Raw genomic sequence first — 288,358 nt, forward strand, 5'->3', positions numbered from 1 at the left:
AGAGGTCAAGGAGGATTAGGATAGAGTAGGAGCCATTGGATTTGGCAAGAAGGAGGTCGTGGGTGACCTTGGAAAGAGCAGTTTTGGTAGAGTGGAGGGGACGGAAGCCAGATTGGAGGGGGTCCAGGAGAGAGTTAAGGAATTCTAGGCAGCGAGTGTAGACGACTCGTTCTAGGAGCTTGGAAAGGAAGGGTAGTAGGGAGATAGGGCGATAACTGGAAGGGAAAGTAGGGTCGAGAGAGGGTTTTTTTAGGATGGGGGAGACATGGGCATGTTTGAAGGCAGAGGGGAAGAAGTCATTGGAGAGTGAGTGGTTAAAGATATAAGTTAAGGAGGGGAGGAGGGCAGGGGCGATGGGAAATGAGAAAGTGGGGCTTAGTCTAGGAAGGCCTCTTGGAGATGTGCCTTCAGCAGGGCTTTAAAGGTGGGGAGAGTAATTGTCTGATGGATTTGAGGGGGGAAGGTGTTCCAGGCCCGAGGTAAGACATGGGCCAGGGGCTGGTGGTGAGACAGGCAAGATCGAGGCACAGTGAGAAGGTTAGGACCAAAGGAGCAAAGTGTGTGGGCGGGTTGTAGAAGGAGATAAGCAAGGTGAGGTAGGAGGGGAAGAGTTGATGGAGTGCTTTAAAGCCAATGGTGAGGAGTTTAGTTTGATACAGATGTGGTTAGGCAACCACTGGAGATTTTTGAGGAAGGTGCGGTTACATGTCCTGAACTTTTCTGTAGAAAGATGATCAGAGCAGCAGAGTGAAGTACGGACTGGAGTGGGGAGAGGCAGGAGGTTTGGTACCTATGTATATTTTCATTTGTCTATTCAGCTATTTCATTCTTAAACATCTGTACTACTTCTCATTTTATCTGTTTTTCTTCCAGTTCCATCCTACTATTTGGAAATAATTTGGGTTTGCCTGTCCACCCAATTAGCCTGTAAGTCTGTGGAAGGCAGTGGTCATGTGCCTTGCTGCTGCTGTAATCTCCCAAGTGGTTAGCACAGTGTTTAGCATTCAGTAGGAGTTCAATAAATACCATTGATGATGAAGGTGTTGATTTGAATGAACCCTTCCCACTGGAAGCTTAACTCACAATGTACATATTCAGTCTGTCACAAAATCCCATCAGTTAGACCTTCAGAACTCACAATATCGCTAAAAATCTGCCCTTTCCTCTCCATCCAAATGGCTAGCATGTTAATCCAAGCACTTACCCTATTACTCCTTGACTACTGCATCAGTCTCCTTGTTGATCTCCCTGCCTCCTGTCTCTTACCACTCCAGCCCATACTTCACTCTACTGCTCAGATCATTTTTCTACAAAACCATTCCATCCATCTTTCCCCACTTCTCAAGAACCTCCAGGGTTGCCCATCCACGTCTTCATCAAACTCCTTACTACTGACTTTAAAGTACTTAGTATAGTGCTCTGCAGAAAGTAAGTGCTCACTAAATACAACTGAATGAATTTGAACACCTTGCCCCATCCTACCTAGCCTCACGATTCCCTACTACAAACCAATCTGCCTATTGGCTCCTCTAAACCCAACTTACTCACCGTACCTGGAACTCTTCTATCCTGTTGTGAACGCTTTGCTCACATCATCCTACTGACCTGGAACTACCTTCCCGTCCAAATACGACAGACCACCATACTCCCTACCTTCAAAGTGCTGTAAAAATTACATTGCCCCCAACAAGTCTTTCATTCATTCAATAGTATTTATTGAGCGCTTACTATGTGCAGAGCACTGTACTAAGCGCTTGGAATGTACAAATCGGTAACAGAGACAGGCCCTGCCCTTTGACGGGCTTGCAGTCTAATCGGGGGGGACGGACAGACAAGAACAATAGCAATAAATAGAATCAAGAATAAATGAACTGCAGGTATGTACATAAGTGTTGTGAGGATGTCAGGAGGGTGGTTAATAAAGGGAGCAAATCTGGTGATGCAGAAGGGAGTGGGAGAAGAAGAAAAGAGGGGCTTAGTCGGGAAGGCTTCTTGGAGAAGATGTGTTCTCAGTTAAGCCTTCATTTCCCCTACTCCCTCTCCCTGTGCCACTTACAGTAATAATAATAATAATGTTGGTATTTGTTAAGTGCTTACTATGTGCAGAGCACTGTTCCAAGCACTGGGGTAGATACAGGGTAATCGGGTTGTCCCACATGAGGCTCACAGTCTTAATTCCCGTTTTACAGATGAGGGTACTGAAGCCCAAAGAAGTGAAGTGATTTGCCCACAGTCACACAGCTGACAAGTGGCAGAGCTAGAATTCGAACCTATGACCTCTGGCTCCCAAGCCCGTGGTCTTTCCGCTGAGCCACGCTGCTTCTCTTATGCACAGGGATCTGAACCACCTTAAGCACTAGACATTCATCCTACCCTCAGCACCTATGTAAATATCTGAATTTTTTATTTATATTAGTATCTGCCCCCTCATCTAGATTGTAAGCTCCTTGGGTGCAGAGAACAATAATAATGTTGGTATTTGTTAAGCTCTTACTATGTGCAGAGCACTGTTCTAAGCGCTGGGGGAGATACAGGGTCATCAGGTTGTCCCACGGGAGGCTTACAGTCTTAATCCCCATTTTACAGATGAGGTCACTGAGGCCCAGAGAAGTTAAGTGACTTGCCCACGGTCACACAGCTGACAAGTGGCAGAGCTGGGAGAACATACCTACCATCTCTGTTTTATTGTCCTCTTCCAACCTGTTAATACAGTGCTCTGCCCACAGTGAATGCTCAATAAATATCATTGACTGACATCAGTTGGCACAGCATAGGATCATAGACCTGGATGAGAACACAAGAAATCACCTGGTCCAAACTCTGTTCCCAGGCAGACGTATGACTAAATCACCAAAAGCAGTTGGGAATCTAGTCTTTAAAGATCTATGGAACTAGACACTCCAGCTTTCCTGGTAGCATATTCCAAATTCTGCATTCCCAAGAGTCAAGAATGCCTTTCTTATGCCTAACCACAATCTCCTCCTCACTCTAGTCAGTCGTATTTATTGAGCTTTTACTATGTGCAGAGCACAGTACTAAATGCTTGGGAGAGTATAATAGAATTGGTAGACCCGTTCCCGGCCCACAAGGTGTTTATAGTCTAGAGCAAGAAACAGACATTAAAATAATATGTACATAAGGATTGTGGGGCTATAGAGTGAATATCAAGTGTTTAAAGAAGTACAGATCCAGGTGATTAGGGGACACAGAAGGGAGAGGGAGTAGGGGAAATGAGAGCTCTGTAGGGGAAGACTTCTTGCAGCGGATGTAATTTTAGTAAGAATAATAATGATGGTATTTGTTAAGCACTTATTATGTGCCAGGCACTGTACTAAGCACTGGGGTGGATACAAGCGAATCAGATTGGACCCAGTCCCTATCCCACATGGGGTCACAGACTCAATTCCCATTTTACAGATGAGATAACTGAGGCCCAGAGAAGTGAAATGACTTGCCCACAGTCACACAGCAGACAAGTGGCACAACAGACACCATGCTGCTTCTCAAGACTTTGAAGGTGAGGAGCGTGGTATATGAAGGGAGAAGGAGTTCCAGGCTAGCGGGACTACACGGGCTAGAGGTCGGCTGAGATAGATGCGATCAGGGTTCAGTGAAAAAGTTGGTGTTAGACGAGTGAAGTGAGCATGCTGGGTTGTAGTAGGAAATCTTCAAGGTAATGTAGGAGAGGGTGAACTGATTAAATGCTTTAAAGCTGAAGGAAAGGAGTTTCTGTTTGATGCAGATGTAGGTGGACAACCACTGGAGTTTCTTGTCGAGTGGGGAAAACAGGGACCAAACAGTTGTTTATGAAAAATGATCCAAGCAACAGAGTGAAGTAAGAGCTGGATTAGGGAGAGACAGAAGACAGGGAGGTCAGCATGGAGGCTGATACAGTAGTCAAGGCCAGATAGGATAAGTGCTTGGCTCAGCATAGTATCAGTTTGGATGAAGAGAGAGGTTGGAGTTGAGCAACGTTGTGAAGGTTAGATCCAACAGGATTGAATGACAGATTGAATATGTGGGTTGAAAGAGAGATGAGTCAAGGAAAATGCCAAGGTTACAGGACTGTGAAACCGGAGGATAGCGGTATTGACTACTATGATGGGAAAGCAATGGGTAAGACAGGGTTTGGGTGAGAAGATGAGGAATTCTGTTTTGGACATGTAAAGTCTGAGGTGCTGGCAGGACATTCAAGTAGAGATGTCCTGAAGGCAAGAGGAAATGTGAGACTGCAGAGAAGGAGAAAAGTCAGGGCTGGAGATGTAGATTTAGGAATCATCTGCAAAAACATGATAATTGAAGCTGTGTGGATGAATGGGTACTCCAAACAGCAAATGCTTAACAAATACCATAGATAGAGAATAAAAGGGGACCCAGAACTGAGCCTTAAGGGTTGGGAGGCAGAGGAGGAGTCTGTGAAAGAAACTGAGCAGTCAGAGAGAGAAGGAGAACCAGAAGCCAAGTTTAGATAACGTTTCAAGGAGAAGGAAGTGGTCCCTATGTTGAAGGCAGCTGAGACATTGAGGAGGATTAGGATGGAGTAGAGGCTTGGGAAGAAGCCTTTGAGAGGGCAATTTCTATGGAGTGAAGGGGACAGAAGCCGGATTGGCCTGGGGTGAAGGAGAGAATTGGAGGAGAGGAAATGAAGGCAGCAGGTGTAGACAACTCAAAGAAATCAGAGAGGAGGTAGGAGGTAAAATGGGGTGAGATAACTGGAGGGAGCCATGGGGTCAAGGAAGGGTTTTGGGTTGGTTTTGGGGTGTGTTTGTTTTATTTTAAAGGATAGGGGATATATGGGTATGCTTGAAACAGCGAAAAAGGAGCCATTGGAAAGTTGACATTTGAAGACAGGGGTAAGGGAGGGAAAAAGTAAGGGGGTAAGTGTTTTGATGAGGTGCAAAGGGATGAGTTGGAGGTGCAGGTTAAACTTTGACAGAAGGTGCAAGATCTCCTCTTGAGGCACTGCTGGAAAAGATGGACAGTGTGGAAGAGAGGGTGGGAGGAGGTTGATTATGCTTCTAATGTCATTTTTTTGCTAGCCAGTCTTTTCCCCAACATGCATTCATGTTTGGTTTTTGCCCCCATATTTCTGCCTTTTCAATTCCATCATCTATTTTTCTCTTTTCATCTCCTCCTTGAACCAGCTTTCCCTTCTCTTCAAACTCCTCCTCTGATGAAGAACTGACATCACACACTAATTGACTATCCTGGTCAACTTTGACTTTTTCTAATCATGCCCTACCATACTTGCACTATTTCTTCACACTTTAAAATGTCTGGCCTATTTCTACTTTTTGGAGATTTCCCAATTGCCTCTCCGGTCCCTTGTGAGTTCTTGGTTTAGCCAACTCGACATCTTGTTACCAACCTAATCCTTTCTTTGTATTGGTTCACTTTATTCCTGAGCCTGCAGAATAGTCTTTTAAAAAGGATAGCATAATGCCCATACATCAGAAAAACCACACAAGTACTGATCACTCATTAAAATTTTGGATTGTTTCTGGGGTTTTTGAGAAAGGGATTTCAGTTGGATGAACTTGAAGTGAATATTCTGGGGACGTGCAATTAATAGAAATCCAAAAAAAAAACCAGAAAAAAAACCTCAGCCGCATTTTCAAAGGAAAACAGTTGGTTCAACTTGGAAAAAAGGGAGGAGGAAGAGCTACCGGCCCACCACGATCCTCCCTAGGATCCTGCACCGGCTCTCTAATAATGTTGGTATTTAAGCGCTTACTATGTGCAGAGCACTGTTCTAAGCGCTGGGGTAAACACAGGGGAATCAGGTTGCCCCACATGGGGCTCACAGTCTTAATCCTCATTTTACAGATGAGGGAACTGAGGCACAGAGAGGTTAAGTGACTTGCCCACAGTCACACAGCTGACAAGTGGCAGAGCTGGGATTCGAACTCATGAGCCCTGACTCCAAAACCCGTGCTCTTTCCACTGCGCCACGCTGCTTCTTCCATGGCTCTCTCAGAGGGATAGAGAGAAGCAGTCACAGTCTGGAGCAATCTCCACCATACCTCGGGAAGACTGTGGTGGCTGCGGTTGTGATTGTGGATTCCAATCCACAAGGAACCTGAAATTCTGCTCCTTTAGCCACAGCGCCCTACTAAGCTTTGTTTTTTGTCTGTGTTTTGTTTCCTCTCTCCTAATGTGTGTCACCAGTTCCCTTTCTCTGCTTTTTATTTTTAGATTGAGCCCCCTGAGGGTCAGGGACTATGTTAGTACTGAAAGTTTTAATGAATACAGTTCTCATTTCTTTCACTTGCCACTTAGCCGAAATGTCCACTCTACTGCTCCATATCTGTGTTTCTGCTGGGCTATGACATGAGTCAATATGACTACTTATTGACTTCTTGTTTAGGAATGGAGACTGAGTCTGTTGTTGGGGAGGGATTATCTCTGTTGCTGAAATGTACTTTCCAGTGTGCTCAGTCCCTCTCCGGTCTCTTGTCCTCCTACCCCACACTGTATCTGATCCTAATTTTAGTGATACAGAAACCAAGGCTCAGAGAGCTCATGTGCATTTCCCAAACTCACACAGCAGGCCAGTGACAGACCTGGGTCAAGAACCTGATCTCTCAGTGCCAACCTCTTTCCACTGAGAGACACTGCCTCCCTGAACATGAGATGATGCAAAGTGCTTCATGCCCTTGCCTGTGACCTCAAGTTTGGGGACCAAGCAGGGCAGAAGCCTCATCTTACTTTGCAGTTGATAATGGCATTTGGTTAGCCCTTACTATGTGCAAAGCACTGTTTTAAGCGCTGAGGGGGGGATACACGGTGATCAGGTTGTCCCATGTGGAGCTCACAGTTTTAATCCTCATTTTACAGATGAGGTAACTGAGGCACAGAGAAGTTAAGGGACTTGCCCAAAGTCACAAAGCTGACAAGCGGCAGAGCTGGGATTAGAACTCATGACCTCTGACTCCCAAGCCCATGCTCTTTCCACTGAGCCACAGTGCGTCCTGCCCTCCTTCAACCATCCCTACCTAGTGAGAACCTGGTGGGCACAGCTCACGGGCTGCCAGATGAACTCAATCACTTCTATTGCCCCAAGATAATTGTCCCTCTAGAATTGTTATTGTTTTTGTCTGTCTGTCTCCCCCGATTAGACTGTAAGCCCATCAAAGGGCAGGGACTGTCTCTATCTGTTACCAATTTGTACATTCCAAGCACTTAGTACAGTGTTCTGCACATAGTAAGCGCTCAATAAATACTATTGAATGAATGAACTCGTTGAGGGCAGGGAATATGTCTTTTGTATTGTATTCTCCCAAGCACCTAGTACAGTGCTCTACAGTGCTTAGTAAGCACTCAATAAATACGACTGACTGGTTGAGTACAAAAAGTACTCAACCAGTTTTTGAGTATAAAAACTGCCCAACCTAGGAAAGAAAAATCTGAGCCTCTTCTCCCAGTCAAAGATCCCAGGCGTTTCGTGGCTCAGTGGAAAGAGCCCAGACTTGGGAGTCAGAGGTCATGGGTTCGAATGTCACCTCTGCTACTTGTCAGCCGTGTAACTGTGGGCAAGTCACTTCACTTCTCGGTGCCTCAGTTACCTCATCTGTAAAATGGGGATGAAGACTGTGAGCCTCAAATGGGACAACCTGATTACCCCGTATCTACCCCAGTGCTTAGAACAGTGCTCTGCACATAGTAAGTGCCTAACAAATACCAACATTATTAATGAGAAGCAGCGTGGCTCAGTGGAAAAAGCCTGGGCTTGGGAGTCAGAGGTCATGGGTTCAAATCCGGCTCAGCCACTTGTCAGCTGTGTGACTTTGGGCAAGTCCCTTCACTTCTCTATGCCTCAGTTACCCCATCTGTAAAACAGGGATAAAGACTGTGAGCCCCACGTGGGACAACCTGATCACCTTGTATCCTCCCCAGCGCTTAGAACAGTGCTTTGCACATAGTAAGTGCTTAACAAATGCCATCATCATTATTATTAATATTGTGTGTGAAAGCCAGGCTCCTTGAAGGGGCAAATGACCAGATTCAAACTTGGAGAGGCCTCTAAAAATAGATTCTTCTTAAGGAACTTTCTAGGCAGAGTATCAGGGGAAGGACCAGGAGCTCCAAATGAGGATTAGTCCCCACTGCTTAAGAAGGATGATAATAACGAAAACAGTAATAATAAAAATCATACTAATGATATGTTAAGTGCTTATACTAAACTTGGGGTAGATACAAGATAATTAAATCAGATGCTGTCCCTGACCCACATGGGACTCACAGTCTAAATACTGTGACAACAAGTAATGAATCACATTTTACAACTAAGGAAATTGAGACCCAGGGAAGTTGTGACTTGCCCAAGATCACAGACCAGGCAAGTGTCGGGGCAAGGATTAGAACCCAGGTCCTCTGACTCCTAAGTCCATGTTCTTTCCACTAGGCCATGCTGCCTTTCACTAATCAGAGGTATTTACTGAGCACAGTGTGCAAAGCACTAAGTGCTCGGGAGAGTACGATGAAGTTAATAGACCCAACCTCTGCCCACGAAAAGCTTACAGTCTATAGGGGCAGGCAGACATTAAAATAAACTTTGGGTATATAAACACATTAGTGCTGTGGAGCTGGTGTGAGCAAAGTGCTTCAGGGGTCCTCAACCAAGTGCATAGTCAACACAGAGGGGAGGGAGGTTGGGGAAAAATACCTACCAGTTCTCACTCCTACTTAGACTGTGAGCCCCATGTGGAAAAGGGATTATGTCCAATCTGATTAACTTGAACCTACCCCAGCACTTAGTACAGTGCTTTGCACAGATTAAGCGCACTTCTAGATTGTAAGATCCTGTTGGGTAGGAAACAGATCCACCAAGTCTGTTGTATGGTACTCTCCCAATTGTTAAGTACAGTGCCTAGATTATGAGCCCGTTTCAGGGGAGGGATTATCTCTGTTGTCAAATTGTACTTTCAAGCGCTGAGTATAGTGCTGTGCACACAGTAAGTGCTCAGTAAATATGACTGAATGAATAGCCCATGGCAAATGTTCCAATAAATATCAGATTGACAAATATAATAATAATACTAACAACAACAATATGCCATGCTGTTTCTAAATGAGCACTTTAGAAGTTTAGCACTTTCACTATCCAGGTAAACAGATCATAAATGAGTGACCTTAAGGAGAACAGGTTGTGATCTCACCAAGAAGTTCCGGAGATGAGACTACAAGAATTGTTAGGATCAAAAAGGCTGCAATATTAGCAATGCCTTCAAGGACTCACTCTCCAATTTCTTTCACTACCAGTTCTAACAGCAGTCGCATTTATTGAGCGCTCACTTGGTTTGGCTCACCACACTAGGTACTTGAGAAGGACAGAACCAACAAAGAAGGCTTAGGTTGGTCTGACTTTGTATCAATTTTTTTCCCCCCTTAGAAAACCTGCCCAATCTTCACCCTGCCTCCCAGGGCCTGCTAAATGGATCAGGAGATCAATCAACATGATCCACCTTCAAGGCCCCAGCACAGACCAGAATCAACTGTGCCTGGAGGCCTCCATGAGCTTACTGTTCTTTTCTATTCTTGGAAGACTGTGAACCGAGGAAATGACAGTACATCAGGAGCCTGCCCAGGGGAGTAGTAAAGGGAGAAAAGTCTTACCTTCAGAGCTAGAGGTAGACCAGTGTCCCAAGTAAGATTAGCAGGAGAGGATCCTTCCCTTAGGGAGATCTCCTTCAGATCAAACATTTCTACATTAGTAAAGACTATTTAAAAAACGAAAAAAAAAAAAATCTGATGACCAAAGTTGCCATTTGGCTTTCTGCACACACTGTGCAAGGAGGGAGCTGTAGATTTCAATCAGTGGTATTCATTGAGCACTTACTTTGTGCAGAGCACTGCACTAAGCGCTTGGGAGAGCCCAACAGATGTATTACCTGCCCACTGTGAGATTTCCTTTGGATACTTTATTCAGTCCGGCTTTTAACATGAAAAGCAGTGTGGCTTAGAGGAAAGAGGATGGACTTGGGAGTCAGAGGTCGTGGGTTCTAATCCCAGCTCTGCCACTTATCAGTTGTGTGACTTTGGGCAAGTCACTTAACTTCTCTGTGCCTCAGTTACCTCATCTATAAAATGGGGGTTAAGACTGTGAGCCCCTCGTGGGACAACATGATTGCCTTGTATCTACCCCAGCGCTTGGCACATAGTAAGTGCTTAACAAATGCCATCATAATAACAACACTGCTGAGCCATCATCCCCCCAAAACTGTGGATCTAGATCACAAAAGAGACCTTGGGTTGAAAATATTTTCAACCTTTCTATCTTTGCCTAGAAAGGAGAATACGGTGGCCTCTTTCTAACAGATTAAAAATCAGCAGCCTCTTCCTTCCTACTGTCAACATACATCATCTGGAGTCCAGGGAGGGAGTGATTTCACAAACTAGAAACAATCAAGGGTATTTATTGAGTGCTTACTGTGTATAGACCACTACATTAAGCGGTTGGGAGAGTACAATAGAGTTGGTATATACAATCATTGCCCCCGAGGACCTCCAAAACAATCACAGAAATAGCATAGGCTGCTCTGCCAGAGTTTCCAAAATGGTGCATTTCTCTTTGGCCAATGCTTCTAGCTATCCCAGCTATAGATTGCCTAGACCTTAAACAGCCCCAGAAAGTGGATAGGGAAATAAAGGTAAAAGTCACACACTTTTGCTTCTAGCAAGCAGAGGTAAAGGGATTTATTAGGCAAGGAAAAAGACTAGAAATGCAGGCTAGAATCAAGTGTGGATATTATCTATAGGTTTCAATTATTTGAGTTATTTCCCCTCTTACCTCAGGTAATTGAGAGTTGGCTGTATGACTTTTCTTCCTCTGCATAAAATGCCAGTGCACAGGTATTAGAATGGGGGTGAGAGAAATCCCATTTGCTACTGGAAATAAAATGTTTATGACTACAATATCTAGGGCATCCTGATAACAGAGTTGCCAAATACCCTGGGAGTCACTTCCCTGAAAAATTTTAGCCATCTCACCTTTGGTAACAATTCTGTCTAGGATGAGGAACATCGCTGTCAATGAGGTCCCCGAGGGCATTTTGCGAAGATGGAATGACCGCTCCCTTCCCCATGTTTACCCTCACTGAATCTGACACCCACTGGAAAAGCTGCCCATCAGACAGCCAGTCAGCCAACATGTCACCAAAGTAAACTCAGGGAAAGTGAAAGAGTACAACCAGGAACCAAGGGAAGAAGCATCTTTCTATGCAGTTTCTAGATACTCTTTCTGAAGTGTTGAGTACAGTGCTCTGCACCCAGTAAGCGCTTAGGAAAAATCACTGATGAATGGATGCTTACCCCAGATTTTACGGAGGAGGGTTAGAGGAGATTGGAATAGCAAGGTTAGACAAAGCCAAGGGCAAGAAGTCAACTAATCAGTGACCTTGCCTGTTAATGCCTTCACCTCCCCATGCTTCCTACCACCAAAGGAAATCATCCTGGCAAGTCTTGTGACACAGAGTGCTTTTTTCCCACCACAGCAAAGCCTCCAAGGAGGAACAGAGGCTTTCAATGTGAACCCTCTCTGGGTGCTGGCAGGAGGATAATTTTATTTTCTGAGCACCCCAAATGTGATTCCCCCCCGCTTTTACATTTCCTCATTGCTGGATACAGCACTCCACTATGGTGTAGATATGTAGTTGTCAATCAATCAATTGTATTTATTGAACGCTTATTGTGTGAAAAGGACTGTACTTGGTGATTGGGAGAGTAAAATAATAATAATAATAATAGCATTTGTTAAGCACTTATGTGCCAGGCACTGTACTAAGCACTGGGGTGGATATAGACAAATCAGATTGGACAATCTCTATCCCACTTGGAGTCCAGTCTTAATCCCCACTCTACAGATGACGTACCTGAGGCCCAGAGAAGTGAAATGACTTGCCCAAGTTCAAACAATAGACAAGTGGCAGGGCCAGAATTAGAACCCAGGTCCTTCTGACTCCCAGGCCCATGATCTATCCACGAGGCTGTGCTAGACATGTTCCCTGCCTAGTAAAAGCTTATAGTCTAGAAGTGTCCATTTTAGACTGGGGAGATTGGAGGTACTAATTAGGAGTTGGTGGAAAGAACAGGTGTCTGGGAGGCAGGAGACTTTGGGTTTTAATCTTAAATCTGCTACTTACTGGCTTTGTATAACTTTGGGCAAATCACAACCTCTCTAGGCCTCAGTTTCCTCATCTTTTAAATGGGTAAGAAAAATAATAATAATGGTATTTGTTACACACTTACTCTGTTTAAAGTTGTGGGGAGGGGATGAGTCTGCCAAATTGCTGAGTCACACAGAAAATTTCCTACCTATTTCATCCATAAGGTGCCCTCTCTATTTCCCCAGCAGGGAAAGACTGAGTGAAGGAAAGGACAAAAAATAAATAACAAAAGCCCTTGGAAAATGCCAAAGTGGAAGAAGCGGTTATGAGAAATTGCTTCTCTAATTAACCTTCAAAGGTAATTAGGGATTTCACCACTCGGCCAGATTCGGCTCTGCACAAGCTCATGTTTAATATGCACTGGAGACGGGGCCCTGGGCACGGTTCCTTCAGGATTTGTGCAGCCTCTTGGGAGGCACGCTTTCTCTGCGGTCCATCAGCAAAACCTTAGCCTTCCACTCTCTCTGAAGCAGAGCTGAGAGCCGGAGGCTTGGGCTATCCCGATTCCTTATGAGGCTCTCCCATGATTGGGCCAGAAGACTCTGCAGAAAGGTCACAGAAGGAGGCCACACACAGGAGAACAGAGTCAGTCGGCTGTTGCCTTGTAAAATCTCGAATAAAGAAATATGGAAGTTAATGAGCTGTTCCTTCAGCTGCCAGCACAAATATATTCATTATGCTGCAAATGATCAACTGCTAGGAACTAAGCAAAAAGACAAATCAGGCAGCAGGCCTCACTGAAGTTGGGAAGTTCCTGTCTCTTCCGTAATTTATTTAGATGTCGGCCTCCCCCAGCTAGACCATAAGCTCCTGAAGGGCAGGGATCCTGTCTATTAATTTGGTTGTATCTGAGCGCTTAGTGTGTGCAGGGCACTATACTAAGCTCTTGGTACAATAAACAGATGCATTCCCTGCCCACAATGAGCTTACAGTCTAGAGACTATAGTCTAGAGCTTACAGTTTCTGTAAGCTCTAGCAACTCTTTTGTAGTGTGATCTCCCAAGCTCTCAGAACAGTGCTCTGCACAAGATAAGTGCTCAATAAATACCATTGGTTGATTGATTCTAGAATCTTTCTACTAGGGTATATCTACCAACTCTATTATAGTGTACTCTCCCAAGCTTATGGTTCAGGGCTTTGCACACAATAAATGCTCAATAAATACCACTGATTGATTGACTTTAGAAGCTTTTTCCTCCACCATGGGTGCCCAAGTCTCATGAACTGAAGAACCCAAAATAAAATACGGCTCAGATCAAGAAGCATTCTTTTAACCTTTAAGAGAAGCAACTTGGCCTAGTGGATAGAGCATGGCCCTGGGAATCGGAAGAATGTAGGTTCTAATTCCAGCTCTGCCATTTTTCTGCTTTGTGATCTTGGGCAAGTCACTTAACTTCTCTGTACCTCAGTTACCTCATTTATAAAATGAGGATCAAGACTGTGAGCTCCATGCAGGACATGGACTGTATCCAACCTGTTCAGCTTGTATCTACCCCAGTCTTAGACCAGTGCATTTCAATACCACAAAAAACTAACAAAAAAAAAATCATAAGCAAGTGGTCCAGTGAGAGGAGGTCCTTCCATGGGATAGGGAGATGGGGATGAGTATCCATTCAATCATATTTATTGAGCATTTACTGGGCAAAGTACTGTACCAAGCGCAACAGGCTCACAGTCTAAAAGGGGGAGACAGACAACAAGTAGTCAAGCATCATTACCATCAAGATAAATAGAATCATAGATATATATATCATTTATAAAATATAGTAAAGTAATAAAAGTAATAGTAATGAGCAGTGATAATGAGCAGTGATCAAGTAATAGCCAAATAACTAGGACAGGAACAGGGAGTAGGGAATATGAAGGGAAGAGAAGAAAGAGATTGTGGGGAGGACCTGTTCCATCCTTCCCAGAAAGGGCTGAGAAGACAGGACCCTGCAGGCCAGGTTGTCAATGAAATAATGAATAACAAAGTACACACATATCCTAGGTCTTCTCTACAATAATGATAACAATTATTATGGCATTTGTTAAGCGCTTACTACTTGCCAGGCACTGTACTAAGTGCTGGGGTGAACCCAAGCAAATCAGGTTAGACACAGTCCCTGCCCACATGGGCCTCACGATCTCAATCCCCATTGTACAGATTAGGAAACTGAGGCAAAAAGAAGTGAAGTGACTTACCCAAGGTCACACAGCAGACAAGCGGAAGAACTGGGATTAAAATTTATGACCTCTGACTCCCAGGCCCACGCTCTATCTGCTACACCACGCTGTAGATGACCTGCAGTAGCTCATGGGCTTCAGCTTGGCTCCCCCTGGACTAGATAAACGCCAGTGGAGGAAGGGTTTTGATTACCAGAATTGCTCTCCACCCAACTAGTATCGATTTCCCCTAGGCCGAGATCAACATCAGTTTAACAAGGGTCGAATCACACATTTTTCACATCGGACTTCCCCTCTCTATATGAGTCCTTCTGGAGTGGACAGGAGTTGTGATGACTTATTGCAGCACCATGACTCTCTCAGATAGGAAAGCATTGCATGAGGAAGTGGGTGGGGATTAGGCACATGATTTGAGGGCTTTGTGGATTTGAACTTAAAGCCAGCTGCTCAGTTACAACAAACAAAGGGGGGGTGGAGAGTTAAATTCATTCCTGGCTGAATTGCTACCTATCAATCCTTGTTGATGATCCACTCATTTGTCCCTTCTATTGGGATGTTTGAAATTTAACAAGTTCATGATCGATCAGGAGAACTCAAGCTGGTCTTTGCCTGATTCAACTCTGCCCTCAACATTATTTCTCCATCCTTATTAACTCCCATGCCATTGCCCTCAACAGTTGTTTCAGATATTCAACTCCCTCTTCAAACCCCCATTCTCCCACCTCATGCCCCTGACAGGCCGCATACTTTATTAAGAAAATTGAAACCATCAGGCATGATCCACCTAAAATCTCCCCTGCTCTTCTCCAGTCCTTTCCTTCTGCTGCCCCTTCACTGACTCTTCCATCTTTCTAAACCAGCATCTCAAGAGATCTCCCACCTCCTCTAAAAATCCAGACCCTCCAACCTGCACCTCCAATCCCATCCCTTTGGCACCCAATCAAAACTCTTGTCCTCTCCCTTCTTCCCGCCCCGACCACCATCTTCAACTGTTCACTCTCCAGTGGCTTCTTCCCCACTGCTTTCAAACACGCTAATGTATTCCCCCATCCTTAAAAAACCATCTCTACCCCACTTCTCCCTCCAGGTGTACCCCCATTTCCCTCCTACCACTCATCTCCAAACATTAATTGACCCAGCCATCTATACCTGCTGCCTCCACACCCTTTCAATTCTCCCCTTGACTCCATCCAATCTGGTTTCTGCCCCCCTGTACTCCATGGAAACTGACCTGACCTCAGTGGCTTCTACTCCATCCTAATTCTCAAGGACTCTCAGCTGCCTCAGACACTACAGAGGAGCCCCTTCTCCTGAAAACATGATCTAACCTTGGCTTTACTAATCCTGCCTCTTCTGGTTCTCTTATCTGCCTGCTCATTCTCAATTTCCTCCTTTGCCTCCCACCCTCTAACTGTGGGAGTCCCTCAAGGCTCAGTTCTGGTTTTCCTATTTCCATGTAAACCCACTTTCTTGGAGAACTTATTCACTCCCTTGGCTTTAACTACCATCTCTTTGCAGATGATTACCACATCTACATCTCCAGCCCTGATCTATTTTAAAGAAATGATATTTATTGAGCACTTACTCTGTGCTGGGCACTGTAATAAGCACTTGGAGAGTAGCAACAACAATAGAACACATTCCCCCCTACAGTGAGCTTGTCTTTACAGTCATATATTTCTTCCTCCCTTCTCATCATCTCTACTTGGATGCCCCACCAAACACCTCAAGGGTACAAAGCACACCTCAGGTGGATTTAGAGACTAAGAAGGAAGAGAAAAGGTCTTCAATTCCACCCCCTAATCGCTCAGGCTTTAGACTGTAAAATCCTCATGGGCAGGGATCATATCTTCCAACTCAACTACACTGTACTCTTCCAAGTGCTTAATATGGTGTTCTGCACACATTAAGGCCTCAATCAATAATAATAATTATTATGGTATTTGTTAAGTGCTTATTATGTGCCAGGCACTGTGCTAGGTGTTGGGGTAGATAAAAGCGAATCAGGTTGGACACAGTCCCTGTCCCACATGGAGCTCATAGTCTCAATACCCATTTTAGAGATGAGGTAACTGATGCATAGAGAAGTTAAGGGACTTGCCCAAGATCACACAGCAGACAAGTGGCAGAGTCGGAATTAGAACCCTTAATGTTCTGACTCCCAAGCCCATGCTATATCCACTATGCCACACTGCACTCTTATTACCTCAAAATAAGTTTTCCATTGGAGGAATGAATGGCAGGGAAGATTTTATTTGAATTGTTTTCATTTGTTCTGCCCCAGGCCTTATGCCACAGTTTTTCCTCCTCCTCCCGCTACAGAAGTGAGACAGACTGTTCGGATGTTTTTGCCACAGGAATGCGGTTATAAATTGCAATTTATAAAAAAAGTAAAACCCAAACACGCTCCTTAATTATCTTTTATTTTTAATCAGGGTAGATAATCTGGCTTAACGCCAGGCCCTTCTAGATCCCCAGAGCATACAGATGGATTCCTTTACAGCCTGCTTTCAATGCCTAGAGTACCACGAAGCCAATCTGACTTTATGGCTGTCTTGTGCCCCTGCCTAGTTCTAGTTACCTTCGATCAAACTACTGCATTGACATCTGCTCCTGGTAAACAATTACCTTGCAATATTTCTGGAAACGGCGTGAAATTTCACCAGAAATGTCCCTGAGAACCGGTGGTTTTCGCCAGGCTTGATGAGGTCCTGCTCTCTACTAGTCACTAAGGTCTCGTCAATCTCTAACTGCTGCATCTTTTTTCTTAAGCAGGGCCACGGCAGTGGAACGGCGCTGAAATCCCCGCACCAAAGGACGAAGAAAGAACTCATCCTTGTTCCTTTCCCACTATAACCACACTTGATCTGACACCAATGTACTCGCTGTGCCTCGCTCCTGTTTCTCTGGCCACTGACCATTTGGTCATGCCCTCCCTCCTGTCTGGAGCTTCCCCTCACACCCTCCTTCACATCCAACAGACCACCACTCTCCCCATTTTTGAAACCCCACTGAAATCTCATTCCTATTTCCCTTTCTATTCATTCATTTGTATTATTGAGAACTTACTGTGTGCAAAGCACCATAGGAAGGGCTTGGGACAGTACAACAATAAACAGACACAGTCCCTGCCCACAGTGAGCTTTCAGGCTAGAGGGGGAAAGACATTAATATAAATAAATCAATTACAGACATGTACATAAGTGCTTTCTTACTGCCTCACAGTGCTCGGCACATAGTAAGCATTTAAATACCACCATCATCATTATTATTACAATGCTCTGCATACAGTAAGCGCTCAATAAATATGATTGAATGAATGCACTTGAGTCTTTACAGTCTAAGGACTTCGTGATGTTCACCATATTCCCCAACCCCCAGAGCACTTCATACATATGTTTATGCTTGGTTGCTTCCCTCATCTGTAATTTTAGTGTCTGTCTCCCTGCTAGATTGCAAGTTCCTTGAGAGTAGGGATAATGTCTATTTATTGTTCTCTCTCAAGTACCTAGTACAGTGCTCTGCACACAGTAAGCACTCAAATACCACTGATTGTTGTTGCTGAATGGCAACTTTTAAATCAAGAGGCAAAAATGGCCATTTGCCAGAACTCCCTGCTTTTTCAGAGGCTGTTCTACAGTAGCTGCCCCCTGAAGAGGCTACTGGTATCTGATTAATGGCTTCAAGTCCAGGAATAGATTGTCCAGGACTTCCCTCTTTCTTGAGAATCTCTTATCGCCATCAGCCCTTACACACCTGTTGGAGATCCTGAAAAATGATTCTTTCCCTGCCTGAACAATCGATTCTCATTGTTTTGCATATCAGGTATGAGCAGAGAGTTGAGATGTATGCTGAGATGTACAGAAGCAGGTCCAGTTGGGGGCAAATGGGAAAGCAAGAGATAAGAGTCAAGCATTAGCTGAAATCTGGGGGTCCATCCCAGCCATAGCCTGCCTTTGCCCTCCAATGGCAAGGCTGTACTCAGACGCACTTAGAGCTAAACTTGGCCCAAGCACCAGCCAGATCTGTCTAGGGCTCGGTTTTGTTTTGTGCTGGGGTGTGACTGCTGGGATTTATAGTCCCCAGTGACCCCAGAAAGACTTCCATATTAGTACGCGTCTTCCACGAATGCTTGGCTGAGCTGCTGCCGTGCTAGTTCGGAGCCATCGTCTCTTTGGACTAGACTAGATTCTAAAGCAGAAATGAAGAGGATGGGAGTGAGGAGGGGAAGGCTATTCTACTCCTGATAGAACCCAGAAGGATTCTTTTTTTGGTCCAAACTGACAATTACCAGGCTAGCCGAAATCCACCCAGCACTGCATTAGAGAAACAGGATTGCGTAGTGGATAGAGCATGTGTCAGGGAGTCAGAAACTCATGGGTTCCAATCCCAGCTCCACCACTTGCCTGCTGTGTGGCCTTGGGCAAGTTACTTAACCTCTCTGTGCCTTAGTTCCCTTATCTACAAAATGGGGACTGAGACTGTGAGCCCCACATAGGACAGGTACTATGCCCAACCCCATTTGTTTGCATCCATCCCAGTGCTTGGTACAGTGCCTGACACATAGTAAATGCTTAAAAAATTCCACAGTTATTATTAATGTTGGTATTTGTTAAACATTTACTATGTGCAGAGCACTGTTCTAAGTGCTGAAGCAGCGTGGCTCAGTGGAAAGAGCCCGGGCTTGGGAGTCAGAGGTCATGGGTTCAAATCCCAGCTCTGCCACTTGTCAGCTGTGTGACTGTGGGCCAGTCACTTCACTTCTCAGTTCCCTCATCTGTAAAATGGGGATGAAGACTGTGAGCCTCATGTGGGACAACCTGATGACCCTGTATCTTCCCCAGCGCTTAGAACAGTCCTCTGCACATAGTAAGCGCTTAACAAATACCATTATTATTATTATCATCAAGAAGCTTTTGATATGGAGTACTGTGTGCACAGAATTTCACTAAGCACTTGGGAAATATACATTAGAAATAAAAACCATGATCATGCCCTTGAGGAATTTAGAGCCCCAAGGTGGGAACACAGACATACATTAACAAAATTAACAGCAAGAGAATAGATATAAATATATCTGTATGTCCTGCTTTGGACAGGAATGTCCACTCAGTCCTCATTTCAAATAAAGCAATGGTTGCTGACTTCATCATATTAAAGTTATTGCTACCTAATACAAAACTATGTCCTTAGGAATGTCAGCTTTGGCTCTGAATTCTGAAATTCGAGACTTATTGGGGAGAAAAGCCCGTGGTGATTCAGGAAATAAAGTCAAAGACTGAGGTTACAATTCAGGGGGGAGGAAAGAAGCTGGAAGAGCTGGCACACCTGAATCATTTTAGTCATTTATGGCACACAATGCTGCTAGTCCTCATAATCATCTCCGTCTTTCATGTGCCCACCTAAAAGTTCATTTTAATTTTGTCTCTTCATCCACAGAAAAAATGGGGCTTTCCTTTTTTTACATTCTTTGGAATCAATCATTTCTCAGTCAATTTCAAACAATTAAGCAACACCCAAGCTCTCCTCTTCCTATCCTACCCTCCCCAGTCACCTGCCCCTCAACTCTTGTACTAGAGATTGACCATCCTGTCTCCCTTCTGTCTTCTTCCCATATTGTACTGGACGATTGACCATCCTGTCTCCGTTCTACCTCTCCAATATTGTACTAGACACCCCGTCTCTGTTTAATCTCCTTCCTGTGGGAGATCCATCATTTAAGTTTGGGCAGCAATATGTCAATTACTTTTTTGGACCACCCCTAAGAACTGGTTCTGATTGGAGGCTGGAGTACGGGCAACGCAAGGGGATGGGGTAGGATTTTGGGCACGCGCCGGAAGAGTTGTGGTCGAGTAGAACGCAGAAATGCTTGCAAGTAAAGGTACCATGTTGGGACGGCTCGGGGCCGTTCGTCACTCGTACCGCCCTGGGGTGAACAGGCAGGCAGCCACTTTCCGCCCTTTCCTGCTGTCTCGGCTCGCTCTCTTGAGCCTGTTCATTTCTACACCAAGGTCACGAAACCCCCTCTTGTGATTGCAAGATCAGAGTCGTTCTTCTGATAAAATTCCGTAACAACTCTGCAATGTGGGCTGTCGCTAGATCCATTTCTTTCCCAATCGTGAAGCAAATGTGGGGCCCAGGAAAGCCTGGGCCTCTACATTATTATCGGCAGCAAGGGAGATAGTTGGTTTCAGAAACTCTTGTGCCTGTACCAGGACTATCAGCTCAATCAATTCAATTCAAATGAGAAGCAGCGTGGCTCAATGGAAAGAGCCCGGGCTTGGGAGTCAGAGGTCATGGGTTTGAATCCCAGCTCTGCCACTTGTCAGCTGTGTGACTTTAGGCAAGTCACTTTGCTTCTCTGTGCCTCAGTTACCTCATCTGTAAAATGTGGATTAACTGTGATCCTCACGTGGGATAACCTGATTACCCTGTATCTACCCCAGTGCTTAGAACAGTGCTTGATACATAGTAAGCGCTTAATAAATACCAACATTATGATTATTATCAATTCAGCACCTGAAGGGCAAGGGAAGGAGCCAAATGGAGGAGATCAGCCAGAGAGCTCTACAGAGAGTTAGTGGACCTTGTTAGTAACTTTGCCACAGCTCCCCTCTTCCCAGGCATTGGATAGGACCTTTTTAGCCTAAGATAATTTGTTTCAAGTAACTTTATTCTAGAAATCACCAATACCAGGCAGTACATCCTCGATTCAACAGCATTTATTGAGCACTTGCTTTGTGCAGAGCACTGTATTAAGCACTAGGAAGAGTAACACTACAGCACAGTTAGCAGATACACCATACACTTTTTACAACCCACCTCGTGGCAGCAGCAAAAAGGGTAGAGAAGGAAAGATACTCACTGGGCCTGAGTCGGGAGTGAAGGCAATGTCTCCGAGTGGCAAGCCCGAGCCTTCCTCATCCGAGGCGTCCACTGGAAAGGCTCAGTCTTTGGTCTCCTTGGGTGGATTGGCAGGGCAGCTCGGGATGGGGGCACTGGGGGGGCTGCAGCCTGCAGGCCTGACCTTTTCCCAGGGTGGCTGTGACTGCTCCCGCTTAGGCTGTAAGCCCATCAATGGGCAGGGACTGTATCTTTTTGCTGATTTGTCCATTCCAAGCGCTTAGTACAGTGCTCTGCACATAGTAAGCACTCAATAAACACGATTGAATGAATGGCTGGAAGGAGACCCCCGGCACGGCGTCCTTTTGCTCCTAGCTGCTTCTTCCTCATCACGACTCTAAATTGGGCTCACCTGGGGGGTCTTTAGTTAAAAGCCCAAAGCCCCCAAGCCAGAGCAGGCCAGCAAAGTGCACGTGTGAAGGAAGGGGAGGGTTGACGCAAAGGCAGCAGCGCCACCTACCTGTGGCTCCCCGGTACCACCGCGCTCCAGAATAATAATAATATTAATGTTTGTATTTGTTAAGCGCTTACTATGTGCAGAGCACTGTTCTAAGCGCTGGGGAAGATACACTATCATCAGGTTGTCCCACGTGGGGCTCACAGTCTTCATCCCATTTTACAGATGAGGGAACTGAGGCCCAGAGAATTTCATTCATTCATTCGTATTTATTGAGCGCCTACTACTAGTAATACTAATAATAATGTGGGTATTTGTTATGCGCTTACTATGTGCAGAGCACTGTTCTCAGCGCTGGGGGAGATACAGGGTAATCAGGTTGTCCCACTTGAGACTCACAGTTAATCCCCATTTTACAGATGAGGTAACTGAGGCACAGAGGTTAAGTGACTTGCCCACGGTCACACAGCTGACGAGTGGCAGAGCCGGGATTCGAATCCATGTCCTCTGGCTCCCAAGCCGGGCTCTTTCCACTGAGCCACGCTGCCCCCAAAGCCCGCTGAGCTCCCTATCTCCCCCCCACCCCCCAGAAAGGTCAATTTAGGGGTCGGGCCCATGGCTTGGACACCACGACCCCCTCCAGCAATATGTGTCCTACACCCACAAAGCATATGGGTCTCTAAACCTTCCGTCAGTCCATTTGGAGAAATCTTTATGCTGTTTCGAACTGCTTAAACTTTATCCTATTCTTTAATAATATTAATACTCATATTCATTCATTCGATTGTATTTTTTGAGCCCTTACTGCGTGCAGAGCATAGTGCTAAGCGCTTGGAAAGTAAAATTCAACAACAGAGGGACAATCCCTGCCCACAATGGGCTCAATGGTATTTGTTAAGCTCTTACTATGTGCCATGCACTGTACTAAGCACTGGGCTGGATACAAGCAAATGGAGTTGGGCACAGTCCCTGTCCCATGTGGGGCTCACAGTCTCGATCCCCATTTTCCAGATGAGATAACTGAGGCCCAGAGAAGTGAAGTGACTCGCCTAAGTTCCCATGGCAGATAAGAGGCAGAGCAGCATTAGAACGCATGACCTTCTGACCGCCAGGCCCTATCCACTGCACCATGCCGCTTCTCAAACTTTAGAACTGTTATTTTGTGATGTAATCGATCAACAGTGATAGGGTCTCGGATGAGCAGGTAGGATTCACTTACTGAGCTGAAGGAGATATTATTACTAATATTTTACAATGCTCTTCCCACTAAACAGCAGTGACCCTATCATAAACGGTTATTCCCTTGGTTAAGAGTGGTTATTTCAAATGCTCTCTGACCCAATGTTTTGGCTTGCAGAACAACTTATTTACCACATAAAACTTCTTCCAGTGACAAAGTTTGTTTCTACCTCCCTTTTAAAGAAGACAAAGGGCTTAGGAGAAATAGTAAACTTAGAGACTTTCATCTCCACTTTTTCTCCACTGCTGCACCTGCAAACCAGTTGATTTCAGTTAAAACACACACGCACACACACAAAACATTAGAGAGAAAAGAAACAACCACACCTGGATTTCCTTATAGTCCTTCTTCAGTTTATTTTTCAGTTTTTTTTTACATGGCAGACAAACAACAGAGCTGTTAGCTCTCTGAAGCAACGTTCAGAAGACCATCGTCATCGATCAGGAAACACCACTTTTTCAACCTTTTTTTTCTTTTTTTCTTTTGTGGAATACTCATGTCAATATTCACATTAGGGAGAGAGTGTTGCAAGACAACCGGCAAATTTTCACATGCAAAAATGAATCGTTTTCCATCCTCCCACCAGCTTTTGTGAGAACTCCCCATTTTGGTCGAAGAGGTGGGAGGGAGGGGGTTAGGTACAAGGATTTTGGCCTTGTGGATGATCTCCCACACCTGCAGTGTGGGAGGAGGGAACTGCTAATTTTTACATTTACTGGGGCAAAGTTTCATTTGAGGGTCAGGGACAATATCCTACTTCCATGCTCATGAAGACTCGTTTCTGTGACCACTTTTCTAATTTGTCACCTAAGAAAATTTTTTATCTGGGTGGGTGATCGGGGGTGAAGTTGGGTTCTATTTTCAGCCCCAAGGCCCTTTTTCCAGACCCTTTTCCTGGCTAGACCAAGATAATGAATGTCAGACACCATTCTTGCAGCCTATCGGTTAAATAACCCAAGTTATAAAACTTTAAAAATGGAGCATTTACAGTCCGGACATAAATACGTGCTTTTAAAATGGTCTAAATACATATGTACACGGTTGAGAGATAAACCGGGTCAGCCCTGAAAAAAGCATTCATTTATCAAGTCAAGATTCAAGTCTTTTGGATTCTCCTTCAACCATTTTTTAAATATCTCCTTTAAAAATAGAGATTATTAAACGGCACAAAATTGGTCTCAAAGAATAATTCCCCCGTGATCTGCCTTAAAGGCACAAAACCTATAACTTTCAATAGGCAAGGCTCTTTGCTCCTCCCACTGAGCCCGGATAGGGTTCCGTTGAGCGTGCTCTGGAAGCAACTGAAGGTTCTTAAAGCCGGTTCGGGCCAAGAGCTCCAGGAGAGAACAGCGAGGGGAAGCCGATTCAGGGAATGCCGCCCAGATGGCATCGAGGTGGACTTTCCCCTCGCTCTGAGCCTGGCCGGGTGTCTCTGACCCGTTCTCTACTTTGGGCTCAATGCATCCCCGGACCTCAACAAAGGCGGGGCTGGTTTTAACCCACGGACCTTGATGTCTCGGCACAACGTTTCTCTGGCAAATGGAACCGGATGCCCAGAATCATTCCCTCTGGCATGAGGATTTCCAATCTCTTCAGGCTGGCGGCTCCCTGTAAAAGATCTCTGAGCATCTTGCAGGCTTGACTGGGAGAAAGGAGGGGAGGATGTCATCCCTAACAGTCTCCCTAAAAGGATCGCTCGGCTCGGATTGCGCTCGACCCCGGGGTAGGATCCTGAACGTGTAATGCCTCTTTGTCTGAGAAACAGAAAAAACACTACGTACTCCTGAAAAATTGCATAGTAGGTGGGGTCCAATCCAGCAGATCCTCCGGCTGGCCCAACTCAGTTAAGGACTCTGTTCACCTGCTCCTCCTCCCCAGGGCCTCTGGGCCCTGAGCACGAAACGCGGCAGGAGGCAGCACGGACTTATCCTTCTTGCCTTGCCTGTGGTTCAAATCTCCTCCTTGAAGGTACATCTGTCTCTCCCTCTCTTTCACTCTGAAAGGATCCAGGCAAGATCACACCAGCCGTCCAGGCAGGGAAACCTCTGGCCTCGCTGCCTTTGACAGAACCCGCGTCACATCAGCTGGGAAGAAACAGAAGAAAGAATGATGACATTGGGATCACCTTTCATGAGACTCTTGCAGGACACCCAGCCTTGCCCCCGGAGAGTCATTCTTCAGGTGGTCCAGGCTCTGAACTGGGAAGAGGCAAGTTCTGGGCTACTACATCCAAGAGTTTGGCCACGATTGGCCCCTGGTTTATCTCCATCTAGTTAAGATAAAAAGCATCACGGATAAGAAGCACCCTCAGTTTCCTACCTTTTCCTTCTCTTCCTACTCCTCTTCCCTCACATCTTCTGAGTCTCTGTGCTCTTTTCAAAAGACCCCCATTAGAGAGTAGACTTTTTATCGGGCAGGGAACGTGACTAATGCTCCTACTGTACTTTTCTGACTTGGAACAGTGCACTGCCCCTAGTAGGCATCCAATAAATACCATTACTAAAGGAACAACCACAACTGTTAATAGTACTACTAGTATGATTACTAAAACAGTGCTCTGCACACAGTAAGCGCTCAGTAAATATGATTGAATGAATGAACCCTCCCTTGACCCCACAGTCTCCTCCAGTTATCACCCCAACTCCCTCTTACCCTTCCTTTCCAAACTGTTGGAGTGAGTCATCTACACTCACTGCCTCCAATTGCTCTCCTCCAACTCTCTCCTGGACCACCTCCAATCTGGCTTCCGTTCCCTCCACTCCACTGAAACCACCCTCTCAAATGTCACCAATGACCTCCTTCTTGCCAAACCCAATGGCTCCTACTCTGTCCTAATCCTCCTCGGCCTCTCAGCTGCTTTTGATACTGTTGACCATCCCCTTCACCTCAACACGTTATCCAACCTTGCTTCACGGACTCCATCCTCTCCTGGTTCTCCTCTTATCTCTCTGGCCATTCATTCTCAGGCTCCTTCACAGGCTCCTCCTCCCCCACCCATCCCCTAGCTGTAAGAGTTCCTAAAGGGTCAGTTCTTTGTCCCCTTCTGTTATACATCTGTACTCACTCCTTTGGCGAACTCATTCACTCCCATGACTTCAACTATCACCTCGACGTAGATGATACCCAAATCTACATCTCCTCCCCTGTTCTCTCTCCCTCCCTCCAGGCTCGCATCTCTACCTGCCTTCAGGACATCTCCACCTAAATGTCCTCCCATTACCTCAAACTCAACATGTCCAAGACTGAGCTCCTTATCTTCTGTCCCAAACCCTGTCCTCTCCCTGACTTTCCCATCACTGTGGACAGCACTACCATCCTTCCCTCTCACAAGCCTGCAATCTTCATCCTTGATTCTGCTCTCTCATTCACCCCACATATACAATCCATTACCAAAACCTGCTGGTCCCACCTTCACAACATCACCAAGATCCGCCCTTTCCTCTATCTAAACCTCAACCACATCAGTACAATCACTCATCCTATCCCAACTGGATTACTACATCAACATCCCTTCTGATGTCCCAAGCCTCCTGTCTCTCACCACTTCAGTCTATACTTCACTCTTGCTGCCGGGACTGTTCTTTCTACAGAAACACTCTGGGCATGTCACACCCCTCCTCATAAACCTCCAAGGGTTGTCCTATCAACCTCTGTATCAGCAAAAAATCCCCACTATTGGCTTTAAAGCTCTCCCATCACCTTGCCCCCTCCTACCTCACCTCCCTTCTCCGCCTTCTACAGAACAGCCCGAACACTCCGCCTCCTCTGGTGCTGCTAACCTTCTCACTGCACCCTCAATTCTCACCAGTCCATGGTGTCGACCCCTTGCCCACATGCCTACTCTGGCCTGGAATTGCCATCCCTCTTCAATCTGCCAAACTAGTATATTTCCCTGTGTTCAAAGCCCTACTGAAAACTCAATCTCCTCCAGGAGGCCTTCCCAGACTGAGATCCGCTCTTTTTCCTCTGCTCCCCCTCCCCCCCATCACCCTGACTCACAATACTGTACTAAGCGCTTGGGAAGCACAATTCAGCAACAAATAGAGACAATCTCTGCCCACAATGGGCTCACAGTCTAGAAGGGGGGAGACAGACATCAAGACAAGTAAACAGACATCAATAGCATACTTATATAAAAAGAATTATAGTTATACACACATCATTAATAAAAATAAATATAATTATAATTATAAATATGTGCATATTATCACAAGTGCTGAGAGGTGGGGAGGGGCCCAGACTGAGCTCCCCTTTTTCCTCTGCTCCTCTACCTCCCCTTCACCTCTCCGCAGCTAAACCCTCTTCTCCCCACTTTCCCTCTGCTCCTCCCCTCCCGTCCCTCCCCTCAGCACTGTACTCGTCCGCTCAACTGTATTTATCTTCATTACTCTATTTATTTTGTTAATGAGATATACATCACCTCGATTCTATTATTTGCTATTGTTTTAATGAGATGTTCTTCCCCTCGATTCTATTCATTGCCATTGTTCTTGTCTGTCTCTCTCCCAATTAGACTGTAAGCCCTGCAAAGGGCAGGAACTCTCTCTATCTGTTACCGATTTGTACATTCCAAGCACTTAGTACAGTGTTCTGCACATAGTAAGCGCTCAATAATACTATTGACTGACAATGAATGAATGAATGAATGAATGAGGGGGTAGAGCAAAGGGAGTGAGTCAGGGAGATGGGAGGGGAATTCCTTGGGACTCTAGACTGTAAGCTTATTGTGGGCAAAATGTGTCTGTTTTAGTGTTATATCGTACGTCCCAAGTGCTTAGTGTGATGCTTTGCACACAGTAAGCGCTCAATAAATACGACTGAATGAATGAATGAGAAAGTACAGTAGAACAGAGATGATAGGCACTGACTCTACCCCGAGTTTACAGTCTAGAACAATCCTAGATCTTCTATTTTTCTAAATCATTTTGAGTATTTGCACTCCCTACTAGTTTGTAAGCTCCTTGTGGACAGGGCACATGTAGACTGCTTCTGTTATACTTACCTGTATGCTAAGCACAGCATGTTGAACTCAATAGATACTCAGTGAATACTATCATTATTGCTACCCTAGAGCCTTCCAGTTATTTTAAGGTTGGGCTCTTCTTAGTTGGGCAAACACAAGAGTTCTCTGTCATTTGGTTTAAGTTCATCTGTCTCTGATGCTAAAACCTTGAGTGAGAAAAGAAGCCTCATAAGACACTCTTTCCACACGATAAGCCCTAATGCCTCATAAACAGCGAGCCCTTTAAAGAGCCATCCACCCTCTGTCCCCAAGAAAGTTTGGTCCAGGCTAAGAGACAATGGATTAGAAACTCAAATCTAAACCCAGCCCTAGCAGTGACTAACCGAAACCCCAGGATAACCTCCCTGATAAATAGTTCTGAGACACAGCAAATGAAACGATCAAAGAGAGCTTTGCAAATAAAGAATGTTTAACCATGATGATAATAATAATAGGGTTTTGTGGATGGGATTGCGACAGCCAACCCTGCTCTTCACATCCTGAATGGCCAAGTTTCATTTACACACATTTTGAGAAACTCAAAATAATTGAAAGCCAATGACCAAACTGGACAGAGAATGCCTGGGGATATGTTTTTTTTTTTTAACTCAATCTCACAAACAATCAAGTACAGCATGAAACAATTTTTGCCACAAAGCAGTGAATGAAGTCCATATTATTTTTATTTCCTAAAAGGTATTTTTCGGGGAAGTGTGGGAAGGCTGGCTGGTGAACTATTTGGTGGACTGGTAACTTCTTTTGTGGGGTGGTTTGCAAGGCTATTTTATTTTTCTCAAGGGCTAGAAATCAATTCTCCATTCCTCAAAGCCAGTTCTAAACTCCCAGACCATCAGATCTCATCTCAAAGGGGCAAATCTATCCATTTGCTTTACAGTCTTTTTGAAGGCACATCTTCCTCCAAGAGGCCCTCCCTGACTAAGTCCTCATTTCCCTTCTCCCTCTCCATTCTGTGTCATCCTTCACTTGGATTTTCACCATTTATTCACCCCCTCCTCAGGCCCACAGCACTTATGTATGTATCCATAATTCATTTATTTATATTAATGTCCACCTCCCCCTCTAGATGATTAGCTCGCTATGGACAGGGAACACGTCTCCAACTCTGTTTGACTGTACTCTCCCAAGCACTTAGTATAGTGCTCTGCACAGTGTAAGTGCTCGATAAATACCATTGATTGATTGATTGATTTCCAGCCACTTTTTGGGGTAACGCTGGAGGGGAACCCGACAGCCATTGTCTGTGTCTTGCAGGTTGGGTGCACTCCTGCTGGACAGCCTGAGTCAAACTTACACCTACCTCGGGGGGGAAAGAAAGCTGGAGTCTGAAGTCTAGATTCTACTAGTCTGAAGGTCTGGGCAGCGGGTCAGAATGTGATCATTTCGGTCCACCAATAATAACAATAACTGTGGTATTTGTTAAGCGCTTACTATGTGCCAGGCACTGTACGGAGCGCTGGGGTGGATACGAGCCAATTGAGTTGGACACAGTCCTTGTCCCACGTGGCACCTACCGTCTCAATCCCCAATTTACAGATGAGGCAACTGAGGCCCAGAGAAGTGAAGCGACCTGCCCAAGGTCACACAGCAGGTAAGTGTCAGAGTCGATATTAGAACCATGACCTTCTGACTCCCAGGCCCGTGTTCTATCCACTATGCCATGCTGCTTCTCACCAGCCAGGGAATGATGGAAATCCAAGAAAACTTTACAGATAGTCCCTTGGGTTGAAGATCGGAACTCAAGCGGAGACAGAATAAGCAAAGGTGTTCTTGGGAAAGAACTGCAGCCCAGTTCCCTGACACGTTACCAAAGGCCTTCATTGTTTCGATGCTTGAATCGTTTTCAATTGATCCATCGGTAGTATTTACTGAGTGGCTTCCTGTGTGCAGAGCACTGTACCAAGCACTTGGGAGAGTACAACACAACAGAATTGGTCGGCAGTCTAGCACGCCCCTCTCTGAGGGAGGCCTGGCCCATTTTCTTCCCTCACTGAAAACTGGCCCATATTGGGATTTCTCTAGTCATAATGTAAAAACATCTCTTCCACAGCTCCTCCCCCTCGAGCCTTCTCCCCAACCGCCCCAAAGGTGAGTACCAGTCTAAGATTCTGTCTCTCCTGTGAGCCCTGTCGGTACCTGTTTAAATGAGAAAAGGCTCTATTCTTTTAAGCAGGGTCCTGGGAAGTGGACTGCAGTGTATCTGGATGTCTTGCATTGCCGGGAACCAGGCGCGGAGGAAGAGGGACATCTAGAGACCATCCGGAGGCTGTAACTGTGGAGAGAGGGAAGGAAAGTGACGACTGATAAGCTGGACAGAAAGCTGAGCCACCCACCCTCCCCATCAAAGAGGGCTTCTATCTGAGCAGGGGCAGAGTGCATTGACCCAACGGGACTCTTGACCATCCCTCCAGCTCTGAGCCCCGGTCAGTTCGGTCTGTTTCACGTCTCCTGCGCTGTTGAGCTCTTTGGGAAGGTTAGCCCGGTGACCCTGTAGTTGTCTGGCACTGAAAGCCATCCTGCCTTTAGACACATTAATAAGCTTCCTAACAGGGCTTTAGAGCTTGGGACCAGATGCAAAGACCATGTATTTCAGGCAGATATGGCTTTATTCTTTCCTGGGGACAGCTGAAAATGAGGGAAAAGGCAGGAGAAAACCTGCAGTTTTATTCTCCTGTTTTCCCACTTGTCCACTTTGAGACAGATGGGAGGGGATTGCAGAGAGTCAAACCCTCTCTCCCAAGCCAGATCAGAAAATGGAAGAAAATAACAATGATATAAAAGTATTTTTCAAGCACTGTACTAAGGGTTGGGATTGATACAAGATAAAACCGGTCAGATTCAGTCCCTATCCCAAACGGAGCTAACAGTCTAAGAAGGAGGAGAACAAGTTTTGAATCTACCTTTTACAAATGAGGAAACTGAAGCCCAAATAAGTGAAGTGACTTGCCCAAGGTTACACAGCACGTTTGTGACAAAATCAGGATTCAAACTCAGGTCCTTTGAGACCCAGGCCCATGTTCCTTTCATTAGGTCACGCTGCTTCTCACACATCAGTGCAAATTATTGAACACTTACTGTGTGCAGATCACTGTATTAAGGTGCTTGGGAGAATACAATATAAGGACCATTTCTACCAACTCTACTGTAAGGCATAGTGGACAGAGCATGGGCCTGATAGTCAGAAGGTCATAATAATAATAATAATAATAATGATAATGATAATAATAATGGTATTTGTTAAGCACTTACTATGTGCCAAGCACTGTTCCAAGCACTAGGCACTGTCTAATTCTGGCTTCGCCACTTGTCTGCTGTGTGATCTTGGGCAAGTCACTTCACTTCTCCGTTCCTCAGTTACTTCATCTGTAAAATGGGGATTGAAACTGTTGTGAGCCCCATGTGGGACAGGGACTGTGTCCAACTCGATTTCCTTGTAACCATCCCATTGCTTAATACAGTGCCTGGCACATAGTAACAAATATCATTATTACATTCCCAAGTGCTTAGTACAGTACTCTGTGCACAAGTTTTCAAATTTTATATTATAAACCCAAGTGGCCTAGTACAGGGTACCTCACAGAGGAGAGGCTTTTTGGCCGCCGACCGCCGACTCATCCACGCCGAGACCACCACCCCTCTCCCGGGAAGCTGAGCCTTGTCATCGCCCGGACCCTTGGAGCCATTACCACGTGGGCCCGGGATCTCTGCTCCCCTGAGGCGCAGCCTCGGCCCACCCGGCCCCGATTCCCGACAAGCCCCCCTTCGCCTACCGCTCGCTGACTCATCTGCGCTTCCTCCGCCTCCACCGGGGTGCTGAGCCTCGGACCGTCCGGACCCACGCCCGCCTCAGCCTTTCACAACCTGGATCTCCGCACCCCCGCTCGGGAACTCCGACACTACGGATCTTCACCCCCACAGACCCCCAGCCACCAGCTTCCAGTCCACCCCCCCCCCCCCGTTCGGGCCCGGGGACATTGCGCTCCCCTTCTCGATCCTGGGGACATTGTGCTCCCCTTCTCGGCCCCAAGGACATTGTGTCCTCGGGGACATTGTGTCCCCCTGCTCGGGCCCGGGGACATTGTGCTCCCCAACCGCTCCCCCACTCCGCCCGAGGCGGCCATTTTAGGAAGCCCCCACTCTGCCTGAGGCGGCCATTTTGGGAAGGCCTCACTCCCTCTTCCCTCTTGAGGTGATTCATCCCTCCCGCCCCCGCCCCGGGCGACGACGTCCTTGTTCTCACCATGTTACCTTACCTTAGCCGCCGCCTACGGCCGCCACCCACCCCGGACAACCTCAGGGCCCCCCCGCCGCCACAGGGTTATTTGGTCATGAGCTCTGGGACTCTCTCGGCCGCTGGCCGCTTGACTTTGAGTCTGATCGGGTAGGGTCGGCTCGTCCCCCGACCCTGGTCATCGCCTGCTTATTAACACTATTGTAGTGTGCCTTACTGTAGCATGTTGCTATATTTGCGATCTCGCTTTTTATTGTTTATTGTCGTCAGATTTTGAATTTGATCAGGTCGCCCCTTAATCGAGTCTACCCCCGACCCTGGTCATCACCCCTTTTATTAACACGACTATATTGTATCATACTGTATCATGTTGCTATATTAGCACCACTGTATTGTATCATATTGTATCATGTTGCTATATTACCGATTTCGTTTATTACTGTTTACTGTTGTCAGTGCTGCCACCCACCTCTCTGGCCTCGCCATGTCCCTCGTCCCCCCTCCCCCCTCCCGCCCCTTCCTATCCTCCCCTTCCCTTCCCCTTCCCTCTCTCGCTCAGCTCTTTCCCGCTCTCTCCTCTGTCTCCTCCCCCGCGCCTCTCTCCCGCCCTAGAACCCCACTTTACCAGCGCTACCCCTCTTCCCCCTCCCCCTACTCTTCCCCCCACCTAACCCCCTCTTCACCCCTCCCCCCTTCTCTCTTCCCCACCCATGCCCCATCCCAGTCCTCTTGTCCCACCGCCACCCCTCATCCCCTCTCCTCTCCCAGGGCCCCGCCACCTCCTTCCCATCCAAACCCTCCCCTCCCCCCGCCCTTCCCCCCCTCCTCCCCTTGCACCCACAGCTACTTTCAAGTGTGGCCTCTGGAACCCCCGCTCTGTTACAGGCAAGCTACCTTTCATCCATGACCTTTTCCTCTCCCGCTCTCTCCTCCTCCTCGCCCTTTCGGAAACGTGGCTCTCTCCCGAAGACACGGTCTCCGCCGCCGCTCTCTCCAGCGGAGGCCTCTCCTTCTCCACTCCCCCAGACTCACCGGTAAGGGAGGAGGCGTCGGCTTCCTCCTCTCGCCCCGATGCCGCTTCCGCACTATCCCTCCTCCCCTCCCTCTCCTTCCCCTCCTTCGAAGCCCATATCATTCGCCTCTACCACCCACTCCAGTTACTTGTCGCCGTCATCTACCGCCCTCCCGGTCCCACCTCCGACTTCTTCAACCACCTTGACCCCTTTCTCACCTTCCTTCTCTCCTTCTCTCTCCCACTCTGATCCTTGGAGACTTCAACATCCATACGGATGTACCCGATGACTCCTCTGCCGCCCGCCTGCTATCCCTCCTCGACTCTGCCGACCTCCTCCTCCACCATACCGCGCCCACTCACCGACTCGGTCACACCCTCGATCTTGTCATCTCCTACCGCTGCACTATCTCCTCACTCACCAACTCTGAAATCCCTCTCTCGGACCATAACCTTCTCACCTGCCTCATCTCTCACACTCCCTCCCCCTGCAAATCTTCGCTACTGCCCCACAGAGACCTCCGCTCTCTCGATCCCATCCGTCTTTCCAATAGCATCTCGCCTCACCTTGCCGCCCTGTCCTCTCTTCCCACTCTCGACGATCAGGTCTCCGCTCTCAACTCCACCCTCTCTACTCATCTCGACTCTCTCGCCCCCCTTTCCCTCCGCCGCTCTCGCGCCACTAACCCACAGCCCTGGATCACCTCCTCCGTCCGCCTCCTACGCTCCTATGCTCGAGCTGCTGAGCGCTGCTGGCGAAAGTCCAAGCACCAAGCCGACCTCACACACTTCAAATTTATCCTTTCCTGCCTTAACTCTGCCCTCTCCTCCGCCAGGCAAAGCTTCTTCTCCTCCCTCATCGACACCATGCCCGTCACCCCCGCCGATTGTTCCGGACCTTTAACTCTCTCCTTAGGCCCCCTGTTCCTCCCCCTCCCCATCTCTCACCCCTAATGATCTGGCCACCTATTTCCTCACGAAAATCAACACGATCAGGTCTGAGCTCCCCAAAGTCACCCCTCCGCCTCTCCCTCCCCCCCAACAACCCCCTCCCCTACTTTCCCATCCTTCCCTGCAGTATCCTCAGAGGAGATCTCCTCCCTCCTCGCAAGTGCCACCCCCTCCACCTGCGCCTCGGACCCCATTCCCTCTCACCTTCTTAAAACCATCGCCCCTGCCCTCCTCCCTTCCTTAACTTCTATTTTTAACCACTCAATCTCCAAGGGCTCCTTCCCCTCTGCCTTCAAACACGCCCACGTCTCCCCCATCCTAAAAAAACCCGCTCTTGACCCCACTTCCCCCTCCAGTTATCGTCCTATCTCCCTACTACCCTTCCTTTCCAAAATCTTAGAACGAGTCGTCTACAATCTCTGCTTAGAATTCCTTAACTCCCATTCTCTCCTAGACCCCCTCCAATCTGGCTTCCGTCCCCTCCACTCTACCGAGACTGCTCTCTCTAAGGTCACCCATGACCTCCTTCTTGCCAAATCCAATGGCTCCTACTCCATTCTGATCCTCCTTGACCTCTCTGCTGCCTTTGACACTGTCGACCATCCCCTCCTCCTCCATACCTTATCTCACCTCGGCTTCACGGACTCTGTCCTCTCCTGGTTCTCCTCTTACCTCTCTGGCCGATCATTCTCGGTCTCCTACGCTGGAGCCTCCTCCCCCTCCCATCCTTTAACTGTTGGAGTTCCTCAAGGGTCAGTTCTTGGCCCTCTTCTGTTCTCCATTTACACTCACTCCCTCGGTGAACTCATCCGCTCTCACGGCTTTGACTACCATCTCTACGCAGATGACACGCAGATCTACATCTCCGCCCCTGTCCTCTCCCCCTCCCTTCAGGCTCGCATCTCCTCCTGCCTCCGGGACGTCTCCACCTGGATGTCGGCCCGCCACCTAAAACTCAACATGAGCAAGACTGAGCTCCTCATCTTCCCTCCCAAGCCCGGTCCGCTCCAGACTTCTCCATCACCGTGGATGGCACGACCATCCTTCCCGTCCCGCAGGCCCGCAATCTCGGTGTCATCCTTGACTCGTCCCTCTCGTTCACCCCACACATCCTATCCGTTACCAAGACCTGCCGGTTTCACCTCTACAATATCGCCAAGATCCGCCCTTTCCTCTCCACCCAAACGGCTACCTCACTTTTACGGGCTCTCGTTATATCCCGGCTAGACTACTGTGTCAGCCTTCTCTCTGACCTCCCTTCCTCCTCTCTCGCCCCGCTCCGGTCTATTCTTCACTCCGCTGCCCGGCTCATCTTCCTGCAGAAACGATCTGGGCATGTCACTCCCTTCTTAAACAACTCCAGTGGTTGCCTATCGACCTCCGCTCCAAACAAAAACTCCTCACTCTAGGCTTCAAGGCTCTCCATCACCTTGCCCCTTCCTACCTCTCCTCCCTTCTCTCTTTCTACCGCCCACCCCGCATGCTCCGCTCCTCTGCCGCCCACCTCCTCGCTGTCCCTCGGTCTCGCCTATCCCGCCGTCGACCCCTGGGTCACGTCCTCCCGCGGTCCTGGAACGCCCTCCCTCCTCACCTCCGCCAAACTGATTCTCTTTCCCTCTTCAAAACCTTACTTAAAAATCACCTCCTCCAAGAGGCCTTCCCAGACTGAGCTCCTCTTCCCCCTCTACTCCCTCTGCCATCCCCCCTTTACCTCTCCGCAGCTAAAGCCTCATTTTCCCCTTTTCCCTCTGCTCCTCCACCTCTCCCTTCCCATCCCCACAGCACTGTACCCGTCCGCTCAACTGTATATATTTTCGTTACCCTATTTATTTTGTTAATGAATTGTACATCGCCTTGATTCTATTTAGTTGCCATTGTTTTTACGAGATGTTCTTCCCCTTGATGCTGTTTAGTGCCATTATTCTTGTCTGTCCGTCTCCCCCGATTAGACTGTAAGCCCGTCAAACGGCGGGACTGTCTCTATCTGTTGCCGACTTGTTCATCCCAAGCGCTTAGTACAGTGCTCTGCACATAGTAAGCGCTCAATAAATACTATTGAATGAAAGGAGAGAGGAGGTGCTCAATATAAAGGGGTGGTGATGATGATGATGAAGATGCTTTCATTTATGTGATGGATTTGGGCCACTCCAGAGGCTGAACGGCAGGGTCTTGGTTTGCACTCTTTCTTGGGTCCTTTTGTTATCTCTTTCTGGAGCAACTTCAAGGTTAATATTGTTGGTTCCAACCCATCAAACCACATGGAAGACATTCAACCCATTCACCGTTCTCTCCTCCTTGTCTCCCCATCTCCTAGTTCCATTGTTCTTTTTCTTTTCCATTATATTTATTTCTTAAAAAAAGGGTAAAGAGTTACCAAAACTCTCTGAGCTTGAAATAAACAGACACTCTTCCTCTATTCCATTTGGATTTCCTTGTTGGTTTGTATTTGAAGCGTGGGAGTTTTTACTTTTTATTTTGTCTTTGCCTTTCCATCTTGTTTTAATTTCTTTGAGCTACACAAGAAAGGGTAAATATCCTTGCACTCCGTGCTAAAGCCATTCTGATTGTGATTCTGAACAATGGCTAGTGAAAATGGGGTGAATGGCCAGCAATGCCTGCGGCTGCTGCAGCCTTACGGAGACCCTCTATTCCACGACACAGACTTGCCCGCTAGATTTGAAAGCCATTTTGCCAGTGTGTTTTTGTTGTTTTTTCTGTTTGAGGGCTTTTTTATGATATTTGTTAAAGAGCTTACTATGTGTCAAGCACTCTTCTAAGTGCTGGGATAGACAGCCTGAACCTCATTTTCTTGTTTGGTGTTTTTTTTTAATAGTATTTGTTAAGCACTTACTATGTACCCAGGAACTGTACTAAGCACTGGGGTAGATAAAAGCTAAACAGGTTGGACCACAGTTCCCTGTCCCATATGGGCCTCATAGTCTCAATCCCATTCTGCAGATGAGGTCACTGAGACACAGAGAGCAAAGTGAATTACCCAAGGCCACTCAGCAGACCAAGTGGCAGAGTCAGGATTATAACCCAGGTCCTTCTGACTCCCAGGCCCTGGTTCTACCCACTTAGCCATGATACAGGTTAATTCAGGTGGCATAAATTCCCTGTCTCACAAGGGGTTCACAGTCTAAGTGGGGCTCACAGGAGGTAATGGGGAGAGTAGGTGAGAGAGTGTACCATGGCCTCAGCACAAACCATGCTACTACTGAGAAAACAAATCCAGCAGCGTTTTCCTGGTGGTAGCAAATAATCTTTCTCCTTCGACCAACCTTAAAGTCATAGGAAACATAGGCAGTCCTATCCTGGTATTTTGGTCTTGAGGACAGGAATTGTTTCTACAATCCTCTCCCAAGTATGCAGTACAGTGTTCTGCACACAGAAAGCTTTTAAAAAATACCAGTGATTCGCTCTATGATGAATTGATTTTCCTAGAGGAGAGACAGCAATGCCAGCCGACAGCATCCTTAGTGTCCAAACAACTCTACTCAGACTGGTTGGGTGGACAAAACCCAGACTTGGGTGTCAGAGGACCCTGATTCTAATCCCAGTTCCACCATTTTCCTGCTGTGTGACCTTGGGAAAGTTGCTTAACTTCTCTGAGCCTTAGTTTGCTCATCTATAAATTGGGGTTTCAATACCTTCATTGTTTTATTCATTCAATTGTATTTACTGAGCACTTACCGTATGCAGAGTACTGTACTCAGCAGTTGGGAGAGTACCATACAACAATAAACAGAAACAGTCCCTGCCCTCAACGAGCTTACAATCTAGAGACAGGGAGAGAGACATTGATATAAATAAATTACAGGTATGACTGTCAGAGACCTGAGAGTGAAAGTGGGGCTGCACAAACCACTAGCAGTGAGATTAATTTCTCTGTGTTCATTCTGGATCCTGAAATCTTTGGTACGGACAGAGCCCCACCCTTGGTTTTAGGGATGGTCTAATGGAAGGAGCACAAGTCTTAAGTGACTGCTGGGTGACCTTGGGTAAGATATTTAACTTCTCTGGGCATCAATTTCCTCACTGGTAAAACAGGGATTAAATTCCTGTTCTCCCTACCTCTTAGACTGTGAGCCCAGTGAGGAACAGGGACGGAGACTGAATCCACCTGCTTATCTTGTATCTACCACAGTCATTGGCACATAGTGTTTACAAATATTATCATTATTACTGTTATTGTTATTATTGCTGTTACTGATCATTGTGGGCAGGGTTTGTCACTCTTTATTGGGAAGCAATAAAGCTGCTTTAAGGGAAGCAGCGCGGCTCAGTGGAAAGAGCCTGGGCTTTCGGAGTCAGAGGTCATCGGGTTAGACTCCCGGCTCTGCCACTTGTCCAGCTGTGTGACTGTGGGCAAGTCACTTAACTTCTCTGGGCCTCAGTTACCGTCATCTGTAAAATGGGGATCAACTGTGAGCCTCACATGGGAAGACCTGATTACCCTTTATCTCCCCTAGCGCGCTAGAACAGTGCTCTGCCCATAGTAAGCACTTAACAAATACCAACATTATTATTATTTATTGTTTTACTGTACTTTCCCAAGCGCTTAGTACAATGCCTCTGCACACAGGAAAGCGCTAAATAAACACGATTGAATGAACAAATGAAGACGGGAGGCCTTCATTCCGGTGCCTGGCACATAGTAAGCGCTTAACAAATTACCGCGTTATTATTATTATTATTGTTCATAATTCAGGTCCATATGATGATGTTGGTATATTGTTAAGCGCTTACTATGTGACCGAGCACTGTTCTAAGCACTGGGGGAGATACGTGAGGCTCGCAGTTATCCCCATTTTACAGATGAGGTGACTGCGAGCAACAGAAAAGTTAAGTGACTTGCCCACAGTCACACAGACAAGTGGCAGAGCCGGGAGTCAAACCGATGACCTCTGACTCCGAAGCCCAGGCTCTTTCCACTAAGCCACGCTGCTATGTGCTACAAGTTCCTTATCTTGCTGCCAGCGGGCCCTCGACTCGAAAGTGCACCACAATTTACAAATATGAACACAGTGCTCCGTGCACAGGAAGTTCACAATAAACGTCGCTGATGATGTTGAAAACTAAGCCCCTGCTGAAATCTTGATAATACAAACATTCTCCTGCCAGGCCAAAGCAAATCTTTTCAGAAAAGAAGTGAGGAAAGTCACCAGGTGGCGCCCTTGATTTCCAGCACCCACATGAAGCTAGAGGCAGTGACTCTAAGAGAAACACCAAAGAGAAACACATTAATCAACCAATCGATCGATCAGAGGTGTTTATTGAGGGCTTACTATGTGCAGAGCACTTCACTAAAGGCCTTGGGAGAATACAACAGAATTAGCCAATAACTTCCCTGCCCATAAGGAGCGTACGCCAACCTCAGAGACGGCTGTGCCCTCACCAAGGCCTCAGAGGCCCATCGGCAACTAACAGAAGTACTCATGCCTCTAGGCCCTATGGAGAGATTTGCTTGAGAATAATAATAATGTTGGGATTTGTTAAGCCCTTACTATGTGCCGAGCACTGTTCTAAGCGCTGGAGGAGATACAAGGTCATCAGGTTGTCCCACATGGGGCTCACAGTCTCAATCCCCATTTTAATAACAATAATAACGTTGGAATTTGTTAAGCGCTTACTATGTGCAGAGCACTGTTCTAAGCGCTGGGGTAGATACAGGGTCATCAGGTTGTCCCACGTGAAGCTCACAGTTAATCCCCCTTTTACAGATGAGGTAACTGAGGCACAGAGAAGTTAAGTGACTTGCCCACAGTTACGCAGCTGACAAGTGGCAGAGCCAGGATTTGAATTCATGACCTCTGACTCCCAAGCCCGGGCTCTTTCCACTGAGCCACGCTGCTTTGGGGGTAACTGAGGTACAGAGAAGTTAAGTGCCTTGCCCAAGGTCACACAGCTGATAAGTGGCAGAGCTGGGATTAGAATCCATGACCTCTGACTCCCAAGCCCAAGCTATTTCCTCTGAGCCACACTGCTTCTTCTGCATGTGAATGTGAATGTGTGTGTGTGCCCAGATTAGATAATCTCTCCAGGATCTAGAGCAGTGTTTAGCACATAGTAAGCACCGATCAAATACTAGGAGGAGGAGGAGGAGAGTAGTGGTAGTATGGCACAATAGCTAGAAAGCGGAACTAGGAGTCAGAAGGTCGTGGATTCTAATCCCAGCTCCCCCACATGTCTGCTGTGTGACCTTGGGTAACTCATTTCACTTCTCTGGGACTCAGTTACCTCATCTGTAAAACGGGGATTGAGACTGTGAGCCCCAAGTGGGATAGGGACCCGTGTCCAATCTAATTTGCCTTGTATCCACCCACGCGCTTAGTAGTGACACATAGGAAGTGCTTACCAAATACCACAATTATTATTATTAGTTGTCGTAGTAATAATAACAATCATTGTCCCCAGTACCAAATTGTCATTTACTGGGGATGGGGCAGGATGCTGATGGGATTCAGTCAACAATGGTTCTTCCCTGATAGCCTATGTTCCTACCCCCCATTCCGGGGGGTATGGACTCAGTGACTTCCCTGTGGCAATTAAAATGTTGTGTCTGGGAATGTTTGGAGGTAAAAATTAAAGCAAAAGTAACTCAAATCAGAGGGTAGGGACAGGAGTAAAATTAAATGTACCTAGAGAAGAGGGAAACGCTATTTCAGGAGGCACAGTGATGGTTTTGTTAAGCACTTGCAATGTGCCAAACACTGTACTCAGCACCGAGGTAGACTACAAGATAATCAGGTCAAAAATGGGACTCACAGTCTAAGACGGGAACTGGTATTTCATCCCCCATTTTACAAATGAAGAAGCTAAGGCACTGAGAAGTGAAGTGATTTGCCAAGTCGCATTGCAGCAAAAGCAGAGCTGGGATTTGAACTACAAGGCCCATGCTCTCTCCGCTAGGCAATGCGGCTTCTCAGCTGCGGTACCTTCAGTGTTAAGATTGAATCCTCCATGGGACCTTAAGTGCCTTCTTTCTACACAAACCAGGAGCTTAGATTCTGTGGATGCACGGGCATCCACCTCTGGGAGGCCACATTGTTGAGACATTATAAACAGTGCACGTGTACGATGAGATTCTGGATCAGGCCTGAGGAAGGACCCCCTGAAGAGGAGACATTTGGCCCGGGACCTGGGGGATGGTGGGTTAGACAGTGCGGGCAGGCAGAGAGCAACGGCGACTTATGCTCCTGTATGGCTAATTGACTTGGGCTACATTTCCCGTAAGCACAGCCAGAATGTGAACTCCAGAAGCTCAGGAAACCTCAGCCCCCTCAGATCTGTCAGGGGTCTCCTCTGAGGCCCTGGCGAGTCAGGGTGGCCCAGCTCACAATGGCTCCGTTCCTAGTTTTGAGAGAACTCGAATCCTGAGCCCTGAAACTGATCCAGATTCCCCTTTCCCTCTCTGCTCTTTTTTCCTGTTGCTTTCTCAGACTTGTTCTTGTGTGTGTATGTGTTTGCATCCCTGACTATACATTACTTGCTGTATTAGAGAAGCAGTGTGGCTCAGTGGAAAGAGCAGAGGCTTGGGAGTCAGAGGTCATGGGTTCAAATTCCGGCTCTGCCACTTGTCAGCTGTGTGACTTTGGGCAAGTCACTTCACTTCTCTGTGCCTCAGTTCCCTCATCTGTAAAATGGGGATTAAGACTGTGAGCAACACGTGGGACAACCTGGTCACTTTGTATCCCCCCAGCACTTAGAACAGTGCTTTGCACATAGTAAGTGCTTAACAAATAACTTTATTATTATTACAGTTTCAAGTGTCTATCTCTAAGAACTCTTCTGTATGTTCTTACATATGTGCCTGGTTTATGGTATTTCCACACCAACATCTATGTAAATATATATATACATAGACATGTGTACATTTGCATAGATATGTTTATGGGATTGATGACTGCGATGGGTAAGGATATATTTTGGTTTTCTTAATTGTAATTGTTAAGCGCTTAGAATGTTCCAGGCATGGTACTAACCTCAAAGGTAGATATAAAATAATCTGGCTGGACATGGTTCCTGTCCTACATGGGGCTCATAGTATAAGAAGAAGAAGAATAGTGGCATTGGTTTAACCTGCTTTCTATGTGCCCAGTCACTGTATTAAGCACTAGGGTAGGCCACAAAATAATTGGGGTTGGAGACAGCCTTAATCCACCATTTACAGATGAAGTAACTGAGGCACAGAAAGTTGTGAACTTGCCCAAGGTCACCAAGCAAAGTGGTGGGTTCACTCCACTTCAGTCTATACTTCACTGGGCTTGCCCGCGATTATCTTCTAGGAAACGCTCTGGGCATGTCACTCCCCTCCTCAAAAACCTCCAGTGGTGCCTATCAACCTTCGCATGAAGCAAAAACTCCTCACTCTTGGCTTCAAAGCTCTCCATCCCCGCGCTTAGAACAGTGCTTGGCACATAGTAAGCACTTAACAAATACCATCATTATTATCGCCTTGCCCCCTCCCACCTCACCTCCCTTCTCTCTTTCTACAGCCCAACCCGTACACTCCACCCCTCTGCCGCTCACCTCCTCACTGGGCCTCGTTCTCACCTCTCCCGCCATCGACCCCGACCTACGTCCTGCCACCGACCTGGAATGCCCTCCCTCCTCACATCCGCCAAACTAACTCTCTTCCCCTCTTCAAAGTACTACTGAGAGCTCACCTCCTTCAGGAGGCCTTCCAAGGCTGAGCCCCCCTTCCTTCTGCCCCTCTTCCCCTCTCCATTCCCCCTACTCCCTCCCTCCGCTCTACCCCATCCCCTCCCCAGAGCACTTATGTATATTTATATATAGTATTTATTACTCTATTTTATTAATGATGTGTGTATATCTACGATTCTATTTATCTATTTTGATGGTATTGATGCCTGTCTACTTGTTTTGTTTGCTGTCTTCCCCTTTTAGACCGTGAGACTGGTTTTGGGCAGGGATTGTCTCTATCTGTTGCCGAATTGTACATCCAACTGCTTAGTACAGTACTCTGCCCACAGTAAGCGCTCAATAAATACGATTGAATGAATGAATGAATGGTGGCCCAGGTCCTCTGACTCCCAGGCCCGTGCTCTTCCAACCAGGCTTCGCTGTTTCTCGGAGCCTAAGGAGGGAATAGGATTTAATCCCCATTCTACTGACAACAGGCAAGTTGCGAAGCAGGAATTAGAACACTGGTCCTCTGACTCCCAGACCCACGCTCTTTCCAATAGGCCACATTGCCATGTAGAATTTGTGAGAATATCTATGCATTGTGAGTGTGTGGGAAATAGGGTGGCCAGTGTTGGCATGTGTGGATACCAGATGTGCTTTTGCTGGGAGAATAGACATGTGTTGTGTGTTGCAGTTATAGTAGTTGTAGTAATACCTCATCCTATTTTAGCTTTCTGATTCTACAATCCAATCTGGCACACTCCACTCTTCTAACACCAACCTTCTCTCTGTACCTTGATCTGCTGTGTGACTTGGGCAACCTCACCGACTTCTCTGTGCCTCACTTACCTCATCTGTAAAATAGGGATTAAGACTGTGAGCCCCCACGTGGGACAACCTGATGACCTTGTATCTCCCCCAGCGCTTAGAACAATGCTCGGCACATAGTAAGCGCTTAACAAATGCCATCATTACTATTATTATTATTGTTGCCCATTCCTTTCCCACATCAACCTGCTGACCTGGAACTCCCTCCCCTTTCCTATCTGGACAGACCACCGCTCTCCCCATCTCCAAAGCCTCATAAAACCAACATCTCATCCAAGAAGCTTTCCATTCAAAATGTATTCATTCATTCGTTTATATTTATTGAGTGCTTACTCGTGTGCAGAGGCATTGCAGCTGGAGCGCTTGGGAGTACAAGTAATAATAAATGATGGTATTTGTTAAGCGCTTTTACTATGTGCCAAGCACTGTTCTAAGCACTGGCGGTAGATACAAGTAATCACTTTATCCCAAGCGGGACTCACAGTTTTAATCCCATTTTACAGATGAGGTAACTTGAGGCACAGAGAAGTAAGTGACTTGCCCAAAGTCACACAGCTGACAAGTGGCGGAATCAGATTAGAACCACGACCTCTGACTTCCAAGGCCCACACTCTTTCCATTAAACCAACTTGCAACAATAGACATGTACCTGTCCACAGAGAGCTTACAATCTAAAGAAGATTACACCCTAAAGCCCTCATTTTCCATCCCTTCCTTGTCAATTACGTACTTGGACCATTTATCCCATAAGCACTTTTACACTCCATTTGCACAGCAAGATATATATATATTTTTAAACTCTACTATATTACTATTTCCCCTGTCTGTATTCATTTTAATGTCTGTTTCCCCTGATATACTTTTAAACTCCTTGTGGGCAGGTGACTGTGTCTACCAGACACTTTTATATTGTCCTTTTTCCAAGTGCTTAATAAAGTGATATGCACACAGTAAAGTGCTGAATAACATACCATTATATAGAATAGTAGTAGTGATATCATGAGAAGCAGCATGTATGTAGTGGATAGGCATGGGGCCTGGGAGTCAGAAGTCATGGATTCTAATCCCGGCTCTGCCATTTGTCTGCTGTGTGACCTTGGGCAAGTCCCTTAACTTCTCTGTGCCGTCAGTTACATCATCTGTAAAATGGGTTGAGACTGTGAGCCGCCATGTGGGCACAAGGATTGTGTCCAACTCAATTGCTTGTATCCACCCCAGTGCTCAATACAGTGCCTGGCACATAATAAGTGCTTAACAAATACCATAATTATTATTATTAATTTGATTGTTGAAGGCTCACGTTGGTGTGTGATTTGTACTAAGCCCCAGGGAAGTTAGAATAAGTTCCCTATCCTACAAGAAACTCACGCTCAATGAGAAGCAAACAAAAGTTACTTACAACACTGTCAAAATAAATTACACTGAATATATCGAATGGACATGAGTGCTATGATGGTAAATAAGTTCATAGTTGCTAAAGTCGTTTGTAGCGGTGATATGGTTCAGGATGCAGAGAGATTAAGTGGGAAAGCTTGTTGGAGGAGATGGGATTGAGGAGATTTTGAATGTGGGCGAGCTGTGGTCTGCCTGATGTGGAATGGGAGTTCCCAGCCAGGAAAGAAGATGAGTGAGGGAATGGGCATGGGAGAGTCATGAGAAACATACAAGTTGGTTTGGGAGGAATGAAGAGGGCAAGTAAGGAAAGAGTGGGAGATATAACGGGCTAGGAAGCAGTGTGCTCAGTGGAAAGAGCCCGGGCCTCTTGGGAGTCAGAGGTCATGGGTTCGAACTTCCGGCTCTGCCACTTGTCAGCTATGTAACTGTGGCAAGTCACTTAACTTCTCTGTGCTCATTTGCCTCATCTGTAAATGGGATTAAACTGTGAGCTCATGTGGACAACCTGATACCCTGTAATCTACCCCAGCGCTTAGAACAGTGCTCTGCCACAAAGTAAGCGCTTAACAAATACCAACAGTATTATCATAAGGAAGGTGGGATGAGAGGGGTGCGAGGCCTTGAAGCTGACTGTGAGGATTATGAGGAGCTGGTGAGTGAAGCAGGTTACATAACAGTAACGACATCATCCGGCTGAATCCAAAGTGTTTCTTCAGGGGGACCCCGGCCCCTACCTCACTTCAGAGCTATAATGTACTCCTCTTAGGTCCCTGTAAACTGGGGTGCTGCTTCTGAATCCTGAGATTCAGCAGGAGCCAAGGCAGAGGGAGGCTCAGGTGTATAATGGAAAAATCCTGGGCAAGGAAGGTGTCCGGTGCGGGGACCGGGCAGGGCACAGATCAAGTAGGAAACAGACTCTGGGAAGGGCAATTTCAGACAGTGAGCCGACCGAGGTGGAGAAAATCTGGTGCCCACCCTTGTCCCAGTATGACACAATAATGTCACACCAGTGTTCACACAGCATTTCTGCATGAAATCACTGTGTTAGGTTGGTGCACACCCACGGTGTCTCACAGAAGCAGTGTGCCTAGTGGGACAGAGCATGGGTCTGGGAGTCAGAAGGACCTGGGTTCTAATCTAGTTTGGTCTCTTGCCTGTGTGACTTTGGGCAAGTCACTTAATTTCTCTGTGTCTCAATTTCCTCATCTGTAAAATGGAGATTTCAATACCTGTTTCCCTCCAACTTTGCCTGTGCACCCCACATGGGTCAGGGATTGTGCCCAATCTGATTATCTTGTATTCGACCCAGCTATAAGTACAGTGCTTCTCACATAGTAAGCACTTAACAAATTCATGAATGCCATCAGTTGCCAGGCCAAGGGAGCTTAGGTGAAGCGTGCGTGGGGATTTTGTGTCTACCCCAGCGCTTAGAACAGTGCTCGCACATAGTAAGTGCTTAAGAAATACCAACATTATTTTGGGGTGAGCAGTCTCCTGGGGACAGCAAGAGATGCACCGTATAATCATTATCATCATCATATTTGTTTAGTGCTTATTATGTTCTAAGCATTGGAGTAGATACAAGGTAATCAGGTGGACACAGTCCCTGTCCCACATGAGGCTCACAGTCTTAATCCCCATTTACAGAGGGGTAACTGAGGCAAAACGAAGTGAGTTGCCCAAGGTCACCCAGCAGCACAAGTGGCAGAGTGGGGATTAGAACGCATGACTTTCCGACTTCCAGGCCCGTACTCTATCCACTAGGCCACACTGCTTTGGCAGTGATGGTGGCCAAACCCTGATGGGGCCTTGGGGCAAGGAGTTTCAAGGAAGGAAAAAACAATCCTTCCCTCCTCAAGGGCTCTGCACCTGTGTTTCCAGCTCCTTGGAAAATGACCCTTCCATCTGCCTGGTTAGCCCCACGCGGTGCCCTTCCCTGGGGACCGAGAACCTGGCTCACCGCTGCCTTCCGCTGCAGATCGGTGAGTGCCCATGTTGGTGCCACCAAGCCACCCTCTCATTTATAGAGAGGCATCCCAAAGTGTGGTAGCTGTCCTGAAGGTGATTTGCCATGGTGAAGTAGACGCTGCAACCAATTTCAAATGGTGGAGACTGTTTAAGAGTTAGATTCAGTAACCAAGGCACTTCAAGTCCTGAGGACCACAAACAGCCTACTGTACCTTCTGCAAGATTTAACTGATGTCTGCTTTGTTCACCTGTGACTTCCCTCTGAACTTAATTAACCTCCAGAGGGCTCAGAAAGTCAGCATACCAGGTGGGGCTTTTCTTGGCTACTAATGCTCTACTTTGGGCCCGGGAGACAGCGAGGAGCTGCAGGGGTTGTCTTGTTTACAGAATTTTCCTTTATAATAATAATGTTGGTATTTGTTAAGCGCTTACTCTGTGCAGAGCACTGTTCTAAGCGCTGGGGTAGATACAGGGTCATCAGGTTGTCCCATGGGGCTCACAGTCTTCATCCCATTTACAGATGAGGTCAGTGAGCAACAGAGAAGTGAAGTGACTTGCCCACAGTCCACAACAGCTGACAAGTGGCACAGTCAGGATTCGAACCCATGACATCCGACTCCCAAGCCCGTGCTCTTTCCCCTGAGCCACGCTGCTTCTCAATAATAATGTTGGTATTTGTTAAGCACTTACTATGTGCAGAGCACTGTCTGAATCATGGCTACATCGGGCGTGCTCTGGGAGGGTCTGGGTGCCTTGATGTCCACTGTATGCTCATTGTGGGCAGGGAACACATCTGCTTATTATTGCCCTATATTCACCCAAAAACTTAGTACCAGTTGCTCAGCACAGTAAGCGTTCAATAAATACGACTGACTGACTAAGCCTTCCAGGAAATAACACGGAGGTGAAGATGAGGAGCCATTAGGAAGGAGCTATGAGAGGTAAAAGAAAGCAAGAAGTGGTGATTCTACCAAAACCCCAAAGCTACTTCATGTGGGGCTGAGGGAGGTGGTAACCCTATAGTTGCAATTGGCTAGCAACCATCTGCCTGCTGTGGGACCTTGAGCAAGTCACATAACTTGTCTATGTTTCAAGTTTCCTCAGCTGTAAAATGGGGATTCAGTAGCTGTTCTCGTAGTGGATAGGGCATTGGCCTGACAGTCGGTAGGTCATGGATTCTAATCCCGGCTCTGCCACTTGTCTGCTGTGTGACCTTCGGCATGTCACTTAACTTCTCTGTGCCTCGGTTACCTCAATCTGTAAAGGGGGATCAAGGACTGTGAGCCCCAGGTGGGACAGGGAACGTGTCCAATCTAATTTTCTTCTATCTACCCCAGTGCTTAGTTACAGTGCCTGGCACATAGTAAGTGCTTAACAAATACCATTATTATTGTTATTTTACTTTAACTGTGAGTCCCTTGTGGGACAAGGACTGTATCTGACCTGATTAACATGTATCCACATCAGTGCTTAGAAGAGCTCTTGACACAGAATGTTTAACGAATAATATACAGTAATAATAACAATAATGATAATACTAATAGTAGTAACCATGTTGCCATAGGTGAGGACAAGGGTTTAATGGTGCCTTTTAGCTCATCGAGGCTGCCATTTTGTTCTGGCATCTTTAGATTAATTCTTGCATGATGTGGGTAGGGAAAGGTCATAGACCAAGGCCATTCTTTCCCCTATCAGATTCTGAGCTTCAGACCATTGGTCCCCCAGAGCTGACAAATGGGTTCAGGCTGTGGGTGATTTCCTGAGCCCACAAGATGGAGTCGAGAGGCTAAGTGGTTCACCCGGACAGGGTCCTTGAACCTCCTGTTTCTATTCCCAAATTAAGATCTGGCTCCTGTCCATAGATCGGCAGTTCCCATTTGGTGAATTCAAACACACCGGTGACTTGGAGACCCCCATGGAGGTTCCCTACACATTCAGGGCATCTCAAACCGGAGCTTCTCTGATTTCATGCCCCCTGTGAGGATACGTTTCCCAAACCTGGAAGCGCCATACCCAGGATAATTAAGATTTGCAGCATCCCAAGTGGCCACATGGGACAGGAGATGGAGAAGAGCAGCAGTGGGTGTTGGACTGGTGATGGCCCACCTGTGTTGGGTGACCCCACCCTCGTCATAAACCACAGGACTGTGGGCAGGCAATGTGTCTGTTTATTGTTATATTGTACTCTCCCAAGCACTTAAAACAGTGCTTTGCACAGAGGAAGTTCTCAATAAATATGATGGAATGAATTCGTCAGTCCGAATGGGACCAACCCCAGCGTTTCTGCTCAGGTCGGCTTCCCGGTTCATTCGCAGCTTTCTCAGGTGCTGACAGAGTCGGAGATGGCAGCCCCCTGAGTGTTTTGCAAAGTGAGATCGATGATCCGTCCCCACTACATCTCTGCCTTCGAAAGTGGCAGAGAGATTAACGGTGAAAGGACCCACAATTGCAACCCCCTGTCATGGCAGGGAGGGCACCACCTGCCAAAGGAAAAGACAGTTCCACGTTTGCTTTCTCTGCCAAGTTTTGCTCTGGCGGAGCTTCCCATTAATCATCGCAATAGCTTCTTGTGGAGAATGCACTTCCCGCAGCAGTGTGGCAGCAGACAGGCTCTTGGGGAAATGAAATGAAGAGGGAATCTAATTTAAACAGACCAAAAAAAGGGTGCCAGCCAGATCCTGCAGAACTCACTGGCCCTGCTTAGTGGGTTGGCGAATGTAGGTTCACAAAGATTTGGAAACTCTTGGGGAGCCAGAGAGGCTCCATGGTCCTATGCCTGAACATCAGCTGGCTGCAGTGGTAGACTGAGGCAGGGACTCTTACTTCCAAGAAGTAATTTATAGCCCTGGGATCTGGGAGCTCTAGATTATTCTCACCTGCTGGCAGCAAGACTAAGTTAAGAGCGGAGCTCTAGAGTCTATAATCCAGGAGACTCAGAGAATCCTAGAACAAAAAGGAATGTGATCCTGACTGCAATCTTTAACTGCTCATTTTCCAGTGACTCCATCCCCACTTCTTACAAACAAGTACACGCATGCCCCATTTAAAAAAAACACCCTCCCTTGACCCCACAGTTCCCTCCAGTTATCATTCCATCTCCCTTCAACCATTCTTCTCCAAACTCCTTGAGCGAATGGACTATACCTGTGTGCCTTGTTGAACGCGGGCACCCGCCATCTCAAGGTCAAAACGCTATCCATGACTTCCTGAACTAGCAAGGCGGAACTCAGAGGCTCAGGCAGGACACCGCCCCGGCTACCGAAACCGGGAGACTGACAGCCTGGGCCGGGGAAACCACAAGCTATCTCTTGCCCCCATGCTAATCAAATAAGGTACGGAGGAAGGGGGAGGGCGGGAATTGGAACGAGCGGAGGCCAGAAGCTGGAACGGCCTGGGACCATAGGTAATAAATACCTGTGGCCTCTGACCTTCTGGGTAGCAGATGGAGACTTGCAGCAGCCAGCTGCGTGTCACCTCTGCCCAGAGCCTGGGATGCCCATTCTGCCTGCACCAAGTGAGGAGCCTTGGGATGCGTGAGTGTCCCGCTGAACACTCGTGGTGCTGGAAGCTAGGACCCTTCGCCGTGGGCCTGTAGCGCAGAAATGGATTCTTTCCGAGTGGGAAGCGTTTGTGGATGGGAGCTAGGTGTTTCACCATGTGCGAACAAGGTATAAGTGGATTCCTCCCATGTGGGAAACGTTTGTGGGCGGAACCCAGGTGCTTTGCCATGCTCAAGTAATTCATTCACTCAATCGTATTTATTAAGTACTTATTATGTGCACAACACTGTACTAAGTGCTCGGGAAGTACAATTCAGCAACAGATAGAGACAATCCCTATCCAACAATGGGCTCACAGTCTAGAAGGGGGAGACAGACAACAAAACAAAAGAAGTAGACAGGCATCACTACCATCAAAATAGATAAATAGAACCATAGCGTAATGCATAAGTATATTCTTCCCGATAGCGAAGCTCCAACTTAATTAAATAATCATATTACTCCCAAAAGGGAAGTTGAATTCACCATGACAAAGTAATTGAATAATCATATTCCTCCTGAAAAGGGAAGTTCAATTCGCGATGTCCAAAATTATTAAAATGATTATACCCTTCCCTAAGAGAAGTTCAATTTGCCATGTGGAATAAATTTTGTATAAATTCAGCCTTTGACCCCGATCGCTCTCTCTTGCTGTGTCAATTCCTGAACCTGTCCCTTTGTGATGGGTAACAATCTCCAATTCTCTCCTCGATTCCCACTCCGAGCTGACTTCTGCCCCTTTTGCTCCACAGAAACTGCTCTCTCTAAAGTCACCAAAGACCTTCTTTTTGTCAAATCCAACGGCATCTAGTCCATCCTAATCCTCCTTGATTAGTCAGCTGCCTTTGACACTGAGAATCACCATCGTCTTCTGGAAATATTATCTAACTTGACTGACACTGTCCTCTACTGCTTTTCCTATTTCTCTGGCTGCTCCTTCTTAGTCTCTTTCGCTGGATCCTCCTCTGCCTCCCACCCTCTAACTCTGGGGATCCCTCAAGGCTCAGTTCTGGACCCCCTTCTAGTTTTCCATCTACACCTACTTTCTTGGACAACTCATTCGTTCCCATGGCTTTAACTACCATCTCTAAGAAGACCACTCCCAAATCTACCTCTCCAGCCCTGACCTCTCTTTTTCTCTGCAGACTTGCATTTCCTCCTGCCTAGGACATCTCTACTCAACATCCCAAATTTAACATATCCAAATCAGAACTCCTCATGTTACCACTCAAATCTTGTCCTCCTCTTGATTTTTCTCATCACTGAAGGCAACATTACTATCCTCCCTGTCTCACTAGCCCACCAGAACCTTGACATTATCAGATTCATCTTTTTCATTTGAAATATTCATTCAATATCCCCAGACCTTCTCAGTTCAATCTTCCCCAAATCTCTAACATCTGCCCTTTTCTCTCCATCCAAACTGCTACTCCACTGATCCAAGCACTTATCAAATCTCACCTTAACTACTGTTCCTGCCTCCTACCTGATCTTCCTGCTCTGTCTCTCTCCACTTTAGCCCTCACTTCGCTTTGCTGCCCAGATCCTTTTCTAAAAAAGTTCAGTCCATACCTCCCCACAACTCAAAAACTTCCGATGGTTGCTCATCCATCTCTGCATCAAGCAGAAATTCCTTGTCATTAACTTTAAGCCATTCAATCAGCTCTCCTTATTCTACCTTAGCTCACAGATCTCCTACTACAGCCCGACATGCACACTTCACTCCTCTAATGTTGTAGCTCAATTTCACCTATCTATCCAAACTGCTACTAGGCTGATCCAAGCACTTATCCTATCCTGCCATGACTGCTGCACCTCCTCACTGACCTTCATGCCTATTGTCACTCCCCACTGCACTCCATATTTCACTTTGCTGCCTGGGCCATTTTTCTAAAAAAATGTGAAGTCCACGTCTCTCTACTCCTTCAGAACTTTCAGTGGTTTCCTATCTAATAATAATAATGATGATGCCAATAATGATGGTATTTGTTAAGCGTTTACTATGTGCTAGGCACTGTACTGAGCACTGGGGTGGATACAAGCAAATTGAGTTGGACACAGTCCCTGTCCCATGCGGGGCTCACAGTCTCAATCCCCATTTTACAGATGAGGTAACTGAGGCACAGAGAAGTGAAGGGACTTGCCCAAGGTCACATAGCAAACAAGGAGCCAGGATTAGAATTCATGACCTTCTGATTCCCATGCCCATGCTCTACCCACTATGCCATGCTGCCCTGTATCAAAGAAAAACTCTTTATCATAGACTTTAAAGCACTCAATCTCCTGGCCCTATCTTACTTCACTAATTTCCTACTACAACTCAGCCTACTCACTGTGCTCCTATAATGCCACCCCTACTTACTCACTGTACCTCAATCTCTTCTATCTCACCAACCCCTTCCCCATGTCCTCCTTCTGGCTTGAAACTCCTTCCCCCTTTATATCCGACAGACCACTACTCTCCTCACCTTCAAAGCCCTATTAAAACCACATCTCTTCCAAGGGTCTTTCCCTGACTAAGTCCTTGTTCCCTTTCTGCATTGCCTATGCCCTTGGATCTCTACCCTTTAAGCACTTGATATTTACCCCACCCCCAGGTCCATGGCATTTATGTACATATCCTCTCTCTGTGATGTATTTTAACATCGGTCTCCCCAGCTGAACTTTTAAGCTCCTTGCAGAGAGGAGCTACCGACTCTGTTATAGTGTATGTACTCTCCCAAGTGCTTAATACAGTACTCTGCCCAGAGTAAGTGTTCAATAAATACCACTGAATGATTGATTGATTGACAGTGCATGAGGTCTACTGGGTTGCTATGACTGGGGAGGCTCCCCGGGGCCTCTGGGGTAGACGAAGCCTGAGGTGACAAGACTGGAGCTGGAAAACTCTGAAAATAACTTCCAATCAGACTCCGGAGGCAGACAGCTTAATCCACAGGACCAGTTGGCTGTCAGGCAGAATGTGGCTTCAAGGCTTTCTGAGATCTATCCCCTGCAAATTCTGATCAGGAACAGGTATTTTAAACTAAAAGCTATTTTCTAAAAATGGCCTTGCCCCTCACCCCCGGCCAGTGAATCGGGAATTCAGGTATCAACCAGTAATAATTATGGTATCTGTTAAGCACTTACTATGTGCCAGGCACTGTACTAAGCACTGGGCACTAATTAATCAATGGCATTTATTGAGCACCATTATATGCTAGTCACTGCTCTAAGCGCTTGGGAAAGCACAGCAATTGCAAAACACACTTTTTCTGTCCCAAGGAGATGACCGTCTAACGTTAGAGACAGACGAGAATTATTTACGGTCTAAGACGGAGAAAGGAAAAATATAAAACGGGAAGCAGTCCAGGCACCTCAGAATGAAACGGCTGAACAATTCTCAATATGGAAATACCACATAAAGAAATACAAATACACCTAAGTACACGAGTCCTAAGGATAAGATTTAAAGGCCACAAGTACAAAAGGTAGGTGTTGGTCTGACAACTCTGCAGTGTCGAAAATTCCCTGGCAAAGGTTTTGGGAGTTACAAACACGCTTACCTGCCACTAGAGGATGGACCGGTAGATTCCCGCTTTGGGGCTTTTCCAGCCTGAAAGAGTTAATGTCCTTCAGAATAGTGACTGATGGGCTCAGGCCCATTAAAATTACAACCTATGCACCACCGGCAGGCTATGGGAGAGAAGGGTTGAGGGGCAGGGAGGGATTTCAGAAATCAAACACATTCAGTAGTATTTGTTGGGTCTTTGGCCTGTCAGTCTTCCCTCGACTCAACCATTTTCAGCGTGCAAGGATGACGATGTGTCTCAATTATTCAATTCCTAGCCACGGAGGGGATGCGATGTCCCCGCCAAGATGAGAGGTCCCCGCGCTTTACACTGCCCAACAAGTTATGGCGAGCTGCTGTTTGATGATTATTTAAGCAGAGGGAGCCCTACAGTTGAGCTTTTCTTATTCCAATCAAGCCTATTTTGAGGCAGAGCAGGAGGTATGCAGCTCAGGCTTGTGGGATTGTTTCCCCAGTAATTTCCCTGCCACATTACAGATGGCATTGTTTCCCCAAACCTGTTTGGCTTGAACTCTAAACCTGCAGGCATGACAAGCGCACAAAATCTCGACCTCGCTAGGAGCAGGGAGACTACACTAAGCCCGGTTGGGGATACAATTACCGCAGAACCATAAATTCCCACTCGGCGCGCAGGGAACTACCAATACCAATGTGGAAATTCAAACCGCAGCTGCCTTCCCACGTGGTTTTGGGGAGTGGATTAGGCAGCAGTTCTAGTTTCATTCTGTTTCTCGTTTAAGATTGTTTTTAAATGTGCAGACCAGCCTGATCAAGGGGATGGTAAGAGGAGTAGCATGATCTAGTTGAAAGAGCACAGGCCTTGGAGTCAGAGGACCTGGTTTCTAATCCTGGCTCTGCCACTTGCCTGTGTGTGACCTTGGGCAAGTCACTTCACTTCTCTGGGCCTCGGTTTCCTCATCTGTAAAATGGGGGTTTTAATCCCTTTTCCCCCTCCTACTTAGATGGTGAGCACCATGTGGAGCACAGATTGATACAATTTCCTTGTCTCTTCCCCAGCGCTTAGAACAGTGGTTGATACATAAAAGGCACTTAACAAGTATCACAATTATTATTACTATTATTATTGTTTTAGGATTGGAACTCTTTCCCTTGAATCCTCTTGTCAAATTGTCTTTCAGCTCCTAGATGTACTGAAGCCATAAAATCTGCCCTTCTGCCTCCCTCAAGCTCAACTCCAAAATAAATCAACTCCACCTCAGTGGATTAGCACGGCCTAGTGGAAAGAGCAGGGACCTGGGAATCAGGAAAACAGGTTCTAGTCCCAGCTCCACCACTTGCCTGCTGTGTGACTTTGGGCAGGTCACTTTTCTGCACCTCAGTTTCCTCTTCCTCTTAGACTAGAAGCTCCAGATAGGAAAGGGACTGCTTCTGATCTGATTGTCCTACACCAGCCTGGTATTTAGCACAGAGATTGACACATAGCAGGTGCTTAATAATTACCACATTATTTTGATGATGCTTGTGACAGCAGTATATAATAAGCACCCATTGGGTGCAACACACTGTACTAAACGCTTGAGACAATTCAAACCCAAAGAAGCGACACATCCCCTCTCAACAAGGAGTTTATACCCTAACAGGATTCAGAATTTTTGTTTCATCCTTTCCCTCCACGATAATGGTTTCCAAACCAAAGGTTTACTTCCCAAACCTCAAGTCCATCAACTCTCATTGTGAGGAGGGAAACTGAAAGCAGTCAGGACTGCATCCAAGGAGCCAGGGACAAAAGGCAGTTTATTCCTGGCAACATCTCCACACGACTTTCTTCGTGATCAGGCACATGAGATTTCTCGGGCAGCATTCCTTGGCTTCTAAATCGATCTATCACACATAAGCCACTGGTATTTTCTGATTACAGGGTAACTTTAAGGTATGTAGGTTAGACCTTCCCATTGCTCAACTGACTGGACAGGCATGTGTGTTATTTAGAGCTGCGCAGAGCTCTCTGATTGGCCCATGGGAGCCCCAAGACAGTTTTGAAGAGGAAAGTTTAGGGTGTGTGTATCTAAGCATGGGTCCTGACCTCTGGGGCAGAATATTGTAATCGGGGCCCTTTAATCAATCAATCAATGGTACTTACTGAGTGCTTACTGCGTGCAGAGCACTTGGATGAGTAATAATGATGTTGGTATTTGTTAAGCACTTACTATGTGCAGAACACTGTTCTAAGTGCTGGGGTAGATACAGGGTAATCAGGTTGTCCCACGTGGGGCTCAAAGTCTTAATCCCCATTTTACAGAGGAGGTAACTGAGGCACAGAGAAGTTAAGTGTCTTGCCCACAGTCACACAGCTGACAAGTGGCAGCGCTGGGATTCGAACCCAGAGTCGGTAGACACGTTCCCTGCCCACAAGGAGCTTATAGTCTACATGGGAAGATGGTCATCAAAATAAATTATGGGTTCATACCTAAGTGCCATGGGGCTGAAGGTGGAATGAATATCAAGTACTTAAAGGGTACTAAAACTATCATAGCTTAGTGGCGAGAGAGCGGATTTGGGAGTCAGAGGACATGGGTTCGAATCCTGACTCTGCCTTTTGTCTGCTGTGTGACCTTGGGCAAGCCACTTAACTTCTCTATGCCTCAGTTATCTCATCTGTAAAATGGGGATAAATAATCACAATGTTGGTATATGTTAAGCACTTGCTATGTGCAAAGCACTGTTCTAAGCGCTGGGGGATACAAGGGGATCAAGTTGTTCCACGTGGGGCTCACAGTTTTAATCCCCATTTGACAGATGAGGCAACTGAGGCCCAGAGAAGTTAAGTGACTTGCCCTAGGTCACACAGCTGACATGTGGCAGAACCGGGATTAGAACCCATGACCTCTGACTCCCAAGCCCAAGCTCTTTCCAAAGACTTTGAGCCCCATGTGGGACAACCGGATTACCTTGTATCTATCCCAGGGCTTAGAACAGTGCTTGGCATATAGTAAGTGTTTAACAAATACCATTATTATTATATATCCGCAATAGTGAATCTCTATTTTATTGATAGAATGCTTCAATAATCAATTCTCCAGAGGAGTCTTGGCTACTGGGCAGGGTGAGTACCCAGAATGTAAGTCTCAGTCATCTGAAGCTCCACACTCAGTTCTACATTCTTATTGTTTCTTACTAGTGTTTATTCAGCATTTACTATGTGCCAAGCACTATACTAATCACTACGGTAGAGACAAGATAAGCAGACTGAAGCAGGGGGAGGAAGTTCCAGGCCAGTTCCAGGCAACCCATACAGAGTTCACAATCTAAGCAGGAGGGAATAGGATTCAATCCCCATTTTTACAGATGAGAAAAGTAAAAGCACAGAGAAGTTCAGTTGCTCAAGGTCACACGGCAGCCAAGTGGTGGAGGTGGGATTAGAACCCAGATCCTCTTACTCTCAGACCTGTGCTCTGTCCACTAGGCCATGCTGCTTTTCACTCCATCCTTCTTATTTATTCTTGCTACATCCTTGTCAGGCAAGAAGCCAATGGGGAAACTGAGGCACAGAGCGGGCAAAGAACAGGACCCAGGTCACTGAGCGAGTTGAGAGTATTATTACATTCTGAGGACCTTGGTTTAATGCACTTTATGCCAGTGAATGGGGCTTAATAAGTTTCTCCACTTCCTCTGTTCCAGCTTCCTTCCTGACCTTTCACAATCCAGTTTTCATCCACTTCACTCCACTGAGACCACTTTCTCTCCCTAAGGTCTCCAGTGACCTCCTCCTTAGCAAAGCTTACTGGTTCTCCTTTATCTTACTCCTTCTCAAACTCTTGGCTTGCTTTCAACATGGCGGACCACTCTTTTCTCTTGGAAACACTTGGATTTTCAGACACTGGCCTCTCTTAGTTCTCCTCTTCCCATTCGTCCCTATCTCTTTCATCGGATGACTCTCTGCCTTCCACTCCCTAATTGGGGGTGTCTTCAAGGCTCATTTAGACTCCCCCACTTTTCTCAATTTATACTCACTCCTTCAGGGAGCTCAACTGCTTCCACAATTTCCTCTACGATTTCCATATCTACCTCATTAGCCCTGAACTCTCTCCTTATTTTCAATCTCGCATTTCCTCCTGTCTCCATGACATCTCTATATGAATTGTTCCACTGACAGGTCACGCTTAATATGTCCAAAACTGACTGAGCTCAACTTTTCTGTTATATTGTAATAATAAGAATGAATGAATGATAATAATAATGGTATTTGTTAAGTGCTTACTATATGCCAAGCACTGTTCTAAGTACTGGAATAGATACAAGGTAATCAGGTTGTCCCACGTGGAGCTCACAGTCTTAATCCCCATTTTCCAGATAAGTTAACTGAGGCATAGAGAAGTTAAGTGACTTGCCGGAGGTCACATAGCAGACAAGTGGCAGAGACAGGATTAGAACCCACGACCTCTGACTCTCAAGCCTGTGCTTTTTCCACTAAGCCATGCTGCTTCTGCTCTGCACACAGTAAGTGCTCAATAAATATGACTGACAAATTGATTTTCTCCCCAAATCCTCTCCACTTCATTTTCCCAACTTCAGCAAAAATGCCACTACCCTCCCAAGCCTTCCACCTTGGCAATATCGGCATCCTACTACTCCATCCCAATTCCCCTCGACCTCTCGGCCTCCTTCGACACTGTGGACCATCCCATTCTAAAACATCATCTGACTCGGGTTTCACAGACAGTCCTCTCCTGGTTCTCCTCTTATCTCCTCGGTCGCTCATTCTCATTCTCTTTTGCGGGCTCGTGGCTCAGTGGAAAGAGCACGGGCTTGGGAGTCAGAGGTCATGAGTTTGAATCCCAGCTCTGCCACTTGTCAGCTGTGTGACTGTGGGCAAGTCACTTAACTTCTCTGTGCCTCAGTTACCTCATCTGTAAAATGGGGATTAACTGTGAGCCTCACGTGGGACAACCTGATTACCCTGTATCTACCCCAGCAATTAGAACAGTGCTCGGCACATAGTAAGCGCTTAACAAATACCAACATTATTATCCCTGACTCCTCTTTTTAATCCCCAACTTTAGTCAGTTGCCAAATCCCATCAATCCATCAGTGGTATTTACTGAGTGCAGACTGTGTGCATAACATTGTACTAAACGTTTGAGAGAGTACCACAGAGCTGGTAGACACGTTCCCTTCCCCAAAGGAGTTTACAATGTAGGAGAAGAGACAGATATTAAGATACATTACGGATAGGTAGACAAGTGCTGTGGGTTTGGGTTGGGGTAATGAACATCAAGTGCTTGAAGGGGTACAGGTCCAAGTGAATTGGTGACTCAGAAGGGAGAGGGAGTTGGGGAGAGGAGGGACTTAGTCAGGGAAGGCCTCTTGGAGATGTGATTTTAATGAGACTCTGAAAGTGGGGAAAGTAGGGGTCTGTCCAATATGAAGGGTAAGGAAGAAGATGTTCTCTCCAGGCTGAAGAGAAGATGTGGGTAAGGGACTGGTGCCGCCCACCTCCTCACCGTCCCCCGTTCTCACCTATCCCGCCGTCGACCCCTGGGCCACATCCTCCCGAGGTCCTGGAATGCGCTCCCTCCTCACCTCCGCCAAACTAATTCTCTTCCCCTCTTCAAAACCCTAAAGGTCACCTCCTCCAAGAGGCCTTCCCAGTCTGAGTTCCCCTTTTCCCTCTGCTCCCTCTGCTCCCCCTCTACCCCCCCTTCACCTCTCCTCAGCTAAGCCCTCTTTTCCCCCCTTTCCCTCTGCTCCTCCCCCTCTCCCTTCCCCTCCCCTCAGCACTGTACTTGTCCGCTCAACTGTATATATTTTCATTACCCTATTCATTTTGTTAATGAGATGTACATCACGTAGATTCTATTTACTTGCTATTGTTTTAATGAGATGTTCATCCCCTTGATTCTATTTATTGTTATTGTTCTTGTCTGTCTGTCTCCCCCGATTAGACTGTAAGCCCGTCAAGGGGCAGGGACTGTCTCTGGTACCGATTTGTACATTCCAAGCGCTTAGTACAGCGCTCTGCACATAATAAACACTCAATAAATACTACTGAATGAATGAATGAATTGGTGGCCAGATAGACGAGATCAAGATACAGTGAGTAGGTTGGCATTAGAAAAGTCTCCCAAATTAAGAGCTTTGCTACTCTGTCCGATGTTGGCATGTCTCTTTTCCCCAGAGAATTTGGGGTCTCAGGATGGATTTTTTTCAACTGTATTTATTTGTTTTAAAGCCCAGGAAGTCTTTAACTTCAAAGTCAGCAACGGTTGTCAATTCTCCAAGAAGGTATTGGTGGTCATTATATCCAATATAAGGAAAAGGAAGACAGGCTGTACTGTCTTCAGGGTGGGCAATTCAGAGGGAACTACTGAGAAAAATACAAATGGGAAAAACAATTTTCTCATTGATAAAACTGATTTCTTTGGTTTCCTTTAAATGGGCAGATCTGTTTCGAACTCTGTGATGCAGATGGACAGATGACTTCATTTAAATAGTGTTAAGAAACACAACACCTCTCCAAAAAGCAGTAAATTGTCCTAGAATTGTGGTCTAGTTTGCAAGAACTGAAAAGAGGGACCTCATTCCTGCATAACAAAATGAGTATTCACTAGGGAAAAAAACTATTTATAATGAAAAAGGAGGCAGCAGCAGCAGAATTAAACACACTCTGGTGTCGCCCTGGTAGGGAGGTATTTGTGTAGGCCTACGGACGATATAAACCACTAGTGCTTGGTTGATAGGACCAGTAGGAGGTTTCCAAATGCTTCTCTAAGCCACTCAGGTAATAATTACGGTATTTGTTAAGTGCTTACTCTGTTCCCAGAACTGTTCTAAGCGCTGAGTAGATACAAGATAATCAGGTTGGACATAGTCCCCGTCCTGCACAGGGCTCACAGTCTAGGTAGATGGGGGTAGGATTTAATCCCCATTTTACAGATGAGGAAACTGAGGTGCAGAGAAGTTAAATGAATTGCCCAAGATCACACAGCAGGCAAATGGCAGAACCGGAATTGAGCCCAGGTCCTCTGACTCCTCTGACTCAGTGGTGTGTCTAGACCATGCTGCTTTAGATGCTCTGTTCCCTCAGCAACCTGGGAATTACAGTGCAAACGAGCTCAGCTATGCTACCCACCGGCCAGCTGGCATTCCTCTCCACCATTGTTCTTTTCAGTTTAGTCACTTCTAGTAGCTATCTATAACCCAGTCCTATCACGTGCTTTGCCAGAGAGCAGAGGACGCCAATTCATTCTCCTACACATGATTTCCCTGAAAAATGATGGTACTTCAATTTATCCTTGGTCCATGTTGAATAAATAGATCTCATGCAGAGACTTCCAAAATCTACAAAAATCCGTCTTTTCTCCTTCCACCAAATTCTCCCATTGGTTACTCTGCAAAAGACCTTGAACCATTTCACCAGTCCAGTGAAGCATTATTACTGTGAAACAACGTGGCTTAGTGGGAAGAGCACATGCTTGGGAGTCAGAGGTTGTGGGTTCTAATCCCAGCTCTGCCACTTAGCAGCTATGTGACTTTGGGTAAGTCACTTCACTTCTCTGTGCCTATTACCTCATCTGTAAAAAAAAAAGGGGGATTAAGACTGTGAACCCCATGTGGGACAAGCAGATTACCTTGAATCTACCCCAGTACTTAGAACAGTGCTTGGCACATAGTAAATGCTTAACAAATACCATCATTATTCTTATTACTAGTCAGTTTGGGGGTTCTGCACACTGGCTAAATGTCCAAGATGAGCGACGTTCTACTTTGAATGGCGATGTTGAAACAGTTTTGTGTTCCGATAAAAATGGCTTGCTCAATCTTGCTTCTGGCTGTTGTGAAATCAACAAGTGTTTAAAATTAAGGGTGAGGAAAGATGAGGAATCATTTCAAGTGCAAACACTGGGCAAAATGGCCCCCAAAAAAGGGGGGCAAAAGAAAAATACATTTGTTTTGGACGACTGTGACAGCATTAACTCTACAGTTGCCTCATCAGCTACTGTGCCTTAATAATTTGGTTTCATTAGGAATGCTTAACCGTGAGCATAAAGTAGCCAGGAACTTTATTCAGTTTCTTAAACACCAGAATACCATATAACCTCTTTTCCTGCTGCTCCTCCTTTGTTTTACCATTTTCTTATCCAGGAAACCCATTTGATGTGCAGGGTCTAAATTCCAGGCAGGGTCTAAATCCCAGAAAGCCCCTGTCTAATCCAAGTTTCCTCATGAGGTAACTAAAGGGGGTCTGTAGACTGGTAATTTAGGTAGGGCCTGTAGTAGCTGATATTCTTAAGAATTTTTAGTATTTTTGTTTTCAAGACAAGCACATTCATTCCCCTCAAAAAGCGGGCTCCAACTGACTTGAAACAAGAGGCATTGGGAGAGACAGGGCCAGACTCCGGGGATAACTAATGTGCATGCATTTCATTCATTCAGTCGTATTCACTGAGCACTTACAGTGTGCAGACCGCTGTATTAAGCGCTTGGGAGAGTAAAATATAATGATAAACAGAAACATTCCCTGTCTACAACAACCTCAAGGATACACAGAGAATTAAGTAAGCATAAAACTCTAATGTTTTGAATACCAAAAAATATAAAATCTACAAACAAAATAAGAGTTTGACAATTTTTCATATCTGTCTATATGTCTATAAGAAATATTCCCATACAACATAATTGAGAGTGCAATCTGGGAGTGCCTGTAATTTTTCCAATAAATTATTTTCCTAAAAGAAATTTTGGAGTGCCATATAAGTGACAGTTATTTCGAGGAGAGGTCACAAATTGAAATGTATCAATTTCCACATTCAATTGGATTCACCCGCATTTACATTTTAATGAGGCAATGTGGGGATTATGTGATAAGCGATCAAGGAAATGTTTGGCTCCTACTCTGCACAAGTGAAATAGATAATTGACCTTTTTCATGAAACAGGTTGGGCAGAGGCAATTCAAATACTCGATGCAAAGCTGGAAAGTCAAACTAATCTACCAGTTAGGTGAGCTAAGAACAGAAAAGTTTTCTCAGTCACATTGAACACCTACTTGATATTAATTGAATTTGACTTTGCCGAGTGAGTATGCCCATGGCCTAGAACTAAAATATCCTGCATCTTTCATAGCACTGATTTTAGTGCCCATCAATTACTAGACTTTTAAGTTCCTTGAGGGCAGGAATTGTGACTATCAACTTTGTCTTGTACTCACCCAAGCACTGAGTACAGTGCTCAGCACAGTTAATCACATTTGTTGTGTGCTTACTCTGTGCAAGCACTGTAGTACACACTTGGGAGAGTACAATAGAGTTGGTAGATATGCTCCCAGCCCTGCCCTACATTTCTCTGAATTGTACTTTCCAAGCGCTTAGTACAGTGCTCTGCACACAGTAATCGCTCAATAAATAGGACTGAATGAATGCCCACAACAAGCTTGCAGTCTAGAGATTTAGACTTACAGTTAGCCGATAAGACTAGGAGCCCAATGTGGGACAGGATGTGTCCAACATGATTATTCTGTATCTACCCCAATGCTATTGTTCTTGTCTGTCCGTCTCCCCCGATTAGACTGTAAGCCCGTCAAAGGGCAGCGACTGTCTCTATCTGTTACCGATTTGTACATTCCAAGTGCTTAGTGCAGTGCTCTGCACATAGTAAGCACTCAATAAATACTATTGAATGAATGAATGGAACATAGAAAATGCTTAACAAATATCAAAATTACCAATGACAATTAGTAAGTGCTCAATTAAATACCATTAATTGGTTGGCTACCAGCGACAGTGAGTTTGTAGCTACAACAACTGCAGAAAAGCAAGAAGACAATGGTGTTGCGAGAGTCGGGCAAAATATTAAACTCATTTGGTAAACATGCAATTTATCTTGTTATTTGGATACCTCAAGGCTAGTTGCATTCAGAAGGTCAGCAACAACATACTCCTATTTGCCTCATGTTTGAGTCCTAGCTGTGATAGCCTCAATATGTAGTGTGGGGAAGCAGCCTGGCTTAGTGGATAGAGCACCAGCCTGGGAGTCAGAAGGTCATGGGTTCTAATCCCAGCTCTGCCACATGTCCACTGGGTGACCGTAGGCAAATCACTTCACTTCTCTGGGATTCGGTTCCCTAATCTATAAAATGGGGATTAAGATTGTGAGCCTTATATGGAAAGGTACTGTGACTACCTTGTATCTACCCCAGTACTTAGAACAGTGCTTGGCATATAGCGAGTGCTTAGTAAGTAGCATAATTATTATTTACTGGGAAATAAATTTTACAATGAATTAGCTCATTTCCTGCTAGGATTTAAATCACCTGATTTACAACACCACCAGCCCTGTACTTCTTCTCTCTTGGGGAATACATATCAGCCTTATATCATCCCCATTATCATTCAATTTTAAAATAACTGAATATCACCTTATTTATATAATCAATATGTACTTTCAATGCTTTAAGCTCTTTCAATTAAAACTGGTGAGGGGGAAAAGAGTCTCTTTTCTTCTATTTCAACGTTATTACTCCTCTCATTGTTCCATCCATAATGGATGGATTCATTCACTCTCTTCAAATTCAGTTGTTTCCGAGACCTTACTGGTTTCACCAAAGGTACGGGCAGGCCACTGAAAGAAGAAACCTCTCCAGCTCTTACAGCCCAGACCTGATGCTCCTCTGCATCCCTCCCTTCACTGGAGCTGGTGAGTCTGTTGGATTGAGTTATTGGTTAAGGAGCCGTGGGCTGGGGATGGCAGAGTGGGCTGTAGGTGTAGAACATGTCCCAGAGGTGGCTGAGGGAGAAGGTGGGAGAGTTGGTTTGCGCTGGACCCAGCTGAAAGCCTGTTGGTGCAGCGGGGGTAGCAGAAAGGAGTGGGGAGAGGAAGACATGAGTGTAAGCTTGTTGTGGGCAGGGAATGTGTCCGTTTATTGTTATATTGTACAGTGCTCTGCCACGCAGTAAGTGCTCACTAAATATAGTCGAATGAATGAAGGAAATTAAGGAGGAATCAAGTAGCAGAAACAAGGAAGGAGAGGGAGACTAGTCAAGGAAAATAAGGAAGAATCGAGAGCAGAGCTCACACAGAGGAGGAACATGTAAGGAAGTGGGAGAAACCTGTGAAGTTTAAAGGGTACTCAGGTAACCTGAGCAGAGTTTCTGACACGTTATGGTCCCCATCTGACCCAGATATCTGCTGAGAACTAACTGTTCCTAACCTTTGCTCTGGAGCCTCCTCCTACAGTTTAGTTTGACCATTAATATAAAATGCCTCAATGCTGACTCTCCTTTATTCAAGAATTTCAACCCATCAAGCTTTGGCCAATGTTATCCTCTCAACACTACTGCACCCTTCTTTTTCAATCATATTTGAGTGCTTACCGTATGCAGAGCACTGTACTGAACACTCGGAAGAGTATTACACAGAAATATAACAGATAATTTCCCTGCCCACAATGAGCTTATAGTTATAAGGGCTTTAACATGCCCTATTTCATTCATTCATTCAATAGTATTTATTGAGTGCTTACTATGTGCAGAGCACTGTACTAGGCGCTTGGAATGTACAAATCGGCAACAGATAGAGACAGTGCCTGCCCATTGATGGGCTTACAGTCTAATCGGGGGAGACAGACAGACAAAAACAATAGCAATAAATAGAATCAAGGGGATGTACATCTCATTAAAACAATAGCAATAAATAGAATCAAGGTGATGTACATCTCATTAACAAAATAAATAGGGTAATAAAAAATATATACAATTGAACGGAAAAGCACAGTGCTGAGGGGAGGGGAAGGGAGAGGGGGAGGAGCAGAGGGAAGGTGGGGGGAAAGGGGGCTTAGCTGAGGGGAGGTGAAGGAAGGGTAGGGGGGAGCAGAGGGAGCAGAGGGGAAAGGGGAAGCTCAGTCTGGGAAGGCCTCTTGGAGGAGGTGAGCTCTCAGTAGAGCTTTGAAGAGGGGAAGAGAATTAGTTTGGCAGACGTGAGGGCATTGCAAGACAGCAGGAGGACGTGGCCCAGGGGTTGACAGCGGGATAGGCGAGAACGGGGGACGTTGAGGAGGTGGGCGGCAGAGGAGCGGAGCGTGCAGGGTGGGCAGTAGAAAGAGAGAAGGGAGGAGAGGTAGGAGGGGGCTAGGGGATGGAGAGCCTTGAAGCCTAGAGTGAGAAGTTTTTGTTTTGTGCGGAGGTTGATAGGCAACCACTGGAGGTTTTTAAGGGGAGTGACATGCCCAGAGCGTTTCTGCAGGAAAATGAGCCGTGCAGCGGAATGAAGAATAAACTGGAGCGGGGAGAGACAGAAGGAAGGGAGATCAGAGAGAAGGCTGACACAATAATCCAGCCGGGATATTATGAGAGCCTGTAACAGTACGTTAGCCGTTTGGATGGAGAGGAAAGGGCAGATCTTGGCGACATTATAAAGGTGAGACCCCGGTGACGGATTGGATGTATGGGGTGAACGAGAGAGCCGAGTCAAAGATGACACCGAGGATGCGGGCTTGAGAGACGGGAAGGATGGTCGTACCATCCACAGGGATAGAGAAGTCAGAAAGAGGACAGGGCTTGGGAGGGAAGATGAGGAGCTCAGTTTTGGACATGTTGAGTTTTAGGTGGCGGGCAGACATCCAGGTAGAGACGTCTTGGAGGCAGGAGGAGATACGAGCCTGCAGGGAGGGGGAGAGGACAGGGACAGAGATGTAGATCTGCGTGTCATCTGCATAGAGATGATAATTGAAGTGGTGAGAGCGAATGAGTTCACCAAGGGAGTGAGTGTAGATGGAGAACAGAAGAGAGCCAAGAAGTGACCCTTGAGGAACCCCTACAGTTAGAGGATGGGAGGGGGAAGAGGAGCCTGTGAAGGAGACCGAGAATGAACGGCCAGAGAAGTAAGAGGAGAACCAGGAGCGGACGGATCTATTTCTTACATGGATCTGGAATGTCCTTTCCAGAGATTTCTGGCATGCCTAATATCCTTGCAGCAATCTTTGACTTTCGGAACAGTTCTGTTTTTTATACTGTTTCCCACTTCAAAGCCTTATTGAGACCTCCTCAGACTAAGCCCTTCCTTTCCTCTTCTCCCACTCTCTTCTGGGTCGCCCTGTCTTCCTCCCTTTGTTCTTCCCAGCTCCCAGCCCCACAGCACTTACATACACATCTGCCATTTATTTATTCAATTAATGTCTGTCTTCCCCCATCTAGACCGTAAGCTTGTTGTGGGCAGGGAATGTGCCTGCTTATTGTTGTATTCTAAGTGCTTAGTGCAGTCCTCTGCACACAGTAAGAGCTCAATAAATATGACTGAATGAATGAATTCATCTCTAGTCCATTACAATCTATTTCTATGCCATCTGCAGGAAATTCTCTACTCTCCCCTCACTTCTCCAAAATGAAAGTTCCTCTGGCCTAATTTTGCACATACTTGTATTTAGTTTCCTACCCATATTATATATTTCAAACAGTGTGTGATAAACTCTCTTTGGCTGTCATGTCCCTCTTGTGATCCACTCCAAAACCATGTGGCATCAATGTATAACCTTATTTCTTCTACATCTGAGCTGCTTTTAGAGAAAATTTCAAAACACAAGCATACAGTGTAATTAAGCAATATCTTCCAAGTAGCTTAATGTACATTCATATCAACCCACTGGATTTTTCCAATTGTTTTTATGTTAAGACTTCCAAAATGCACTAACATCAGTATTTAGGCTCTGATGGGCCCAAAAATTTCATTTCATTTGAAAATGGAAACTTGTTCTCCTTTAATCTACGAATGCAGTTCGGATCCAAACATAATATAAATAATTCATCCTTTTCCTCCACTATCATTAAGGTGGACCTATTCTGATGGTCTGTTTTAAATTTATTCTTGGCCCCATGTGGTGCTATTTCCTGGAAAATGAATCCATTTTCTGCTTTGTTCCTCTACAGACATACAAGGTTACAACCACTCCAAATAAAACTACCCCAAGGATACACCTTATAGTATTTGATGCTTTACTGGGAGATGCAAGCACCCCATAATATAACCACCTGGTGATTTGAACAGTATTGTCTGAGGTTTTCCCTACCATGCATATGGCTGACTGGTCAACCCCTCCCACCCTTTGCCCTGACCAACTTCTCCCAGCAGAGCAGGACACTGCCACTGAAGCCTACCTTTTCAACTTTGCAGCTTTTAGATCCTGGCAAGACTGCAATGGCTTGCAACTATGGAGTTTGAGAACTCGCCCCCCCCGCCCCAACCGTCCACTTATGTTATGACATTTTAATCTTGGTTTAATAATGACTGTGGAATTTGGTAAGCACTTCCTATGTATCCTGAACTGCAGCAGACTGGATACCAGTCCGTGTCTCACAGAGAAGCAAGCGTGGCTTAGTGGAAAGAGCATGGATTTGGGAGTCAGAGGACGTGGGTTCTAATCCCACCTCCACCTCACCACACAAGGTCTGTCTGTTATGTGACCTTGGGCAAGCCACTTAACCTCTCTATTCCTCAGTTACCTCATCTGTAAAATGGGGATTATGACTGTGAGCCCCGCTTGGGACAACCTGATTACCTCGTAACTAGCTCGGCACTTAGAACAGTGCTTGGCACATAGTAAGTGCTTAACAAACACCATTATTATTATTATTACTACATGGGGCTTTAGGTCTAAGGGGCAAGGAGAACAGGTATTTAATGTCCATTTTAGAGAGGAAGAAACTGAGGCACCGAGAAATAAAGTGACTTCTCCATCATCGCACAGCTGGAAAGTGGCAGAGCCAGGATGAGAACCCAGCCAGGGCTCTTTCCATTTGGCCATGCTGTTGTCTCTATTGCTTGTTTTTCTTTGCAATCCCTTTGATATTGTTATTTTTATCTTTCTATCCCCAGATGGAATGTGAGCCTAGGTGCGAAAAGGGCTAAACCTACCCCAGCTTAGTACAGAGAAACCACTTAATTGTGGTATTCGTTAAGTGCTTACTGTATGTCAAGTACTGTATTAAGCGCTGAGGAGAATACCAGGAAATTGGATTGGGCACAGTCCCTGTCCCACATGGGACTCACAGTCTTAATCCTCATTTTACAAATGGGCACTGAGGCATTGGGAAGTGAAATAACTTGCACAAGATCACACAGCACACAAGGGGCAGAGCCAGGATTAGAACTCAGGACTTTCTGACTCCCAGTCCTGTACTCTATCCACTAGGCCATGCTGCTTAACTAATATAATAAATAAGTGAATGCTATAGGAAAGTGAATCCCTCTCCGTCCCTTCCTTTAGATTTAAGCAATCTACAATGAGTAGACCTTGAAGGAATAGCTACCCAATATCTGTGTCAGAGTTTTAAGGTGTTGAAAAGACCCTTGAGCAGAGGGCTAAAGAAGTTGTGAACTGGGGGTCAAATTAATTGAGAAATAAATTATTTTTAAATGGTACTTGTTAAGCACTTACTATGTGCCAGGCACTTTTCTAAGTGCTAAGGTAGATAAAAGGTAATCAGGTTGGACACAGTCCATGTCACACAAGGGGCTCACGTCTTAATCCCCATTTTATACGTGGTAACTGAGGCACAGAGAAGTGAAGTGACCTGCCCAAGGTCACAAAGAAGATAAGCGGCACAGCCAGGATTAGAACCTGGAGGAATCGGGGTTAGAATCCAGGTTCTTCTGGCCCTCAGGCCCAAGCTCTAACCAAGAGGCCACACGGCTTCTCAACTTTTCTCTTTTCTCCTTCCCATCCTAGCATCCCTTCTAGAGACCCATTATGGACCACTGAATTTACCCAAACCCTTTCTGAGACTTCTTTAACATTTTGGCCTTCCTAATGCTGATTCATTCATTCGATCGCATTTATTTAGCGCTTACTGTGTGCAAGGCATTGTACTAAGCACTTGGAGTACAATGTAACAATAAACTGATACATTCCTTGCCCCAGTGGGCTGTCTGCACTCCTTATTTATTAATATATGGATTCTGCTTCCCTGTTAGGAGGTGCTAATTTGGTCCAAAGCCAAGCTTGGAACCAAAGATTTTTCACATTAGTGCCTCACTTTAAAAGTTTGTTGATAGCTTTGTTCAGCAGAACTATCAGTCACCCTATGTTACTATTTATTGGGGATTTTTAGAGCTTCCCAGGGTGGCAGTAGGTTAAAGTAGCTTGAAGGGAGAAGGGGATTGAAGAGGATGCCCTAGTGCCAAGAGCATAGGCCTGGAAATCAGATGACCTGTGTTCTAATTCCAGCTCCACTTGTCCGCTGTGTGATCTTGGGCAACTCATTTAACTTGTGTCTTCGTAACCTCATCTGTAAAATGGGGATTAAGTCTGTGGGATCCACGTGGGACAGGGACTGTGTCCAACCTGATTATCTTATATCTACCCTAGTGTACAGTATAGTGTCTGGCATTAAGCACTTAACAGATACCATTTAAAAAACTGATTACTACAGACCAGAACCTGCATATTGCATTTTTAAATAATTGTGCAAAACAAATGTAGTGTTTTAAATTGGGCAACATAATCATATAGCCTGCAAACTTCAACCGGATCTACATCAGAAAATTAAATGGGAAGCAACAAATTAGTGCTGGAAAAAGGATTTACAAAGAGGTAGATATTTATAATCATCTTTATTACATGACAGATTAACATTTTGGGGCTAATGAATTTAGCCTTAAAATGGGAGAATTGGAACTTTTGGTCCATCTCAGTAACACATCTGAAACAGTCATTCAAACTTCAAATTATTTGAGCAGGCAAGTGACTTTCTCCCTGTCCCACCTCCCTCCATTTCACTTGGGCTCACTAAAATCCACTCCAAAATCCAGGAGTCATTGGCTGTATTCTCCAACTGGATGCTCTTGAATAAAAGGGAGTTCCCTTCCCTTCCCTTGGGGAAGGTGGAGGGATTGGGGGGGGAGAAGAATGGGATTACCAGGCTGTTTACTTTTCTCTCCATTACTTTAAGGAGGTGGAAGAACTTGTGTCCTCATGGACCTTACCTTCTAGTTCTAAAGCACGTGTTGGAAAATATAAAGCCAAAAGGCAATAAAACACAGTTTCAAACAAAAACAAAATTAGGTTGAGACAATTTATTTTTCACATCCTCTCTAGTCTTGATACTGAGAACTGGATCCTGTTTATGAATAATTCCAAAATGGAGGAAGTACAGCTGGTGGGCAGATGTATGGGAATGTGTCTTTATTATTGCACTCTCCCAAATGATTAGTACATTGCTTTGCACACAGTAAGTGCTCAATAAATACGATTAAATGAATTTGCACACCGTAAATAATACATATGATTGGATGAATGAAGGACAGAAAAGAGGGCAAACTCTAGATAGAAATAGATCAGTCTAGGATATAACAAATTTCTTTTATGTCACTCCTGCAGAGCCAATAAAGACTTGGGGGCAATTGAATGAGAATTTTCTTTCTGGAGAGAGTGCTTACCACAGCAGAGTGCCTTGATACTTCATGCAAGTGTCTCTGGGACAATCCACTCTAACACAGCTGACAGTTTTTTCCACCTGAGGGAGAACTTCCACCACACACAAGCTAAACCACTCAAGAGTACAAATTTGGATGGAAGACAAGATGAAAATGGTGTTCCTGCTCCCTTTGGAAAAGTTCTCTCCCAAGGTAGGTTTTATGGTCTAAATTACTTCTTTGGACTTATTCCCCTAATTTTGTTCCAAGAACACTTCAAGACTTTTGTGGTGGATGATCAATCCCATATTCTTGGGCGGAGAAACAAAACCCTGGGTATTCTTGCAGAACCCCCAAGTTGCTACCATAATGCAAGTAACCAGAAAAAGAAAACGGTTGGCCTGGTGGCTGTTTCAGTTTGTGTCACTGAAAATGACATCAAGTACTTGGAAACTGAATATTTTAATGCCTGCACCAGACTGCTTTTTGTCTGCCAAATTTCATTCTCGATAACCCAATCTTCCACAATTTTAGTAAGGTGAGAAATAAATTGCTGACCTAGACCTTCATTTTTGTTCTCGAATGCTATTAATTTTTTTCCCAATGAGTGCTTAGATGCTAGGCACTGTACTAAATGCTGGGGTAGACATCCTTTAATCAGGTTGGACACAGCCTATGGCTCACATGTGACTTAGTCTTAATCCCCATTTTACAAATGAGGTAACTGAGGCACAGAGAAGTGAAGTGACCTGCCTTAGGTCACACAGCAGGCATGTGGCAGAGCTGGCATTAGAACCAATGTCCTTCTGACCTCCAGGACCATGCTCTATCCAGTAGGCATGCTGCCTTTTTTAATGGTATTTATTAAGTGCTTACTATGTGCCTGGCACTCTTCTAAGCACCGGGATAGATACAACATAATCGGGATGGACTGGGTTGGACCCTGTGCCACATAAGGCTCACAGTCTTAACCCGCATTTTACAGATGAAATAACTGAGGCACATAGAAGTAAAGGAACTTGCCCAAGGTCACACAGCAGACAAATTGGCAGAGCCGTGATTAAAATCAGGTTTTTGTGACTCCCAGGTCCACGCTCTATCCCCTAGGCCATGCTGTTTCTCATTTATTTGGGCATTAACATATACACTTACGATGCCTAGATTCACAACAGGAGATTAGACTACACTTTTCTGCCACCATCTATTAACAAACTTTCATCTTCTGTGTTGCAGGTTCCTCGGCAATACATATTTGACTATCAAGTTGGGTTCTACATTTCATTATGAGGGCCCGGGCAATTACTGAGGAGGAGCAGCTGAAAACCCTGTTTTCTGTATGGCCAAGTTTACCATCAGCTCTCAGTGCTCAGGCTCAGAGGTGCAATAAAGAGTCAACGTGGTCTCTGAGGGGAATTTTAAAGAGGGAGGGGACGGAGGGGACAGGGAAGACAACGAGCTATTTGATACTCCAAAATCTCAATACCATAAGCAGCATGTGAATGTCTTTCCTGTAATTTAATTCAAATTCTCCCTGCGTTGCTTAAAATTAGGGAGTTGGGATATCCACATTCTAGTCCAGGCTCTGCTGTCTACCTTCATTGTGACCTTGGACAAGTCATGTCTCTTCTCCGGGCCTCATCTGTAAAATGAGGATTCAAACCCTGTTCTCCCTACTTATACTGGGAGCCACTGTGGTACACAAATTGTGTCCAACTTATCTTAGTGCTTAGTAGTGATTGACACAGTCAGGGCTTAAATAGCCCCATTATTATAGTATTAGTCTATAATTAGGTCCTTCTTACCATAAAAAAGGATCCTTTAGAAAATATTCAAATGATAGGGCAGAGGCCGGTAGGAAATCAATCAATAATCAATCATATTTATTGAGCATTGACTGTGTCCAGAGCACTAAGTCCTTGGGAGGGTTCAATGTAAGAGTTCCTAGTTACGTTCCCTGCCCTCTTGAGCTTACTACAGTCCATAGAGGGAGAAAGACATTAATGTAAATAAATTAGGAATATAAGTAAGTGCTGTGGGGCTGAGAGGTGAATAAAAGGTGCAAATTCAACTGCAAGGGTGACACAGTAGGGCGTGGGAAAAGAGGAAATGAGGGATTTAGTAAGGGATGTGCTTTTAATAAGGTTTTGAAGGTGAGGCGGGAGATCATCTGTCAGATACCAAGAGGGAGTGTTCCTGGCCAAGGCAGGATGAGGGTGAGAGGTAGGTGGTGAGATAGACGAGGCTGAGGTACAGTGAGTAGGTCAGCATTAGAGGTGTGAAATGTGCGGCTTAGGCTGTAGTGGAAAAGCAGGAAGGTAAGGTAGGAGCGGGCAAAGGTGACGAGTGCTTTACAGTGGAAGGGGAGAGGAAAGGGATGTTGGAAGACCCATATCAGGACATGTGACCGAAGAGCACGGGCTTGGGAGTCAGAGGTCGTGGGTTCTAATCCTGGCTCTGCCACTTGTCTGCTGTGTGACCTTGGGTAAATCACAACTTCTCTGTGCCTGTTACCTCATCTGTAAAATGGGGATTAAAACTGTGAGCCCCACATGGGACAACCTGTTTACCTTGTATCTACCCAGCGCTTAGAACAGTGCTTGGCACAAGCGCTGAATACCAAAATTATTATTATTATTAAGAGACTTGACCCACAGGACTTGGGGAAAGAGGAGGAGAGCCCAAGTGAAGTCCAGCCGTTTCAGCCCTCCCAATTCCAGTAAGCCCGGAAGAGACCTGGCTGTGGGAAGCGGGGGAAAAGGGGAAGAAGGTCATCTTTATCACTCCCCAGCCACTCCCCCTCTGTCCAGGCTCATTCATCCACCACCACCCTTCTGGAAGAGCAGCAGCAAACATGTTGATTGTCAGAAACTCTTAGTGCATATTGTGGACCTTCTGGAAAGATCCCTCAGAGCTCAAGGAATGTTCTACTGGAAGCAGACTGAAATGGATCCAATTGCTCTGGTATATGAATCACTGCCCACAAATAGAATTCTCACCGCTAAACTCTCAGAACATGTTAATCCTCGGCCATCATATTTCAGCCATTCTTTCTCTTACCTGACCATTCTTCTTAATACAACTGCAACAGCCTCTGATGTTTCTCTCTCTCCCTCTCTCACACACACACACAAAAACATTTTTTTTTATGGTATTTGTTAAGCGCTTACTGTATGCCAGGCATCGTTCTAAGCACTGGGGGAGAGAGTCACTCATTCGATCTTATTTACAAAGTAATCATGTTGGACACAGACCGGGTCCCACATAGGGCTCACAATCTTCATCCCCATTTTATAGATGGAGGGAACTGAGGACCAGAGAAGTGAAATGACTTGCCCAAGGTCACACAGCAGACAAGTGGAAGAGTTGGGATCAGAACCCAAGTCCTTCAGACTCCCAGGCCCAAGCTCTATCCACTAGGCCACAGGTTTCCATGGAAAGGGGTAATTAAAATGAACATGAAAACAATCCAGAATTTGTTAAAAGCCTTATCTTTAAGTGCAAAAGTTATTGTGCATGTGCAGTATCTAGTGAGGTTTAATATTTTACATTTTAAAAATGAAGTTGAGGTTATAAATACTTATGGTTGAATGTAAAATTTGTACAAGTTATTTTCATTGTAACACATTTTCCTTCAAAGTACATTTTAATGGCCAATTTAGAATAGCAAATAGAATAGAGAAGTGTTCATAATGAGAAACAGACACTTTGAAATAGCAAGAACATCCTGCTTTAATAGAAATGAAGTTTTGGTTTTCAGAATTAAATAATGAAGTGGAAAACAGAAAAAAACACTGGGAGACAATCCTGACCAATGGGAGTTAAGTAATCTGCTCAACTTTGGAGGTTTTTCAGTGATCTCTACTGGGAATATTGGAGATTCTTCTAGGACCCTAAAGCTCACATGGAGTCCTGATCATTGTGTCCTGTAAGGATTACCTATGTGGCTAACAACTTTCCAGAATAGAAAAAAGCAAATCCAAATGAAGTTCACTGAAGGAAGAAGTATTTCCTCTTCACATACAAAAATGTGAACAGAAACTATCAAACATGGAGAAGCCTGGGATAGGAAGATCAAGAGAAGCGCATGATTTTGTGGAAAGAGAACAAGCCCGGGAGTCAAAGGATTTATATTCTAATCCTGTCTCCGCTACTTACTTCTCTGGGCATTTTTTTAAAAATGGTAATTGTTAAGGACTTACTTTGTGGCAAATACTGTTCTAAGTGCTGGGGTAGGTACAAGTTTATCAGGTTGGACACAGGCCCTGTCCCACATTTGGATCACAGTCTAAGTAGGAGGCAAGTAGTGACTTGCCCAAGGTCACACAACAAGTAATTGGCAGAGAAGTAGCATGGCCTAATGGATAGTCTGTGAGTCAAAAGAACAAATACAAAGAACAAAATAGAGTGTGGCTTAGTGGAGAGACCGGGCTTGGGAGTCAGAGGTTGTGGGTTCTAATCCCCACCCCGCCAGTTGTCTGCTGCGTGACTTTGGGCAAGTCACTTAACTTCTCTGTGCCTCAGTTACCTCATCTGGAAAATGGGGACTAAGCCTGTGAGCCCTATGTGGGACAACCTGCTTACCTTGTATCTAACTCCAGCACTTAGAACACTGCTTGGCACATAGAGCTTAACAAATACCATAATTATTATTATAATTATTATACCATAAAAAAGATAGGATTAGAACCCAGGTCCTCTGACTTTCAAGCCCGTGTTCTTTCCACTAGGCAATGCTGCATCTTACTTAAATTCACTTAACTTTTCTGTGCCTCAGTTTCCTCATCTGTTAAACTGGGATTCAACACATGTTTTCTTCCTCCCTTAAGACTGTGAAACCTATGTGGACAGGCACTATGTCTGACCCGATTATTTGCCCAGCTCTTAGTAGAGTGCTCAGTAAGCGCGTAACAAAGGCCACAATTATTATTAGGTATATTTGAGAAGGAGCAGACCACGCCTCAGCCTACATTAGTTTGAATTTCAAGATGATTGTACAATAGATATGGCAACTCCGGGTAGTTTCTTCACAGCCCTAGGGTCATTCATTCAATTGTATTTATTGAGCGCTTACTGTGTGCAGAGCACTGTACTAAGCACTTGGAGAAGACAATTCACCAACAAATAGAGGCAATTCCTACCCAACAATGGACTCACAGTCTCCATTCCTAAACAAGCAGTCGATATGTAGTCATATTAACTCATACACTAGCAGAAATACAATCGGATACGGGGCAGGAGAATGGACATTTCGGCAAATGACAAGTGAAAGGAATGAGATAAACGTATTCATTAAAACTTTCAGTACTAATATCATGGGGGCATGGAAGCCGTTATTCATCAATTCCACCAAAAGCCAATCTTTTCTTTCCCTGGTACCAGGTAATTATAAAATTAGATGGCGGGGGTGGGACCAGCGAGGGACGTGGGATATACCATGAGGTATGAATGTGTTAAACTGTTACAACTGTTCCTTTAGGGATGCAGTTTCAAACAAAAAAAGCTTAAACTGCTTGAAAAACTTGAAAGAGGTAGAGTTTGTTAACAAGTACCAGAGACTGATGTGTGTAGAAAATTTTTCATTTCGTGCTAACAAGAGCCAACGTAGAAAATAAAGTAACATCATTGATACCGCAGGCCTTTCTGCAAGTAATTAACAAATGTTTAATTTAATACCTCCTAGAGGCAGCGAAGTGACGATTTGCTATACTACACTGCATGTAAACAGTGCAAGCTTTATACATTTTTTTTAGACATACTTGAATTTTTGCTGACAGTTCTCATCTCTGCACAAAATGCAAGCCTTTCACAAGTGTTTAGAAAGTTTACTTTATTGGTTACAATTATATAAAATGTTTCATTGTAGCCCCCTCTAACCAGTCAATTAAGTGCTTGCAACAGCATAAAGAGATCTTTTTATACAACTGACAAGTTCACAAGATTTACATCATGCTGAAGAAAAAAAAAAGCGCAAACAACACTCTTCAGTTGTCTATCAGTACTTAAAATATCTCCGTCAACAAGGCTACATTGGTTAAAAGCAATGACAACCCCATTTGTATGTCAAATTGTAAATTTTAATGTTTCATTAGAATAGTCTTTATATCACTCTCCAACAATAAACAATAATATAACTAACAGCAAACTTCAATACAGGAACAATCTCCAGATTAACAACTCAAAACAAAAACAAAACGAAATTAATGTAAAATGTAAATCACATATAATACAATTGAAGTGTCCAAAACAATTTAAATAATTTTAAATATTTTATTTTTAAACTGCTACAAATGCTTTATACAATATTTCAACAAAAAGTCCCCGTAACAGAAATGTAACAAAATGGGAATGATAGTGAAAGAGTTAAAGTGGCACAAATTCACCAAACAAGTATCAAACTACAAATTTAAAGAGGTAGATTACTTTTGAAGTCGAGAACAAATAGGATATGTGAATGAAACTAGCCATTTCCCACCAACTCAATCATAACCCCGTGGGGTGGTGATGGGGGGGTGCAGGGAAGAGAGGAGGGAAATGCTTGGAGAAATGATATTTCCACAAAGTAATTCCATGGTCCTGAGGTGGAAGCCAATCTGTTGTTTTTAATCTCATTAGAGACATGTACAGAGCAGAATAATAAATTCATTTACATCTCTGTGTAGACATCTACTCCCAAACACCTGTGATTTGTTTTGCCCTATGTCTTTAAACAACATGGTACACAGAATCCACCACCACCATAGAATTTGGTGCCAGATAACACACTGAGGGGAGTAACTTTCATTTGGATAAAAATTAAGTGGGGGAAAAGCATGAAGAGTCCAGATCCAATTGGGTTACCTCAAAATGCAGCTGGCCATCTAGACGTGCTGTTTTGAAAAAAGGGGGAGAAGGGGGCAAGAAGAACTCTGACCAGCTACGTTCCTCTTATCGACTGGTTTAAAAGAAAGGCATCGAGACTCCATAGACACGACCAAAATACTTTCAAGTGAGTGCAGCAGAATTTGCCATCCCTGCAACTATAACCAACTACCGATAAAACAGGGAACTTGCTTTGAGACGTGAACTTGAAATGGTCTTTCACTGTGCCGTTCACCAAGACCGGGGGCAAACACTACCATCTGAGTTATCAGTCCACGGTGAGATTGTGTCCAGCTTAGCCCACTTACAGTACCCTTCTCTTTGTATCTGATTCGTCCTGAAACCCAGCATGCACGTCAGGCCCCGCTGAAGAGAGGGGCCTGACACTGACAACGTTAGCAAGAAGCCTGCAGGCAATCAGATGTATTTTATTGATTTTGAGTCAGCTTCGACTGGTTTCGCAAGCTTGGTGGATTTCATATCCATTGCCGTAGTGCTTATCCTAAGTTGAGCATGCAATAGCTTTACTCTGTCAATTAAGATTTGTTTGGTTTGTTTTTACAGGAGGTTCCTAGAAAATAAGAAAACTGAAGATAAATGACAAAATAATAGAATCTGTTTATGAGCGGATCGCGGTTAAACGGAGACGTGAATAGACCGGAAGACACACTTGCTTTTAAAACATCGAAGCACATGAGCTTGGGATATACTTTCAAATTCAGATATCCTGACAAAAGAAAAAGAAACATCTGTAGGCCTGAGAACTACAATTAAGTTGTTTATGGGGTGGCAGAGGAGGGGGTTCTAGCATGGAATAAGCACCTCTAAAATTATTACCATTTCATTGAGGAATTCATTTACTGGGGACTCAGAGAATTAAAAGTTAAAGGGAAAAACTCTTTTCTGTGATTCAGCCGCCCTAGTACGGACCAGGAGGGGCCCAATTTTGGCTCATGAGTCCCGTGCGTCTCTTCTTCGCTTGCTGTTGGACTCATGCGCATATGCTGTGTCATTTATTAAACTGTCCTGTGCTTTATTTATTTTGTTCTGGTGGCCGCCTGCAGTGCCCCCAGGCAAGGCAGGATTGCAGCCCCAGACCCCACTCCCAACCAGTTCGCCCGCCCCACATCCACAGGGATGCCGGCTCTCTGCCCCTCAGCTTCCTGAACTCTCCCACTGGGGAAAAGGTATTGTTTCGATCTACATCTCTCTGACATATTTTGGTTTTGCTTTGTGGCTCTTTGGTTAATGAGGATTGGCCATCTCTGGCATGTACACTTAGTTCTGCCAGAACATTTATGTACATATCTGAAATTTATGTAATGTAATTCTATTTATATTAATGTCTGTCTCCTCCTCTACACTGTAAGCTCGCTGTGGGAAGGCAATGTCTGTTTATTGTTATACTGTACTCTCCCAAGCGCTTAAAACAGTGCTCTGCACACAGTAGGCGCTCAATAAATATGACTGAATGATTTTCACTAGATAGCAGTAGTTGTAGTATTTATTGAGGGCCCACTGGGTGAAATGCAATGTACTAAGGACTTGATAAATTCAAAATGGCTAAGAGATACAGTCCCTGTCCATGAGGAGCTTGCAATCTAATGGGGGTGACAGACATAAAAGTATTTTCCAATAAGGTCATCAAAATTAAAAATCGAAGCTATATGTTTTGGAAAGAAAGCAGCTGCAAAATTAGGGAGCTTTTGCCCGGCAATGCACATCTGTCTGGATTCAGAGTGACACCAAGGCAGAATAGAGTTGGGTGCAAATCAAACATGGAATGAGAAATACAATTTGAGATTCCCTTGAAGTATTTCCCAGTTTGGGTAAATTATTCATAGCCTCTCTAGACTGTAATCTCCTTGTGGTCAGGAAGCATATCTACCAACTCTAATTCTGTACTCTCCCAAGCGCTTAGTACAGTGCTCTGTACACAGTAAGTTCTCAATATCACTGACTCACTGATTAACTGATGTAATAACCTAAAAAGTCACTGTGTATTGAACAATCCATTGCATAACTAACCATGAGTTGTGTTTTTCAGAAGAAAAGAGCAAGAGAAGGATGTAGTTCCCTTCCTGAAAATGTTTCCCTTCTGAAACACTGACTGTACAGACATGGAAACTGGCCTTGGGACCTGAAAAACCATAATTCTGGCCAGGCAAAACAGCCAGCATCAAGAGCCATCACAGAACAAATGCTGCTGCAAGGAAAGGATCAATTAGATGTACAGCTGATTTTTAGGGGCGGGTTTACTTCTGGATCCTAGTGTCTGAAAAGCCTGATGTGGGACAGAGAGCTGATGACATCAAGATGGCCCCATTTTGTGTCCCCAAGTAAGCAGCGTGGAATCCAGAGAAGCTATTCTCCTTCTCCTTTTGACTGGGAACCCCATAAGAGAAAAGGACTAGGTCCAACTTGATTACCTTGTATTACCCCAGTGCTTGGCACGTTGTAAGAGTTAAATACCATTATAAAAAATGTATGGTTTCTTTGGTGCTTTTTTCTACAGCAGATCTTTCAGGCTTTGGTTTTCATCTTCAATTTAACAGCAATACGGCACTTTGGGCTCTAATAATTATAGTAATAAATGTACTTGTTAAGGGCTTAAAATGTACCATCCACTGCACAGTGCTGGGATAGATAATCAGACTGGACACAGTCTCTGTCCCACATGGAGCTCACAGCTTAAGTAGGAGGGAGTAGGATTACATCACCATTTTGCAGATGAAGTAACTGAGGCACAGAGAAGTTAAGTGACCGACTTATGGCCATACAACAGACAAGTGGCAGAGCCAGGATTAGAACCCAGGTCCTCTGACTCCAAGGTCCAGGGCTCTTTCCACTAGACTTGTGTAGTAAGTAGAGCCTGGGGAACTTCCAATGCGTCACCCTAAATGGCTGCTGTGCCATGTTTGAAAAAAGTGAAGTTCTTTTAAATTGTCGTTGAAACAAAGAGGCTGAATGGCAAGGAATGACATTTAATCTAGCAGTTTGACAAACTGAAAGGAATCTCCTGCCCGTGACCTACTGATGACTATTTCTGGTATCATAATAGAGGTTCATCAACACCATCCTCATGCACAATTCCGTACTAGAAAGAAGTCCACAAATTGAACGCTGTATTTGGAAGGAAAGAGGAGAGTTCATTTAAAGAGCTTCTTCCCCCTGCCGCTTTCAGGTATAATTGAAAGGACATGACATAATTCAGTGTTTGGCTTAAGGAATCTGACAGGGATGCAGCAATTAGCTGTTATCTGGAACAACTCTAGTCATCAGGATGGATGGGTGTCAGACAGCAGCCATTACGTGATTCCCCTAGGCATCCTCTGTTGAGGTCAGCATATTGGGTCGGATGTTCCATTGACCTGATCCAGTATTACAACTAACTGGTCATACAGTCTTATGTTTATTTTTCAATTAATCAATATCCAAAGAGTGCAGCCAGGTGTCCTGATAGAGACAGAACACTTGTCTGAACAATAATTGGCTCTCAAGTACACATGCACAAACACATGTAAAAAAAAAAAAACCCCAGTCAAGGCTAGCTTCCTTTCTGAGCCCTCATTTTGTTCCAAGAACACTTCAAGACTTTTGTGGTTGATGTTCAACCCCAAATTCGGGGATAAAGAAACCAGACCCTGGGGACTCTTCCAGAACCCCCAAAGTGCTATTAACTAACCAGAGAAAGCACAGTGAAAAAGGTCTGTGTGCCTGCTGTTTAAGCTTGGGGAGCTGAAAACTTCATCTAGTATTTAGTAACTAAATCTTTCAAGTGTCTCAACCAGACCCCTTTTTGTCTGCCAAATTTCATACATGACTCCAATTCAACCCTCCAGTTAACTAGTAATTAGAGAAAGGTAAATGGCTGAACCTACCATCATTCAACACTCAAAGGGGCGGGGGGGGGGGTGGGGGGTGAAGGAATTGGGTTGAAAATTTAGTAGGTCTCCTGGGTTCTTGAAGTAGTCTCAGAAATGGTTCATAAAATGCAATTTTTGCTATACCTGCTTTCTACATGGCAGCACCAAATTGTTACTGGCTTTAGGGAATAAAGATACTGTGAATGACCCGGTTTTACTAATTTGCATTTCACACCAACCATTCTTGCCTGAAAACATATAACTACAGAGCTGCAGTTCTACTTTAATTTCCCATCAACATGGAGGTAACCTTTTCTTGGCTGCTAGTGGAGCATTTGATTTTGGCATCCTAAAACCAGTATATCCAAGGAAGATAACTTTCTGGACTTAGATAGTCCCAATTCGGGAACCCGTGTTCTGGCTCTACAATGACTGAATGTTGGTGGAATCTGGGGAATATAATCTCACTTCTGCCACAAGGTTCTATTATGGTGAAGATAAATTCCAAAAGAGGTAAATTAACCTCGTATAGACAAGTGGTCTTTTTACAAAATCAAGCATATTTTATCGGCCCTGTGGCCCCAAAGGACTATACGCATTTCCTTTCCACTTCAGGTGAATAGTGATTTCCAAAGTAACAAGATTGCTTGAGTGCATGTACATCGCCCACTCATCCTAGGAATGGGTAATTTGCTTAGTATTAATAATAATAATAATTGTATTTGTCAAGTGCTTACTCTGTGCAAGGCACTGTACCAAGAGTTGGGGTGGATACAAGCAAATCGGAATGGACACAGCCCTGCCCTACATGGGACTCACAGTCTTAAGACCCATTTTACGGATGAGGGAACTGAGGCACAGGAAAGTTAAGTGACTTGCCCAAGGTCACACAGCCTTAGTGTGTGGACAAGTGGCGGAGTCAGGATTAGAACTCAGATCCTTCTGAATCCCAGGCCCACGCTCTATCCACTAAGCCATGCAGCTTCTGAACAGAACTGGTACATTCAAGTCTGAATGTCCTAGGGCAGATAACCACCCCCCAAGTTAAACATCAAATTTCCAGAGTCTGCTAGAGGAGGAAAACACAAAAACACGCTTAACTGACTGAAATCCTAGGACCACACATCAGGTGTTAAACTCTCAATGGTCCATACTTTCAAAACTTTTTTGCTAGCTGAACTCTGGCAATGAAGTAAATGAACCCACACAGGTTGAGGTATTTTACAAAGCTGAATGAATGGTAAAGCGTGAGACAATGCCATAACCAAAGTCCAGTACCTTCTCTACTTTGCCTGTAGAGCTACACAGCTGTACCTCAAAATATTTTTAAGCCTTTACTTAGTCACAGCTGATGAATCAAAGGGATGGAGAGATTAGATAGGGCCACAAAATGGGGACATCAAATCTCAACTATCCTATCTCCTTGTCATGTTTCAAGATACCAAACCATAGTTCCTCACACCATACTGGCATGATACATGCTATAGACAGTTACATAAGGGAAAGATGTGAAGCACTTTAATAGCAAACCATTGAATTTTTCATTATGTGGACATGCTGAATGCTACGAACGGTGCGATACCCAGAACAATGAAGATATTTGGCCACTATCTTGATTGTGGTATATATAAATTGATTCCCAAAATGATGCAGCCCACAAAAACAAAGATGACAGAATAATTTAGTCTTTTTGGGGAGAAGAAATTAGGCAGCCCAGGAAAATACTGGAAAAATGGTAACAGCTCAATTCAAAAAGTCATCCATTCAAAGAATATAACAATTGATGGTATTTGTTAAGCGCTTACTATGTGTCAAGCACTGTTCTAAGTGCTGGGGTAGATACCAGCTAATTAGGTTGGACAAAGTCCCTGACCCACATGGGGTTTACTCATTCAATAGTATTTATTGAGCGCTTACTATGTGCAGAGCACTGTACTAAGCGCTTGGAATGAACAAGTGGGCAACAGATAGAGACAGTCCCTGCCGTTTGACGGGTTTACAGTCTAATCGGTCTTAATCCCCAATTTACAGATGAGGCAACCGAGGCACAGATAAGTTAAGTGACTTGCCCAAGGTCACACAGCAGACAGGTAGCAGAGCCAGCACCAGAACCCAGGTCCTCTGACTCCCAGGCTTGTGCTCTACACACCACTAGGCCTGGCTGCTTCTCTTGAAACATCAAAGAAAAAAAAAATCTGATTCATTTTCATGCATTTATTAAGGTCCTGACCAGGGATTGATATTTAATTCCAATGGGCCATTTTTTTCTAGCAATGATGCTACTTGGCAATTCTCGACAGAAAAGTGAAATTTGTTCAGGGTTTTCCTGACACCCCATCCAAAGTGCTGACCCTACTCTTGGGCAGGCTCCGAAATGGCCAACCTCCTTTCAACGCACACCGGAGTCAAGCTATACATTACAGGGAAAAGAAAATGGCCCGACGATGCCGCTTTCTCGTTAGAAGCAAATGACTTACCTGAAATCTTTTAGCTCCTGCTTGGCAGCGCTCTCCTCCCTCTTGCTTTCCGTTACGTCCGCAGCAGCCGCTAGCTGTAAGCTTCGGGTGATGGGGCCCCCGCTCCTCTCTCTAGTTTTTACCCTGAATCTGTCTAACCTTTTCTTGTTTGCCAGGGCCGATTTACTCTGTAAAACCGCCTTGTTTTTCTGTACCCGGACATGCAGCGTCCGGGGCGCTTTGCCGGCGATCTGGGCCGAATGGCTCTTGGCCACAGCTTTGTGTTTTTTCCCCTCGACGTGAGTTATTTTGGCCACCCGCAGGGGGCTGGAGTTCCTTAGGGAAGAGGTGGCGCTGGGCTTTTTGGACCTCACCGAAGCTACGAATTTGACATTCGGTTTGGCTTTGAAGGCTGCGGAGGGCACCGGGGCTAAGGGAGGCCCCGAGCTCCGGGCTCTGGTCTTGCCCAGGTGGGCTGGTGGGCTCTGCATCTTTATCTCGGCGTCAGCCGTGCGCCGACGCTGGCTGTTCTTCTCGCTGCCGGTCGGGGAGGCATGGCCCCCTTTCTTGGACGAGTGAGAATTCTTTTTTGAGGGAGGAGAATGAGGTTTTTTGGGACAGCTGTAAGATGCGTGTTTATTCAAGCTGCCAATGTACGTGAACTCTCGGCTACAGTAAGGGCAGATATGAGAGGCTGACTCAGAGGCCTTGTTTTTTAAATCTGCTTTCTGCTTCGCAGATTTGTTTTTTTGGAGAATCGCTTTCTGGACAAGCTGATTTTTCTTCTTCAAAGCATTTAGCTTGAGCTTGTTAGAGGACATTTTGCTAATCTCGACGCTAAAATTGAGTCTTTTGGGTTGACCCATTCGTCTGAAGGCGTTCTTCCCGGCCCCTTCTATGACCATTACACCGTTTTTAGGTTGCACGGTCTGTTTCAGTGGGACCGGGTTTTTTTTGGGGGTGTACCTCTTCTTGTCACTTGCCGAAGCGCACGCCAAGATATGTTTGTGTAACTCGGGCATGTTATCAACCCCCTTTCCACACTTTGTGCAGCGAATGGCAGTGGTAAAAGTCTGTGGGATATTGTGAGTGGTGAAGTTTGTGGCGGTAACTCCGATGCCCATGGGGTTTCGATGATGGTACTGAAACGGAGGTGGTTTAAAGCTCGGGTAATGTTGATTGAGGCCCATTCGAACATCGGGATCTTTTGATTTGACTCCAGAAGCCATTATTTTTATGGTGGTATAAAGCTCTTCTGAGGAATCGTTTAAATCTTCCTCTTCCTTGGCTGTTTCTAAAGGATCCTCTGGTAAACTCTGCATATGCTCTGCATTTGCTTTACTGGGATCAGTGAAGTTCTGGGGTCGAAGGGTCCCGCTTTCAAACTCGTGGTGGGTGCATTCTTTATCGGGATGGAGATCTCGTTGGTGCTGTTGCAAATTGCACAAAAAAGCAAATTCCTTTTTACAGACTGAGCATACAAAGATATTTCCAACTCCGTGAAGCAAAAAGCGATGTTCTGACAAGTCAGTTCTATCCCTAAATAGTTGCACGCAGAATTCACATTTGAAGGGCCATTCTTCAGCATGGATAGATAAATGTTTGGTTAGGTCTTTAATAGAAAGAAAGGGGGATTCACAGACATTGCACACAAAATTTTTATTAAAGGTTTCCTGAATGCCCCGCTCGTTTGAAGTCTGTGGGTCTTCCCTTGGTTTTGGCTCCTCGTCCTCCAACTCCTCCTGTTTGAATGACACGATGGGGAGAGGAGCTTCGAGATTATCGCCAGAGGACACCACGGACGAAACCACCGAGAGAGGGGGCGGAGAAGGAGAGGAGGAGGAAGACGAAGAAGAGAAAGAGGAGGATGAGGATGTGGAGGAAGAAGAAGAGGAAGAGGAGGAAGAGGAGGAAGAGGAGGAAGAGAGGATAGGCGGCCCAGGGGAAGGAGCGGAGATGTGAGGGTCACTTGAAGGAATGGGAGATGGGGAAGGAGACACTGTGGGAGAGAGAATCGGAAGTGGCGACTGGGCGGTGGTGCGTGAGAGTGGCGAAGGGCAGGAGGGAGAGGCGCTGGAGGAGGTGTGGGGAAGTGGAATAGTAGGAAGGAGTGGCGGGGGAGGGGTGGCAACCGTTAATATAGGAGGACAAGGCGGTGGTGGGGAGGAAGGATTGGTTGGGATTAAGAGAGGAGGCAGCTGAGCCAAGGAACTGGAAGATGTCTGTGGGAGGGGTGAGGGCGGAGAAGTAGCGGGAGGGGACTCGACTGTTGGGGCTGACAAGCTAGACTCTGGGTCCAGGTCAGGTTCTGGCGGTGGATCTGCGGTTTTACACGGACTCGGGCTTCTGTTCCCATCTGGAGGAGTTTCGGTGGCTAAATCCAGACCGTTATATTCATTCAGGAGGACCTTCTGCAACATGCAGGTTGGGGGTTTCTTTTTCTTGGAACCACTACAGGCAGGCTGCACTGCACTATTTTCTTTGCACTCCTTGACATCAGCATCACCTCCGGCTTTTTTATGCACACTCAGATCTAATACGGACTCCCAGGGGACCAGAGTCTTGCCAGCAGCCTCAGACTTCTGTTTCACCCCACTGGATAAATCCAATGGCTGCTGGTTGCACACACTGCTAAAAGGGGGCACAGCTGTCCAGTCTTTGGATGGTTTATATTCCTCAAAGCAAGAAGGACTCGCGGTTTCTTTTTCATCTCGCCCGGACAAACTCCAGGCAGGGGAGCTGCTGTGACTTTCTAACTTGGGGATTTTGGAACCCAGAACGGCATCGTTCCACACGGGTTTCGCATCCCCTTGTTTCCCCAAATCTCGCAGGGCTGGACTGTGCTGGGGTGAACTGGGAGGAGAGCTGGTTCTTCGCTTAAACCGACTCGATGGCACAGGCAAAACTGAAGCGGGGGAAGGAGAAGCCACAGTAGCCGGACTGAGCTTAGGGACCTCGGGCGAAGTTATTACTGAGGTTAGTTTATTACTGTCTTGGGTCTGGAGAAGCTGCTTGAGCTTTGATGACAAATAGACAGTTTTCTCTTTCTGAAAAGGTATCATCTCTGCAGTCGACACGCTGAGAGGCAGAGCTATGGAGCACGATGGTGCTATGGGCTCGGGATCTGCCTCGGTCTTGATTTTGGGTAAAAGGGGCGGACTGGTGGTTCTCCGTTTCTTGGACTCATTTGTGCAGCCGGAAGAATCCGTAGAAGGGTCGTCGGCCACCGGTCCTTGCGGGGCCTTTAAGTTCGAAGTAATTTCCACCGTCACCGGAGCCAGCAGACAATTTAGACTGTACAAGTCGGCAGGATGGGATTCCATTTCAATCACATCGCAGTTACTGGTGCTGCTGTTGGACTGGATCTTGCCATCGATGTAGAAATTTAAATTTTCCGAAATATTGCTCGAAATATCCATTATATACACATCATCCACTTCTCCTTCCTCTTCTAGTTCCGTGCTTGCTACGTATACATTTTGTGTTGGTTGGACCTGCTCTACTGGGGGCTGGGGTTCTTCAAGTAAAATTCCTTTTCTCCGCACTCCTTTGGGAATCAGATGGCGCTCATGAACCCTACGCTGATGTCTCCGCATGTTAGTGTGAGTTCCAAATACCTTTTTACAATATTTGCACGGATGCAGCTCCTTCGGCTCCCCGTTCTCTTCGACAACAGCAGGGCCTGGAGTTTCTCGGGCAACTTTTTCGGGATCTAAGGCCGCGTAGTCATGTAAAATAGTGGAAGCATTCACCCCGACTCTAAGACTCCCATCATCTGCACGTATCTGACCATCGGCTGGGGCTCCAGGCCGCTGGAGTGTTAAAATGGATTTTCGTTTTGGCCCTGCCTCATGACGGCGCTCATGCCTCCGCCGGTTAATCTGCGTACCAAAGGCTTTGCCACAGTATCTGCATTTGAAAGCGTGATTGACGGTAGATACGTGGATATGCATGTGACGTTCGAGTCCCTGCTTTGTTGTGAACTTCCGTTCACAATGTTGACAAGGAAACATGAATGTTTCAAAGGCATCCCCATTGGATTCTCCTTTTGTTTTAGGAATCTGAACCGCAGCCATATTCTGAGAGGAATCTTCTGGATTGCCTTCGGATGCGTTTTTTGGTTCTGATATTTCCTGCTTTTCTTCACTCTCCAATCCTGGCTCTCTTCCAGAACTTTCTTTTGGCATATTAGCATCTTCCTCCATTTCTTCTTCCTCCTCCTCCTCCTCCTCATCTTCCTCTTCCTCCTCTTCTTCCACTTCCTCGTCCTCCTCCCCTTCTTCCTCCTCATCTTCTTCGTCCAAATCATCGGACCCACAGATTACTACTTCTAGTTTCTCTTCAGGTATTTTTGGTGGCTCACAGACAGGATGAGAGGTCACCAGTTTTGGAAGTGCGTCTTGATCTACCATCTCCTGAATCACAGCTGTCTGTTCCAGTGACAGCATTGCAGAGGCGGAAGGCTTCTCTTCTTCCTCTCTAGGACCTAAAAAAGAAGAAACGAAAGTGGGCTTGATACATGTACTAAACCCAAATCAGTCACTGAGCAGTGATTCCATTTCTTTTCCTACTTTTATACCCTATAAAGTGATGATGATTAGATTGCCATTCCTTTCCAGCATCTTAGTCCTTCAACCACACTTGTCTTTTGGTAAGCGAGGTATTAAAATTGGATCCAAGTCCACTTGAGTGGCATATCAGTCATAGTATACGGTAGCATTTTTGGCCCTCGAAGAACCTTACATCGGCCCCAAATCCAAAACCATTCCTTTGGGAAGCAGATTTGCTTCTGAAAAATTTAACTGCACCCAGATCTATTCACCATTCATTCAAGTAATATAATTGACCCAAGTACCCTTGTACTTCAAACATCCAGATCCTTTTCCACATAAAAATTCCATTTGCATCCTATCTATGGCACGAATGCACTCAAGTCTTCAACTGCTACATATTTAATCATTTTTGGGTTGTAAGCAGACAAAGATGAATGGATCTTTCAGAACTGTCAAAACCTACAGATCCAGGTATCTTTACCATGTCTTTCTTGAATACAAAATTTACTACTTGAACTTGGTACACTGGGAAATTAAATGGTTACTGACCTCACATAAAAGCATCTAAGAATCATTACAAAGGACTATCATTAGAGATGACTATCGTTAGAGATAAACAAAACAGAGAGCTGAATGCTTTTTCATAATCCCCCAAAGGAGACTGTAAGTCAAGACAAGAGAATGCATAAAAATCACTTTAATGACTATAATTTACCAGCAAATATATCCCTCTTAACCCCTCAACAATTTCAGGTTTTCATTATTTTAATTCCTTAGCAGTTCTCCTGGTCTGAAAGCAATTCTTAAGGCTACAAACATTATTTTAAATCCAGCTTTTTATGCACCCGAAGAGGAATTCTCAAACAGATTAGGTTTTAAAGTCCTCAAGGGCCAGAACCATGTCTCCTTTAAATTCTAAAAGGCCTCATTCCATACTCCTCAGTACACCACCACGAACCCAGTAAAGTGTTCAATGAATATTAATTGAATGAACAGTAAAGTTGGCATTTTTAATCATACAAGTTGAAAGATGAATTCAAAATGTTAGTAAATCCACTGGGAAATTTAGTAAATTAGCCAGGTTTGGCCAAGGAATTCTGGTATTCATTCATTCATTCAATTGTATTTATTGAGCGCTTACTGTGTGCAGAGCACTCTCCTAAGTACTTGGAAAGTACAATATAGCAGTAAAGAGAGATGATCCCTGCTCACAACGGGCTCGCAGTCTGGGGCTGGAGTGATTAGCCGTGTAAAATCCTGGGCCCGAGCCGGTAGCTGCCCGACAGTTGGATCAGGCCCTCAAGCCAGGGATGGCGGGTGGAAGGGGAGATTAAACTCGACCAATACTTTGTCCAAAATGAGAATGCCATCCTCCATTCTATGTCATATCCTTGGCTCCTCCTTCCTCAAGTCTCATGGTCTCTCAACTTTCCTTGGTGTTCTTTCCCACCCTCTCCTCCTCTTCCAAGAGCTGTGTTGCGGGGGAAATGTTAGGGCCAGTGATAAAGGACTGAGGGTAGCAGTCGGGGATAGTTCACTTAGTCATTCATTCGATCGTATTTATTTGGTACTTACTGTGTGCAGAGCATTGTACTAGGTGCCTGGGAGAATATAAAAAAGAGCAAAAAACAGACATTCCCCACCCACAAGGATCTTACAGTAGAGAGGGGGACACAGACATTAAGATAAAAAATGACAGATATGAACCAAAGTGCTGTGGGGCTGGAAGGGGGAGATGAACGAAGGGAACAAATCAGAGTGATGCAGAAGAGAATGGGAGAAGAGGAAAGGGGGCTTATTCTGGGAAGGCCTCTTGGAGGAGATGGGCCTTCAATAAGGTTTTGAAGGGGGGAGAGTAATTGTCTGTCAAATCTGACGAGGGAAGGAGGGCGTTCCAGGGCATAAGGCAGGACGTGGGCAAGAGGATGGCGGTGATATCGAGGTAAAGTGAAAAGGTTAGCATTAGAGGAGTGGAATATGCTGGCTGGGTTGTAGTAGGAGTAATGAGGTGAAGTAAGAGAGGACAAGATGATTGAGTACGTTGACACCACTGGTGAGGAGTTTTTGTTCCATGTGGAGGTAGATGGGCAACCACTGGAGTTTCTTGAGGAGTGGGGAAAACATGTCCTGATCATTTTTGTAGATAAATGATCTGGGCAGCAGACTGACATAATGACTGGAGTGGGGAAGAGACAGGAGGCTGGGAGGTCACCAAGGGGGCTGATAAAGTAATTGAGGCCAGATAGGTTAAGTGATTGTATTAATATGGTAGCAGTTTGGATGGAGATGAAAGAAAGGATTTTAGTGATGTTGTGAAGGTGGAAACAGCAAGATTTAGTGAGGGACTGAATATGTGAATTGAATGAAAGAGGAGTCAAGTATAATGCCAAGGTTGTGGGGTTGTGAGACAGGAAGGATGGTGGTGCTGCCTACAGTGATGGGAAAGTCAAGGAGAGGGCAGGGTTTGGGTGGGAAGATAAGGAGTTCAATTTTGGACACATTAAGCCTGAGGTGATGGGAGGAAATTCAAGTAGAGATACTCTGAAGGCAAGAGGAGAGGCGAAACTGCAGGCGGGGAGAGAGATCAGGGCTGGAGATGTAACTTTGGGTATCAGGTTCAGGTCATGACCACTTCTGATTTGTCTGTGGCTCACGGGAAATTGCATAAAACTAACTGATAAGAGGTGGGGGAAACTCCTCTGGTATCATCAATTTATAATGTCTACTAGCAGGGTGCCATTCTTTTCCAACAAGCTGCACTCTTGTACCCGTGACAAGTTTTGTATACCCCACAGATTTTCCCACAACGATAGAAAACTGGTAGCCCAATAAACAAGGACCGAGTCTGCTATTTCTTCAAGGCTAAACTTTCCACAAACATCCAGAAGAGAACTGCTTTCCCCACCCCCCAAAAATGAAATACAACTAACCTCATAGCTAAACCTCAGAATGTCTCTTCAGCCTCAGAGTTCTAACCCCAAATTTGGTTTTCACATGCAGAATAAAATAAGGAAGAGTCAGCTCTGCCATGATGCAGGGGTTGAGAACCCAACAGACTTAGCATTTGCCAAAAGGTGCATTGTAGCTCTCATGCCACGTCCAAAACTCCTTGTGGACTGGGGTCAAGTCTACCAATCCTGTTGCATTTGTACTCTTCCAAGTGTGCTTAGTACAGTGCTCAGTACACAGAAGGACCTCAATAAATTCCTTTTATTGTTGTGCCTTTCAGCACAACAAAAACATCCCTTTATCTTCAAGGTTGTTCAAACCAAAATGCACAATGAGTTTCTTTCCTTGAGTTTCGAGGGCTTTATCAACCAAAAAAAAAAAAACCCCACTCTTCATTCAGGGACATATGGATTTATTTTCTCTAGCCATAAAATTGCCCAGATCTGTCCAACTGTTTCGACTCCTAGGGCACACACTACAGCACGCCTTCCCACCGGACAAGGCTTCTTTTGTTTTTATCTCCAGAAAGAAGGCAATACTTACAATTCGTTGTACAAATGTACAACAGGTAAAAGAATGTCACAAACAAAAAATTTGGCAGGAGGATTTGATCATTACATAGAACAATACAGAACATCCAGTGTAGGGTTAGTTGTAGTTTAGCTATAACCTGTTGCCCTGCAGAAGGTGCAGGGAATGTTAACCATATCTTTTTGTGGAAGGAAACTGACATTCCACCAGAGAACAAGGGTAGAGTGTGGTATAGTGGAAAGAGCTCAGGTCAGGGTGTCATGGGACCTGGGTTCTAATCTCAGCTCCGCTACTTGACTTCTGTGTGTCCTGGGGCAAGTTGCTTAACTTCTTTACGCCTCAGCTTCCTCATGTGTAAAATGGGAAAGATATACCCGTCTTCCCTCCCTCTTAGATTGTAAGCACCATGTTGGGTATGACTGTGATCTGATTATCTTGCATCTACCCTAGCACTTAGTTCAGTGTTTTGTACCTAGTAAGCATTTAAATATCACAATCATTTTTTTTTTATTTTACTTGCAGATTGAGTAAAAACTTACAATTTAGTGGACTGATTCCTCTCTATTGTAAAAGGCTTCATGGCAAAGTTATGAATTTTAATATTTTGTACTTTTCTTCAAGCCCCTCTGGTAAGTCAGCTTGTCGCGGGATTTTTTTTTAAAGTGCTACATAATTTGTAACTTTATAAATATCTTCCCTCAACAGTAGTAATGAAATAAATGAAATGGCACTCAGAGTCCACATTACATTACTTTTCCAAAGGAATCAATCCCTAATGATCCTTAAAGAAAATAAAAATCTCTATTTGGGTAAGTTCATGTGGCTCAATGCAAACTCTGGTATTTTAAAAGAAACTCTAGAATTTCCCACTTAAATTTATATTCCATTTACATCTGTAGAGTAAAAGATTTGGGGTTGAGGAAAGAATGCATGGAATATAAGCTTAATCATCCCGTTATTTGGGCCTTTGTCTATGCAAAGTCAGCAATTAGATGAGAAATAGGAGATCAAGAAAAACAAAACAAAACAAAAATCCAAATGCACAATGATTGGGATTCTACCTTGCAACTCCTGAACATATGCCCCACTGCAAAATCTAACAGTAAGGGCTTATAAGACCCGTTAGTTTTAACTTACATCACTAACTTTTTTGGGGGTGCAGTCGCTTCAGGTTTGTAGGTGAGGTGACTAAGGATGGAGGGTGGAGGGTAGGGAGGAAATGCAGAAGCCATGGATACATGGGAAAACACTTTTGAAAGCACCGATGCGGAAGGAGCAATACGGGGTAACAGTTCACCAGGGAGGGTCGACATACCTATTTTATTTCCAATAAAGCAAAATTCACCTTCCCTAATGTAGCTTTATTATTAATCTAAAATAGGGAAGCCCACTGTGGTTCAGGAACCAAGCCCCAACTTAGACCATTTTTCCTATGAGAAACATCAGTTCTGAGGCATTTTGAATTAGAGACACAATGTTCACAAAGTAACTGTGATAAGTCCGAGGACGATCCGTATTCGTAAAATACGGACCTGCCCTGGACGGAGATGAAAATTTACGGCCACCTTACATTTTCTGGAGGATGGAGGGGGAGGTTTGGTTCACTTTGCTAATGTCAAGGAACTGAATCACAATGGATCAGGTTTCAAAGTGGCTTCATGGTCATCTTATATTAGGGATGCTCGATAATATTTTACCAAGCTTTAATTTAGTTTTGACAAAGTAAACTGCAGATTCATCTGGCATCTCTTCAATTCATTAATCTGGATGCAGTTTCAAAAAAATGACATTTGACACTTTCTTTAAAAGGAAAAACACTACCCCTACTTTTAGAAAGTTACTAATTAGCGCTGCCTAGGTCTGAACAAACATACCCAGCTCTATAAAAGTTTGACATAAACTTTACCGTCTTCAGAATCCCTCATATCTGCAGAAGTTGTTTCAGGTTCGTTCTTCTTCATCCTTGTGCCTCCAGCTTTTTTTCCCTTGTTTCTGCTCTCCTGTGACTTTTTCTTCCCTAAAAGCAAAAAATAAATATCCCCTTTCAGTCGCTTCTCTTCTGCATTGGAGGGTGTGAGGGAGAACTAAGGATGGAAGTGAGATATAGCATTAACAATTCCACCTTGAGGAACCGCACCATTCTGTAATGTCATTACTAGGGTTTCCTAAGAATGCCAAAAACAGATGATTATTCACAAAGGTAGGACATAAGTGGCCCGAGAGCACATTTCAAATGTCATGTAAAGGAATGGGAAAAGGGAACTTCTCTAGCCCTTAAAAGGGGTGCTCAATAAGGGCCTTGCAACCAAGTCACAGGCACTTATCTCAGAAGTCTGTCAGTTGTATTTTTTGCACATAGTAAGCACTTGAATACCATCATTATTTGAGCACCTACTGTACTAAGCACTTGGGCAAGTATAATGTAACAATATAACAGACATATTTCCTGCTCACAACAAGGTTACAGTCTAAAGTGGGAGAAGTCTCAACTGGTTATGATTTTACGGCTGGAGCCCTTCAATACACCAGATCAGAGTGCTCCAATATGACCCCGCTCGGACTTCATTTCCTTCTATCTTTCCCTTGATCCCTCACCTCTTTCTGGGGCCTGAGACTTGTGTCCCCCAGCCCAGTGGCAGCACCTAACTCTGGCATAGAGGGAAATGCAAAGGTAGGGATTTCCCTCTTCCCCTGTGCCACCGGCAGCCTTTGGGGCCCGCCCTCCCTCATTGCTGCCCTCCCCACAGCGGGACAACGAATGCTTTGCCCTTTGGGTCAGTAGCGCACCAACAATAGGAAGCAGGCATCCCTCCTGCTTACTGGCACAGACGGTCACCACTGTAGTAGACAAAGAACATGCCTACCAACTCTGATGTATTAGACTCTCTCAAGCGTTTAGTGTCACTAGTGATAGGAAAAGTCCAGGGAAGACGTGGAAGAGGCAGACCAGCAGTTAGGTGGATAGAAACTATAACAATGATAACGGAAGAATCGTGTTAGCTAGGTTACAGATTATGACAGAAGATAGGATGCTCTGGAGAAAATATATCCACAGAGTTGCCGGGAATCGGAAACAACTCAATGGCATTTGATTATAATAATCACTCAATACAGTACTCTGCACACAGCAAGTGCTCAATAAATAGCACTGAATAAGATACCTAATAAGACATGGCATCCCTCCCTACTCCCCCAAAACACACACATCCAACCACACACACACACACACACACACACACACAACTTTAAGTTCCTTGAGAGCAAGGATCATGCCTACTAATTTTATGGAACTCTCCAAAACTCCAGTTCAAACTTCAGAAGCTCAGATTTAAGGAAACTACAACACACTAACACACAACATACACCCAACTCATACACACACCCACAAAAAAATGGGCTCAAATATCTAACACAGACTACTAATAATTAATTCACTGTTAAACCGCAAGTTTCTTGAAGGGTACGCTGGCCCTTCATTCTGAGTTTAGTACAATTCACTATTTCATTAACCGACTGCACGACAGGGTTTAGGAAATGACAATCACATTTATGAGAGATACCTTGCTGGGAAGGAGAGCACACACTGGAGAAAAAGCGTGGCTCAGTGGAAAGAGCATGGGCTTTGGAGTCAGAGGTCATGAGTTCGAATCCCAGCTCTGCCACTTGTCAGCTGTGTGACTGTGGGCAAGTCACTTAACTTCTCTGGGCCTCAGTTACCTCATCTGTAAAATGGGGATTAAGACTGTGAGCCCCTATGTGGGACAACCTGATTCCCCTATGTCTACCCCAGCGCTTAGAACAGTGCTCTGCACATAGTAAGCGCTTAACAAATACCAACATTATTATTATTATTAAAGTTGCCCTACAGTATGTTCTTGATAAATCAGAAAAATAAGCTGAAATCGCTATGAAATTCAATAAGGACAAAAAACAATGGTTTTTAAAGGAAGGAATATACCATATAGTAAGGGTTTTCAATTTATTTTTTCAAGGGTTATCAAGTGTACTAAGCACTTGGAATGTACAATTCGGCAACAGACAGAGACAATCCCTGCCTAACAACGGGCTCACAGCCCAAACATGCCAGGCACTGTTCTTAGTGCTTGGGACAGATACAAGATATTGAGGTTGGACACAGACCCTGTCCCACATGGGGCTCACAATCATAATTCCCATTTTACAGATGAGGTAAATCAGACAGAGAGAAGTGAAATGATTTGCCCAAGGTCACAGGAGACAAGTGGCAGAGCTGGGACTAAAACTCTGGCCCTTCTAACTCCTTGGCTCATGCTCTATCCACTGTGCCCTGTGCAATTTATTCAGCCAAGGACCACCTCTGTCTATGACAGAGTTTTGTAAGCCCTCTTTAATTCTAAATGGATAGAGCATAGGCTTGGGAGTCAAGTCCTGGGTTCTAGTCCCAGCTCTGCCACTTTTCTGCTGTGTGACTTTGGGCAAGTCACTTCACTTCTCTGTGCCTCAGTTACCTTATCCATAAAATGAGAATCAAGACTGTGACCCCCCCATGTGGGACATGAACTGTGTCCAAACTGATTAGCTTATACCTACTCCAGCACTTAGTATAGTGGCTGGCACTTAGTAAAGCATTTACATACCATTTAAAAAAAAGTACCGGGATCTTCTTCTTTTCATTCCAACCCATTCACTTTATTAACTAGCAATACCTGGTCTTTTTTCCCCCCCAAAAAATCCCTTTCAATCATGATCAAGTGTATTTCTTAAGCCCTTACTGAGTGAGAAGCACTGTATTAAAAGTCTGAACAGAAGACACACGTTCACTGCCCTTTGGGAGCTTCCCGTCGTCTCCACTTCCCTCATCTCAATAGCTTTTATGGGGCATGACTATCAAAATGCTGGAAGTCTCAGGGAAAGAGTTTTAAGGGATACGTGCCAGCTCTCAAATAATTCAACTGAGCAAAATACAGATCACAGAGGAGGAAATTACATAGGAGCTACCAGTGTTCTCAAACAAAAGCCCATAAGAGCTTATCATATTAGCCCGGATTTGGTCTGGCTACAGCAGAAATACTTGCTTAGTTTTGGTCTCAGCCTGTTTGGCCAATCTCTTCCAAATGACAATGCTCTTCCATAAAGTTTTCCCCTTTAACTCTATTCACTAGCACTTAACTCTTCAGTTATGACTTGATTTTAGCAGCTCTGTATCCATGTTGTGGATTCTAGCACCTCGTCTCTCCTATGAAGCGACACCTTATCGTGGCAGGAGAGTTTGTGTGCACTGATGAAGCTTAGAGCTATGCCATATTGGGTTATCCATAATGGAGAGGTCTACGCCAGTGTCAAAGTTGATTTCCCTGGGCTGGGCAGCAGCGACACGGGAAAGAGTCAAAAGTGAATGATTCAAGTGATCAAAATATTGATCAAAGACAACGGTAGAGGCTCAAGTTTTTTATTGCACACAAAGCGGCAATTGTAAACCACTTCCTTATCTTTACCAAGAAAACTCTATGGATGCACATACCGTAACAACTTTAGGGCAGAGGATGGGACGTTCTGGATAGGGTGTGCCCATGGAGTCACTATGGATCAGAAATGACTCGATGGCATTTGAAGAAGGAGCACCTCATCGCCAACGGTTTTTACTGAGCAAATATGTGCAAAGCACTGTGTTAAACTTTGGTCTCAGCTTTCCAAACTCAACCTTTCACCAACTCCCTATTCAAGGGATCTCTAGAATCCACCCCTTCCTCTCCTAAACTGCTACCATGCTGATTTAAGCACTGACCGTATTTCACCTCAACTGCTGCGTCACACTTTGAGAAGCAGCGTGGTTTAGTGGAAAAAGGCAGACTTGGGAGTCAGTGGTCGTGGTTTCTAATCCTGGCTCCGACACTTATCAGCTCTGTGACTTTGGGTAGGTCAATTAATTTCTCTATGCCTCAGTTCCCTCACCTGCAAAAGGGGGATTAAGACTGTGAGTCCCAGGTGGGACAACCTGATTACCTTGTTACACTTAGAACAGTGCTTGGTATGTAGTAAGCACTTAAATATCTTGGATATTTAATGACACTTGGATGTCAGAGTGGCTCAGTGGAAAGAGCCTGGGCTTGGGAGCCAGAAGTCATGGGTTTGAATCCCGGCTCTGCCACTTGTCAGCTGTGTGACTGTGGGTAAGTCACTTCTCTGTGCCTCAGTTACCTCATCTGGAAAATGGGGATGAAGACTGTGAGCCTCACGAGAGACAACCTGATTACCCTGTATCTACCTCAGCATTTGGAACACTGCTCTGCCCATAGTAAACGCTTAACAAATACCAACATTACTAAATACCATCATCATCATCATCACTAGGTGATTAAGAAATTTACAGAAGTATAAGTTATTGTCCCTGTCCTCAAGGAACTTACTGTCTTTGGAGAAAGAAGCATAAATTAAAAAAAAAAATACAATTAGTTATGGGTAAGCTCACAGATAAATACAATACAAATATATACGCATATCTGTGAGTGCTGAAGTGGCATGTCTAGGGATGTGAATCAATTTTATTTACAGAGCACATACTGTGTGCAGAACACTGTACTAAGCATTTGGGAGAATACAATATAACAACAAAGCACAGCATAACAGTAAACAGGGAACACAACAGAGAAGACAGGTTAGGAAGTGACTTTATGGAAAGGTGCTAAAGGGGATATAAAAGTATACGAACCTCTGTGGCATTATTAGCTCGGACCAACCACGCATCTATTTCAGAACACTGTCTCTCTGACAGTGGTAACAATAGGCTTGTAGGAACTAGGAAGGCTACCCTCTTGCTAATCCATCCTAATGTTTATAGTGGGAGAGGAGAGCAATTAGAAACAAGAAAACCAGATGGTGAAAGCCAAAGGTGAAGCAATTTTTTTAAAAAATGTGTTAAGCGCTTACTATATGCCAGGCGCCATACTAAATGTTAGCGTAGATATAAACTAATCAGGTTGGACACTGTCCACATCCCACATGGGGCTCAAAGTCTTAATCCCCATTTCACAGATGAGGGAACTGAGGCACAGAGAAATTCATTCATTCATTCAATAGTATTTATTGAGCGCTTACTATGTGCACAGCACTGTACTAAGCGCTTGGGAAGAACAAGTCGGCAACAGATAGAGACGGTCCCTGCCGTTTGACGGGTTTACGGTCTAATCGGGGGAGACGGACAGATGAGAACAATGGCAATAGAGTCAAGGGGAAGAACATCTCGTAAAAACAATGGCAACTAAATAGAATCAAGGCGATGTACAATTCATTAACAAAATAAATAGGGTAATGGAAATATATATAGTTGATCGGACGAGTACAGTGCTGTGGGGTTGGGAAGGGAGAGGTGGAGGAGCAGAGGGAAAAGGGGAAAAAGAGGGTTTAGCTGCGGAGAGGTAAAGGGGGGGTGGCAGAGGGAGTAGAGGGAGAAGAGGAGCTCAGTCTGGGAACGCCTCTTGGAGGAGGTGAGTTTTAAGTAGGGTTTTGAAGAGGGAAAGAGAATCAGTTTGGCGGAGGTGAGGAGGGAGGGCGTTCCGGGACCACGGGAGGACGTGGCCCGGGGGTCGACGGCGGGATAGGCGAGACCGAGGGACGGTGAGGAGGTGGGCGGCGGAGGAGCGGAGCGTGCGGGGTGGGTGGTAGAAAGAGAGAAGGGAGGAGAGGTAGGAAGGGGCAAGGTGATGGAGAGCCTTGAAGCCTAGAGTGAGGAGTTTTTGTTTGGAGCGGAGGTTGATAGGCAACCACTGGAGTTGTTTAAGAAGGGGAGTAACATGCCCAGATCGTTTCTGCAGGAAGATGAGCCGGGCAGCGGAGTGAAGAATAGACTGGAGCGGGGCGAGAGAGGAGGAAGGGAGGTCAGAGAGAAGGTTGACACAGTAGTCTAGCCGGGATCTAACGAGAGCCCGTAGCAGTAAGGTAGCCGTTTGGGTGGAGAGGAAAGGGCGGATCTTGGCAATATTGTAGAGGTGAAACCGGTAGGTCTCGGTAACGGATAGGATGTGTGGGGTGAACGAGAGAGACGAGTCAAGGATGACACCGAGATTGCGGGCCCAAGAGACGGGAAGGATGGTCGTGCCATCCACAGTGATAGAGAAGTCCGGGAGAGGACCGGGTTTGGGAGGGAAGATGAGGAGCTCAGTCTTGCTCATGTTGAGTTTTAGGTGGCGGGCCGACATCCAGGTGGAGACGTCCTAGAGGCAGGAGGAGATGCGAGCCTGAAGGGAGGGGGAGAGGACAGGGGCGGAGATGTAGATCTGCGTGTCATCTGCGTAGAGATGGTAGTCAAAGCCGTGAGAGCGAATGAGTTCACCGAGGGAGTAAGTGTAAATGGCGAACAGAAGAGGGCCAAGAACTGAAATGAAGTGACTTGCCTAAGCAGACAACCTGCGTAGCCAGAATTAGAACTCAGGTTCTGTGGACTCCAAGACCTGTGTTCTATCCACTAAGCCATGCTGCTTCACCCCAGTTTGGAGTTAAGTGAAAACTAGTAGAGTCTTGGATGATTTTTTAAGAAGAATGAGGAGAATGAGTTCTGTAGCTGGGCAGAGGGTACACTGAAAAGAAGAGAGACTGAAGACAGGAAGTCCCTTAAGGAGACTCTTACTGTATTCCAGTACAGCGCTGACTACAACTTTAACCAGGATAACTGCTGTAAAGTTGGAGTGGAAGGGGGGGAATCCATAAAACAATGATACTGAAGAAGGACAAGACTTAGAAGGCAGATGGGTCCTGAAGTGAAAGTGGAAAGGGGAGAAAAAGAAGTCAAAGGTGACCATGAAGTTGCATGGGAGAGGGTTCAGGGTGTATGACGAAAATCTCAGTCTTAATCACAGGACATTTAAAAGTGACAATGAGTCATCTACATGGAAATGTCCCAAAAGTCAGGAAGAAATGAGACTTTGGAGTGGGGAAGAAGTCCCAATTGGAGCTGTAGATTTGGAATTACAAAGGTAGAGTTGACCAGTACCTGAAGAGATGGTCAAGTGAGAAGAGCAAAGGGCCCATGACTGACTCTTGAAGGACACCCGAGTTCTAATCCCAGGTCTGTCACTGGTCAGTTGTGAGACTTTGGGCAAGTCACTTAACTTCTCTGTGCCTCAGTTACCTCATCTGGAAAATGAGGATTAAGACTGAGCCCCACGTGGGACAACCTGATAACCCTTTCTCTACTCCAGGGCTGATAACAGTGCTTGGCACATAGTAAGCGCTTAACAAATACCATCATTATTCATTCAGTAGTATTTACTGAGTGCTTACTATGTGCAGAGCACTGTATTAAGCGCTTGGAATGTACAATTCGGCAACAGATAGGCACCATCCCTGCCCCATGACGGGCTCACAGTCTAAACGGGGGAAACAGAAAGCAAAGCAAAACAGAACAAAACAAAACAACAGCATTAAGACAAACAGAATTATCAAGCGCTTAGTACAGTGCTCTGCACACTGTAAGCGCTCAGTAAATACGGTTGAACGAATGAATAAATGAATGAATATCTGGAGGGTCTGGAAAAGGGACCACTGGATGTGGCCAAAAGGAGACTACTGGAATTCTTAGTGGGAGCACTTTTAACTTTTCAATCAACAGCATTTCCTCGCACACACTCGTAGCACATATCCTTATGTTCTACTGCTTCCTACCTGTAATTTCTTTTAATGTCTTCCTCCCCTGCTGGAATGTAAACACTGGAACTAAAATTCAAAAACCATTACCTGTCAGGGGAACAACTTTCTACTCTTGCAACCTCCTATAAAGATTCAAAGTCACATATATGATGGCTCCTTGTTTAATGTTGGGATGTTTTGCTCTGAATTACTTTCATGAAGGATTAGACAATAGATTAGTGATATTTAATATAACATTCTAGAGCTCAGAAAGGAATAACACATTTTTGTAGGTTTTCCATAGGTTTCCAATTTACAGCCTGTAAAACTTTGGGAGAAACATACCTTTTACCCAGTCTCTTCCAAATGACAATGCACTTCCACTACATTCTCCCCCTTTACTCGATTCACCAGCACTTAACTATTTGGTTGCAACTTGATTTTAGTGGCTTTATATCCATTTTGCAGATTCTAGCACCTCATCACCACCAATGATTTCTTTCAAGGCTACCACAAGAATCAAAAAATGTAGTCTCTATTCTCAAAGGGCTTAAAAATCTAACGAGGGAGACACAGAGGTTTAAATCATTTACAAAAAATAGAATGGGAGGAAGTCAGAAAGTAATTAATCAATGGTATTTACTGAGTGCCTAGAACACTGAAACTAAATGTTGGGAGAGAATAATATGACTGAGTCGGTAGCCATTTTCCCTACCCACCAGGAGCTTACAGTCTAGAGGGGAAAGTGAGGTATTTGTTAAGTGTTTATTACATGCCAAGCACTGTACTAAACACTGTGGTATGTTCAAGATAATCAAGCCAGACATGGTCTTTCCCCCATGGGCTCAAAGTCTAAGTAGAAGGGAGACCAAGTGTTTAATCCTCATTTTACAGATGAAGAAATTGATGCATAGAGAAGTTAAATTTCTTGCCCAAGGTCAGGCAGCAAGCAAGTGATGGAGCCAGGATTAGAACCCAGGTCCCCGGGCTCCCAGGCACGTGCTCTTTCCACCAGGTCACATCAGGCTGGGAGAATGGAAATAATTGAATACACACAGAGACATAAGTTCTGAGGATGAGTACTAATATATCAGCGCAGATGGTAACGTGTTGTCAAGACCACCTCATCCTATAAAGTAGAAGACTTGTTTCCATCTCTGGCACTCTTCCTTTTGTGAGTCCTCCTAATGCACTGCTGACAAGAGGAGCACTACAGCCTTAAGGGGCTACTGCTTAACCTATGGCCATTCCTTGCTCTTTAAATCATTTAGCTCTTACTTTGCTATTTTAACTACTCTAGCACTCCACTGCTGGCTTGTTTGGTTCTTTAGAGTCATCTTCCTTTAATAAAATCACCGGAGGAAAAAAAAACAACAACATGCAAAACAGAACTTTCCAGCAAAGTCAAGGATGTGGATAGAGAGGAGTTTTCCACAGGCCTCACACTTTCAGACCTGCAATTACATCATTCCCAAGCTCTTGAGAGGTTAGGGGGATATACAGAAAAGATGGGGCGGGGCCCAGATATTTACTCCCCTCAGTTCCCCCAGATCTGGTCAGCCACTGTGAGCAGAGAAGAAGAATTGCTGGTCATTGTTTCTCCTCTTCAACCCAGGAGATGCTCACTTCAGCTGCAGCAGCAGCAGCAAGACAAAATGCTAAAAAGTGAGACAATGCATGGGAAGGCCAGTTGCACCACAGGCACCTATCTGACCAAGCACTAGCCCTAAAATACACATGAAATGTATCGGAATTCCTACGGGAGAAAAAGTCTATAGATTACCCATGATTCCTTAGCAAATGAAACGGTCTGCATGTAAAATACTCTGCTTTAGGTAGATGGACGTATTCAGCAGATGAATTAAAATGACTATCAACACAAAGACCCATATCCCCCGTGTTCTCATTTAAAGACATTCTCAGTTGCTATGCTAAGAGAGATGCTTTGTGGGCCAATGGCTAGGTTAAGGGTCAAACCCAAACACTAACTAACACTGCCCAGATCTGGGTCAACCCAGAGGGAAATACTTAGTAGAGTTTGATAGGAAGGTACTCCGGGCTATCTCCTACTCAATCTCTTTGTTGATGATCTGGAAGAATTAAGAATATGCTTATCAAATTTCCAGGTGATTCTAAATGGAGTGGCATTGCTAACACTTTGACTGAGAGTAATAAAATTCTGAAGAGATTATCAACAACTGGAAAACTGCCTCCGCCAAAACAGGGAGTCAAAGCCATGGGGAAACAAGGGAAAAGTTCCAAATTTGGGGACAAAACACAAACGCCACATAAACACCACAGGAAATTCCTGGGGGCAGCCACAGCAGATCACCAGCTTAAAATGAGTTAACGATGAAGTGCTATTATTTAACGAGGTCAGCATGGTCCTTGATTATATTAACGGCATTCCATATAAGACATGTATTTCAGATTTGGCAAACCCTTTGTAAATGCCCCATGTCCAGTTTTGGTCACTACAATTTATAAAAAGGAAGAAGTGAAAAATTAGAGAAGAGTCCCGAAAATAAGAGGTCCCTTGAGGAAGAGAGCGAGAGAGGAAAAAAAGACCACCTTTGATCCTCGGTGGTTTAATCATTTACACAGGCATGGAGGCTGGCTGGGGGGACACCATGATCACTTAAAGTATCCTCCATTCCATGAATCAAAAGGAATTCAGGTTATTGATGAACAGTTAGGTACTTGAGGTGCCACTGATATATCTGCCCAACTTACCCTGCTTCAAGGAGACCACTTCAGTTCTGACAGAGTCAACAGCTTAGGTAAATTTCCATCATTTACTCAAGGTTCATAAACCCACTGCCCGTCAAACACTAACATTTAGGTAAATTAACTGGTGGGGATCAGGAAGCTTTGGGTATCCTATCATTTATAGAAAATGAAAAACAAATTGGCTCTTATTTTCCATTTAAACCTGTGAGGTTTCTGAATGTATTGGGTGCCCAGGAGCTAGAATAATGGAACTGTCATAGTTCTAAACAACCTAATGAAAAAATGAGCAAAATTAAGGCAAAGCTCTTCATGTGCGCTGGGCACCTTGGAGGCTTTCATGGGTGGTATGCCACCTGCACTGCTTCTATTAAAGCAGTCATTGGTTTACAAGCAGAAATCTCAACTGATGCCATCCATAAACAAATTCAGGGGAGAGAAGACCTGTTATGAGGCAGCGCTGTGTAAAAATTGAGTTGCTGAGGAGATAATGCCACCCAAAACTGTTACCCTGTGGAAAATCCTTGAGGGATGATTTTACATTTACAAATACACCACTCAGAATGTAGGCACCATGACAAATTCACCACTGCATGGATGAATCCCACATGATATGTACTCAGGAATCCATCATGGCACTGCAGGGGCACAGAAGTCAAAAAAATGACGTTCCTATTTTAGAGCAAAGTGGCTCGTTTTTTCAAACGATTACTACAAAGCAAATTTCCTAGGACAGCACTTCTGGCATACAATCAAGACAAACATAAATATGGTTATTCCAAATTGTAAATATGCTTCGGATCTCAAACTCTATTCCTTTTGATTCTTGAAAGGAAAGAAACTCTTTGGTGATCACCTACCCGTTAGCCATCTGCTTCAAAAATTGAGTTGATTTGCTAACAGATTTGAATGTGTGACGTTGGAAGGTTGATCAAATTAAAGAGAAGTGTTCAGATCTACTTCTGAAGTGCCAAGAGAACTGGGGAGCAATCTGGCATAAAATGTGACCAGGAACACTTCAGGGTTCTAGAAATCACACGATAATCATGCTGCCTCTACAGGCATTCTCCAGGTTATAGTCACTATATAATATACACAGAACCTGGGAATCCAGTAAGTATTGACCCTCCAGTAAGCTTTCACCAACTTACTTACCCACCCTCTTTAGCTCTCATGTGTATATGCAAACTCTATTTTAACCAATACAGTTGTAAAACTTTGTCCGTCTCCCACAGCTCTGATCCTTCTCCCTTTAGCCTCTCTTAAAAATATGAGCTTCTTTATGGGCAGAGAACGAGTCACTTTGTTATCCTGGACATTCCTAGTGCCTAGAATGATGCACCACATTAGGAGGGTTCTCAATAAATACTCTACTATTGCTGCTGTTTGATACCTTACCCCCAGTTAAGCACACTATGATTTGGCCTTCACTGCCTTTATTCCTTGCAAAAGTCCAACTGCCTTGATGCTTCTGCCATAGGGGGTAAGGGGTAAGTAAACCCCTCACTGCCTCCTTCCCACTTGACCTGAAATTAAGCAATCGACAAGGAACAGATCCTGGAGGAAGCTGGCCATACAGGTTGTGTCAAAATGTCAAGGCTTAGAAAAGACCCCCGAGCAGGAAACCAAAGGAGAGGAGGTGATTTAATTTAGAAATGCAAGATGCAGATGTCGATGAGTTGACTGCCTCAAACTCCCTCTAGAATGAAAGCTCCTTGTGGGCAGGAAACGTGTCTACCAACTATCTTGTACTTTCCAAAGCTCTTAGTAAAGTGCTCTGCACAAAAACACTCAATAAATTCCATTGATTGATTTACCATCCAGTGCATTAAAGCAAGATGTCTAAACAGATGAACAAGGTATATATATGGTCTCTTATATAAACCAGCTAAAATTTTGGAACTAAGTTTCAAGAAAGAGGATGAACTTGAAAAATGATGGAATATCATAACAGAAAGGAGCACAAAGGTGTTTAGAAGGGGTTAGCTTGCTACAAGATGCTTTAAGAAGGTGACTGCTCAACCAAGGGTGCACAAATTCTCTACTAACATTGAAAAACCACCAGCTACTACCACAGAGTAAACATCTACTTTTGCAGCCTCCCGCAAAGACTCATAACCTTATTAAAATCCTTGTTTAGTTGCTGCTAGGCACTGAATTACTTTAACAGAGATTCAACAATACTGATGTTTTACATTACTATGTAACATATAAAAGAAGCTACATGTCGTTTCTCTAGAAGTTCTGGAACCGAATCTAATTTATAACACAAAGTCTATGTGAAAACATCACAACTGAGTCATTCCTAATCCAAGTACATTTTCAAGGAACATAACCTCACTGAATCACAACAAAACAGGAGAAACCACCAGCAACCAGCAGAGTTTGGGATTTTAGTTAAATCCCAAATTTCAGATCAACATTGAAATTAAGTCCCTTATATTCTCGGTCTTGAGCATCACTACAGATTTAAAAGATCTGATTTTTTTTCCTAACAAATACTTTATCAGTGTCTTTTGCAACATGGGCCGTTCCCTTCCTGTTTTACTAATAATAATAATCAAGTTTCCTGAAACCAGAACCTGAAAAACAAAAGAGATCTTCGCCATCCAGTGTAGCATTACTCCTAATATTTACTTGTACTTTTGGGTGAAACATTTCAATCTGCATTGACTGTTCATATCTTGGAGTTTCCAAACCAAGTCAGTAAGAATTCTCTAGAGATCGAGAGCAGAAGCGAACCTAATGGGAGCCTGAGTATAAGTACACATGTGCACTTACCATCAGGTTCCTGAGAGGTCCTATATGGTGGCTACTGCCAGCTGGATCTCCACTTGGTCTAAACAAGAAAGATACAGGAATGAAACACAGGGAAAGTGAAATGGAAACCAAGGGTAACATGAAGGAGAGAGTAAAATGTGAGTATAAGAAGGTGCACCAACAGAAAGAGGCAAAAGAAAACTGAAAGAAAAAGGAGGAAAATAAGCAGTTTTCCCTTTGGTAAAGATTTACGTGGGAAAAAAACCATCTTCTAAAGTGGCAGTTTGGGTTTCTCCTGGGCAAAACTAATCCAGCCTAACGCTTCTTAGTCCCCACCTCCCAGGGAAATGCCATCCCACACACAATAGCTGTAGCACTGTTAATGCCCTAGCACACTGTGTGCTGTCACTCCCAAGACACGATTTAGATTTCAAATGAGGCCAAAGGAATTCCATTAAATTGATCAAAAAGGAATCATTATCAGAGAGCAGACTACCAAAAATCTCAACTTCACAGCTCATGCCAAAATAGCTCAGGCTACTGGGATATATAACCAAACCGCTCTGGAGCCAGTCCATACCTTGGGTACAAGGAAGAAAACTAAATGGATATTTTTCTCTCTTTAAGATCAGAACTCTGATTGCATAATCCTAATAAACAGACCAGTAGAGCTAGGAAGTCCTGCCTTGAAGAGCGTTCCAATGTCAGTAGTAATGACTCACTTTTCAAAGACCTGTGCGGCAACACAGCTCCCGATGACAGCGACGGGAGTCACGTGGCTCAAAATGCCTATGGCGGCACTTGAATAATTTAATCCGGGTTGAGACTATGCTTCAGGTCTCTAATAACCTGAACAATATCAGGAAATCAGAAGAAAGTAAAATGTGCTTTCAGTGAAATGGTAGAGCTGAAATGTTTAGAAGAAGAAAAAAAGCCCGGAAGACATTGTTCAAAATAATGAAAACGGCTAACTGCGGTGAACGGAAGTCATAAATTGCTTTAAGCCACCTGAAGGCTTAAAGTATATTTATAATTTCCTACTCTCATTGGGAAAATATGCAACCAGGAAGCACAAAGCATAGGTTTCATGAGGATTTAAATACCACTGTGCTCTAGCACGTGAAAAATAAGGTCCTGTTTGGAAAGCTCATAATATTACTCAGGTACAAGTATGGTCTACGGAACAGTATATGGGTCAAGCAAGAGGAATCAACACCGTAACTAGCCATAAGGCTCTGCCCGGGTAACGATGGGCGAAGAGAACTGTGGCTGTGACAACTCCATAGAGGACCGGGCACAGGAAGGGAGCAGCCATGAAGAGGTTAATAATAATGTTGGTATTTGTTAAGCGCTTACTATGTGCCGAGCACTGTTCTAAGCGCTGGGGTAGACATAGGGGAATCAGGTTGTCCCACATGGGGCTCACAGTCTTAATCCCCATTTTACAGATGAGGGAACTGAGGCACAGAGAAGTTAAGTGACTTGCCCACAGTCACACAGCCGACAAGTGGCAGAGCTGGGATTCGAACTCATGAGCCCTGACTCCAAAGCCCATGCTCTTTCCACTGAGCCACGCTGCTTCTCATAGGTTCTTCAGTAGAGGATGGCAGTGGCCCCAAGGAAGCATCTGTCCACAGCTCCTCTGCAAGACTTACTCTCTCCCGGTCCAGAAGGACATTGAGCATTCCTTGAGCATTCACATCCCCAGTCACATTAACCCAATGCCACCCCCTGAGCAGGGCACAGTGGATAGATCATGGGCCCGGGAGTCAGAAGGTCAAGCATTCTAATCCCAGCTCCACCACTTGTCTGCTGTGGGAATTTGGGCAAATCATTTTGCTTCTCTGTGCCTCATAGTTGCCTCATCTGTAAAATGGGGATTGACACTGTGAGCCCAATGTGGGGCAGGGACCGCTTCAAACCCGATTTGCTTGTATCCACCCCACTGCTTTGTACAGTGCCTGGCACAGAGTAAGCACTTAAAAAGCATAATTTATTTTATTCTACTCCTAACCTTGGCACTTATAAACATTTGTATATTTTTATTTCTATTTTCATTTGTACATTCAGTTACTTCACTTGGGTATACCTGGAGTATCTCCTCTACTGTTGGAAGTTAGCTGGAATGGGTCCGGAGTGGCAGGGGAGAGGGGAAACAGTGTCACCCCACCCATGAGGGGCTGGCCCAGTTGGCCTCTCCCTTCAGCCCCAGCTAACTGCTGTCTCTTGGGTCGCCATACCCCGTCTTTTCCATTTTGCTACACTCCCAGGTCCTAGGCTGCATTCTCCCTCTAGACTGTGAGCTTCTTGTGGGCAGGGAATGTGTCTTATATTGCACTCTCTGAAGCACTTAATACAGTGCTTTCTACAAAAAGCGCTCAATAAATACGATTAAATGAAGTGTATTTTTCAGGGGCTGGCAGTGACCCTGGTCCCCTCTCCCCACTCTCTTCTGTAGTGTTCCTTGTTCTTGCTAGTTCTTCCTCCTCCTCCCTCCTTCCCACACCATTAGTTATAAATTTCTTTTTGTCTGTTTCCTCCATTCTATTGGAAACTCCTCAAGCAGAGAGAATGCAGTTCTTGCTTTTGTTGTACTCTCTCAATCGCTTTGCATTCAGAAGATACTAAGTAAATACCATTTATTGGTTCATATGTTGTCTAGAAACCCCTGACTCCTATAGGAATTTCTTATAATCAACATCCTCTCTGCATTGACATTGTAAGGTAAAAGCTATGAAAAATTGGGTTTAAAGGAGGGATTTAAGTAAAACGGTATGCAAGCAATTACTCCAACCGTGGTCTACTGAAACTCTCTACAGGGAACAGTTATTATAGCATTTGTTAAGCACTTACTAGGTGTCAAGTACTGTTTTAAGTGATGGGGAGGTACAAGTTAATCAGACTGGATACAGGCACTGTCCCAATTGGGGCTCACACTCTAAGAAGAAGGGAATATTATTTAGTCCCCATTTTACAGTTAAGGACGCTGAGGCACAGAGGAAGTTAAGTCACTCACCCAAGATCACACAGCAAGGAATTGGCAGAGCTGGAATTAGAACCTAGATCCTCTGATTCCCAGGCCCATGCTTCTTTCACTAGGTCCTGCTGCTTCGAGGAGACGATAATAATTTTGAAGCAACTTTTTAAAACCCGCTCGCTTTAATGGAGACGACATTTGTATTTTATCAGCTAAAATGTTGTGAAACTGTTCATCATATTCACTTCTAAAGAAGGAGCATTCTTGACAGTGGAAGCAAATGAAAAAAAAAATTTAAAACATTCAGCTGACAGGAAACAATAAAACCTTTGCAGCAGCCTTAATCATTTCAAGAAGATGATTTCAGGCCAACACAACTCGGCTTGTTAGGATTCTTCCGGGTATGATTTTCAATCATTTAATTGAAAATAAAACATTCTTTATATGTTTATCTCAGTATGCTCGGTCAGATATTTGAGAAGAAGATGTTTAAATTATTTGGGTTAAGGGTCATCACCAGTCATCAGAATCAGCTACAAAACTGTCTGTGGACAAGACTCAGAAAGTACTTGGTGTTTGTATGCATATGACAGAGGCACTCAAGGAGCCTGCGGTCCAAGGAGGAGGAAAGGAAAGAGGGAGATTCATTCATTCAATAGTATTTATTGAGCGCTTACTATGTGCAGAGCACTGTACTAAGCGCTTGGGATGAACAAGGCAACAGATAGAGACAGTCCCTGCCGTTTGACGGGCTTACAGTCTAATCGGGGGAGACGGACAGACAAGAACAATGGCACTAAACAGCGTCAAGGGGAAGAACATCTCGTAAAAACCGATGGCAACTAAATAGAATCGAGGCGATGTACAATTCATTAACAAAATAAATAGGGTAACGAAAATATATACAGTTGAGCAGACAAGTACAGTGCTGTGGGGATGGGAAGGGAGAGGTGGAGGAGCGGAGGGAAAAGGGGAAAATGAGGCTTTAGCTGCGGAGAGGTAAAGGGGGGATGGCAGAGGGAGTAGAGGGGGAAGAGGAGCTCAGTCTGGGAACGCCTCTTGGAGGAGGTGATTTTTAAGTAGGGTTTTGAAGAGGGAAAGAGAATCAGTTTGGCGGAGGTGAGGAGGGAGGGCGTTCCAGGACCGCGGGAGGACGTGACCCAGGGGTCGACGGCGGGATAGGCGAGACCGAGGGACGGTGAGGAGGTGGGCGGCGGAGGAGCGGAGCGTGCGGGGTGGGCGGTAGAAAGAGAGAAGGGAGGAGAGGTAGGAAGGGGCAAGGTGATGGAGAGCCTTGAAGCCTAGAGTGAGGAGTTTTTGTTTGGAGCGGAGGTCGATAGGCAACCACTGGAGTTGTTTAAGAAGGGGAGTGACATGCCCAGATCGTTTCTGCAGGAAGATGAGCCGGGCAGCGGAGTGAAGAATAGACCGGAGCGGGGCGAGAGAGGAGGAAGGGAGGTCAGAGAGAAGGCTGACACAGTAGTCTAGCCGGGATATAATGAGAGCCCGTAATAGTAAGGTAGCCGTTTGGGTGGAGAGGAAAGGGCGGAGATCAGGTCTGACAAACACAACCTCATAAAACAGCTAACACAGACATATGCAAAGAGGTCTACAGAGGAACATGTTTGCATTCCAACACTTGTACACCCTGATAGACAAATTTACTTGGGATGAATGTTGGGGCCAGGAATGGTTTGGTTAGGAGCTGACACGAGTTCAGACTGAATATGGAGAAAGGGAGGGAGGAAACCTATTTCCGAATTCTAATTTGAAAGAGAGTGGGTGAAAGATGAAAGGGAGGGAGAATAGGAAAGGCACAGTATGCCCTGGAGTGGATCTACCTGGAACAGAAGGGTTGGGTATAGGGGTAGATAGCCACTAAAATCTCTGCTTAGTTCCTAACTATGGTTTTGGACATGGCTCCTGAAAGGTCAAAAGAAAGACAGAGGGAGGATAAACAGAAGTGTTCTAATGCATCCATAAAGATTAAAAACAAAAATAAAAAGAGTTGACTACGAGGCCAATCATTGAGTTCTGGAAGATCCAGATGGGCAACGACAAAGAGACAAGAAAATGGGAGTCAAGTTGAGGCAAGGAACAGTTAAAGAGGTAGGAGAAAAATCATGAATGTATCTTGAGAGTAATCAACAGTGTTGTTGATGTGTGTGGAAATACAGGGACAGGAGATGAGATTTTTTTGATGTAGTTGAGCGGAGATTGCCAGAGCCAGGGCTGTCGATGGTTTCAGTGCAGAGTTCGAGCCTGAATCCAGATCAGATGGGATTAAAAATGGAGTGAGAAGTGGAAAAAATAAAAACAGAGAGTAAAAGAATAAAGCTCAGTCACCAGAGATGAGGAATAGAGAAGAAGCCATAGAGGAAGGAACATAGCATTTCAAGTAGTCAAGAAGCCTTGAGTAGTAAATAATGTTTATAAAACACAGTATATTTCACATTTCATTCAATCATTTTTCTTTTCACTTTGAATAATTACAGTATTCTTTGCTGCTCACATTCTGTAAGCTAAGTACCTTTTTTAAAAAACAAATCTATTCATATCGATAGAGTAAATGCAGCTCTCTAGGCCACTGCCTTCTCCTGCAAATTTCTGGGGTGGCACAACATGATGGCGATCAGCTATTTTACAAGATGCAGACCTTAGGGTTTGGCCAACACCCTCCAATGCTGACGAACAGGAGCGTGACTTCAGGCGAGCAGCACCACTTGCCTCCGAGCTGCTGCAGTTTCCCTAACGGCTGGTTTGTTTGGGTGCATGGCGACCAGAGCTTCCCCAACTGTCACATTTGTCGCCAGCTCCAACTGCTGCTTAGCAGGCCCCCTTCCAGACCAACTGCTTCTTGAAGCTCAGATGGAACCAAGACCATGAGATTAAGAGGCCATCTGAGCTCCACTGCAGCTACTTTCCTTCCACCTGCTCCTTTCTTTCACTTATGCACAGCAGCAGCATGGCGAACTGGATAGAGCATGGGCCTGGGAGTCAGAAGGACCTGGGTTCTAATCCTGGTTCCACCACTAGTCTGCTGGGTGAATCGGAAACGGCTCGATGGCATTTGATCGATATATATTCCCCAGCAATTAGTATAGTGCCTGGTGCATAGTTAGCACTTAAATGCCACAATTATTATTATTGTGAGTAGATCTGCCAGTTTTTTTTACCGGAGCCAAAACGAGCGGATGCTGCAATCCAGAGTAAACCCATTTTAAAAAAGAAAACTTTAAGTCACCGGAAAGTCTGAAGACTAGTGTTTAAGTTTGCCTTTCAGCAGAAACACCAGAAAATTTAAACACATTCTTGTTTTTCCCATCAGCATTCCTGGATGCCCTCAATTGCCAAAAAGGTCGATCATGATTCCTGGCAAAATTCCCACCAATTCGGTTACAGTGAGGGTCACAGCTAAAGAGAATCTATGCTTTTAATCATTATAAAAAGCTTTTAATGGGCTTTAAACCACCTTAAACAGCAGAAACAGCAGACTTCAGTGCATTCAAATTGGTAACACATAAGCTTGTTCATCCTCTCTTTGATCAAAATAAGAGAAATTCTTCCATCAGCAGGAAATGAGGAGGCATATAAAGATCCGGAAATCTGAGTTGCACTGTACTGTCCTGTTCTATTGTACGTGAAGTTTGAGCACCTGGGAAGCATTTATTAAAATCCTGAACAGACAAGGTCTTCAAAAGGCACTAGGAAGAGCAGAAATGCTCAGATGTGGGACAAGCAAATATTCCAATAAATGGCAAAGACAAAACTTCCAGGAGCTACCCCCTCAAGAGACTGATTTAGGCTCAGATGTCAGTCCCTTGTAACTTGGTAAGCAAATGGAGGGACTTTTGCAGAAGCAGCATGTTGCATCTTCTTGACCACTCCCTGCAAAGACACAAGCAGCTGCCGTCCTCTCTTTTCTACCTAAGAGACAACTAACCCCATCCCTCTTTCCCTTGGAAAGCTCACTATTATTCACGAATCGCTGAGCCTCAAAATGCATCAGGTCGGGGATATTGACTGTATGGATATACCTGCATGATGATGCATTTGATATCTTCACATGCGCATTTCTGCCAGTCAAATATCTCCTCAAAACTCACAACTATTTACTGGGGTCTGAAATTCAGGGCAGGAAGGGTCAAGCTTACATTAGAACATGGCAGCTCTTTTTGCAAACTGTATAGCTGAATCTACCTCAATCAGCAGAAATGGAGGGTTGTAGTTATCCATGGATTCAATCAATTTGGACAATCCTGATTATGGTATTGGTATAATTTCACAAAATCAGCACTCAAATATTCTTTTTCTCCTCCTCTGAATAACTCTGATAAGTGGCTCAACTCCAATTTAGTTTGACTTCAGAGAACTTGTCAATCACAAAGAGCTGCACCTTCATTCCCATGACATTTCTAATCCTGTCTCTGCCTCCTGCTGCTGCACAATCTTTGGCAAATTCTCCCTCCTCAGACTGTGAGCCCCATGTAGGAAAGGGATTGTGTCTGATCTGGTAGGGGGAGCAGCGTATCCTAGTGGATAAAACACAGGTCTGGGAGTCAGAAGGACCTGGGTTCTAATCCTGGCTCCGTCACATGTCTACTGTGTGACCTTGGACAAATCATTTCTCTGGGCCTCAGTTACCGCATCTGTAAAATGGGGATTAAGACTTGAATCCCCATGGGACAGAGACTATGTCTATCCTGGTGAACTCATTTCCACCCCACCGCTTAGTACAGTGCTCAGCAAATAGTAAGCGATTAGCAAATACCATAATTATCATCTTGTATCTACCCCAGTGTAAACAGCGTACACAGTAAGCACTTAAATACTATTATTGTTATTAAGTGCTTATAATGCGGAAGACCCCATGCCAAACAGTGTAGTTAAAAAAAAAACTGATTCCTTGCCCACAGGTGGCTCACATTACGAATGGGGAGGACAGGCATACAAAATAATATATTTCAAACAAAGAAAAATTAAGACTCAAGTATAAAAATATCACAGTAAAATATACCAGCACAGCCTAGTGAAAAGAACACAGACCTGCTGAGTGACTTTGGGCAAGTCATTTAACTTCTCTGTGCCTCGGTTTCCTCATCTGTAAAATGAGATTAAAAATGACTGTTCTCTCTCCCTCCCTCAGGCTGTGAGCCCCAAGGGGGACCAGGTCTGTTTCAGACCTGTAAACACTGTATTTACCCCCAATGCTTAGAAAAGTGCTTGGCACATAATAAGTACTTAAACAACACAATTACTATTATTATTATAAAATATGCAGGTTAAAGAGTATACCGAGAGGGTGGTTCTTAGGTTTCTCAGGATTGCTGGTAAATAGCTGTTTACAGGTGGCCACCACATTCCTACTGCTCTAAGAGTTAGAAAAGGAGGATTTCACTCTTGTGGAGCTGGGTGGGAAGGTTGTGAGAGTTATCATCTATATCAAGTACCTCTTCCCCCACCTTCTCTTCCACCCCCCCCCACACAACTCGAATCCCTGTATCCCCTAGAACCAAGAGGTTTCCGTGTTCAGCCCACCCTTTGCTATTGCGTGGGTGGGGCTTTGAACTGTGCTATAACACACTCCCTGACATTCACCATACTTACAAAAATACAGGTATTACTGCTAGAATCATCAAAGGTATCTATTCATATCTGCTGTATGCTGACTATCCGCAGAATTGAAACATTCTGTCCTACCCACCATAAACTACAAGCAAAGTATTATCATTCATATCTATTCCTGGAACAGTAGCGAGGCTCTTCAAAAGAGAATCTTCTCCTCAAAGAGTTAATGGTCTAAGGAAAATACATTTAAGGAAAGGGAAATTACACATTATGTACTCTCCAATTAGTCTGTCGAAACAGAGGAAAGGCAGTTAGGTACATTAACAAAGACAAACCACATCACTATAGACATGTCAGCAAGAAAAGAACAATGTGCATAGCACTTTAGTTTTTAAGCAGCCCACACCTCCTCAAGAGGTACATAGGTAGTAGTTGGTAGGTTAATATAAAAACCATGAAGTACTTGGCAACCACGTATCACGCTCCCCCCCAGCAGGAGAATACAAATTTATATAGAAATACTATAATTGGTGAGTGATTGCAAATGTGTGAACAACCACAACTGACGTGACAGCAGCCCCTAAGATCTTATGCAGCATGAAACGTTTAGATATCAAAAATATACTCTAAACAATGCCAAAGAAAACAGTGTGTCAATTAAACAGAGGCATTATAAATTCTGATTACAATGACTAGTATAAAAGCATTCATAACATATATAAATGACTATACCTGGACAAGGATCACCAATTTAAGTGCTGGAGAATATTAATAAAATAGGAATCATACAAATATAATGAAGTTCAATTTCCTGTTATTTGGTATATTGTTTAATGAATATATAGAATAAATTCTATTTGGCCAAAATGAGGGGAGAAGAGTCAACTTTAGTTCAATATAATGCAGTTCAATTTCCTGCTATTTGGTATATTGTTAAATGAATATTCTGAATAAATTCTACTTGGCCAAAATGAGGGGAGAAGAGTCAACCTTAGTTACTCAAGACGAGAGATTCAACTCTATATTCCAACTAGAGATAGTAAACACGACCCCAGCAAACAAGAACTTAACAATCTATAGGGGGAGACAGACATTAAAATAAGTTACTGAGAGAAGCCGCAGAGTATAAGGATATGGACATAAATTCTGTGAGACTGGGGGTGGGTGAGAATCAAAGTGCTTAAGGAGTACACACCCATGTTCACAAGTGATGCAGAAGTGGGGGTGAATAGGGTGGGGAAGTGAGGGGTTAGTCAGGGAAGGCCTCTTGGAGGAGATATAATTTTAGTAGGGGTTTGCTGGTCAGTAGGGTGATTGTCAGATATGGCAGGGGAGGAAATTTCAAGCCTGAGGGAGGATATCGGCAGGGTCGGAAGCGAGAGAGACAAGATTGACATACAGTGATCAGGTTGGTGTTTTTCGCTCTTCTTAGACTGTGAACCCCACACGGGACAGGGACTGGATCCAACCTGATTATCCTACACCTAACCCAGGGCTTAGCACCATGCTTGGCACATAGTAAGCACTTTAAAAATACAAAAAAAGTTACTGAGAAGGAGCAACTAGGGCAATAAGAGGAGAATCAGGGGAGGGTGCATCAAAAGCACCCGAGAGATCAAGGAGAATTAGGATGCAGTAGAGGCCATTTGGTAAGAAGGAGGTCACTGGTGATTTTAGAGAGGAGAGTTACCAAGGAGGGTGGAAACCAGATTGCAGTAGTCAAGGAGAGAACTCGAGGTAGTAGGGGCAAACAACTCACTTGAGGAGGCTGGAAAGTAATGGTAGGAGGAAGATGAAGTGATAGTCTCCCAAGAGTTTAGCACAGTGCTCTGCACGCAGTAAATACATTTATATGATTAACTGATTGATAAGGGAGCCATGGGATTAAGGGAGGGATTTCTATTTTTTTTAGAATAGGAGAAAAATGGGCATGTTTGAAAGTGGTGGAGAAGGAGCTGGCAAGTGTTTTAATAAGGTGCAAAGGGATAAGGTTGGAAATATAGGTGGAGGGTGTAGATTTTAAGAGGAAGCAGGCAATCTCCTCTTGAGAAATTGGTGGGACGGGTGGGAGAATCAGAGAGGGCAGGAGGAGGGTGGGACCGGAGAGGTGCAGGGGAAATTTTAGGGAGACGGCATTTCAATCCTGTTGGCAAAACAGGTAGCAAGGTCACTAGGGAAAGAGGGGAGTGGAGGGACGGGAGATTTGAGGAGGGAGTTAAAAGTTTGAAACAGCTGGTGAGGGCATTGGGCATGGGAGTCAGTAAGGATGGAGAAGTATTGTAGCTGGGTGCAGGAGAAGGCAGAGTTACAGCAGATGAGGATAAAGTGGAAGAGAACAGCCTATCTGGATTATCAAATGCAGCACTTTTCAGCTTGAGCATAAAAGTGGAGGAAGTGTACCATGGTGGTGATCCAGTACTGTGGTGGTGATTCTGGGCTGCAGGTTGGCGGTACAAGATAGACCCGGGAGAGGAGAGCGAGGGAGTTGAGAGAGGAGGGTGAAGTGAAGGGTGGGAATTTGCATCAAGAAAAGAAAGGTTGGATAAGGAAACTGATAGGGCACGATGACTGTAAGATTCTTGTGGGCCAGGAGGAACTGTGTTTATCAACTCTGTTGTATTGTACTCACCCAAGCGCTTAGTAAAGTGTTCTGCACACAATAAGCACTCAAATATCACTGATTGATGATGATACTTAGATTGTGAGCCCCAGGTGGGACAGGGATTGTGCCTAACCTGATTACCTTGTACCTGCCCCACCGTTTAGAACAATGCTTAATAAATATGATTATTTCTATTATTGACACACAGTAAGGGCTTAAATACCACTATGATTATTATTATTATTATTAAGGTTACCTAGGTAACAGCTATCACTAAAGACACATTTGTGTCCTCAAGGAAAAGAGCCTTAATCCACAAAAGCCTGAAAGTTATTCAAATGGTTCAATGAAAGCTGGGTGATGGTTCCACAGGTAACATGAAGCTAATCCCACTTGAGGCACAGAAATCCTCAAGCCTGGCACATTTCCCAAGATGGACTGTTTCAGAGATGACTTTATCAGGTAATCATCTCCCCCACCACCAACCCCAACTATCATAAGGCTCAATATTGGCATTCCTAGTAAACTGGGAGTGGGATTGGGAGGTAGGGTGGGGCTGGGGCCTGAGCAAGTGAGATTTATCTCGGCCCCTTCTTCTCAATTGCCCATGCCTAACTCCAATCCTTGGGCAGGGGCAAGGAAATATTTTCTGCTTTCCCTCCCACATGCTTGTAATTTGGGGGGAACTTTGTTCATATCCACTTCTACAGAAAGTACTGAAACTCCACCAGGTTTGAAAGGGGTGGGAAACATCTCTCTCACCTTCCACCTCTCTGTGCTACCAGTAGCATTTCCTAAAACGGATCCTCTCCTCCTGATCCCGTTCACTGTTCTCTCTCCTCTTGTGGTTTCTGCTCCGTCTCCCCCGATTAGACTGTAAGCCCGTCAAACGGCAGGGACTGTCTCTATCTGTTGCCGACTTGTTCATCCCAAGCGCTTAGTACAGTGCTCTGCACATAGTAAGCGCTCAATAAATACTATTGAATGAATGAATGCTATCTTTTTTCCTGAGAGCTTAGGATTTTGGAATTTCTATGGAAAAAACACGGGACTGGTAATCAGAAGACCCGGGAAATAGTCTGCTGTCAAGACAAGCAGGATGAAGTGGGAGCTGAATACGAAAGAAGGCAAGCTGAGAATAATGGGAATTAGTTGTAAAACTAATAATAAAAATATTTTGTAAAACTAATGAGGGAGGAAGCTTGGCTGGAGTTTGGGGAGGGGGCAGTGTGAGTGTAGACATGAGAGAAGGAGCTGCAGGGGGCCCCATCAACTCACCCTTTGCCACACCTTCTCCACTCCACCAGATGAGATTGTTTCACTGGTGTGGGGGATTCAAGAGGCAGATCTTCTCCCAATCAGATTTGGCTTAGGCATGATGAGCACTCAACAGACACATATGCCCTCCATATCCTCCCTGCCTGGGGTGACTAATCAGAGGAGAAGGGCAGATAAACCTAATGCTTTAAATTGGAGGAATCCAAAATACAAAAGTTGCCCTGACGCCATTCGCTGTAGATGGAGTCAAGGATTAGCAAGCCATATCCCTATAGTGGACCTGGTCCAACTAGAGGATGCAGCTATACCATATCTAGTTTTCATGAGATTAATCACTGAATCCAACCAAAGCACTGAGGCTGTTGGCAGAACTCTTCTTCTCAATCACATTTATTGAGCAACTTACTTCCCTGTCCACAACTAGGTTACAGTCTAGAGGAGACAGACATTAATATAAATAAATTACAGATATGTATGTAAGTGCTGGGAGGCTGAGGGAGGGGTGAATAAAGGGAGGAAATCCAAGTGCAAGGTTAGCACACAAGGGAGTGAAAGAAGAGGAAATAGGGTTTCATCAGGGAAGGCCTCTTGGAGGAGATGTGCCTTTAATTAGGCTTTGAAGATGGGGAGAGTGATTGTCTGTCATACACGAAGGAGGAGGATTTTCCAAGCTGGAGGACATGGGCAAGAGGTCAGTGGCAAAAGAGATGAGATTGAGGCACAGGGAATAGTTTAGCATTAAAGAAGTGAAGTATGCAGGCTGGCTTTTAGGGGGAAATCAAGGAGGTAAGGCTCTTAATACAGTGTCTGGCACAATAATAAGCACTTAAATACCATTATTATTATTATTATTATTAGGAGGAGGCAAGGTTATTGAATGCTGATTTGAGCACTCTCACAAACGTTGCAGGAGGTCCAATCAATTAATCAATGATGTACAGAGCACTGTATTAAGTGTGTGGGAGAGTACAATGCAAAAGGGTTGGTAGACCCTGCCAACAACGAGCTTACATTCTAGAGGGCTGCAGGGTCCAGTAAGTGTCTTTGCCCACGACCCCACCTCCCATCAAAAAATATTTTGTAAAACTAATTTAGGACTTCCTCTACCTCCTTTCAACTTAGAAGACTGCACTTCAAGGAAGAAGATGTGAAAGCCTATTGAAAAGCCACAGGTTCCTTGCTGATATGGAGATAGGGGCTCGACAATTACTGTAGCTTTAGGGAAAACTTCTGGTTTGAGTTGTTATTCCAGGACCAGATTGCACAAAATTTACTCTGGGACAGACTGACACCCCGCAAAAACACCCTCAAGATTTCCCTGGCTCTCCCCACCCTTCTCCCCCAACCAGGGAGAAGTTGGCCTGGAAGTCAGAAGGACCTGCATTCTAATCATGGCTCAGCCACTTGCCTGCTAACATGACCATGGCCAAATAACTTTACTTCTGTGTGTCTCAGTTATCTCACCTGTAAAATGAGGATTAAAACTGTGAGCCCCATGTGGGACATGGACTATGTCCAACCTGATTAGCTTGTATCCACCCCAGCACTTAGTATAGTGCTCGGCACATAGTAAGACTTAATACGACACAAGAAAAGTGAATCTGGCTCCTCAATAATAAAAAAGAGCTACCAGATGAGCGCTAACATAACACCTTTAGTCATATTTACTCTAACATAACAGTTGCATTCCTTAAGAATCTTGTATTATGGGGAAATTGCACTATAGTAACCACTGAGTCAATTAGATTAAGGTTAAGATGCCTCCAAGATACCATGACCGCTATTTTTCAATACAAGTTCCTACGATATGTCCACCACCAGCTGAATGCTTTACGCCTTTGTCGTTAATGGTCGTTTCACTGCTTTAAATATTTTCAGGGTGTGAAAATATGATCTGGCAATGCCAGAGGCCAGGAAGCTTGGCCCCATCCCAACTCAACCAATAACATGAGCATACACAAAACTGTTTCTTCAATCAATCAATAGCATGTTTTGAACACTTACTGTGTGCAGAGAACTATACTTAAGAGTTTCCTTGCCCACAAGATGCTTCCTATCCCAAATCTAGGAACACACACACACACACACACACACTCATTTTGCACCAAGTTGTTGATCACGTTATATCCAAAGACAATTTGTAATAATAATAAATGTGACATTTGTTAAGTGCTTACTATAAGCCAGGCACTGTACTAAGCGCTAGGGTGGATACAAGCAAATTGGGTTGGACTCAGTCCCTGTCCCACGTGGGGCTCACAGTCTCAAGCCTCATTTTACAGATGAGGTAACTGAGGCCCAGAGAAGTGAAGTGACTTGCTCAAGGTCACCCTTGTGTTCTGGGAAGAAGATTCCCTAATACTTCCATCACGTTATATCCAAATTATGTTGGGAAAACACACATTATAGTGGAAATGACTTTTTGCCAGTTCTTTATTTCATTTCGTCATCAACAGTGCATGACTTCTTAAGGACCTACTATCTGGAAATTGTTTCTGGCTATTTTGGACACAAATGAGTTACTACAGAAGAGTAATCCAGAGGCAGGTGCTTATATCGAGCGCAAAACACCTGTGCTGCTTTGAGGAAATACTATGTGAGTTTCTGATTCATTCACTGACTGGGTTCTGCTCTGATTTTGGAAGGTTATCCTTTCATTCAATAGTATTTATTGAGCGCTTACTATGTGCAGAGCACTGTACTAAGCGCTTGGAATGTACAATTCGGCAAAAGATAGAGACCATCCCTGCCTAACGACGGGCTCACAGTCTAAACGGGGGAGACAGACAGCAAAGCAAAACAGAACAAAACAAAACAGCATCAAGATAAACAGAATCAAGGAGATGTACATCTCATTAACAAAATAAGTAGGGTAAGAAATAATATATACAAATGAGCACAGTGATGCGGGGAGGGGAAGGGGGAGGAGCAGAGGGTGGAGGGGAAGGGCAGGGGAGGAGGAGCAGAGGGAAAGGAGGGGCTCAGTCTGGGAAGGCCTCCTGGAGGAGGTGAGCTCTCAGCTGGGCTTTGAAGAGGGGAAGAGAGTTAGTTTGGCAGATGTGAGGAGGGAGGGCGTGGCCCAGGGATCAAAGTAAAGTGAAGTAAAATCCTGCAAAGATTAGGCTGGTCTACAGGCAGCAAACAGAAGTAGCATAGCCTAATGGATAGAGCACAGGTCAAGAGTCAGAAGGATCTGGGTTCTAATCCCAGCTCCGACAACTCTCTGCCGTGTGACCTTGGGCAAGTCACTTAAGTTCTCTGTGCCTCAGTTATCTCATTTGTAAAATAGGGATTAAGACTGAGCCCCACGTGGGACAGGGACTGTTTCCAACCTGATTAGCTTTTATCTAGTACAGTGCCTGACAGTAAGTGCTTAAACAAATACTATTAAAAAAAACAAACAAGCAAATAATGTTCAGGGCACAGTCAAGACAGAGTGGATCACATCTCTTTTATGGTAAATGACCTGCGGCTATGACCAGGATTTCAGGTTACAACCAGAACATCATTTATTGATGCATAGCATTGTATTAAGTGCTTGGGAGTGTACAAAAGAGTTAATAAATCCCGCTCTAATGACTTCTAGCCAATGCAGTGATTCCCTCACATGTGAGAAGGATCACTGCCTGGTGGTTAAAATGCGGGCCTGGGAGTCCGAAGGACCTGGGCTCTAATCCCAGCTCTACCACTTGTCTGCTGTGTGAACTTGGGCAAGTCACTTCCCTTCTCTGTCTCTCAATTACCTCATCTGTAAAATGGCGATTAAGACTGTGAATCCCTTGTGGGACAAGGAGTGTGTCCAATCTCTTTTCCTTGTATCTACCCCAATGGTTAGAACAGCGCTCGGCACATAGTAAATACCATACCATAAAAATATCCTCCAAGGGAGTTCTCCCTATTTTGAGATTATGATTAACAAATCCTTCTATCACTCCATTTGAAATAGCAACCAATTCCCCCATCTACTTTTGTAGCTCCTCCTTCCTCATAGATATTAGCCCTCTGCTCCCTCTACCCCCCTTCACGTCTCCACAGCTAAACCCTCTTCTCCCCCCTTTCCTTCTGCTCCTCCCCCTCCCGTCCCATCCCCTCAGCACTGTACTCGTCTGCTCAACTGTATATATCTTCATCACCCTATTTATTTTGTTTAATGAGATGTACATCACCCTGATTCTATCTGCTATTGTTTTAATGAGATGTTCTTCCCCTTGACTCTATTTATTGCCATTGTTCTTGTCTGTCTATCTCACCCAATTAGACTGTGAGCCCGTCAAAGGGCAGGGACTGTCTCTATCTGTTACCGATTTGTACATTACAAGCGCTTAGTACAGTGCTCTGCACATAGTAAGCACTCAATAAATACTATTTAATGAATATTAGCCATTTCCAAGTAGAGACGGAAAAAGGCTATTTGAAAATACTGGACTTTTAATTCAGTTACCTTTATATCGACTCCCTGTAGTGTGACAAAATCTAGCTATCAACAACATCACCCCACAGTTTTAATTGACTGCATATGCTCCAATTAATTAAGAGAATAACATTCCACGATGTCAATTTCTTTCACTTGCTTTGTTCATTTGCCCTCCACGAACTGACTCCCACCTGGACAAAATTATGTAAGTAGCAGTGCTGCAAATGCAACACACTAAAACTCACTGGCCCATAAAAATAAATGCCAGACATACTGGCGTTTTCTAAAGCCTTAGCAATGGTTCAACTGACAGTACTGAGTTTCTATGAACTAGAGATCTACCATGCCATTTCAGTGGATATAGTTTTTTTTCTTTTTTAAAGCCCTTCCTTCTCTGTTTCATCTATCTTCATACGCAGCCCAGTGTCCATCAGACCCATGACCTAGGGGCCCGGGTATATGACTTACTTCCCAAATATTAGGTCCAGTTGTCTGAGTGCTGTGATGTACCTCCTGGCTGCAAGTAAAGCTCCCCTGGGAGGAGCATTTACTTTTTCAGATGACTAGGGAACCAGCTGGGTCCAGAGGAGAGAGCATAGGCTTGGGAGTTAAAGGACCTGAGTTCTAATCCCAGTTCTGCTACTGCCTGTTGTGTGACCTTGGGGCTCAGTTTCCTGCTCTGTAAAACGGGGATTAAATCCTACTCCCCTCAATTTAGGCAGAGAACCCCACTCAAAACAGGGACTGGATCCAACCTGATTATCTTGTACCTACCCCAGCACCATAATTAAAAAGAAAATGAGATCATTTTGTGCATTATATGAGCATCTTCATAAGGCAACAATAATAACAATGAAGGCATTGATTAAACACACACTATGTGATAAGTGCTCTGACAAACACTGGGGTACATAAGGTAGGGAGAATGGATATACTTTATCTCCATTTTACAGATGAGGTAAGAGGCACAGAGAAGTGAAGCCACTTGCACAGGGCCGCCTAGCAGGCAAGAGGTGGAGCAGGGACTGAAACCCAGGTCCTCTAACTACCAAATCCCTGTTCTTTCCTCTATTTGCACTGAGATGTACACCTAGTGGTCTGGAGAAGTTAATGTTTCTCCCCATGAGCCCAACACAGTTAAGGGTAAACCCTGGAAATGATGAACTAGGTGTAGATTTTTCTTTTTTTTTCCTTAAAAAAAAAAAGGCTCAGAATGCTGTTGGTCAGAACAGGAGGGCTATTTAACTCAGAGAAGGGGCATTCAAGGAATTACTTAAGTGTCGAAATCTCTAAAAGCTTTTTATGTCAAAATCTCTGAAAGCTTTTTATGGGAAAGTCCTGAACTGTTGTCAGTCAATGAGGTTTACTGAGAGCTTGACAATGTGCAGAGCACTGCGCTAAGCACCTGGAGAGTACAGAACAACAGAGTTGGCAGACACGATCCCTGTCCACAAGGAGCTCACAGACTAGAGGGGGAGGCAGACACTGAAAGTAATTACAGATAGATATGTACATAAGTGCTGTGAAAAATCAAGGTACTTAAGTGGTTCAGCCCAAGTGCATAGACGACACAGAAGGAAGGACAAATACGGAGAGTAGCATGGCCTAGTGGAAAGAACATGTGCCTGGGAATTGGAGGACCTGGGTTCTAATCCCACCTCCGCCAACTCTCCCACCCTGTTGACTGTAAGCCTGTTGTGGGCAAGGATTGTCTCTATATTGCTGTATTGTACTTCCAAGCACTTAATACAGGGCTCTGCACATAGTAACCCGCTCAATACGGCTAAATGAATGAATCAACTGCTTGCTGTGTGACCTTGGATAAGTCATTTACATTTTCTGTGCCTCAGTTTCCTCCTCTGTAAAATGGGGATGAAATCCTACTCCCTACTTGGACTGTGAACTTCATGAGGATCAGGGACTATATCCAACCTGATACGTACCCCAGGAACAGTGCTTGACACAGTATAAGCATTTAACAAATACCATAAAAAAAGTGAGGGCTCAGTCATGGAAGGCCTCTTGGAGGAGACGTGACTTTAGTACAACTTTGAAGGTGGAGAGAGTGGTGGCTTGTTGGCTATGGAGAGGGAGGGAGGACGTAGGCTAGGGGTCAGCATCAGAATATTGAAGTGTGCGAGATGGGTTGCGGTAGCTCAGAGAGGTAAGGTAGGAGTAGAGCTGCTTGAGAACCATAAAGCTGATGGTTAGGAGTTTCTGTTTAATGAGGAGATGGATGGATGGGCAATAGAGGTTTACAAGGAGAGGGGAGTCATGGTTCTGTGTCCCTAGGAACACGTAGAAAAACATCATCATTAAAAGGAGAGACTTGGATTGGACATACGGGAAAGTTCTCGACTGAGAACAGGAAGGGTACAAAAAGTCATAAAATATCCAAAGAGCCTATCAAAGAAGGTTGAGTTGTCGCCACCCATGCCACCGCCTAGTGGAAAGGGCCTGGGTCTGGGAGTCAGAGAACCTGAGTTCTAAACCCACATCAACCACTTGCCTGCTGCATGACAATGGGCAAACCGCTTAACTTCTCTGTGCCTCAGATCCCCATTTTACAGATGAGGGAACTAATACCTGTTCTCCCTTTCCCTTAGACTGTGAGCCCCATGTGGTTCAGGGACTGCGTCTGACCTGAGTATCTTGTCTCTACCCCAGCACTTAGTCAGTGCTTGGCACCTACTAAACCCTTTAACACACACCATTATTATTATTACTACTATTATTGTTTTCTCTCTTGGAAGGCTGAGGATGGGACAGATGGTCCCTACAAGATCTCTACTAGATTGCAAGCTCCTTGAGACTGAGATGGGGTAATTAATTCTCCCAATCACTTAGTACAGTGCTCTCCATGAAGTCAAGTGCTCAAATCTTGATTCGGCGATAAACTCAAAATAACTCTGCTATTGCCTCTCAATACAAAGTTCTGACTGCAGCATGACAACCACAACTTCTCTATTTCTTGAACTTCAGGTGCAAAAGACAAGCAATTATAGCTGCCTAATTTTCCAGTTTGTCTTCTATGTCATTCAAGTTGTTCCTTTAAAGTCTGTACATTCAATTGAAACATACCATTCGCTCTACTCCTAGAACATTCCCGATGCTTCTCTAGAGACACTCCAGAAATACCACCACAAATGACTAGGGTCCTTACAAGATCATCAAAAGACAAGCTGCCAGAGGACTAATAAAGATATGGCCCCTGATTCCACAGAGAAAGAGTCATTGAGACAGTTTTTTTCTCTGGGGCCCATATTCAGACCAAAGGCCACGATGTACTTTCCCAAGTCCTTAATACAGTGTTCTGCACATTGTAAAAGCTCAATAAATGACTGAATGAATGAATGATGAACATAATCCGTGTCCTACATGGGACTCTCAGTCTTAATCCCCATTTTACAGATGAGATAACTGAGGCACAGAGAAGTTAAGTGATTTGTCCAAGGTCACACAGCCGACAAGTGGCAGGGCCAGGATTAGACCCAGGGCTTCTGACTCCCAGGCCTGGGTTCTATCCACTAGGCCACACTGCCTCTCTGGATGGGGAGGCTGCATGACCCAGTACGCCAACTATCCCTTCATCGCTTCTCCCAGTCCGGTCCACTGCAGAGTTTCACCCCCTCTAGACTGTGAGCTCACTGTGGGCAGCGATTGTCACTCTTTATTGCTGTACTGTACTTTCCCAAGTGCTTAGTACAGTGTTCTGCACACAATAAGCACTTAATAAATGTGACTGAATGAATGAATGCCAGTAGGCAGCATTGCTTAGGAACCTGGTGAGGTGAATAGCGTTTGCAACAGAGCAGAGTGGTCTCCGGAGGTCACGGGAGTGGACAGGCTGCCACCGAACTGCTTCACGGCACTTATTCCTGAGGGTCTACCAGGCAAAGCACTGGACTAGACCCTAGAGAAGATGCAGGAAGAGGAGAAAACAGTCCCCGTCCTCAAAGAGCTTGCAATTTAAGGGGGCAGACAATGCGGTACAAATTCCACACGTGCACAAGAAGAAAAACAGATATACTTGAAAGAATAAGCCGGGATTCCATCATTTCTGTAACATCACAACTAGGTGAGGTCTTGAAAGGCAGCGTGCCCTAGTGGAAAGAGCTACTGGGGGTCAGAGGACCTGGGTTCTAATTCCCGGCTCCACCCCATGTCTGACATATGACCTTGGGCAAGTCAGAGAAGCAAGTTAGAAGCAAGTTGAGCAAGTCAGAGAAGCAGCGTGGCTTAGTGGGAAGAGCACAGGGCTTGGGAGTCAGAGGACATGGGTTCTAATCCCAGCCCTGGCACTTTGTCTGCTGTGTGACTTTGGGTACGTCACTTAACTTCTGTGCCTCACTTACCTTGTCTGTTAAATGGGAATTAAGAAGAGTGCGTGGCACATAGTAAGCACTTAAATACCATCATCAAGTCACCTCACTTCTCTGTGCCTCAGTTACCTCATCTGTAAAATGGGGATTAAGACTGTGAGCCCCACATGGGACATGGATTGTGTCTAACCTGATTAGCTTGTATCTACTCCAGCACTCAGTACAGTCTGCAGCAGGAAGTAAGCACTTAAATACCATTAAAACACACACAAAAGAAAAACATTGTTTCAATGGTAAACAAGGGGCTAGAGTGAAAATGTTTTGAAAATAGTGTACTGGCAAGGGAGTGTCCATCCTACCTCTGCCTCTGAAGCTTGTTGTGACTGTTGATCAGAAACACAATGCAAACCTGCTTCAAGACATTTCCTAACTCAGAGCCAATTTTCACAATAATAATAATAATCTGTGGCATTTGCTAACTGCTTGCTAAGTGCCAGACACTGTACTAAGCACTCGAGTAGTTAGAAAGTAATTGGGTTGGGCACAGTCCCTGTCCCAAATTGGGCTCATAGTCTTATTCTCCATTTTACAAATGAAGTAATTGAGGCACAGAGAAGTGAAGTGACTTGCTGTGTTAGGGCACGATGTTCCCCGATTCTTTCATCATGTCCCATATAGTGTGCACTTAAAAAAAAAAAGAGTTCTGTCAAAAGGACGGACGGCATGGAGGTGGAGATTAATCCATATTTCCTAAATCACCTTCATAATCTACCTAGCATCTACAAAACAAATTACAAAATAAGTGCCAGACTTTGTTGGATCCGCTACTTTGTTCAGATAGATGAGGATAACTCAGAGACACTGGAGAGTAAATTCAGGACGAGATCTGCCTAGCCAAAAGCAGCCATATCATGAAAAAACGGCTCACTTCAGAAGTCCAATTACTGCACTCAATACTCTGCACACAGCAGGACTTAATAACTGTGATGATGATCACAATTACAAATTAAGATTTCTAATTTGGAGAAAACTGTTGATGTTTTAATGGGCTGGTTGGCTACGTATCCCTGCTCTGCCACTTATCGGCTGTGTGACTGTGGGTAAATCACTTAACTTCTCTGTGCCTCAGTGACCTCATATGTAAAATGGGGATTAACTGTGAGCCCCAAGGGGGGCAACCTGATTCCACTGTATCTACCCCAGCGCTTAGAACAGTGCTCTGCACATAGTAAGCGCTTAACAAATACCATTATTATTATTATTTAAAGCACCAGACCTCCAACTCCTTGGAGACTTCCCTGATGTGCTTCTTCACAAGTTCACAGAGAAGTCTTCGCAGACTTAATGGCAAGAGCACGGGCTTGGGAATCAGAGGTCATAGGTTCTAATCCCTACTCCTCCACCAGTCTGTGTGTCCTTGGGCAAGTCATTTAACTTCTTTGTGCCTCAGTTCCCTCATCTGTAAAATGGGGATTAAGACTGTGAGCTCCACGTGGGCCAACCTGATTAACTTATATCTACGCCAGTCTTTAGAACAGTGCTTGGCACACAGTAGGTACTTAATAAAAACCATCATCATTATTATTACAAGTTGTAACTTTGCAAAGGACTTTGCAGTTCGCATTTAGGACCTAAACAGTATGGAAAGGCAAGCAGAAACACCCCAACAAAATCAATGACTAAGGATAGAGTGAAGAATTTGGCATTCAGCAGGAAAGACAGACTGCGACCACTGCATTTTAAAAGCAAAACCAATCAGTCAATTGCAGAGCACAACAAAAGTCAGAGTTCCGACTGTAATCTCTGACACTAGCCTATGGGAATTCAAGGCTTTGCTATTCGCACCACTAAAAAGCAAGAAAAAAGTTAAATTGTTGTTTCAGTCGAGTAGTCTGTGTCGCCTGAATCAGATTCACTGCTCTGCACATAGTAAGTGCTCAATAAATACTACTAAATGAATTCATTTTCATACAGAATTAACAAAAACCATCATTATTATTATTACAAGTTGTAACTTTGCAAAGGACTTTGCAGTTCACATTTAGTAACTAAACAGTATGGAGAGGCAAGCAGAGCCACTCCAACAAAATCAATGACTCTAAGTGAAGAATTTGGCATTCAGCAGGAAAGATAGACTGCGACCAGTGCATTTTAAAAACAAAACCAATCAGTCAATTGCAGAGCACAACAAAAGTCAGAGTTCCGACTGTCATCTCTGACACTAGCCTATGGGAATTCAAGGCTTTGCTATTCGCACCATTAAAAAGCAAGACAAAAGTTAAATTGTTGTTTCAGTCGAGTAGTCTGTGTCCCCTGAATCAGATGCATTGCTCTGCACATAGTAAGCGCTGAATAACTACTAGTGAATGAATTCATTTTCATACGGAAATTTATTCCTATCATTCTCTATCGTAGAATACAATCTACATATTTGACAGAACACAAAATAATAATAATAATAATGTTGGTATTTGTTAAGCGCTATGTGCCGAGCACTGTTCTAAGCACTGGGGTAGACATAGGGGAATCAGGTTGTCCCACGGGGGCTCACAGTCTTAATCCCCATTTTACAGATGAGGGAACTGAGGCACAGAGAAGTTAAGTGACTTGCCCACAGTCACACAGCCGACAAGTGGCAGAGCTGGGATTCGAACTCATGAGCCCTGACTCCAAAGCCCGTGCTCTTTCCACTGAGCCACGCTGCTTCTGAGTTAGTCTACGTCAGTCCCTTGTGCATTATAAGAACACACTGTAAGCTTGTTGTGGGCAGGGAACACGTCTACCAACTCTGTTAGACTGTACTCTCCCAAATGCTTAGTACGGTGCTCTGCACCTAATAAGTGTTCAACAAATACAATTGATTGACAGAGTTCATAATCCTGTTACTAAAGAATAGAAGCATAATGAAATGATGCACCTTTAAAAATGCCAGTGCTAAGTGATATATTTTTCTAGGGGTATGGTTAGCAGCAAACAAAAATCTCCCTCCTTTCCTCCCCCCCAGAGGTGGTATTGTGGGAAATTAGCACTCAGGCTTCTCAAGATCTGCGACCGTGTCTTATCGTATTCTCTCAAGTTCCCAGTTCAGTGCTTCACATATTAAGTGCTCAATAAATCTTACTAATTTCCCAACTGGTTGATAGTGACATTTTTTTCAAAGCTGGAGACCAATTTATTTCAGTTGTTCACATTTAAAAATAAACTGTACCTCAGTCATAAAAAATTTATCAGACAAGATGATGGATAAAATTTGTTGACGGGGAAGCAGCATAGCCTAGTGGAAAGAGCACAGGCCTAGGAGTCAGAGAACCTGGGTTCTAATTCTAGCTCTGCCATCTGCCTGACTTCTTAATACCAGTCTTCTACATCTGTAAAATGGGGATTCAATATCTGTTCTTCCCTCCTGCTTATACAGGGAGCCCTATATGGGACAGGGACAGTGTCCAACCTGATTATCTTGTATCAACACCAGCACTTTGGGACAGTACCGGGCAGGTAATAAAGGCTTAAAAGTCACAATAACATTAATGATGATAAAAAATTTTGGAAATCATGCTCCAATGGAAACCTACCAAAGACCCATTATGATTTCCCCTCTGAACCGTTTCATACAGATACCAAAGGAAAATCCACTGTGCAGCTTAAGGAGGTGTCTACCGAAATCATACCAGTTAAGGCAGGAACCATTTCTAGCCTGTGGAGATGGAAACCTGTCAGTTCTAAGGCAACATTTCTCAAGTAGGGGATCCAAGAGGATATTCCAAAAACACTCAGCTGACTCCCAACAGCAGATGAGCTAAAATTAGCCCCTCTGCTGCCACAATACTGGGGATGTAGCTCACTTTGGATCCATCTGTGTTCCAGATCTCCGCCTCATTTGGCTTGGGAGTTTAGGGCACAACAAGGTTCAGTAAAAAGAAGGCCCTCAGGTTACCGGAGCCTGAGCATGCTTTTCCAAGACCTTAATAATTCTCAAATCCAAGACAGATCTGTTATTTATTGTAAATAATTGCTACTTAAAAGTTGTTTGGTAAGCCTGTATGAAACGAGGCATGGTCTCGATTTGCACCTTAAGAGCCCGAAACGCAAAATTCAAGCTCACAAATGGCCGCCTTCGCTGAAAAGACTTTAGCTAAGTAGACAGAGGTGAAGAGTCAGTCTGACGTATTTCTTGAGCCCTTACAGAAGCAGCGTGGCTTAGTGGAAAGAGCCTGGGCTTGGGAGTCAGAGGTCGTGGGTTCTAATCCCAGCTCCGCCACTTGTCTGCTGTGTGACCTTGGGTTAGTCACTTAACTTCTCTCTGCCTCAGTTACCTCATCTGCAAAAATGGGGATTAAAAAATGTGAGCCCCAAGTGGGACAATCTGATTGTCCTGTATCAACAGCAGCGCTTAGAACAGTGCTCTGCACATAGTAACTGCTTAACAAATACCATAATTATTATTATTATTACTGTGTGCAGGGCACTGTACTGAGCGCTTGGGGGAGTACAATATAATAATTAGTAGTCAGGCCCCAACTGAGCAGTACTAAATGATGAACTGTGGCACAAGCCTGCTATAGAGGAAGAGAAAACTTCATTCTCCAGTGATTCCAACATGACATCGTTAAAGGCAATCAGCAGCAGTTCTAAGCCGCCAAAGGAGGAAATCAAGTGCAGGTGTTCCAGCTGTTTATGCGGTGCTACTTATAGCCTTTCAACACCATCTTCACTTCACCCCACAGGAATACCACTAACCCCAAAAGAAAACAGGAATCAAAGGGTCACAGTAAAGGTACAGAAGCATAGTCCCAAGCCTGCCCGCGGTCTGGGAGATCTGAAAGAGAACCTGCGATATGGAACGGTGGGAAAAGAATGACAAAAATATGTGGTCGGGAATTAAGTCCCTGCACACTCTGCATTGTATTAAATGTACCTTCAAACAAAAGCTATAATTCAATTTTGGGGTACTAGACATGGCTGAACAAACCAGTTTGGCTTCATTTTTGTGGCACGTGCTGCCTCACAAAACCATCAATAAAACCATCAGCCATCAATACCCCTATTAGGTAGAAGAAGATTTTCAGTTTCAAGGTTTACCTGGGCACCCAAGAGAAAAAGGCGTCTTCAGACAGGATAGAAATATATTCAGCCATTTTATTTCAAATCATGCTGCTGCTGCTAAACTACATCAATGAGTTAAGAAAAGGAGCCAGTGAGTTTTGCAAGAAAAAAACCAAACCGCTCAAGTCGGCCCAGGGCGATCTGGACATCATCTTGTAAAAAAAACTTCACGGAATCTGCCTGTTTCACAATGGTGTTGTCGTGACCTGATGCTTCAGGAAGATATTTGTTTCATGCTTTCTTTTTTCCCCACCCCAATTCAGCAATAGGGCAAAGAATGATTTGGTTGGACTCATGTCAACGTGGCAGGTTTAGTCCAGGCAGGCATTTTCCTGGGCACCTATAGAAGTTATGCAATGGACTTGGACATTTGCCCAGTGCAAGGAAGGCTACTGTCTGGAGGTTCTAGTGGCTCTACCTCTACCGGCCCAGACATACCCAGTATGCTGGACACTTCCCCACAATACCTACAACAGTCACTGACTGGTGGGCCCGGAAGTGGAAAAGCCAGAAACACTGTCACACAATGGGCCCTAAAATAATAATAATGGAATTGATAAAGCACTTCCTGTGCATCTAACACTGTGCTGAACCCTGGGGTAGATACGGATCATCCAATGGGACACAGTCCCTGCCCCACTCCGGGCTCACATTCTAAGTGGAGGGGAGTACAGGTATCTTACCCCGATTCTGCAGATAAGGAAACAGGCTTAGAGAGGTTCACTGACTTGCCCAAATCACACAGTCTGTAGATAGGTGGCAGAGCTGGGGTTGGAATCCAAATCTCCTGAATTTGGAGGAGTAGCCCACGGCTGCTGTCCGCATTCTCTGGAGAGCGTTGGATACGGCACTTTTACGTGTGAAACGTGCTCCTGGCGGATGTGGGACAAACCAATGACCTTCTTCTGAAAAATTCTCTACTAAAATCACTTTACCCCCATAGAGACTCTAACATTAACATCACGAAGAATCAAATAAAGGAAATATGATAATGAGGCCTACGGGTAAATACCCTGTAAAGTGAGACAGTGAAAGAATGTATCAAAATATCAAAGCTTCTGGCATGGATACTTCAGTCATAAAGGACATCCATTTCACCCCTATTACAAAGTCATTGTCAGAAACATGATAATAAATAACACATTTCTAGGCTATTCTATTATTCTTATGTGTATCCAAAATTCCAAATGTGGAATTCATCATCCTACAAAAATGCACCCTTGTCCAAAATTGGAGATTTTAACAATTCCTGGAGTGAGATGGCAACAATGATTTCAGAAACTGACTACAATTGCACAGTTTGCAATCCTGGGATTTCACAATAGTTTTAAAAGTCTATTTTAGTTTTACAATGCAGCCTTTCTTTTCTCTCTCTTCCCACCATTATTTAGGATATTCTGTTTAAAATATCTGAGCCGGAACAAAAAGTGTATTTTAAACTAAGACTCTCTCCTTTTGAGAATTTGGGAAGGAGTGTGTGGAGGAGGAGGAGGAAAAACTCCTCAGAAATGTAAAACATGAGAGCACAATTAACCGAATGGCAGGTTTCCTCTGTCCCATACATTAAAAACCAGTTGTGAAAACTGCTTTTCTTGACTAGTTCTGCCCCCTCCTAAAAAAACGTTCGGATAGAAAAACCTCTGCTTTCGTTTTGTAATCATAAAATTTGGACACCGAAAATTGCACCTTAAAAAGATGATTTTTTTCCTAGAACAAAAGAAGACCAAATACACTTGAGAAATCAGCTTCTGCACTTCATGAGGAAAATTCCAAGGAGCCTAACAAGGTAGGCAGGTTGGGACAGCTCACTTTACGTTCCTGAAACTTTCAGTTTTCCTTTACTACAGGTCACTACACTACGCTTAAAGCAACCTCGTATTGGGAAAGAAATTATTCAGGAAAGAAACTTATTTCTGAACAAGGTAAAAAAAAAAAAACAGCCAGACACACGATAACACGTATTATACAAGTTGCACAATACACATTTAATGGATGGTTAAGGAACTCTAATAGCAATTATTTTTGCGATGTGATCTTTCAAGGGCTCAGGTTAACTAAAATATGTAACTGATGTGACACGATCAGTCTGCAGTGTATCTACCTGGTGCAAAGGAGCCAATTTCATTCTCGCTGTTATCCACGGGACACCTCTTCTGTACACCAGGAGAGCAGCGCTACTTTGATCTGCCGCTTGCTCTCAAAACAAGTGAAATGAAAAAAAGTGCCCAAATCTAGTCAGGTTTCTCTCTGCAACCTGCATTGCAGGAGGGGAAAATTGTGCTATGATGCTAAAGTGCAGTCATATTCCATTCTACTGCAGCCTCCAGCTGGAGTCCAAAACATAGTAAAATAATGAGGGAGAGGGGCTGGGCAGAAAAATGTCTGGAAAGTCAAATGATACAAAAAGCTCTGCGAGAACTGTAAAAGAAATAAACGATAATCGTGCTATTTGTTAAGCGCTTACTATGTGCCAAGCATTGTACTAAGTGCTGGAGTAGAGAGAAGATAATTAGGTCCCACAAGGGGCTCACAGTCTGAAGGAGGAGGGAGAACAGGAATTTAATCCCCATTTTGCAGATGAGGGAACTGAGGTCCAAAGAAGTGAACTGACTTGCCCAAGGTTACGCAGCAGACAAGTCACGGAGCTGGGATTAGATCCCAGGTCCTCTGACTCCCAGGCCCGGGCTCTTTCTACTAGGTCACCCTGCTTCTCTAAACAGCTATTATTCCAGTTATTAAAACAGCTGGAAGGAAAGTTAGATATAAAGAGGAAGCAATGTGGCATATTGGTTAGAGCAAGGCGTCCAACAAGATTAGGTTGTATCAATCCCAGCATTTAATACAGTGTCTGGCACAAAGCAGGTGCTTAATAAATACCATAAAAAAATAAATTTATTTTTTTATGGTATTTATTAAGTGTTTATCGTCTGCCAGGAATCGTTTTAAGTGGTGGGATAGATACAACCTAATCATGTTGGACGCAGTCCATTTCCCACATGGGGCTCATAGCCTTAATCCTCACTTTACAAAGGAGGTAACTGAGGCCCAGAGAAGTGAAATGACTTGCCCAAGGACACACAGCAGACAAGTGGCAGAGTCAGGACTAGAATCCAGGTTCTTCCGACTCCCAAGGCCCGTGCTCTATCTACTAGACCATGCTGCTTCATGTTACACATGCATCCTCCTTAGCAAAGAGGGCAACTCTCACTATTCTGAGCAAACTATCGTCACTACTGAAGACGAAACGTTGGACAGGTGAGTGGGCTATTAGCAATGGCACTGTTCTACTGGGTTCTTTTTTCCGTGGAAACAACAGAATGGCAATTCAGTGTGGCCCTTCGGGTAGAATGCAGGCCTGGGAGTCAGAGAGACCTGGGTCCTAATCATGGCTCCACCACTTGTCTGTGTTATCTCAGGCAAGTAACTTCTCCGTGCCTCAGTTCCCTCAACTGTAAAATGGGGTTTAAGACTGTGAGCCCCATGAGGGACAGGGACTATATTCAACCTGATTAGCTTGTTCCTATCACAGCGCTTGGTATAGTGTCTGGTATATAGTAAGCGCTTAACAAATACCACCAAAAAAATAATCTCAGCACGTAAATTTTACATGTGCAGCTACGTCTTGGGTTACCAGCTTCAATGGTGAAGTTTAACAATCCATTTCAGAGGACCTTTCCTGCCAGGTTCAGATTCAGAAGTGAGCTCCAGAACTTGGTGGGGGTGAGGGTGCTGTGGAGTGGGAAAGAAATCACCAGTCCTTACAATACTATGCTAAAGGCTAAACCTCACACCTCTGGGGCAGTCACAGTGTTCTTAACAATTTTACCGTGTGCAAAGTCTTATTAATAATGTTGGTATTTGTTAAGCGGTATGTGCCAAGCGCTGTTCTAAGTGCTGGGGTAGATAGAGGGTAATCAGGTTGTCCCACGTGAGGCTCACAGTTAAACCCCATTTTACAGATGAGGTAACTGAGGCACAGAGAAGTTAAGTGACTTGTCCACAGTCACACAGCTGACAAGTAGCAGAGCTGGGATTCGAACTCATGACCTCTGACTCCCAACCCCGTGCTCTTTCCACTGAGCCACGGTGCTTCTCTATTCAACAAATCTAACACCACACTGCAAATAAAAGAGATAATGAAAGACAGTTTGATGTAACTTACAATCGGGAGTTAAATTTCAGATTCCTGCACTACAATACTACAGTCAGTACTCTTTTTCTCAGCATTGTCTCCTCATGCAACAGGGCTTCAACTATAAGTAAAATGTCTTTACTTTAAACTATTGTCCCAAATCCATTTACCATTACTTATAAAAACCCTGCTTCCAAACTGTCTCTGTCCCATCTGAAGGGGAGGGGGAATATATTCACTAAAAGACAGAGTGCAGGAGGACTCTATTTGCAATTCAGAATATCATGTGTATTTAATATGTAAGCTCTCCCCAGTTCTCCATCCAAACTTCAACAACCTATGAAAAATTCCAGACACAATGATGAATCATGTGGCTTTTATTTTTTTTTTTAAATCACTACAGTAGAATTCCTGTGGTTTTTTCATCCAATTCGGTCCAATTTTCTGGAATAAATTTGAAAATAAACCCTAAGTTTGCTTTTGCATATTCCTCCATTATTCACCTTCTGTTTCTCTAAATTTCTCAGTCACTGAACATTTCAGGCTGCTTACAAAGCACAGAATAACCGATGTTCTCTAAATTTCATTTAATCTTTATGATAAAATTTTGTGGTTGCCAGAGAATCCACATAATGTGAAGTAAGTTTTGGGCTTTAATAATAGTGAAATGAGGTACAAAGAGGATAATAATAATTGTGATATTTAAGTGCTTATTTTTGTGCCAGGCCCTGTTCTAAGCACAAGGGTATATATGAGCTAATCGGGTTGGACACAGTCTTAATCCCCAATTTACAGATAAGGGAACTGAGTCCCAGAGAAGTGAAGTGACTTTCCCAAGGTCATACAGCAGACATATGGCAGAGCCAGAATTAAAATCCACGTCCTTCTGACTCTCAGGTCCATGCTCTATCCACTAGGCCCTACTTGTAGAGTTACAAACAGTGAAAGTGGCAAAGTCAAAAAAAGAACAAGTTCCTTAGTCCTGCTATTGAGATGGAGATGAAATGAAGCATTTTAATTAGAACTGTTCTGAGGTTTTAAAAATAGATTAACACAGTGGAAGCAGACAGCTCAATCTGGTGCACAACAGAGACAAGGTGGCTCATTTTGGGCCAAGGTAGCACAAAGGCTGGAAGGCAAAGAAGTTGGAGAATGGTGGGTCAGGTAGAAATAGCAAGTCAGCAGCTCGACTCTGCAGTCCCCGATGGAGAAGACTGCAGAGCTACTTTCACAGAGAAAACAACTGCTCTTTGCATCACCCTTTAAGTTGAAGGTCAATGATATATCTACTGATATATAATGATATATAAACTATTTTAGAGGCAGCCAAAAACTGGGCTAGGACGACCAGGTGTCCTGAAAATAAGTGCAGGATGTAGTGAAGTGTGGAGGGTAGTGGTGGTGGTGTTTTGTTTTTATGCTATTTGCTGAGCGCTTACTATGTGCTGGGTACTGTTCTAAGCGCTGGGGTAGGTACAAGTTAATCAGGTTGGACAAAGTCCATGTTCTGTCCATAAGAAGTCCGTAAGAAGCAGCGTGGCTCAGTGGAAAGAGCCCGGGCTTGGGAGTCAGAGGTCATGGGTTCAAATCCCAGCTCTGCCACAGCTGTGTGACTGTGGGCAAGTCACTTCACTTCTATGGGCCTCAGTAACCTCATCCGTAAAATGGGGATTAAGACAGAGTCACATGTAGGACATGGATTATGTTCTTGTATCTATCCCAGCTCTTAGAACAGTGCCTGGCACGTAGTAAGCACTTAACAAATACCAACATTATTATTATTCTGTAAACCCCATTTTACAGACGAGGTGCCTGAGGCACAAGGAAGTTACGTGACTTGCCCAAGGTCACACAGCAGACGAGTGGCAGTCGAGACTAGCATCCAGGTCCTTCTGCCTCCCAGGCCCGTGCTGCACCCACCAGGCCACGCTGCTCCCAGCGTGTTGACACCCTTAGGTCGTGAGCCCCATGAGGGACAGGGACCGGGTCTAATTCCCACCTGTGTATTCTATCGCGGAATTTAGCACAATGCTCTGCACACAGTAAGCACTTAATTAACGCTATAACTGCTAAAGGAAGAGGCTGTGGGCACTCTGAGCTGGGCCTACTTCTCATTCTCTGCGGCCTGAACAAGAGCCAATCACAGCTAGGGTTGCTGCTTTTGCCGTATGTTCCAAAGAGTGTCATGTAACATAAAGAAGAGGCTGGGTCCAAACGCTACTGGGCCCCGGTCTAGACTGGAAGCTCGTTGTGGGGAGGGAATGTGTCTACTGTTGTACTGTCTTCTCTCCCAAGCGCTTATTACAGTGTTCCGCACCCAGGAAGCGCTCAAAAAATACCTTAGACTGTTGCAGTCTGCGTAGGGTCCTTCCCACCACCACCTCGACAGCAGCACACCGTTTGCCACACAGAGATCAAACCACCACAGGGGCCGGGGGGTGGACTCTGACAGAAGTGCATCCTCAAAACTAGCAGGGTAAGGATGGGGAAGAAATAGGAAAATCAGTGGAAAAATTTTCTCAGAAAGGCCTGAAAAAATCCGTTCAAGTCACAGATCTATTAGACCCATTCACATAAACTATTCTATACTTGGCCCCCCCCCGCCCCCAAACAGTAAACTCCTCTCTAGACTGTAAGCTCCTTGGGGGCAAGAAACATGTCTACCAACTCTGTTGCTCTGCACTCCCCCAGGCGCTTACTACAGTGAGTGCTCTGCACACAGTGGGTGTTCGATAAGTACCATTAATCGATCGAACCCTCTCACTGGCCTTTTCTTCTCCTCCCACCTTTCTGCATTTTGTCTGTCTCTAAAAATCGATCCCACTCTCCCTCCTCCTCCCCTCACCCCATCTTTTTCACCATCCCCTCTGTTGCTCTCTACTCGGCTACGCTGGCTACGGCCTTTCAGAGCTGGCCTGGACCAGGCTCTGAAAGCATGTTCTCCCTCTTCCCCATTTTCTGGTCCTCGCCCACGGTGGGCTTAGTCCTCCACTTCTGGCCACGGAGACTGAAAGGGCAGGAGCCACAGAAGACTTCCCTATGCTGATCCTCTCGCCAGAAACCACTGAACTGGTTGCCGAGTGGCATGTGCTGGACAGTCCCTCTCCTTACCACACTGGCTACGTAGCCACTACTTCCGCCATCTGTCTGCTGTGTGACCTTGGGCAAGTTGCTTCACTTCTCTGTGCCTCAGTTCCCTCATCTGTAAAATGGGGATTAAGACTGTGAGCCTCATGTGGGACAGGGACTGTGTCCAACCCAATTTGCTTGTATCCACCCCAGCGCTTAATATAGTGCCTGGCACACAGTAAGCACTGAGCAATTATTATAATGACCACCTCACCCCACAGGGAAGAGAGTAGAAAAATGGAAAAGAAGCAATGTAGCCTAGTGGATAGAACACAGGTCTAGGAGTCAGAAGGACCTGGATTTTAATCCCAACTCTGCCAATTATCTGCTGCGTGATCTTGGGTGAGTCACTTCACGTCTCTGTGCCTCAGTTACCTCAGCTGTAAAATGGGGATTAAGACTGCGGGCCCCATGTGGGACAGGGACTGTGTCCGACATAATTTGTTTGTATCCACCCCACTGTTCAGCACAGTGTCTGGCTCATTGCAAGGACTTAAGAAATACTATATAAAGTATATAAATATATAAAGAAAACATGGGCAGAATGGAAAGGTGACTGCCAGCACAAGAGAGGAAAACAGGGAGAAGAAATGTATCATCTTTTCCTCCCTCTGTATGCTGGCTTTGCACAATACAGGTGTCCAGGAAGTTGCCCTGGAAGGGACTATACTGGGCCTGCTCCCTTGCTTGATATTTGTGCTGGTTGCAAAACTGGAAAAGAGTCATCCCAAAACCACCCCTTGAAAGGCAGAGAGAATTGTACCCATACAGCATGTATACACTGAACGAATAAAGGTTATTACTTGGACTGTGAGCCTCATCTGGGTCAGGGACTGTATCCAACCTGATTAGTGTACATTGCTTAGAATAGTACTTGACACATAGTAAATGCTTTACGAGCACCAGTGATAATAATAGTTAATTTCCAAGCATTACAGTTAGTCTCGACATATATATGGATTCTTGTTTGTCAAATACTATACTGTGACTCATATGAATCATCTCTCCTATTCAAACCAAACTTCATTACATAAAATATGGCATGGGAGATTTTTCATGGGTTCTTCATCTGAACCCAGAAGGACCTGAGTTCTAATCCCAGCCTCATCACTTGTCTGCTATAGGTCCCTGGGTAAGTCGCTTCACTTCTCTGGGCCTCAGTTCCCTCATCTGTAAAATGAGAATTAAGACCCGTGTATCACGTAGGACATGGACTGTGTCCAACCCGATCTGCTTGTATCTACCCCAGCAATGCTTGGTACATATTAAGCGCTTCACAAATACCATAAAAAACAAAAAATACCACCCAAAAAAAAACTCCTTTAGAAAAATGCAATTTCCTTAAATGCAAAATATGTCTCAAAATATTTTCTGTAGGGCCTGGTCTTTTGTCAGCGAGCTGCATTGGAAGAAACACATTTCAGTATGCAAACTGATTTTTACATTCTTAGGCTGGTTTTAGGACAGCACCAGGTGAGCTTTAAGAAACAGCCTCACTATCCAATCACAGAGTATTTCAGTCTCTTTCAGGTGAGGCTCTAACCAAAACAGAAAATGAATCAACTCCCAGAGGGGTGCTGGGTATGTATCCATAGTTACTACCTTCAGAGAACTCTAGTTACCAGAATAAAGCTTTTAGCTGTCAAGGAGAAATGAAATGCAGCAAGCCTTTAAAACATCAAAATGATTTTTTATATCTGAAATCAGAAAGCAAATGGCCAATTTTATTCCAAAGATCTCTAAAAATGACTTCCTTCTCCTACATTCTCATTTTTAAAAAGCTCCTGACCAGAGTATAAGCTCCTTCAGGCCAGGGATCGTGTCTATCAACTCTGTGATACTGTACTCTCCCAAGCACTTAGTACAGAGGTCTGTGCAGAGTAAGGGTTCAATAAATATCACTGATTGATATTTCCAGAGTGTGCACTCCAAAGGGCCAACAGTGAAATCAAGTGGAAGCTAAGATCCCAGCCAGTGGAGTCCCCTACCTGACCAAAAAAAAAAATAAAAAAATCCATCTCTAACTCCAGATAATAGTAAATAACTGTGATATTTGTCAAGCATTTACCATCTGCTAAACACTGGAGTAGAGAAAAGATAATCATTTTGGATGCAGCCCTTGTTCCACATGGGGCTCACAGTCTAAAGGAGAGGGATTACAGGAATTAATCCCCATTTTACAGCTGAGGAAACAGGCATAGCGACATCAAATGACTTGCTCAAGGTCACACAGCAGGTAGGTGCCAGAGCAGGTATTGGAACCCAGGTCCTCTGACTCCCCGGCTCTTTCCACGAGGCCCCACAGCTTCTCACAATGGAAATAAACAACAGAGAGGCCCAAAGTGATCCAAAACCAGGGCTGACACATAAGCGCTTTGAGGGCCGGGAATGCCTCTCAACTCTTTGCTGAACTTCCCAAGCGATTAATACAGTGAATACTCAATCGCCAGGGCGAATACTACTATTGAAGTTACTGTGGTGGACTTCATCCCACATTGGGAGGTCACAAATGACTGGGTGATTAATGCTCTAAGGAGTATTCGGTGGACACCCTGCCACATCATAATAATAATAATAACTGCGGTATTTGCAAGAACCTCTTTACACTTCCCTTGCAGAATTCAGGCAAGTTTCTTAATAAGTAATCTGCTCAAACCTACATCACAGGCAGTGTCACAAAGCTTGCGCAAAAGTTTCTGTTGGGTCAACGCTTATTGCCATTTGGTTTCACTGTCGAACTCTTCCCGAGTGCACACAAAGGAGAGACGACCCGGGTCAGGTTCCACCAAATATCTTCCAAAATGATATGTGGCACTGCTCTGACCTGACATTTCAGGCAGGCAAACCCTTCCTCCTGTGACATTCACCTCTGGACCTACTGAATGGAAGGAGAGGGGAGAAGGAAGGGTGCAGATGGGTTGCGATACCCCACATCAGCGCCTTCTGGACAACCGGGCGCTAAGAGAACCGTACAGGCCAACGCCAGCAGAGTCTTCGGTCCAGTCCCAAAGCCTTCACGACCTGCGTGACGGCACTGATTACAGGGCTAGCAGTCTGTCCAGCGTTATTCTTCTTGTCTCGTAGGGCACCACACGTGACACACAAGGGAAGCAGCATGGCCTAGTGGACAGAGCAGGGCCCCAGAAGTCAAATGATCTCGGTTCTAATTCCGACTCTCCCGCTTGTCTGCCGGGTGATCTTGGGCAAGTCACTTAACTTCTCTGTGCCTCAGTTTCCTCAACTGTAAAAAAAAAATGGGGGTTGTGTACCTCCTCTCCCTTCCACTTAGACTGTGAGCCTTATTTATCTGTCCCAGGGCTCAGAATGAAGAAAGTGCTTAACCACCACAATTACGGCACCACAGACCGGCCGGTGGTTATCAACACAGCTGCCTCGGTAGCCACCGGGATCTTTACTGCCCACAATAGCCAGCTCCGTTCAGGTCCTGTGAGGCCTGTCGAGCACGCGAGATAATCTTAAATGTTCTTTTAATTAGAAACCTAGACCTTCACCACTGATTAAATAGCCCCAACAGGTACCATCTGACTTCTGGCTTTTTCCATCCCCATCCTTCAACCCCCAACTGCTGGGTGGTGTGCCTCAGACTCCGGGGAGGGAAGTTAAGGTTAATTAAGAGAGGCCCGCATTTCTTTTAGAATGATGTGATTCCCCTACAGTTCCAATATAAGTCAAAAGCCCAAGCCACTGGACCAAAAAGTTCTCTTAATGAACAATCTCAATTTCTATGATAAAAGGAAGTGACAGCAGATACATCAGGAGCCTTTTCTAATTTGTCCATTTGAGAGCCCCACTCCACTGCAATTCCACTGAAGATTCTACTCCTCCCATAAAGGAGGGTATATACACAGAGGGAGAAAGGATTGGGACAATTTCAAATTATTCAAGAAATGGAGACACCGCTCCCACCCTCCCCGCCCCCACACACAAACCCTCCCAAAGACCTTTGCTGCAAAATGCTTAAAAAAAGAAAAAGAAAAATCCTCTTTTCCCAAATGCAGGAATGTGCATTGCTTTATCACTGGTCAGAAACCCCATGAAATCAGAACTGGTTCCTTTTTTTTTTGGACGAAAAGTAATCAGAGCCTCCAGGACTCCTTCTGGAGTCCCTAAAGAATCAGTGTGACTAAAAATCACCTCCTGAAATTCAAAGGAACCAGAACAGTAGATGTCTCCAACCTCCTGCTCACCTCTCTGCCTTCCTTAACCCAAAAGAAGAAATGGCGATTGTCAGTAAAAAGTGCCCACCCCCAATACCCGGTACTCACGAATCTTGACACCATCTCTAAAGTAAAATTTAAAGGATCCCATACACACACACACAAAAATCAATCATCAAAGGACTTCCGTTAACTAAAATGTCAAAACAATAGATTTCCAAGAAAGTCCTAGGTAGTTACCCATTCGATTAAATTCACACAAATCCAAGGGTTCATGGTTTTGCTAGATATGCATTTATTTCCACAGAGTGATTGATTCAAAAGGTTTGAAGTCATTGCTTTAAAGCTTCCTCAGTCAAACCTTTTGTCTTAAGAAGCAAGAAGGACTTTGGCGACTTATGAGAAAAAAAAAACACTATACTTTTAGACTACGATATACAAATCGTTCATCCTATCTACACCAGGCATCTACAGAGTTATAAAACGAATCAGCAGCGGCCATTATAATTAAAGTCTAGGAGTCCTACCAAATGACTAGAGATGTAGGAGAAAGAGATGGGGGGAGGAAGGGAGGGAGAGGCTCCAGAGCAGGAGCAGCCGTAGCGATGGAAGTCGGAGCAAGAGAGAGGCGGTGGGAAGGATCTGATCCGGCAGAGATTAGGAGAAGCGGGTAGTTGAGCCCTGGTTGTTGCTGGCTGGCCTGCACCCTGACTTCCCAGCTGCTCCATCCTGAAACTGTCCTGGGTTACCGCCCTGGCACCGTGCATGACGACTGGTATGTGGGTGGAAGTTTCTAACACTCAATGTTCTGCTGTATTACTAGAGAGGAGGATAAATATATTCTTCGATCATTTGGCAATACCTTATCTAAATTAAAAGTTCCCGCTAGCTCCCCAGCTAGAGAGAGAGGTAAAAGTGGCTAAAAAATTAAAACTTCACCACAGTTTTTGTAGGTATGAAATCACTCTTTTCTAGTAAGATATTTAACACTACCAGTAATTAGTGGCAAAAGAATGTTTCAACCCCTACAAATTCAGAATTTCCTCCTGGAAAATTCAATAAAACCTGTTACCGACAAAAAGCATATGGACGAAGGAAATATAGGAAGGTATAATTTTAGAGGCATTACAAGCATAAAAGACAGCATGTGCTGAAACAGTAGAGCCTCCTGGAAAAATATTTTTTACGCCATCTGTGATTCTGCTTTTGTTATGCCTAGTCAGTCAATCAGTGGTATTTACTGAGCACTTACTACTTGCACAGCATTGTACTAAGCACTTGGAAGACTACAACAGAGTTAGCATTCTCTGCCTAGAGCAAGCTTGGAGTTTAGAGGTGGAGACAGGGACAGACATAAGGTTCCTGAGACAATAATTTACCTAGAAAAATTGCTTACTGTGCTTTATAGAAGTAGACACCGCATATCTGAAATTAAATTTAACCGCGACCAAAATTCATCAGTTTGCATCAGTAGGAAATGGTGGGTTTTAATCAATGGTATTTACTGTATGTAGTGCACTGTGCTAAACGCTTGGGAGAGTACAACAGAGTTTGTAGACATGTCCCCTATCCACCACAGGCTTACATCATATTGTAACTACTTTGTTACAGATAAATCTGTGATCTTATTAATGCAAATAAAATTTCAACCTTAGTAAAAATGTTGGAAATCTATCAGTCTTTAGTTTTCTGGGTCAAGACCACGATAATATATAAGCTACCCAGGAGTGGTTACGCCCTCTGAATAAACAACATGCATGAGTATCAAATTCAAATTTTACTACATTTAATAAAGTCTGGGGTGTTTATCAAATGTGAACACGGGGTTTGTACATTTTTTTTTCCAATCAGATGAATGCCAAATAAGTGTTTAACTTGTGAAATGTCAGAAACATATCAAAATGCAAGATATTTGCTGCCTAAAATACTGCTCCTTCTTTTGCCTGGATGAGCACAATTTTGTTGGGTAACTGGCTTAGAACAGTATAAAGACGGGAAAGACTTCTAATTTTTCAAGTTTCAGAATTGAGACATACTTAAAATTCTACAAGACTCTCCATCTGTATTTAAAATTGGATTTAAATTTGGATTTGTATTTTAAGTGCTTGACCCAAAAAAACCTTCAGCAATATACCACTGGTTCAGATGAGTACATATTTCCAAATGGCATTATCCCCCTACCCAATCAATTGTATTTATTGAGTGCTTACTCTGTGCTTGGGAGAGTATGATACCCAGAAAACGAACTTTTTTTTTTTTTAAATCCAAGGGCACTAGCCCAGGCAACTTCCTTGTGGCTCTTCCCTTAAAAAAAAAAAGCCATAAAATGCTATACTATCAATTAAGCTGGTTAATATAAAATACAAAGCAGGTGCAAATTTTCAATCCCCACTCCACTTGAGGAAAAAAAGGTTTCCTTTAAAAAGAAAGGGATTGTAGGGTACGCCTTTAGGTCAACTTTGCCCCTGATCTCAAATATTCCCTTGGGTTTCCTTTCTCTTCACGTCTCTAAAGGTTCAAGAAAAGAAGAAAAAGCGACCTTTCCCTACGTACCTTGGAGGGAGACTGCTCTGACCACAACGTGCTGGATGAAAGACACTGCAATTGCTACAACTCTCTGGGCCGTTCTCTCCGTCCTTTAACCAAAGTTTAATACACTTCACCCCCTAAAAAGTGACAGCTCATTATTTTTTAAATTAGCCAATGGTTTGCTTACGCCTGAAGACACCCAAGGGAAGTCCAAAATATGCCTCTAGTGAGCTACAGCCATTCGACTCTGCGAAACTGCCTGAGCAGGTTGGTCTTGAATGCAGGTCTCTCTAATAATAATAATAACGTTGGTATTTCCTAAGGACTTACTATGTGCCAAGCACTGTTCTAAGCACTGGGAGGGACACAAGGTGATCAGGTTGTCCCACTTAGGGCTCACAGTCTTCATCCCAATTTTACAGATGAGGGAACTGAGGCACAGAGAAGTTAAGTGACTTGCCCACGGTCACACAGCTGACAAGCGGCGGAGCCGGAATTAGAACCCATGACCTCTGACTCCCAAGCCTGGACTCTTTCCACTGAGCCACGCTGCTCTCTACAACCCCCAACCTGCGGCGGAATCTCAAAGACTTTAAGCTTTAACCCCCATTTCATGCAATCGTTTTTATTGCACGCTTACTGTGTGCAGACTGCTGTAACAGTAATAATGGTATTTGTTAAGCACTTACTATGTGCCAAGCACTGGGATAGATACAACGTTATCAGTTTGTCCCACATGGGGCTCACAATCTCGAAGCCCATTATACAGATGAGGCGATTGAGGCCCAGAGAAGTCATGTGCCTTGCTCAAAGTCACACCGCTGAAAAGCGGCAGAGTCGGGATTATAAACCATGACCCCTGACTTCCAAATTCGTGCTCTTTCCACTACGCCACACTGTACTGAGCGCTTGGAAAGTACAATGCAGCCATAAAGAGAGACTGTTCTAAGCGCTGGGACAGACTCTGGGTGATCAGATTGTCCCACTTGGGGCTCACAGTCTTGATCCCCACTTTACAGATGAGGCAACTGAGGCCCAGAGAAAAATAATAATGATGGCATTTGTTAAGTGCTTATTATGTGCAAAGCCCTGTTCTAAGCGCTGGGGTAGTACAAGGTAATCACAAGGTAATCAGGGTGTCCCACGTAGGGCTCACAGACTTCATCCCCATTTTTACAGATGAGGGAACTGAAGCCTAGAGAAGTGAAGTGCCTTGCCCAAAGTCACACTGCTGACAAGAGGTGGAGCCGGGACAGGAATAATAATAATAATAATGATGATGGCATTTGTTAAGGGCTTACTATGTGCAAAGCCCTGTTCTAAGCGCCGGGGTAATACAAGGTAATCAGGGTGTCCCACGTAGGGCGCTCAGTCTTCAACCCCATTTTACAGATAAGGGTGCTGAGGCCTAGAGAAGTGAAGTGCCTTGCCCAAAGTCACAGTCCTGATGAGAGGTGGAGCCGGGATTAGAACCCACGACCTCCCAAGCCACTATGCCACGCTGTACTGAGCGCTGGGAAAGTACAAAGCAGCCATCAAGGGAGCCGCTCCCTGCCCACACCGAGCTTAGAGTCTACAGGGGAGACGCACACGAAGACCAGAAAACACTCTGACCTCGGCTCTCCCCTTCCCAAATCGCGCTCTTCCCAACTTTTTTCACCTTTTCTTTTACACCCGACCCTCCTGGGTGGTGACTTCTTTTTAATTTCCCCCTCCCCCCGCCCCCGGCTTTCCCTCCACCATCTATTTTCAGAGTCGCCAGTTGTTGGGAAGGCGGCAGAAAGTGGGAGCAGCATCGCTCAGCGGCAGGACCCCGGGCTCGGGAGTCACAGGTCGTGGGTTCCAATCCCGCCTCCGCCGCTTCGCAGCTGTGTGACCTTGGGCCAGCCCCTCGGCTTCTCTGGGCCTCGGTGGCCTCCTCTGTGAAATGGGGGTGAATAATAACGTTGGTATTTGTCCATGGCCTCCTCTGTAAAATGGGGGTGGCTCAGTGGAAAGAGCCCGGGCTTGGGAGACAGAGGTCACGGGTTCGAATCCCACTCTGCCACTTGTCAGCTTTGTGACGGTGAGCAAGTCACCTAATTTCTCTGGGCCTCAGTGACCTCATCTGCAAAATGGGGATGAAGACTGTGAGCCTCACATGGGACAACCCGATTACCCTGCCTCTCCCCCGCGCTTAGAACGGTGCTCTGCACATAGGAAGCGCATAACAAAAAAACAACATAGTAAACCCTTAACAAATACTATCCCCGCTCTTAGAACGGTGCTCTGCACATAGTAGGCGCTTAACAACAACAACAAAAAAATAGTAAGTGCTTAACAAATACCAATATCATTATTATCCCCGCTCTTAGAATGGCGCTCTGCACATAGTAAGCGCTTAACAACAAAAAAAAACATAGTAAGCGCTCAACCAATACCAACATTATTATCCCCACTCTTAAAACGGTGGTCTGCACATAGTAAGCGCTTAATAACAAAAAAAAAACCATAATAAGCGCTTAACAAATACCAATATTATTATCATCCCCGCTCTTAGAACGGTGCTCTGCACATAGTAAGCGCTTAACAACAGAAAAAACATAGTAAGCGCTTAACAAATAGCAATATTATTATCATCCCCGCTCTTAGAACGGTGCTCTGCACATAGTAAGCGCTTAACAACAGAAAAAAACATAGTAAGCGCTTAACAAATACCAATATTATCATCATCCCCGCTCTTAGAACGGTGCTCTGCACATAGTAAGCGCTTAACAACAGAAAAAAACATAGTAAGCGCTTAACAAATACCAATATTATTATCATCCCCGCTCTTAGAACGGTGCTCTGCACATAGTAAGCGCTTAACAACAGAAAAAAACATAGTAAGCGCTCAACAAATACCCATATTATCATCATCCCCGCTCTTAGAACGGTGCTCTGCACATAGTAAGCGCTTAACAAATACCAATATTATCATCATCCCCGCTCTTAGAACGGTGCTCTGCACATAGTAAGCGTTTAGCAACAACAACAAAAAAAAAACCACAGTAGGCGCTTAACAAATACCACCGTTTCTTATTAGTTTTAATAAGGTCGGTGTCAGTTGAAGCCTCGGGGCCGCCCGTGGGGCAGCCCGATGACCCCGTAGCGCTCAGCACATAGCGCGGAAGGGAGACCGACGTTATTCAGCGTGGGGGGGGGGGTGTGGGGGGGATCCCAGCGCCTCTTGGAAAAAGGGGTGGGCGGATGGGTGGGAGCGGGGGGAGGGGGGGGGGTCCCCCTTTTCGAGGTCCGGGGCGCAGAGGTCACCCCGGTCCCGGCCGCCCGGACGGCGTCGGGCGAAAGTTTCCGGGTGAAGTTTGCGGGGCCGCCCCTCCCGGCCGGGCCCCGGCCGCCGCTCCTTGCTCCTTCCTTCCTTCCTTCCTTCCTTCCTTCGGTCCGTCCCCTGCCGGGGTGGGGAAGGGAGGGGGGGCCCCAGGCGGGTCCCGGGGTGGTGGGTTCGAGAGGCGGCGGGGGAGCGTCGCGTGGCGGCGCGGCGCGGCGCCTACCTGGCTCGGCCCTCGGGGCGGTCCTGCGGGCGCGCTGTCCGGCTCGCTCTTCGTCGATCGCGGCGGCTAGCTCCGGCTCGGCTTCCCCATTGTACCACACCAACAGCTCCTCGCCCGCTCCGATTGGCTGCCCGCGGGGGAGAGACGGGGCCTCGGCCAATCAGGCGTCGGCGGGTTGCTCCGGAAAGGGCGGGAAAGGGGAGGGAAAGAGGGGAGCGGGGCGGGGCGGGACGGGACGGGACGGGGGGGAACGGATGGCCAACAGCTGGGTCCGGCCCTCCTCCCTCCCTCCCTCTTTCCCTCTCTCCCTCCCTCCCTCCTTCCTTCCCTCCCTCCCTCCTTCCCTCCCTCCTTCCCTCCTTCCTTCCCTCCCTCCTTCCCTCCCTTCTTCCCTCCTTCCTTTCCTCCTTCCCTCCCTTCCCTCCTTCCTTTCCTCCTTCCCTCCCTCCCTTCTTCCCTCCTTCCTTTCCTCCTTCCCTCCTTCCTTTCCTCCTTCCCTCCCTCCCTTCCCTCCTTCCTTTCCTCCTTCCCTCCCTCCCTTCTTCCCTCCTTCCTTTCCTCCTTCCCTCCCTCCCTTCTTCCCTCCTTCCCTTCCTCCTTCCCTCCTTCCTTTCCTACTTCCCTCCTTCCTTTCCTCCTTCCCTCCTTCCTTTCCTCCTTCCCTCCCTCCCTTCTTCCCTCCTTCCCTTCTTCCCTCCCTCCTTCCTTTCCTCCCTTCTTCCCTCCCTCCTTCCCTCCCTCCTTCCCTCCTCTCCCTCCCTCCTTCCTTCCCTCCCTCCCTCCTGGGCCTAACCGCCCGGACGATCGATCGACCCATCGACCGAGGCCTCTTTAACCCTTCCAGGCGCCGCCATCCTGCCGAGAGGCCGAGGGAGGAGGAGGGGGGAAAAGAAAAAAACCACCAGCGAAGCCGTCGGCTGCCAACGCCTCTGCTGGAAGGAGGACTTCGCGTCATTCATTCACTCATCCGCTGGAAGGAGGGCTTCGTGTCATTCATTCATTCATCCGCTGGAAGGAGGACTAAGTGTCATTCATTCCCTCATCCGCTGGAAGGGGGGCTTCGTGTCATTCATTCACTCATCCGCTGGAAGGGGGACTTCGTGTCATTCATTCATTCACTCATTCATTCACTCCCTCCATCGTATTTATTAAGCGCTCACTGCCTGCAGAGCGCTGTACTGAATACGCTACTCGGCCACACATAGAGACACCATCCCGGGCCGGGCCCACCGTCTAAAGCGGGGAGACAGACGGCAAAGCAAAACAGAACAAAACAACATCATGGAGATAAATAGAATCAAGGGGACGTGCACCTCATTGACAAAATAAACAGGGTAATAAATAATATGTACAAATGAGCACAGGGCTGAGGGAAGGGAAGAGCAGAGGGTGGGTTTCATTCACTCATTCATTCATTCACTCACTCACTCCATCGTATTTATTAAGCGCTCACTGCCTGCAGAGCGCTGTACTGAATCTACAACTTGGCAACACAGAGAGACCATCCCGGGCCAGGGCCGGGCCCACCGTCTAAAGGGGGGAGACTGACGGCAAAGCAAAACAGAACAAAACAACATCATGGAGATAAATAGAATCAAGGGGACGTGCACCTCATTGACAAAATAAACAGGGTAATAAATAATATGTACAAATGAGCACAGGGCTGAGGGAAGGGAAGAGCAGAGGGTGGGTTTCATTCACTCACTCCCTCCATCGTATTTATTAAGCACTCACTGCCTGCAGATTCGGCAACACAGATAGACCATCCCGGCCCAGAGACGGGCCCACGGTCTAAAGGGGGGAGACTGACGGCAAAGCAAAACAGAACAAAACAACATTATCGAGATACATAGATTCAAAGTGATATACATCTCACTGACAAAATAAATAGGGTAATAAATAATATGTACAAATGAACACAGTGCTGAGGGAAGAGAAGAGGGTGGGTTTCATTCACTCATTCACTCACTCACTCACTCACTCACTCACTCACTCACTCACTCACTCACTCACTCATTCACGCCATCGTATTTATTAAGCACTCATTGCCTGCAGAGCACTGTACTGAATCTGCAATTCGGCAACACAGAGAGACCATCCCGCCCAGGGACGGGCCCATGGTCCAAAGCGGGGAGACAGCAAAGCAGAACAAAACAACATCATGGAGATACATAGAATCAAGGGGACGTGCACCTCATTGACAAAATAAATAGGGTAAGAAATAATATGTACAAATGACCACAGTGCTGAGGGAAGGGAAGAGCAGAGGGTGAGTTTCATTCACTCATTCACTCTCACTCACTCACTCACTCACTCCATCCATCGTATTTATTAAGCACTCACTGCCTGCCGAGCACTGTATTGAATCTACAATTCTACAACACAGAGCGACCATCCCGCCCAGGGACGGGCCCACGGTCTAAGCGGGGGAGACAGCAAAGCAGAACAAAACAACATAATGGAGATACATAGAATCAAGGGGGTGTGCACCTCACTGACAAAATAAATAGGGAAATAAATAATATGTATAAATGAGCACAGGGCTGAGGGGAGGGGAAGGGAAGAGCAGAGGGTGGGCTTCATTCACTCATTCATTCATTCACTCATTTATTCACTTACTCACTCACTCCATCGTATTTATTAAGCACTCACTGCCTGCAGAGCGCTGTACTGAAACTACAACTCGGCAACACATAGAGACCATCCCGGCCCAATGACGGGCCTACCGTCTAAAAGGGGGAGACTGATGGCAAAGCAAAACAGAACAAAACATCATGGAAATACATAGAATCAAGGAGATATACACCTCATTAACAAAATTAATAGGGTAATAAATAATATGTACAAATGAGTACAGTGCTGAGGGAAGGGAAGAGCAGAGGGATGGTTTCATTCACTCATTCATTCATTCACTCAGTCATTCATTCACTCACTCACTCACTCATGCCATCGTACTTATTAAGCGCTCACTGCCTGCAGAACGCTGTACTGAATACACTACTTGGCAACACATAGAGACCATCCCGGGCCGGGCCCACCGTCTAAAGGGGGGAGACAGACGGCAAAGCAAAACAGAACAAAACAACATCATGGAGATAAATAGAATCAAGGAGATATACACTTCATTAACAAAATAAACAGGGTAATAAATAATATGTACAAATGAGCATAGGGCTGAGAGAAGGGAAGAGCAGAGGGTGGGTTTCATTCATTCATTCACTCATTCATTCACTCACTCATTCATTCACTCATTCATTCATTCATTCACTTACTCAATCATTCATTCCATCATATTTATTAACCGCTTACTGCCTGCAGAGCACTGTACTGAATCTACAATTCGGCAACACATAGAGACCATCCCTGCCCAATGACGGGTTCATGGTCTAAACAGGGGAGGCAGACAGCAAAGCAAAACAGAACATAACAAAAACAAGACAACATCATGGAGATAAATAGAATCAAGCTGACATACATCCCATTAACAAAATAAATAGGGTAATAAATAATATGTACAAATGAGCACAGTGCTGAGGGGAGGGGAAGGGGGAAGAGCAGAGGGTAGGTTTCATTCATTCACTCATTCATTCACTCACCCATATTTACTGAGCGCTTACTGCGTGCAGAGCACTGGACTGAGTGCTTGGGATCTATGATTTGACAACACATGGAGACAATCCCTAAGCAAAACCGGGCTCCCAGCGTTTCTCCTCCGGCCAGGTTGCCAAGGCCGGCGGCCCCCGAAGTGGCGTCTTTCTAGCTAGCGGGATGGCTTGACGACTTCTTTTCTGTTTCGGGGAGCAGCGTGGCTTTTTAATAATAATAATGATGATGGCATTTGTTGAGGGCTTACTATGTGCCACACACTGTTCTATGGAAAGAGTGCAGGCTTGGGAGTCAGAGGATGTGGGTCTAATGCCGGGTCGGCCACTTGTCTATGTGACCTTGAGCAAGTCACTTTGCTTCTCCGGGCCTCGGTTACCTCATTCAATCATTCATTCAATGGTATTTATTGAGCGCTTACTGTGTGCAGAGCACTGTACTAACCGCTTGGAATGTACAATTCAGATAGAGACAATCCCTGCCCAACAACGGGCTCACCTCATCTGTAAAATGGGGATTGAGACTGTGAGCCCCTATGTGGGACAGGGACAGGGTCCAACCTAATATGCTTTAGCTACCCCACAGAGCTTAGTACAGTTCTTGTCACATAATAAGCTCTTAACAAACCACAATTATTATTATTATTATTCTCTGTCTCGGTTACCTCATTTGTAAAAAGGGGATTAAAACAGGGAGTCTCCCCCGTGGGATAACCTGATTACCTTGGATCTACTCCAGCGCTTAGAACACTGCTGGGCACATAGTAAGCACTTAATAAATACCATTATTATTGTTATTATTATTATTCTGCCCCCCAGCAACCTGATCCTAAAGAAAACAAAATTCTAGTTGGTGATGTTCCACGCTGGTGGGCTCAGTACACTGCTCTGTTCCTCCTGATTCAAAAAGCTCATTTTTTTTTGGTTTGGTTTTATTTTAGATGGTATTTGTTAAGCGCATACTATGTGCCAAGCACTGTTCTAAGTGCAGGGATAGATACAAAGTAATCAGGTTGTCCCATGTGGGGCTCACAGTCTTCAGCCTCTTTTAACAGATGAGGAAACTGAGGCCCAGAGAAGTGAAGTCACTTGCCCAGAGTCACAAGCAGTTATTATGCTCGTTATCCAGGCTATTTTCGTTTTTAAGGTCCGTCATTAGTTTTGTTTTGTTTTGGGGGGTGGAGGGCTTTCGACCTCAAGGATTCCAAAGCTACAGGAACGTTAAATATCACGAGCATTGAAATGCATCCCAGATTTTGGTTGTAAATGCCGGAAAAGTATCTTGTCGTTTTCACACCTCGAGAAAAATATCTTGATTTTTTTTTTTTATGGAACCCAATTTATAAGGTGCACTTGAGGAAGCCATTTATAACAAAATGAGTCGTGGGAGAGGTATTGGAAGATGATTACCAATGTAGACTTCGGAGAATGTCAGAATTACATGCTACTCCACATTTATAATTGCATGACTGTTTACATCACAGCAAAATTCTAACTGAAACTGAAAGCGAAAAATATTGTTAGGCTGAAGAATTTGCAATCAACCAGCTGTTCGGTTCTCAAAAAGCTTTCACGGCTCTGCTGCCGTGTAAGTGTGAGGGTCATTTTTTTCAAATGAAATTTACTTTTGGACAGCAATATCCAACGACTTTGACTCTTCAGGCAATTACCCTGAAACGCAAGTCAAGGCCAAGGGGATTTGTGGACTAGGGAAATAATAATCTAGTCACATTATCTACATGCATTACCTGATCCTGCATGATAAAGGTCGATTGGCAGGGGGAGGGGAAAAGGAGAGGGAATGTTAAGCCATTCTACTGTAGAATGATTTTCAAGCCTAGCTTTGGAGAGGTGTAAACCGGATTGGCCTGCAACCGTTAGTTCCTTTAACCAGCCCTAACTCCACAAAGCACAAAAGATTCCAGTCACTAGTACTAAGAACTCTCATGCTTCTAACATTAGTATTTGTTAAGCACTTACTACGTGCAGAGCACTGTTCTAAGCGCTGGGGTGGATACAGGGTAATCAGTTTGTCCCACATGAGGCTCACAGTCTTAATTCCCATTTTACAGATGAGGTAACTGAGGTAATTTCGTTCTACTGAAATTCTTCTAAATCGTATGCTTCTGGGTTACAATGCAGATTATGAAATGCATTCTTTTTGGAGAACCTCCCATGGCTCAACTGCTAGAAGTCAACGTCGGCCCCTGTTGTTGTATTTTTTTGTCCTTTCACCCCAGGAGCTTCGTTCGGTGTTTACATTTTCCCGATTCTAATTTTCTAAATTTTCCAGATTCCTTTAACGACACGTTTTCCTTTCCCAAGACAAGCACTAGTGGATTCCATTTTCAATATTTCTGAACTACTGCAAAGTTCCTTGCAAGGGGTGATATTTTCACCTACTAATTTTCTTCTTAAACAAGTCAATTCCAAATGTCACAATTGAATCCTTGAGACTTTTACCTCTTGAAATTGGGAGGGGACTGACATACCTTTGGGTATTTACCCTCTCCCTACCCTTAATTATTAAAAAGAATAATAATAATGATATTTGTTAAGCACTTACTATTTGCTTTGATACTAGTCCGCTTTCCTGGCAAAAATTTTCAATGCTTTTTTTCTTTGGGGTATGGATAAATCCATCACAGCTCTTAAAAAAGTCAAGATAAAAATTGAAAATGTACAGTGAGGAAAAAAAAGCACAAAATATATATTTTAAGGGAAGAATTTCCAATTCTAAGATGTACGGATTGGCCAGTTTTGATAACTGTCATCAGCAATCTGCTTTGAGTTCCAACCTGGTCCAGAAGCACTACTACTGGGGGCGGTTGGGGGGTAGTTATAATTAGTTTCTGTATTCATTTTTCTATGGTCTTTCTGATGAAAAGCAGCCATTTATTGGAAATCGCTGTGACATTTTGGTGATGTCAAAAATTCACTCAGGCTCTCTGCATTAAAAAGGGAGTCTTTGTTTCCCAAGTTTTATTGTCAAAATGCAAAAGTTCATTTAATAATCTACTAATTTTCCAAGTCGCCTAGGTACAATTTCCACACGGCTCTCTATGTGAAGAACTAAACTGACAGCAACTCCACCTTAGCTCCTGAAAGGTCTTCCAATATCAACAGCTTTTGGCAACCACCAACCCAAGACTCTATTCAGACGAAAATGTAGAGGGGTGAAGCTTTAGGATCTACCCGTTCCTTAAACCACCCGACCTCAACAACTCATCCAATTTTTGTACTGTTGATTTACTATACAACACTTAAAGAGTAGGGGAAAATTAGCAATAATCATTTTAAATCCTAGCAGCCCTTTATATTACCTCAACGCCAGCTACACTCTCTGGAAAGTATTTGCCAGCTCTGTTGTATTGTTCCCAGCACTTAGAACAGTGCTTCTAAACTGTGAGCCCGCTGTGGGCAGGGATTGTCTCTATTTGTTGCTGAATTGTACTTTCCAAACACTTAGTACTGTGCTCTGCACACAGTAAGCGCTCAATAAATACGACTGAATGAATGACACCTAATAAACACTTAACAAATGCCATCATTATTATTACTCTCCCAAGTGCTTAGTACAGTGCTCTGCACAAAGTAAGCCCTCAATAAATGCCATCGACGATGATGACGGAACTTTTGGATCTTAAGCAAACAATACTTGAATCAAGCTTCAGCAACAGCAAAGTAAAAATGTTTCTCTTAAGCATCGGAGAAAATTTCATGTAAAAAGCTACTGGTGAGCATTATGTCAAACTTGCCACCCAGAACACAAGCTGCCTTTGTGAAGACAAATGGCTCTTGTTACTTAGATTGCTCTTCAACAAAGCTTTTATATTGCCTGGCTACCTGAGGGGAGTGCTGAATTCCGTATAAAGCCGCCCTTCATATTCACGGATGATGCTGATGGGGCGGACCTCCACATGCATGTCAATATGGTTGAAAAGACACATGCAAGATAGACACAGTGTCCTGCATTGCTTACATGGGAAGCAGCATGGCTCAGTGGAAAGAGCACAGGCTTTGGAGTCAGAGGTCATGGGTTCGAATCCATGCTCTGCCACTTGTCAGCTGTATGACTGTGGGCAAGTGACTTAACTTCTCTGGGCCTCAGTTACCTCATCTGTAAAATGAGGTAAGACTGTGATTAAGTCTTAAGATTAAGACTGTGAGCCTCACGTGGGACAACCTGATTATCCTGTATCTCCCCCAGCGCTTAGAACAGTGCTCTGCACGTAGTAAGCACTTAACAAACACCAACATTATTATTATTATTATTACTAGTTAAGGATACACCCTTGATGCACTAGTAGGTCTGTCCCACGTTGGAACAGCCTGTCTTGGACTCTGCCTCTTCACATTCTGAACCTCACAAACCCACTGCTCTAGGATCAATTGATCAATCGTACTTATTGAGTGCTTACTGTGGGCAGAACCCGGTGGGAGAGTTCGATGTCAGTTGGAGAGCAAATGCTTTTCTGATTTCTATCTACCAAGCCTATCTGTCTGTAGCAGTGGTCTTCCAAACGTCTGCTTCGCCGTGTCTGTACAGTGGTTTTCCTTCCCTCCCTAGCCTCGGTCGCCATCCAGCAGTTGCCTGGATATGCCGATGCCATCCATTCTACTCCCGTGCTCCATCCAGAGGATCTGTGTAGCTACACCAGGGAGCTGACTGTGTTCCGGGACCTCGTTATTGGTAATCTTGTTCTGTCATCTGACGTCCAGTATGGGTCAGAGTTGATGTTGATGAAACTGCTCCAGGAGTTGGAAGTGTCTTCCGAGGTAGATCCAGGTCTCACTGTCATCTAGAAGGCTGGACATCACAGCAGCCATAGCAGAACTTCAACTCGCCAGGAGGTTTATGTCTCATGACGATTCATTTTTGTCCAGCAATCTTCCGAAGACCACGCTGGCCTTTATGCATCTGCTTTCCCCCATCTGGGCACTGTTGGACAGCCTAACGCTTAGGTTACCGACTTCGGTGACTGCCCTGTGCTGTGTTGCCAATGCAAACCTTCGGGGGCGAGTACGGTTTCTTGGGCATAGGCGAGGACGTGGCTTCCGTTTTCTAAGGGTTTATCGTCTGAGCGCAGGGCTGTGCGGCACCTGCCAAGCGATTCATAATGACAGTCATGTATTCTGGTGTCATCTGCATTTAAAAGTTTACTGAACCGCTATCTCAGAGGCTTTGAAATGGTTGAGCTGGAAGTTTACCAGTTGATCGGAAGGAGATTCTGATGTCCGCTTGTAAATCCCTCGCTGCATCCTTTAACATGGCAACACAGAACAGGTTGAACAGGACCCGACCTGCCATGCAACTATGTCACTCCGACAGTTGAGGGGGAAAGGATTAGACGGAGATCCTTTTATCTGACCTTAATCAACCAGCCTGTCATGGAGTAGCCTAGCAATTTTGTTATATTTTCTCAGGGCAGCCAAATTTGCTGAAAAATTTCCAGAACCCCATTCTGCTGAGGTCATCAAAGATGCTTATCAAATCAAAACGCACGGTATGAAGCTCTCGGTATCGATCTCTGCGCTTTTTCTCTGTCACACTGCATAGATCCTATCTGCTGTGCCACAATTTGATCTGAAGCCACGTGTGATAGAGACAGCAGGTAAGTAACTGTAGTTCAGTAGCCTGGACTCTGACTAGAATCTTGCTAGCAGTGTAAAGCAGAGAGATTCCCCTGTAATTTCCAGAGTCGGTTCGCTCTTCTTTCTTCTTAAAGAAAAATGATTTGCCTAACTATAAATTTGCCGTATTCTGGGGTCAAGGGATAATTTCTGATCTTCAATCATTCAATTAATCAAGCATTTACTGAGCTCTTAGTTTGGGCAGAGCATTGTACTAAACATTCGGGAGAGTACAACAGAGATAGTAGACATGATCCCTGCCCTCAAAGGAGAGACTGACACTTAATCACAGGCAGGGGAATGCAATATGGATACGTACAGAAGTGCAAAAGGAGTATGGCAAGTGCCCAAGTGTTCAGGCGATGCAGAAGTACCCAAGTGGCAGTGAGGGGAGCAACGGACTTTGGAGATGAAAAAGATTAATGAAAGAAGGCCACCTGGAGGAGATATATGATTTCAGAGGGGCCCTGAAGATGGGAGAGCAGTGGTCAGCCAGATGTGAAGATGAAGCGAGCATGATGAGTTAAACTGGCTTGAGAGGAGTGAAGTTCACAAACTGAGATGGACTGGTGGACTGGAGGAGGAGTGAAGATAATTTAGGGGCAGAGAGCTGATTGCGGGCCTTAAAGTGGGTGGTCTGGAGTGTGGTTCAGAGAAGAATGGGCAACCATTAAAGGAATGGGGAACTGGGTGCAAAAACAATGTGTCAGAAAAATGAGCCAGGCATCTGGGTGAGGTGAGCAGTGGAACAGAGAGGGGACAAACTCGAGAGTCAGGGTCCATGACATTCCCACGTGTACACTCTTTCCCAGCACCTAGTACAATGCTCTGCACATGGTAAGCACTTAATAAGTGCTATTAATACTGCCACTGGAGCCAGGAAGGGCAGCAAAGAAGCTGACAGAGGGAACGAGTCAGGATATTTCAAACGCCTGGACCAGGGTAGTGGGCAGTTTGAATGAAGAAGGAAGAGAGGATTCTGGAGATGCTGTGAAGGAAGGGCTTTACTGATACACTTAACATGGGGGTTGAAAGAGAGAGAGCATCAAGGATCATGCCAAGGTTCAGACTTGAGAGATAGTGGAGAAGGATAATAATAACAATAATGTTGGTATTTGTTAAGTGCTTACTATGTGCAGAGCACTGTTCTAAGTGTTGGGTAGATACAGAGTAATCAGGTTGCCCCTTGTGAGGCTCACAGTCTTAATCCCCACTTTACAGATGAGGTAATTGAGGCATAGAGAAGTTAAGTGACTTGCCCACAGTCACACAGCTGACAAGTCGCGGAGCAGGGATTTGAACCCATGACCTCTGACTCCCAAGCCCATGCTCTTTCCACTGAGCCACGCTGCTTCTCTAATAGCAACGTCAACTGTGACAGGAAAATTAGATGGAAGAGAGGATTTGGGAGGGAAGGTGAGGAGTTCAGTTTTGGGCACGTTGAGCTTGAGGTTCTGGGAGGACATTTATGTAGAGATACCTTGGAGGCACGAGGGGTGAGTTTAGGGCTAGCGAGATAGAATTGGGAGTCCTCTGTGTGGAGATGAAAGTTAAAGGGATCGAGTATAGATTGAAAAGGGTAGGGGACTAAAAATTGGACTTTTGAGAGACATCCACTGATAAGGAATGGGAGACAGAAGAATAGCCAGAGAAAGAGACTTGAGGAGTGGCCAGTAAGATAGGAGGAGAACCAAGAGAGGATCCTGTCAGAAAATCCAAGTTAGATAGTGTTTCCGGAAGAAGACAGTGGAGAAGGGGAGGTCCACAGTACCAAAGGCATTTGAGAGGTCAAGGAGGATTAGGATGGAGTAGAGTCCATTAGATTTGGTTTAGAGAAGCAGCATGGTGTAGTGGACAGAGCAGGGTCCTGGGAGTCAGAAGGTCATGGGTTTTAATCCTGGCCATGCCACTTGTCTGCTGTGTGACTTTGGGCAAGTCACTTCACTTCTCTGGGCCTCAGCCATCTCATCTGTAAAACGGAGATTGAGACTATGAGCCCTATGTGGGACAAGGACTGTGTCCAACCTGATTTGCTTGTATCCACCCCGGTGCTTACTACAGTGCCTGGCACACAGTAAGCACTTAACAAATGCCATTAAAAGAAAAGTGAAATGAATGATACTTATTGAATGCTTACAGAGCACTGGCCTAAGTACTTGGCAAAGTACAAGACAACACTCATTCTCATCTCTTTTCCGGGGTCCTCCTCTGCTCCCCATTCACTAACTGTGGTAGTCCCCCAACTCTCAGTTCTGGGCCCCCTTCTATTCTCGATCTACACCCACTCACTGGCGAACCCATTTGCTCCCATGGCTTTAACTATCAGCTCTGCATGGATGATTCCCAAATCTACATCTCCAGCCCTGACCTCTTTCCTCTGCAGTCTTGTATTTCCTCCTAACTTCAGGACATCTCTATGTGGATGTCCCACTGATACCCCAAACTCAACATGTGCAAAACAGAAGTCCTCATATTCCCATCCAAACCCTGTCCTTCCCTTGCCTTTCCCATCACTGTAGACAGCACCACCATCCTCCCCAACAAACAATTCTGTTACCCTGACGTTATCCTCAACTAATCTATCTCATGCACATATTCAATCTATTACCACATCCTGACAGTTCAACTTTTATGGTATTTGTTAAGTGCTCACTTTGTGCCAGGCTTTCTACTAAGCACTGGGACAGATATAAACTAACCAGGTTGGACACAGTCCAGGTCCCACGTTTCAGGGTTCTTCAGTCAAAACCCTCTAAGCTCTTTGAATGCTCCCCACAGCCCCACAGCACTTATGTAAATATCCTTAAACTCTACTAGGTTCCATGATGGACATTGTCCTTTTCCATAATTTAATGCCTGTCTCCCACTGTAGACTGTAGACTCCTTGTGGGCAGGGATCGTGTCTACCAACTCGGTACTCTCCCGAGCACTTAGTACAGGTCTCTGTACACAGTAAGTGTTCTATAAATAGCACTGATTTACTGATTGCAACCTCCACCACTAATGGCCTAGTCTCAGAACTAGAACTATAACTCAAATTTCCTGATCCCCAGAGAAGTGCCACTAACCCAGAAACAGGACCAAAAGTGCATACGCCTAATCTCTGCACATGCTAGAAACAGGAGCAATAAACAATGGTCCTAATTTTAGTTAAAAGCAATATTCTATGCCCTGCATTTATTATGAGCATTTATGATCATGTATTTCAAAGCAACACTGGTAAACTGGGAACAAAGACAAAAATATTCTTCCTAGTCCCAGCTCTGGAAACTGCAGCCTAAGACTGGTCTTGAGAAGAGCAAGAATTTTTGGAAGAATATTTCAAAATAGCCTTAAGATCTGCTCCTAAATGCAAGGGGGGCAGTGTCAAAGCCTGTGTACACCAACTCTCACTGCGACCGATTGCACGAGGCCAAACGGACAAACAACCTCAATTAGATTGGTGCAATATGGCAATGTGTACTATCAGTTTTCCAATATCAACATTACACGGTTTTGAAAATGTAAACTTTGTTAAATGGTGTAAATAGGATTAATCTAGTGATTGTTAATCAATACGGTAGTACAAATATGAATACAAATACCACAATGTTACACTGAGGGGTGACGTACCTTGATCTTGTCTAGCTCGTTGCTGACCCCTTGCCCACGTCCTCCCTCTGGCTTGGAAGTTCCTTCCCCTCCATATATGACAGATCACCACTCTCCCCATCTTCAAAGTCTTATTAAAATCACTTTTTCCCCTACTCCCTTTCCTTTCTGCATCGCCTATGCGATTGGATATGCATCCTTAAAGTACTTGATATTCACCCCACCCTGAGCCCCACAGCACTTTTCTACCTATCCATAATTTAATATCTGTCTCCTCCTCTAGACCGTAAGCTCCTTGTGGGAAGAGAACATGTCTACCAACTCTTTTGTATTGTACTCTCCCAATTGTTTAGTACTATGTTCTTCTGCACAGAGAAAGCACTCAATAAATACTATTCATTGACGTACATTTCTATATCCTGTTTTTAAAAATAAATCCTTTGGACATTTAAGATAAAAATGATGATGGGTTGAATTTTTCATCAGTAGCACATAATATAAGCTATTTGATTGATATTTTCATGGGGAAAGCATTGTTTATTGGGTTTGTTTTCTCTCCCCTAAATCTTCTTAGTCAGTGTGACTCAGGTCTTCCTTGCAAAATGTGAAGTGTACCTGCCCCAATTATACTGTTTTCACTTGGGGTGTACTAATCCTGTTTGGGCTGACAAAGGCCAAGCCTGCCCTGTCTTTGCACTGATATAGTACAGTGAGTTTGTTATTTTTTAGATTTTTTTCCAACTGGGGAGTCTGGTAAATTCTGATGACATGAAAATGCCACAGAACAGGAAAAATTAGAAGGCTCTAAAAGTGAAGTGATCTTTGAAATGAGAGAAAATACCTAATTTTATGGCTTTAAAGCAAGTAGAAGCCAGTGTGGCCTAATGGATAGAGCACGGGCCTGGAAATTAGAAGGACCTGGGACCTATTCCCGGCTCTGCTACCTGTCTGTGTGACCTTGGGCAAGTCACTTCCCTTCTCTATGCCTCAGTTACCTCATCTGTAAAATGGGGATGAAGGCTGTGAGCCCCATGTGGGACATGGACTGTGTCCAACTTGAATAACCCGTATCCACCCCAGAACTTAGTACAATGCCAGGCACATAGTAACAAATGTCATTTTAAAAAAAAAGGTAAAACCTCCTCAATCAAATGGGTACGATGAAGACAGTACTCTCAGGGTGGGACTAGTGACTCAAATGTTCATTCTGCCAACAAGAAGCTTTCCCTGCCAATTCTGGGTTGATGCTAGACATGAAATTTTACTCAGGCAGACACAAGTGACGAAAAGAATATTATACTGGTAATCCACTTCCAAACTTCCAAACATATGCTTGCCCAGTGTAACAAAGCCAAAAGAAGGATGTAAATGGAATTAAGGGGAGCCAGAACTGAGCCTTGTGGGACTCCCACAGTTAAAGGGTGGGAGGCAAAGGAGGAGCCTGAAAAATGCAAAGAAGACCACGAAGGGACGGCCAGAGAGAGAGGAGGAGAGCCAGGAGAGGACAGTGTCCATAAAGCCAAGGTTAGACTATGTTTCAAGGCGAAAGGGATGGTCCACAGTGATGAAAGCAGCTGAGAGGTCAGGAAGGATAACGATGGAGTAGAGGCCACTGAACGTCTTAGAGAAGGTCACTGGTGACCTTAGAGAGGGCAGCTTCCAAGGAGTCAAGGGGGCAGAACCCCAATTGGAGCGGGGTCAAGCAGAGAATTGGACGAGAGTGGGTGCAGGCAACTTGCTCAAGGGGTATGGGGAGGATTAGTAGGATGGAGATAGTGTGAAAACTACATCTACAATCATTGTTCCATGTTCTGGCAGATCTTCTAGGCCATCTCCTCAATGGCAGAAGGCATAGTCATGAGTTCATTGAAGTGTTTTTACTCCCTGGAAAAATTAAAAATGATATGTATAACGTCTATTAATGTCTAACCTCCCGCTCTAGACTGTAAGCTCAGTGTGGGCAGGGAACGCGTCTACCGACTCTGTTGTATTATACTTTCCCAAGCACTCAATACAGTCCTCTGCAGAAAGTAAGTGCTCACTCGGTGAATGCCACTGTTTGATTGATTGATGGGATGGTAAGTTAGCGAGTCCTATCCAAACACGTCAGAGTTTAGTAATAACATAAACGGGCAGAATGATGAAAAGGAGTCCTTGTTGCTGGCAGCAACCTAACCTTGGAATTCTTCAGCTCTGCCATCTCTCCACTTCTCACACTTGTCCTTAGCTTGATCTCTGGGTCCTGTGGCAGGTTCTCAGGGGCCTCTTGTGTTGTGATTATGAGTAGCCGGGAAGTATGAATGCAGCTCCGGTTTCGTTGGAAGGAGTTCTTCGATTTAGCTTATTTTCCCCAAACGAGTTTCAATGTTGTCCTCACCCTGTTGAGGGCTGCTTGGTAGACAGTGTCTCTGAGAAACCCTCATTCGCTATGAGTGCCACCCTTTGTAATAAATCCTGGGTTCCAAAAGGGCTGACGAGACATTGTTATCAAGTGCCTTGCTGGTTTCTTTACTTTCTGGGCACTTGATATTTAGTCTTTTTAGTTGGGATACCTCTTTTCAGGGCCCTGATTCTACAGATTCTTTAGTTTGAAGCCTATAAGTCGATGGCCTATCTGTTACTCAGCCCTTCTCACAGCCACAGTAATCCATAAGTCTTTCAAGTCCCTTGTTCTTATAATAATAATAATAATGTTGGTATTTGTTAAGCACTTACTATGTGCCAAGCACTGTTCTAAGCACTGGGGTATATACAGGGTAATCAGGTTGTCCCACGTAAGACTCACAGTCTTCATCCCCATATTACAGATGAGGTAACTGAGGCCCAGAGAAGTTACATGACTTGCCCAAGGCCACACAGCTGACAAGTGGCAGAGGCGGGATTAGAACTCATGACCTCTGACTCTCAAGCCCTTGCTCCTTCCACTAAGCCATGCTGTTTCTACCACCCTCTGGCCTCTTGCTCGTACCCACCCTTCTGGCAGATGACTGCTCTCTCCATCTTCGAAGTCCTTCTGAAATCATGTGTCTAACCCAAAATTTCCCTGATTATCTCTCATCTCCCTACCATATATCCCCACCACCTGCCCTGCCCCGAAGGCCTAATGTCTCTATCTTTATGCTCTTTGCTTTCTCCAGCCTGTAATTTGATTTAGTGTCTCTCTCCCAAGCTAGAAAGCAAGTTCCTTGAGGGTAGGGATCATGTCTAACTCTTGGCCTAGTGGAAAGAGTAAGGGGCTGGGGGAGTCAGAAGCCCTGGGTTTTAATCCTGGCTCCGCCACTTAACTGCTGTGTGACCCCGAGCATGTCATTTCACTTCTCTGTGACTCAGTTCCCTCATCTACCAAATGGGGATTTAATATCTGTTCTGCTTTCCACTTACTCTCAGAGCCCAATGGGGAACCTGATTATAGTAACAACCCCAGCATTTAGATTAGTGCTTGTTATATAGTAGGTGCTTAATACCAAAATTACTGTTATTGTACTGAGTATAATGACCTACCCAGTGTAAGTGCTTAAAAAATATTACTGATTGCTTGAATGTCGAAGATCAGAACTCTTCCCTTGGCCCCAGAGTTCATCAAATTCAGATCTACTTCTCTGAAGGGGCCACCATCTCTTTCCTGGACAAGCTATTTATAGCCCTAAGAATCCTGTAGGTTGGAGAAGTTAACCTGGAGAAGTTAACCATGAAAAGCAGCATGGCTTAGTGAAAAGAGCATGGGCTTGGGAGTCAGAGGACCTGGCTTCTAATCCCCGCTCCGCCACTTGTCTGCTGTGTGACCTTGAGCAAGCCACTTAATTTCTCTGTCCCTCAGTTACCTCACCTGCAAAATGGGGATTAAGACTGTGTGTCCCACGTGGGACAACCTGATTACCTTGTATCTACCCTAGTGCTTAGAACATTATTATTATTATAAAACCTCACGACTCTACCTCTTGACCTGAGCCTCTTCCCAGGTACCCATCCAGCACCACTCCTAAGGACACCAAGCTAGAGGTCCACCCTAGCTGGATGATCCGATGGCCAGACCCTCTTAACTTTCTGATTGGATGCCTTGGGACGGTCTCTCCCCTAGCCCCCATCCTCCTTCTCCCCCTCTCCTCCCCGAGCCTCTGACATGGAAGGGTGCAGTGTGAAAACCACAGCCCATTGCAGGCCATCCCCATCAGAGTTCACAGGTAAGAGGTCCAGCCAGAACACCAGGCCTCAGCAAAAATACCAACTCCATCCTGCTTCCCTTCTCTGTAGACTGTTAATTCCTTTTGGGCAGGGATAACTCCTATTAACTCCGTGGCACTGGACCCCCTCCAAGCACTATGTACAGTCATCTGTACAAAGAAAGTTCTCCATAAATTCCATTGGCTCTCACACGCTCAGAGCCACCGTAGGCTTCACTGTAATTCTTGGCTTGACACTGAAATAAGATATTCCAAGTCTGTAGATGTTACAGAGTCTCCTCTCCTCAATTCTTAATAATTCTTATCTTTGGACCAATGTAAACCTGAAATAGTTTCAGTACAGATTAAAGTCAAAATTCAACTCTCGCAATGTATTTCCTTATTTGATTTTAAAAAAAATTGTCTCAAGCCAATGAGTCGTCCATCTTTCCTGCCATCCTGCCATCTTGTAAGGAAATTTAAAGAATTGATCAAACATTTAGGGGAATATAACTGATAAGCCACTACACTTTTACATGAAACCATGAAATCAAAGGTCATTATTTGGCTCTTTTGTTGCTTCAAATTTTAAAAAAGTTTCAAATTATTATTCTTCTGGAAAAATCAGTCTTTTTTTGTTGGTCGAATCTGGGAAGGGAAAGAATGGCAGCATACACTCTGTTCATTTTCTGAAACAAAGCAAAACTGCTTTGCTGAACTGAAACGATTTGTATGACTGCATTCATTCTGATGGTTAAGGATGTATTTTCGTCCACCAGTAGCCGCTGATATTTTCTTATTGTTGCTTAAGAAGTCTTCAGCAGGCAGGGGTTTTTGGGGTCTGCTTTTGTTTATTCACACACATCACACAAACGCACACCCACACATACGCACCCCTCTCCCCTCCCCCCGGCTCGCTCACACACACGCACACACAGAGGCATAAGACCTCTAGCAGTGACACCAGTGAAAAACAGTTTGGGGGCAAGGTGAACTAACTCCAACACTGCTACCTTTAAGGTTTTATAGTAAATGGTCCTGTTGATTTCCAGTGGAAACAGATTTTGCTCCTTCCCTGAGCGAGCCCAGTTCACATACCGCAGCCAGTTCCCCTTGTTTGGATCGGTGGCATCAACACACATCCATCCCAAGTTTGGGTAGTAGACCTTCAAGGAATAAAATGACACTGATTAACCACTGCTTTCATGGAATTATAAATATCTGCACAGGAGCTAACCAAAAACTCCACATTCCATTTTTTTAAAGCATTCAAATCTTCTCAGGATTCTACAGAAATAAGGCATTTAAAATAGGCACAAGCACAGAATGAATAAAACTTTTTTTTAGATCTGTGATGTTTCCTTGGAATTTTTTTTTTACTTTCTTCTTCTTTGCTTTCTTCTTTCAAAAACGGTGCTCCAAAATGGGATGAAATCCAAAGGGGCAAATACAAACTAAATGTTTGCAGAAAAAAACAAAAACCTAACAAAAAGAAAAACAAATGGAGAGTGGGGACAGACTGGGCCCAAATACAAGATAAAGAATTAGGAGTCAGTGATCTGGAAGCTGAGTCATAAATGAAATGCAACTCTGCTGTATGGTAATTTTCTAAATGCTTAGTACAGTGCTTTGCACATGGTAAGTGCTCAATAAAAAGCATTGATAGATCGCTTCCCCAACTAATTCAACACACCAGAGTCATGACAGACCAACAACTATCCTCAGCACTGGTGTATATATGTATATTTTTGTATATATTCTTATATTTAAACAAATCATGTTTATTAATCGCTTACTTTGTACTGTGCACTCTACTAAGCGCTTGGGAGATTAAGCCCATTGTGGAAAGGGAACGTGACTACCAACTCTTGTTATATTGTACTCTCCTAAGAGGTTAGTACCGTGCTCTGCACATAGTAGGCAAATCAATAAATATGCTTTATTGATACAGTATAACAGAATTGGTAGACATGTTCTCTGCCTACAAGGAGCTTTCAGTCTAGAGGGAATGTTAGTAATACACATGTCCGAATTTACCACATGTTAAAGTCTTACTATTTGCCAGGCACTGTACTAACTACTGGGGTACATACAAGCTAATCAGGTTGGACACAATCCATGTCCCACATGGCACTTGCCATCTTAATCCCCATTTTACAGATGAGGTAACTGAAGCACAGACAAGTGAAGTGACATCCCTATGGTCACACAGAAGACTTGTGGCAAAGATCGGTTTAGAATCCAGGTCCTTCTGACTCCCAGGCCCGTGCTCTATTAGTTAGGCCACAATTTATCTGTATATTCAATTATGCACTCTACTGTTTCAGTGTGACTTGCTGATACAGTTCCCGCTTTATACTTATTCTCCCTCTGGTTTTCACTATCTGTAAACAATGTTTGTCCATTTTCCCCTCGTGATAGATCGTAAGCTCCACAAGGAGAGGTAACGAGCATCTTGTTATTGTCATATTCTCTCAATAGCTTAGTACACTCCCTGGCATTTAGTAAGTGTTCAATAAATGCCACTGATTAACAGATTGGGGAACAACACAACAAGGATATGGGCTAATGAGCAATAATGCACAGAACATCACTAAAGAAAAGACAAAGATCAACCATCCTGTGGACAGTTTACCTATTCACTGGCCTGGATGCGACTGACTGGCTGGCCTATGCAATCTTTTGAGGTCCTGTCCAGTTTTATCACTCTAAAACAAAGGTACCGCTGACCTTAAAATGACAAATATTTCCTCATTTCTAAGCCTTGTTTGTTTTCTGGATATTATACATTTTTGCAGATTTTAGGGACAGAAACAGATCTTTTAGAACATTAGTATCAATGAGTATTTTCAAGTATTAGTCATAATATTGTTAAATATCTGTTTGCATCTTTAAATAATAATGATACCAACTCTGTTGTGTTGTACTCTCCCAAACATAGAGTAAGCACTCAATAAATAATCAAATGCCATGGATTTATTGATTATTGAGATTTTAAAGTTTCCAAGAACTGTGTAAAGCCCGGGGTAGTTGCAAAATAATATATATACACAGTAGCTCTGCTATTTTTTATTTCCCTTTCAGGAAAATGGCATTAATAGGTTGAGAGCTAATCAACTTGGTTTTTGTTTTTGCTTTTAAGCTGGGACACGGGGAGAACAAATGAGATACTATTATAATCAGACATCTCAAATAGTGCACAGTTTTCCTATAATGTGAGAGTTGAGTTCTTGCAGAACTGCATCTTGAGGACTCACACAGTGATACTCAACTTTGATGTCCCGCATATGCACAAGTGTGCATGTGCAAAAGCAGGTTCTCTAATAATCTGACCAAAGCAGGCTAATGCTATTGGAAAGAATGTTTCCTAATTCCCTAATTGCATGCTATACAAAACATAAATGGAAAACACATGTAACCGAAGAACTGAATGCACCAATTTAAAGCACAAGAAACAGTATCAATGGTAACTGGTAATCACCGTTCAATCAAGCAATCAGTGATATTTCTTGAGACTTACTGTATGCAGAGCCCTGTATTAAGCATTCGGGAGTGTGTGAGCTCGTTGTGCGCAGGGATTGTCTTTCTTTATTGCTGCATTGTACTTTCTCTGCACATAGTGAGCGCTCAATAAACACAACTGAATGAATACAATATGACAGAATTGGTAGAGATGTTCCCTGCCCACAATAAACAGTCTAGACGGAGAGACAGACATTAATATAAATGAGAGATGTGTACACATACTGTGCAGCTGAGATTAGGGTGAATACCAAATGCTCCTAGGGTACAGATCCAAGCACATAGGTGACCGAAGGAAGAGGGAGTCAGGGAAAAGACCTTTGGAAGACAAGTGATCTTAATAATGATTTGAAGGTGGGGACAGTGGTGGTCCAGTGTATTTGGAGAGGGAGGCATTCCAGGATAGAGGGAAGACATGAGAAAGGGGTCCACGGTGAGACGGACAATATCGGGGCACAGTGAGCAATCTGGCGTTAGTGGAGTAAAATGTGCAGGCTGGGCTGTATAGGAGTTTGTAGAGGTAAAACAGGAGGAGGCAAACTGATTGAGTACTTTAAAGACTATGATAAGGAGTTTGACACGGAGGAGGACAGGCAATCCCACTTGAGCAGTGGGGAGATGTGGTCTATACTTTTTTTAGAAATGGATCTGGGCAGCAGAGTGAAGTGTGGGCTGGAGCAGGGAGAGATGGGAGGCTGGGAAGTCAGCTAGGAGGCAGATGAAGTAATCAAGGCCGGGTAAGGTAAATACTTGGATCAGAATGGCAGCAGTTTGGCTGGAGGGGAAAGGACAGATTTTAGCAGTGCTGTGAAGGTAGAATAACGTTGGTATTTGTTAAACACTTACTATGTGCAGAGCACTGTTCTAAGCTCTGGGTAGATACAGGGTAATCAGGTTGTCCCACGTGAGGCTCACAGTTAATCCCCATTTTACAGATGAGGTAACTGAGGCACAGAGAAGTCAAGTGACTTGCCCACAGTCACACAGCTGCCAAGTGGCAGAGCCAGGATTCAAACCCATGACCTCTGACTCCCAAGCCCGGCCTCTTTTCCACTGAGCCACGCTGCTTTTGTTGATAGATTAAATATGTGGGTTGTATGAGAGAGATGAGCTTACCACAAAGCCAAGGGTGCAGGCTTGTGAGACAAGGAAGATAGTGGTATTGTCTACATTTCCAATGAGGTGAGGAAATTAACATCCACTAATATGCAAATGTAGTCAAACAGCTCCCCGCTCATTCCACAGCAAGGCAAGAAATAGGCTGGTGCCTTAGGTTTGGTGTGAAGAGGGTATATACCTTTAAAGGTGTCACATTGGTTTTAGATACTCCAGCTGTGCATGAGTCTTTACAGAAGAGTTTTTTTTGCCAGTCGCTACCCGGATGAGGGGAGAAAAATCTAGGGTAAAACATGGATGGAACAAAGGTGTTTGTGCCCAGTGGGGGAACAAGACAAATAGGCATTGCTTGTGTCAGCATCCCTTTCACCTTCCCACCCCATCTGAGAACACAACCAGTTCCTGGAGCTCTGAATGACATGAACTCTGGCTTCCAGGTTGAAATATCCTTTCAAAGAGCCAGGCTCAGCAGAGGAGGAAGCAATGCCTAACCCTTCTGAAAGAAAGACATTAGCTGCACGGTTTGGTTACCATGAGATGCATTTAAAAAATGTTGACATTTAAGCAATTATTAGCCCTTAGGTTAATATCCTACTTGGAGGAATACAAAGACACACTCTTCTTTGGCAACCTGACTCCCATTCCTATTACACACCCCAATCCATGGCTCTATTCCAAAAACAGGACACCCTCTGAAATCAAATGGAACCCAACATGGTGACAAATTCACGCAAGAAGATAATAATGAAACTATGGAACACACAAGTCAGCCTGCTCAAAATGGCCTATTTCAAAAAAATAAAAAAACAACATAAGCCCCAGATCGCTTCTAAAGACTACGGAACATATACTGGTCTCACTGAGGAAATATTTTCAATGACAAGAACGTGGAGGAGTACGTTTGCTAGCCCTTTTAAATAACTGAAAACATAGATCAAACACAATATTTATGCACCAAAAAGTATTTAATTTTGTTTTTACTTTTAACTGAAAAAGTTAAAATATCTAACAAATGATCCCGTTTACAAATAAACGAAAAAATTAGTTGATCAATCGGATTTAATGAACATCTACTGTGACCAGAGCTTGGGACAGCATAATAGGATTTAAATAATATAACTATAAGTAAGATAATAATATCTGTGGCACTTATTAAGTGCTTACTATATGCCAGGAACTGTACTAAGGACTGGGGTAGATACAAGATAATCAGGTTGGACCCATCCCTCCCATGTGGTGCTCACAGTATTAATCCCCACTGCACAGATGGGGAAACTGAGGCACAAAAAGTTAAGTGACTTATCCAAGGTTACACAGCAGACTAATGGCGGAGCCATGACCAGAACCCAAGTGAGGGGACTCTCAGGCCCGTTCTCTGGTGAGGGGACTCTCAGGCCCATGCTCTTTCCACTAGGCCATAGATATGATTCCTTCCCTCAAGGAAGGTCCTATGGAAGAAATGTGATTTTGGAAAGGCTCTGATGGTGGGGAACAATGCCAGGTGTAAAGGAAGAGGGGGCTCCAGGCAGATATGGGGGCAAGAGGTCAGTGGCAGAAAAGATGAGAATTAATCTCAAAAAATATGCTGACTTGAGAGGAACTCAGTTGAGTTGTGGTGAGAGAAGAGAATGGATAGGAATGGGTTTGTGGTGGTATGGGGGTGGAGGGGGTGAAGAGAGCTGATTTCATGTCATAAAGTCAAGGGTCACAACGTTCAGCTTGGGGTGAGAAGGAATGGGCCACCATTAAAGGTTTTCTGAGGAATGGATAAATGTTTGCCAAACAGAGAAGCAGTGTGGCCCAGTGGATAGAGCACGGACTGGGAGTCCGAAGGATCTGGATTCTAATCCAGGCTCTGCCACGTATCTGCTGTGTGACCTTGGGCAATTGATTTTACGAGATGTTCTTCCCCTTGACTCTATTTATTGCCATTGTTCTTGTCTGCCTGTCTCCCCCGATTAGACTGTAAGCCCGTCAAACAGCAGGGACTGTCTCTATCTGTTGCCGACTTGTTCATTCCAAGCGCTTAGTACAGTGCTCTGCACATAGTAAGCGCTCAATAAATACTATTGAATTAATGAATGAACTTCCCTTCTCTGTGTCTCAGTTACCTCATCTGTAAAATGGGGGTGAATACTGTGAACCCCATGTGAGATATGAACTGTGCCCAACAAGATTAGCTTGTATATATCCCAGCACTTAGTACAGTACCTGGCACATTGTAAGCGTTAAACAAATACCACTAAAAAAACTAAACTAAACAACAGTGACAAAAAAACCAGCTTTTCAAAAAATGATCCAGGCATCAGAGTGAAACCTGGACTACAGAAAGGAGACACTAAAGGCAGAGAGGTGAGTAAGGAGACTCATGTGGTGATCAAGATGTTAATTTGATCAGCCTTATCGATTACATTCAGTAACATTCTTCAGAACAAAATTGTGAAGACTTCTATTATAACTGAACTCTTAGTATTTGTCCAGTGCTAAGTATGATAAGATTAGTCTCTCTGAACTCCACTTACACCAATCACTTGGCACATTTCATTTCTGTAAAATGTTTATATGCTTCTGTCATTTTTATATTGTTGTTTAGGAGAAGGTTTCTTTCACGTGTGTTGTATCTCTTCTACTGTATAGAGTTAAATCTCAATTTTCTGGACTATCTTTTCTCCAGAAGATGCCTTTCTTCAGAAATTAGTCTCCACAGTGGCTTCCATGATTTTTCCTGCTATCTACTGTGGCTATCCAAAGGCAAAGCCAAAAAAGCTGCACTCAGAACCCTCTTGAAAGACCTCTAGATTAGGCAGATGGGCTCGACAAGGAGCGTCTCCAAGTCTAACGGGACAAGCTCCCTACCAGATGTTCCTGAGATGTTTAAATGGTGTTCCTCTCTTCAAAAAATTAGTTTTTGCAAAATGGGACTGACCTTCCAGTGAAATGAAGTCTACCTGCATCTTTCGTTTTCTGCTCACTGCACTGTAAGTTCTCTGAAGGCAGGGGCCATATCTTATTCGTAATTTCCTCAGCTTCTAGTATAGGGTCTTGTAAACACTAGGCACTCAGTAGCACTGCTGGATCATTCTCCAGACTGAATACTGAAAAACAGACTGACATAAACCCATCTAAATTTGTACATTTTTTTCTGGGATAAAGAGAAGAATGCTTTCCTTATCCCTTACACAGCATGGAACCTCTAATTAATGGACACAGTATGGCCCAGGGGACACATCTGAGCTGTCAGTTCATTCTACCCAGTCAATCTCCACCATGTCAAACAGTAAAAGATGAAAAATAGTTGCACAGGAGAATAAAAAGTTTTTTTTCTTGCAGAGACTATCTCTTTGAATCAGTAGCCAAGTTAATTTTATGGTAAACCTATATCAAGTCTATGAGTAGGCTTGTGAATATTAAAAATCCACATAGAAATAATATGAGGGATTCTTAATGGAACTGCTAATGACATGGTTTAAACAGGTACTGTGAAGATTAAGCATTTTATATATCCAGTCCTCAATAACCCACTCCATGGACTTAAATGGACTTCCTGCCCAAATAATTGCCCTCTCCTGAAAACTGCTATGGACAGTATTCAGGCCTAGGTGTGAATCTCTGAGGAGGAATGTCAGTACACAGCACCTGGGGGTAGGGCCAGGGGGTGATTCTGCTGGATGCAAAGAGGCTACAGCTCCGCGCCCTTGATGACAACTCCCCTAAAAGAAGTTAGAGAAGCAGTGTGACCTCCTGGAAAGAGCACACGCCTGGAATTCAGAAGAACTGGGTTCTAATCTACACTCTGCCAGTTGTCGGCTGTGTGACTTTGGGCAAGTCACCTAACTTCTCTGTACCTCAGTCTCCTCATCTGTAAAATAGGGATTAAATCCTCCTCCTTTCTCATTAGGCTGAGTGCCCCACATAGGACAGGGACTGTGTCCAACCTGGTTATTACATATCTACCCCAGCACTTATGTACAGTGCTTGGTAAATAGTAAGTTCTGAAATATAATATTAATATACGGCTATCCCAAGTGCAACTTCAGTTCTTTCACAATACCTAAGCAATTAAGTACTCACAATCCCCTTACTTACATACATATCTTTTTACTCTATTATACCCTTAGAACTACCTTTTATTTTAGGGTCCAACTCCCTCACTAGATTGTAATCTCCCACATACTTAGTACAGAGCTCTGCACCTAGAAGGCCCTCTGTGAACACTATTGATTACTGATTGGTTGAAGTGTGATAGTTACACTGTCAGTCCCTTGGAGGACTGTGCAAAATGAGTGGAGGGGAGGCAGATTTTTTCCCCACTGCATCTCCAGAGAATGCATTGGTGGACTTTCTGGAATGGCTCCATATGAGCATTTTATCCATTATCCCTTAGGAAATGTTTTTATAATTATATGCAATTTGATTTTTTAGAATTGAACCTCAAATCCACACAACAAAAGAATGCTTCCCAAACACTGAATTACTGAATCAAACCCGTTGCTCTTAAGCTACTTTATCTACATGATTATATAGATGATTAAACATAACTCACTAAACAAGCACTTATCCTAACCTGCCTTCATTACTTTATCAGCCTCCTTCCTGACTTCCCTGCCTCCTGTCTCTCCCCACTCCAGTCCATACTTCACTCTGCTGCCCGGATCATTTTTCTACAGAAACGTTCAGTCCACATTTCCCCACTCCTCAAGAACCTCCAGTGGCTGCCCTCCCACCTCCGCATCAAACAGAAACCCCTTACTACCAGCTTTAAAGCATTTAATCACCTTGCCCCCTCCTGTCTTACCCTCCTGATTTCCTACTAGAGCGTGCACACTTCTCTCCTCCAATTCCAACCTACTCGCCGTTCCTCCATCTCGGCTATTCTCACCGTTGACCTCTTGACCACGTCCTGCCTCTGGCCTGGAACGCCCTCCCCCTACGTAACTGACGATCATTCTCCCCATCTTCAAAGGCTTACTGAAGGCACAGCTCTTTCAAGAGGCCTTCCCTGACTAAGCCATCATTTCCTCTTCTCATATTCCTGTCTACACCACCCCTCTACTTGGATTTGCTCCCCTTATTCACCTCTCCCTCAGCTCCACAGCACTTATGTACTGATCCATAATCCATTATTGGCTGTCTCCCCCTCTAGGTGTGAGCTCATTGTGGGCAGGAAACATGTCTACCAACTCTGCTATACTGCACCTGCCCAGGTGCTTAGTACAGTGCTCTACACAAAGTGCTCAATAAATACAATTGATTCATTGATATCATACCAAAGAATAATGAAAAACATTGAGAAGCAGCATGGCATAGTGGATAGAGCACAGGCCTGGGAGCCAGAAGGTCATAGGTTCTAACCTAGGCTCTGCCACTCATCTGCTCCGTGAGCCTGGGCAAATAACTTTACTTCCCTGTGCCTCAGTTACCTCATTGTAAAGTGGGGATCAATAATGTGAGCCCCACCTGGGACAGGGACTGTATCCAACCCAATCTGCTTGTATCCACTCCAGCGCTTAGTATACTAGGCCTGGCACATTCTAAGTGCTTAACAAATACCATGACTATTATTACTGTTATTATTATTACTTTCCAGGAACTTTAAAGACAAGTATACCAAAATATTCTGTCCCCAGGGCAAGCATTTTGTTAAACAATATTAGAGTTGGGAATCTGAAATCTTCTTTACTTAAATGAAACTTCATCATTGCACAAATTAATTCATTTAAAATGAATGGTGAATTGATAGAAAATAAAGGATTTTAAAAATCATTTTACTTGACTGGTCTATCAAGGTTTAACCTGCCCACTGAGATGCAAAAAGTCACATAGTCTAATAACTCACTGAGGCATTTTGCTTTGGATTCTGGAGCAAAAGGTTTATAATAGCATTTCAGTGTTGCTCAGAGTTTTAGATAGAGTTTGGAATGAAACATAGACTTTAACAATTGTTATCCTACTGAATGGAAAACACACCATATTCTATCTTAAAAATGAGAAAAGTCAACATTTTTTCTACTTTTCTGCAAAAATGAATGCCTGGAACTGCATTATCAATTGTGAAACTTTTTTTCTTCAAACTAGATTAAATAACTTTCTAATAGTTGTGGATGAATCTTATTCCTCACCAAAATTGAAAACATCTTCCATAATCTAAGGAAATCATTGGTTTATTAAAACTGATTATTAAAACAGCCTTTTTAGATATTCCTTAGAGTGTATTTTTATTTTAAAAAATCAAGTGGAAAAGTTGACGTCACAACTCTAAGTCTATTTGTCTGAAGTTCTTTTACATTTGGATTTGATATAGTTATACTATACAGATTACACATATTTAATATCATAAAATTCAAACAATGAATCTTACTTCCCTTCCCAGAACCTAAGTGACTGCCTGTCTGCTTTTATCTGATCCAAGACAAGGAAAGCAGTGGCTGATTAATTTATATGGAGTTATACCGTTCAGTCTTTGTTCATGAAAGAAGCCACTCTGAAAAAGAACATATGGTGCACAATTTTTCTGGATTACATTTGTTTATTCTATTTTACTGCAGCTTACTGTCAACAGAAAAAGACATGTTTAGTTATTTTCAAATTCTTGACTTTATCTCAAATGACATGGCTTACATTGCCTTTTGCAATGTCTTGATTTGATATTTGGCCCTAGAGATTTACCACGCCTATTGTTCACTGGTATTGTTAATACTTCCCTGATCTCTAGAACTACCGGCTGCCATGGCATTTTTGCTCAAGTGGTCAATGTAATCATGCAGCGTGACTCAGTGGAAAGAGCATGGGCTTTGGAGTCAGAGGTCATGGGTTCGAATCCCGGCTCGGCCACTTGTCAGCTGTGTGACTGTGGGCGAGTCACTTAACTTCTCTGTGCCTCAGTTACCTCATCTGTAAAATGGGGATTAAGACTTTGAGCCCCACGTGGGACAACCTCATTCCCCTGTGTCTACCCCAGTGCTTAGAACAGCGCTCTGCACATAGTAAGCGCTTAACAAATACCAACATTATAGAATCAGTTGGACTGTTAACAGGGTGAATGTGAGTACAAAGTCAAAATTTTCTAGGTTTAACATTTTTCTTTGTCCTAGCCCCTTGAAATTATTTCAGTGCAGTGACAGTTGTAACTTTACAACACCACAGATGTATTAAAAATGTAAAGAAACTGTTCTAAATGTATTTTCCAACCAACTTCATACAAATTTGAAAATCAAATGCAGTCGGTTCTCCTATGAAGTGGGGAATACATTCTTAGTGAACTTTGTATTACTGAAAACTCCCATTCAATTACAGGAGCCTTGAGAGACCACATGCAGATGTGCCTAACTTTTTCTCCTGACTTCATATCACATTCTATCCAGAGAGAAACACGTTGAAAATTCACAAGTGGCTTTCTATCCAAAACGTGTAATGAAAATACGCATTATGAGGGAATGGGGTATACTATTTAAAACACACAAGAAGCCTCAAAAACATCATTATTTTTACCTACCCAGAAAGGAAGCGGCTACCTAAAATTGTTAACCTGACCAATTAGATTTAAGCAGACAGTCTGATGATCCATTATCTTTTCTAAAATGCCTTGCACCACATATCCTTACCCATAATGTCATATTGCAATTTAGAATGAAAAGGCAGAGTTATATGGGCATATAGACTGGCTTTTCACAAGTATGGAAGCCCATAATCCAGAAACCAACACCTTATTTTGGCAGCAGAGTTGGTTTACTCCAATGAAGCTTAGAGTTGTGCCAGAGAGAGATTCTCTCGCCTGGGTTACCCATAATGGAAAGGTCTAAGCCGAAGCGTCGGACAAAGTTGATTCACCTGTGCTGGGCAGCAGCGGCATGGTGAAGAGTGAAAGGCGGATGAACAAATGATCAAAATATTAATCAAAGACAATGGCAGAGACTTAAGTTTTTACTGTGCAGAAGAGGGCAACAGTAAATCACTTTTGTATAGTCCATAAAATTGCTATGACTCAGAAATGACTTGATGGCAATGATGATAATGATGCAAGAAATAAATATGCATCAAAATAGGTCAGTCTCATTCTTCAAAATCTAAGACTGACTTTGCAGTTTCTGAATAATCTGTATCAAGAGCTGCTTGTAGAATGGCTTACTTTGACTAATGGTACAAGCAGTAGATGAGTTTGTGAAATATTGTACAGCAGTATCGTGTTGCTCTATAAAGATGCACTTGCTAGCTTATTGAGTATCATCATTGAAAGGTTTAACTCTCACTTAGCTCAAGGTTATTAGGTATTTTCCCTGGGGAAATTTGCTATTGTAGATTCAATTCATACTTGGGTTCAACTTTGGGGCCTATCTATTTAGGTGAGTCTACGATGTCACTTGTATTTTCTTAATGGAACGTTACCTTTCATGGTTTCAATGTCACGTTTTGTGTAATTCATTTCCTTCACTGTGATGGTCTTAAAGTCATCTACTTATTCTAAACATTAATTTATCTTCAATTCATCGTATAAGAAAGGGGCTAGCAGAACAGTGGTTCTCAAAGCAGATTTCTGATCCAGTGTGTTTCTTGTGGGGATTTTCAAGGCTAGCAGGGGCTACTAGAAGTCCAAGTACCTGGTGAATAGGAAATCAAGCACTTGGATGCAACTGAACGTAGAGAAAGAAAAAAGGTCAAGATATATAAAATAAGAGTTAAGAATCATAAACTATGGGCATGACACCCCCGGAAACAAGCACAAAAGTAACAAATGGCAGGTACTTGAAATTTAATCAGATGCAGGGGATTCTGTGGCAAAAATGTGCTGGGGAGCCACTGTTCTTTGAAATTGTTTGCCCATAAATGTGTCTATGATGTATAATCTCTTTTTTGATATAAGCTGCATATGTGTGTGTGAATCTGCTATTGTAAGAGTTGGTTAAAAATACACAAATTTTTTAGAGGTGATTCTTTGAAATAAAGGTCACATTTCAAGTCTGAGGATGACACTTCTGAAGGTGTTCTTTTTCTAGCGGTGGTAGGTATCTTTCTACCCCATTGGGTGGGTGGTACACTTCTAGAGGGCAGCAATTGTGTATCTTGCTTTGGATGTTCTCTCCTAAAAACTTAATGCAACACAATGATGTTCTTTCTTTGAGTATGAAGGACAATTAAATATACACTGTGTAGTCAATAAGCTGTCAATAAACACCACTGAGGAGGAGGATGACTGTCATCAGTGAAAAGGTTAAATCGTTCCTTGAGATAATTATTTTCCTCTTTTACAGTAAATCCTTTTTAGATATATAAGAGCTTTACAGCTTTTGAGCTCATCATCTGGTGACTTTTTTCCTTCACTTTTAAACTTTCATTTTAGATCACCAAAGAATTCTGTTGAAATTGTTACATAATATCTATACGGATACAAGATAGCATGAAGATGGTTGGTAACTAGGACTAGGATCGCTTTTGAGAATTCATCAACCTTCTATTTGGAAATACCATTTCTAAAGTAAAGTTTGAGCACATTTAAAACAATGTTCATTTACAATGGTAACTTTCAGCCTTAAATTTTTACAATTATGCGTGAAGGAAAAGTAGGCTTTTCTTTCAAGCTAAAGAGCATCATGCTATCATTAGCTGGAGAAATGCCAAACCATATCTTATTTACTGTCATCTACAGAGTATTTTTCCTGATGTATACACAGAAGCCTGTAAAGTGATAGATGATTTCACAAGAGGTCAAGGACCTTCTGCAAAATTTAATAGCACGTTCACTGCGGAACAAAACTTGTACCTGACACTGTGAAGAAGGTTGAATTTCATCTTCATTATGCAAAACAACTGTACAATCTATAGTTTAGAGCTCTAAAGATGCTCATTTTCTCATATTTTCCCTTAATCGAAACAAGTTCTAAATATAAGGCTCATGGAAATTAGAAAAAAAGACCTATGGAAAAGTTACATACTCTGGGGGGCGTGGAGGGGATATGCAAAATGCTCCACATTTTCTTGAATAGTTTCTTACCTCCCACATGTATACATTGTTCTTAACTTGGGATCTTTTTTTCTTGTCACCTACAAATGGTCCAAACTTTTTGCCTTTTAAAATTGGCTTTGAGGCCCAGACACCTAAAAGATATAATTAGAGATTTCACAATTGGGTTTTTTATTCCAAGTAAAAGCTGTACTTTTCGACAAAATGAATACATGTTTTATAAGAGAAGTATGACTGAGGCATAAAAGACTGGTTACTATGAAAACAATGAAGAGTATAAAGTTAATTATACCAAATGCAGCAAAACTTTGCAATGAAGGGTTAAAATGGCAATTGTCACTGGCCCAATGAAAACCAGGACTATTTTACACTGAAAAAACATTTCTTAAACTAGAAGCATGTCTAGGGTTTCTTAAGAGTAACCACTCCTTATTTAGAGTCCTACCTCTTCATCCAGCTGACTTTGGCCTTGTCTTGATTGGTTTGTAAAATTATACTGAGTGATTTAGGTGAAATACATATGCTGATTACCTACATCAGAAATCCTCTAAAAGGCACAGTGAGCTCTCTTACTACGCAAGAGTTATATTTCTGAAAAATATCATAATTCAGAAAACTCAGGCTACTGTACTCTCCCAAGCGCTCACTACATTGCTCTGCACACTGTAAGCACCCCCAAAATAGCTTTGATTTATTATAGGAGTCACAACTTGGCCAAGGCTAAGCACGGCCACAAAAGTGTTTGTTCCTATCCCACATCTATATCCAGCAGATGTATGTTGTGGGAAAATATCCAGTAATTCCCTAATAACTTTCTATCTACAACTCATAATGAAGGCACACGGAGAAGAAATGGCTGAAAAACACACATTAGATGAGAATTTCATGATGTGGGGTGCAGACCTATCTTTGGAGAAAAGCAGTTAAGAATGCCAAGTATAAATTCATTATAATACCAAAAAGACTTTCATAATTCTGGTTTTTTTTAAAGTCACTTCTACAGTACTGAGCATTAGGAAAACTACTGAGCACTATGAAAAGTACTGAGATAGATACAAATCAATCAGTGAAATTTATTAATATAAAACAATGATGACAATGATAATTGGGGTATTTGTTTAGCATTTTCTCTGTGCCAGGCACTTTACTGACCACTGGGGTGGATGCAAGCAAATCAGGTTGGGGACAGTCCCTGTCTCATATTGGGCTCACAGTCTTAACCCCCCTTTTACAGATGAGGTAACTGAGGCACAAAGAAGTTACGTGACTTGCTCAAAATGTCACAGCAGACAAGTGGTGGAGCTGGGATTAGAACCTAAGTCCTTCTGACTCCCAGGCCCATACTTTAATTCACTAGGCCATTTATTGAGCACTTATTATGTGCAGGGCACTTCAATAAGCACTTGGGAGAATACCATAAACAGACTTGGTAAATACATTTCCTGCCCACAAGGAGCTTACAGTCTAGAGGGAGAAACAGATAAATAAATGATCTGCCTGCATGCAGAGAAATGCTGTGAGACTGAAGGTGAGGTTAATATCACATGTTTAAAGGGTATAGATTCAAATGTAGTATAAATGTCACAGAAGGGAGAAGGAATAGAGAAAATAAATCAACTAAACTTATTGTTTGCTGTGCACAGAGCACTAGATTAAGCTTTTGGGAGAGTACAATATAACAGTATAACAGAGTTGGTAGACACATTCCTGCCCAGAATAAGTTTACAATCTAGAGGAAATGAGGGCTTAGCAGGGGAAAGCCTCTTGAGGAGATATAAGAAGTATAGCCTAGTAGCTAGAGCACAGGTCTGGGAGTCAGAAGAACTTGAGTTCTGATCCTAGCTCTGCCACTTGACTGCTGTGTGACATTGGGTGTATCACTTAACTTCTCTGTACTTCAGTTACCTCATCTGTAAAATGGGGATCAAGACTGAATGCCATGTGGGATGTGGACTGTGTACAACCTGATTATCTTCTATCTACGAAGGCACTTAGTACGCTGCCTGGCACACAGTAAGTGCTTAACAGAAATCATAAAAAATTATAAAAATAAGGCTTTGAAGGTGGGGAGAGTGGGTTGGTCTGCCATATGAGTGCTTTAAGCCATTTAACCGCTTAGTTCAGTGTTCTGCACACAGTAAGCACTCAATAAATACAATTGAATGAAAGAATGAATATATGGAGGGGGAGAGAGCTCCAGGCCAGAGGAAGGATGTGGGCAGGGGCGTGGCGGCGAGATAGATGAGACTGAGGTCGAGTGAATGAATTGATGTTAGAGGAGGAAAGTGTACAGACTGAGCTGTAGTAGAATATCAGTGAGGTATGGTAGAAGGGGCAAGCTGAGATGAGAAAATTCAATCAGGCACAGTCCCTCCCCCACTTGGGGCTCACATTCTTTTACATTCTTTCTGAATTGTTTTCTGACGTTCTGAAAACAGAACTTATGATTTCCATCATTCTACATCTGACACCACCATTTGGATAATAACTCACCCCCTTTTTTTTTCTAAGAGAAATTTAGAATCATTTCAAAACATAGTTGACATTCCTTTTACTGATCTGAAATCTCATCCCCTGCTCTGAAGAGTAGAAAGAGTAAATCCAGTTGAAATACTGGAACTAGACACGTTTAATTTGAGACATAACCAACAGGAACACCCCCCCCACACACACACACACACAAAAGAATAAAAGCATAAATTCCAACTCACCAACACCGAACTGAAAAATTAGCTCTTGTCCTACTTGTCAAATTATAGACCAGAAAATAAAACTTGAGCTTGATTTGGTTTTTAATAAAATAAAAGGAAAACAGACAATTCATAATTGGGTCATATTTACATGTCACCACCTCATCTATTTCTCTTCATTAAGCTCTTATTTTATCATGACCCACACGTGCTTAATACAGTGCCCTGAACATAGTAAGTGCTCAATGAATACCAATGAGTGATTGAAATTTTAATTCAAGGTTTCAATAAAGCCGCTTACCTTTAATAATAATTTGGCATTTGTTAAGCGCTTCCTATGTGCCAGGCACTGTTCTAGGCGCTGGAGTAGGTACAAGCTAATCAGTTTGGACACAGTCCAATCTTAATCCCCATTTTACAGATGAGATAACTGAGGGATAGAGAAGCTAAGTGAATTGCCCAAGGTCACACAGCAGATAAATGGAGCCGGGACTAGAACCCAGGACCCCCTGACTCCCATACCCATGCTCTATCCGCTAGGCCACACGACAGAGGATACACAAGTATCCTGCCCACAAGAAGCCTATAGGTATGTGCCTTAGTTTTGTGGAGCCTAAAGGGTACAGATCCAAATGCTTAAGTGAAATAGAAGGAAATGGGAATAAGATCAGGGTTTTGTCCAGACAGCCTTCATGGAGGAGATACGATTTTAGTTTGGTTTTGAATGTGGGGAGAATAAGCTCTCAATAAGTATGACTGATCGAGTGGGAGAGTAGTGGTCTGTCATATATGAAGAGGGAGGGAGCTCCAGACTAGAGTGAAATAAGCTAGGATGGGGAGATCTGACTGACTGCTTTAAAGCCTTTTTTAAGGAATCTGTTTGATGTAGAGGTAGGATGGGCAACCCCTGGAGTTTCTTGAGGAGTGGGAAGACAGACTGAACATTAAAAAAAATAATGATAAATGATCTGGGCAGCTGAGTGAAATAAGGACGGGACTGGGGAGAGGCAGAGGCAAGGAGGTCAGGGAGAGGCTGATGCAGTAGGCGAGGTGAGATACGATAAGTGCTTGGATCAACGTGGAAGCAGTTTAGATGGAGAGGAAAGTGTGGTATCTAAGAGTTGCCGTGCAGGTGGCAGGGAATGTGTCTGCTGCAGTGTACTCTTCCAAACACTTGGGACAGAGCTCTCTACACAGTAAGCCCTCAATAAATGCCCCTGACTGACTGACTGATTGATGTGTATGAATAGGCAAACCCTGAAAACTGAAGAATAAACATCAACCCACCATTTTATATTTTGGAAGAATATTCCTTTGGTCTCCTCCCAGTGAAAACACTCACCAAGCCGTGTCTTGTCAACAGCAGAAGGGGACAGGTTCACTCCCTCGGGAAGTCCTCGAAGGACATGAGCGGGTACATCAGCTAGGGTCTCAACTGCTTCCTCAGATTTGGTAGAATCCTAGAAGTAAAAAGCAGTAGGATCACACCAGCGAACGAGAACAAATATATCGGATGGAGTCAGCCTTTCGACTGGAAAATCCAAAATCAATCAAAACCCAAAATTAAGATGTCGAAATACTACAGCGCTGGTGTCATTCAGTACTTTTAATAAGGGCTTGAGCTTTCCCTGATAGGTGTTTATGCACCTCAAGAGAAAAGTGGATCAATCAATCAGTCGTGTTTACTGAGCGCTCTGTGTGTGCAGAGTACTAGGCGCTAGAGAGATTACAATATAGCAGAGGTGGTAGACATGATCCCTTCCCACACTGAGCTTACAGTCTAGAGGAGATACTACTTCAAAAACCAAGCATGCCTTTATAAACTGTTTCAGTCAGGCAATGTGTGCCCAAAACAAAATACCATAATCTATCATTTTAAATGCTTGCTAAATTGCCATTATCCCTTATACTATATAGGTATAATTTCAAAGGTTTGCTAACTTGCCCATGATCTATTACACTATATTGGTATTATCTAATTATTCTCACATATTTGAAGTGTGTTTTTAATCCCATCAGGCCACATTCTGCCCTGAAACACACTTGATAGAAAATGATTTATAAGTTTCCTACTGAAATAGGGTTGACATGGCTCGGGGACCGGCAGAGAGGAGACAGAGGTTCTAATCTGCTCTACCATTCTACCAGCTCTATCGTCTCTACCATCGGCTTGCAGTGAAACGTTGGGCAAGTCACTTCACACATCCCCATCTTAGCCTGTAAAATGGGTGATAATAATAACGGGGATGAAGTATACTTTAGAAAAATTAAAAAGCTATACCAGGAGTCAGCAACCTTTTGATGGAGAAAAGCCATTCAGAATGAGCAGCTGTTGAGCAAAAAACCCCCGAAACATCCTCCCAATTTAAACCACATGTTAGCATACGTTACGGCACTGTGAATCTAAAGTTTTAAACGTCTCATCCTCATCCCCATGGAGCAGCAGTGATTTTAAACGTGTTGCCCTCCCACTCCACCCCTGGGCAAGCCCTCTGGGCAGTCACTGAGTCAGATTAACTTCTCCCCTCCACACTGCAAGTCCAGGGTTACTCCATTTTATGCCCCACCCCCGCCATGTCTGGGTCATCTTTACATCACCCTGAGCATGGTGAAATGTGACAGTGTCATCATCCTGCACAGTTGCTTCATAGTAAACAGCTGTGGCTACCAGTGAGAGAAGGGAGAGAGAGGAAGAAACGTGGATAGGAGGGGGCAAGCAGCCTGAGTGCTTTAAAGCCGACGGTAAGGAGTTTCTCTTTGATGCGCAGTTGGATGAGCAACCACTGGAGGTTCTGAAGGAGTGGGGAAATATGGACTGAATGGATTTTTAGAAAACGGATCCACGCAACAGAGAAAAGCGTGACCTGGAATGACAGGAGGCAGGGAGGTCAGGAAGGAGGTTGATGCAGTAGTCAAGTGGAATAGGATAAGGGCTTGGATCAGCATTGTAGTGATGCTCTGAAGGTAGGACTGGAAGGATTTACTGACAGATTGAATCTTGAGATGAATGAGATAGAGTGGACAAGGAGGAGGAGGAGAGTTGAGCCTATAAATGAATATGCTGATATACACATAAAAATATTAAGGAGGCAAAGTTTCATTTGTAAGGGGAAACACTGAGCAAGGATTTTTAAAGGAGGCATCAAGGGCAAGATTCAAAACAATGCTAAATAGAAGAATTTGCCCCCAAGAAAGAAGCACTTACAGTTTAAGAAAAAAAGTGTTTTCCTTTATGTACTTGGAAAAAAAAGGAAACATGCAAATTTAGAGACTACCAGCTTTCTCATTTTTTTATATGATGGGGAAACTTCAAAGGAAATATAAAAAAGCCTCAAAGTAAACAATATAAAAGCCAAGTCCAAATATACCCCATCTGTTGTAGTGTATGCAGTTGAGGAGGGAGAAAAAACTACAGAGGGCAAACCACTGAAGAATCAAACATGGCACGTCCCTGAGGTTCAATTATTTTTTCAATCCTACTAGCCCCAAATAAAATCTCTTTGATCCGTGTTATAAAAAAAATAGAAGTTCTCAGTTCTCTCTCTTGGAATGTATTTTACTTTTCCAATCTGAATTAATGTGAAAGACATATGCCGCCTCACTGGCCCAGTTAGCCAGGGTGGGGGTCTCAGTTTGAGGAGAATCCTGACCGGATCCAGTGGTTGCCCATCCACCTTCACATCAAATAGAAACTTCTTACCATTGGCTCAGTCCCTCCTACCTTGCTTCACTGATCTTCTACTACAGCCCAGCCCACACACTTTGCTCCCCTAGCGCCAGCTTACTCACTTTGCCTTGATCTTGTCTATCTCAACGCCAACCCTTTTCCCACTTCCTCCTCCTAGCCCGGAATTCCTCCTCCTCTCCCCCTCCCAGCAATCAATCATATTTATTCAGTGCTTACTGTGTGCAGAACACTATATGAAGTGCTTGGGAGGGTACAATATAACAGATTTGGTAGACACGTTCCCTGCCCACAGCAAGTTTATTCAATCGTATTTATTGAGTGCTTACTTTGTGCAGAGCGCTGTACTAAGGGCTTGGAAAGTACAATTTGGCATCAGATAGAGACAATCCCTACACAACAATGGGGTCACGGTCTAAGAAGGGAGAGGCAGACATTAATGCAAATAAATTATGGATACACACATAGTGCTGTGGGGCTGAGGGGTAGGTAAATAATAATAATAATAATTAAGGTATTTGTTAAGCGCTTACTATGTGCCAAGCACTGTTCGAAGAGCTGGGGGAGATACAAGGTGATCAGGTTGTCCCACGTAGGGCTCACAGTCTCAATCCCCATTTTACAGATGAGGTAACTGAGGCCAAAAGAAGTGAAGTGACTTGCCCAAGGTCACACAGCAGACAAGTAGCAAAGGAGGGATTAGAACCCACGACCTCTTACTCCCAAGCCCATGCTCTTGCACCTAGGCCATGTTGTTTCTCTATAAAGAGAACAAATCCAAGTTCAAAGGTGTCGCAAAAGGCAATGGAAGAAAATCCATCCCCTCCACCTGCGTCTCTGACTCATCCCTTTCCACCTTATCAAAGCCCGTGCCAACTCCCTTCTTCCCTCCCTGACTTCCATGATCAACTGTTCACTCTCCAGTGGCTTTTCCCCCACTGCTTTCAAACTTGTTCATGTCTCCCCATTCGAAAAAAGATCTCCCTTGATCCCACATCTCCCTTCAGTTATCACCCCATCTCCCTCCTACCATCGCTCTCCAAACTCCTAGAGTGAGTTGTCTACACCCGCTGCCTCAAGTTCTTCTCCTCCAATTCTCTCCTTGACCCACGGAAAGCGTCCTCTCAAAGATCACCAATGGTCTCCTTCTTGCCAAATCCAATGGCCTCTATTCCATCCCAATCCTTCTCGACCTCTCGACTGCCGACGACACTGTTAACCACCCCCTTCTCCTGAAAACACTATCCAATTTTGGCTTCACTGACACTATCCTCTCCTGGTTTTCCTCCTGTCTCTCTGGTCGCTCAGTCCCTTTTGGGGGTTCTTCTTCTGCCTCCAACTCCATATATGCCAGACCACTGCTCTCCCCAGTGATTATTAAAGCCTTATAAAGGTCACATCTCTTCCAAGAGGCCTTCGCTGATTAATCAGTGACATTTTTTGAGTGTTTACTATGCGCAGAGCACTGTACTAAGCACTTAGGAGATTTACAGGGCAACAGAAATAGCGGACATGTTCCCTGTCCATGATGAGTTTACAGTCTAGATTAAGTGTTCTTTTCCCTGGGCTCCCTCTCCCTTCCATGTCATCTGTGCACTTGGATCTGTGACCTTTGGGCATTTGATATTAGCCCCACCCTCAACCCCACAGCACTTAAGTACACATCTGTAAATTATATTATAAATCATTTATTTATATTAATGTCAGTCACCTCCTCTAAACTGTAAACCTGACATGGGTAGGTTAGACATCTATCGTCTCTGTTATATTGTACTCTCCTAAGCGCTCAGTACACTGCTGAGCACACACTAAGCACTCAATAAATGCCACTGACGGTGATGATCTTGTTTTTCTTTTATTTATTAAGCCAGCTCCCCTGCCTGGCACCTGCGTCCCACTCTCCAGCTGCCGAAAACTGGATCACATGGGGGTGGGACCTGGATAGTGGTGGTAATGAAGCAGCATGGCCTAGAGGAAAGAGCCCGGGCCTGGGAGTCAGAAGGACCTGGGTTCTCATCCCAGCTTCAGCACTTTTCTGCTATGCGACCTTGGCCAAATCATTTAACATCTCTGTGTCTCAGTTCCCTCATCTGCGAAATGGGAATCAATACCTGCTCTCCCTCTGACTTTGCCTGTGAGCCCTATGTGGGCCCTGATTATCTTGTATCCCCCCAAAGGTTAGTACCCTGCTGGATGCATTGAAAGCACTTAATAATTACCACTAATACTGGTAATAGTAATGGTAGTCATGGTAATTATTGAGCACCCACTGGGTGCAATGCACTGAACTGAGCACTTGGAAAAGTGCAATGGAAGCATGGGACATGTTCCCTGCCCATGGGGAGTTTCCACTAAGGCCATATCCTCATTCACCCCACACATCCAATCCGTCACCGAGACCTGCCGGTCTCACCTTTATAATATCGCCAAGATCCGCCCTTTCCTCTCCACCCAAACTGCTATTTTACTGCTACAGGCTCTCATAGTATCCCGGCTGGATTATTGTGTCAGCCTTCTCTCTGATCTCCCTTACTCCTGCCTCTCCCCGCTCCAGTCTATTCTTCATTCTGCTGCCCGGCTCATCTTACTGCAGAAACGCTCTGGGCATGTCACTCCCCTTCTTAAAAATCTCCAAGGGTTGCCCATCAACCTCTGCACGTAACAAAAACTTCTCACTCTAGGCTTCAAGGCTCTCCATCCCCTTGCCCCCTCCTACCTCTCCTCCCTTCTCTCTTTCTACTGCCCACCCGGCACGCTCCGCTCCTCTGCCGCCCACCTCCTCACCGTCCCCCGTTCATGCCTATCCCGCCGTCAACCCCAGAGGCACGTCCTCCCGCTGTCCTGGAATGCCCTCCCTCCTCCCCTCCGCCAAACTAATTCTCTTCCCCTCTTCAAAACCCTACTGAGAGGTCACCTCCTCCAAGAGGCCTTCCCAGACTGAGCTTCCCCATTTCCCTCTGCTCCCTCTGCTGTCCCTCTACCCCCTCTTCACCTCCTCTCAGCTAAGTCCCCCTTTTCCCCTTTTCCCTCTGCTCCTCCCCCCTCCCTTCCCCTCCCCTGAGCACTGTGCTCATCCACTCATTTGTATATATTTTTTATTACCCTATTTATTTTGTTAATGAGATGTACATCACCTTGATTCTATTTATTGCTCTTGTTTTAATGAGATGTACATGAGTCTATTTATTGAGTCTATTATCAAGGTCTAATAGACCTTGAGTCTATTTATTGCAATTGTTTTTGTCTGTCTGTCTCCCCCGATTAGACTGTAAGCCCGTCACAGGGCAGGGACTGTCTCTATCTGTTGCCAATTTGTACATTCCAAGCACTTAGTACAGTGCTCTGCATATAGTAAATGCTCAATAAATACTATTGAATGAATGAATGAATCTGTTCATTAGAAACGTTTATAATAATAATAATGATGGTATTTGTTAAGCCCTTACTATGTGCCAAGCGCTGTTCTAAGGCCTTGGATTGGGATCTGAAGCAAGGTTAGATGAAGGACTATTCGGTCAGCCTTGACCCACCTGTAGTCTCGATTGTCCTGGGATTCTTCCCTACTAAAAATCCTTTTTTGGATTTAAGGATGTTAAACAAAATTTAAATGCTTAATGATTAAAATTCAAACAGTACTACAACTTTAGAACTCAATTTTGATCACTCCAAAATAACACTTCAGCTAACTGCATATTTGATTTCTCTTCTGGGAAACTAGTTTTATAGTGTAATAAATAAACTTGCAAAGGTTTTGTATTTTGAATGTCCACACTAGCAATTTTAATACAATGATTGATGAAAAGCCACCATTCATTAAAGGTCTGCAATAATTTTACTACCAATCAATGGTATTTATTGAGTACTTGCTGTATGCAGAGCACTGTACAAGGCACTTGGGGAAGTACAATATAATAATGATGGTATTTGTTAAGCGCTTACTATGTGCCAAGCAATTGATAGACATGATCCCTGCCCACCAGGGGCCCACACAATCTACAATCTAATATGCAATCAAAACTCCTGTACCAATGACAACCATAAAATATGAATGATTGAGTGTGAGAGAAGTGGGGTATGAAAGATCACTAAATCCTAAAATTTTAAATTAAAACTAAGGAAGTGGTTAAAGTTTTCCTTACCATAGTACTTTGGAGCATTTATAACAAATTCTGAGAAAATAATAATAATAATATTAATGATAATAATAAGAAGTGTTGTCTTTGTTAAGTATGCTCACATTTCCCTTTAGAGGTCAGATAAACTGATATTTAGATTACCTGCCCAAAAATGTCCTTCAAAAAAAGGAAATTGTACGTTATCTTGGAAAATAGAATGTGGAATAGTGTATTTCAAGTCACCAAAGTGGGAGAAGCAGATTTAGGAGTCAGAACATCTGGGTTTTAATTTCAGCTCCACCTCTTGCCTGCTGTTCGTTTGACCTTGGACAATTCACTTAACTCCTCTGTGCCCCAGTTTCCTCATCTGAAAAAAAAAGGGCTCAATATCTATTGTCCCTTCCTCTTCGACAGTGAGTCCCTTGTGGGACACAGACTGTGTCCTAATATGTTGTATCTACCCCACCGCGTAGTACAGTGCTTGAAATATAGTAAGTACTTAACAAGTATTACAATTATTATTATGATCAAAGGTTATTAAAAAATTGCTTGTTAAGCGATTACTATGTTCCAGGCACTATGCTAAGTGCTGTGAAAGAAACAATCTAATAAGGTTGGAAACACTCTACGTTCCATGTGGGGCACACAGTCTTACAGATTATTTGGTAGTTTTCATCATTTTACAGATGAAATAACTGAAGAACAGAGAAGCAGAGTGGCTCAGTGGAAAGAGCGTGGGCTTTGGAGTCAGAGGTCATGGGTTTGAATCCCAGCTCTGCCACTTGTCAGCTGTGTGACTTTGGGCAAGTCACTTAACTTCTCTGTGCCTCAGTTACCTCATCTGTAGAATCTGTAAAATCTGTAAAATGGGGATTAAGATTGTGAGCCCCACGTGGGACAACCTGATTCCCCTGTGTCTACCCCAGCGCTTACGACAGTGCTCTGCACATAGTAAGCGCTTAACAAATACCAAGTGAAGTGACTTGCCCAAGGTCACACAGCAGGCAGGAGGTGGAGCCAGGGTTAGAACCCAGGTCCTTCTGACTCCCAGACCTGTGCTCTTTCCATTAGACCTCACTGTTCTATGACTGTGCTAATCCTGGAAGAGCTGGAGAAAAGAACAATCAGTGCCAACTCCACTGGGGTAGGCTGACCTCGCGATAAATACAAAAGGTAACCCAAGGAACTTTGTCTACTTTAGGGCTAGATTCCTTCCACTTAACACAATCTACTTGTTTTTCTCTTACTGATCTTTAATATTAGATTCAGTACTCTCATGGAAACTCCTATCCAAAAAAGCCTTCAATAGCTGGCAAGAGACATGAGAATATTCCCCCTCCCAGGATCTAAGTGAAGTGGAGTAAAATAAAACCTGGGTTCTACAGTTAGCAGAAAAAACAAGATCCTTAACAGCCCAGACAACTGTACAGACTGCTTTGACCACTGCGCACCACTGTGCTTCAAAATTAACCGGAAAACATTCATTCATTCATTCATTCAATAGTATTTACTGAGCGCTTACTATGTGCAGAGCACTGTACTAAGCGCTTGGAATGAACAAGTCGGCAACAGATAGAGACAGTCCCTGCCATTTGACGGGCTTACAGTCTAATCGGGGGAGACAGACAGACGAGAACAATGGCAATAAATAGAGTCAAGGGGAAGAACATCTCGTAAAAACAATGGCAACTAAATAGAATCAAGGCGATGTACATTTCATTAACAAAATTAACAAAATAAATAGGGTAATGAAAATATATACAGTTGAGCGGACGAGTACAGTGCTGAGGGGATGGCAAGGGAGAGGGGGAGGAGCAGAGGGAAATGGGGGAAAAGAGGGTTAAGCTGCGGAGAGGTGAAGGGGGGGTGGTAGAGGGAGTAGAGGGAGAAGGGGAGCTCAGTCTGGGAAGGCCTCTTGGAGGAGGTGAGCTTTAAGTAGGGTTTTGAAGAGGGGAAGAGAATCAGTTTGGGGGAGGTGAGGAGGGAGGGCGTTCCAGGACCGCGGGAGGACGTGGCCCAGGGGTCGACGGCGGGATAGGCGAGACCGAGGGACGGTGAGGAGGTGGGCGGCGGAGGAGCGGAGCGTGCGGGGTGGGCGGTAGAAAGAGAGAAGGGAGGAGAGGTAGGATGGGGCAAGGTGATGGAGAGCCTCAAAGCCTAGAGTGAGGAGTTTTTGTTTGCAGCGAAGGTTGATAGGCAACCACTGGAGTTGTTGAAGAAGGGGAGTGACATGCCCAGATCGTTTCTGCAGGAGGATGAGCCGGGCAGCGGAGTGAAGAATAGACTGGAGCGGGGCAAGAGAGGAGGAAGGGAGATCAGAGAGAAGGCTGACACAGTAGTCTAGCCGGGATATAACGAGAGCCCGTAGCAGTAAGGTAGCCGTTTGGGTGGAGAGGAAAGGGCGGATCTTGGCGATATCGTAAAGGTGAAACTGGCAGGTCTCGGTAACGGATAGGATGTGTGGGGTGAACGAGAGAGACGAGTCAAGGATGACACTGAGATCGCGGGCCTGAGAGACGGGAAGGATGGTCGTGCCATCCATGGTGATAGGGAAGTCTGGGAGAGGACTGGGCTCGGGAGGGAAGATGAGGAGCTCAGTCTTGCTCATGTTGAGTTTAAGGTGGCGGGCCGACATCCAGGTGGAGACGTCCCAGAGGCGGGAGGAAATGCGAGCCCGAAGGGAGGGGGAGAGGACAGGGGCAGAGATGTAGATCTGCGTGTCATCTGCGTAGAGATGGTAGTCAAAGCCGTGAGAGCGAATGAGTTCATCAAGGGAGTGAGTGTAAATGGAGAACAGAAGAGGGCCAAGAACTGACCCTTGAGGAACTTCAACAGTTAAAGGATGGGAGGGGGAGGAGGCGCCAGCGAAGGAGACTGAGAATGACCGGCCAGAGAGATAAGAGGAGAACCAGGAGAGGACGGAGTCCGTGAAGCCAAGGTGAGATAAGGTACGGAGGAGGAGGGGATGGTCGACAATGTCAAAGGCAGCAGAGAGGTCAAGGAGGATTAGAATGGAGTAGGAGCCATTGGATTTGGCAAGAAGGAGGTCATGGGTGACCTTAGAGAGAGCAGTCTCGGTAGAGTGGAGGGGACGGAAGCCAGATTGGAGGGGGCCCAGGAGAGAATGGGAGTTAAGGAATTCTAAGCAGAGATTGTAGACGACTCGTTCTAGGATTTTGGAAAGGAAGGGTAGTAGGGAGATAGGGCGATAACTGGAGGGGGAAGTGGGGTCAAGAGCGGGTTTTTTTAAGATGGGGGAGACGTGGGCATGTTTGAAGGCAGAGGGGAAGGAGCCATTGGAGATTGAGTGGTTAAAAATAGAAGTTAAGGAAGGGAGGAGGGCAGGGGCGATGGTTTTAATAAGGTGAGAGGGAATGGGGTCTGAGGCGCAGGTGGAGGGGGTGGCACTTGCAAGGAGGGAGGAGATCTCCTCTGAGGATACTGCAGGGAAGGATGGAAAAGTAGGGGAGAGTGTTGGTGGGGGGGAGGGGAGAGGCAGATGGGTGACTTTGGGGAGCTCCACCGGTGTGGGTGAGGTGTTCAGTCGTCATTGTCCAATCTTTGCCCTAAGAGCCTGAGGACCAGGGTTCTAATCCCAGCTCTATCACTTGCCGGCAGTGTAATTATTATTATTATTATTAAGTATTCTGGGCCTCACTTTCCTCACCTTAAATCGGGATTAAATCCCTGCCTCCCTCCTGCTTAGACTGTGGGTCACATATGGGACAGGGACTCCTCATTTTCTGATTTTCCTGAATCTACTCCAGAGCTCAGTACAGTGGTTAGCATATAGTAAATGCTTAATAAATGCCACTATTACCATTATTACTATTATTATTAGGCCTCTGCTAATACTGTCAGAAAAGAGACAGATTCCTTTCTACATTCTTGATCCCAGTATTGTATAAAATAGAGCTGACTTTTTATGGTGGTACTCATAAGATGCTGGAAAAAGAAGCAACGGTGTGGCATCCAAAATGGTGGAATAGTGTTAGAAAAGATAACTAATAAAATGTACATCTATGCTGCATGAACTTCAGTAATTATATTGTAAGAAAAAGAAAGTTAAATGAAGGGTCTCATTTTTGCAAAATTCCAAATGTTAACTTTGAACACAAGTTTAATAGAAGGAATCTGTTTAACTGCATCCATATTTCTATAAAATAAACATTTGCCTAACCAGAACATGTTCTATTTTCCTTTCTTTTCATTTTTCTTTTCATTTTCAAAAGTATGAAAATGTGATCCTTGGTAGATAATCCACAGAATAAACTACTGAACTATTTCATTAATGCTTGCAAAAGAATTTACACAAAGATTTCCCCCACCACCACCATCTTGATTTCCACATTTTTGTCTTACTCATCATTCACTCTGTAAATCAAAGCTACTCAAACACAGTCCCATATTTGTGAAGTAATCAATACATTTCCCTCACAAAAATGTAGCCAGCTATTTAGAAACTATTCTTAATGTCTTGTTACTCTGACTACATTAAGATTAATTTCACTAATAATTCCAAATCTTAAGGAGCCTACTGGAAAGAGCCTGGGAGTTACAGGACCTATGTTCTGATTCCAACTTTCCCACTGGTCTACCGTATGATCTTGGGCAAGTCACTTCGCTTGTCAGGGCTCAAGTTCCCTCATCTGCAAAATGAAGATTCACTGCCTGTTCTCCTTTCTACTTAGACGGTGAGCCCCACGTGGGACCTGATTACCTGGTACAGTACTTGGCACCAAGTAAGCGATTAACCATCACCATTATCGATTTTCTGAAACACAAGTCTACTTACTAAGACTAACTAAAATCCAAAGTGAATTTTCAGGCAACTAAAAGAATCTCAATTTTCTCTCCCTCCAGATCATCTGTACCCTCTCATTCAATGACTCATTCAATCTGATTTATTGAGTGCTTACTGCGTGCAGAACACTGTATTAAGCACTTGGGAAGGTACAACAATAAACAGACATATTCCCTGCCACAACAAGCTTACTTACTCTCCATCCATCTTTCTCCCCTCCACACTCATTCTCACTTTCCTTCCTACACTCATGGGGCCTCACTTTCTTGACTTTCCCTGCTCTGTTGTTTTCGCTCTGAACTCTGGCTTTAGGCCTGACTCCCAGTTAATTCATTCAATAGTATTTATTGAGCGCTTACTATGTGCAGAGCACTGTACTAAGTGCTTGCAATGTACAATTCAGCAACAGATAGAGACCATCCCTGCCCAATGACGGGCTCACAGTCTAAATACGGGAGACAGACAGCAAGCAAAACAGAACAAAACAACAGCATCAAAATAAACAGAATCAAGTTGATATACACCTCATTAACAAAATGAATAGGGTAATAAATAATATATACAAATGAGCACAGTGCTGAGGGGAGGGGAAGGGGAGGAGCAGACGATGGGGGGGAAGGGCAGTTAATGTTCTTTGCTACCTGCTCCACCCTAGCACAGTTACAGATTTTTCCCCGCCACTGTACTGTCAACGTGGTTTGGGATAAAAGATTCCATATTACATTGTATTAAAATGATTAAAACAGAAATAGCTTCAGAACGCATATGAAAAATAACTATTCCCAAATTTCCATGTTTACCCAATTGTCTTTACTTTTGTCATTGCCAGATTACAAATTGCTTGATTTTGGTAAAGAATCTTTATGGTTTAACAGTGTTCACTAATTTCAATAATTTTTCATCTTTTTGTGAAGGAGGCAATATGAGAATAATTTGAATAGATTCAACAGAGACAGGGTCAATCTTAATACACATGTGACATAGAGCGGCACAGCAGTTTTGACACTCCACATCTCAAACTCTTGAAAGCTTTTAAAATTAACATTTAAAAAAAAATTCAGCTCCAATGAAATATACTCTCTGTCATCCAAATGACTGGTGAAGGAAGAGTGGAGAGAGAAAAACAGAATTAAAATGAGAATGAAGCAAAGGGAAAATAACAGCTTTGCTATAAAGCATATTTCAGGAAGTAAGAATTGGGTTGTAAATGTAATTTCCATACAATGGCTAGGTGGTTGGGGAAAAAGGCAACTGAACAAAATTTAAAACTGAACTGATTTAAGATTCTAAAATCCAATTACTTTTTAATAATTCAGAATATCCAAGTACTTCAAATTACATTCCAAGTAAGCACATTTTTAACAAATAATTTGTAACACTGCATTTCCTCTTGAGAATTCTTATCTTCAGTCTTCTGCTACTTTTAAAAATTACTAATCAAATAGAGATAGCTCTTTCCCCACAAAGAGTACACAAAGTCAGGAGACCTTCCAAACAAAACAGTATTCCTCCTCAAAACTGCAGGGCGATAATGATTGCTGAGACTTCTCTTCCTCATTTGCTGTATTATTCTGAGGCTCTTCTCCAATTCCCAGTCCTTTTAAAGATCTTTCAATCAACTTCTGAGCAAGGAAGGAATGCACTGAACTATTTTACAGCATTTTAAAGAACTCTATCTCTTTTCTTCAGCACCAACGTTTCTATAGGGGGTCTAACCCCTTGTTAGGCCTAATGAAACAGAAAGAAAACTATTTACTGTTAATTGTCTACTGAACATTGACAATATTAGATATGCTCTTCCCATGACAAAATAAGTATTTGTGAATGGTAATGCCGTCGCTTTTCATGGCATGAACTGAGGAAATTCACTTGCAAATTAGCAAAGAAGTGAAAAAAATATAATGTTCCTAATGTAAATATAAAATGTAAATAAAATATGAGGCAACATCACAGGATACTATGGTGGGAGGGGAAAAAGTATAAAATGTCATGCCGACTGCTGGAAATGAAGTGCAACAAGGTGGTGGGATAAAGGAACAGGAGCTACACAGACACCTGCTATCTGCTACTCATTAATCCCAACCCCATCTGCCCATTTTCTTTGCCTCCGTTTACCCTCGTTACTTTTAAAGATATTTTACAATGATTAGCAACCATTCAAATATAGAAAACCTCATTTTTTCCATGAGAAAACTGAGCATTTGCCAAAGGCACCTGGAGCCCCCAAAGGGCTTGCCCCTGAGCCGCTCACCCACATCATGGCCGGGGGCACCTAGAACTAAAGGGGTCCTTGGTTACTGTGGGGAAAGGGGTGGGAGAGATTTGACTGGAAGATTCCTTGGCTTCCGATGCACAGGGCCTTCTAGCACTTTAAACAGGTCATACTTGTTTCTAATGGCATTTGTTAAGTGCTTACTATGTGCCAGGCACTGTCCTAAGCATTGGGGTAAATTCAAGCTCATCAGGTTGAACACGGTCCCTGCCCCATATGGGGCTCACAGTCTTTATCCCCCATTTTACAGATAACTGAGGCACAGAGAAGTAAAATGACTTGCCCATGGTCACTGAGCAGAGAAGTGGCAGAGCCATGATTAGAACTCAGATCCTTCTGACTCTCAATCCCATGCTCTATCCATGAGGCCATGTTACTTCTTTCAAAGAACACAATGTTCCTGGATTCAAAAATCAATCAAAAATCAATCAATCATATTTATTGAGAGCTTACGACGTGCACAGCATGATAGTAAGTGCTGGGGAGAATACAAAAGACAGAGATGGTAAACACGTTCTTCAGGCATTCTCCATAAATTCCATTAGCCCACCCTCCCAACTGGGAGCATCCTTTTCCACATCACAATGGCCAATTTTAGGGACAGGAAATCCCCACTCCCGGCAACTTCCCTAAGTATAAGTGCCTATCATCATTTTTAAATCAAAACTGGAGATTGGAATTTACCAAGATCAGGAGTTGTAGGGGAGGAGAATAAAAACATCAGATTAGAAATTATTCCATTTAAATTTGGTTGGTTAGTAATTAAATTTGGTTGGTTAGTAAAGTTCTGCCAATTTAACAGTTAAACTGCCCTTTATATTGTCTCCTAAACAGCAGTCCAAATGACCGGCGTCGGCTACCTGAACATTTGCCTTCTCCAAGATTACATTTTTATCACATCCTTTGGAAAATGTCAATTTCAAAAAAGCCAATTGGAATACATCACTTCCCTCTTCGAAAACCTCCAATTGGCACCAATTTCTTCTCATGGAAAACCAAAACTCTTGGACATTGGTTTCAATGCCCTACACGAGCTTCCTCCCTTGTGTCTTTTCCCATTATACCTCATCTCTCTCTCGATTAGACTGTAAGCCCGTCACAGGGCAGGGACTGTCCCTATCTGTTACCGATTTGTACATTCCAAGTGCTTAGTACAGTGCTCTGCATACAGTAAGCGCTCAATAAATACTATTGAATGAATGAATGAATGATTCTCCCAAGCCAGTGTCCTAACTTTATCTTGTTTACAAACTCCATCTTTGATTCACTGCCCACATCTTTCCCCACGCCTAAAACTCCTCCCCCTGGAATGCACCAAACCAAATCCTACTCCACTTGAAAATCCCTCCTAAAAGGTGAGCTCCTCCATGATTAAGTCATGTCCAAAGGTGCTATGGGAGACTGTGAGTTCTTAACTGCTTAGGTAGTACGAAACTTCTGATGGACTTCGAAAATGGGGAAAGCTAGGTCTGTCAAATTTGAAGAGGGAAGAAGAAGTAAGGAGAGGGATGGGTCTGAGCAAGGGGTCAGTGCTGGGATTATTATTATTACTATGCTATTTAATAATGTTGGTATTTGTTAAGTGCTTACTATGTGCAGAGCACTGTTCTAAGCGCTTGGGATAGATACAGGGTAATCAGGCTGTCCCACATGAGGCTCAAAGCCTTAATCCTCATTTTAGAGATGAGGTAACTGAGGCACAGAGAAGTTAAGTGACTTGTCCAAGGTCACACAGCTGACAAGTGGGGGAGCCGGGATTCGAACCCATGACCTCTGACTCCCAAGCCCATGCTCTTTCCACTTAGCCTCGCTGCTTCTCTTAAGTGCTTATAATGTGACAAGCACTGTTCTAACTGCTGTGGTAGATACAAGCTAATTTGGTTGGAGACGGTCCCCCTCCCACACGGGGCTCAAAGTCTTTGGGGAAGGGAGAACAGGTATTTAATCCCCATTTTATAGTTGAGGAAATTGAGGCATGGAAAGTTAAGTGATTTATCCCAGGTGACAAAGCAAGCAATTGGCAGAGACAGGATTAGAACCCAGGTCCTCTGATTCCCAGGTCCATGTTCTTGGAGAAGCAGCGTGGCTCAGTGGAAATAGCCCAGGCTTGGGAGTCAGAGGTTGTGGGGTCTAATCACGGCTCCGCCGCTTGCCAGCTGTGTGACTTTGGGCAAGTCACTTCACTTCTCTGTGCCTCAGTTACCTCATCTGTAAAATGGGAATTAAAACTGTGAGCCCCACGTGGGACAACCTGATCACCTTGTATCCCCCCAGTGCTTAGAACAGTGCTTTGCACATAGTAAGCGCTTAACAAATACCACCGTTATTATTATTTCCACTAGGCCACTTGAGAATAAGGGCATAAGGTTGTGGACAGAGCACAGGCCTGAGAGTCAGAAGGTCATGGGTTCTGATTCCGGGTCTACCACTTCTCTGCTGTGTGACCTTGGGCAAGTCACTGAATTTCCATGTGCCTCGGTTACCTCATCTGTAAAATAGGGATTGAGACTATGAGCCCCATGTAGGACAGGGACTGTGTCCAACCTGATAAATTTGTAACTACCCCTGCGCTTAGTACAGTGCCTGGCATATAGTAAGGGCTTAACAAATACAACTGTCATTATTAGGCTGGCTTGAGTGGAATGAAGAGTGCGAGCTGGAGTGTAGTAGGAAGAAGTGTTAGGTGGAGAGACAGCTGAGTGATACAGAGCCAATGGTTAGGAGTTTCTGCTTGATTCAGAAGACTGAACAATGATTTGAGGTTTTTGAAGTGAGGTAAGTTTTGAGCAGAACAATGGTTTAAAAAAGTGATCTGGAAAGCAGAATGATGTATGGATGGGTGAATGAAGTGAAGTGAATGAGTGATGAACGAAGCAGCGTGGCTTAGTGGAAAGAGCACAGGCTTGGGATCAGAGGTCATGGGTTCTATTCCTGACTTCACCACTTGTCATCCGTGTTGACTTTGGACAAGTCACTGAACTTCTCTGTGCCTCAGTTACTTCAACTGGAAAATGGGGATTAAGAATGTGAGCCCCACGTGGGACAACCTGACAACTGTGTATCTACCTCAGCACTTAGAACAGTGCTTGGCACATATTAGACACTTAACAAATACCATCATCATTATTATTTTTATTAAGGGAGAGGATGGAGGAAGGGAGATCAGGGAGGAGGCTGGTGCCATAGTCAAGAGGGCGGCTGTTGGGTGGCAAGGAAATGGGTATACTGTAAGGGAAACACCGACAGGATTTGGCAACAGATTGAATATAGAAACTGAAAGAGAGGGAGGAGTAATGGATAATATCAAGGGTGCAGCTTTAAAGATCCTGTTCTCCACTTCTCTCCATCACTTCACAGAACCCACCCTCTGAAACATCACAAATGATCTCCTTCTTCCCAAATCCAATTGCCTCTACTACATTCCAATCCTCCTCTACCTCTCAGCTGCCTTCGACACTGTCAACCACCCATTTCTCCTGGAAACATTATCCAACCTTAGCCGCACTGACACTGTCCTTTGTGGTTCTCCTCCTGTCTCTCTGGCCGCTCATTCTCCATCCAAATGAACTGGACAATTTAATAATCCTAATCAATCAATTTGCAGATTTGTTATATCACTCTTCTTGTTATTACCACTTTATTTAACATTTCCTTGGAACCAAAGAGAGGATATATAAGGACAGGGAAGTCGGGTAGAGGAAAGCATGCATTTTTGTACCCTATTTTGAAATACATGTTATCAAATTTCATATTGTTGTAACAGATCTAAGACAATCACTACAATAATTAGTAGGTTTGCCTAGAAAGGAGATTCAAGGAATTTCAGGTTGAAAAATAATCTTAAATTACATGAATAATATCTCTTTTGTTCATTTCTGCCAGAAAACCTTTTAGCTGCTACTTGGGGGCCAAATCATTACCAAATAATAGGAGAATTTAATAAATGTTATTTTAGTAAATGGACAAAGTTCTAACTCCCATATTGTTAGAAAACACATTAATTGCTTGCATACTAACCGTCACCAAGAGGGCAGGAAAATTTGTTTAAAATTAATGTATTGTTTTAGTAATGGCGGGGCAACTTTATTTTGAACCTGATATGTGTTGGAGAGCTTTCATTTGCATTCTTCCAAAGCCGGCAGATCCACTGAGCCTGCCAAACAATCTAAAGTAGTAATCTTCAAATAACATAAAATGACCAGCTTCAAGAATGGGACTGTGGAGAGGGAGCTCATAAACTAGTTCAAATGCAACCCGGATACGTATCTAAACAACAAAAAGTTGTCACTTTCTTACAAATATCAATAACCTACAAAACCAAACCGTTTCCACTTCATTCCTACCAGGGAACTGTCGATCCCACGTGACCAACTCCTGGTGTACGGCTTGGCAATCTAAAACCTCTTCGTCCCCGAGACAAGCGCGTGATTTCTGCTGGTTCTTGTCCGACCCGCTCCACATGGGCCCGGCATTGTGGCTACCAGGGCCTTCAGCATCCTCCTCTTCTGGTCCGCTGAGCTGCCTCCCCAGAGATCCCGTGCCGGCCCTTCTCCCCATCACCAAAGCAAATGCCTTTACCCCAGTCTGTCTTGCACCACTCCAGCATCAGACAGAAAAGCAGCTGCAGCCGGGTGTCGCCTCCACAAAATCTCTGGACGCCCTCCCTCTTCATATCCGACAGACGAGCACTCTCCTCGTCCTCAAAGCTTTATTAAAAGCACATCTTCTCCAAGAAGCCTTCTCCGATTAAGGCCTCATTTCCTTTTTCATTCAATCATATTTACTGAGCCCTTACTCTGTGCAGAACACTGTACTATGCACTTGGGAGAGTACAATACAACAGTAAACAGACACATTCCCTGTTCACAACGAGCTTACAGTTTGGGAGGGAGAAAGACATTAATATAAATAAATGACAGATATGTACATAAGTGTTGTGGGGATGGGAGGGAGGATGAATAAAGGAAGCAAGTCAGGGCGATGCAGAAGGGAGTGGGAGAAGAGGAAGTGGGGGGCACAGTCAGGGAAGGCCTCTTGGAGGAGATGTTGTCTTCGACAAGGCTTTGAACAAGGGGCAGAGTAACTGACTGTTGGATTTGAGTAGGGAGGGTGTTCCGTGCCTGAGGCAAGACATGGGCAAGGAGACTGTTGCCATAATGGCCACTGAGGATGCAGTCGTGACAGTGGGCTCTGAGCTGCGAGGAGTCTGAAATCAATCAATCAATGGTATTCATTGAATTCTCACTGTTTGTAGAGCACCGTAATAATAATAATAATGTTGGTATTTGTCAAGCGCTCACTATGTGCAGAGCAAGGTTCTAAACACTGGGGTACTTACAGGGTCATCAGGTTGTCCCATGTGAGGCTCACAGTCTTAATCCCCATTTTACAGATGAGGGAAGTGAGGCACAGAGAAGTGAAGTGTCTTGCCCACAGTCACACAGCTGACAAGTGGCAGAGCCTGGATTCGAATCCATGACCTCTGACTTTCAAGCCCGGTACCTTTCTACTGAGCCATGTTGCTTTGCTTCCCCTGTGCTACCCCGGTAGGGAAGCAGCGTGGCTCAGTGGAAGGAGCCCGGGCTTGGGAGTCAGAGGTCATGGGTTCAAATCCAGGCTCTGCCACTTGTCAGCTGTGTGACTGTGGGCAAGTCACTCCACTTCTCTGAGCCTCAGTTACCTCATCTGTAAAATGGGGATGAAGACTGTGAGCCTCACGTGGGACAACCTGATTACCCTGTATCTATCCCAGTGCTTAGAACAGTGCTCTGCACATAGTAAGCGCTTAACAAATAACAACATTATTATTATTATTATTACTGACCGACACATCACAGTTGGGAGATACATTCCCTGCCCACAGTGAAATTCTAGTTCTCTTGCCAAAGTAATCTACAGGTGCTCTTTTTTTTGTCTTTATGTTTTCTTTCAACTCTCCCTTGTTTCTGTCTCCAATCTCTTCTTTTCGTTTTTATTATCAGATTGTAAGCCAACGGAGAAACAGAGACCATGTCTGAGAGCTCACCTCCTCCAAGAGGCTTTCCCAGACTGAGCCCCCCCCTTTCCCTCAGCTCCTCCTCTTCTCTCCCACACCCCCTGCTACTTCCCCTTCCCCTCCCATCAGCACTGTGCTCATTTGTATATATTACTTATTACCCTATTTATTTTGTTAATGAGGTCTACATCCCCTTGATTCTATTTATCTTGATGATGTTGTCTTGTTTTTGTTTTGTTCTGTTTTGCTTTGCTGTCTGTCTCCCCCATGTAGACTGTAAGCCCATCATTGGGCAAGGATGGCCTCTATCTGTGGCCAAATTGTACATTCCAAGCACTTAGTACAGTGCTCTGCACATAATAAGCGCTCAATAAATACTATTAATGAATTAATAAATCCCACCTTTGTAGTCTTTCCCCCCACTTAGCACAGCCTTCTGCACACAGTAAGCACTAATAAACATTTTTACTACTTCTCCTATTACTCCAGAGGCTGAATCGGCCTTTAAGGCACTCCATCAGTTCTCTCTCTCTCCCTGCTCACCCCAGTTCGTACTCTTCCTTCCGCTCACAGTAAACTGACATTCTGCCTCATTGTTGTCTCTCTACCTCCACACCCAGATTTATGCCTACCTGGAACTCCTACTCCTTCAAATCCAGCAGACCACGCTTCTCCCTGTCTTCAAGACCCTTCTAAACCCTGCCTCCTCCAGGAGGCTTTACCTGATTTATGCCTCTTCTCCCTAGGTCATATAGTCTCTACCACAACCACAGCACTATTGTGCCACTTTCACATTACAGCACTCACAATCACCCATAAAAGTTTTGTACATCTTGCCTTATGTATTCTGCCATTTAATCACTTACTCAAAAGCTTCAGCAGTAAGATTATTTCTGCCGTACCTCTAAGCGTGTCTATTTCAAATATTTAAGAATATAAATTTAATAAGCCACATATTATCATTTTCAGTGAATGAAGTCAAATGATGCAGAAAAATCAGGCATAAATAGCTAAACCCTCCATAATTTATTTTTTGACATTACGGGAATAACAAAAGATGTTTGAAAAGATGATAAATGTTTTTCTGAGTTAGGAAACTTTTATTCCTTCTGACATAATGACCATTACCAAGTACCAGGCAAACCATACCACTCAAATAATATGCCTTTAAAGATATGTCAATTTTTCTTATTATTACAGTCAAAAAGGAGCATCTGATCATTATTCCTGTATTTGCAATACATCCAGATCAGGAATGTGGTTAAACATTAGGACCAAAAGAAAACAGTTTTCTGTTTCTATTTGGCATCTGGCATTAAAGGCACTTCTTTGACAGATCTGATATTAAAATTTGGCAACTGCGCTTGAAACTGAAGGCATTCAAAAATACATGCTTGATACGTGTGTATTTGAATGCTTAGAGATAAATATACATACATCACATATATTCCCACACATTATGTTCAGTAGCTCATAAAGCACATATAAACATGAACGTAAATCTGAACAAATAAAGTGAATTTGGTAGTACCAAAGTCAAATTTAAAACCTAAGAACCTCAGAACTTTTAGTAATAGAAACAGTGTTATTAGACTAGAGCACTATTTGGAATAAGATACAGTTAGCCTCATTTAACATTTGCACCCATCCATGGAAGCAAAGCATGACAATGATGGAGCAGCAAGTGCCCTAAAAAGTTCTAACCTCCTCTTTCTAAGCCTTTGCAATCCTTCTCGGAATCCAAATGTAAAACCGGGGTGACAGTGCAGTGGTTTCCAGCCAATCTGCCAGCCAAACAGCTAGTTCCCATGGGCTACCAAGTTCCCGCGAACAATGACACTTACAGAAGGAAAGGAAGCAAAATGGACAACCGTTTATACACAGAACTGCAACAAACCATGACTCTCAACTCCACTCCATTCCTTGTTCGCCCAGTCTCTTCCAAAATATCTAACCTTCAAATGAATGTCAATCTGCTCCAATTACAGTGATAGTATTCATATGCTCCATGTGTTGGCCAGGCCCCTCCTTGAAAATATACAGTACGCTGAATGAATCTAATGAATAAATGAGGAGAATAAAAATACTGTTTCTCCCAAATACCAAACCCCTACACCCAAAATGGGATTATGTATAGAACATCTGGCCCCCTACCTAAATCAGGCTGGCAATCTCCAGGGCACGAAGTGACCGCTGACCACGAAGGTTTCCAAAATTTTGGCCAAGTCAGGAAACAAATACCCAAAAGTCTAATCGGTCTCAAGCTGACTTGTAAAGAAATATGAATTTCTTCACTTTCTTGCCTAGACATTTGTTTTTAGAAAGGATTTCTCTTTTGTTCAATAGTCAAATAGTCACACATTTATTAAGATAGGCAAAGGAATGTTTCCCTTACATAAACGTATTTAAGTGCAGGAAAAAAGAGATTCCTGACATTTTATATGTATTCTGTGGAATAAATTAAATTCTGTGCAGTTGGCACAGCTCACCAGAACCCCCTTCAGGCCCCAGAAATATTTATGCCGGAATATTTTTACATCCAAGTGATGCCATGTCCTGATGGAAGGAGAAACAAATTTGGCATTACAATCCAGCATTTAACTCTTGTTTTAATTCTTCTGATGGGCTTTCAGGGACAGATATACTGTGAAAGATTCTTTTTGAAAGTGGTATTACATTCTTACACAACTTTCAAAATTTTCCCATTTTGAAGTTAACAACAACGGTGTTCTCTTCAAGGACGAAGGACATATGTATATCTACATACATAAACACACATTAGCCCCCTAAAGTCTCAAAATTCAAGTCAATAGTTTTCAAGGTTAGAAAACCAGCAATAAAAAGAAAAGACAGAAATACGTTCTCTGGAAAGATGGCCTTGTAACAAAAGAATCCAATACATTGTGATAATGTCTTAGTATATGACTACCTTCAAAAATGTGAACACACAGAAAAACCAAATGATGCCAATGAAATAAGCAAATATACAAATACACATCCTGTAAATTGACAGTGAGCTTATTTGAGATTCTAAGATTAGGAAACAAAACTAGGTGTTTTGGTTGACATTCTGGGGGAAATGAGTGTGTGCATAACTACTTCTGGTTATAAATAACTCTTCTAACATCTATAGAATGTACTTCAATAAATTCTTACGTTAAACTCACCTGATTCATTTTGAATTCCTGTTGTGTTCTGTAAAGATACACACAACAAAGAAACTCCTTTGATTACATGAGCCCTAAAAAGAAAAACAGACAATTGTAATATGTAGCTCCCTACAAATTTACAGTGATTTATAAAACCACATTTAGAACTGTGGCATTCTCTAAAGGGTTTTTCAAAAAGCAGCTCTAGTCCAATTTCAATCTACACTAAGAACATTTTTTTTGCAGATTTACTCTAATGAATACAGGTCTCTCATCTTTCCTACCACTTAGTCTAAAATTGAATATGCTTTCATTAAAATGAATGACTTTTTATTTCTAGCTACATCATCTTAACACAACTGAAAACTAGATTAGTAATTATTCAGGAACACAAAGCACTGGTAATGAACTAAACTTAGGATTGTCTTTATAAAAATGCAGATGATATTTGCTCTTACATGCTCATATTGATTCAGGCTGGGTTCAACAAAAAGTCATTTTGTCACATTCTTTCTGTATTTTGAGTTCCTGAATTAGGAAAATGTATTCATATTTAGAAAATTTTTTTTTAAATTTGAATGTTTTATCTCTAAATGACTTCCTAGGCAAAGGTGCTGTAAACCCACAGAAATCATCTCTACATTCTAGTTTACAACTTCCTGAGCCTGAATTTGCACACACTTCAACACTTGACAGATAAGAAGCTAATCAGTATCTATGAGCATTCTTAAAGGAGTTAGGACAAAAAAGAAAAAATGCTGCAATGAAATGCAAAATGTTTGAATGGGAGAAACTCACTAAATCACAGGTAATCCAGCCTTATCCAAACATCTTTTTAAAAATTAGAGAAAATTATACACACAAAGAACTTAATTTTTATTCTCAAATTCATCCTGATTTACATCAATGATTGTCAACAGGACATAGATTTGCAATGCTTATGAAACACACAGGATGTACCTTTCTTACCCAAAACAACATGAGAGATGATCTATTCAGCAATGAATGACCACTGGTTCATCTTCATTTAGTCTGAAAATGTTTTGTAACACTTGAAAGATGTGGAACCACACACAGAATCAACTGTTTAGTACTTTAAAAGCTTTCAAAATAGATTTCAAGTAATTAAAATTCCTATCATTTTCTCCACCAAGGTGGCTGCAGTTAATTCCCCTCCTTTCTTTAACCAGTACTTCATTTGCTTGCTGGATCACTAGGTGTTCTTCATTCCTACAAGATATGTAGGGAAATGTCTCTTTCTCTTAGCTTCTGAATTTAGGACAACTTTTTTCCCTTACATGAAAGTCTTCAGTGAGAACATTTTTTTTTCCCATTTTTTTTTCAGTCCTACTCTCCCTCCCTTCTCTGCGACAGGAATATTTTTCATCAACTGCTTCATCTCCCCGGGGAAATAACCTAGATTTATACCATCAGTAGTCGTAATGTGCTTTCAAATGTATGCACATACACTGACCCCTCCTAAATATACAATAACCTCCTAGTTGCTTGTAAACAACATCTCAGGTTTATTTTTTCTATCTTTCTCAGTCGCCTTCAAACATTTGTCAAAATGCTCACCCAAAATAGATGTAAATACCTATATCAAAACACTACCGGAAAGGCTTAACCCCTCAAACGGATGCCCTGCTTTCTTGAACTCTGCATAAGAATGCATTAAAAGTACACAACGATAGAAAGGAAAAAGATGGAGTATGTTTCCCTCTGAAAAAATGAATTCATATTTGCATTACTGCTCACTAATCTGGAGTAATTGTACTTGGGGCAGCTGCAGGACTTGACAAAGTGACAAGAGAAGTGGAACCTGTAAAATCAAATCAGTAAGGAAGGAAACAAAGATCTATTTCACCATTCAAGACACATCCCTAACCCAGAGATTAACAGATGATATCTACAGTCAGATTTTTATCAGTATATGATCATTTTACCTGCAAATCCGACAGGCATACAGGATGAGATGCAACGTTTGATGCACTCCACTGAAATCTTCACAATCACTACTACAATGAATTTTGGGAAGACTGTACTTTTCAGCATACAATATTACACCCATAAATCCCAATAAACACTCAAGCTTTATTACACTTCCTGGAAAGTCACCCTGTTTGCACAACGCATTTGCATCTTGAGGTTCTATAAACATGCTGTCCTTAAAGGTAGATGTGTGTCAAGGCCCTTGAGGCAAACCCATCATACCACTCGCCTATTTCACATTGGGGCTGAGTAACATGAACGCGTGTCCTGTTCTGGCCACAAACAATAGGTCTCTTGGTTAGACAAATTAACTCAAGACCCCAAAACAAGAAAATAATTTCAGCCAATTCTTGCAAATGTGAATGTCCGATATTCAGATTTTCTGCTAGCTGATCTTGGGACCCATTTTGAATGCAAAAGCAGGCTCTAGTAAGAAGGCAAGGTTATCAACTCAAGATTACAAAAGGGACATCCTCCTTCCAGCCAGAGGCTCTTGTCTCTAGTGGGTGTTGGTTTACTGCTAGCCTGCTTCTCTTGCCTGCAAAGTTCTGACTGGCCACTCCAGTTCCGACACAGAGGAGATGTCCAAACCTCCTCCCTGGACCCTGCTGAGAGTCAGAAACAGGATCCTGGCATCATCTCCCCTCTCAATGATTCTAAATATTCAGGTAATGGAAATATAAAAGAGCAGGCTGAATATAAACATATAGTGATTATAAATTAATGGCTATTTTAATCACCTCTATTCACAGTATTTTGAGTTGTATAAGAACAGCTATAAGGCAGCATATGTTATAAATAAAACATATATTATGAATTCTCTACGTATATGCCCGTCTCCCCTTCTAGACTGTAAGCTCATGGTAGGCAGGAAACATACCTACCAACTCTAATAATAATAATAATAATGATGTTGGTATTTGTTAAGCGCTTACTATGTGCAGAGCACTGTTCTAAGTGCTGGTGTAGATACAGTAGAATAGGGTTGTTCCACGTGAGGCTCACAGTCTACATCCCCATTTTACAGATGAGGCAACTGAGGCACAGAGAAGTGAAGTGACTTGCCCACAGTCACACAGCTGACAAGGGGCAGAGTCGGGCAGAATCTGTTGAACTGTACTCTCCCAAACGCTTAGTACAGAGCTCTGCACATAATAAAAAGGCTCCACAAATACTATTTATGATGATGAAGGTAGCAACATTAGCAAATAACTGCCTGGAAGACATTACTATATTGATAAAACCTGTTTTCATTTAATAAAATGTAATCCATTCCATTAGAGGTCACAGAATGGAGTAATTTCACATTTACTTTCATATTCTATTAAATATACCAAGGTACAGAAATATCCAGAAGAAATATTTTAACTTCTAGAAAGCAGAGAGCACCAGTTTTTCTAAAATACTGATAAATAAAAGTCTGGGCAGGGCCGAATATAAAAATTAAAATACAAAACATGGCAAATTCCTTGAAAAAGCAATCTAAAAAACCTCAGAGAAGCAGTTAATCATATCCTTTCAGGGGACCTTGGGAGGGCTGGTGACATCTAGGAAAAATATGGAATGGGAAAACACTTAACCTCGGTGCTATTTTAAAATGGTTGACCCACCTAATATACCAAAAAGGCAAATTAGTCCCAATCAGTGGATAATCAATGCAAAAAGAACAGAGTAGATTAAATTGACTTTTAGCTGAATGGTTTATTTTGCAGGCCTAACACTGACCTTTACATACCTCTAGGAAGAGAAGAATGTAAATCAAAAACCCCTTCAAACACTTAGAAATAACTAGAATATCAAGGTTTTTATATGAATTTTCTAAATTATGCCATCCTGTCTGAAACAGAATGTTTCAACTACTTTTGCTATTCACAGCGTTTCAAACCCCAGCATTAAAGGTGGATTACTGAAGGTGGTTTCTGATAGTGCCCCAATTGCCTAGGGTGAAACATGAACTCATCAGTACACATGTCCTGCTACCTGAATTGTATGTATGTGTTCTAGCAGAGACACCTTTTGCTATACAGTAAATAATAATAATAATAATAATGTTGGTATTTGTTAAGCGCTTACTATGTGCCGAGCACTGTTCTAAGAGCTGGGGTAGACACAGAGGAATCAGGTTGTCCCACGTGGGGCTCACAGGCTTCATCCCCATTTTACAGATGAGGGAACTGAGGCACCGAGAAGTGAAGTGACTTGCCCACAGTCACACAGCTGACAAGTGGCCGAGCCGGGATACAAACCCATGACCTCTGACTCCAAAGCCCGTGCTCTTTCCACTGAGCCACACTGCTTCTGCTGCTTCAAGTAAAGTACTTTACTTGAGTATAAAGTTCTATAGTAAGCCAAGATCCTGCTTTTACACCATGACCAGAGAAGCAGCGTGGCTCAGTAGAAAGAGCACGGGTTTAGGAGTCAGAGTCATGGGTTCTAATCCCAGCTCCGCCACCTTTCAGCTGTGTGACTTTGGGCAAGTCACTTAACTTCTCGGTATCTCAGTCACCTCATCTGAAAAATGGGAATTAAATCCGTGAGCCTCACATGAGACAACCTGAATAAACTGTATCTACTCCAGCACTTTGAACAGTGCTCCTTGATTCTATTTATTGCTATTTTTTTGTCTTTATTTTTGTCTGTCCATCTCCCCGATTAGACTTTAAGCCCGTCAGTGGGTAGGGACTGTCTCTATCTGTTGCCGATTTGTACATTTCAAGCGCTTAGTACAGTGCTCTGCACATAGTAAGCGCTCAATAAATACTATTGAATGAAATACTATTGAATGCTTGGCATGTAGTAAGCGCTTAACAAATACCAACATTATTATTATTATTTGCAGTTTGGTGGGTGGAATTATTATCTATTGTAATAATAATTGTAATATTTGTTAAAATATTTATTTTGAGCCCTGTAGACTATAAACTCATAGGCAGAGTCCCATGGGCAGTCTCTGAGTATTCTTCCAGGTACCAGGTGCTCTGCCAATAGTAAATGCTCAATAAATACCACTGATTGATTAATTGCCAAGCATTGTATTAAGCAATGGGGTAGATTAAGCAATGGTATTTTGGTATATCCATTAAATTAGACTGGATATATTCACAGTCCCACAAGGGCCTTACAGTCTAAGAGGAAAGGAGAAGAGGTATTGACTTCCCATTTTACAGATGAAGGAACTGAGGCACAGAGAAGTTTAAGTGGCTTGCCCAAGATCACACAGCAGTCAGGTGGCAGAGTCAGCATTAGAACCCAGGTCCTCTGACTTCCAGGCCTGCAATCTTTCCATTAGACCACACTGCTTTTGTTGGAACGCACTCCCTTACCCCAGCTAAAATACGTGTCGATTTTTGCTAATAAAAACACTAAAAAAAAGTCATTGGAGGCATAAAATGCGGTCTACTGCAAATGATATTTCAATCATTTATTTACCTTTCATTCATTCAAATGTACTTATTGAGAGCACTGCACTACGTGCTTGGGAGAGTACAATATAACAGTGAGCAGACATTCCGGCCCACCACAGAAGTCTTTTTAGAATACTCCAATTAGAAAGAAAGAGGGATATGCCTCTGCTCTGAGACTTGGGGACAGAGATCCTGTGTCAAGGAATTAGATATTGTGCTAGTGCCATGTGGAGAACCATGTTAGTACAATCACTCATCCTATCCTGCCTGGATTACTACATCAGCCTCCTTGCTGACATAGCCTCCTGTGTCTCTTCACTCCAGTCCATACTTCACTCTGCTGCCCAGATCACTTTTCTACAAAAAACCTTCAGGAGATGTCATCCCCCCCCCTCAAAAAAACTCCAGTGGCTACCCATCCAACTCCGCATCAAACCAAAACTCCTCACCCTGGCTTTAAAGCACTCCATCATCTTGCCCCCTGCTACCTCACCTTGCTACTCTCCTTCTACAACCCAGCCAGCACACTTTGCTCCTCTAGTGCTAACTTTTTCAGTGTGTCTCGATCTCGCCACCGACCCCTCGCCCACATTCTGGCCTCTGGCCTGGAATGCCCTCCCCGCTCAAATCTGATAGACAATTTCTCTTCCCCCTTTCAAAGCCTTATTGAAGGGACATCTCCCCCAGGAGGCCTTCCCTAAGCCCCCACTTTCCTCTTCTCCCACTCCCTTCTGCATTGCCCTGCTTTGTTCCCTTAGTCTTCTCCCGTCCTGGCCCCAGAGCACTTATGTACATGTCTGTAATTTATTTATTTATATTTAATGACTGTCTCCTTGCCTCTAGACTGTAAGCTCGTTATGGGTAAGGAATGTTTCTGTTCATTATTGTGTTGTACTTTCCCAAGCCCTTAGTACAAAATTCTACACACACCAAGCGCTCAAGAAATACGATTGAATGAATTTGCACTCTCTTCCCTGCCAGAACGCAACAAGTGAGTGGGTGGACAGAAGAGCAGCAAGCGGGAAAGTGCACGCAAAGTGTTTCTATACGCAGGACCCATTTACAGCTGAAATGACCACAGCAAAGTGCTAATGGGGCTGTGCAATCATGACCCAGAAGTCAGCCGCTTTGGTAAACACTGTGGTCTTTGCAGTCGACATTAACCAGCTATTTTTCAGGATTCCAGCTTGACCTAACAAGATGCCTTAGATGATTCATAATATTTCAAAATTATCTTATTGAGTGCTTACTATGTGCCAAACAATATAGCAAATGCTGGGATTTGACATGATAATCAAGTCAGACACAGTCTGTCCCCCACATGGGGGAAATCACAGTCTGAGGAGGAAGACAGGTACTGACTCCTCATTTCACAGATAAGGAAGCTGATGCACTGAGAAGTGAAGTGACTTGCCAAAGGTCACACAGCAACTGGCAGCGGCAGAATTAGAACATGGGTCCTCTGACACTCAAGCCTGGACTGAATTTTTTTAATTAGAGCTCTATTAATCAGTCAGTTGTTTAACAGTATTTATCGACTACATACTGTGTGCAGAGCACTGCGGTAAATGCTTGGGAGAGTACACTATAACAATAAACAGATACAATCCCTTCTCACATCGAGCTCACAGTCTAGAGGGGGAACTAAAAGCCAAGGACCTTGCAAGATGTTCAAGTAGCACACATTTAAGTAACTATATTCATATGACCACTAACTGGAAAAAGCATGGCCTAGTGGAAAGAACACAGGCCTGGGAGTCAAAAAGACATGGGTTCTAATCCTCCTTAAGCCACTTATCTGTTATGTGACCTTGGGCAAGTCACTTAACTTCTCTGTGCCTCAGTTACCTCATCTTAAAATGGGGATTAGGACTTTGAGCCCCAGGCAGGACAGGGACTATGTCCAACCTGACAACCTTGTATCTACCCAGCACTCAGTACAGTGCCTAGTGCATAGTAAGCATTTAACAAATACCATACTGGGATTTAAAAATATTCTAGTAAAGCAGTCAGTGACCAATTTAAATCAACCATATTTATTGAGAGATTCCTTTTCCTTCGTTGAGGCTTATCTTCCTTAAAAACCATTAAGTCCCCAATATTTCTAATAAACCCACCATATGCATATCCTGTTTCTACCCGATAAATGAAGCAAGTGTGGGACAGAACTCAGTAACAGATTTAAGGCAAAATCACTGAGTTCAATTACTTAATGATGTTTACGATTAATAATAATAATAATAATGTTACTTCTTAAGCGCTTACTATGTGCCAAGCACTGCTTTAAGAACTGGGATAGATACAAGTTAGGTTGGACACAGTCCCTGACCCACATGGGGCTCACAGTTTCAATCTCCATTTTAGAGATGAGTAACTGAGGGACAGAGAAGTTAAATGACTTGCCCAAGGTCACACAGTAGACATGTGATGGAGCCAGGATTAGAACCCATTCATTCATTAGTATTTATTGAGCACTTACCGTGTGCAAAGCACTATACTAAGTGGTTTGGAGAGTACACTATAACAATAAACAGACACATTCTCTGCCCACAATGAGTTTACAGTCTAGAGCGGGGACGAGAGCTATTAATATAAATAAATTACAAATTTGTACATAATTGCTGTGGGGCTAGGATTGGGAAAGAACAAAGGGAGCAAGTCAGGGTGACACAGAAGAGGGTGAGAGAAGAGGAAAGGCTGGGCTTAGTCTGGGAAAACCTCGTGGAGGAGATGGGCCTTCAGTAAGGCTTTGAAAGGAGGTGAGAGTAAATGTCAGTCAGATTTGTGGAGGGAAGGCGTTTCAGGCCAGGGGCAGGATGTGGGCGAGGGGTCGGGGGCGAGACAGGCGAGATTGAGGCACAGCAAGAAGGTCAGCTTTAGAGAAGCAGAGTCTGCAAGCTGGGTTGTAGTAGGAGTATCGAGGTGAAGGAGGAGCAGGGCAAGGTGGTGGAATGCTTTAAAGTCAATGGTGAGGAGTTATTGTTTGATAAGGACATGGCTGGAGTTTTTTGAGAAGCAGGGTGATATGTCCTGAATGTTTTTGTAGAAAAATGATCTGGGCAGCATGGCCAAGTATGGATTGGAGTGGGAGAGACAGGAGGCTGGGAGGTCATCAAGATGGCTGATGTAGTAATCCAGGTGGGACAGGATAAGTGATTGGATTTAGGTGGTAGCAGTTTGGATGGAGAGGAAAGGGAGGATTTTAGTGATGTTGAAAAGGTGGGACGGACAAGATTTAGTGATGGATTGAATATGCAGGCTGAATGACAGAGAGGAGTAAGGGATAATGCCAAGATTAAGGGCCGGTGTGCCATCTACAGTGATGCGAAAGTCAGTGGGAGGACAGGATTTGGGTAGGAAGATAAGGAGCTCTGTTTTGGACATGTTACATTTGACATAATGGGAGGACATCCAAGTAAAGATGTTTTGAAGGCAGGAGGAGATGCGAGCCTGGAGAGAAGAAGAGAGATCAGGGCTGGAGATGTAGATTTGGGTATCACCCATATAGAGGTGGTACTTGAAGCCATGGGAGCGAATGAGTTCTCCAAGGGAGGGGGTGAAGAAGGACAACAGAAGGGGACCCAGAACTGAGCAGATCCTTCTGACTCCCACGGCAGTGCTCTATCCACTAAGCCACACTGCTTAATTTATTGATTGCTTATTGTGTTGTCATGCGCTCTTTAATATTAAGCACTTGGGAGAGAATTCAACAGAGTTGAGAGCACGCTCTCTGCCCTTATGGTTACTTACAGTCTGGGGGGGGGGGGCAGACATTTAAAACGAATGACAGAGAGGGGAAATGGGAGAGTAGAAGGGATATGTACATAACTGCCCTGGGGCTGGGATGAATAACAAGTGCTTGAGGGTATGGATTTAGGTGAGCTGGAAAATCAGAAGGGAGGGTGAAGAGAAGGGAGGAGGGACAGAGGAAGGGAAGGAGGTTTGAAAGAGGTGCTTCTCTATCAGGGTAGGCCGAAAACCATCAGTGGCTGCTTAGTCCTTCATTCTGCAAGAGTTTCTAACGGAGAAAATCTTTTCACCTTCCCTTCCCAGTGAATCCCAGACCAACAGAGAAGCAGTGACAGCTACCAGATCTAGGGTTCAGAGGGCTGTGGGTCTTTCCTTCTAGGATTCTTACCCCCATTAGAGCCTCTTCAGTGCTGGCAGAGTTAGGAGAAAGGGCAGCAAGGAGGGTGGCTCCCAGTGCCCAAAGCAGTAGCAATCACTTTCTCCTCAATCACTTTCTCCTCACTGGTTCCTGTCACTGATGCAGCAGCGGCTGCTGCTGCTGCTGGCTGCTTGCTTCGGTAGTGTTGGATAGGGCCGAGGAGCATCTATTGGGAGCATTTCCTTTCCTGGGGGGTGGGGGGTGGGGGGGTTCCTCAGAAGACCAAAGCCTGCTCCCCCAAGTATTTCTGCTCCTGACCTCGTAGTGGGAGAAATGATGGGGCAGGGGACTTTCCTATCCACAGAGAGCCCCCACACTGAGGCAGGACAATCTAGCACTGCTTCCCAGGAAGAGTTAAAATTGACTGCAAGGAGCATGACAACATAAGGGGATGTTCTTATGTCCTGCTGGCACTCAAAACATCTTAAAGGAGATCTTAGAGGAGAAGCGTGGCTAAGTAGAAAGGGGGGTCAGAGGATGTGGGTTCTAATTCCATCTCTGCCACCTGTCTGCTGTATGACCTTGGGCACGCCACTTCACATCCCTGAGCCTGCCACCTGTAAAATGGGGACGAAGACTGTGAGCCCCACGTGGGACAACCTGATTAAAATATAATAATGTTGGTATTTAAGCGCTTACTATGTGCCGAGCACTGTTCTAAGCGCTGGGGTAGACATAGGGGAATCAGGTTGTCCCACGTGGGGCTCACAGTCTTAATCCCCATTTTACAGATGAGGGAACTGAGGCACAGAGAAGTTAAGTGACTTGCCCACAGTCACACAGCCGACAAGTGGCAGAGCTGGGATTCGAACTCATGAGCCCTGACTCCAAAGTCCGTGCTCTTTCCACTGAGCCACGCTGCTTCTCCGAATATATAATCAAAATATATAATATATAATCGAATATATAATATATAATCGAAAATATATCTACCCCAGTGCTTAGAAGAGTTCTTGGCACATAGTAAGCACTTAACAAATACCATACTTCTTATTAACATCATGAAACTGAACTACGCATCCTTTCCCCAACCCTTTGCCTCCTTCTAACTTTCCCATCTCAGTAACATCACCATACCTGTCCCAGAAACCCACTACTTTGGTGTCATCCACAATACTCCTCATTCTCTTTCAACTCTCACATTCAATCAACCGCCAAATCCCACCGGTTCATCCTATACAACATCTCCCGGATCCAGCCATCCCCTCCACCTCTGGCCCACACTCTGGTCATTCAACGGCTAGACCACTGCATCAGTCTCCTCACTGGTCTTCCTGCCTTCGGCCTGTTCCGATCTACATTTGCATGCTGCTCCATTATCTTCTTGAAGTGCACACATCTCTTCACTTTCCAAAAGTCTTCTACTGGCTTCCCATGTACCTCCACATGAAGCAAAAACCCGTTACTATTAGTAAAGAGGCAGTGTGGTCTAGTGAAAAGAGCACAGCATGGGGGTCAGAAGACCTAGTTTTGAATCCTGGAACCGCCACTTGACTTCTAGGTGACCTTGGGCAGGTCACTTCACTTTCGGTGCCTCAGTTTCCTCATCTGAACAATGGGAGACTAAACAGCTGTTCTCCTCTTCTTCTCATTCATTCAATCATATTTATTGAGCACTTACTGTGTACAGAGCACTGTATTAAGCACTTGGAATGTACAATACAGCAATAAAGAGAGACCATCTTTATACTCATAAAGTGGGCTCATACTCTAAAGGGGGGGAAAAAGACATCAATACAACTAAACAGGCATCAGTATAAATAAATAGAATTATAGATATATACCTATATACTTAAGTGCTGGGGGGGGATGAAGGCAGGAAGAGCAGAGGGAGTGAGTCGTGGTGATGCGGAAAGGAGGGGGAGCTGTGGAAAACAGGCCCCTTGGAGGAGGTGTGCCTTCAGTAGGGCTTTGAAGCTGGAGAAGAGTGATTGTTTGGTGGATCTGAGGAGGGAGGGTATTCCAGGTCAGGGGTAGGATGTTGGTCAGGGGCCGGTGGCAAGACAGGTGAGGTGGAGGCACAGTGAGAAGATCAGCACCACAGGAGCAGAATGTGTGGACTGGGCCGCCGAAGGAGAGAAGGGAGGTGAGGTAAGAGGGAGCAAGCCGACGGAGAGGTTTAAAGCCAAGAATGAGGAGTTTTCACTTGATACGGAGGTGGATAGACAACCACTGGAGATTTTTGAGGAAGAGGGGTGACATGTCCTGAACATTTCTGTAAAAAGATAACCCCGGCATCGGAGTGAAATATGGACTGAAGTGGGAAAAGGCAGGAGGTTGGGAGGTCAGAAAGGAGGCTGATGCAGTAATCTAGGCGGGATAGGAAGAAAAGCAGCATGGCTCAGTGGAAAGAGCCTGGGCTTTGGAGTCAGAGCTCATGAGTTCGAATCCCAGCTCTGCCACCTGTCAGCTGTGTGACTGTGGGCAAGTCACTTAACTTCTCTGTGCCTCAGTTACCTCATCTGTAAAATGAGGATGAAGACTGTGAGCCCCACGTGGGACAACCTGATTCCCCTGTGTCTACCCCAGCGCTTAGAACAGTGCTCTGCACATAGTAAGCGCTTAACAAATACCAACATTATTATTATTATGAGTGATTGGACTAACGTGGCAGCGGTTAGGATGGAGAGGAAAGGGCGGATCTTGGCGATGTTTGTGAAGGTGAGAGCGACGGGATTTGGTGACAGATTGGATATGTGGGTTGAATGAGAGAGCGGAGTCAAGGATGACACAAAGTTTATGGGCTTGGGACACACAAAGGATGGCTGTGCCTTCTACAGTGACGGGAAAGTTCTGAAAAGGACAGGTTTGGGAGGGAAGATAAGGACCTCAGGCATAGACATGTTGTGTTTGAGGTGGCGGGAAGACATCCAAGTGGAGATGTCCTGAAGACAGGAAATGTGATCCTGGAGGGAGAGAGAAGTGGGGAGATGTAGATTTGGGTATCATCACATGCAGACGGTAGTTGAAGCTGTGGGAGCAAGTGAGTTCTCCAAGGGAGTGAGTGTAGATGGAGTATAGAAGGGGACCAAGAACTTAACCTTGAGAGACCCCTTACAAGTAGGAGATGGGAGGAGGAGGAGGAGGATGGGCCCGCGAAGGAGACTGAGAATGAATGGCCAGAAAGATAGAGGAGAACCAGGAAAGGATGAAGTCAGTAAAGCCAAGGTTGGATAATTTATCAAGAAGAAGGCGGTAATCCAGTGTCAAAGGCAGCTGAGAGGTCAAGGAGGATTAAGATGGAGTAGGAGCCGTTGGATTTGGCAAGAAGGAGATCACTGGTGACCTTTGAGAGAGCAGTTTCTAATTCTGTTCCTAATTCTGTTGTATTGTACTCTCCCAAGTGCTTAGTACAGTGCTCTGCACATAGCAAACACTCAAATACCACTGATTTCAACCATTACTCCCCAAGTGGCTCTCTTCATTCCTTCCAAGATAACCTAACCGTACCTCACTCTTAACTCTTCCACCTCCACCCCTAACTCGTGTTTTCCCCCCAGTTTGGAACTCCCTCCCACCCCATATCGGACAGACCAGTTTCCTCCATGTTCAGAGCCCTCCTCCTCCAACAAGCCACCCCAACCAAATCATACAAACTCATCAGCCGTTTCTAGTGCATATGTTCTTATTTCTACCTTACCTTTACACTTCAATATACATGTTTATTCAACTGTTCATTCCATTATTTATTTTGATTATTCTCTGAGAATATGTTGACCTTCCTGTTCGAATGTAAGCTCCTGGTAAGCAGGGACTGTGCCGCTTTTATTTTATATTTCCCAAGCTCTTAGTATGGTTCTCTGCATCCTGTGGACCCTCAATAAATACTATTATTATTACTGCTACTAGAACCAGTGTTGGTTGGCAGGACTGGAAGTCGCATCTGCACGACTTCGGTGGGGATGGTCAGTTTCTTAGGGTTTCTACTTTTCCAAGAGAAAGTGGTACTGGATTCTACCGCACCCCACCATCAGTCATCTTCATTCTTACACTCGATACCTCCTCTCCCACTTCCAACCCTTCCCCTCCTTCTCTAACCTTTCTGTATTTATACCCAGCCTATTTTTGTACATTTACTCAATTGCACATTAATTATTCATTCTGAATGCTGTTTGTAAATATGCTTACATCTGTCTCCCTTTTAGAGGGCCCGTTCCTTCTGTTGTGTGTGAGAATGTGTTGTATTTCTGTTATATTTTCCCCCCATTAAAAAATTATATATATGTGATTATATATTTAATTTGGTTTAAATATAATCACTGTTACTACAATGACTACCTTGCCCTTAACCTGTACAAATCCAGGGAACCGGAGACAGTCTCCAGATTGTTAGTGCAGACCAGTTGAAAGTCATTTGTTTTTGATTTAGTTGAAAGAACACGGCTCTGAGAGTCAGAGGACATGGTTTCTAATACCAGCTGTGTTCTAATACCACCTGTGCCACATGTCTGCTGAGTGACCTTGGGCAAGTCACTTCACTTCTCTGGGTCTCAGTTACCTCATCTGTAAAATGGGGATTAAGACTGTGAGCCTCATGTGGGACAGGGATTGTGTCCAACCTGACTACCCAAGAACATAGGATAGTGATTGGCACATAGTAAGCGCTTAAGAAATACTACAATTATTATTGTTTTGAAGGTGTTTTAGGCAGAGATAAAAGGGGAAAAAACCCCATTTCTGGCTCCAAATTGGCCTGGGAGGCCACCCAATTGTTAGGTGTGGCCTTGGGAATTGGAGCCTCGTACTGCTGATCTAAGACTGTTTTGATGTGCCCCATGTTGGAGGAATACGGTAAAGACTGGAAAAAGCGGGAATACCATCACTGGATCCTAGAGACACCTTCACATCAGGATCCATGGGGCAAATCCAGGGGCAAGCTTAGTGCCTCCACAAATATATCCCTTGTCCTCACAGTGCTTTTCCTGGAAATGTTTGCTTAGGGTCTAGTATTAAGATCTGTCCCTCACAAACTTAGGTCAACTTGGGCCAAATGTTATTTTTCCATCCAAAACAGTTGCTCCAAGAACAAACCTGCCCTGGGTTTCTGGCCAATAAAACTTTCAAAAGCTCAATTTTCTCGAAGATGCTGGAAACAACAATATGTAGCTTTTTTGCTGTTTGAAATTTTGAATGCATAAAGCTCTTTGAAGGCAATGAGGCTTCAGCTCTGTCTGGCCCTGAGCAATCTCACATTGTGACACTAGAAATGGCAACATTGTCTTGCGGTCCAACATCGCTGCCAACTGTGAGATGGCATTCATCAACGAGAGTGTTTTGTAGATCACCTCTTGCACACAGGGCCTTGAAAAGTGACTAAAAACATGCTCTACAAATTTATTAATGCCACAAGAAAGGAACCCAAAAGCAGAATTTCAGAACACCTATCTTAGATGAAAAATGTGTGCGTGTTCTTCCTTGTATAAGAGGATGGAAAATAATCAATGGTATTTACTGAGTAGTTATTGTGTGCAGAGCACTGTACTGAGCACTTGAGCAAGTACAATGCAACAGAATTGGAAGACAAGTTCCTTGCCCACAGTGAGCTTACAGTCTAGAGAAAAAAATTAGCATTTGAATAGGGTGCAAGACAGTTTACACAAGTTCTAACAGACTGTAAGCTGTCTCTGATCTGTAAGCTCCTTGTGGGGAGGGAATGTGTGTTGTTATATTGTACTCTCCCATGCACTTAGTTTAATGCTTTGCACACAGCACTCAATAAATACAATTGAATGAATGAATAACAGAGAGGCAGCATCACCTAATAGAAAGAGCCCAGGACTGGGAGTCAGAGGTCTGGGTTTTAATCCTGGCTCTGACACTTGTGTGCTGTGTGACCCTGGGCAAGTCACTTAACTTCACTGTGCCTCAATTTCCTCTTCTGTAAAATGAGGATCAAATACCCGTTTTCTCTCCCACAGACTGTGAGCCCCCTTTAGGAAAAGGATTCCATCTGCTACGCATACTCAGGTAATAGGGTAAGATAGAAGTGCTGAAGGGTCAGGAAGAGTCAAGAATAAGGTGGGGAAAATTGAAATTCATCAGGGGTCTCCTGGAGGATGTGATTACAGAAGGGTTCCGAAGACAGAGAGCAGTGATATGCTGGATGTGAAGTGGGAGGGAGATTCAGGCAGAAGGAAGGGTATGAGCAAGTGGCTGGGGGCAAGAGAAATGAGAACAGTGCCCAGTGAGTAGGTTCTCTGGACAGAAACAGAGCATGAGAGCTCCGGCATATTGGGAGAAGAGCAAGGAAAAGTAGGTAGGGAAAGAGATTAGTGTTCCTGAGAGCTGGTGGTCAGGGATTTCTGCTTGAGGCTGAGAGGAATGGGTTACTTTTGGAGGTTTCTGTGGAGTCAGATGTCTGGCACAGAATGTTGTTTAAGGAAACTGATCTGAGCAGCAAAGTGAAATACTGGAGAGAGGAGAGCCTGGAGGCAGAAAGGGCAGTACGGAGGCTGATGATAAATAATAACAATAATAATGGCTTGTTAAAATTAAATTTCTCACTCAGCTAAATGAAAGCTGCCTGAAACATCTGTTCTCATTAGGAGTGGCAGCAACACCTAGTAAATGCCCCACTCTGACATGGCACCTTAGTCTCTGAGGTAGATGAAGCCAATAGTAAATGGTTATAGACTCTGTTTAACCGTTGTCGATAAGTGAATTTAAAAAGTACTACAAATATTTTTATGAATGTGCATGGCTTCTTGCTTATTCTTACCACTATTAATTTTGGGAAAGCTTATAATTGTGTGCAGAGTACTGTTCTGGGATTTAGGAGAGTATAATAGGAGCATAATTTCTGCCCCCAGGGGGCTTGCAATCTAACTAGGAATAGAGTTGCACGATTCTTTACAAATGCAGTGCAAAATGAATGGGAAGTGGAAAAATGAATCGATTAGTGCTCAAACAGAATGCAAAATGGGATATATTCACAAGTGTCATTGGAGGATGTCAGGATCAAAGTGCTGGGGTAGTAGATGAGAGGATAACCTGGGAAGAAGGAAATCAATCAGAGAAAGCCTCATGGGGAGTTGGGACTCCACGAGAGCTCGGAAAACAGGAAGATCTGTGGTGTGGAGGATTTGATGCGGGGAGCATGAAGAAAGGGTTGGAGGGAGAGAGATGAAAGGGTGAGTCAATAAGGGGAGCACAGATCATGAGCTGGGAGGAGCAGGTGAAGACGCTGTTTTGTGTTTTAGTTTCATCTCTCTATGATTCTGCCACCAGCCACCTCCCTTGCTTTACTCTTACTTTGTGAGACCCTTGGGGGAGAGCAACCATGTCTAAATTCTCATCTCATTCTCACTGAAATACTGTGGACTCCGAGAAAGAGCTCCGGACAAGGAGTCAGGAGACCTGGGTTCTACTCCTGGCTGCAACACTTGCCTGCGTGACCTTGGGCAAGTCACCACTTCTCTGTGCCTCAGCTTCCTCTTCTGCAATACCTGCTTTTCCTCCTTGGATCAGAGCCCCATGTAGGATGGGAAATGTGTCAGATCTGACTGTGTCGTCATGGAGCAGTGTTTAGCACATAGTAAGTGCATAATAGCACAATTATTATTATTTGTGTACTTATTTCCCTGCACTTAGTAAGAAGCATTGTATAAAGTGGCCATTAATAAAGACTATTACTAATACTAAGAAGGATACAGCTGGTAGAGGATCTTGAAGTCAACGGGCATGAGTTTTTGCTTGAAAATAATGATGCAGATGATTGTTCATTCAGTTGCATTTATTGAGCACTTACTGTGTGCAGAGCACTGTACTAAGTGCTTGGGAGAATACAATACAAAAGTAAACAGACATATTTCCTGCCCACCATGAGCTTATAATCTAGAGGGGGGAAACAGACATCAATACAAATATATAAACGGCAGATATGTACATAAGCGCCACGGAAATGGGAGGGGAGAAGAACCAAGGGAGCAAGTCAGGGTGACGCAGAAGGCAGTGGGAGAAGAGGAAAGGAGAGACTTAGTCTGGGAAGGCCTCTGGGAGGAGATGTGCCTTCAATAAGGTTTTGAAGGGGGCTGGGGGGGGGGGGGGAGAGTCATTGTCTTTAGGAATTGAGGAAGGAAGGCATTCCAGACCAGAGGCAGGACGTGGGCTAGGGGTTGGCAGCGAGACTGAGGCAAATTGAGAAGCTTAGCATTAGAGGAGCAAAGTGTGCAGGCTGGGTGGTAGAAGGTAAAGGAGCGAGGTGAGGTAGCAGGAGGTAAGGTGGTAGAGTGCTTTAATTGTTTGATCGTATTATTTACATGTTACATGTAATATTCTCTTGTTCACTAAATTACAAACAGGAATTCGGGTTCAGTCTAAACTGGAGGTACATGCCTCTAATCTTGGTAACACTTCTTTTTCTGAAAAAAACAAAAAACAAAAAACATTTGTTTCCTTCAGGTGTTCCACAGAATGGCAAACTGTAGTTCTCATTTTAACGTTGGGATTAAGTACTGAGAAGTAGGAGAAGCAGCATGTCCTAGTGGAAAGAGGACAGACCTGAGTTCCAATCCCAGATCTGCCCATTACTTGTTGTGTGACCTTGGACAAGTCACTTAAATGCTCTGTGCCTCAGTTTCCTCAACTCTAAAATGAGGATTAAATCTTACTCCCTCCTATTTAGACAGTGTGAGCCCCAAGAGGGACAGGGACTGTGTCCAATCTATTTATTTTGTTAATGAAATGTACATCGCCTTGATTCTATTTAGTTGCCATTGTTTTTACGAGATGTTCTTCCTCTTGACTCTATTTATTGCCATTGTTCTTGTCTGTCCGTCTCCCCTGATTAGACTGTAAGCCCGTCAAACGGCAGGGACTGTATCTGTTGCCGACTTGTTCATTCCAAGCGCTTAGTACAGTGCTCTGCACATAAGCGCTCAATAAATACTATTGAATGAATGAATTTGTATCTACCCCAGTGCTTAGAACAGCGCTTGACATCTAGTAAGTGCTTAATAATACTAAAGATGATGGTATTTGTTAAGCGCTTACTATGTGCCAAGCACTATTCTAAGCACTGGGTAGATACAGGGTAATCAGGTTGTCCCATGTGGGGCTCACACTTTTAATCCCCATTTTACAGATGAGGTAATTGAGGCGCTGAGAAGTGAAGTGACTTACCCAAGGTCACACAGCAGACAAGTGGCAGAGCCGGGATTAGAACCCATGTTCTCTGACTCCCAAGCCCGTGCTCTTTCCACCAGGCCACTAAGATGCTTCTCTATATAAATACCATTAAAAAAAAAAACCACGTGGATAAAAGGGATGAAAAATTCTTGGTTGATCCTATAAAAAAACTGTTGCAGTATTGATTTATTAGCTTTTACATACATTTTACTAGCAGTAGTGGTATTAAGAGCTTGCCACAGGCAAAGCACTGGGCTACGGGCAGTTACCTTACTAACTCATTTAACCCCATATTTCCCAAAACAACAGAGTTCCTAATATCTTAGCAATTTTACAATAAAAATGTTTGCTAATCATTTGGAAAACACCTCTGGATATAAGCTCCTTTCAACCAATAAGCTCAAAGCTCTGCCTATGGGTTTCTTTCGATTATTTTACTTTCCTCACAACAATCGCTCTGTGAGGAAGTGGTGGTGGATGCTATTATCCCATCCTACAGAGAAGCAGCCTGAAAAAATCAGAGAGATGGAATGATTTCCTCAGAATGACAGCTGGTCAGCAGTACAGCCAGCTCTTAACACTCCCATCTCTGAATTCACGAATTAATATGCTCTCTTCTGATCCAGTGACTTCCAACTATTTCCTAAGGCGATATATCACTACCTATATTTTTTTAAATATTTGTGTTAAGCATTTACTGTGTTCCAGATGCTTTTCTAAGCTCTGGAATAGAAAGAAGATAATCCAGATGGACACAGGTCCTGTCTCACAGAGTTCACAGTCTTAATCCCCATTTTATAGATGAGGTAACTGGAGCCCAGAAAAGCCCATTCAATCATATTTATTAAAGGCTTACTGTGTGCAGAGCACTGTACTAAGCACTAGTGATTTACCCAAGGTCACGCAGCAGACAAGTGGCAGACCTGGGATTAGAACCCAGGTTTTTTCCTAGGTCACACTACTTCTCAAATCATGGGATTGTTTTTAATTTGAAAAAGTCAATTACATTTTGGCCCATTTTGCTTCAAATGTGTTAAATTAGACGCAGCTTTTTAGTAGAAGCAGCATGGCCTAGTGGGAAAAGCATGGGCCTGGGAGAGCACCTGGGTTCTAATTCCGGCTTCGCCGCGTATCAGCTGGATAACCATGGACAAGTCACTTCACTTCTCTGTGCCTCAATTACCTCATCTGTAAAATGGGGATTGAGACTGTGAGCACCATGTGGGACAGGGACTGTGTCCATCCCGATTATCTTGTATCTACCCCCGCATTTAGCACTGTGCCTGGACCATAGTAACCTGTTAAAAACCTTTTTTGAAAAGTTATAACAAGCATTCATAAAATGCTGGTTCTTTTCACCAGTTTTAAAATAACTATAAAATATATCCATATTCAGTCTAAGCTTTTAACTGCATTTTCTAATGTACTAAAAAATAAAAAATACTCAGTGGGAACACTCTGTAGATATATGCAGGACCTCAAAACAAACCCCCAAAAAACCCCACTGCATATTTAGGGAAATGTTGTAAACCAGTTTTATGATAAATGAAAGATTTACTGCGTACCTTGACCTTCATTCATACTTCATGGAAAATGACAGGAGATGGAATTCTCCTTAGAAATAAATCACATCAGATGACACACATGTTCATCTTACAGAAAATATAGGGGAATTCTGTAATAGAGAAAACACCCTATATGAAAAAAAAGTGACAACGAAGACCTTTTTTTTTTTAAGTTTTTAATACAATTCTAATTTGAATACATTAATAAGACATCACCTATGGAAGAAAATTGGAAGCAAAATAAATTACACGGAATAAAAAGGCATTTTTGGACTATGCTTTGATGATCTTTTTCTATCTATATACTCTTCCATTTTCAGAAATTTCACTTGAGAGGTATCATTTTCATTGGGAACTACAACTTGTTCTCATTAGCATTCACTCCACTTACAGACGTATTATATAAACATCTAATATACATGATTTTCTCCAGATAATTTTGCCAGTCTCTGTACTAGATCCATAAAAATAAGGCCTATTAAGAGAAGCTCTACATACTACCTACCATATCTTTTTTAAAAAGACATCATTAAATAATTCCTATTTTTATTTTCCCAGGATGAGATTATTTGTTTCGATGCAATGTCTATCCTATTCTTAAAGCTCTCTGGTGGAAATTATACACTGTTCCTCAGTAATTCAACTCCCAAATCCTTTTTGTCACAATGATTTTCCTTGTATCTAACTTTAGAAGCTATAAAAACAAATAATTTAAATTCATATGACAACTTCCAATATATTCTATTGAGGGATACATTTTCAAAGAGGCTCATGAGGACTTTGCTATAAATGAAGCTCAGTGGGAGATGAAATGTTGAATCACTGACCACCACTTAGAACTTAAACCTCCATAATGCTAGTGTTATCACTTAGAATTTAGAAACTCACCAACCACAGCCTAAATTCAAAATTCATTAAATTTATCCATTTCCTACAATATACAGTTTTTCTAATGGGAGCACATTACTTTTTCATTTGGAGAAAACAAATGCCCAAAGTGTCATGAAAATGAACTCACATTCAAATTTTAAGAAATGGATTCAGGCCTGACAATTCAAGAAAGTATAAACATAGAAATGTTTAAGGGCCATTTTGGCTCTACAAAACTCTGATTTTAATTTTAGAGCATTAGCCTCTGCTACCACTCTCTCGGGATTTGGGAGTGGGTTCATGGAGGGAATCACAGAGGTGCCATGGGGAAATGGGGAAACAATTTCAAAAGCTGCAATTTGGAAGGGATTGTTACTATATGAGGGTTGAAGGGATGAGAAAGAAACTGTCCAAGAATTAAAATAAAACCTACAATACTCAACCATCACATCTTAAATTCTACATTTTATTGCACAAACTTTGGGGAAGTGGTGATTACTGCAATTATAATAGTAACAGACAAGCAATGGTTCGAACACACAAGATGAAAATCGGTATGTTTTAAACAGCAGAAATATTTTTGCTTGAAAATTCAAAGCAGAAACCTGAATTCATTCATTCAATAGTATTTATTGAGCGCTTACTATGTGCAGAGCACTGTACTATGCACTTGGAATGTACAATTCGGCAACAGATAGAGACCATCCCTGCCCAACGACGGGCTCACAGTCTAAACGGGGGAGACAGACAGCAAAGGAAAACAGAACAAAACAACAGCATCAAGATAAACAGAATCAAGGAGATGTACATCTCATTAACAAAATAAATAGGGTAAGAAATAATATATACAAATGAGCACAGTGCTGAGGGGAAGGGGGAGGAGCAGAGGGTGGAGGGGAAGGGCAGGGAAGGAGGAGCAGAGGGAAAGGAGGGGCTCAGTCTGGGAAGGCCTCCTGGAGGGGGTGAGCACTCAGCTGGGCTTTGAAGAGGGGAAGAGAGTTAGTTTGGCAGATGTGAGGAGGGAGGGTGTTCCAGGACAGCGGGAGGGCGTGGCCCAGGGGTCAAAGTAAAGTGAAGTAAAATCTTGCAAAGATTAGGCTGGTCTACAGGCAGCAAACAGAAGTAGCATAGCCTAATGGATGAGCACAGGTCAAGAGTCAGAAGGATCTGGGTTCTAATCCCGGCTCCGACAATTGTCTGCTGTGTGACCTTGGGCAAGTCACTTAACATCTCTGTGCCTCAGTTACCTCATTTGTAAAATAGGGATTAAGACTGAGCCCCACGTGGGACAGGGACTGTGTCCAACCTGATTAGCTTTTATCTAGTACAGTACCTGACAGTAAGTGCTTAAACAAATACTATTAAAAAAAAACAAACAAGCAAATAATGTTCAGGGCACAATCAAGACAAAGTGGATCACATCTCTTTATGGTAAATGACCTGAGGCTATGACCAGGATTTCAGGTTACAACCAGATCATTTATCGATGCATAGCATTGTATTAAGTGCTTGGGAGTGTAGAAAAGAGTTAATAAATCCCGCTCTAATGACTTCTAGCCAATGCAGTGATTCCCTCACATGTGAGAAGGATCACTGCCTGGTGGTTAAAATGCGGGCCTGGGAGTCCAAAGGACCTGGGCTCTAATCCCAGCTCTACCACTTGTCTGCTGTGTGAACTTGGGCAAGTCACTTCCCTTCTCTGTCCCTCAATTACCTCGTCTGTAAAATGGCGATTAAGACTGTGAATCCCTTGTGGGACATGGAGTGTGTCCAATCTCTTTTCCTTGTATCTACCCCAATGGTTAGAACAGCGCTCGGCACATAGGAAATACCATAAAAACACCGTGGAAAAAAAAGATGCCAAATGGTTCGGCCGGTGTGTGGTCTCCAACTCCCAGCAGTCCTCACACACAAAACAAGGTCATCGGCCTGTTTTACGTTACCATTGCACTGCTCTGTCAATCAATCATATTTATTGAATGCTTACCGTGTGTAGAGCACTGTACTAAGCGGTTGGGAGAATGTAACATAACAGAGTTGGTAGACATGTTCCCTGACCACAAGCTTAGTCTAGAGGGGGATACAAACTTTAATATAAATAAATTACAGATAGGTACCTAAGTACATATGAGGCTGAGGTAGGGGTGAATAAAGGGTGCAAATCCAAATCAAAGGGAAAGGGAGTGAGAGATGAAGAAGTGAGGGCTTAGCCAGGGAGAAACCTCTTGGAGATATGCTTTTAATAAGGTTTTGAAGGTGGGGATAGTGATGCGTCAGCTGGATATGAAGGAGGGTGTTTCAGGCCGGAGGCAGGACATGGGTGAGAGGCCAGTGGTGAGATAGATGAGATCGGGGTACAGGGAGTAGGTTGACATTAGAGGAGCAAAGTGTACTAACTGGGTTGTAGTAGCGCGACGAGGCAGGAGGGGACAATTTCTATTTGATGCAGAGGTGGATGGGCAATCCCTGGAGGTTCTTGAGGAATGGGAAGACACAGGCTGAACAGTTCTGTAGAAAACCGATTTGGGCGGCAGAGTAAAGTATGGGCTGGAATGGGGGGAGAGAGGAGGCAGGGAGGTCAGCAAGGAGGCTGATGCAATAATTAAGGTGGGATAGAAAAAGTGTTTGGGTTAACATGGCAGCAGTGTGGAGGAAAGGGTGGATTTTAGCTATGTCGTGGAGGCTCAATCGACAAGACCTGTTTATACTGAATATGTGGGTTGAATAAGAGAGATAAGTGGAGGAAAACACCAAGGTTACGGGTTTGTGAGACCGGGAGGATGGTGGTGCCGCCTCCTGTGATGGGGAGATTTGGGTGGGAAGGTAAGCTTTGTTTTGGACAAGGCAAGTCTGAAGTGACATGGGACATCCAAGTAGAGATGTCCTGAAGCCAGGAGGAAATGTAAGACTGCACAGGAGAGAGATCAAGGCTGGAGATGTAGATTTGGGAATCATTCATTCATTCATTCATTCAATAGTATTTATTGAGCGCTTACTATGTGCAGAGCACTGTACTAAGCGCTTGGAATGAACAAGTCGGCAACAGATAGAGACAGTCTCTGCCGTTTGACAGGCTTACAGTCTGATCGGGGGAGACGGACAGACAAGAACAATGGCAATAAATAGAGTCAAGGGGAAGAACATCTCGTAAAAACAATGGCAACTAAATAGAATCAAGGCAAGGCAATCATCTGCAGGGAAGTGGTACTTGAAACCATGGGAGTGAATGAGCTCTCCAAGGAAGTGGGTGCGAATGGCCAATAGTCTTGGAAGTTTCCCCTCCACTCCTGGAAGCCAGAATAGATGATGCCAAAAGAAAATTAAATGTTGGGTTGGATACAGGCCCCTTCATTTATTGGGTCAGACAGGTCAGACATTCAAGCCCTGGAATCTTGACCTGTCGATCAATCAATGGTACTTATTAAGCTTTTATAATGTGTACAGTGCTCTACCGAGTACACTTGGGAGATTACAATAGACCTGGTAGACACGATCCCTGACCTTATGGAATTTATAACCTAGTGCAGGGGAAATTCCTGCAAAAATCTAGCTGTAGCTCTTAACGGGATATTTTGCAGCCCTAATGCTGATCCACTGGAAAGAGCACTAGAAGATCTCAGTTCTGACCCAGGCTCCGTAAGTAAGCATGCCTAATGGAACTGTGCCATCGGGCGTGAGGATTTCTGACCAAACAACTAACAGAAGATTCCGCCAAGTGGACAGGCAGAACTGGAATCCTGAAAAACAGCGGAGTGACATGGGGGTCGAACAGGACCGGATTACCACAGGGGCTCATGGGGATTCAGAAGCATCCCACCCAGCCCTTCCACCAAGCCGTTACCGCTACAAGGAAGTCCGGCCCGAGGACTGCCGTGCTTGCTTCTACCACCTCCTTCCTCCGGGCTCCTCTTAGCTCCGTTTCCCATGTCCCGCCACAGCCTACCGCCACCACCACCATCTTCCACCTCCCTGGAGCCTCTGCGGCATCTCCCAGGTTCCTGTTAGAGCTCAATAAATACAAATGAATGAATGAATTCCCACTGCCATCACGTTCTTGAACCACACTGCACGTGGCATGGGGACTGGGACTAGCGCCCAAATCGCTACAGGTTTCAAACTGCTGCTGCCTCGACCGCAGGCTTGGGAGAGCAGGCTGGGGTTGGCACCATAGCCATTATGGACTCTTAGAAAACTACTAATGCTGCCGTTCAGTGTTGGGGGCATGGGCTGGCACTGGTGCCATCAGCTGGGATCTCCTAGGCCACCTTGACTCAGAGTGTCAGAAGAGCCTCCCTTTCCCCAAGCTACTTGTGGCCACTGCCCCCACAAAAGGACCTGGAAGTCATGTTGGGGGATGGAAAGATTTCTTTTTCCACCCCCTGAAGGGTTTTGAAGCTAGGGAGGGCTGTGGTTTAGGGGTTTTGAAGGGAGGAATTACTGTCTTGGTGGAAGGTACATCGCAGTTTGGCGACGCAATCTGCCATACCACGTGACACATAACCACTCGACAATGCGTGCACCATCACGGATCACATAGGAGTCTCACGAGACCCTCAAATTCTCTGCCAAAAAAATTCCTAGATCTGGCTCCGGTGGCAAAGAGCGGGGCAGCTACTGAGGTAACTGCCTGCTGGCTTATGGCACATCGGCACAGCACTGTGGTCACTAAAGCTAAAATGAGCTTTAAATGAGTCCTATCTGAAAAAAAAAAACCCAACAAACTTGTGTTCACATCACAATGTGCTGTGTCCCTACCCGACCCTGGCTCTTAGCACTCAATACCCTAATGGGAACATAACTAGAAAGGATAAGAAAGTGCAAGTGGCACTTACCAAATTATTTTCACTAAAACCAATTCCTTGGTGCAGGTTGTTAAGTCCCTGATGCCTCAGAATTGAAGCTCATCTGTAATTCTTGTCAGGAGATTCCAGTTCCAAAAACAAAGCACTTATAAATTGCCAGAGTATATCCAAATGCATAAATAGACTATTTTTTTCCAGTTAAATCAGGCATATCAAAGGAACTGATGAAAGGTGGCTCAGCAAAGGCAATTAGATAATGTAAAAAAAAAAAAGGTAGCACACCACAGTAGTCTAAAATCAAACCTACTTTTTCAGACCCATGCCAACCCAAAATGCTTTCATTTATAGCCTAAGGAAAGGATATAATTAATCAAAATAAGATGTGCTATACTCATATGTGTTCAACTATGTCAGAACAAGTAATTTTTTAAGATCCTAAGAAAGGGTTTAACAGGATATGGGTAAAGGAATGAGTGAAGTAATCCTCTAAATAGTTCTGGACTGACTGCAGCACCTTTTATTCAAAACATGAAAACCCTAGAAACAAGGAAGTCGATCATTATGGCTCTTTAAGTCTTCTAATGAAACCACACATCTCAGAGAAGATACTTATTTTTTCCAAGGTTTCAATAAGCCAAATTTAAAGTAAATCCAAGCAATAAAAACAGTTTGACTCGAAGAAAGGATCAGGTTTAACATGCCTTTTGCCTTTAAGTGCAATAAAATGAAATATCAAAGTATTGTAGAATTTCTTAAAAGTACATAAAAATTTAGCAGACCTTAACAGACCAAGGTATCAGACCTTTAGCTCTACTTCAGGAAGTACAATTTCAGTTTCTACTTCAGTCATTTAAGGATGTATGCTCTGAGAAACCCCAAATTAATCACAACCTACTAAAAAGCCTCAAAGCCCAAAAGTGGACTGAAATACAGATACCAAAAGATGAACAATATGCCTGATTTAAGGAAGTTTTCCTAAGTATTCAATTCTAGATGTGGAAAGGTTCTCAAGCGTTGCCTGTCTCAAGCTTTGCCTGTCTCAAACGGATGTTTATTAATCAATTGTATTTATTGAGTGCTTACTGGGAGCAGAGCACTGTGCTAAGCACTTGGGAGGGTACAATATAGCAGGCACATTCCCAGCCCACAACAAGTTTAGAATCTAGAGGGGGAGACAGACATTAATATAAATAAATAAAATTGGAGATATGTTAATAAGTGCTACCGGGCTGGGAAGGGGGGGATGAATAAAGGGAAGCAGCGTGGCTCAGTGGAAAGAGCCAAGGCTTGGGAGTCGGAGGTCATGGGTTCGAATCCTGGCTCTGCCACTTGTCAGCTGTGTGATTGTGGGCAAGTCATTTAACTTCTCTGTGCCTCAGTTACCTCATCTGTAAAATGGGGACTGTTAGCCTCAGATGGGACGATCTGATTACCCTGTATCTACCCCCGTGCTTAGAATAGTGCTCTACACATAGTAAGCGCTTAACAAATACCAACATTATTAAAGGGATCAAGTCAGGGCAAAACAGAAGGGAGGAGAAGAAAAGGAAATGAGGGCTTAGTCAGGGAAGGCATAGCCCCACATGGGACAACCTGATCACCTTGTATCCCCCCCACCCAGCGCTTAGAAAGGTGCTTCACATGTAGTAAGTGCTTAACAAATGCCAAAAAATATATATATATTCCTTCAAAAAGGCTCTGAAAGGCAGGGGGTAGTGGGGAGAAATCATCTGTCAGATATAAAGAGGAACAGCATGGCGTAGTGTAGAGCACAGGCCTGGGAGTCAAAAGATCAGGGATTCTAATCCCCACTCCACTACTTTTCTGCTGTGTGGCCTTGGACAAGTCACTTCACTTCTCTGTGCCTCAGTTAGCTCATCTGTAAAATGGGGATGAAGGCTGGGAGCCCTCTGCGAGACAGGGACTGTGTCCAACTCGATTTGCTTGTACCCACCCCAGCGCTTAGTACAGTGCCTGGCACATAGTGCTCGTCCGCTCAACCTGTGCTCGTCCGCTCAACTGTATATATTTTCATTACCCTATTTATTTTAATGAGATGTACATCACCTTGATTCTATTTATTTGCTATTGTTTTAATGAGATGTTCATCCCCTTGATCCTCCCTCCTCGCAAGTGCCACCCCCTCCACCTGCGCCTCGGACCCCATTCCCTCTCACCTTCTTAAAACCATCGCCCCTGCCCTCCTCCCTTCCTTAACTTCTATTTTTAACCACTCAATCTCCAAGGGCTCCTTCCCCTCTGCCTTCAAACACGCCCACGTCTCCCCCATCCTAAAAAAACCCGCTCTTGACCCCACTTCCCCCTCCAGTTATCGTCCTATCTCCCTACTACCCTTCCTTTCCAAAATCTTAGAACGAGTCGTCTACAATCGATGCCTAGAATTCCTTAACTCCCATTCTCTCCTAGACCCCCTCCAATCTGGCGTCCGTCCCCTCCACTCTACCGAGACTGCTCTCTCTAAGGTCACCCATGACCTCCTTCTTGCCAAATCCAATGGCTCCTACTCCATTCTGATCCTCCTTGACCTCTCTGCTGCCTTTGACACTGTCGACCATCCCCTCCTCCTCCGTACCTTATCTCACCTTGGCTTCACGGACTCTGTCCTCTCCTGGTTCTCCTCTTACCTCTCTGGCCGATCATTCTCGGTCTCCTACGCTGGAGCCTCCTCCCCCTCCCATCCTTTAACTGTTGGAGTTCCTCAAGGGTCAGTTCTTGGCCCTCTTCTGTTCTCCATTTACACTCACTCCCTCGGTGAACTCATTCGCTCTCACGGCTTTGACTACCATCTCTACGCAGATGACACGCAGATCTACATCTCCGCCCCTGTCCTCTCCCCCTCCCTTCGGGCTCGCATCTCCTCCTGCCTCCGGGACGTCTCCACCTGGATGTCTGCCCGCCACCTAAAACTCAACATGAGCAAGACTGAGCTCCTCATCTTCCCTCCCAAGCCCGGTCCGCTCCCAGACTTCTCCGTCACCGTGGATGGCACGACCATCCTTCCCGTCCCGCAGGCCCGCAATCTCGGTGTCATCCTTGACTCGTCCCTCTCGTTCACCCCACACATCCTATCCGTTACCGAGACCTGCCGGTTTCACCTCTACAATATCGCCAAGATCCGCCCTTTCCTCTCCACCCAAACGGCTACCTTACTATTACGGGCTCTCGTTATATCCCGGCTAGACTACTGTGTCAGCCTTCTCTCTGACCTCCCTTCCTCCTCTCTCGCCCCGCTCCGGTCTATTCTTCACTCCGCTGCCCGGCTCATCTTCCTGCAGAAACGATCTGGGCATGTCACTCCCCTTCTTAAACAACTCCAGTGGTTGCCTATCGACCTCCGCTCCAAACAAAAACTCCTCACTCTAGGCTTCAAGGCTCTCCATCACCTTGCCCCTTCCTACCTCTCCTCCCTTCTCTCTTTCTACCGCCCACCCCGCACGCTCCGCTCCTCTGCCGCCCACCTCCTCGCCGTCCCTCGGTCTCGCCTATCCCGCCGTCGACCCCTGGGTCACGTCCTCCCGCGGTCCTGGAACGCCCTCCCTCCTCACCTCCGCCAAACTGATTCTCTTTCCCTCTTCAAAACCTTACTTAAAAATCACCTCCTCCAAGAGGCCTTCCCAGACTGAGCTCCTCTTCCCCCTCTACTCCCTCTGCCATCCCCCCTTTACCTCTCCGCAGCTAAAGCCTCATTTTCCCCTTTTCCCTCCGCTCCTCCACCTCTCCCTTCCCATCCCCACAGCACTGTACCCGTCCGCTCAACTGTATATATTTTCGTTACCCTATTTATTTTGTTAATGAATTGTACATCGCCTCGATTCTATTTAGTTGCCATTGTTTTTACGAGATGTTCTTCCCCTTGACGCTGTTTAGTGCCATTGTTCTAGTCTGTCCGTCTCCCCCGATTAGACTGTAAGCCCGTCAAACGGCAGGGACTGTCTATCTGTTGCCGACTTGTTCATCCCAAGCGCTTAGTACAGTGCTCTGCACATAGTAAGCGCTCAATAAATACTATTGAATGAATGAATGAATGAATATTTATTGCTATTGTTTTTGTCTGTCTCCCCTAATTAGACTGTAAGCCCATCTAAGGGCAGGGATTGTCTCTGTTACCGATTTGTACATTCCAAGCGCTTAGTACAGTATTCTGCACATAGTAAGTGCTCAATAAATACTACTGAATACTATTGAATGAATAAGCACTTAACGGGAACCCTAAATATTATTATAAAGAGGGAGGGTGTTCCAGGCCAGAGGCAGGACGTGGGCCAGAGGTCGGCAGCAAGATAGATGAGATCAACGTACAGTGTGCGGGTTGGCACGAGAGCAGTAAAGTATGCGGGCTAGGCAGGGTGGTAGAAGATGGCTGTCAAGGAGAGAAGAAGGGCAGGGGCAAGAGTTTTGATAAGGCGCAAAGGGACAGGGTTGGATGTGCAGGTGGAGAGGGTGGTTCTTGAAAGAAGACAGGGGATCTCCTTCTGAAATACTGCCGGGAAAGATGGGAGAGTTGAAGTAGGGGCAGGGAATATTTAAGGGTGATCATGCCTGACAACTTCGATTTTCTTAATGAAGTCAGGAGCCAGGCCATTAGGGGCAAGAGATGGGGGAGGCGGAAGGAGAGGAGGTTTGAGGAGGGAGTCAGACATCTGAAACGACTGGTGAGATCGACGGGCATGGATGTCAACAAGAATGGAGAGAGAATTTTGCAGGGCAGAGGAGAGGACAGAGGCTTAAGAATGTAAGGATAAACTTGCAGTGGATGAAGTAAGGCTTGGTATCTATATTTCCGGCAGCAGCGCTCTGCGGCTCATGCACAGAGTGAAGGAAGTGGACTGAGGAGATGAACCGGGACTGTGGGTTAGTGGTTGTGAGATTGACAAAGGGATGGGGAGCAAGTGAGTTCAGCAGAGATGGTGGTGTTGAGAGCAACAATTTGCTCATCAAGATAGCTTGGCTATGGAGGCTAAATGGGGCATGATGAGTTGAGAAAATTGGATGGGGTCAAAAGATCGGAGGTCTCTGTGGGGGAACAAGACAGATTTGGGGGGTGGAGGTGGGTGGGAGAGAAGGCAGCATGGTCTAGTGGCAAGAGCATGGGCTTAGGAATCAATAATAATAATAATAATGTTGGTATTCGTTAAGCGCTTACTATGTGCCGAGCACTGTTCTAAGCGCTGGGGTAGACACAGGGGAATCAGACTGTCCCACATGGGGCTCACAGTCAATCCCCATTTTACAGATGAGATAACTGAGGCACCGAGAAGTTAAGTGACTTGCCCAAAGTCACCCAGCTGACAAGTGACCGAGCAGGGATTCGAACCCATGATCTCTGACTCCAAAGCCCGGGCTCTTTCCACTGAGCCACGCTGCTTGGGCTCCGCCGTGTAAGGTGGAGAGGCGGGAGAAGAAAAAGAAGGAAGCAGAAAAACAACCTATGGAAGAGAAAAAGGCACAACTAGCTTAGTCCTACATTGGTCTGATATTTTCAGCCAATGCATGAAGGGGTAGGTGTGGACGCAACAGAGTGTGTCTGTTCTGAGGCAAACAGGGAAGGAACAAGAGATCCAAGTTGGACTCACTTAAAAAAAAAAAGGGGGGGGGGGGGGGGAGAAACAACAGCACATGTTAAGCTCCCTGTAGGCAGGGAACCTGTCTAGCAACTCTGTTATATGTACTCTGCCAAGTGCTTACTACAGTGCTTTGCACACAGTAAGTGTCCAGTAAATACAATTGATGGTCACCCCATAACTGGGGGGGGCCCAGCGGCATGAGCTGGACTCAGGCCAGGTTGAGCCAGTCTTTAGACCTAAAATTTCAATCTCTGCAGACCTTTAGTTAAAACAAGGTCTATTCTACACAGAAAGAGCCAACTGAGCAAATACTTGTTAGTTTATTTTAAAAGGGTGCTACATTACTATTAAATTATATTCCATATAATAAAAAGCCATTTGTTTTAGCTCACTGCTTTTTATGTGGCCATCAAAATTACTCATGAGGAAATAACTAAATATGATGATTTTAAAAAGATTCACAATATCTAGGAACACAAAGAAACGTGAGAAATATATACAAATTTAATAAGAATGGAAGGTCAGGAGAAATATTTAGTTTTACAACAATGCCATGGGGGGAAAAAAAGTGACCCCCTTCACCCTTTAATCAAACCTTAGTAGAATTTCAAGCACCCTCAAAAGCAACGTCGCCTAATTTCTGTGCCAAGAAATGTTTGTTTCTGAGTGATCTTCTACATCAAACAAAGGGTGTCAGCCTCAACTCTTGTCTCTGAGCCCGTAGATGGATAGGAGTGTCTGTTGCTGAAGTGTACTCTCCAAGCGCTTAGTACAGTGCTCTGCACAGAGTAAGTGCTCAATAAATACGACTGAATGAACTTCACTGCCCATTAGTCAAGTGAGCATTAGCTCCTCCTCTAGACTGTAAACTTGTGGGCGGGGATCACGTCTACCACCAACGTGGCTCAGTGGAAAGAGGCTGGGCTTGGGAGCCAGTGGTCATGGGTTCGAATCCCAGATCTGCCTCTTGTCAGCTTTGTGACTGTGGGCAAGTCACTTAACATCTGTGCCTCAGTTCCCTCATCTGTAAAATGGGGATTAACTGTGAGCCTCATGTGGGACAACCTGATTACGCTATATCTATCCCAGCGCTTAGAACAGTGTTCTGCACATAGTAAGCGCTTAACAAATGCCAACATTATTATCTCATGGTACCCTCCCAAGTGCTTTTATTATTAATAATAATAATGGTATCTGCTAAGCATTTACTATGTGCCAGGCACTGTACTAAACACTGAGGTGACTACAAGCAAGTAGGGTTGGACACAGTTCCCATCCCATGTGGAGCTCACAGTCTCGATCCCCATTTTACAGATGAGGTTACTGAGGCACAGAGCAGTGAGGCGGATTGCCCGAGGTCACACAGCAGACAAGTGGGGCTCGGCACACAGTAATGCACCCAATACGTACCACTGCATGACTGACTACAATGACACCGGCCCTGCAGTCCGGAACCTAGAAGTGAGCGCTTAGTACAGTGCTCTGCATTCAGCAAGCGCTCAATAAATAGAACTGAACGAAAGAACATCACAGAGTTGAGAGCCAGAGGGAAGCAGGCTTCGGCTTTTCCGTGAATTCCTCAACTGAACAGCCCAGGAAGGTGCCGAGAATATATTACCAGCTAAGGCTTACCTACATTAGATTAGACTGAGAAAATGATGCTGGAGGCTAGGATTCCGATTCTCGTGCGCCGAAGGAAACGTTATTTATCCCAGATTAAGCCCCCTTTTTCCTCTGCTCCCCCTCCCCATCGCCCCGACTCGTTCCCTTTGCTCTCCGCCCCACAGCACTTGTTTATTTATAAATACACACACACTTACTGTAATTCTATTAATTTTTATTAATGGTGTGCACATATCTCCAATTCTCTTTATAATGATGCTACTGATGCTCAGAAGCAGCGTGGCTCAGTGGAAAGAGCACGGGCTTTGGAGACAGAGGTCATGGGTTCGAATCCCGGCTCAGCCACTTAGCTGACTTTGGGCAAATCACTTAACTTCTCGGTGCCTCAGTTACCTCATCTGTAAAATGGGGATGAAGACTGTGAGCCCCACGTGGGACAACCTGATTCCCCTGTGTCTACCCCAGCGCTTAGAACAGTGCACGGCACATAGTAAGCGCTTAACAAAAAATTATTATTATCATCATTTACTTGTTTTGATGTTGTCTCCCGCCTGCTAGATTGTGAGCATGTTGTGGGCAGGGACTGTCTCTGTTGCTGAACTGTACTTCGCAAGTGCTTAGTACAGTGCCTTGCACACATTAAGCACTCAAATTGAACGGATGTACACTTTAAAATCTTTTTTATGGCATTATGTGAAGCATTATTATTGTGAAGCAGCATGGCTTAGGGGAAAGAGCCCGGGCTTGGGAGTCAGAGGACGTGGGCTCTAATCCCGGCTCCACTGCTTGCTTGCTGTGTGACCTTGGGCAAGTCACTTCACTTCTCTGTGCCTCGGTTCCCTCAGCTATAAAATGGGAATGAAGACTGTGGGCCCCACAGGGGACAACTTAATGACCTTGCATCAACCCCAGCGCTTAGAAGAGTGCTTGGCACATAGTAAGCGCTTAACAAATACCATCATTATTATTAAGCGCTCATTAAATACAACATAAACGAACGCTAAGGACCAGGGGGTCCCAGTAGCTAGACTTCTTTGGGCTGGTTCAGACTGGGTTGCCGAAGGCCCAGAGGATGTTGGGAGCGTGGCCGGGAGGCAGCGTGGCTCAGTGGCAAGAGCCCGGGCTTGGGATTCATTCACTCGTATGTACTGAGCGCTTACTGTGCACAGAGCACTGTCCTAGTCAGATTCTGGGCAAATCACTTCACTTCCCCGGGCCTCAGTTCCCTCATCCGTCAGATGGGAATGAAGACCGTGAGCCCCATGGGGGACAACCTGGTGACCTTGTATCAACCCCTGTGCTTGGAACAGTGGAACAGTGCTCGAGAAGCAGCGTGGCTCAGTGGAAAGAGCACGGGCTTTGGAGTCAGGGCTCATGAGTTCGAATCCCAGCTCTGCCACTTGTCGGCTGTGTGACTGTGGGCAAGTCACTTAACTTCTCTGTGCCTCAGTTCCCTCATCTGTAAAATGGGGATTAAGACTGTGAGCCCCACGTGGGACAACCTGATTCCCCTATGTCTACCCCAGTGCTTAGAACAGTGCTCGGCACATAGTAAGCGCTTAACAAATACCAACAAATACCAACAGTGCTTGGCACATAGTAAGCGCTTCACAAATACCATCATTAAGTGCTCATTAAATACGACAGAATGAACAAACGCTAAGGATCAGGGAGTCCCAGTACCTAGACTTCTTTGGGCTGGTTCAGACTGGGCCGCCGAGGCCCCAGGGGATGCTGGGCGCGTGGCTCAATGGCAAGAGCCCGGGCTTGGGAGTCTTTCATTTATTGTCTCTATCTGTAGCCGAATTGTCCATTCCAAGCGCTTAGTGCAGTGCTCTGCACATAAAAGCGCTCAGTAAATACTACTGAATGAATTTATTGAGCGCTTTCTAGATGCAGAGCACTGTCTTAGTCAGACTCTGGGCAAGTAAGCCCATCAATGGGCAGGGACTGTCTCTATCTGTTGCTGAATTGTCCATTCCAAGCGCTTGGTACAGTGCTCTGCACACAGTAAGCGCTCAATAAATTTGATTGAATTAATTTATTGAGCACTTACTATGCGCAGAGCACTGTCCTAGGCAGACTTTGGGCAAGTCACTTGGCTCAGTGGAAAGAGCCCGGCTTGGGAGTCAGAAGTCATGGGTTCAAATCCCAGTTCTGCCACTTGTCAGCTGTGTGACTGTGGGTGAGTCACTTCATTTCTCTGGGCCTCAGTTCCCTCCTCTGTAAAATGGGGATTAACTGTGAGCCTCACCTGGGACAACCTAATTACCTTGTCTCTCCCCCAGCGCTGAGACCAGTGCTCTGCACATAGTAAGCGCTTAACAAATCCCAACATTATTCTATGTGCCTCAGTGACCTCATCTGTAAAATGGGGGTGAAGACTGTGAGCCTCATGTGGGACAACCTGATGACCCTGTCTCTCCCCCAGCACTTAGACCAGTGCTCTGCACATAGTAAGCACTTAAATACCAACATTATCTGTGCCTCAGTGACCTCATCTGTAAAATGGGGATTAACTGTGCGCCTCATATGGGACCACCTGATGATCCTGTCTGTCCCCCAGCGCTTAGACCAGTGCTCTGCACATAGTAAGCGCTTAACAAATCCCAACATTATTATTCTCTGTGCCTCAGTGACCTCATCTGTAAAATGGGGATGAAGACTGTGAGCCTCACGTGGGACAACCTGATGATCCTGTATCTCCCCCAGCGCTTAGAACAGTGCACGTAGTAAGCGCTTAAATACCAACATTATTATTAGTATCACTAGTAGTAGGCACTCAATAAATACGAATGAATGAATGAACATTTCTGTGCCTCAGTTCCCTCATCTGTAAAATGGGGATTAACTGTGCGCCTCAAGTGGGACCACCTGATGACCCTGTCTCTCCCCCAGCGCTTAGACCAGTGCTCTGCACATAGTAAGCGCTTAACAAATCCCAACATTATTATTCTCTGGGCCTCAGTGACCTCATCTGCCAAATGGGGATGAAGACTGTGAGCCTCATGTGGGACAACCTGATGACCCTGTCTCTCCCCCAGCGCTTAGAACAGTGCTCTGCACAGAGTAAGCGCTTAACAAATACTAACATTATTATTATTATCCTGCCCCTCTGCCACCTGCCAGCTGTGTGACTGTGGGCAAGTCACTCTGCTTCTCTGGGCCTCAATTCCCTCATCTGGAAAATGGGGATGAAGACTGGGAGCCTCACGTGGGACCACCTGATGACCCTGCATCTCCCCCAGCGCTTAGACCAGTGCTCTGCACATAGTAAGCGCTTAACAAATCCCAACATTATTATTCTCTGGGCCTCAGTGACTTCATCTGTCAAATGGGGATGAAGACTGTGAGCCCCACATGAGACAACCTGATTCCCCTCTATCTCCTCCAGTGCTCAGAACAGTGCTCTGCACAGAGTAAGCACTTAACAAATACTAACATTATTGTTATTATCCCGCCCCTCCGCCATCTGCCAGCTGTGTGACTGTGGGCAAGTCACTCTGCTTCTCTGGGCCTCAGTTCCCTCATCTGTCAAATGGGGATTAACTGGGCATCTCAGGTGGGACAACCTGATTCCCCTGTCTCTCCCCCAGCGCTTAGACCAGTGCTCTGCACAGAGTAAGCGCTTAACAAATATCATTATTATTATCATCCCACCCCTCCGCCACCTGCCAGCTGTGTGACTGTGGGCAAGTCACTCTGCTTCTCTAGGCCTCAGTTCCCTCATCTGCAAAATGGGGATGAAGACTGGGAGCCTCACGTGGGACCACCTGATGACCCTGCATCTCCCCCAGCGCTTAGACCAATGCTCTGCACAGAGTAAACGCTTAACAAATACCAACATCACTATTATTATTACCCCGCCCCTCCGCCACCTGCCAGCTGTGTGACTGTGGGCAAGTCACTTCACATCTCTGGGCCTCAGTTCCCTCAACTGTCAAATGGGGATGAAAACCGGGAGCCCCACCTGATCGCCCTGTATCCCCCCCCCCCAGCGCTGGGAACAGTGCGCTGGGCACATAGTAAGCGCTTAACACATACCCTCCCCCTCCTCATTTGGGCCGCCCGGGGCTGGAGAAGGAGAAGCCAACGGTTCAGGCGGGCGCCGCCTCACCTTGGCCTGCTCCTCCTCCTCCTCCTCCCCGCAGCAGCGCGGAGGGGCTGGGCACAGAGTAGGCGCTCCATAAATACAACGGAAAGCATAAGCGTGGGCTACTGGAGCGACGGCCGGTCCTTGCGGGGTCGTCAGCGAGGCCGCCCCGCCCTCTGGGGGCCCCGGGGGAGGCTCTTACCTGCCCCGGCCCGCGCCGCTGCCGCCGCCATTTTCTCTCCGGACCGGAAGTGACGGCCAGGGCCGCCCTCCTCCTCCTTCTTCTCCTCAGCCCAATTTCACCTCACCTGATCCCCCTCCTTAACAATAATAATCGTAGTGCTGGTATTTGTTAAGCGCTTACTCTGTGCCGAGCACTGGTCTAAGTGCTGGGGGAGAGACAGGTCATCAGGTTGTCCCACGTGAGGCACACAGTTAACCCCCATTTGACAGATGAGGGAACTGAGGCAATAATGATGTTGGTATTTGTTAAGCGCTTACTCTGTGCCAAGCACTGGTCTAAGTGCTGGGGGAGAGACAGGGTCATCAGGTGGTCCCACATAAGGCACACAGTTAATCCCCATTTTATAGATGAGGGAACTGAGGCAATAATAATGTTGGTATTTGTTAAGCGCTTACTCTGTGCTGAGCACTGGTCTAAGTGCTGGGGGAGAGACAGGTCATCAGGTTGTCCCACGTGAGGCACACAGTTAACCCCCATTTGACAGATGAGGGAACTGAGGCAATAATGATGTTGGTATTTGTTAAGCGCTTACTCTGTGCCGAGCACTGGTCTAAGCGCTGGGGGAGAGACAGGGTCATCAGGTGGTCCCACCTGAGGCGCCCAGTTAACCCCCATTTGACAGATGAGGGAACTGAGGCAATAATGATGTTGGTATTTGTTAAGCGCTTACTCTGTGCCGAGCACTGGTCTAAGTGCTGGGGGAGAGACAGGTCATCAGGTTGTCCCACGTGAGGCACACAGTTAATCCCCATTTGACAGATGAGGGAACTGAGGCAATAATGATGTTGGTATTTGTTAAGCGCTTACTCTGTGCCGAGCACTGGTCTAAGTGCTGGGGGAGAGACAGGGTCATCAGGTGGTCCCACATAAGGCACACAGTTAATCCCCATTTTATAGATGAGGGAACTGAGGCAATAATAATGTTGGTATTTGTTAAGCGCTTACTCTGTGCTGAGCACTGGTCTAAGCGCTGGGGGAGAGACAGGGTCATCAGGTTGCCCCACCTGAGGCGCCCAGTTAATCGCCATTTGACAGATGAGGGAACTGAGGCAATAATGATGTTGGTATTTGTTAAGTGCTTACTATGTGCCGAGCACTGGTCTAAGCGCTGGGGGAGATACAGGGTAATCAAATTGTCCCACGTGAGGCTCACAGGCTTCATCCCCATTTTGCAGATGAGGGAACTGAGGCCCAGAGAAGTGAAGTGACTTGCCCACAGTCACACAGCTGACAAGTGGCAGAGTTGGGATTCAAACCCATGACTCCCAAGCCCGGGCTCTTTCCAATGAGCCATGCTAGGGGCAGAGCACTGTACTAAACACTTGGAATGGGCAGTAGAGACAATCCCTGCCCAATAACGGGCTCAAAGTCTAAACAGCAGAGGGACTTGCCCAAGATCACACAGCAGAGAAGTGGAAGAGCCGGGCTTGGACCCCCCACGTCCCCTGACTCCCAAACCCGGGTTCTCGCCACTAAGCCACATAAGCGCCTACTATGTGCCAAACATTGTTTTAAGTCCTGGGGGGGATACAAGGTCATCAGGTTGTCCCCCATGGGGCTCACAGTCTTAAGCCCCATTTGACAGATGGGGGAACTGAGGCCCAGAGAAGTTCATTCATTCAATCCCTGAAGCGGTGTGTCTCAGTGGAAAGAGCCCGGGCTTGGGAGTCAGAGGTCATGAGTTTGAATCCCGGCTCTGCCACTTGTCAGCTGTGTGACTGTGGGCAAGTCACTTAACTTTTCTGTGCCTCACTTACCTCATCTGTAAAATGGGGATTAACTGTGAGCCTCACGTGGGACAATCTGATTACCCTGTATCTACCCCAGTGCTTAGAACAGTGCTTGGCACATAGTAAGCGCTTAACAAATACCAACATTATCATTATTATCATTATTATTTATTGCACGCCTACTATGGGCAGAGCACTGTATGAAACGCTTGGAATAGACAGTTCAGCAACAGATAGAGATAATCCCTGCCCAATGACAGGCTCACAGTCTAAACGGGGGAGGGACTTGCCCAAAATCACACAGCTGACAAGTGGAAGAGCTGGGATTGGACCCCACGTCCTCTGACTCACAAGCCCGGGCTCTCACCACTAAGCCACATAAGCGCCTACTATGTGCCAAGCACTGTTTTAAGCTGTGGGGGGGGGGATATAAGGGCATCAGATTGTCCCCCATGGGGCTCACAGACAATCCCCTATGACAGATGAGGGAACTGAGGCTCAGAGTAGTGAGGTGACTTGCCCAAAGCCACACAGCTGACAATTGGAAGAACTGGGATTGGACCCCAAGTCCTCTGACTCCCAAGCCCGGGCCCTTGCCACTAAGCCCTGTAAGCGCTTATTATGTGCCAAGCACCAGGGAGATACAAGGTAATCAGGTTGTCCCACGTGGGGTTCACAGACTTTACCCCTATTTGACAGATGAGGGAACTGAGGCACAGAGAAGTGAAGTGATTTGCCCAAAGTCACTCAGCTGACGAGTGGCAGAGCTAGGATTAGAACCCACAACCTCTGACTCCCAAGCCCGGGCTCTTTCCACTGAGCCACTCTGCATCTCCAGCTTCTCAGTTCTCTTCTGGTCATTTTTTGTTCAGCTCCACTTTCTTTTCCCTAAAATTCCTCCTTATCTATCATCTCATTTTTTCCAGGTCCATCCTAAATTCAATGTGCCACTCTTGCCCCACTTATTCCTCCAACCTCCCGTTCTCCATTTTCCTTTCTTTTCTTCAATGCGTCATTACCTCTCCTTCCTCCTATTCCCTTCTCACCACAGAGAAATATCCCTGAAAGTTTTTTAAAAAAATCCCCAATGGTTTTTCGGAACAATATGGTATAAGAACTTGGTGGTGTTTAGAATGAAGAACATTGATGCTAATAAAATAGTTTTATCGAGAATATATACACAGAAAAAACATAACCCATCTGTTGGTATACTGTGATATTCAAACTATCCTAAAAATACCCAAGGTGACATGAGGTTTGTTTGCAAATAGGTTCCTTGAAGATATTTGTTTTAGCACTGTCTCTGTTCTCCTGGATTTGTTCATTCATTCAATCGTATTTATTGAGTGCTTACTGTGTGCAGAGCACTGTACTAAGCTCTTGGAAAGTACAATTCAACAATAAAGAGAGACAACCCCTGTCTTATAGCCTAGATGCCACTAGAGTTGATCTGCAAAATGAAAAGCTATGTGGAAAGGTTTTCAATCTCATGAAAGTTTGGAAATCACCAGACTACATGGTAGGTAGGCAGGCAACTGTTACAATGAAGCAGGGAGAAGGCCACATTCCTGGGCTTTGGTTGTTAATTCCAATGTCTAAAGTAGAAAAGAATCAAATCTGAATGAATAGTTTATAACCAGTTGGAGCCAGTCAAGCAAAGTAAACAATATTACAAATTCTTGAGCTGAAGATGGTGTTTTTATTGCAGCTAAATGGGCCAGAGAAGAATCTTTGCAGATTCTAAAGAATAGATTACAAATTCCCAGAAATGGAAGCAATGGATAGAAGAACACTTAACATTTGGCGGTATTATCTGAAATCCCTTCATCACTACATACTCTATTACCTTATTTGCCCTCTGACACTTTTGAAAGGGTGGATGAATGATAAAGATTGTGAAAACAGTTTTGCAATGTATGGCAACATAACGCTAAATAATAGAGAAGCAGCGTGGCTCAGTGGAAAGAGCCCGGGCTTGGGTGTCAGAGGTGGAGGGTTCTAATCCTGCCTCCGCCACTTGCCAGCTATGTGACTTTGGGCAGGTCACTTAACTTCTCTGTGCCTCAGTTACCTCATCTGTAAAATGGGGATTAACACATGGGACAACCTGATCACCTTGTATTCCCCAGCGCTTAGAACAGTGCTTTGCACATAGTAAGTGCTTAACAAATACTACCATTTATTTTTTATTTTTTAATATCAAGTCAAAATTAAATTCATTGTATGAACTTCATTTTGACTGAAACTGCACTCTAAAATACATTATAAACCGGCAAAAACTTTCCTACTTTGTCATGGTGACACTTTAGTATTAATAGCACTTACTGAGTGTTCACTGGGTGCAATGGTAAGTACTCTTGGGAAAGTAATAAGAATAATGGCATTTGTTAAGCACTTACTATGTGCCAAGCACTATTCTAAGTGCCGGGATAGATACAAGGTAATCAGGTTGTCCCACGTGGGGCTCACAGTCTTAATCCCCTTTTTCCAGATAAGGTAACTGAGGCACAGACAAGTTAAGCGACTTGCCCAAAGTGACACAGCTGCCAAGTGGCGGAGGCGGGATTAGAACTCATGACCTCTGACTCCCAAGCCTGTGCTGTCTCCACTAAGCCACGCTGCTTCTTAAATACAAACCAAAGAGAAATGTTTACTGCCCACAGAGAGCTTACATGTAATGGGGTAATGGGGGAGAGTTACTTAATTACAGCTCAACTGAGTAATCAAACTGTATTTATGAAGATGGATTATTTTATGAAGATGGATACAAATAAATACTTTTGCTAGAAATGGCTCGTGTGTTTGTACAGCTGGGGTTCCTGGGAATTATTAGCCAAGTCACATGTTGGTTCAGAATTCGGTTCTGGCGGGGTTGATTAAGCCCAGCACTCAAGAGTCATCTGGAATATTCTGGAAGGGGCCTGGCTTTTGCCCAGTAGGATGAAAAGCTCCACACCTCTGAAGGCTGAGCTCTAACTGGGGAGTACTGTGCTGGTTTTTCAGTTTTGGTGGAGTTGAGAATTCATTCATTCATTCAATAGTATTTATTGAGTGTTTACTATGTGCAAAGCACTGTACTAAGCGCTTGGAATGTACAAATCAGTAACAGATAGAGACAGTCCCTGCCCTTTGACAGGCTTACAGTCTAATCGGGGGGAGATGGACAGACAAGAACAATGTTGTACCAGCCCTGATTCCTCCTCCTGAGATCCAGCCAGAACAATCTGCATATGGTAAAATACTGCTCTCTTTTCAAACGCCTTCTGGGATGAACGACTAGGCTAGTTTGGGTAAACTTACTCATGAGCATAATTTGGGAGCAATTTATTTCTCAGCATTCCCCAAGTAGCTGGGCTGGTATAACCGCATCATCTGGTAATTGGACAGACCTCTAGCTAGGCTGTCGGTCTGAAACTTGCAGAAACTGTAAACAGTTACCCTGCAAATCTCTCCTGCTGAATTTTGAGTTGTGATCTTTCCATCTGTGTTACAAACTGAAGTTTTGATTTTAATCTTTCCTGGGTTGGGAGTTGGATTCAATCATGACAGCTGCGGCTTATTCAGGTCTCTTAATAGGATCCTAGGTGGAGTTCCTAATTCCATACTTACCCTTGATGACTTTAAATACTGGATGTAGAGGTTTGGTCTTGGTTTACGGTAATGCAGCAGTGGGGCCTAAAATTCAATCTAATTGAGCAAAATTTGGGGGGGATTCTAACAGGAATTTAACAGGCAAGGTTTGTTCGAAGAGAGGGAGTTTTAGCAGGGCTTAATATAGAAAGAACTGGAGGGATAATGAATTTGGGGAGGGAAGGCATTCCAGGCTGAGAGAACATGAGTAAGGGAATGGAAACAGGAGAGTCAATCAGTGATATTTATTGAGTGCTTACTATGTGGAGAGCACTATACTAAACACTTGAGAGAGTGTAATACAATGGAGTTGGCAGACACATTCCCAGCCCATAATAATAATAATAATAATTATGGTATTTGTTAAGCAATTGCTATGTGCCGAGCAGTGTTCTAAGCACTGGGGTAGATACAATGAAATCAGATTGTCCCACATGGGGCTCACAATCTTAATCCCCATTTTAGAGATGAGGTAACTGAGGCACAGAGAAGTTAAGTGGCTTGCCCAAGGTCACACAGCAGACAAGTGGTGGAGCTGGGATTAGAACCCACGTCCTCTGACTCCCAAGCCTGTGCTCTTTCCACTACACCAGGCTGCTTCTAAGTTACAAGCTTACAGTTTAGAGGAGGAGATAGACATTAAAATAAATTATGAATATGTACATAAGTGCCGTGGGGCCGATGGGCTGGGAGGGTGGTGGATAAAGGGTGTAAAGTCAGGTGGAAGGGCGACACAGAAGAGAGTGGGAGAAGAGGAAATGAGGCCTTAGGGAGGAGATGTGATTTTAATAAGACTTGGAAGGTGGGGAGAGTGATCGTTGTCGGATAGGAGAGGGAGGGCATTCCAGGCCAGAGGCAGGACTTGGGTGACAGATCAGTGGTAAAATAGAGGGTGCACAGTAAATGCTCAATAAGCACCATTGACAGGAACATAAACACTATGCAGGAGGCGGGAGGGACACGTACCATAGTACACAGGTGACATGGAAATGAGGAAGAGGTTGTACAGAGTACTGAAGTGAGACTTAATCAGAGATCTTTGGGGCAAGATGTGACTTCAGAACAACTTTTAGGATGAGGAGAGTAGTGGTCTTTTGGGCATGAAGGGAGAGGGAGTTCCAAGCAATTTCCTAGCCTCCAATAGTTCCTCTTTCTAATCCATGCCTCACTCAGCTGCCTAGATCATTTTTCTAAAACATGATTTTGAAGCACATATCTCCTCAATCTTCAAAAATTTCAATGGGTTACCCATTCTCCTCTACATTATGGCTTGTGTTCAGCTTTCTGACTGCTGACTTCTTGATCACACCCTACATCCTGACTCAAATTCCCTGTCCCTTCAAATTTGACAGGCAACTGCTCTCTCCCTTTCCAAAGACCTTTTGAAGTCAAATATCCTCCAGGAAGCCTTCTCTGTGTAATTTCTAGTCTTTCCTGTTTATATCCTCCTTCTTTTGCCTCTCTACTACTTCTGCACCATCTAAGTATCAAGAACTCACAATATCCTGTAACACTTTTGAATGTATCTTACGCACCCTATTATTTAAGCACTAATGCATGAACTTGACTTTTGCCTCCTTTCCTCCTCCCTCCTATTATTCTGTCTAGTCTGCTTGGAAAGTAAAATCCTTAAGGGTAGGGATTATGTCTCCTAATTTAGTTGAACTTTCCCTTGATAGTGATTGATAGTATTATTAATAGTATTGACAGTTAGAGAATCAGCATGGCCTAGTGGAGAGAGCAAGGGCCTGGGTTTCAGAAGGACCTGGCGTTCTAATCCTGACTCTGCCTCCTGTCTGCTATGTGACCCTGGATAAGTCGGTTCACTTCTCTGTGCTTCAGTTACCTCATCTGTAAAATGGGGATTAAGACTGTGAGCCCCATGTGGGATATGATCTGCATCCAACTTGTTTAGCTTATATGAGGATGATATTTGTTAAGCGCTATGTGCCAAGCACTGTTCTAAGCACTGGGGTAGATACAAGGTAATCAGGTTGACCCACTTGGGGCTCACAGTCTTCATCCCCATTTCCAGATGAGGTAACTGAGGCACAGAGAAGTTAAGTGACTTGCCCAAAGTTACACAGCTGACAAGTGGCAGAGCTAGGATTAGAACCCATGACCTCTGACTCCCAAGCCCATGCTCTTTCCACTAATCCACGTTGCTTATATCTTCCCAGTGCTTAGTACAGCACCTGAGACAAATAAATGCTTAACAAATATCACAAAAAATGTTGAGCGGGGGAATAGCAAGGGAGAGCACAGAAGTGTTATACTGGGAGAGTGGTGGAGAGTCATGAAGCCAACTCGGAAGATTTGTGCTTTATGTGGGTGGGAAATTGGAAGACATTTCAGGGTTTGAAGACTGGAGAATTTGTGCCAACTGGAGTTGCAAGAAGGTGATCTGTGCAGAAACATGTAGTATACATTGGAGAGAGGATAGACCAGAAACAGAGTAACTGGTAGACACCAGGAGGAATGTGACAGAAACTTTGATCATGTTATTAAGTTGCTTGGTTGGAGAGGAGGAGGAGGAAGATCTAGGAGATGTTGTGTAGGAAGAATTTGGATGTGAGGGTTGAAAGATAAGGAAGAGTCCAGATGACCCCAAGGCTCTAGATTTCTTAAACAGGGAAAATAATGATGTTTTCGACTTAGATTGGAAAGTTAGGAGAAGGAATGGATTTTTTCATTTAGTGCTTACAGTGTGCAAAGCACTGAACTAAGCGCTTGTACAATATAATGTAAATGTCTACTCTGAATTTCCTGCTGCACAATATAATAGACAAATTCCTGCCCACAGCGAGCTGAGAGTCTAGAGGGGAAGACAGACATTAATATAAATAAATAAATTACAGATATATATAGATATATACATATGTGCTGTGAAGATAGGGGGAGGATGAGTGAAGGAGCAAGTAAGAGTCATGCAGAAGGGAGTGAGAGAAGTGTACAGGAGAGCGCAATCAGGGAAGGCTTTTTGGAGGAGATGCGCCTTCAATAAGGTTTTGAAGTGGGGAAGAGCTGTTATCTGTCTGATATGAGGAAGGAGGGGACTCCAGGCTAGAGGGAGGATATGGGCGAGACATCAAGGGCGAGATGGACCAGATTGAGGTACAGTGAGAAGGTTATCATTAGAAGAACCAAGAGTGAGGACTAGGTTGTAGTAGAGTAGTGAGGTGAAGTAGGAGGGGGCCAGGTGATTAAGTGCTTTAAAGCCAATGGTGAGGAGCTTTTGTTTGTGGTTTAGAAAGAAAGATGAGCAGTTTTATTCTAGACATGTTGAGATTGAGTGGCCAGCAGTATATCAAAGTAGAGCTGGTCAAGGTAGAGCTGTTCTGGGGGAGAGGGATTGTAAGTAAAATGAAAGGTCATGGCTAAGGAGGTAGAACTGGAAGTCATCCGACCAGGGTTGGTCACTTAAAGCATATGAAAAGCAGCATAGCCTAGTAGAAAATGCATGGGCCTGTGAAAAGCAGCATAGCCTAGTAGAAAATGCATGGGCCTGGGATTCAGAGGATCTGGGTTCTAATTCTAGGTCCACCTCTTGTCAATCAGTTAGTCAATCATATTTGTTGAGTGTTTACTGTGTGCAGAGCACTGTACTAAGCGCTTGGAAGGTTACAATACAACTATAGATGAACACATTCCCCACCCGCAACAAGCTTACGGTCTAGCGGGGGAGACTTTAATGCTTGAGACCTTGGGCAAGTCACTTGAATTCTCTGTGTCAAGTTTCTCATCCATAAAATGGGGACTAAGACTGAGCTCCATGTGGGACAGGGACTGTGTCCAACCCGATTATCTTGTGTCTACCCCAGTGCTTAGTACAGTCCCTGGCACATAGTAAGTGCTTAACAAATACCACAATTATATGAGTGGATGGAGTTCCAGAGTGGCAAGTTTAGAGCAGGCAAAGCAGGAGATTCAGAGTAGACATTTACAGCCCACAATAAGAGGATGAGAGGCCAAAGAGATGGTGAATGAAACTGAGAAGGAAGTATCAGAGAGGTAGGGGAGAACCCAGCTGTGTCTCACGAAGTCTCCCACCTGCTTTCCAAATCTGTCCCCTTTACCTGAACTCTGACTCCATCCCCTTTCCTCTCCTAAAAGGATTTACTCCCAATCTTCCAGTCCCACTGTACTTTCAACTGTTTTCTTTCTGATGGCTCCTTTTCTTTCTTTGCCTCCAAAAGAAGCAGTGCAGCCTAATGGAAAGAGTACAAGCCTGCAAATCTAAAGGACCTGGGCTCTAATCCTGGCTCCACCACTTGTCTGCTCTACGTCCTTAGGCAAGTCACTTAGCTTTTCTGAGCCTCACTTAGCTCATCTGTTAAATGAGGATTACTACTTTGAGTCCCATGTGGGACATGAGCTGCATTCAAACTGATTAGCTTGTATCTTCATCCATAGCTTTGTACAGTACTTGGAACATAGTAAGCACTTAACAAATACCATAAAAAAACCCATTCAAGTCTCTTCCATATTAAAAGAGTTCTCTCTCAATCCTGCATCCTTCTCTACATTTCATATTCCTACTCCCATTCCTCTCCAAACTTCTTGAATGAATCATTTACACCCACTGCCTTCATTTCCTCCTCACCATTTCCTCTCTTACAGATTGACCTGCTACAGTCAGGTTTTCTGGCCCCTTCTCCCCAACAAAACTGCAGGTTCTAAGGTAATGATAATAACAATAATGTTGGTATTTGTTAAGCGCTTACTATGTGCAGAGCACTGTTCTAAGCACTGGGGTAGATACAGGGTAATCAGGTTGTCCCACATGAGGCTCACAGTCTTCACCCCCATTTTACAGATGAGGTCACTGAGGCACAGAGAAGTTAAGTGACTTGCCCACAGTCACACAGCTGACAAGTGGCAGATCCGGATTTGAACCCATGACTTCTGACTCCCAAGCCCGGGCTCTTTCCACTGAGCCACACTGCCACTGACCTCCTTTCATCCAAATCCAAAGTGCTATAATTCTCTCCTAATCCTCCTGGACCACTCAACTGTCTTTGCCATTGTGGCCTGTTCTCTCTTCTTAGGTTTAGTTAAGGACTGAGGCAAGATTTAAGGGCTTCAAAGTTTGATATTTAAAGACCAAAGATTTTACAAATTCTCCAAGGACCTTAAACTGCAATTGCCCTTTTTAAGATGTTTCTCCTGGTGATAGCATAGGAACTTTAAAGAGATCCTAGAGAATAACATCTGGGTAGTGGTGTGACAACTGTCATGAAATTATTTGTATCCTACAAAGCAGACCCAGAAAGCAGTCAGTTAACCAAATTGTCTAGACTGATACCAGGAAATACTTTTTAAAAAAATCTAGGAGTAAAGAATACCATCCTACTATACTAGTAAGAAACAAATAGTGACTATTAAAAGCAGCGTGGCAAGAGCCCAGGCTTGGGAGTCAGAGGTTGTGGGTTCTAATCCCAGCTCCGCCACTTGTCTGCTCTATGACCTTGGGCAAGTCACTTCACTTCTCTGTGCCTCAGTTACCTCATCTATAAAATGGGGATTAAGACTGTGAGCCCCACATGGGACAACCTGATTACCTTGTATTTACCCCTGTACTTAGAACAGCGCTTGGCACATAGTAAGTGCTTAACAAATACCATTATTGTTATAATTATTAAAAGGAAGGCAAGCAGTTTTCTCAGAGTGAAAATTTAATCCAAGCAAACTAGTCTGAAGAGTAGCTTTGCCAAAAATCTCTTAATCATGTGGGAATATCTGTATTATCCAGAGTCCCTCACATACATTCCTCTAGATAAAAAAAACACCTTTCAATCTAGATTTTAGTCAGATTTTTATTAATGATATTCAAAGGAAGGATTTCAGGAAGTTATAGGTCATTTAGTAGCACTGTTTCAAGTAAACAGGTTAAATGCTTAGATTAACTTACTTTTAAGAAGATAATGACAAAAATAATCATATCCCTCAGGTCTATAGACACTACATTCCCTAAGGCCTTCAACCAACAAAAAATATCTTAGATATTATGAGATACTATGAGATCCTGTCTTATTTAAATTCTCTCTCCCTTTCTCTCTAAATATATAAAGGCATATGTAAGTTATGTACTTATTTTATATGTATATACTTAAACACACAGAGCTTTGTACTTCGTAGCCATAGACCCCCAAGTACTTAATTCCTCAAAACTTAATTCAGTGCTGTAAAATTAAAATAAAAAAAGAAATCAAATATTTCAAGAAATTTCCTCTGCTGTTTTATGGTGCTTACCTAAAACTGGGAATGTTTAGAAATGAACAGACAAGCTGTAAACCTTTTTTCCACAGATTCACGGAGGGCATTATCCTCACTAATTTGAGAAGGTTTACAAAACCAATGTAATCGTGTTCCAAGCATCACAAAAGGAAGTGTAACTAAGTGTGCATCATATAAGAAAATAATTTATTAATAAGCCACTGTCGAAGGTACAGATCAAATATTTAAGATGCCATCAAAGTTACTAAATTAATGTGTACAGCAGAAAATAACAAATAGCATAAGGAAAGGAAAAAAATCCCAAATACACACAACTTGAATAAATAGCATTAGGCTTCTCAATTAAATAGATCAAAATCTGTATAAATGCCAAATGAGGGACATGGTTGTGTTCCCTTATTTGTTCAGTGAAATATAGATGCAACAGTATGAGATGAAGCCAAATTCTCAGCTTTAATTTTTGACTTCATTGGCTTAATACAATCAGAGCCAAAACTTTATCTTTTTTTTTCTGTTCCGTGTTTTTTGTATGGAAAAGTGCATCCTCCTCTTCCTCCCCTCCCTCTCCCTCCTACCCCCACCCCCCAAAAATCTCAAGCATGTTGTGGACATTTAATCCTCTACCAAGATGTTCCCCCTGGAAACTTTAAGTTCTTAGTGTATTTGTGCATAGTACAAGTGCATAGTACAGTGTTCTGCACACAGGAAGCTCTTAATAAATGTTATTGATTGATTAAGAAATTCACTGACAAAAATCCGAAGAACCATTAATTCTCTTTCCTTCAGGAATTTTTACTTATGATCTAAAACACCAAGTTCGATCAACACAGTTTTTGCAGCTATGACCCCACCCACCCCAAACTAGACACTTCATTTAGGTTGGATACTATATATACCCAAGCTTTTCCATCAAACCTTATTATTAGCATTTTCAATCAGCTTCCAATCTGCTTCAAGGTTCAGGGATTTACCGGGCTATTCCTTTCTCCTATTTCTCTGTTTTTCATGGTCATTTTCCAGGTATTTCCCTGCTTGCTCCTGAAATGGGAAAGGGAGGAGGGATAGGACGTAAAATTCAAATCAGCCAGTGTTGAGACTTGCTAATTACCTTGATTAAAGATTTATTCAGACAAGGTTGAGCTGGTGCCTAAAATGAGGATTTGGAATGATCTCTGTGCTCCGTTTATTCCTGCTAAACCCTTCTCCTCCTGTTACTGATAATTGAGAGTTAGCTGTGTCAGAAATGTGCACGCACCATCAAGAAGGGTAACACGTCCAACAAACAAAGGAAGCTGTCAGATTGTGAAAGCAAAAGTCTCACTTCACTGCACTTAAATTACTTAATCTAAAAATATCCAAATGCTCAAATTCTGTGCCCAATAGGCAGGAATTTTTCCATTTTCCACGTTTTTCATCGTGCCAGGTACACTTACAACACTCATTAAATATTAAAGGCTAATAACAGGTTTCTTGCCTAACATCCTTCAACAGAGAATGCCAACGTGATTTATAAGCATGAACAAAGCCTCATTAACATCCCCGTTTGGCGGTTGACATTATAGCTCCTTACAGATGGGCAGAATGAAGCACATGGAGGCAGTCTGCCCTAGGCAGTGGATTTCAAACTTTCCCTTCTGACTAAATTTTGTAGCTGCCCTTTCAATTCTAAGACCTGTTTCCCCTCCCTAGATGTCCCTTAACCAACGATCATTTTCTTTTTCAGTGTGCCCCAAATATCATCAGCAAATCCAATACAACGTATGGTGAACTGCTGAGAAATCTTTTAAACACCTCACTTTCTATGAACATTTAGAACTATTGCAAATGAAGAAACCAGGTGGAACAATTCAGTTTGGTTTAAGGTATTTTACCACAGATGTCATAATCTTTCCACAGCTTCGGAGCAGTCAACTCAATGGCTGGGTGAAATCTCAGTGTTTGAGGGAGAGGAATTTTCATCAGAAAGGGGCTCCCTGTGGGCAGAGAATGTGTTTGTTTATTCTTATGTTGTACTCTCCCAAGCGCTTAGATCAGTGCTTTGCATACAGTGAGTGCTCAATAAATACAATTGAATGAATGAATTTTTGCTTTGTGCTATAGTCTGTAAGCTACTTGGTGGGAGGGAACATCTATACCAACTCTGTTATAGTGTATTCGTGTATTCTTCCAAGTGCTTAACACAGTGTTTTGCACATATTATGCATTCAACAAATACCATTGTTTGACTGAATACACACACCCATATGGTGTATAAGGGAGGTAGAGTCCTATCAACCTAGTGCTATGAAGTGGAGCCACTAGTGCTTTTTCCTGGAGACAGGAAAAGGTTGCTTGTAGTTATGAGGGGTGCAAATTTAGGAACCTGAGCCAGGCATCAAGGGAAGAAACCATGGAAAGCTCTTTCAGGTTCCCAGGAAGCATGCTTCCTTTTTTCCCCCAGAGGTTAAAGTCCCTGGAAGTAAGGAGACACTAATGGTATGTATTAAACACTTCCTCTGTGCCAAACACTGTTCTAAGCTCTGGGGTAGCTACAAAATAATCGGGGTGGACACCGTCCCTGTCCCACACGGGGCTCAGATACCTCCTTCTTGCAAAGTGGGGGAAGGTGCACTGAATCATGACCCCACAAAGGGGAGCAAACTGCCTAGGAAAGGCCTTGTTTCTGCCACAATCTGTCATGGAGCAATCTGAATGCTCAGTCAGTCAAATCACTGCTATTTATTAAGCACTTACTGTATGCAGAGTGCTGTTCTAAATACTAAAGAAAATTCAGTGGAATTAGTAGACCTGATCCCTGCCCTCAAGGATCTGACAATCTGGAAGACAAGACCCTCAGAGAAATTGAAGGTGGGAGGAAGTATCCCATAAAAAGATATGAATAAAAATGTCATGGGGGGTTGCGAGTACCTAAGTGTTGGGTGATGTGAAAGTTCTGAAATGGCAACCTGGGATATCAGACTGTATGCTCCTTATGGGCAGGGAACATGTCTATCAACTCTGTTATTTTGTATTCTCCCAAGTGCTTAGTACAGTGCTCTGTATGTAGTAAGTGCTCAAATAAATAAAGAGAAGCAGTGTGGCCTAGTGGAAAGAGCCCAGGCCTGGGAGTCAAAGGAACTAGGTTCTAATCCCAGCTCTGCTACTTGTCTTTGTTTGACCTTGGGCAAATCGCTTAACTTCTCTGTGCCTCAGTTAACTCATCTGTAAAATGGAAATTAAGACTGTGAGCTCCCTGTGGGATATGGACTAGCCTGTATATAACCCAGGGTTGAGAACAGTGCTTGACACATAGTGAGTGCTTAACAAATACCATAAAAAAGATTTTAAAATATTCATTCTTTCATGCAATCATATTTGAGTGCTTACTGTGTGCAGAGCACTGTACTAAGCACTTAGAAAGTACATTTCAACAACAAAGAGAGACAATCCCTGCCCAAAGCAGGCTGACAGTCTAGAAGAGGGGAGACAGACATCAAAACAAGTAAATAGTCATCAATAGCATCCATATTTAATGATTGATGAGGTGGAGAGACTGGAAATCGATTAGGAAATGTCTCTTGGAGAGGATATGATTCAGAACAGCTCTGAAGATTAGGAAAGCAGTGTTGGCCAGATATGGGGAAGAAATTCCAGGTAGATGGACAAAGGGGAAGGGAGCATGACAGAAGAAAAAGATGGGGCCTGAGGGTCACAGGATATGAGTTCTAGTACCACCTCTGACATCAGGTTGCCATGTGACCTTGGATTAATCACTTAACCTTAATTCTGTTGGCCTTTAGTTTCTTCATCTGTAAACTAGGAATAATATTGCCTACTTTTCTCTCCTTCAGGGATTTTGTGAGGATAAAAATAAGATAAGTATTTTGAAAGAGTTCTGGAAAATAAAAGCACTGTATAAAATACAAAATATTATTATTATTCAAACTCTCTAATCATCAGAGCTGCCTGCAGACCAAGGTAGCTTCCCAGCAGAGCTCAGAGGAGGCTCATGATCTAGACAGCAAGGTAAGGAAGGAATCAAGAGCTTTCAAACAGTGTAGCATAGTGGGAAAAAAAAATGATGGTATTTGTTAAGCGCTTACTATGTGTGAAGAACTGTTCTAAGCGCTGGGATAGATACAAGGTAATCAGGTTGTCCCAAATGGGACTCACAGTCTGAATCCCCATTTTACAGATGAGGTAACTGAGGTAAAGAGAAGTTAAATGACTTGTCCAAAGTCACACAGATGACAAGTGGTGGAGGAGGGATTAGAATCCATTATCTCTGACTCTCAAGCCCATGCTCTTTCCACTAAGCCACACTCCTTCTCTATGGGAGTCAGCGGATTTGGAGTTTAAACCCGAGTTGGTCACCTGCCTACTATCACTTGACTTCTTTGTGCCTTAGTTTCTTCAGCTGTAAAATGGAGATAAATACCTGTTCACTCCTAATTAGACTTTCAGCCCCATATGTGACAGGCACTATGCGAACCTGATTATCTTATATCTATCCCAAAGCTCAGTACAGGTATTTGCTAAGTGCTCACTATGTGTCAAGCACTCTTCTACACACAGCAGAAGACACAGAAAATCAGGGTGGAATGATGCCACTTTCAAATGGGGCTCACAGTTTAAGTTGGATGCAGAGGGATTTAATATCATTTTTACAGATGAGGTAACTGAGGCACAGAGAAGTTAAGTGACTCACCCAAGGTCACACAGTAGAAAAGTGGCAGAGCGGGGATTAGAACCGGGTCCTCTAACTCCCAGGACTGCCTCTTTCCACTAGGCCATGCTGCTTCTCAACAGTGCTTAACACAGAGTAAGTGCTTAACAAATACCGCTATTGCTATTTTTATTATTGTCCTAACCAGTACAGTTCCACATTGCAAGAAATTTCATAAATGTCATTACTAGCACTGTGAAAGAGTATTTATTATTCAAGAAAAATTGCTCACTATTTTGCAGCATTATTGCAACACATTATCTTCAATCGTCAGATGAATCTTGCTAGGAGTTTACCAGTAGCTGTTATGCATCAAAGAGTATTTGGGATTTCACTGAAATCACTTTGGGAAGAATAATCATAATTGTCTATTTGCTTTGGGGGTTTTTTTTAATGCTATTTGTAAAATGCTTAGTGTGCATCAAGCTCTGCTCTAAGTGCAGGAGTAGATAGGAGTTAGGTCACTTAACTTATCGGTGCCTGTTACCTCATCTGTGAAATGGGAATGAAGACTGAGCTCCATGAGGACTAGGAACTGTGTCCAACCGGATTAGCTTATATCTACCTCAGAGCTTAGTAAGCAAGTGCCTGATAAGCAGTTAACAACTATCATAAAAAAAGTCAAGAGGCAGTCCCTGTCCCACATGGGGCTCTCGGCCTCAGTTACCTCATCTGTGAAATGGGGATGAAGACTGTGAGCCCCACGTGGGACAACCTGATTCCCCTGTGTCTACCCCAGCGCTCAGAACAGTGCTCGGCACATAGTAAGCGCTTAACAAATACCAACATTATTATTATTATTATTCTTAAATAGGAAGGAAAACAGGTATTGAATCCCCATTTTGCAGTTGAGGAAACTGAGGCAGGTAAAAGTCAAATGACTTGCCCAAGGTCACACAGCAAGCATTTGGCAGAATTGGAATTTGAACCCAGTTCTTCTGCCTCCCAGGCCCGTGTTTTATCCGATAGCCACACGACTTTCATGTGCCTTCTACATAAGTTTTGTTTCAATTACTTTTGCGCTCTGGGTAAAAAACAAACCAAAAAAAAAAAATTTCTATATAAAAAGAAAGGAAAGAAGGTAATCAAAGTGACCCAAAGACAAGCTAACTCATGTTTTGGCATTTCCATGTGCTTAGCTACAGCTTAGTTTGTGGCAGTCAGAATTCAAGTCATGACATGTAGATAGGGAGAATGTCTGTTTCTGCTTCAGGGCATGTTTTGTAAAATAAAAGTGTGTTTGTATCTAAAGCATGTCTTGGAAATGTCCCTCTCAACCAATAGGAACCACCCAAATGTATTTCTTTGAAGCACTTCAGAACTCTTATCTGCCACAGGATATAGAAATCACTTATCAAATGTTTAGCTTTCAAAAGCATTACTCATACAACCGATAATCCAAAGAGCATCTCCAGGTTTGCCTTTCATCAGTGCTATTGTTTTGAGTTGTGATTCCATGTCAAAGTTTAATTATAATTGTGTTATTAGGTATTTACTATGTGCTAAGCACTGCACTAAGCTCTGGGGCAGATACCCTATAAGCACATCAGACACAGTCCCTGTCCCACATGAGACTCACAGTGTGTGAAGGATCAAGAAGGGCATTTAATCCCCATTTTGCACTTGAGTTAACTGAGGCGCAGGGAAGTTAAGTGACTTGCCCAAGGTCACACAGCAGGCAAGTGTCACAGCCAAAATTAAAACCCAGGTCTCCTGACTCCCAGACTCGTGATCTTTCCTCTAGGCCATTCTGCCTCTTGAGGCCACTCTGCCTCTTGATTTCTTTGGACCATGCTTCAGAAACAGTATATTTTAGTGGAAAGAGATTGGGCCTGTGAGTCAGAACTATTGGAGTTCTAATCCAAGTTCAGATATTGGTCTGCTGTAAGGCAAGTTATTTAACTTCTCTTTACCTCAGTTTCCTGCTCTTCATAACTCCTAGATTCTGAGTCCTGTGTGATACAGGGATGGTACTCGATCTGGTTATCTTGCATCAGTCTCAGCATTTAGCGTAGTGCTTATCAAAGAAAGTGCTTAATGAATGAATAAATACCATTTTTTAAAAAGTTCCTGTCAACTTAATTTCCACATTGACAGCCCCTAACACACACAACCGGCATTATATAATAATAATGTTGGTATTTGTTAGGCACTTACTATGTGCAGAGCACTGTTCTAAGTGCTGGGGCAGATACAGGGTAATCAGAGTGTCCCACGTGAAGCTCACAGTTAATCCCCACTTTACAGATGAGGTAACTGAGGCACAGAAAAGTTAAGTGGCTTGCCCACAGTCACACAGCTGACAAGTGGCAGAGCCGGGAGTTAAACCCATGACCTCTGACTTGGAAGCCCAGGTTCTTTCCACTGAGCCACACTGCTTCCCCGTATATATATATATATATATGTTATATAGTACATTGCTCAGTATATAGAACACCATAAGCCCTCAGTAAATATCAATGATGATGATAAATACCACTGGTGATCCTCCACTGCTTTTAACTACTCGTAATTTATTTTTGAGTCTCTTTCCCCCACTAGATTGGCACTTCCTCAAGAGCAGGGATCATGTCTACAGACTCTATTCTAATCTCCCAAGGGTTGAACCCAAGGCTCTGCACAAAGTAAGTGCTCTATGAACTCTCTTAATTTACTGATTAAGGAACAAAGACAGCAGGATCAGGATCTTTCCTAATGTTAGATTGAAAAAATACATCTAATCCAGCCCCGGCAGTGATGTAATCTGGTAGGTGGTGATTTCTACCAGTCTCTGCTTCTTTGGTGAATGTCGTCAGGAACCTCCCGAAACACAGGGTCTTCAAGGAGGGAGGCATATTCTGATAAAAAGTAGTTGGGGGGGTTCTTGCTTCTGAGTTGAGCTCAAAGTCTCTATCCCCATTTTACAGATGAGGGAACTGAGGCACAGTAATTACCCACAGATGGGTAGGAGGCAGACAGGACCTACTCCTGGCTAAATTTTCCTCATGTTTCCTCATGTTTCCTCAGTTCAAACCCCTTCACTTCGAATGGCCAAAATAATAATAATAATAATGATTGTGGTATTTGTTAAGTGCTTACTACATGTCAAGCACTGTACAGAGTCCCTGTCCCAAGCAGCATGGCTTAGTGGCAAGAGCATGGGCTTGGGAGTCAGAGGACATGAGTTCTAATCCCGCCTCTGCCACTTGACTGCTGTGTGACCTCGGGCAAGCCTCTTAACTTCTCTGCATTTTAGTTCCCTCATGTGTAAAATGGGGATTAAGACTGTGAGCTCCATGTGGGACACCCTGATTACCTTATATTTACCCCAGTTCTTAGAACAGTGCTTGGTACAAAGTATGCCCTTAACAAATACCATTATTATTATTTTTATTATTGTGGGGTTCACAGTCTCAATCCCAATTTTGCAGATGAGAGAATTTAATAATAATAATGTTGGTATTTGTTAAGCACTTACTATGTGCAGAGCACTGTTCTAAGCACTGGGGTAGATACAGGGTATCCATTCATTCAATAGTATTTATTGAGCGCTTACTGTGTGCAGAGCACTGTACTAAGCGCTTGGAATGTACAAATCGGTAACAGATAGAGACAGTCCCTGTCCTTTGATGGGCTTACAGTCAGGTTGTCCCACGGGAGGCTCACAGTTAATCCCCATTTTACAGATGAGGTAACTGAGGCACAGAGAAGATAAGTGATTTGCCCACAGTCACACAGCTGACAAGTAGCAGAGCCGGGATTCAAACCCATGACCTCTGACTCCCAAGCCCGGTTTCTTTACACGGAGCCACGCTGCTTCTCTAGGCAAAATAATTACCTACCTCTTTTATGATTTTTTTATGGTATATGTTAAGCACTTACTACGTACCAGGCACCATTCCCAGTGTTGAGGTAACTACAAAGTAATCAAGTTGGACACAGTCCATGTCCCACATGGAGCTCACAGTCTTAATCCCCATTTTACAGATGAGAGCACTGAGTCACAGAGAAGTGAAGCAACTTGCCCATAGTCACACAGCAGACAAGTGGTAGAGCAGGGATTAGAACCCAGGTCCTTGTGACTCCCAGGCCTAGGCTTTATCCATGAGGCCTCTCTGCTTCAGTTCCAAACTGTCTGAGGAGACTGAATCCAGGCAATCTCCAACCTTGACCCTGTTTCCCTTCTTTGCTGATGCTTTCCATTGCCAATGTGTGGCTATAATATTTCAAAATCCTACTGGGGATACAAGGAAGCACTGAGCATAGAGAAGCAGCATGACTTCGTGGAAAGAGAATGGATTTAGGAGTCAGAGGTTGTGGGTTCTAATCTTGGCTTCGCCGCTCATCTGCTGTGTGACTTTGGGCAAGTCATTTAACTTCTCTGTGCCTCAGTTACCTCATCTGTAGAATAGGAATTAAGACTGTAAGCCCCATGTGGGACAACCTGATAACCTTGTATCTACCCCAGTGCTTAGAAGAATGCTTGGCACATAGTAAGCACATAACAAATACCATTATTATTATTGACAAACCTTGTAACGCATGCAGGGAAAATTCTTCCTTTGGTTGAATCAGCCTTGCAGATGGAGACTAATGCATTGACATACAAATTGTTTTAATTAACCTCGGAAGATTGTATCTTTCATTCAATCATATTTATTAAGTATTTACTGTGTGCTCTGCACACTGTACTAAGCACTTGGGAGAGTACAATAGAACAGTTAACAGACACATTCCCTGTCTACAACGAACCCACAGTCTAGAGTGGTAGACAACCATTAATATAAATAAATAAATTACAGACAGATACAAACATATATGTTGCATACCTCCTTTATGCAACAAGGATGACAAGTTAAAAGTTAAAATAATCACATCACATTGCAAACTAGATGCAGCATTGCTAAATGATGATAATTTGTCCACGTCCAGAAAATCTAGCAAGTAGAAGCAGCATGCCTTCTTGGAAAAAGCATTATCCTGGGAGTTCTAATCCCAACTCTCCCAAATTCTTGCTGTGGACCTGGGGCAAGTCACTTACCTTCTCTGTGCTTCAGTTCTCTTGTTCTTCCTACTTAGACTGTGAGGTCCATGTGGAACAGAGACTGTGTCCAATCTGATTCAGTTGTATCTAGCCCAGCACTTAGAATGGTGTTTGACACAGAGTAAGCGCTTAGCAATTACCCTTAAAAAAGAAAAAAGTAATTGTAGAATTGGAGCCAACATCTGGAGAGCCCCAGGCCATGTAACATTCCCTGGCCCTAGTCTTGGGGTGGCACTGTTATAGAGAAGAATTACTTATTAAAAAAGACATTCAACCTCTCCCTAAATCCCCTCACAACACTCCAATCCTCCCTCAGACCCTCTGTTGACCCCTTTCCTCAGAGCCAGCTGATACCTTCACCCACCCCTCAAATTGGCTCTAATGATCTCCAGTCTTGGTAATCCTTTAAATGGAAACCACTATTGGGTTTAAAAAGGAATAAAAACAGCACCTTTCTTCTATTCCATTGTTTGTAAAACATTTATTTGTGTATTTTGGCAAACTAAGGGCAAAGATGGAGGCCATCCATCCATCCATAGTTTTATCAAATCTCTGGAGAGGCTGATAAAAACTCTACCAGGCATTTGTCTGTGGTGGCAGATAATTTTTGCATTTCAAGGTAATTGGCGGGAGGAGAGGTTGGTGATGGGGATGCCAGAAACAAGGAAGTTGCTGGCATTTCTGCATAAAACACCAGATTAATCATTTGGCTATGTGGCTCGAGGGGACAGAGAAATGTTTGCTTCATCTGCTGAAAAGAAGAAAGCGGTAAAATTTGGGTTATGTCAGAGAGAAGAACACTATATGTTTGGGTGATACTTTCACCGGGCTTTCCTTCTTATAACCAGATTATCTGCTGAAAAGAAGAAAGCAGTAAAGTTTGGGTTTTGTCAGAGAGAAGAAGTCCATAAGTTTGAATGATACTTTCACTGGGCTTTTCTTTTTATAACCAGACTTCTAATTTTGCTGCCTCTACATAGCCTCATGATAAGGAAGATTTAGGCAAAGGAATTTGAATTACAGGCACCTGGATCCCTTGTGGATTTAAAAATTAAGAATTGTAAATCCCTTTGAAAATGTGCAGCTTGTTGGGAACACTCAAGAAAATACTGAAGGTACAAGGAACACATCTGAAACTCAGAAGTTTACAAACAGTTTCACTCTCTGCATTATAAATCAGGTTCAGTGACTGAGGTCATGGGTTGTCTTCAGGAAGGGTTTGGGAAAATTTAGATGGGCCATGGCAACAGCTGTTTATATTTGTTTGGATTTGATGGAAACACAGTGGTAAAGGAGATTAGGTTATGTTCAAATATATATTTTTCATAGATCTAAGGTGTCTCGGAGTGTTTAATGATTGTATTTAATATTCAGTAGTTTAATTCCCAAGAGATGGTTTAGTGATTGTTACTATTTTGATACGTAGTTTTAATGACTTAATTATAGTAATTATCTTTCATGATTATTGTTGAGCTATGTTGAGTCACTGATATTTCTGTAAAGGAGCTATTAGGATTAGATTAGATTGGCTTTAGGATAGTTAGTTGAAATAAAAACAGTGGAGCCAGGTAGAAATGGAAAAGTGAGACAGAAGTGAGTGATTGTCATTTCTGAGGTCTGAGGCAGAATTCACCATTTCTGAAGTAGAGCTCTTTAGTGGCTGGACCTGGCCCATGGATCTATCAGGAGATCCATTGAGAAGCAGTGTGGTCTAGTGGATAGAGCACAGGCCTGGGCCTCAGAGGACCTGGGTTCTAATTCTGGCTCGGTCACTTGTCTGCTGTCTGACTTTAGGCAAGTTACTTAACTTCTCTGGGCCTCAGCTACCTCATCTCTAAAATGGGGATTATTCATTCTTTCAGTTGTGTTTATTGAGCATTTTACTGTGTGAAGAGCACTGTATTAAACACTTGAGAGAGTACAATAGAACAATAAACAGACACAGTCCCTGCCCACAACAAGCTTACAGCCTAGAGGATTAAGACTGTGAGCCCTTTGTGGGATAGGGACTGTGTTCAACCCCGTTACACTGTATCTACCCCAGTGCTTAGTACAGTGCCTGGCACCTAGTAGGTGCTTAACAAATACCCCAATTATTATTATTCATTTATTTATCAAAAGTAATTATTGGGCCGCTGTGATATGCAAAATCTGTACTAAAGTACTTGAGAGAGGGTCATACAGGTAAGTCATAAGTCCTGTCCTCAGAGTATTCTGTTAGCATCATCTTCATTATAAATATTTGTTGAACACCTCCTGTTTGCACAGGGAAACGTGGGGACAAACTGAAATAAAAGTTGCAACTGCTACCCTAAAGGAGTTTGCAATCTTATGGGGAAGATAAGAAAACATAAATTGGAAAAAATAAATGCTAATGCTATAGCCAGTAAAGGGGAGACTGTTCATTAATAATAATAAAAAGTCCTTCCGAAGACACAATGATCAGAACTGAACAAATTATTCTAAATATCGGTGAGCCTGACTTTACTCACAGTAATAACACAGCTTCTTTTTTTAGTTTTGATAGGCTTTCTAATAGCACTCAGAATGATTTTGGCCTATGCTACCTCCACACATTGGGGAATTTTTTGAGGAAAGAGTCAGCAATGATTTCAGAATCATCAGATGATTTTTCTCGAGGTCCTTTTCCTTGTACTTGTTCACACTGCGGGTCATCGGCCACTTTTTTGTTCACTTTTTCAACTTGACAAGATCTTTCTGAAGTGTATCCCAAGAAGCATTGCATGAAGTTCAGTGTCAGTTGAAAACTTGGAGACTTTACCAAGCAAATTCTCTTCCTGACCAGTTATGAGCCCTCTCACCTGTAATTTATTTTGGTGTCTGTTTCCCCACTAATTTATAAGCTCCTTCATGGTTGGCATTGTGTCTTTCAACTGAATTGTACCCTCCCCAGGTACAAAGTACAGTATTCTGCAGAAGAAAAAATTCTCAGTAAATTTGACATGTTGCTTAACTAATTAATGGACTGATCTACTTACCCTTCTCCATTCAGATAAGTGACCATTTGTTCTAATAGAGTCAGAAAAAGTTTAGGGGCACTAGAGGTTACTTAGGAAGGGTAATATAGGCACCAATAACTTCCCCTGCTTTCCTTTCACTAATCCAAGCTTGAGAATGGGCAGTGGAGTTGTGGTTGCACTTAGCCTTTCCTATTCCTTTGGGATAGATCCTAGGACTGATTCTATTCAGGCAGTGAAAGCAGGAATGTATTTTTTAAATTTGTAACTGGAACTCAGGTGAGTTGGTACTAAATAATACTGTGGAAGGTAGGAATAACATTCAAAGTGTTCCCCCATAAATTGGAAAAATGGTTCTATCAAAACAGAGTGAAACTCAAAATGGAGATGTGAAAGATGGTGAATTTATATTGGGAAATAAACTGTGCACATTGAAGTTGGAGCTAAACAGGCTGGGTTCAAGCACATTGGAAATGATCGGGGTTATAGTCAGTCACAAGCTAAAATGAATCAGTAATGACTCCTTTCTACAGTGTCATCCCTGGAAAAAAATCCAATATTGTTCTGAGTTTCATACAGTTGTATTTATTGAGCGCTTACTGTGTGCAGAGCACTGTACTAAGTACTTGGGAAGTACAATTCAGCAACAAATAGAGACAATCCCTGCCCACAGTGGGCTCATCCTTTTTGGAATTCTATATCCAGTTTGATATCTGCACTTTAAAAAGTGGTGAAGAACATAGTGAGGGCCCAGAGTAGAAGGACAAAAAAATGATTTAAATGATTGGAGGAGAGGTTCAATGAGGAACGGTTAACTAATGTCAGTCACATTTATCAATCACTCAATCATTGATTTTTAGCAAACACTTGCTGGGTGCAGAGGACTATACTAAGTGCTTGGAAGAGTACAGTACAGCAGAGTTGGTAGGCGTGTTACCTGCCCACAATGAGCTTAGAGTCTAGCGGGGGGAGATGGACTTTAATATTAATAGTTTATAATATAAAATTTAAAGATGTACATAAGTGCTGCCCCTCTCAAGATTGCACTTGGAAAGTTTCCAGTACTCTAGCGGTCTCAGCCACAGGAGGAAGAGTCAAGCAGGGGCATACCCATTCCATTCCTAGCTTGGGCAATAGCTAGCGAGTGGAAGGCAATCTGCTACAAGTCAAAAACTCACCTGTGCTGGGCAGCAGCGGCAGGGAAGAGAGTCAAGGGCAGAGACTCAAGTTTACTGTGCAGCAAAAGGCAGTGATAAACCACTTCCATATTTTTACCAAGAAAACTCTATGGATACACTACCAGAATGACTGCAGATGGACAGTGGGGCGTTCTGGGAGACATGTGTCAGTGGAGTCGCTATGGGACAGAGACAACTCATCAACATAAGACAAGCCATAAGTAGTATTGGGGTTGGGGGTGAGGCAAATATCAAATGCCCAAAGATCACAGATATAAGAGCATAGATATCGCAGAAGGGAGAGGGAGCCGGGGAAAAGAGGGCTTATTTAAGGAAGACCCCTTTGAGTAGATGTGACCTTAATAATACTTTGAAGATGGGGAGAGTGTTGGTCTGGCATATATGGAGGAGGGGGGGAAATCCAGTCTGGGGGAGGACTTGGGAAAGGGGTTGGCAGCAAGATAGATGATATTGGGGCACAGTGAGTAAACTGGGGCTAGAGGAGCGGAGTGTGGGGGCTGGGCTGTAGTAGGAGATGAATGAAATAGTAAGGAGAAAAATGATTGAGTGCTTTAAAGCCAGTGATAAGGAGTTTCTGTTGGACTCTGGAGTGTATGAGCAACCTTTTTAGGGGTTCTTGAGGAGGGAGGAGACGTATACTGAACGTTTTTTCGGAAAAACAAGCCATGCATCAGAGTGAAGAATGGACTGGGGTGGGGAGAGACAGGAGGCAGGGAGGTCAGTGAGGAGGCAGATGCAGTAATCAATTCGGGATAGGATAAGTGTTTGGATCAGCATGGAGGCAGTTTGGATGGAGAAGAAAGGGCATATTTTAGCAAGGTTGTGAACACAGTACTGACAGGATTTCATGACATTGATTATGTGGGTGGAATAAGAGAAATGAGTCGAGGACAAAGCCAAGGTTAAGGTCTCATGAGATAAGGAGGATAGTGATTCTCATTATAGTGATGGGAAAGTCAAAGGGAGGACAGGGTTTGGGTGAGAAGACAAGGAATTTAGTTTTGGACATGTTAAATTTGAGGTGTTGGTGGGACATCCAGGTAGAGAGGTCCTGAAGGAGAAAATGAGAGACTGGAGAAAGAGAGAGATCAGGATTGGAGACATAGATTGGGGAATCATTGGTATAAAGATGGTAGTTGAAGCTATGGGAGTGAATGAGTTCCTCAAAGAAGTGGGTGTAGATGGAGAATAGAAGGAGATCTAGAACTGAGACTTAAGGAACCTCCACTGTCAGAGGGTGGAAGACAGAGGAAGCGTCTGCAAAAGAGATTCATTCATTCAATCATTTTTATTGAGCACTTACTGTGTGCAGAGCACTGTACTAAGTGCATGGAAAGTACAATTTGGCAACAGAGACAATCCCTACCAAACAACAGGCTCACAGTTTCTAGAAAAAGGGACAGTGAGAAGGAGTGATCTAAGAGATAGGTGGAGGCCCAAAGGAGGAGTTTTTTAATGGTATCTGATAAGTGCTTACTATGTGCCAAGCACTGTACTAAGCACTGATATAGAAACAAGCTAATCAGGTTGGACACTGCCCCTGTCCCAGTCTTAATCCCCATTTTACTGATGAGGTAACTGAAGCACAGAGAAATTAAGTGACTTGCTCAAGGTCACACAAGCAGATACATGGCAGAGCCAGGATTAGAACTTAGGTCCTTCTCACTCCTAGGCCCATGGTCTATCCATTTGGCGACAATCCTTCTCAATATCAGTGAAGGTGAAATTAGATGAGAGTTTTCAGGAGAAGGGGGTGGTCTACAGTGTCAAAGGCAGCTGAGAGACCTAGGAGGATTAACCTCGGTGTCATCTTTGACTCGGCTATCTCGTTCACCCCACACATCCGATCCGTTACCGAGACCTGCCGGTCTCACCTTTATAATATTGCCAAGATCCGCCCTTTCCTCTCCACCCAAACGGCTACCCTACTGCTACAGGCTCTCGTAATATCCCGGCTAGACTACTGTGTCAGCCTTCTCTCTGATCTCCCTTCCTCCTGTCTCGCCCTGCTCCAGTCTATTCTTCACTCCGCTGCCCGGTTCATCTTCCTGCAGAAACGCTCTGGGCATGTCACTCCCCTTCTTAAAAACCTCCAGTGGTTGCCTATCAACCTCCGCTCAAAACAAAAACTCCTCACTCTAGGCTTCGAGGCTCTCCATCACCTTGCCCCTTCCTACCTCTCCTCCCTTCTCTCTTTCTACCGCCCACCCCGCACGCTGCTCTCCTCTGCCGCCCACTTCCTCACCGTCCCTCGGTCTCGCCTATCCCGCCGTCGACCCCTGGGCCACGTCCTCCCGCTGTCCTGGAATGCCCTCCCTCCTCACTTCCGACAATCTAATTCTCTTCCCCTCTTCAAATCCCTACTTAAAGCTCACCTCCTCCAAGAGGCCTTCCCAGACTGAGCTCCCCCCTTTTTTCCCTCTGCTCCCTCTACCCCCCTTCACCTCTCCACAGCCAAACCCTCTTCTCCCCCCTTTCCCTCTCCTCCTCCCCCTCTCCCGTCCCACCCCCTCAGCACTGTACTCATCCGCTCAACTGTATATATCTTCATCACCCTATTTATTTTGTTTAATGAGATGTACATCACCCTGATTCTATTTACTTGCCATTGTTTTCATGAGATGTTCTTCCCCTTGACTCTATTTATTGCCATTGTTCTTGTCTGCCTGTCTGCCCTGACTAGACTGTAAGCCCATCAGAGGGCAGGGACTGTCTCTATCTGTTGCTGACTTGTACATTCCAAGTGCTTAGTACAGTGCTCTGCACATAGTAAGCGCTCAATAAATACTATTGAATGAATGAATAAATGAATTAGAGCAGAGACCATCAGATTGGGTGAGAATAAGGTAATTGGTTCTCTTAGAGAAGGCTGTTACTGTGAAGCGAAAGGAGCGGAAGTCAGATCAAGCATTTACAGTGTGCCTTTAAAGCAACATAAGTGACCATGAGAATATGTGGACATGGATTGAGAAGAAGCATGGTGAAGTAGATAGAGCACGGGCTTGGAAGTCAGAAGGTAATGGTTCTAATCCTGCCTCTGCCACTTGTCAGCTGTGTGACCTTGGACAAGTCACTTCACTTCTCTGGGCCTCAGTGACCTCATCTGTAAAATGGGGAATTGAGATTGTGAGCCTCACATGGGATAGGGACTATGTCCAACCCAATTTTTTTGTATCCACCCCAGTGCTTAGAACAGTACCTGGCACATAGTAAAGGCTTAACAAATACCACTATTATTATTATTATTATTATTATTCAGCTACAGTCCTGGCTCCCGACCTGAAGGGAAGAAAGAATGGATATATAGGAGAAAGCCAACAATTAAAACTCATTTGAAAATGGGAAAAAGCTCATAATATTCAAAAATAGATACGTTCCAATCAGAAATATATATATTTCTATATAAATAAAGAATTGCCATCTTTCAAAGAAGATCCATCAAGTAAGGACTTTTGCTTCTTGTCCTTCTCCTCCTGAGGAGACAGAGCTTCTCCCTGACAGTGGTAGGCAGAGTGAAAGGGGTGTCCTGATCTCGAACTTGCAGCAGCACTAGAGGAGATCTGGAGACATGGGAATGGTCGCTTCAAATATTCTGCCTACCTTTAGATTATTCTTGAGGCTAAATTAAGGCTTAAGAGGGACTTCATCACAGTCCTCAAGGATATGATTTAATGGATTATTTAAAAATAGTATTTGTTAAGCACTTACTATGTACCAGACACTGTTCTAGGCACTGGGGTAGATATAAGCTAATCAGGTCGGACACCATCCAGGTCCCTCATAGGGCTCACAGTGTTAATCCCCATTTTACAGATGAGGAAACTGAGGCACAGAGAAGTTAAGCACTGGCCCAAGGTCACACAACAGAAGTGGTGGAGCCAGTATTAGAACCCAGGTACTTCTGCCTCCTGGGTCCTTACTCTATCCACTAGGCCATGCTGCTTCTCCTGCATCCAGCTGGTAGATGTTGGCCAGTTACTCTTTATGTGTGCAGAGAACCAAATAAAAGTGGGCAAGTAACTCAAAGTAAATCAGGATAGAATTAGTTGAATAGTTAATGTCAGGGAATTTGAACGCTGCAAGAGAGGCTTGTGGATTTTCTATCCCTTAAGGTATTTAAAGAAAGAAGAGGTAATTATCTTTCTTGGTTAGATTGAACATTCTCCTGCATGGAGGCAGGGAGCTGTATCAGTTGGTCTCTTGATTTCCATTTCCAAGTTGATGATTTTAAGACTTTCTGGTTTTCCAAAAAATCCCTTCTCCCCCAGCCCTAGGAAAAGCATTGGCCAGAGTTTTCTCACTCATTTCTCCATTTCTGTTTTGGCCCTGGCTTTATGCTGCACAATGAACATGATGACTCTACCCACTGGTCATTCAAAGTTGTTCAAATGGACATAGTTCTTAAAGTTGTTAATGACAACTCTAGACTGTAAGCTCATTGTGGGCAGGGAATGTGTCTATTATATTGTTGTGCTGTACTCTACCAAACACTCAGTACAGTGTCTTGCACACAATAGGGACTCAGTAAATACAATTAAGTGAGTGCAACTGATTGTTTACAATTAATTACTGTTGATTCTGCAAATCCTGAAATGCCCCAGGAAAGGCTTTCATTACTAAAGTTCCCGTAGATCTTGATTTTTACAAATTCCTGTGTCAATTTATACTTCTCCTAAATCACAAGTACAGTTATTTCTGCCATAAATGCATGTTTTTTATTATGCATTCCGGATAGACTGCTTAAAAAAGAATTTTGGAATCTGCATCTGTCTGGATTACAGTATGTGATGTCAAAAGGAAGTTTTGCAGATGATGTTCAGCAATGTGAGTTTTTTGTAGCATAAGTTTCGTGGGGAATGCAACCCCTGCTTTGCAGAAGGACTGACCCTATTCCTTCTTTAACCATGTTGGAAATGAAAGATTAAATGACTCACAGAACTGTGACAGCAGGCCTAGATTTTACAACTCACATCCTGAATAAAATTCTTCCAATATAGATACATTTTCGTGCCCAAGGCCCTGAGAAGGCTGTTTTAATATCACATAACTCCAAAGAGCTGCCTTGGAAACAGGGTTTTTGATTTTCCTGGTACGAGGACAAGTCTAGGCTGGCATAAACAGTTTTGCTTTGAGAACATACTGTAAAAATGCAGCATGTATCAATCGATTAATTGCTGGTATTTATGAGTGCTGATTGTGTACAGAGTTCCATACTAAGCATTTGAGAGCGGACAATATGAAAGAACCGGTAGACAGGTTCCCTGCTCTCAAGGAGCTTACAGTCTAAAAGAGGAGACAGACATTAAAATAAATTACGGGTAGGTACATAAGTACTGTGAGGATATATAAATGCTACGTATCAGTGGCAAACTACTCAGCACCAGCTCACTTGTCTGGTCTGTGACCTTGAGCAAGTCACTTAACTTCTCTGTGCCTCAGTTACCTCATCTGTAAAGTGAGGATTAAGACAGTGAGCCCTATTTGGAACAGGGACTGTGTCCAACCTAATTAGCATGTATATTCCTTGGAGCTTAGAATAGTGCTTGACACATAGTAAGAGCTTAACAAATGCCATCATTATCATTTCTCTAGAATATAAGCTCATCCTCTAGACTGTAAGCTCACTGTGGGCAGGGAATGTGTCTGTTTACTAATGTACTCTCCCAAGTGCTTAGAACAGTGTTCTGCACACAGTAAGTGTTCAATAAATATGGTTGAATGAATTCCATTGCAACCAAACACCTTCCATGTGAAAGATTCCAAAAGTGTAAAGACAATATAGCTCTGGAGGTATGGGCTGCTTCACCATGGAAGCTCAGCACACAGAGGAAAGGAAGAATTGTTAGGCAACCTTTCTGGTGTCCAAATCATATTCTCGGGAACATTTGATTCCCTTCATCAGGGGACAGCTCATCTCCTATACCATGGTACCCATTATCAGTCAGTCAATCAGTCAGTTGGATTTATTGAGCCCTCACTTTGTGCAGAACACTGTACTAAACGCTTGGGAGAGTACAATATAACAGAGTCGGTAGACCTGTTCCCTGCCCACAAGGGGGTCAATCAATCAATTAATCAGTCGATGGTATTTACTGAACGCTTACCATTTGCAGAACACTGTATTAAGCATGAGGGAAAGTTTATTCATTCATTCAGTTGTATTTATTGAGCACTTACTATAATAATGTTGGTATTTGTTAAGTGCTTACTATGTGCAGAGCACTGTTCTAAGCGCTGGGGTAGATACAGGGTCATCAGGTTGTTCCACATGAGGCTCACAGTCTTAATCCCCATTTTACAGATGAGGTAACAGAGGCACAGAGAAGTGAAGTGACTTGCCCACAGTCACACAACTGACAAGTGGCAGAGGCAGGATTTGAACTCATGACCTCTGCTTCCCAAGCCCGTGCTCTTTCCACTGAGCCACGCTGCTTCTCTATGTGCAGAGCACTGTCCTAAGCACTTAGGAGAGTACAATATAACTATAGTCACATTCCCTGCCCACAATGAGCTTACAGTGTAGAGTAGGGGGAGACAGACATCAATACAAATAAATAAAATCACAGGTATGTTCATAAATGTTTTGGGGCTGGGACCGGGGAAGGGCAGAGGGAGGAAGTCAGGGTGAAGCAGAAGGGAATAGGAGATGAGGAAAAGTAGGGTTAAGTCTGGGAAGGTCTCTTGGAGGTGCCTTAAATAAGGCTTTGAAGGGGGAAAGAGTAATTGTCTGTTGCATTTGAGGAAGGAGGATGTTCCAGGCCAGAGGTAGGACAGGGACTAGTGGTCAGTGGTGAAACAGGCAAGATCGAGGCACAGTGAGAAGGATAGCGCTAGAACGAAGTGTACGGGCTGGATTGTAGAAGGACGAAAGGGAGGTGAGGTAGGAGGGGGCAAGGTGGTGGACTGCTTTAAAGCCAATGGTGAGGAGTTTTTGTTTGATGCAGAGGTGGATGGGCAACCACTGGAGTTTTTTGAGTCATGGGGTGACATGTCCTGAACTTTTTACAACAGAGTTGGTAGACGTTATCCCTGCCCACAAGGAGCTTATAGTCTGCAAGGGGATTCAGACTTAAAGATAAATTTTAAATATGAGAAATAGTAGAGTATGAGACTATTATATAAGAAACTGTGGGATTGGAATGAGTATCGGAGTCAAGTAGACTACTTTCAGTTCAAGGCTTATTGTAAACATCCAACCCCAACAGAGTTATTATACTTTGAACTATTTTAGGGATGCTAAGTCAAATTCCACTGAAGACCAAAGACTTGGACCATACGATCCTTTGTCATGTTCATATACCATTTAAACCTACTGTAAACATTTAACCCCATCAAAGTTTTGAACTGTTTAAATGATGCTATGTCAAATTTCATGGAGGACTAAAGATTTTGACCACATGATCCCCTGTCTGTTCATTCAGGGAGGGACAGAGGCTGATTTTAATGTCTTTCACAAAGCAAGAGCCCTTGTGCAGGCAAACAGCATTGAGGTACACAGTAGATCTGTTGTAAACAGATAAAACAAATAAAACCACGACAAGCCCCTGGGGATTTGAATCTACAGTTTTAGGTACTGCCGTTTGGAACGTTAGCCCATAATGCCGCTGGGTTTTGCCACCCAGCTGACAAACATTCCTTCCTCTCATGAAACAAACAAAAAAAGGGTTCCTAACTAATGTTTACATGGGTGAAGTGATTCTGCCAGAAAAAAGATAGATGTAAAGGAATCCTTGGCAGTCCTCCAGAGATTTATAAACTAAGCCGGGTTCATTAAATTAGGCCTTGTGACATCCACACAGTTCTCCTTGATACACTTCAAGTACAGGAAGGATTATTCCTAAAAACACAGACAGAATGTCTTTCTAGATGTTAATCAGTCTTTCTCCCTACGGCTCTAACATGCCAGAGATATCTCTGATCAATTGGAAAAGAGGTCCACATGTCCCAGGCTGTGTAGCAGGTAAGTGGGTCGTGGTTAAAAAATGGAGATGATCCCAAGTGATGGCTGACTGTGATCGTCACAGGCTGGAACTGCCCTATAAGAAAGTTCTATACTAGGTTATTATCCACCTCAGGGTCACCTGAGTCACTAGATTGGCTCTGCTACACAAAGAGTGGAAAGGAGCTATTCTAACTAAGACAGGTTGAGGACTATAATCTCTTTCTATGTGCCAAAGAAGATAAGGACATGAGCACTGACAGAATTTTCTATTTCAGACCTGAAATACAGTTAATCATTGGTATTTGATGAGTGCTTACTGTGCGTAGAACACTGTACTAAGTGCTTGAGACAGTATAGTACAACAGAATTAATAGTCAAGTACCCTGCCCACCAGGAGCTCATAATCAGCTTGACTTAGAGGAAAGAGCACGGGCTTGGGAGTCAGAAGTCGTGGGGCCCAATCCCGGCTCCGCCACTTGTCTGTTGTGTGACCTTGGGCAAGCCATTCAACTTCTTGGTGCCTTAGTTTTGTCATCCATAAAATGGGAGTTAATATTGTGAGCCCCACCTGATGACCTTGCATCCATCTCAGTGTTTAGAACAGTGTTTGGCACATAGTAAGTGCTTAACAAATACCATAATTTTTATTATTAATCTATAGGTGAAGAAAGATAATGAAATAAATTGTGGATAGCAACTTAAGTCCTAGAATTTTAGGGTAGGGTGAATATCGTTTTGTTATTTGTTTGTTATTTGTTGCCAAATTGTACTTTCCATGCATTTAGTACAGTGCTCTGCACACAGTAAGTGCTCAATAAATACAATTGAATGAATGATCAAGTGCTTAAAGGGTACAGATTCAGAAGCATAGATGACACAGAAGGGAGAATGAGTAGGGGAAATGAGGGCTTAGTCAGGAAAGACCTTGTGGAAGAGATGTGATTTTAGTAAATCTTACACCACTATACTGTAAGCTCATCTTCTAGAATGTAAGCTTGTTGTGGATAGGGAACATGTCTACCAACTCTATTATTTTGTAGTCTCCCAAGTGCTTAGTTAAATGCTCTGCAAGCAATAAGCACTCAATGAATATGATTGATTGATTGATTGCTTTGAAGGTGGGATGAGTAGTGGTCCGTAACATATAAAGGAAGAGGGTGTTCCAGGTCAGAGGGAGGTTGTGGCCAGGGGTTGGCAGTGAGATATATGAGATAGAAGTACAGCGAGTAAGTTGGCATTAGTGGAGCAAAGTATGTGGACTGGAATGTAGTAGGAAATCAGTAAGGTAAGATAGGAAGGGCATAGCTGATTGAGTGCTTTGAAGTCGTTGGTGAGGAGTTTCTATTTGATGCAGAGGTATATAAGCAATCCCTGGAGGCTTTTGAGGAGCGGGGAGACATTGGGCAGATCGATTTTTCAGAAAAATGGACTGGGCAGCAGATTGAATTAAGAACTGGAATAGGCAGAGAAGAGAGACAGGGAGGTCTCAGAGGAGGTGGATGGGGAGGTCTCAGAGGAGGTTGATGCATTAATCAAGCTGGGATATAAGTGTTTGAATCAGTGTTGTATCAGTTTGGATGGAGAGGAAAGGGTGGATTTTGGCAATGTGAAAGTAGAACTGAGAGAATTTAATGACAAATTGCATATGTGGTTTAATGAGAGAGAGGAATGAAGGATCATGCCATGGTTATGGATTTATGAGACAGGGAGGATCGTAGTGTTTTCTACAGTTATGGGAAAGACAGGGGGAGGACAGGGTTTGAATGCGAAGATGAGGAGTTATCTTTTGAACGTGTTAAGTTTGATGTTTTGGTGCTATATCCAAGTAGAGATACCCTGCAGGCAGCAGAAAATGAAAGATTGCAGAGAAGGAGTGAGGTCAAGCCTGAAGAGGTCAATTTGGGAGTCATCCATGTAGAGATGGTAGTTGAAGCTGAGGGAGTAAATGAGTTCTCCAAAGAAGTGGGTGTAGATGGAGAATAGAAGGAGATTCAGACCTAGGGGTTGAGGGATTCCCATAGTTAGAGGGAGGCAGAGGAGGACCTTTAAAGGGGAATGAGAAGGAGGGGCTAGAAAAATAGGAAGAGAACCAGGAGAGGATACTTTCAGTGAAGCCAAGTTGAGTTAATGTTTCAAGGAGAAGGGGGTGGTCCACAGTGTCCAAAACAGCTGAGAGATCAAGGAGGCTTAGGATGGAATAGAGACCTTTGGATTTGGCAGGATCATTCATCATTGGTGACCTTAGAGAGAGTCATTTTCATGGAATGAAGGGGGCAGAAGTCAGATTGGAGTGGGTCAGGAAGAAAACTGGAGCGGAGGAGGTGGAGACAGCAGGAGTAAACAACTTGTTCAAGGGGTTTGGAGAGGAATGGTGGGAGGGAGATGGGGCGATAACTGGAAGGAATCATGGGTTCAAGAAAGATTTTTTTCAGGATAAGTGATTCATGAGCATGTTTGAAAGTAGTGGGGAAGGAACCATTATAAAGTGAACAGTTGATCAAGGTGAGGGAAGAAAGGGGGTGGAGCAAATGTTTTGGAAAGATGTGAAGGGATGGGATCAGAGGCTCAGTTGTAGGGAGTAGATTTTGAGGAGGTGGGGAATGTCTTCCCGAGTTACAACTGGGAAAGGTGGGAGAATCAAAGCTGGGGCCGAAGGACGGAGTATCTATAGAGGTCAGAGGAGATTTTAGAGAGATCACATCTGATGATTTCAATTTTGTTGATAAAGTATGCGGTGCGGTCATTAGGAGCAAGAGATGAAGGGACAGGGGACAGGGGTTAAAAGGGTCAAGGGTCAATGGTTTGAGGAAGGAGTTAAAAGTCTGAAACAACTGGCAAGGGGAGTGGGGATGGGAGTAGTAAGGATAGAGAAATAATGTTGCTGGGCAGGGAAGAGAGCAGAACTAAAGGGCAGGTGAGGATAAGTTTGAGACAGATGGTCAGCCTGGTAGTATCTGGGTTTCCCCCAGCAGCACTCCATAGCTGGAGCCCAGAAGTGGAGGAAGCATCCTGTGGAGGTAATCCAGGGTTGCAGGTTGGTAATAATAATAATTATATAATAAATAATATAAGTGCTTACTATGTGCCAGGAACTGTACTAAGCTGTGGGTGTGGGGTAAGGGCTATGAGCAAATCAGGTTGGACACAGTCCCTGTCCCACGAACAAGATTGGCGGAGGGATAGGGGAGAAAGGGAGTTGAGTTCAGTTGAGAGGATGGTGTTGAAGGAGAGGAGTGGATTTGTGTGACAAAAGAAGGGATTGCCATCTTTCCCCATGTTCCTTCCATCCCTGCCTTTACTATTTCCAGTCACTCAGAAACCTGAATGTACAGCTGCAGTGTAAAAGAAGAAGGAGTTTACTTCTCTCATAGCTTTTTCTAATTTCTTTAGTGGCAATTCTGATTAAGGAACAAGTAAAAGTCTTTAATATAGTGTCTTAAGCGACTATGTCCATGGGATTGGTGCAATAATTTATCTCCAGACTCCAGGATGATGAGGTGACACATCCTCATCATCATCCTCATCAGTAATGGTTGCACACTGATTGAGGGAAAGCACTATAGTAGGCCCTTGGGAACATAGAGTAGAAATAAGGGATATAGCGCTTAGAACAGTGCGTGGCACATAGTAAGCACTTAACCAATACCATCACCATCTTCATACAAACTGCAAACAGGGAATAGGAATAAAAGGCATAGATCCAACTAATGAAAACATAAGGAGGCCAATCAGTTGATGGTGTTTACTGAGCTCCTATTGAATGCTAGACTGTAAGCTCCTTGAAGGCAGAGATTGTGTCTACCAATTCTATTGTATTGTGCCTATTACAGTTCTCTGCACACGGTATGTACTCAATAAATATCACTGGTCGATTGATTGAAGCACTATACTAAGCACCTGGGAAAGGGAACGGAAGCAAGACACATGTTCCCTGCCCCCAAGGAGCTTACAGTCTAATGATTTTCAGGTACTGTGCAGAGGATATGACAGGAAATAGTTCAACTAGATCAGGAGAAAATAACAGAACGTTGGAATAAATAAGGGTACAGAGAAACACCTGAAATAATGTTGGTATTTGTTAAGCGCTTACTATTTGCCGAGCACTGTTCTAAGCACTGGGGTAGATACAGGGTAATCATGTTGTCCCACGTGAGGCTCACAGTTAATCCCCATTTTACAGATGAGGTAACTGAGGCACAGAGAAGTTAAGTGACTTGCCCACAGTCACACAGCTGACAAGCGGCAGAGCCGGGAGTCGAACTCATGACCTCTGACTCCAAAGTCCAGGCTCTTTCCACTGAGCCACGCTGTGAGCATCCCAGTGCACATGTTCAGGTGAACACTTGCTTTGACTTCTTGCTTTTCCCTCTGTTCTCTCACCCCACCTGAGTTGATGATGATGATGGTATTTATTAAGTGCTTACTATGTTCAAGAGTTGTCACTCTTTGCTGCTCCCAAGCAGATGTCTTAACTATATTCACTCTTTACTAGCCCTCTCCGACCCATCGTATGCATCTTTCCTCCTGTCTGGAATTCCTTTCCCAAACACATCTGCCAAACCACAGAATCCCTGTCCTCAAAGTCCTACTGGACACCTCCCTCCTGCAGGAGACATTCTCTAGATCCTCCCTCATCAGGCCTTCCCAACAACTACCAACTTTCAGGTGTTTATCGGTACCCTTGCTTAGACAGCGCATCTTATCCATGTTCCCCAACCATGACCCAGTCATGGGGATGGATCTCCAGATGAGAGTACCCAGGCCCAAAGTACCCTCAAATGCCCGGTTTGGGCCAGCCATGGCTTGGGAACAAAAAGCAGCCCTGGCTTGCCCCCTCCTACCTCAGCTTGCTACTCTCTTACTACTACCCAGCCTGCACACTTTGCTCCTCTAATGCCAACCTTCTCACTGTACCTCATCTATCTTGCCACCGTCCTCTTGCCCACGTCATATCCAATGGGCAATTACTCTCCCCTCCTTCAAAGCCTTATTGAAGGTACATCTCCTCAAAAATCCCTTCCCTGACTAAACCCTCCTTTCCTCTTCTCCCACTCCCTTCTGTGCTGCCTTGGCCTGCTACCTTTATTCACATCCCTTCTCAGCCCCATCACACTTATGGACATTTCTGTCATTTTACTTATTTATGTTAATGTCTGCCTCCCCATCTTGACCATAAGTTCACTGTGGGCAAGGAATGTGCCTGTTATATTGTTATATTGTACTCTCCCAAGCACTTCATACAGTGGTCTGCAAACAGTAGGCACTCAATAAATACAATTGACTCACTGACAAAAGGAAAGGACCCAAACAATCACATGTTGGGTGGCCCGTCACGGCTTCAGAGCATCATCTGAATCAGGGGTGCCCTGGGCCAGGCGAGACTCCCACTGTATCACTTAGGTACATAGTTTCATGCTTTATCACTCCCCACTACCTGTAATTTATTTAAATGTATCTCCATTCCTTAATTGTAAGTTCCTTGAGGGAAAGAATCATGTAACCTAATTCTCTTGTACTCTCCAAAGCCATTAGTCAGAGCTTGGTGCACAGGTGCTTAATAAATGCCACTGCTATTGATTGAGTGATTACCTAAGAAGAGCCACTGCAGATCAAGGGTAAGGTGACGTTTACCGTGGTATTCATTCACTTCATGACTGAACAAGCAGTAAAAACCAGTCACTTTTTCACCTGTCCACTGGAAACAGAATCAAATCTGACAGGCTCTAAAATCTCCCCCGTTTTTGATCCGTGGGATACGTTCCATTCATTCAGTCACATTCATCGAGTACTTACTGGGTGCAAAGCACTGTACTAAACGGTTGGGAGAGTATAATACAGTATCTGGTTTATGTCACCTGATCTCCCTATCCTTCTAAAAACCGGCTCTAAAACTATGTTTCAGGGCCATCTCAATTTATTTTTTACTATACTTGAATTCCCTTTGTGTCTATTACAATGCAGAACACATAGTATGTAAGATTCTACCATAAAGTATGTATTCACCATGCATTTTGGCTATAACACATTTTAGGATTTAGGGCACAGTCTTCTGACAAGCCAAGGAATGGCATGGCCTAGTGGAAAGAGCACTGGCCTGGGAGTCAGAGGACCTGGGTTCTAATCTCAGTTCTGCCATGTGTCGGTTATGTGACCTTGGGCAAGTTGCTTGTGCCTCTGTTTCCTTATGTGTAAAATGGGGATTCAATACCTGCTCTTCCTTCTACTTAGACTGTGAGACCCCCAGAGAGAAAGAGATAGTGTCTGACCTGATTAACTTGTGCCTTCCCCAGGACTTAGAATAGTGCTTTACCAATGCCTTAATAATAATAGTGAGCCGGTTTGGCATGTGACGCTTTGCAGTATCGAGTGGAAGAAATCATGCTTGTGCATGTGGCATCCAAACAGGTGACTAATAGAGTACAAGTTTTCCTTAATATGGGGCTTTGCAAGAACACAACTCTGGCATCTCAGGAGAACTGGGGAGGGGCTATATAAACACTAATACTACTATTCAGGACTGCTCTTTCTAAGATGTTTGACAGATAATAATAATAATGTTGGTATTTGTTAAGCACTTACTAGGGGCAGAGCACTGTTCTAAGCGCAGGGGTAGATACAGGGTAATCAGCTTGTCCCACGTAAGGCTCACAATGAATCCCCATTTTACAGATGATGTAACCGAGGCACAGAGAAGTTAAATGACTTGCCCACAGTCACCCAGCTGACAAGTGGCAGAGCCGGGAGTCAAACCCATGACCTCTGACTCCGAGGCCCAGGCTCTTTCCACTGAGCCACGCTGCTTCCCCAGAGAGAGACGTAGTCGAAGCAATGACTATGGGAAATGTCCTTTGAGATCCACCAGAGAGTAGGGGTATCGTTTAATTCAACAACACCTACATGACATACTTAACATCAAATGGTAAGTTGGGATCATGAGCAAATAGGCCTTAGAACACAGGTAGTTCGTGTCCATGGAAGCTTTGCTGGATGGCTACGTGAAGAGAATGGACAACAGCAGTCTAGGACAACAGCTCTTGCTTGATGAACCAAAATTAGGAATAACACTCAGAAAGGATGGAAGAATTTATTTTTTAAAGGCACAATAAAACAAAACCTCTAAAACATGGCAGATCCATGGACAGCCGGGAAATCGTGACAGAAGGCAGTTTTGCCTGGCTTTCAGCAATTAATAGGGGGGTAATTCTCAGAGGCTTTGAAAAAATTTATTAATTCATTCAACAGTATTTATTGAGCGCTTACTATGTGTAGAGAACTGTACTAAGCGCTTGGAATGTACAAATCGGTAACAGATAGAGACAGTCCCTGCCCTTTGACGGGCTTAAAGTCTAATCCGGGGAGACGGACAGACAAGAACAGTAGTTGAGAAAGCTGAGACTTGGAGAAGTTCAGCGACTTCCCAGGATCACACAGCAAGCAAGTGGCATAGCCAGGTTTACGACTCAAGTCCTCTGACTCCCAGGCCTGTGCTCTTTCCACGAGGCCATGTTGCTTATCTAGTAAAGAGTGCATAGTAAAGAAGGAGGCCTTCCTGAGTACATCGAAAGGGTTCATGAAGCTTGCAGAAGGAATAGCTGCAATCTTGATGAAACAGAGAGAGAAAAAAGGTGCCAGTCATTGCAGGCAGAAAATGTGTCTGCTAGCTGTTGTACTGTGCTCTCCCAAGCACTAAGTACAG

General features: G+C 44.1%; 1 protein-coding gene and 1 long non-coding RNA gene across 9 annotated transcripts; both read right to left on the reverse strand.

Annotated features, from left to right (window-relative positions):
- Nucleotides 1-23,201: 23,201 nt before the first annotated feature.
- Nucleotides 23,202-209,840, reverse strand: PRDM2 (PR/SET domain 2). 8 transcript variants are annotated; one of them, XM_029064399.1, is made up of 9 exons: nt 209,765-209,840; nt 187,069-187,186; nt 183,067-183,170; nt 169,457-169,609; nt 151,457-151,583; nt 94,514-94,624; nt 84,596-89,060; nt 30,027-30,162; nt 23,202-24,954 (listed from the first exon to the last, which is right to left on the reverse strand). In XM_029064399.1, the coding sequence occupies exons 1-8, from the start codon at nt 209,771-209,773 to the stop codon at nt 30,048-30,050; spliced, it is 5,202 nt and encodes a 1,733-aa protein (XP_028920232.1). In that variant the 5' UTR covers nt 209,774-209,840; the 3' UTR covers nt 23,202-24,954; nt 30,027-30,047. The 8 variants fall into 8 exon arrangements, with proteins under 8 accessions (XP_028920232.1, XP_028920236.1, XP_028920237.1 ...); XM_029064402.1 differs by lacking the exons at nt 23,202-24,954; nt 30,027-30,162 and adding an exon at nt 77,205-78,823; XM_029064401.1 differs by lacking the exons at nt 23,202-24,954; nt 30,027-30,162 and adding an exon at nt 77,205-78,839.
- A 17,686-nt stretch (nt 209,841-227,526) lies between these two features.
- On the reverse strand, nt 227,527-247,223 carry LOC103167592. The gene is made up of 3 exons (XR_003759700.2): nt 247,177-247,223; nt 230,002-230,111; nt 227,527-227,670 (listed from the first exon to the last, which is right to left on the reverse strand). It is a non-coding gene; the product is annotated as an uncharacterized LOC103167592 (long non-coding RNA).
- Between the last annotated feature and the right edge of the window lie 41,135 nt (nt 247,224-288,358).

This window comes from Ornithorhynchus anatinus, chromosome 5 (assembly GCF_004115215.2).
Source record: "Ornithorhynchus anatinus isolate Pmale09 chromosome 5, mOrnAna1.pri.v4, whole genome shotgun sequence".
In the NCBI taxonomy this organism is placed as follows: Eukaryota; Metazoa; Chordata; class Mammalia; order Monotremata; family Ornithorhynchidae; genus Ornithorhynchus; species Ornithorhynchus anatinus.

Excerpts from the sequence above, each read along its gene's own strand:
- PRDM2 (XM_029064399.1), bottom strand. Across the intron at positions 169,610-183,066 it reads ACAATGTATACATGTGGGAG|GTCTACTACCCAAACTTGGG; the intron begins GTAAGAAACTAT and ends TATTCCTTGAAG. Across the intron at positions 30,163-84,595 it reads CAGGAGCTAAAAGATTTCAG|TTACAGCCTCCGGATGGTCT; the intron begins GTAAGTCATTTG and ends CTCTCTCCACAG.